Below are 288,358 nucleotides of genomic sequence, written 5' to 3'. Positions count from 1 at the left end.
CACCCTCCACCAGTTCTTTGGCCCTATTTTGATAGTTGCCACATGGTTGATGAAGAAACATGGCATCACAGCAGTCTATGGAGAAGCACCCCAACATTGCCCCAATGAACTCAGTGGGACCTGTTGAAGAAAGAGGCAAAACTTTTTTCAAGAACTTCCCTTGATTGATTACAAATGGAAACAGGGCTTTTCCTGAATATTAGGCTGTGACAGAGACTGGGTAGCCAACATGGTTCCCTCAAGATGTTGTTGGACTACCAATCCCATCAGTTCCTGTCAGCATGGCAGATAGTCAGGGCTTATGGGAGTTGTAGTCCAACAATACCTGGAGGGCCACAAATTGACCACCTGAGATTTAGAGGATACTTACTTAAAAAAAATAAAATCCTTATAATTACTGAACACATATTGAGAAACAAGGGAAAATGACAATTATTTCAAGCTCCCCAATCCTGTCTAATGTCAGTTCTTATCCAGATAGTACAGTCTGGAAGATGTTTACTTGCAGCAACTGAGCACAGCCTGTTTCCAAGCTAATGCTGAAAATAAGAGTACAAAATGTTGACCAGAGCACACGGAAAAATCTAACACCACAAGTCCCTGTTCTGTATTAACCCAGAGTTTAAAGGGGCCACCAGTCCATCAAATCTTCTCCAGCACAAAGCATTTCACAGGCTGCCAGTAGTTTCCTAAGCAATTTCTAAGGGCAGGCCCCCTCCAATAATCATGTGGCACAGGATAAAGGATCAGCAAACATCTAATAAATCCTTGATTCAACAAAAATGGGAATGTATTTGTGTTTGCAAGGGGGATATAACTCACTCTTTTGACAGTACAGATTTGTCTCTACAGCACATTTCATAGGTTTAGCGGGGGTCTTTTAAAAACCTCCAACTTTTCCTCTTCAAAATCTGAATTCTTTAAGAAGAGCAGTTGGCAGTGAAAGACACTTACTAGCCTATAAAAGCAGATGTGGAGAGCCTTGCACTCATAGGCTGCATACCACAATCCCCCCAGGTCACATCCCTCACTGTCCCTCCTGTGATCCCTACCTGAGTGCTTTTGTCCCCTGTTTACATTTGTTTAAATATTACATTTATCCCTTCCTCTCCCCTTCATTTATCCTCACAACAACCCTGTGAGGTAGGTTCAGCTGAGAGATAGTAGACCAAAGTTACCCTCTGAGCTTCAAGGTTGAATGGAGATTTGGATCTGGGTGTCTCCAATTCTAGTTCAACACCCTAACCATTACACCACACTGCCGTCTTGGTTTGCAGAGACCTCTGCCTCTGGAAATGCTGGGCAAAATGCAAAACTCAAGTGCCAGTAGGAGACATATGTTAGAGATTTGCATGTGCAGAATCAGGAGAAATGGTAGAATGGGGAGGTGGCAAGGTGAACTCCTCAGAACTAGAATCTCAGGAGGTCAGGATGAAAGTGAACTGGTGGCTCTGTGTAGAAGTGGCATAGCAGGTGAGCACTTCTGATACCACAGATTTTGACATTTGAGAACACTAGAACAGCAAAGGCATTCATGGCTCTGGAGCTGGAGTTAACAAATGAGCTATTTCAGCAGAGCTGCCTCAGGGAGCTTCAATGCACTGGTATGCTTGTCTAAAGTCAATACCTTCAACTCTGGACTTACATGAATATTGAGCTCTTCTCTCTCTCTCTCTCTCTCTCTCTCTCTCTCTCTCTCTCCATTCCCCCACCACCTTGTTCAAGAAATGGCAGAAAAGGGGTCTGAGGGAGATCCCTTACCACAGGCATGAGGAATCCTTGGCCCTCCAAATATTGCTGAATTACAGTGCCCAGCATAGAACAGCAATGCTGTACACCTGAATTGCCAGCATTGTCACTTCCAGTTACTGGAAGGGCGAAAGGTGAGGCAGCAAGGATGTCAGTGCTGTGCAGGAACCCTTGTGGAGCCAATCTGATACTCCCACCAGTGCACCCACACAACACCAACATCCTCCCTCCCTCCCACCCTTCTGGTAGGAGGTCAAGTTGCAGGAGGTCAAGTTGCAGTGGTGACCCTTCCTGCCAAACATTGTGGGGATTACTACAACTCCCAGAATCCCCAAGCACTGATTGTGCTGGCTGGGGCTGATAGGAGTTGGAGCCAAACAACATCTGTTGGCTACATCTTTGGAATAAGAGTCATGTTCAGTGGGGCAGTTCACTGTTAATAGAGACAGCTCTATATTAAGGAACTGGGGGCAGTATCATGACTTGGGCTTATATAACCTGCCTGTGGTGTAATAAGATATAGTTCAACTCAAACAATCCTACCACACAATTTACCTCAGCCCAGGTTTCAAGACATTTGGTGGCCCAGTTTCTCTGACTCCCACAGCTTATCCAGGCTAGTATAACCCCCTCACATTACCTCATTGCCCTCATACTCTTTCTACCTCAAAGTTTCTCTCACAATGTGTTCAATTAAATTCCAGTTGTACATAAAACTATTTTAAGTTATAGAGCAAGAGTAAGGCACTGAGATTTAAAGATGTAATGAAGGACTGTAGGTTTTTCCTCAAAGTCTAACTAGAACTGAGAGAGAAGTGGTCCCTTGGTACCAATACCTACAATGGAGTAATTTGATTCAAGACTAGCATTTGTACAAAACTAATTGGAATCTGGCTGCGTTAAAAATCAGATCACTAAGTGACTCAGTCAGAAGGGGGCACATCAATATTCTACAACTTACTGAGGCCTCAAGTACGGCAAAAAAAAATTAAAAATCCCACCACAACCATCTCTTTATGCTGTCAAATGGTTCCAGGTCTTTTCCCCAGAGGAGAAATAGAGGCAGGTATGGTCCATCATAGTCTTCAACACAACTTGAATCTTCCTCAATTTTTTTTAAAAGAGAAATCTCCCCTGTGGTAACAACAAGGAGCGCACTCCAGCAAAGTTGCAAAATATTAATGAACAATGTTCCAACCATGGTTGGGTGGACATATTGTCAGCTTGGTTGGTTATGTCCCCAAATTAGAAGATTCTGAACCTGGATACACCAGTTTATTGACTCAGTTATGAGCTACTGCATCCTATTAGACATGTGGGAAGCCCTCCTACGTATCCCACAGTTATCTTTTATTCATTTAGTGGTTACACTGTAGAATCTACAGTGTTGCTAGGATGTTTAGATATAGAAACTGTGTGAACAACAACAACAACAGATGCTGAATTGCGACTAGATGAAAAGACCTTCATTTGCTGCCTTTTACAGGTTGGCATGATAAAATGTGGGAACCTTTAGTAATGGATGAACTTTCAGAAAGAGGCATATGACCTGCTCTTTCTAGAAAAATTGTTTCCATGTATTGTTAGCTCAGCAAAAATAATACATAGAAGACAAGTGCATCTAAATCAATATTTATTGTTTAATGTTAAAGAGAGGGAGAGAAAAAAAACAAAGAAAAATCACTCTTCAACTGTAAACTTTAGTGATCTTTGATTTTTTGATACTGTGGAATGTAGAAGAAATATTGGTTGTTATTATTGCCTGTTTTGTCATTGCTCTCTTTTTTCTTTTTTAATTGTTGTTTAGTCGTTTAGTCGTGTCCGACTCTTCGTGACCCCATGGACCAGAGAACGCCAGGCACTCCTGTCCTCCACTGCCCCCCGCAGCTTGGTCAGACTCATGCTGGTAACCTCGAAAACACTATCCAACCATCTCATCCTCTGTCGCCCCCTTCTCCTTGTGCCCTCCATCTTTCCCAACATCAGGGTCTTCTCCAGGGAGTCTTCTCTTCTCATGAGGTGGCCAAAGTACTGGAGCCTCAGCTTCACAATCTGTCCTTCCAGTGAGCACTCAGGGCTGATTTCCTTCAGAATGGAGAGGTTTGATCTTCTTGCAGTCCATGGGACTCTCAAGAGTCTCCTCCAGCACCAGAATTCAAAAGCATCAATTCTTCGGCGATCAGCCTTCTTTATGGTCCAGCTCTCACTTCCATCCATCACTACTGGGAAAACCATAGCTTTAACTATACGGACCTTTGTTGGCAAGGTGATGTCTCTACTTCTCAAGATGCTGTCTAGGCCTGTCGTTGCCCTTCTCCCAAGAAGCAGGCGTCTTTTAATTTCGTGGCTGCTGTCACCATCTGCAGTGATCATGGAGCCCAAGAAAGTAAAATCTCTCACTGCCTCCATTTCTTCCCCTTCTATTTGCCAGGAGGTGATGGGACCAGTAGCCATGATCTTCGTTTTTTTGATGTTGAGCTTCAGACCATATTTTGCACTCTCCTCTTTCACCCTCAATAAAAGGTTCTTTAATACCTCCTCACTTTCTGCCATCAAGGTTGTGTCATCTGCATATCTGAGGTTGTTGATATTTCTTCCGGCAATCTTAATTCCGGCTAGGGATTCATCCAGCCCAGCCTTTCGCATGATGAATTCTGCATATAAGTTAAATAAGCAGGGAGACAAAATGCAGCCTTGTCGTACTCCTTTCCCAATTTTGAACCAGTCAGTTGTTCCATATCCAGTTCTAACTGTAGCTTCTTGTCCCACATAGAGATTTCTCAGGAGACAGATGAGGTGATCAGGCACTCCCATTTCTTTAAGAACTTGCCATAGTTTGCCATGGTCGACACAGTCAAAGGCTTTTGCATAGTCAATGAAGCAGAAGTAAATGTCTTTCTGGAACTCTCTAGCTTTCTCCATAATCCAGCGCATGTTTGCAATTTGGTCTCTGGTTCCTCTGCCTCTTCTAAATCCAGCTTGCACTTCTGGGAGTTCTCGGTCCACATACTGCTTGAGCCTTCCTTGTAGAATTTTAAGCATAACCTTGCTAGCGTGAGAAATTAGTGCAATTGTGCGATAGTTGGAGCATTCTTTGGCACTGCCCTTCTTTGGGATTGGGATGTAGACTGATCTTCTCCAATCTTCTGGCCACTGCTGAGTTTTCCAAACTTGCTGGCATATTGAGTGTAGCACCTTAACAGCATCATCTTTTAAAATTTTAAATAGTTCAGCTGGAATACCATCACTTCCACTGGCCTTGTTATTTGCAGTGCTTTCTAAGGCCCATTTGACTTCACTCTCCAGGATGTCTGGCTCAAGGTCAGCAACCACACTACCTGGGGTATATGAGACATCCGTTTCTTTCTGGTATAATTCCTCTGTGTATTCTTGCCACCTCTTCTTGATGTCTTCTGCTTCTGTTAGGTCCTTTCCACTTTTGTCCTTTATTATGGAAATCTTTGTACGAAATGTTCCTTTCATATCTCCAATTTTCTTGAACAGATCTCTGGTTCTTCCCATTCTATTGCTTTCCTCTATTTCTTTGCATTGCTTGTTTAAGAAGGTCTTCTTGTCTCTCCTTGCTATTCTTTGGAAATCTGCATTCAATTTCCTGTATGTTTCACGATCTCCCTTGCATTTTGCTTGCCTTCTCTCCCCCGCTATTTGTAAGGCCTCATTGGACAGCCACTTTGCTTTCTTGCATTTCCTTTTCATTGGGATGGTTTTTGTTGCTGCCTCCTGTATAATGTTACGAGCCTCCATCCATAGTTCTTCAGGCACTCTGTCCACCAAATCTAAATCCTTAAACCTGTTCCTCACTTCCACTGTGTATTCATAAGGGATTTGACTTAGATTGTATCTTACCGGCCCAGTGGTTTTTCCTACTTTCTTCAGTTTAAGCTTGAATTTTGCTATAAGAAGCTGATGATCTGAGCCACAGTCAGCTCCAGGTCTTGTTTTTGCTGACTGTATAGAGCTTCTCCATCTTTGGCTGCAGAGAATATAATCAATCTGATTTCGATGCTGCCCATCTGGTGATGTCCATGTGTAGAGTCGTCTCTTGTGTTGTTGGAAAAGCGTGTTTGTGATGACCAGCTTGTTCTCTTGACAGAACTCTATTAGCCTTTGCCCTGCTTCGTTTTGATCTCCAAGGCCAAACTTGCCAGTTGTTCCTTTTATCTCTTGACTCCCTACTTTAGCATTCCAATCCCCTATAATGAGAAGAACATCCTTCTTTGGTGTCACTTCTATAAGGTGTTGTAAGTCTTCATAGAATTGGTCAATTTCAGTTTCTTCAGCACCAGTAGTTGGTGCATAAACTTGGATTACTGTGATGTTAAAAGGTCTGCCTTGGATTCGTATCGAGATCATTCTATCATTTTTGAGATTGCATCCCAGTACAGCTTTTGCCACTCTTTTGTTGACTATGAGGGCCACTCCATTTCTTTTACGGGTTTCTTGCCCACAGTAGTAGATATGATGGTCATCCGAACTGAATTCACCCATTCCCGTCCATTTTAGTTCACTGATGCCCAGGATGTCAATATTTATTCTTGCCATCTCATTTTTGACCACCTCCAACTTACCCAGGTTCATGGTTCTTACATTCCAGGTTCCTATGCAATATTTTTCTTTACAGCATTGGACTTTCCTTTCGCTTCCAGGCATATCCGCAACTGAGCGTCCTTTCGGCTTTGGCCCAGCCGCTTCATCAGCTCTGGATCTACTTGTACTTGCCCTCCACTCTTCCCCAGTAGCATGTTGGACGCCTTCCGACCTGAGGGGCTCATCTTCCAGCGTCATAACTTTTATATGCCTGTTGTCTTTGTCCATGGAGTTTTCTTGGCAGGGATACTGGAGTGGCTTGCCGGTTCCTCCTCCAGGTGGATCACGTTTGGTCAAAACTCTCCACTATGACCTGTTCATCTTGGGTGCCCTGCTCGGCATAGTTCATAGCTTCTCTGAGTTCTTCAAGCCCCTTCGCCACAGCAAGGCAGTGATCCATGAAGGGGTCTTTTTTAATTAAAATCTATTAAAAATACAATTGGTGGTGATTATGGAGTACTGAACAGTTCTGAGAAACAGAACAGTAAAACAGTATTGCTGCACGTTCTGGGACAATGCCTACTTGGAGGGCCCTGGAGAATGAGAACTGTGTGTTTGCACAGCTAGCAGAAAGCCTGCTTTGTTGGTTCCATTATGTTTTCCTTTTAAAAAGTCAACAAGGGCGGGGGGGAGCCCAGGGGCCCAAATCAGGGACTCAACTTGCAAAGCCCACTTTACTTTCTCTTTACCATGGAGTCAGATTTGAGAGACAGAGGAATTAACCAGCCTGAATCTCTGCTATGCTGCAGTGCCACCCCCATGGGGCTGGGGGGCTGGAAATGCAGCTTCCCAGACTGCTCAGGATCATGTGACTTGTGGAACCAATGGGGGCCTGGCTATACAATTCTTGCTCCGAGGTGTGTTCCTCAATCTGAGTAACTTGCTGGGTGGATTAATAACACAGATTGCCACAGTTCTCATCTGCCCAAACTGTTACCCAACTTTCAGCCTGTGATTTTGTGCTCATGTATATGGGGCCACTGGATAAGGGTGGGGCAGAACTTCAGTTAGTGAAACTACCTAGTTCATACTTCGTGTAACAATTTGTGGATCACAAGACAGACATCCTTCAAAAATGGCACTTCATATTTTTCAGTGTAGCTATCTAACCAAGGTTTGAACACAAAACAGTATGTGCATAAAATGCATACATTGGTGGAAACCACATATAAACATGGATTATATTTGCAAAAGGTTAATATCAGGCAAAACTGCATACAAAAACGTGTACAGTGGTACCTCGGGTTAAGTACTTAATTCATTCTGGAGGTCCGTTGTTAACCTGAAACCGTTCTTAACCTAAGGCACCACTTTAGCTAATGGGGCTTGCCGCTGCCGCCCGCCGTGTGATTTCTCTTCTCATCCTAAAGCAAAGTTCTTAACCTAAGGTACTATTTCTGGGTTAGCGGAGTCTGTAACCTGAAGCATCTGTAACCCGAGGTACCACTGTATTAGGTGAAAATCACATTACAGAATGCTGATGAATTTTCAAGAGGACTTTGGGGGTGGTGAGCAAAACTGATGTGGTGAACAAAACGTAAGGCTGGAAAAATGAGAAACTGAAACTCACACTTTCGCCTGTCGCTCTCTCTGGATCTGAGTCTGTTTCACTTCTATAATGCCCAGATATTGGTGGTTGTATAACCCTGCAGGAGTGTGCATTGCAAGAACATGTGCCTGCAATATAGCTGTGATCTGTAATATGGCGGTATGAATGCATGTCTCCAGCTTCAGATCACAGTACAACCATCTGCAAATAAGCCGGCAGACAGAGAATCCACTCCTTGAAGGAGGGAAAGCCATTGCTTTAGCTTCCCCTTAGCTTCCCAGCCTCCTCCTCATCTAATCTAAAATTAACTCCACTGTTCAGCTGCATTTAAGCAAAACCAGTTGCCATGGCCACGCCAGGGGCTCCTGGATGTAGCGAACGAGGCAATCAGTTAAAATGAATAGCCACCGAGCTGATGCTTGCTGTAGGTTACATATGAAGTTCATTCACTTGTTAAACCTAATGGACTGGATTGCCCGTGAATTGGAAATGTAAATTTTGTCTCTTTCAGTGGCTAGAGTTCGAAGCAGGAAAGAAAGCTAGGGGAAAATGTCGTCCGGCAGCTGCTGCTACTGGTGACATGAGCTGACAAACGCCGCAAGGCGCGACAGCTGACGGGTGGCGTCGGAAGGGCTGCGCTTTCGGCAAGTAAGTGGCAGAAATCACAAGGTTGAGCACCCCTAGTAATTCCACAGAAGGTGCCTATAATATTTAGTTAGTGCCTGTCCTGGTGTTTTCTCCATTAATGCTGCTATTCCTTTAATCTTGACCCCTGCTACTTACATAGCCCCTTTATGATTATAGGACCTTTGCATGCAAAACCATTAGAACTGTGAAAAGCAATGTCCCTGTGGCTTCATAGACATGACCATTTTTGACAGTAGTTGTAACACTGAAGTATATCACCACTGTTTCTAATATCCAGCATGAACACACACACACACACACACACACACACACTCCATCCCCTCCCTCTCCAATGTAAGATGTCGTCAAAAGTCACAGATTTTAGGGGTGTGTGCGGTGTGGCAGGGAGTGAACCTCAGCAAATATGAAATACCCAAACAAGATTAAATTGCAAAAGTTAAAAGTATAGTCAGATAACATTTGTTGTGATGAGATGCAGAGCTTCTTCCTCAAAATAATAATAAGTTCAGATGCAATGCTGAAACAGTTTAGCATTGTAAGAATGAATCTAGGCAAAGTGCAGCCATGGGGATTTTTGAACCTTTTCCTTAATTTTTTAAAATTAACTTGCCATGTCATCTGACCCAAGAAACTGTGGCTGATCTTGCCAATTGTTTGCTGAAACAAGCCAACTTCCAACCGTGTTGTAAGAATCTAGATCGGTTGAGCAAATCACAGTTAAGATAAACCACAGTTCAGCTTTGATCACAACACTAAACTGTGGTTATTATAAAACTGAAGCAGAAGCTTCCAATACCTTCTTCACAGCCACCCTGGAGGAGAAGGGTGTTTGAATGGCTGATCCTTATAATGCCAAACCTTGGTTTAGTGTTACATGTGAACCCCACAACCCTTATTTTAAAGCAAAGAAATGCATGCCATGGTAGTCATTTCCATGGTAGTCACATGTTGCCAGTTAGGAGCACTGGGAAGGGTTGGCCCAGGGGACTTCGGGGTGTGTGTGTGTGTGTGTGTGTGTGTGCTGGACCTCTTAAACTTAATTTTTTAAGGCAACAACAACTTTGCTATTAGGGTGGCTGGGCACAGTGCTTGTGAGAACCAGTCATGTTTCATGGACATTTGCCCAGAGGTCCCCAAATGACAGCCACAATTTGCATGTATGTATAGGAACATAAGAAGCTGCCTTGTACCAGATTATTACTGGTCCATCTAGGTCAGTATTGTCCACACTCACTGGCAATGGCTCTCCAGGCCCTACCAGGAGATGCCAGGGATTGAACCTGGAACCTTGTGAATGCAAAGAAGATGCTCTACCACTGAGCTATGACTCTTCCCCTGCTCTGAGTGTCCTTCTCCTCCATTCAAAATAAGAACAAGAAACCAGGTCTTCTCAGGTATCACCTTTGGAATGCCCTTCTCAATGAGGTTTGTCTATTTTTCGGTTGCTGCCAGGTGAAAACCTTTTATTTGGCCAGGTCTTTTAATTTGCTGAGTTTTATATTACCCTGGAAGTTGATTGCTGCTGTGTTCTAATGTGTTTTACTGTTAGTCATTTTATTCTTAATGTTGCTCTGAGAGCTTTGGCTGAAGTGCAAGCAGCTAATAAAAGTTTTAAATGAATAAATAAATTTTACTATATATAATATATGAGGAAGGCAAAGAGCGTAGGTCGTGCTCTGCCGTTGGCCCAGTCAGTGACACATTTCTAGTGCCTGTTGGTTTTGATTTTTACAAAGAATGATGGAGTGAGAGGGTCTTGGCCTCATTCAACTCAGCTGGACCTGGGCACAAGAGCACTCTGCCCTCCTGCAGTTTCCATCAACCAGCACTCAGAAGCACAACTGCATGGAAGCAGAGCACAGCCATAATAGCTAGTAGCCATCAATAGACTTCTCCTTCATTCATTTGTCTAATCCCTTTCTAATGCATCTAAATTGGTTGTGAGTTGTCCAGAGAACCGTGTTTTTGGGCAGCCTATAATCTATGCTGTAAATACACAAATAAAGTTGGCAGAAACAAAATGGCAGCTGGGCCAATGAAAGAAGAACTTTGGTGCTGCCTATAGCTGAAGCCAAAAGACACCTACCATGACTGCAGTGCTAATGGTGAATCACCCCCTGATTCCGATTCTGAATTTTGTAGGGATGTGCACTGGATTCAACCAAAGCCTGAACTGAATTGGTTCAGTTGGGGGCCAAGGATCCAAGTTTGGGCCAAGTCAGGTTGAGACAGCCCTGGATCACCCTGGGTCAGGTTGGACCACCTGGAGCTATCTAGGACTGGCAGGGGTGAGACATCAAGCAGGAAGGCTGCTGGTGAGTAGAGCATTTGGTCCTGTGGGCTGTAGGATGTTCCTTCTCAACGGCCTTCCCCACAGGGATTGATCCTTCCTACTCTGGGTCTGGAGGGTGAGATCAGATGCAGCTTCTCCTTCCACTGTTCCTCTCCTCACCATATGCATTAAACGTTATCCCTGCCAGGCTGGATGTTCCTCAGGTCATGGACAATCCAGGACTCTGAATCAGGGGCAGAGAGGGTGTTGTGCACAGCCCTGGAATTTTGCACCTCCATTGAAAAGACAGAGCAATGCTGTCCCAAACTTTGCTGCCTGCAAATGGGGTGATGAGATTCAAGGTCCATTTGGGTTCAGTCAGTCAGATAAATCCTGGTTAAAACATCATTAAATATATTATACAGTCCATATAAATATATATTGGCTATACATTAATAGGTTTTAATGAGCTGTTGCATATCCTGTGCTATAAACAGTTACCACTGAAACAGGATCCTGGCAGCTTGGGATCAGCTGCAGTTACTGCCCGCCTGCTAGAATGAATAAGATACTTTATACTGTGTATAAATAGTATGCATGATATGTTTGTCATACCTTACTTACTGCTAGGAAATAAACTGCAAAAAGAGGTGTGATGGTCTGCTCTTTCATCTTATATTTTTCTTAAGGATTCTGCTACAACCAAATCATCCCTTTATTGTTCCTAACCCAGCAGCCCAAAAGTGTCAGCAAAAAAGTTAATACCAAATTAACTTACCAATTTTGTGTTCAAATTTCAAAAATAAAATAAAAATTGAACATAAGAGAAAAATTTAGCTCAAAGAAGACTTGAGTTATTTCCAACACTGAAGCAGTCTTAATTTTAATTAGGAGCGAAGAATTGAAACACCGTATTTAAATGATTGATTTTTTTAAATACCCAGAAAAAGAGGAAATCAAAATAACAGCAATACAAGCATCAATACATACGTTTTACAGAAAAGATTCATACTGTGTGATATTTGAACTTCTTTGAAGTGTTCTTTCTCAACAGCAAGGCTTCTTCAATATTCTAGATGTGTTTACTATCACTCGGATGGGATTTCAGCCTCAAATAACCAGCATGTTTAGCTCTAGTTAATGCACAAAGGGGTTAAGACCATAGAGTAAGCTAATTTGCCAAAATCAGCTTGGTCATGCCTTCTCACCTTGGGATGAAGGGTTAAGCAAAGCTCTCTGTTCACTCTCTTCCACCATGTGAATCTGACCAGAAAGGACATTTGGACTGATCACGCCAAGCCTAGACCATGTGTTTAGAAACATTTCACCAAATTTTGAAACTAGGTGTTACTGCCTGTTTGTTTGCTGCTGTATGGAAAAGCACATGAACCTGACCTTTGAAGAAGTTGTAAGTAAACCATTTTTAACTTGCCAAACTCTGTGGTCTTTTCTAAGCTAAAGGGAAAGCATTGGAAGTGACTTAAAATGGGATAGTCTAACAGTCTATACTTTGATGCTTTAATTTGTTGCATGTTTTGTGATTTTAAATCTCTGCTGGGACTCTATTATCAGGGAGTACTTGCCCCAAAACTAGATCTAGGCATTCAAGGAAACCTTTTATTATTACCAAATAATAACCAAAACTAACACGTTCTTTCCATGCCAACTAATGGATCCACAACTTAGTTATTTATCATTTGCTCATTCTGTGCAACAATCACATGTGTAATTAGGATTCTGATCTACCAGGAAATTGCTGCCACTCTGAGAATTGCACGTAGACAATATGTGCCCACTGAAATACAGTAATGTACAGCTGGATAGGGACCCTGTTCAACCAGAAGGCTGCATTCCATTTTGGGCAGCCTCCCAGGGGCCACAGGCCAGAAGCAAATGTAGGCAGAGCAACACATGTTAAATTACCTTTCCAATGACTTGTTTCTACACATACAAGCGGCAACCATTTTTGGCACATCCAACTGACATACAGCTGCTGATGTGTGGGTCCTTTTTGGACCTGGGAGAGGGAGGAATGGGGGCAGAATGGTGGGGTGGAATAGGGCAGGCTGGGCTTAGGCACATTCTGCTGACATTCACTTTGACCCAGAATGCAACCTTCGCAGAACTGGGGAGCTGCCTGTAATCAAACATCCCTCTCTATCTTCCATCCAAGCAAGCAAGAGGATTTTTAAGAGTTCAAGAATAAATTCCAACCAGCAAAAAATACTCAAGGAGGTGTAAGCAAGGCCAGTGAGGGATATGGCCTGGGAAAAGTCCAGAGAGCAAGAAAAAGAGACCTGGAGGGCTGAATTTGCACACACACACGCAGACTTGAGGTTTCCCATCCCTGGTGTAAAGCAACATGCCAGCCAATGTAAGTATAATATTGTTGTCAAACTGTTTATTCAAAGACTTGATTCTGATAAACAATTAGTGCCCTTAATATGTAGTGGGAGATTTTGTACCATATTTTGTAATTTTAATACAGAGACAGCAAGAGAAATCCTTTCAGTTGTTGTATTGTTTCCGGAAGAATGGTTGTGTCTAGGGTGGCTGGCTTTGTGCACTTGGTAACATATAAAACCCTCCAGGAGCAAGACTGATAAGGAAATGGTCTGTCAGATTGCTTTACCCCAATATACATGATGATGGGATTCAGTCTTTAAAATAAATATCAGAACACAGGTTATTATCACTTTAGATACACTAGATCCCTGCTTGTAATAACTTTACATTCAATGGACAACACTGCCTACGAATACAGGATACAGCTGTCTGTGGGCACCTGCTTGACTCCATTTTATGCAAAACTGTTTGTGGGGAAACTTGAACAAGGCATCCTGAAAGAGCCTATTTGTAAACCACTTATATGGCAGTGGTATGTTGCTGATGACTTTGTGATATCACCAACTGTATATATCCCTCTTTCTAGTTTACGTTTGGTAACACCACCGATAAGCCATCCATCCCTTTCCTTGAGCCCTACCACCAGAAACAACAAAAAAGTCACTGATCACAACAAATGCACTGATGCCCACAGCTATCTAGAGTGGAAATACAGGCATTCCAGACATATGAAGAGAAGCATTATCCACAGCTCGAATCAAAGTCATCTGCAACAACAAAGAAAACGATCAAAGAACCAGTTAACCTGAAGAACACCATCTGCACAGAGGATATCCTCTACATGTTAATACAACATCTACCAGGAAAGCATTTTACCTGAAAACATGTTCTCCATGAAAGTGATGTATCAGTCAACAACAACAACCTTATTCTGTGTTTAGTAGATTTCTATCCAACATCTCCTAGGTATCACCTGGCAATCAGAGAAAGCTACCCATTACTAGCAAATTCAGAACATCTTGCTCAAGCAATCAGCAAGCCTCCTGTTATAGCATTCTGCCAGTCTCCAATCTATGGAGACTATTAGTGAAAGTTGTACTGAAGCCACCAATCAGCAATCCTAGATCACATCCTCATGACTCAAAACACTGTATTGCCTGTGTTTATCTCACGCAGACAGTTACCTTCAAAAGCACTATGATTGTCATAATTTATTATATCAAACAAAACATCACTTGTGGGCTGTGCAATGTAGTTTATTTCAATGAGTGCAAATGCCCCAAATGCCAAACTCAGTTCATGGGTAAAACAACAACTGATCAACGCACACTTTTTAGGAACCACAAGTCCACAACCTTGATTGGAAAAATGGAAAAACTAGTTGCAAAGCACTTCAATTTGAATCACAGTGTCTCTGATTTATCAGTTGTTGTAACAGAGATGGCTGTCTGACCCAAGACATTGGAAACATCTGGGTCTATAAACTTGATGCTAACACCACATGAGCTCAGCTCAGACAATACTATTACCTGACATCACTCACCTACAGAAATGCTATACCTCTGACTATTCCATCCTCAGTGTCCTAGAACTGTCAGTCTCTTGGGGTATGGGCGGGGAGTCTCAGGCCCCACTGTGGCCCTCTGGGCCTCTCTGCCTGGCCCTTGGAACTCTTCCCAGGCCACGGTCCCTCTCCACAGGTCACACTTCTCGTTGATCCTGCATTTTTGCACCCCAAGCATTTTTGCCTGGAAAAGAATATGCCCTTGAGCTCTGATAATTCCTCTTTGGTATAACGCTGTGGGTGGTAACTAACCTACTGTACAAAGATAAATTTTAATTCATTGCAACACCCACTTTTGCCCCTAGCCACACCCACCACTGCCACATAACCCTTGGAAACTTGCTCAAAAGAGATCTCAGTCCTTGGGCTGAAAATTGTTCCCTGCTCTATATTTCTGTTTTTCTTTCATCCCTCTGTCTTTCTTCACTTTCCCCCCTCTCTTTCTGTCTCCTCTTCCCCTCCTCCTTGCCACCCACATGAAATTAGACAGAGGGTCACATTAAATTGCATGGAGGGCCATCTCTGGCCCTGAGGCTGCCCACCCCTGTTCTAAACCCTGGAGCTCTGAATAAATTAATCTTTCTGATGAACTAGATATCCAAACACCACAATATTTCAAACCTGCTGCACAAGCACAAATTCAAATATTCTTTCCCAAAAGACCAGCATTTGAATCAATACTTAAAAAAGAAAGAAAAAAGCAGTTTCATAGTACTCCTCCTGGGGTTTACTCTGAACACGATTCCCCAGAGCAGCCTTTATTTGTTCATCGTGCTGTTTCTCATAAAAAAATTTGGAAGAGAAAAACATAATGTGTCATTGCCTTGTCCCTCTCAAGTATGCTACTTTTACTCTTAAAGCAAGACTTCTATCCTACTCCACCTTATATGTGAATGGGACAAACTATGAATACCAGTGACAATTTATGAATGCAAACTGGAAATCCTTTGATTTGCATTTGCATCTTGCCTGTCCCACAAAGAGCTCAGGATGCACCAAGTCCTTAGTATGTCTGTTCCATGATTGATCAGGATTTTGCACCCAGCTCTCCTAAATCAGAGTTTAACATTCTATCTGTTACACCCCTCTGACTCTCACGTATTTAAGGCCACAGTCCAATGGAGCACTCACTCTTATTCAGTTTCCTGTTTGACAACAGGTGGTGACTTATCCTTTATTTTGAACAAAGGTCATCCTCTTAAATGCCTCACTGGATTCATTGCTTTTATGCATGTGACTGACCAGTGCAATTGCTGTGCTGCCTCCTTGACCTCAATGCGTGACCCAATGACACTATTAATTAGTGGCATTTTTCAGAAGGTTCGACTGATTGCATTCATTTACTAATTGGATTCCAGCACAACTATAAACTAAATTGGACGGGTTTGGTTTCTCCCCAACACCCGCATTACCTATAACACTTGCAAAATGGAACTGTTTTACTTGCCTGGCTTTTATGTTGGTTAAATAATTGATTGCTAATTGTTGTTGTCCCTTCATTACCCACCATCATTACTGTAAAGGGCAAGCTAGAGTTTGTTTGCTGGGTCTAGTGACTTGGGCAAAAGTCAAGCCTGCATAGAAATGATCAAAGCTGGATCCTCATTATGTGCTAGCATAAGTACATCTCCATAGATTTCAGCACTGTCACTCTGATTTATATTGGCTAAGGATCTAACCCAGAATAAAACTCATGATCTGTCTTGCTCTTAATGGCTTTATTTACTAATCTGGGGAAAATGAACTTTCCCTCTGACAGACAGCACAGCCATCATCTCTGAATAAAAAGGCTCCTGCTCTTAGCAACCCACAAATTATAGCTATGCTGAGTGTTTTATCAGTAACAGTTCTACCCTGACAATTTATGTGTGGCCAGGCAGAACCCATTTGGAATACTCAAGCACGCCGACTCTTTGATAAGTTGCATTTGGGTCTTCAGATGCTTCACATTATAAACAAAGAGGATGAATTATATATAGTAAATAGGGACCCTGGCAGGGTGGCTGGGTTGGAAACACATTCTCCATTGTGTGTCAATAATTGCAGGAGTCTCTCTTCTCTGTGTTATAACTTTCCTTTTACTATATAACTCTGGTGCCTTTGACTGATCCTCCCCATACATGGCATCAAATAGGTGGAAGCTAGCTATGAAAATATAGGCTCCTGACTGGTCTTTAACTTGGTAGATGTGATGCTGTATCTGTGCCAAACCGCAGGCCAGTGGAGTCTAACATCCAAGGCTGAATGAACCATTATGCTAGGCAAACAGCAAACTAAGGCCAAATGGAAATGCTTTTGTGGTGCAATTAGGATTGCTTTGAGAGCATGATCTTTGTACTAGGGTCTTGCAACATTTAAATTGCTTAATTAATTTAGAACATTATGTCTACTCCTACAGCACAAAACACGAGAACAGTGGGCCAGTTTCCAGTTAGAATACTGGTAGATTTGCCTGTATCAGGAACAGAATGTAGTGTTTACTGCCAAATATATCACCAGCAACATATAATGGGCAATCACAAGGTTCTCAGCATGCGGCTAGGTGTACATTGAGCAAAGGTGTGTTCAAACTGGCAGTGTATTAAGTGATGAGGGGGGAAATTGCAGTCAAACGTAAGTATGCATAAGTGCTAGTTAGCTCATAAAAGGGTTAAGACCAAGGAGGTCTGTTCCTGACTCAGCTAGGTCACAATTGCTCATCTCTGTGAGGGAGGAAGTATAATTCTCATCAGCCTTATCCAGCATGGCCATGGGGCTGATGGGAGTTGTAGTCTAAAACATCTGGAGAACACCAGGTTGTTAATGGCTGGTTTAAGCAATACCAAATAGGTACCACTTGCAGAACCTATTCCACAAGACAATGCCATCACAATCTTGGGGAAGAATTGCATTTTCCAAGACAGTAACTTTGAACAGCCTCAGTGAGAAACATTGGCTTTTTAGTCTGTTTTAGTTGTTTTCCAGAGTGTTGAGCCATTATTTCTCATGATACTTCCCCCCCCCCCATTATATTTTTTGCAAGTATTTGTAGTACTTCAAAAACCTGCTGAATGTGCTGGACCAGAGACAAGGAAAACGAGAATAAGTATGCATATATACCATGGGTAACAATCATGGCTCTGTTGTATTAGCTTCAGTTGGCTTAAGAATGATTGGCCCCACTGTCATAAAATGAGATTTCTTCACAACAGAAGCAATATATTGAGAGAAGACATCTGCACCTCAAACAACAAATAAGCAGAGCATTGTGCAACTATGTATTTACTGGACGGGGGTGGAGGAAGAGAGAGAGAGAGAGAGATAGTTGCATCCAGCCCATTGATATGAACACTGACAGAACAGAGAGCCTGTTTAATGGACAAGAAGGGCAGGTAACCTGGATGTGATTCAACACAGAGCTCACATGCCCTTTGATGTGAACTTGCAAGGATCAGCTCATTCAAGAAAAACCCTTTAACCAAGGCGCCAATGTCATGAGATATTCGGCATCTTCAGAACTGACTGACACCTACTCTGTGGTACATGGGGATTTTCTTTGCTAAGCCACTCACAACCCATTGGTCATAGATAATTGGATAGTCCTTATATAATGTATAATCCAGCATGTGCGCATGAGCACCCAGACACTGAGAAATGAACCGCTTACCAAGGACAGGCATAAGAGACGTGCACTTGGAGAGTGGAACCTTGTTAACTCTTAGACTTATGAAGCTGCCATTTCATAAACCCTCTGAAGAAACAAATTGTCCCTCCCCATTTCTCAGTTTAAAATTAATAGCAGAAACATCCAGTTACGGCCGATAGGTAGCTGGACACCATCTGATTGCCACTGAACATGAGCCGTATCTTATCTTCCTCCTTTGCAACTGCTCAGAGAAAGAATTATAAACTGGTTGCCTGGGAGACGAGAACGGCACTGCTTTGGGTGATGAGGAGTTCTGCTGCACCCAGGACTCACTTAAGGCTGCTTCACACAGCAATAAACCCAAGTTTGTTACCAACATTCAAGAAGGACCTGCCAAATCTCTGGGCTTTCCGTTGAGCTTGTGTGTTCTGTTTTGGTTTTTAAAAAAATGCTATTTGCATTCACACTTTACATTTTTCAGAGTATTCTTAAGGGGTAGATGACACAAAAGCTGATGTCTAAAAAGAGAGATGCCAAGGGATGGACTGCAACCTACCTAGAATCCAGTATCTCTGATCTAGAATTGCCTCGGCTATTTCAGCATTTTGGAAAGTGGACCAGTCAGTGGTTGCTCAAGTGGAGGGAGAAATGCACTCTGCATATGCCCAGATAGACTTTTTCTCTTTGGGTTTCTTTACATGGTCCAGAGATGAGCTCTTGTGAACAGGTTCTGAGCTGAGACCTGAATCAAATTTATTTATTTCATAACATTTATACACTGCTTGATAGTTGTTGTTTTTTAAAAAATTGAAGTTGTTTTTTTACAAAGTTAAACCCAGGTAATGTCTATGGAGATGGCAGAAGAGGGGAGGGGAGGGGAGAGGGGGACTCACAATTTTTATACATGATGGCTGTAACTTGCCTTCCTCTCAACCCCCATTTCCTCTGGAAAAACATTATGTACCTGCATCAATCAGTTCCTATACACATGCCCAATGGAAGAAGAAAAAGACATTATCTCAATGAACCGAGGGTCCTTAGACCTTATCTTTGCCACTCTTGGTAATTTCTCTAGGGAGGATTTCTGCTTGCTGCCTCTACTTTTAGTGCTAATCAGCCATTTCCGGCTGCAAGGATGTATTGATCGGATAACGCGGGATGATAGGCAGAGGTGGGAAACAGAAAACCGAGCAAGTACAGAAGAGCATTACCTCCTTTAGATACTGCAGCTGTCAGCTTGGAGAAGAGGCAGACTGCATCCCATACAGAGAAACTTGCCAGTATACAAACATTAGGATGCTGATATGACCTCCAGTGGGGGTTCAAGAGAACACCTGAAGGGGAAGCAAGCTCTGGGAGAAAAGGCATTATTGTAAGTATATAACAAGAGCCTGCTTGGTTAGGCCAATGGCTCATGCAGTCCAGTGTCCTGTTTTCACAGTGGTCAACTAGATGCCTGTGAGAAACCTACACACAAAACCCAAGCACAAGAGCCTTCTCCCCTCCTGAAGCTTCCAGCAACTAGTATTCAGAAGCATTACTGCAGGCATCCCCAAACTTGACCCTCCAGATGTTTCAGGACTACAACTCCCATCATCCCTAGGTAACAGGACCAGTCATCAGGGATGTTGGGAATTGTAGTCCCAAAACATCTGGAGGGCTGAGTTTGGGGGTGCCTGCATTACTGCTTCCAACTATAGAGCATAGCCATTATGGCTAGTAGCCATCAACAGCCTTATTATTTGTCTAATCCATTTTTGAGGCTGTCTGAGGCCATCATTGCTTCCTGAGGGATTGAGTTCCATAGTTTAACAATGCACCTTCAGGTTTGTCCAAAGGCAAGGTTGCTTTTGGTCACATGGCGAAACAAAGCATAGTTACCTTAGGAAACTGTTTCATACCATATTCATGATGAAACAAATAGTTATCCATAGAAAATTATACCCCTACCTTTTGAGAAAGGTCCTCTATAAAGCTGCTTACAATCTCTGGTAAAAGTCAGCTACACCTGGCAATCAAATACACAAAATACAATACAGCTGAACAATATAAACCATCATAAAAAGTGAAGTACAAGAATGGACTATAAAACATAATGTGGGCCATAAAACAGTATAAAAAACACAAACCAACAGGAGTGAAAAAGGCAGAAATAAAATAGGCTGATTTGGGGAGGCTTGGGAGAAAAGTTTTCAATGCATGTCAAAACATTGCAACATTGCGGTTTGTTTCACTTCTAAGGGAAGAGGGCAGCACCGGTTGAATGGACTGCACTGCTAACCTGGATTCCCAATGCTGAGCGTCGCTGCTGGTTACCAAGAGGGGAGAGGCAAAGAGCAGGAAGGTCTGCAAGATGCCTGTACAGCCAATCTGATGCTCTTGCTGCCATGCCCACCCACACTGAGTTCCCCACACCAGCCTCTCTAACCCTTGGTAACCAGCAGCAAAGTTCAAAGTTGGGAAGACGGGCGAGCAACAGTGCTCTGCCTGCACCCCACTCCTGGAAGTGATTTCCACAGACATAGGCTCCATTGGTGCTAATCTTGTCCCAGTTCAAATACTGAATCCACCATGACAGGGAACTTGTACAATAGCCAGGAGTGTCAACTTGGCCCCACAACCGTGGGACTTCATGGGGAATTGTGTGGGTGCTTGGGCACCCAGGGCGCTGGCACCTGTGGCAATAGCTGTGCCCCTGGGGCAATATGCTAATGCTATTTTCCAATAGTCAAAATGGGGGAAATGATTTTCCTGTTGATCCTATCCCACAAGTTATTTATCAATCAATTAATCCTTTATTATGTGGCCACAGGCCCATTAAAAATATTTATTCTTCCAACCATTTCACCAGTTGTTCTATATGCTGCTTCTCCGCTCTAAAAGGAACTTTCAAAATGTCTCTCATAAAACCACAAAACGCCCACCTAGTTTTATGAGTGGGTATGCTTCTGAATTCCACCCCACATCATTCTAAAATCATCTCTAGAACCTGGTATTAGAGACAAGGAGGCACCAATGCAAGTTTGGAATCCACTGCAAAAATCCAGTAAACCTCTCACAGAAGCATCTGTCTCTTTCTTCCCAGCTGCCCTTCCATTGAGTTCCCATACTCTTTCAATCTTTAGGACCTTCTTCAGTCCAGCTCCCTGCACAGGTCCTCTAAAGCAGTTTCAATGTGAAGTTTTAATCCCAGCCAAATTGAACCCTATCCAGTTTTACTGAATCTGGGCTATTGGCGGACATGTTGTCAAGTCACATTAGTTGAAACAGTGGGTGCCAGTGGTTTTCAATATAAATTCAGTGGCTTCCCCTCACAGAACATGTGCATCTTCCACCTCCTTGCTCCCAAAACACTAGAAGAACGCTGCACCTGCTGGAGGTCTTGCCCACCAGTCTCTGAGCCAGTGGCGCAACAGAGATGGTTGCTGTGGCAAAAGATTGCAGCTATTCTGAGTGTACCGACTCAGAATGCAGCACGATAGGAAAGGATTGAATGCAAGTGTTGTCGCGTTCAGACTCCAGTTCTCAACAGCCCATGTGAAAGAGGACACAGCAGAATCCCATGCAAGATTGCTCAGATTGAAGTCCCACCATGCTCAATGGAGCTTATTCCCTAATGTGTATGTATTTGGGAGAGACATTGCACATTCTTTTGAAATTCAAGAAAATCTTTAATAAAAACTATTTCACAATGTGGTGCCAAGGGACAATAATGACTCTGCTAGCTTTGCACCTGTGCAAGGCTCCAAAACACACAGGGGTTTTGGAGTGGGAGGGAAGCAATAGAAGAGGGGAAGAACTGGACAACAAATGAAAGGAGGTACAAACAAAGCATGACAACTGGGTTCTGTGGACATCCTTTCTTATAACCATCCTCCTAGCTGGTTGCATTACTTGCTGGCAATTCTGGTTTCTCTGTTTCTTATTTTTCAAATGTTCAGTTCTTCACATAAGTTTAATTTTATTTTAAGGAAAAAATTCACCAGCATTTTAGTGTGAATTCCCCCTAATATACACATGTTTGTATGCAAACTTGCCTGATATGCAGATTTCTGCAAAGCAAATTTCCCTAACTTAATGCATTATGTGTGTTATCTTCATTAATGCATGCATTTCAGTGCAAATTTTGTGCTGGTATATACATTTTAAACACATAGGCTAGGGAGCTGCAGTGCAAAATTTGTAGAGGTGTGGGTTTTGAATAATGGCTTTGTTTTGGATCAGAAAGTGTGAATTAGGTGGCTTCACCTTGAAATATGAACTAAATCAAATTTCTCCTCCATCCCAAGCTTTATTCATCAGTGTTCCTAAAATGAAGGCAATATATTGAAAGCCAAACAGTGGCTTCTCTTGTATTTAAATATGAATTCTCTGCTAGGGACACATACACTGTTGAAGTATAAAGCTGTCCTAAACAGCATTTAATTATTATGGTGGTGCTGCAGAGCAGTAAAGCAAGGAACTTTGCAGAGTAGAATTTAATGTGTGCCTACTGTTTAGCAGAAGGCTGGCATGGGGGGTGAAAGGCTGTTTCCTAATTCATGGAGTCATATATAGCAATTATACAAGACAGCAAAGGCTCCTTTAGCAAAATGACTGATTTTGGCCAAAGCCCCAGTCAGTGTCAAGCAATGTCACTCCATCATATGCAATGGAGCCACTTTAGTTACAGAAACAGGAAAACTCAAGCATAAAAAACCCCAGCAGTCAGAGGCACCAGAATTTAAAGAAAGTTTTCTATAGGGTTGAGATCTCAAATAGTGGTCTTCTTTTAGTACATTTTTGAAATGAACCCCTAATGCTCATCAGAGCCCCTCTATATACATCAATTAGAAACAAGACCTATGTTCTCCTGGTGTGCCATAGCTGTTCGACAAAATACAGTCTGCCTTACTTGGCAATTAACTCTCGTCACTTGGCTAGTTATAATGAGTTTGAAAAATATGCTGATGTGCTTTGTGCATTGTAGGAAAATTCACATCAAAATTAATATTGTTGCATCTACTGTTGCTATTGTAACATGCAAATTGGAGAGGCGTCTCTATCTCTAGGTTTCGTTGCAATCTGCAGCAGCTGGATACAATGGCAGCAACTACTGTCTGGTTTGCACGTTACCTTTTCTGCCATAGCTCAGTGGTAGAGCACATGTAGATAGTCCCAGGATCAGTTCCTAGCATCTCAAGGCAGGACTGATACTGAGAGAGATGCCTATGAAAAGCATAATTGCCTACAAACGTGTATATTAGGAGAAAGGGACACTAAAATGCTAGTGTGTGTGTGTGTGGGGGGGGTGTTTTTAGGACTTCATATGAAAAAATCTGGAAACTGATGTAGAAATGTGGCCAACTGAAGTGAAAGTAAGAAAAACAGGAAACCAAGAGAAACTGAACTTGAAATATTTATCTATCCCTAGGTGCAGTGTGTGTGTGTGTGTGTGTGTGTGTGTGTGTGTGTGTTCATTCCCTCTAACATATGCTGGAGGGTGTGGAACATTTTCAGAAGGATGCAGCTGTTTGCATAAATAGGAGTTCAGGTTTCCATCGGCAGCCTAGGGACTCAATACTTGGGTCAACTCCTGATATGTTTTGAGGAAGGGTAAATGGATTTAAAACAAGACAGGACTCCTGCAGCTTTAATGCTTGTGTAGGAAGAGGGAATTTCAATAGGTGAAATTCTTATTCACCACAGATATTAAACCTGCGGCCCCCCTGTTCTCTTTTCCACCTGGCCACCCTATTGTGGCGGTGGGGGGGGGGGAGCGGAGCAGAGCCTTTCATGTGTACAAACTAGCCAACCAGGATGGTGGTGTCTTTAAACTCTGACACTTCCAGTTCTTTGTCTGCAAAAGAGAGATCAAAGTTTTATGCTATTCACTTGCCTTGTAAGTGCTGAGGACTAATCAGCACAATCAGCATGGTAAAGTGCTTTGGAGGCTAATGGAGCCTTGTAAGCATTTTGTATTAATATTTATTACTCTTGATTAAGATGGGAACCAAATTGAGTTTCTCATCAATGACCCTTACAGCATACTCTGGGCAAATATTTTCCCTCCCTCCTCTCTCTGCAGCGGTCCAGGTTTTCGGGACTTGTCAGTGATACCACCTACATGAGAAATTCTCATTCGTAGGGGAACAATCAATTTCCAGGTCAGTAACCATATATGAAATTGGAGCACTTTGTAATTTTCACTGAGTGAACTGTTTGTTCCAGTAGGAGAAAGCTGGGTTAGTCTGCTCCAGTCAGGGCAGGGAGGTCTATGTCTGCAGGGATGCTTTTAAAACGTCCTCTGAAGAGAACAGCCAAAGGATCTTCACCTGGCCTGACATTTCAAGCTGGGCAAAGGGAGACAGTCAAACATGGGACTCGCTTGCTTCAGATAAGAGTCCTCTGCAGAGCTACACACAACTGCTAAGGAAGTGTTTTGATTGTCAGTGGAATGCTGCCTTTAAGAAGATGACTAAAAAAGTAAAAGGATGCATGGTTGCAAAAAGGAAGACAGAATTATTAGCCAAACCGGAAATTATTTGACTCTTCAACTATGGGATGCTAGACTGTCCCATGTAGCTAAATGGGGGTGGGGAACCAGTGGCCCTCCATGTGTTGCAGGAGTAAGGTAAAGGATTCCTGACCATTAGGTCCAGTCATGACCGACTCTGGGGTTGCGCGCTCATCTCGCTTTATTGGCCGAGGGAGCCAGCGTACAGCTTCTGGGTCTTGTGGCCAGCATGACTAAGCTGCTTCTGGTGAACCAAAGCAGCACATGGAAATGCCGTTTACCTTCCCACCGGAGCAGTACCTATTTATCTACTTGCACTTTGATGTGCTTTTGAACTGCTAGGTTGGCAGGAGCAGGGACTGAGCAATGGGAGCTCACCCCATCACGGGGATTCGAACCACCGACCTTCTGATTGGCAAGTCCTAGGCTCTGTGGTTTAACCCACAGTGCCACCCACATCCCTATGGCAGGAGTAGTGAGAAGCAAACAGGGAGAGAACATTTCTCTCCCCCCCCCCCCCACCTACAATGCTGTATTATGACACTAGGTCTGGGATATTGTGGAAGATGCAAAATGGAGGCCAAGCTGCCAAGATAGTTGCTGCTGTTGCCGTTTACAGCAGCAGCAAAACAAAACAAAACCCACAACTGTAGGTAAAAAGAAGAAGCTGAGCTACCGAGCTGCTGGTTCATGGTGAGCTCTGCCCTTGAGAATGTGTTGGAGAACTTCTCCTTCCCCCAGAGAAATTTGGTGAAATGCAGATTCATCCCATTTCTAGATAATGTCAAGAAGCCATTTCACAGCTCCAGACTTCTTCACTCCCCTCTATAGCCATGCCTGGTTACTGGGACGCAAGAGTTTTGGTGGAAGGTGGAAAGAACTGGTTAAAGCTTGCAGTGGTCTGTGCTGGATGGCTGTCCTGGTTGCCCCAGGAGTTAAATTTAGACCAGTTGTACTCCAAATGCTGAGCCTGTGCAGCTTTTTCTAAATCCATATTTACATATACATTTAAATACTTAATCACAAGATATGTATTTAAATATGTATTATATACCCATGTATGCATTTTATCCTAAAATAGAGATCGCTTCTTGAGCCAAGAACTGCACTGTAAAATTCCAAAAAGTGCGAAATCTGGATGGCAATGCCATAATTCAGGAACTAGCCCAGGAGATTTAGTTCACTATAAAATACAGACCAAATGAAATTCTCTTCTATTCCTAGTTTCACCTTCCCCAAAATGCCCCTGAGAAGTTCCCAGGGCCCTGCAATATCGCCAGACACTTCTGAAGGGAGCTGTAGCTTTGTGGGGGGAAACAAATCATTGGCAAACAATAATGAAAAGGCATCAGATGCACGTCTGGCAGAGATCAGCACAGCGGGCAGTAGGATTGCTTCACGCTGGGCTCTTCCACTTCCATCAGAAGCCCTTTGGCTAATCAATAGGGTTTGGTGCTAAGGAGAATTTTAATTATTCTAGGAGTGATGCACGGAAGTCTCCTTGCACTGGGGAACTGTTTTTCTGTAGATAATAGATAACATGCTCCCCTCCCCACCCTGCAAAAAACCGTGAGGATCAGGTCGAGTTGACTGCGACTCACAAAAAGCCTGTATTAAATGGAACAACTGCTTTTGTCCCAGTAACCACTATCCTCTGCACAGCCCAGCTTCTGGATAGAGGTCATGGTACTTAGCCACAGCCTCCACATTTTATGGGAATCTAGTTCAATGCAGTTATGTGCCAAGACTAGTATTTGGTTTGGGGACTTGTTCAAGCATGGGCTTCAGCACCCCACATGTTCTCCAAAAATGGGCTCTCTTGACATTTGTGGGGAAATTGTGTCCTTTCAGATAGGCCATTGCTTTGGCTTTTGACTTGTCTTTCATTTTAGTTTTGATGCTTCCACAGGTATGTAAGCATCAACAATTACTTTGTGGCATTTTAAAATATGTCCTATTGCCCAACTGTGCTGAGCTCCTGATACAGTGGTACCTTGGGTTACATATGCTTCAGGTTATGTACGCTTCAGGTTACAGACTCCACTAACCCAGAAATACTACCTTGGGTTAAGAACTTTGCTTCAGGATGAGAACAGAAATCGTGCTCCAGCGGCACGGCAGCAGCAGGAGGCCCCATTAGGTAAAGTGGTGCTTCAGGTTAAGAACCGTTTCAGGTTAAGAACAGACCTCCGGAACGAATTAAGTACTTAACCCAAGGTACCACTGTACACAAATATTTGGGTGTTTACATGAGATTTGAGGGTCAAATGTGATGAGTGGCTAAGAGATCCATAACTGGATCTCCCATGGGTACTGCTGTTATTTGTTATTGTTTAAAGCAGCTTGGGGGGGGGGTGCGCAAATAAAGTCAGGGAAGAAGGCCACTCTGGTGGTTGGTATTTAAGCTTCTCGCCTGCACTGTTTTTTCCTGATCAAATTCACACATTTTCCAAACCACCTATCTGCACCCTGTGGAAAACTTATTGGTTTTTGTATGATGCCTTTCTATTTTCTCCTGTGGAACACCCATTTTTGGGGAGGGAGGCGATTTAGATTGGTCAAATGGTCTGGTGGAAAGGGTCAAACAAACACCCAGTTTTTCACCATCGCTGCCCTTTTCAACGTACATACTTGTTAATTGATTTGAACTAGAAAGAAAGAAAGAAGGAAAGAAAGAGTGTCTGGAACCCCTAGCCCACCTGGCAGCAAGTCAGTATGTCAAGTCCAAAGTCCAGGGGTCCATCTACACAATCAAAGTCCAAAATCTAAAGTCCAAAGATCAGTCCAGGGCCAGCCAGGGTCAGTCAGGATACAGCCCAAAGCATAGTTCCATAGAGCAGTGTTTCCCAACCTTGGTTCTCTAGCTGTTTTTGAACTACAATTCCCATCATCCCTGGTCACTGGTCTTGCTAGGTAGGGATGATGGGAGTTGTAGTTCAAAAACAGCTGGAGACCCAAGGTTGGGAAACACTGCCATAGAGGTCCAGGAGAAGCCAAGGCCCATCAACATGGGCAGTTGAGCAGCTAAAACACCTCAGCTCTGCTTCCCTTTTGTACTTTTCCTGCATCTGGGCTTGATGAGGCAAGTGACCCTCACCTGCTCCAAGCCTACTCCAGCTGAGGAATCACATCTCTCATCCCAGAGTTAGCAAGCCCCACCTGGCCAACTAGAGAACTGGGGTATGAACCCTTGCCTGCCTCAGACTCCTAGAGCACTTCTCCCACTGCTCCCTATGCCTCAGAGTCTGTTGTGTTGGTGGAGACAGGGGTCCCTATGGCTCTGGTGATGGGTCCTGCTGCTCTGGTTCTTGTGTACTGACCCTCATCCTCACACCATCCTCCATCACCCAGTGAGTACTTACTTCCCTCTTCCCAGATTGCCCCATTGTGTTCCAGTCTCAGCTACACCCCTTGCTGGGATCCTCCTCCTCCTCTCTGTCATCCTGCCAGTTCATGACAGAAAGTGGGGAAACCCTGTCACACATTTTCCAGTGTCTCTACTTTAGACTTGAGGGAGTTAAAAATGTGAGCTTTAATCTGCCTGCACCCAAGTTAAAGTAAAGGTAAAGGTAAAGGTACCCCTGCCCGTACGGGCCAGTCTTGACAGACTCTGGGGTTGTGCACCCATCTCACTTAAGAGGCCAGGGGCCAGCGCTGTCCGGAGACACTTCCGGGTCACGTGGCCAGCATGACAAAGCTGCATCTGGCGAGCCAGAGCTGCACACGGAAACGCTGTTTACCTTCTCGCTGGTAAGCGGTCCCTATTTATCTACTTGCACCCGGAGGTGCTTTCAAACTGCTAGGTTGGCAGGCGCTGGGACCGAGCAGCGGGAGCGCACCCCGCCGCAGGGATTCGAACCGCCGACCTTTCAATCGGCAAGTCCTAGGCGCTGAGGCTTTAACCCACAGCGCCACCTGCGTCCCGCACCCAAGTTACTCATCTCTAAAATGAAGTTGGTTTTCCCTTTCCCATACTCTTTGATTTTTTTATGACTGTAACTTCCATAGTATATATATGACCAATACTCTAGATTGGTCTGCAAAGCAATTCATTCTATATGTGCAAGTAGCTTGTCCAGTGTCTTCCCCAGGCTCAAAGTTCCATAGAATTCCGGCTCTATGTACTCACACTTCTAGGCTAGTATTTGGTTAGGGAGGACTAAGCAAGCAAGGCATGAATTGCACAAACAGTGTAGTCATGAAGGCCAGGAAGCAATTCGTAATACAGCAAGGGCCGAATCTACCCCCAGATCAAATCATCTCCACTGTACTGTATTGACTTGGACTGGGGAGCTATGCCAGTTTACAGCAAAGAAACCACCCTCTCTCCAAAGATGTATTAGTGCTCCTGCTTATCTTTCATTTACAGCCTGAAGCTGCCATGCTTCTTTCCGTTTGCCAAAGGGGTGTTCTTTAAACAACATATAAAGGCTCTAAAAGCAAGAGGAGGAAGCAGACAATTCTCCTGAAATTAAAATGGCCAGAATCTCAGGCTTGGCAGGTTCCCAGCCCAGCTCTGTATTTTCAATGCTTATTTGCAGAAATGCTGCCACAAGAAACTAGCAAAAGCTTCTATTCAGAGGCATCTGCTGATGGAGCTTTTTGGGAGAGCGGCAAGCCAAGGAAAGGGAGCAAGAGATAAACACTGTGTCATTTAAGATCAAAACTCTTCTTTAAAAAACACAAGATGGCCATGCATTGCCTGCCTGAGGGCCCCACTTTGGAGAGAGTCTCAACCCAAAACCAGTGCATTAGCCTTGCTGTTTCCCACCTTAAGAAAACCTGTCAAACTCTGGCTAGAAAACATTGCAGGAATCCTTTAAGTTAGCAATGCCTAGGGAGGGGAATAAGGCAAACTTCCTACAGATGAGGCATAGGCCTGAGGCAAAATATATGTTTGATCTCCTGGAAGGAGGGAGAATTAAAGACCTTCTTAAATAGTGTACTCTGCACCAAGCTAAAGGCAAATGGCTTTTCCCTAGGGGAGGGAAAGTGTGTTTGTGAGCCAGGAACTGCTCTAACTATTGCAGTCTTTATTAGGGAATGGTTTTAAGATCTCTCTCTTTCACACTCTCTCCAGAATTCTCAGTTTGCCTGCTCCGAAATGTTTTAGGCAGGAATGGGGGACCTGTGGCTCTTCATGTGTTGCTGGACTCCAGTTCCCATCAGCCCCAGCCAACTTGGCCCATGCTCAGGAATGATAGATGTTGTAGCCAGACACATCCAGAGGCCCATATCCTTGTTTAGGGGATAACTAGAAAATAACAGACGCAGCAACAATGTAGTGTATTTCTTACATACAGCTTTTGGCAGCTCTAATGAAGTTTAAGGACCCATCACTGTAGCTGATTCTAATCTACTGCTAAGTGTAGTCTAGCTACACTGTATTTATAGCGACTTCAGAAGGTGTGTCTATTTTGGAAAATGTTGCCAAGCTTCATGATTCTTTGGCTTGGAATATGAACCTTGGTAAACTGTAATTAGGAAGAGGTGAGCTGCTGTTTGCTTGGCTAACAAACCATCTCAATCTTTTCTAAGTATTGCTAGTGAGTACAGTATTTAAAATTCAAGTGCTGGGTGGGGGAGTTGCAAGTCCCCACCAGGAAAGCTTGCAAACATTGAGATGCTGTATGTTTAGACGTATCTCCTCCCTTTGCATGCAAAGCTATCCTGTTACATTGTGTTAATGGGAGCGAGACCAGCTCACTGCCTTGCAGGTCTGTTCCATATGCTGAAATGATGGTAGTGTGGTGTAGTGGTTAAGAGCGGTGGACTCGTAATCTGGGGAACCGGGTTCACGTCTCCGCTCCTCCACATGCAGCTGCTGGGTGACCTTGGGCTAGTCACACTTCTCTGAAGTCTCTCTGCCTCAATCACCTCACAGAGTGTTTGTTGTGGGGGAGGAAGGGAAAGGAGATTGTTAGCCGCTTTGAGATTCCTTAAAGGGAGTGAAAGGCGGGATATCAAATCCAAACAACTCCTCCTCCTCCTCTTCTTCTTCTTCTTCTTCTTCTTCTTCTTCACATGCTCAGGACTGCAATTTTCTGTCAGGATCAAGGAGCATGTAATACAAGACCAATGCCACCAAGTAAGATTGTTTGGGGACTCACAAGCCTATTCCCATCCATAGCAACACTGTGAGAGTTAATCCCTTTGTGATCTGTCAAAAAGTATTGTGGATTCATTGATTTTGTGAAGTCAAGCCACTTGCATAGCTGATTCACTACAGGGATGCACTTGAAATCGAAGGCCTGGCCAATAGCCTGTGTGGTAATCCTCCCAAACCCTTGCTTCACATTGCAAAGTGACCTGGCTTACCTCCTGGCAGTGCAGCTTCTCTTACTACTGTACAAATGTAACTAAAGAATATGGGTTTGTCAATACGCACACACACCTGACCATCAAGCATAGGTGCCTTCTTTGAGTTAGGAGCTGTTAAATGGGCTCACCAGCCGCCTACTTCTAGGTACCCTCAACAGCTACCTGACAGGCAGAAATTCAACAGGTGTGGTTTCCCTTCTTCTCTGCACCTTCATGTTGGCAAAATGTTTCCCTGCTCAGTCATACATCTCCTAAAGGCACATGAGCTTTGCTGGGTGGGGCTGATGTAGCAGTCCTGTTGTGGTACAGTTCTTGCTGCTCAACATGATAATATACATTTACCAAAACTGCTCGCAGAGCAACCCTATGAACGTTTACTCAGAAGCAAAACCCGCTGTGTCTAATGGTACTTACCCTCTGGTGAGTGTGCTTAGGATTGCCACCTGTGTCCAGTAACAGCAAATACATATTCTGAAGGTCTCGTGCATCTATCAAAAGCAGTCATCATTAGGTGCTGAGTATATTATTATTTTTTGTTGTTCTTTTGATTAATACCTCCATTCATTTGCAACACCTTTCTCTGCCATGTGAATTTCTCATGATTATATACATAGTATTGGTGGAAAGTGGAAAAGAGAAAAGGGGAGGGTGTTGTTAAGGAAAGAGGATTTGCCAGCGACTTGATCCTTAACTTGGATCAATGCTAGAGCCCACTGGACCAGCAGTATGTGAGATAATAATAAGTAACATCATGCTTCTTCTGAGCAATGCAAAACAACTTTACCTCACTGATGAAATATCATAGTAATTTGCACATGCATGTATGTGAACATTCATGTGTACACACAAAGATACAGATTATGAACAGAAGGCTGGATTCCAAAGGGTATGTCTTCCAGTCTACACACATTTTTAGCAATTAGTCCTGGAAAAGAGCATTCTGTTTGGGTATAGCCTGGTTAATGTGGAGTAGAATGAAGTATTCTTCTGGGCTCCCAGCAGGAATGCTCACTCCTTTGATGGAGAGAGAAGAGAGTGAAAGGATTTGTCTGTGTAATAGATGTTTCCCCTGAAGGTCTGCGTCAGATCCCCAGGTGGGGAGCCTGTCTCTAGCTGCTGATATTCAATTCCATGTCACACATAAATAAGGGAGAACAAGCCAGCTCCTATTTTTATAGGCCTTTTATCTTTCACTCTCCCTGTCTCTTATTCTCTCTCTCAGATACACGTCCTTTCCTGCATATTCTGGGCTTTGCAGTACAGCACTAATTAACTTTGCTAATTAGCTCAAGCTTGCACTCACTGACAATAAATATGCAGTGCACTGTGAGTGCAGAGTATTATTAATGAAATGGACACAGACACCTTCACTGGGGAGAAGAAAGCTTAAGGGCTGTGTGTGCACCAAGCAGCATCGAGAAATATAACGGATGTGGCAATGAATTTATTCTGCGGCTCATAAACCTAGTACATTTCCATCTCCTGAAGTAACAGACACCAGGGAAAGGAGCAAGGTACGATCAGTGTGTATGTCTGAGAGAGCAGATTCAGTAGTGGCCAGGGCTCCTGCAGCTTTAATACTGTAATTGTATAAAAGGTGAATTTTTGACAAGTACATCTTTCCCAACTGCCTATGACCAGAACTGCATCATATATATCAGGGGTAGCCAACTCCCAAGAGACTGTGATCTACTCACAGAGTTAAAAACTGGCAGTGATCTACCCCATTTTGGGGGGTTCAGGTCAAAGTTCTTGAGCTTTTTTTAGGAGGAAAAGCCCTGCTTTTTGGGGTTCAGGTCAAAGTTCTTGAGCTTTTTTAGGAGAGCCCAAGTTGTTGAGCTTCTTTGGGGGGAGCCACTGATCTACTAGTGATCTACAACAAACGTCCACTGATCTACTAGTAGATCACAATCTACCTGTTGGACGTGACTGATCTATATAATGCATTAAAAGTGAAGGAGGTATGTCTTATACAGCACAAACCAAGTCACCCAGCAAACAGGAACAGAAAATAATTTAAAAAAACAAACAAACATTTATATACTGCTTCATCACTTGCATTTCTAAGTATCGTGTGCAAAATAAAAAAAAAAATCTACAGAAAATGAGACAATAAAACAACAAAATTACCATCAATCTGAACACAGCCTTACAATGCCTGCCAGAACGAGAAAGCCTTAGCCATGCACCTGAAGTTCAGCAAGAAGGGTGACTGCCTAATCTCAGTTGGGAGGGTGTTCCACAGGTTTGGAACAAATGCATGGAATGCAGTTAGGAGCCATGTGTCTGAGTCATGGGGAGCCGCCAAGAAAGGCTCCTCCAGATAACTCAGGCTAGGATATAAGGGATCAGGTGATTCTTAAAATTATCTGGACCCATGTTGTTAAGGGCCTCGTAAATTAATGCAAGAACCTTGAACCTGGCACAGTAATGCATGGACAGCTCCCTGGAGGCAACAAATATGATTAGGCTGCAGCTTATCAGTCATGTGGGGAAAAGACCATATTTCAGTAGCAGCAGTGCTTTTCTCCTTTAAAAAAATGTTTAGAGGTACTCTCATTTTCCTACTGATATTGAAATACTGCTCCTCAATGAGGCCAAACTTTGATTCACAAAATGTTTAGGGGTATGTGTACCCCTGTGTACCCCCAGAAAAAGCACTATCAGGGTCCCTGGTTTGCAGGCAAAAGGTCAAAGGTTTTGTTCCTGGCACCTCCTAGGAGTGCTGGGAAAGACTCTGTCCTGAATTCCTGGATAGCTGCTGGACCAACTGGCTGATTTGGTATTAGGCTTTTTCCTACGTACAGAACAAATAATTCAGGTACTTCTAGGGTTGCAGAATGGGACAAGGCTGGACTGCCTTTAATTGTTGTGCAGAGAAGGGTAATTTCAGCAGGGGAACCTCACCTACCCCATTTTTAAACATAAATATTAAAGATATAGGAGCGAGGGAATGCCGTACTCAGTAGCAGGAATCTGCACAGATGCACATCTGGATCTATGCACTGCATGCTCATCTGGGTCTCTCTGAACTGGTTGGATATGTCTTTCGATGTAGATGGGGATGCACATCTCTGTCCAGGACCCGTTGGTTGCTGTGCCTGATTAGTTGCACATTACTAGAGTTTAGTCAGTACCAATTTGTCTACTTTGTTCATACATTAATATATGGAAGTTGTATATGTGTCACCTGCATGTAAGTCCTTCAGTTTCCAAATTACAATATGACGTTGCCAGTGCTTTTTTGTGAATATACTCACTGGTATAGAGTATCAGCACCTTTTTTTCCTGCCCATAGCAGCCATTTTGTGTGGCATTAACACTACTGATATCAAGAATATGGGCACCTCATTTCCACACCCAAAAAATTGGACTGTCTTCACTATGAACCACAAAAGGGTGCAGGACCCCACCTGATAGTTAAGAGTGTAAGTTCCTAGGATGAAAACTAGAATTTAAACTTAGCATTTTTACTCTTGATAAAAGCCTTTCCCCCACCTCCTTTGCTCACTGAAAGACTGCTTCTGAAGTTATTTTACATAACAGATTGAGGGTGGAATAAACTTGGATTGTTAGAAATAATAAGCAGAAGAATACACAGTTGCTATGTACCTGACTCAAATCAGTTTCTCAGCCGTTGACCTGGGAATACAGCAGCCTATCCTTTATGAATACCAATTACTAGTAACTGTGTTATTCCATCAAAGTTCTAAGAAACTCTGTACCTTTCACACATCTCTCAGCGCCTGACTAAGGGAGACATTGGGGCTATCAAGACTATGAAGTCCATTTCTCTGAACTACTCTAGAGGGATTTTGGACCAGATGATTGGCTGGTGTAAAATTACTGGCCTCAAGGAAACAGAATCACTGGTGGCAACAGAAGATATGACCCACTGCTCTCAAAAGCTGAAGCTGTTCTGGCAGTGCGAGGCTGGATTCTGTGGCTTTTCAAAACAACTGAAAACCTATTCAAGACAGTTCCATTAAAAGTAGAGAGGAATGAAATGAAACTTATGGATTATTCAGTGCTTTAACCAACAGAAACGAAAAGGACCAGAGGCATTGCATTTTAAATCTGTCCTGTGGCAGGTTGTTTAGATTATCTAGCTCTAGAACAGGTGTGGGGAATCTTTGGCTGAACTACAACACCCATTATCCCTGGCCATTGGCCATGTTTGCTGGGGCTGATGGGAGTTGTAGTTCAGCAATGTATGGAGGGTCAAAGATTCCTCACACTTGGTATAGAAGAATGAAACATGCTCCTCAGAAAGCTAGAAACATCTGATTTGTTTGGGTCCCTTTGATTTAGAAAGAATTCACTTCTCCATTTGGATTTTGCTAATGCCCTGTGACATAATGAGTGCCATTGGCCCAATTATGTCCAGTGTGAGAGCAGAGTTATATACTGGCTGTGACTCGGGCTGCCTTCAGACATGGGGTTTATTGTGTTTGTTTTACTGCTTATAATGCTAGGACTTCTGTCCTTATTTCTAATATTCCTTTAACACTGAAGTACCTGTTGTCTTATGGAACTGTGATTAATATGCTGCCATGCTGTGCTACATTTTAAATGGTGAGAAAGATGCCAGGATTGTTGTTGTTTTTGTTTAGTCATTTAGTTGTGTCCGACTCTTCGTGACCCCATGGACCAGAGCACGCCAGGCACTCCAATCTTTCACTGCCTCCCGCAGTTTGGTCAAACTCATGCTGGTAGCTTTGAGAACACTATCCAACCATCTCGTCCTCTGTCGTCCCCTTCTCCTTGTGCCCTCCATCTTTCCCAACGTAACGGTATTTTCCGGGGACTCGACTCTTCTCATGAGGTGGCCAAAGTATTGGAACCTCAACTTCAGGATCTGTCCTGCCAGTGAGCACTCAGGGCTGATTTCCTTCAGAATGGGTATGCCAGGATAGTGACCCAAATTTTATGTTGTGAAATTACAATGCAAAAACTCCAATGTTTTTCTGAGTTACAAAGGTTGCAAATTGTTTCTTTTCTGCAAACAATAAACAGGAGAATAGCACGAAACTGCCTCTAGATTCCACTAGATTTCCAGAAGTAGCTTTAAGTAAAAATTATTAGGTAAAGAAAGAGAAGACGGAACAAAGTGCTGCCTGATTGCAGCCTCAGTTATGGGAACTGGGGTCTCAACCAAGCAGCTGCGAAGTAGAAGGGAAAAGGTATACTGTATTTGAAACAGACAGGTGGTGGGTGTGAGGCTTTGCTAAACATTTAATGCCCCCCCCCCCACCCAGCACTTCCCCTCTGCAACCACTTCTTCTCACCCCCCCCAGCTGCATTTTTTTTTCTATTCTTCATGAGGAAAAGCAGCTGGGGAAGGGAACTCCAAGGGAGGGAAGGGTTAAGCACATACCACCATTTTGCAGCTGTTCATCAGATTTCCAGGCATGATATGCAAATCCAGCCTGAGAATGGCTTTCCTTGTACCATTTGCATTATATAGCTTTATCTTCTCCCTTATCTTCCTGCTCCCCCTGTTACAAAGTCAGATGCAACAGATGTGTGCCTTGTCTTATCCATGTCTGAAAAATGCAACAGCAAAGCCTTTTAATTCCTTAATTAACAGTAACTAATCATTCAGCATTCTCCCCTTCTCCCCACACCACCCTTTTTTTTTTTAATGCAAGTGCTTGTTTTTTGTGACAATGCAGAAATAGCCATGTCGCCAGGCAGAAAATGCAGGAACAGCTTTTTTCCTTCAAAGTGTTCCCCCCCCCCCCCCCCCCCGCTTTTAGAGGCTGCTGGGGAAGGGAATAAAAGGACTAGTAATAAAAACAAGCCCATCATGTTAACGCTCCAGGGGAGGCTACTGTTTCATTTGTATTAATCTGAATTGGTTGTATTTATTTGCCCCCAAAGTAATAAATGTTCATCTCCATTCCGAAGGCCTGATATTTAATAAGGCGTCATTCACTTCCATAGAGACAGCCTGTTTCTTTCATTGGAATGCATAGCCTGACCACACTTAATTTCTCCAAATCTGGCTCTTTATAAGTAGGGACAGGAATGGAATTGGAGACAGAAGATCAAAGAGCAAGACCTTTCTGGGGGGTCTGGTTAAGACATGAATATCCAACACTTGATGGCTGGCTGGCTGCTGTATATGTGAACCGACTCCACTGACAAATCATTGCTTTTGAGGTGATGTTATGTAATACAGAAGTTCCTTCTGTGGTGTTTTATCTGTGATGGCCCCATTTGTGCATTGAAAAAAGCAATTCCTTGAAATTGCAGTTAACCACTGATGAATATAGGGACACGGATGGCACTGTGGGTTAAACCACAGAGCCTAGGAATTGCCGATCAGAAGGTCGGCGGTTCGAAACCCCGCAACGGGGTGAGCTCCCGTTGCTTGGTCCCTGCTCCTGCCAACCTAGCAGTTCGAAAGCATGTCAAAGTACAAGTAGATAAATAGGTACTACTCTGGCGGGAAGGTAAACGGTGTTTCCGTGTGCTGCTCTGGTTTGCCAGAAGCGGCTTAGTCATGCTGGCCACATGACCTGGAAGCTGTACGCCGGCTCCCTCGGCCAGTAAAGTGAGATGAGCACCGCAACCCCAGAGTCAGCCACGACTGGACCTAATGGTCAGGGGTCCCCTTACCTTTACCTTACTGATGAATATGCATGCCTAAACTAGTGGTGGCGAGGAATGAACTTTTGGTACCTCCAGTCCTTCCAGTAGACAGGATGCTCCAGCCCAGTCTGACCTGATGGACAACAGGGTGGGGTGACAGCAGATCACATCAACTAGATGGTTGGCCTGCTGCTTTTAGAAGAGGCAGATATATCCCAATGTTATTATTATTTGGTATTCAAGCCAATATTTTCCACAGGATACATACCACATTGCTGGTTGTGTGCTGCGGCATCCAGCTAAGAAGGAAGCTGCCAGAAGGAAGGGCTGTAGGTTAGTGGTAGAGCCCTGCCTTGCATGTAGAAGGCCCCAGTTTTAATCCCTCGCATCTCCACATATGTGTGGAAGATACCCACTGCCTGAGACCCTTGAGAGCCACTGTCAGCCAATATAGATAAAACTGAGCTAGATGGACTAGGAAGGCAGCTTCCTCTGTTTCTATGTCATCTGAATATCCCTTTGGAATATAAGTATACTGACAATCTCTCTCCCCACCCTACCCCCATTTTTAACCATTCTAGCCATCAGAGGTTATTTCTCATAGCCACAACAGTCAAATTGCAAGTGAAGCTAGAAAATGTTGTCTTGCTCTCCAGTTATTGTGCATTACAGGCATTTTACAGCAGCTTTTGCATGCTGCCATTGGTAGAAGAGCTTCTTTGAGCCAGCGTTATCTCTACGCAACGTTGCATTGCCAACCCCCAGGCACACTTCCTGCACCTACTGTTAAAACAGCTGCATTTCCTTCACAATGGTTTTCTTTGCCTGAAAGTTCACAGCAGCTCCAAAAGCAGCGCTGTGAAATAAGCATTCCACTTACTGAACCAGGGGGGGTTGCCTGTCAAGAAGCTTAATTACGTACACTGGCAAGGCAACACTGCATAAAACCAGAGTTGTTCTGTTAATTCTCCAACCATGAGCAGCATCTATAAGGTGTGATGATAGTAGTACACAACATTTATCATATTTGCTGGTTTAGCGTGCTGTTTCTTTCTTTGTGGGTTGGAGCTCAGAAGAGTGGGATTCACATAGCTATCTCACAGCTTTGCAAAACAGAAGGATGTGTCAAATATGCATGCATAATCTCAGAGGCCTTCGCCAGCCACGCACACAAAGCAGCATACAAGGTCTGCTCCACAATACACACATGGACCATATTACTCACATATTTTCGCCGTGATAAATTCAACTCATTCCTAGAAATATCACGTCCTTACACAACTGCAAAAAGAACATTCTAAGAAGGCAGTAGGCTGGGATGTGGAAAGGATTTGTGATAGTCAGATTACTGGTATATTGTTAGACTAGCAGATAAAGAATAGCTAGGGTTGCCATATCCCCAGGAAAACCAGGACATGTCCTCTTTTGGGGAGCCAACATGCCAATCTGGGCAAATTTTTATATTTTAAAAGAAATGTCTGGGTTTTTCGGGTTTGGTCTCAGGCTCAGGCTGCTCTGCACACCACAACTGTTGCCAGCCCAAGCTTGGGCAAGAGGCTCACAACCCTCAATAATAACCCTCAAGCAATAATAAAAACAAGTTGAATGTTTACAACTTAAAACAAAATTAAAATACAACATTAAAATATTGAAACATTAAAATATTAAAATGCCTCATTAAAATGCCTCATCGCAGGAGGAGAATGAAAAGAAAAAAGAAAGAGAGGGAGGGAATCAAATTGGCTCCAAGCCAAAGGCCAGGTGGAACAACTCTGTCTTACAGGCCCTGCGGAAAGAAATCAGATCCTGCAGGGCCCTGGTCTCATGAGGCAGAGCGTTCCACCAAGCCGGAGCCAGAGTTGGAAAGGCCCTGGCTCTGGTTGAAGCCAATCTAACTTCCTTAGGGCCCAGGACCACTAGGGTGTTGCTATTTATGGACCTTGAGGCTCTCCGTGGGGCATACCGGGAGAGGTGGTCCCGTAGGTACGAGGGTCCTAGGCCGTGAAGGGCTTTAAAGGTCATCATCTTCCATGAACTGGTGTAATCCTGTTTTAAAGCCATCCAAGTTGGTGGCCATTGCTACCTCTCATGGGAGTGAATTCCAAGTTTAGTAGGTGCTGTGTGAAGAAGTACTTTCTTTTGTCTGTTCTGAATCTTCCAACATTCAGCTTCACGGAATGCTCTGAAGTTCTAGTATTATGAGAGCGCATGGACTCTCACTATGACATTTCTTGCGCTCCTGGGTGCTTCTAGATTGCACCCAATGTGCAGTGTTCTGTGCTCTCTTGTCTTTGCAGAAGAAGAGCACAGATCAAAGAATAGTTTGCTGTGTTATATTAGTTATGCCCAAGACAAGTACCTGACAGCACAAACAAGTAGGTGCAGAACAGCTTATTGTCAGCCAGACACCTGATTCTGCGAAGGCTGTACTGCAACCAAAGCTGCATCTTCACTTACTGTCAGGGGTTCAGGAGCAGAGACACAGGGGAGAGAGGAAACGGAGAGCGAAGGGGAAGAATCTGAGGGCAGCGTAGGGGGGTATGACAGTGGCCCGAGAGATTCCATGAGCCTCTCCAGCGATTCAGAAGATTCCCAGAGGGGGGCGCCAATGGCCAGGGCAAGGGGGGTCCCAGGGGACACACACCAGAAGCAAGGGGCCAGCGGGGACTCCCAAAGCAGCAGCGGGAGATCAGGACCAGTTCCCCCACCAGAGTGGAGTGGGGGGGGAAGAGTCTCATGAATCAGGGCCAGCGTCTCCTCCAGTAGGGAGAGAAGATGAGTCAGAGCTGGCCACGCCCCCATCGCAGAGTGAGGGAACGGAGGGGAAGTCAGGTCCAGCTAGCCCCCCCGAGGGGGGAAGCAGTGACAGGAGCAGTGTAACGGTCAGGAGAAAGGTTGCTGGCTGGGCGCGCGCGCCAAGTTCAAATGTACAGGCGCGCGGGACAGCAGGAAGCACGGATTGGGAGCCAGGTCCTAAAGCACGCCGGAGGCAGGGGGAAGAATCTGGGGACTCAGCATCAGAAGAGTCCAGAAAGGGCAACACCCCAGCGGACAGGCGGACCCAGAGGAGGAAAGAGCAAAGGAAGAGGTGGAGCAAGGCTAGAGTCTTAAACTGGTGTCTGGGGGGTGGAGATTCAGACGGAGCTTCAGCGGTCTAGGGTTTAAGACGTAGGGCTGCACGCCACGGCTTTGAAATCGAAACTGCGTTTCAATAAAGACTCTTGTATATAACAACGGACTGGCGTTGGTCCTTTGTGAGCTGGGACCTCGGGCAGCCCTGACACTTACTATTAATAAACCTCCAATCTCGCAAAGCGGTTGGGTAGCGTTTGGCATGACGTATCACATGCTCAAGGGTTTAGTTGATAAAACAGTGCTGTATTAATAACAGCTGTTGGGTGTGTGTGACACATTACTTTTGCCAAAGATTCCTTGCACTACCAGTGTCTTTTCTTATTATACCTCTGGGAGGTAGCAGTAGGCTCAGTCCCAGCCCGGCAGGAACAACTTCCACTGGTGATTAAACCCACAGCTACTTGCTCCATCACTCTAGGTTTCTCTGACTAGCACTGACAAGATCTGGCCCCGCTTAGTGTGAGAAATGTGCTGTGTATCAAAGAGGCGTGCAGTAGCCTTAAGCCAATTGCCAGTTTGATCTTGGGACTGAGCTCACTTGCTAACTTTCACTGTAGGTGTTGAGACCATCAGACATTGTCCCTTCAGTTTGCATTTTATCTCTCCCCCTTCTTCGGCAAAGAAGCAAGCCCCAAACTTGGAACAATTGATGGAATAGCTAATATAAAAGCTGCTGGGTTTCTTTGGCTGGTGAGGACCCCATTACATCTTGTACAGTTGATTGCTTTATATCCTGCAACACCACATGACCCACTTGCCAGGGAGAGTATCTGTCAACATCTCTGTATTCCTTTGTATCTAGAGTACATGAAGCTCAAAGCCCCATAGCTCCAATCCCACTTTCATCTCCAGCAGTCAAAGCAAACAAGACAATATGCCTTACTGGGCCAAAATTAACTGCAAGTTTAGAGAGATTGTTTTGATTTAAAAAATAATAATATCAGCAGTGCTTTTTTTCAGCTAGAGTGTGCTGTAGCACAGTTCCAGCACCTCTCAGCTGGGCACCATTATGGGCTGGAACTCCCCCTGTCCACTTCTTGCCTCTATGTACTTCTTAGAATTCAAAAATGAACATTTAAAGTCAAAATGGAAGCGTCTGTGAGTCTACACTTTTTAAAAAAGATCTATGAATCCATCTAGCTCTTAGCCACTCCTAGGTGTGATTAGTCAAACTATGGGGTGGGGCCAATTCATATTTGTTTTCCTTCAAACCCTGCAGGGTTGGCCAGAGCCCTGGACCCTCGGCACTTTGGCGTGCCCTGCTGACAAGGGTCACAGCACTGGAACGGAAGGCGCTCTGCTGCTAATTTAGCAGGGCCGTACCAGAGCACCTTCTGGTCTGGCGCTCTAGTGCTGACTCACACCAGAGTGAGGTTCTTTTGGTCTGGAGCACCAGAGCGCTCCGAAAACTGGGACATTCTAAGATGCAAACCGAAGCTGGGATTGGCTTCTGTGTTTATGGATGTCCCATTTAAAACAGGACAATTGGGAGGCGGGTGCTTTCCTTATTTCTATAATGTGAATGCAGGCAAGCCCTAGATTAGCTAAAATCTAGATCTGATTACAGAATGGTTCACTTCTGCTTTCTGTCCCACATTAGCAACATTCTTCTGTACCCACAAACATCACATGAGACACTCAAAGCAGCTTGAGTTGCTATGCTGCATGTGGAAAGTAAACCACCTAAGGCCTATGTCCAGTATGTCCTGTGAGAATGAAGGAAGAATTGTCTGCCTGTATAGCGAGATGTTCCATGTCAATTTAACCCAATTTCACAACCCAGGCGAAATCTCTCTGGGCTCACACAAGTGAAATCAAGTGTCTCTTTCTGTTGCCTTCTTAACTCTGCTCCCCAGAAGACAAATATTATTATTCAGAGATTAAAGTTTTAACATGCAGGCGTTTACTTAAGTTTTAAATTCACATTTGCACTTCATTTGAATTCATTTTGCTGTATAGATGAGTCCCAGGGCCTCTACCTTCTTTGCTGAGAAATCCTCAGGGCTGCTTGAAATTAGCTATTGCTATTCCCCCTGAAGGCTGACAGGACAAATTGTGGCAAACTGCTCTTTCAGAAAACTTAACCCACCAAATGAGACATGAGAGAGCATGCAACATCAGGTAGCTGGGCTTTTAAAATATATACGGCAGCTTCCACCCCCCACAAAATATGACCAGGGCCAGCCCGGGATATTTTGCTATTTGAGACAAATAATAAGATCCCCCCCACCTCCATTCCACATACTAGACTGGCAGCTGAACACTAGCAATGAGATAATGTCCTGCAGGCACCAGCGGGCAGCAGGCTAGTTTAGTGAGTGCAGGACATGCAAACACATTTCTGTCCTGCAACAGAGTAGAATGCCGCCTGAGGTGCTTGCCACACTCTGCCTGATGGTAGGGACAACCCTCAATATGGCTCATGCATGCAAGCCCCTAAATCACACTCAATTATGGAAAGGTGACAGATATTGAAAATATATGAATAGGCAATAAGATAGTATATATATGAAATAGTGGCCTGTGGGGTGGGGGCCACAGAGCTGCCTTCTCAACATCAGTGTTGCTGCAGCTTACCTGGATGGGCCTGGGATGCCAAAGAGGTTAGAATAGCATGAGTGCACAGGTGGGAGTGTTGGGCTGGCTCTGACCATGCAGCTGCTCAGCCTGACTTCACTGGTACCCTGCCCAGCCGCAGCCTCTTGCTCAGCATGGACACTGAAGAAACATGACAATGGAGCAGCAGTGGGGAACCTTGGAACCAGGGGGGAAAGGCAGCCATCCAAGTCTATTTACCTGTTCCCCTTCCCAGACCACCTGCCATCCTCTCTTCCCAGTCCAGCCCCTTCACCAGCCCTGTTTTGCACCATCCTCGGGTGATTTTGCCTGGCTGGAATGTGTCCTTGAACTCTCCTAGTGCATTTTGCTTACCTGGGTAGAGGATAGAGAGGGTTGTGTGGATGTGTGTAGAAACCAGCCTCCTGTACAAAGTTAAAATTGACCGTAAGCCAGGATTATCTAAAGTGGTGGAGCATCCAGCTGGCACCATGAAAGCAATACAAAGTTATTTGGAGAAGGGAAAGGGCAATGGCAAGTGAGGAAGATGAAGAAGACGAAGGTGACAAAAGGAAGCAAAGGAAACTGACATCAACTCCACTCAGCAAAGGAAGGGAGCTTTGGAGCACAAAGAAGAAAATTGAAAATATCACACTCCTCAAATCACCTTGGATACAGAAGGGAAACCTGAGGCTGGGGCAGGTGATACATTTGCACTTTAGCCCCTATGTGCGAGAAAGAGGTGGAAATGAATGTCAACCTAATGAAGGGAGATGCATCTTACAGACTGTCTCTGCCTACCCTGCACTTACCTGGTGTACCTGCCCTGCATACAACTCTAACAATTCATCCCACCTGTTTCCTTTCAGCAGATTTGTTAGTGTCATTGAATATAGAGTATGGATGGGTCTTTTTTTTTAAAAAAGTGTAGGTGACATTTGACAAGCATAGCAAGCAGTCATGTCATTGCACAGCATGGTTCACATGCACAGATTCGATGCATTTAAAATTGCAAGAGGAGGGAGAAAGAGGGACTGATGCTTAGCTGATTTTTACTGACCTAGATTTGTAAATTTCACTGGGGCTGAGCTGATAGACACCAGCTTTGGCTGTGGAAGCTGGACTTCACCAGAGTGGCCCCATAATGTATACAGATTCAGAATTCAAGCCTGAATCTGGATTCAAAAAGCCACTGTTCAAAATGTGCACGATCAGTTCTTCCAGCAGTTAACCAAGTTTTGGTGCGTAGTTTGAAAAACAATTGGCAGTTCACTACATAATGTAGGCTCAAATTCTTGGAAATAAAATATGTCAATACTTAAAAACAAACAAAAAAAACCAACACATTTGCATTCCACCTTTCTTCCAAGGATAGGCTATCCCCTTAATGCTCATAACAGCCCTGTGATGCAGCTTAGGCTGAAATATAGCACATGTGCAAGGACACTTTCTTAATGTCACGGAGTTGGGAGTTGAACAAGGTCTCTCGAGAAGTCCCCAGTCAATCCAGAAGTCTGTCTGCTACTTCACACTGGAATTATTGCTCTGAACATGCACCATGTTCTCAACACACTAAAAACTTGGATTGCTGCAAAATTCTCACAGATAACAAGGATATGAATGCTCTTGTACATTTCACACATCAGGAAGTGCTGGGCACTTGGCAAAGTGGAAATTCAACTGCAACAAAATCTCCCCAGGTCTGCGTGATAATTATATTCCATAGCATATGAGCAAAGTGAAAGCAGAAAAACCCCACCCTTGTATGTGATACTGACATCTAGTTCCTTATTCAAACTCCAAATCCACATGCCAAAAGAAATAAAATCAAAATCTCGGCTCAGACTCACCACCAAAAAAGAAGGAGTAAACAAATTAGAAATTTGTAGTAAGATACTTTTAGATTGGGGGGGGGGGGACCCAGAATCAAGCAGACAGCAGCAATCCAGCAACATCAACACATCAGCTGGCTCTGACTTTGTTCCTTCAGCTGATGGCATGGGGCTGTCAGGTACTGTCAGAGTAATTATAGAAGATTGCTACAGGATAAACATCAATGTATTTTGAAGAGTAATTGTGCTGCAGCCTCGGGATCCTTTCTGCATGTCAGGCAGCAGGCACCAATTTTAGCTCTTTGCTTTCTGACAAACTCAGGAATTGCAAACCCATTTCATCCATTTTTCTTGCTTCTCCTTCCTCAGGTCATTCTTTCTTTGGGAAATCAGCTCCTAAGCAACATTACCCAAGAAGACATTGGCATTTCCCAGAGTTGGTATTAGAATGAGACTAGAATCGAAGGAAAAGCTCTGCAGGTTGAAGATTTGAAGAATTTAAAAATAGGCTCATTACAATAATATTGTTGTTCCATTTCCCTGCATCACTGCACTTCATGCTGCTATTAAGCATAGGTTTTGTTTATGTACAAGCTTTTCTTTATCTGAAGTGAACAACTTATTGTCATTGTTTGCCTTCATTACAGTAAGTACATCTCTGAAAGTCATAGGGCAAAGTTCTACTCAGTGTCATTGCAAAAGGCCACCTCCATCTAGTTCAATCTGCTAAAAATGGATATCTGAGTCATTTCTCTGTGGAAAGACAATGGTGGCTCAATATGCCATACAGGAAGTAATTAAATATGATATGCCCCATGTACCATATGACTTGGAAGGCAATTCCAATTAGCTGTGTAGCTCATTGGTAGAGCACTTGCTTTTCATTTGCACCCAGGTTCAATCCCTGGCTTCTCCAGTCAAAAGGATGTTGGGTAGCAGAGCTTGAAAGGGACTGCTGCCTAAGACTTTGGAGATCCACAGCCTCTCAGAGTAGAAAATCCTATTCTGGTTATATGGATCAGTGATCTGATTCAGTATAAGCTGTTTATGTTTATATTTGTAAATACTATTCTATGTGTAGGGACACAGGTGGCACTGTGGGTTAAACCACAGAGCCTAGGGCTTGCCGATCGGAAGGTCGGCGGTTCCAATCCCTGCAACGGGGTGAGCTCCCGTTGCTCGGTCCCAGTTCCTGCCAACCTAGCAGTTCGAAAGCACGAAGTGCAAGTAGATAAATAGGTACCACTCCAGTGGGAAGGTAAACAGCATTTCTGTGTGCTGCTCTGGTTCACCAGAAGCGGCTTAGTCATGCTTTGCCACATGACCTGAAGGCTGTACGCTGGCTCCCTTGGCCAATAAAGCGAGATGAGTACCGCAACCCCAGAGTCAGCCACGACTGGACCTAATGGTCAGGGGTCTCTTTACCTTTATACTATGTGTAAGTACATAGCTTAATACCAATTTTATTGGGATCAGCTAACAGTCATAGAATAGTAAGCTGGCCTCATCTTTCCTCTACATTAATATTGTTGCATGCCACTCCAGTCTCCAAGTGGTGTGAGATTCCAGGGGTTCCAGGCACTTACTCCTGAGGAAGCTGACTTGACTTCAACACCTACATTTACTAATTTCAGAAATTATGGGGAGAACCTGGCACCCAGGAATTTTAGGAGATCCTTGCTCCCTGCAAACCCATAACACTACCAATTATTTCACTTGCCATGGGAGTAGGGCCCATCAATTACCCTAGTGCTCTGACAGTTGCCATCACCATTCTGGTTCTTAAAGAGCATTCCCTTTCTGCTCTGCTACTTACTGCTTCCAGTGTACCTAAAGCTTCTGCTACCTGGGGTCAATCGATCAATGGTGGGAGTGAGCCCCTTTGCAGCTGATGGTGTCCTAATGATGTCAGATGATGTCCCCTGTCAAAGTTAGTCCACAAAGTTGGCCCTGTTTGAAGGGAAATTTTGAAGTTCCTTGTATCCCTCTACTCAACTTATCAAATGTGGTATAGGGTGCACTGGGGGATCCCATGATATCCCTGCTCCCTCCTGGAAGTAATGACTAGTTATAAAATGGAGGGAAGGGGTAGCCAGTGATCCACAATGCCTTTCCCTCCAATGGATAGAGGGTGGTAATGTATCCAGCTTCATTTTGAAAGCACAATCTGTCATGATGACACAGTAATGTGTGCTGGCACACAAACTGGAAATACCTGCTCTCTAGTTTCCCACATCTCTGGTCTTTCTGCCTGTTTCTTATGTATACATGAGCTCTCAACATGATTTTTTTTTTTTTTCATTCTTCCTTTCCTTTTGTTCCCAGGATCAATGCCAACTTATTTAACATTGCAAACACCCTACACATAGCAACTAGGATAAACTGTTAACTCATTTCTGCAAATTTGCCTAAATTGTGCAGAATTGGGATTTTTCTCCTTGCAAAAATGGGGGTATATGGTTCGGCTCCACATGTATGCAAACAAATTGACCCACAGTGCCATCCAGCCTGAAAGGGATTCTTTGTTCGGATATTGACAGATCTTAACATTTTGAGAGCTGTATAGCCAGAAAGAACGGCAAAGACTGCCAGAACCCAGCAGCTTCAATGAAGACTCCCTTTTATGTTAATTATAGCCAATGCTTTCAGATTATTAAGCTAAATCAAAACAGGATGTCCTTAATCTGCAATAAGTATGTTCACACACAAACCACCATCAGACAAATTAAAGATATGAATTACAACTAATTTAGTTATTTGCATTTCAGTTTGTATAAAAACAAGCCTGCAGGCATGTGTTATGGGTTGATTTTCATTCTTTAAACCAAAACTTGGACCAGGTAGCCTTTCAGATAGAGGACTCCTTCACATGGAGGATTGTTTTCTGGCAGCACTTCCAAAAGAGAACTTCTTAAAATAGAACACAAACCCACCCTATTAGTGAACTTTAAAGTCCTTTAAATCTGGACATTTTACTTTCTTTTTACTAATAGTACCCAAGGCAGAATGAGTAAAGGGAAATGCTGGCTAGCTCAATCAAATGGCTTCATCAGGCTTATAAACCGGCCTACGCTGACTGACAGAGCAGGGTCGTACTGTCAAGAGTTGCTCTGTGTGAGTCTATCAAGACACTCAGCGAAGTGAAAGACTAATAATCCTAGTTCAAGGCAGTGATTATCATTAGGTCAAGTACTGTAAAAGAACTGCCCATGCCTCCACCTCTCCTGTGCTTCATCACCCATTCCAATAAGCAGCATGCAGAGGCGGACTCAGAGTCTTATGCTAACTCAGGAGTGACTGGATGCAGATTTTTATTGTAAAGGTAAAGGTAAAGGTACCCCTGCCCGTACGGGCCAGTCTTGACAGACTCTGGGGTTGTGCGCCCATCTCACTTAAGAGGCCAGGGGCCAGCGCTGTCCGGAGACACTTCCGGGTCACGTGGCCAGCGTGACATCGCTGCTCTGGCGAGCCAGAGCCGCACACAGAAACGCCGTTTACCTTCCCGCTGGTAAGCGGTCCCTATTTATCTACTTGCACCCGGAGGTGCTTTCGAACTGCTAGGTTGGCAGGCGCTGGGACCGAGCAGCGGGAGCGCACCCCGCCGCAGGGATTCGAACCACCGACCTTTCGATCGGCAAGTCCTAGGCGCTGAGGCTTTAACCCACAGCGCCACCTGCGTCCCGGTAGATTTTTATTGGGGACCACCTAAATGACAACTTGCCACAAAAATCTGGCAGATGTCTCCCTCTGGTTAGCCCTGCGTTGTATATGAGGCCAGTTGCATGGATCGTAATGGCTGATGACCTTAATATCACAGGAGCTATTATCACTAAGTACCTGTTAGTGCATCAGGCTGTCTCATGGTCCACCTGGGACAGATGCTGTATCTGGAAACATATAGACTCATTACAGACAGACTGCAAAGTAAAGCCCCCACCCCTCCTGTATTCTGCATATGGCTTTCAAATCAACATTTCTAGCCTGAACATCAAAATTGGCAAAAAGGTTAGCCAGAGCAGCCTAAGCTCCTAGTTGTGCAGCAATAAAACTACAAGCACATTTGCAAAGCTAAGCAGGTCTGGTATGGTTTTGACAACTTGGTGCCCTGAGATGTTTTGGACTACCATTTCCCATCATCCCTGACCATTGGACATGCTGGGTGGGGCTGATGGAAATTGTAGTAAAAGGAAACAAAAACTGTCAGCACAAAGCTGATGAAGTCTGATATTTATATATGTGATTTCCTGTCATCAACATGTTGGATGTCCATATCCAGTGGGAAAACAATCACAACACATTCCACATTTTCTGTGGAGAAGAGTAGTTTTAAGTGGGCATGTTGTATCAGGAACTATTTTAATTTTATATACCACACACACACCCTTTCAACTTGGGCACACTTGCTGAGTTGACACATTACATCCTGGGAACTGGTTTAGGAGAAGATTTAGGAGAAGGAAACAAAGCTGGAACTACAAGTCCCACAATGCACTGAGATTGGCCTGACTGAAATAATTTTGAAACACATTCCGAGCTGGCGTAATTTCTCCCCTTCTCAACAATGCATATTGAAAAGGGTCGTTAACATATGGGACAGAGATTTTTTGTTTGCTGAGCTGCTGTCCTTTAAACCAAAGTAAAGACAAATATTTCAAAGAGGAAGGATCGGGAATGGGAATGGGAATGGGAATGGAGAATGGTGAAAAATGACTCCCTGAAAGGAGGGAGATGAATGAAGGTTACGCTGGCAAAGATGTAAGGTGGCATTTTAATGATGCTAATTTCCATGCCTGTCCATTTTTCTCTTACCGACTAAGCACCTTGTTTTGGCTGTGCCGCCTGCCCTTTCGCCCCATCCATTACACCCCACAGTGGCACCAGTGAGACACCAGCACCAATTTACTTGATAAATTCTGCTGCTTGTTATTTGAGGGATCGGACAGGCATCGCGCTTTCGGGAGATTAATTTTTGATTTATGGTCGGCAAACATGATTTATTTGGATCCTTCCCCAGGGCAAAGGCAGGGCTGTAAATATTTTAAATGCTGTTAGCTGGTGACAAGAAACATCGCTGGATGGGAAGCAGGGCAGATGGGAATTTGAAATCATAGCAGCCTTTCCACTAAATTACTTAAAGGCAACTCTGAATATTTGGTAGTCTGTTTAAAGTGGGGAGTAAGGAAAAAGCAGGGAGGGAAAGATGTTAAATTGTTATCTTATTAACTGAGACAACATCTCCTGCTTTCTCAACGGAATCCATTTGCTCCCAGTCCTGCCATTGATTGCACAGCATTAAATCTCCAAGCCTGCTATGTGGCACTTCTGAGGGAATAAAATGTCCCCCAGGGAGAGGAGCGAGGTTACTGTAAAAATGCTCACGAGGGTCTACTTAGAACCACACCATTAACATAACTAGCCATAATAACCTGGCACTTTGTGTGGATTCTGGGCCATCTCTCAACTGTGCTTTCTCTTCACAATTGAAAGTTTATTATTGTAAGAGCCAAGGGTAGCCAACCTGTGGCCCACCAAAAGTTGCTGGGCTACAGCTCATATCATCCCTGACAGCTGGCCAAGCTGACTGGAGTTGATGGGAGATGGAGTCCATCATTATGGGACCGCCTCTCCTGGTATGCCTCGCAGAGGACCTTAAGGTCCATGAATAGTTTAGAGGTCCCGGGCCCTAAAGAAGTTAGATTATCCTCCGCCAGGGCCTTCTCAGTGATGGCTCCGACCTTGTGGAATGCTCTATCCCATGAGACCAGGGCCCTGCAGGATTTAACTTCCTTCCGCAGGGCCTGTGAGACAGAACTATTCCACCTGGCTTTCAATTTTAACCTGGCCTGATCTTTTGTCCCCCTTCCTTCCCTCCCCCTCCCCTTTTTGTGAAGATTGCCTGCTCTGGGATCCCACAGCTGGTTCTCCCCTGGTGTCCTTGCTGGCCCAAGTGGGACTAAATTAACCAGCTAGCCCTGGTGATCATTTAATGTTTATTGGATGGATTTTCCCCCTAAATGGATTTTTGATTTTATTGTTATTTACGTTTTATCTCGTGTTTTATGCTGTTTCTTCTCTCTTTTTTTGGTAGCATCAATTAAGTGTTTTAAATTTGTTGTTAGCCGCCCTGAGCCCGGTTTCCTGACCCGGGAAGGGCAAGGTATAAAATTTTTTTTATTATTATATTATTAACATCTGGAATATCGTAAGGTTTAGCCACCTCTGACCTATATTGTCCCATCCTTTCTCCAAAGGGCTCGGGGCAGTGTGCATCCCCCCCACTTTATCCCCACAACAATTCTATGTGAGGTAACTTACTTACCTGCCTCTAGCTCCTCTGATCTTTACTTGCTGCTCCAGATCTTGATTTCTGCCTGACTGGGACTGTGTACTACTTGCCACTGGTCCTTCCCCCTAACAGTTAGGAGGTGCATGGGACCCCAGAAAACCCTGATAACCAGGCAGAAAGACAACTTTTGAGGTAGATGGAGATGTCAGTGGGTGGGTGCCTCATGCAGAGGGACCTTTTCCAGCTGGAACTCACTGGAACTCGGTTTTGGCACATCTCAGGTGGGTGCCATTGCCATTATAAGAGAATAGGTAAAGGTAAAGGTACCCCTGCCCGTACGGGCCAGTCTTGACAGACTCTGGGGTTGTGCGCCCATCTCACTTAAGAGGCCAGGGGCCAGCGCTGTCTGGAGACACTTCAGGGTCACGTGGCCAGCGTGACATCGCTGCTCTGGCGAGCCAGAGCCGCACACGGAAACGCCGTTTACCTTCCCGCTGGTAAGCGGTCCCTATTTATCTACTTGCACCCGGAGGTGCTTTCGAACTGCTAGGTTGGCAGGCGCTGGGACCGAGCAGCGGGAGCGCACCCCGCCGCAGGGATTCGAACCGCCAACCTTTCGATCGGCAAGCCCTTGGCGCTGAGGCTTTAACCCACAGCGCCACCTGCGTCCCTATAAGAGAATAAGGGAGGTGTAAATGGTGAGTTCTGGCACCTCTTTTTTAAGAAAAAAAAGCACTGCTCATGCACCTAAAATAACGTGAGACATGAACCCTCGAATGTGCAGTCACTGAATTGCCCCTGGAATTATAGCTGACAGCTTGTTGTTAAATATGTGCATGTGATTTTATGTGCAAGATATGAAAGACTATATGCATATATGTGTTAAGGGGACTAGGGATTAAAGGATCGTCTTGATGCTGTAGGTTGAAGAAATTTTAATAAAAAATTAAACAGTAAAATCTGAAAACAACAAGCATTGGGGAAATAAGAAGCTGTGTGCAATGGAAATATGCTCATGTATTGCTTATGCTTCTTGGAGGGTAAGGAAACACATTTTGAAGTGCAGCCTGCTGCCAGCTCCTTTAGAAGTTACATTTGGCTTTTTCATTATCACAGTCAAACCCCGCCTCCTTGTTCCCACAGTGTAAGACTAGCTTATTCTCCTCAGTTGAAAGCTGGAGGGGATGTGAGGACTGAATTATTGGGAAGGTCAGAAGCTTACAACCATGGTCTTTAATGTCTGGTGCAATGCATGCTGTTTGTGGCAGGTGCAGGCTATGGAAAAACAGGTGGTGCAACATATTTTTCCACCAAATTGTAGCTGTGAGCTCTTTGCAGGGGATCTGGGAAGCAAGATTTATTCAAGGGCGGGTGTTCCTCTGTGCCACAAGTCCCTCGGCACTTGTGCCTTGATGCTGTGCTTTATTGACAATCTGAAGACTCTGATCAAAGAGAACCTGGATACTGCTCCTACTGTGAGAGGAAAGTGTACTCTGTGAGCAACTCCAGCAAAATTATGCAAAAACATGCAAATAGGGTGGCTTCTTTTCTTTGTATTTGAAGATTTATTTTAGGCCTATCTCACCAGACGTTAGAGACAGAATTTTTTTTCCAGTGGTTGCAAGTTAACTCCTGAATATATGCCACTCATTTATTTCAGTAACATCACTGGGGATGGACATCATCAGCTTTCACCCAAGGCTTTTGCCCACAAAGAGGGCTGGCAGGCAAGACTGATCTGAGCTGTCATTCTCTCCCTCTCCCTGCTCTGAAAAACCATGTGCTAAACTTGGGGTCTGCTAGTTATAGCTGCACAATATTTCATCTTCATTGGAATATCCAGCACTGAGCTTGGAGTTGGAAACATATGCATGCAGTAGAAAGCCCATTAAAATACTCTGAATTGGGCTAAGCTGTTTCTTAATTAGTTTCAGGAGATTGTTACAAGTTTATCCAATTCGGTGAGCAGTGAAAACTGTTAACAAATACACTGATAAGCCAAAAGAGGAAAATGCTAGGATGTCTGATCCCTTTATTGTTTATTATCTATTTGTTCCTAAACAGTGGCCACACATCACTGTGGGATCAGTTGTCTGCTTTGTGCTTTCATGCCTTGAGCACAGACAATGCTGCTGCTGCTGCTGCTGCTGCTGGAAAATGCTAGGTTATTCATTTAAGCATCTCAACTCTTCTCTAACAGCAAACAACACCTGCGATCAGTTAGGTCAGGGATGGGGAACCTGTGGTCCTCCAGATGTTGCTGGCCCACAACTCCCTCCATCCCTGACCATTGGCCATGCTGGCTGGGGCTGGTGGAGTCCAACAACATCTGGAGAGCCCATCCCTGAGTTAGGTATTTACTACTGAGATAAAATACAGGGTCTTGTAAATCATCTGATCCTAAGCATTTTATTCTGCTAAGAACCACTTCATCAGTAATGTTCAAGAACATAGGCATCTATTAGTGTCGCATCATGAAGCCTAAGGCTTCTCCATGTGACCACATTTTCTGCAAAACCTATCCTGAGAATAATAGAATTGTAGAGCTGGAAGGGACCACGAGGATCATTCTAGCCCAACTCCCTGCTATGCAGGAATATTTCAACCACATGGTCTCAAACCCACGACCCTGAGATACATAAGAAGTTCCTGCTGGATCAGATCAATGGCTCATCTAGTCCAGGATCGTGTTCTCACAATTTCTGCCTATGGGAAACCAGCAAGCAGGATTCAAGCACAAGAGCACTCTGCCCTCCTGTGGTTTCCAGCAAGTGGTATTCAATAGCATTGCCATCTCAAACCATAGATGCAGAGTACAGCCATCATGGCTAATAGTAGACAACAGATGCATTCTGCCTACCTGGGTTGATGTGATTCATTATATTCTATGCTGCTTTTCATTCAAATGAATCACAAAGCAGCTTACAAACAATGAATAAGTAGAGCAAAATAGAACATCACAAATACAGCACAAATCATCGGTAAAGCAATGGCAACCCATAAAGCACCCTCACAAAACATATAACAAAATACAGTGGTGCCCCGCAAGACGAACGCCTCGCAAGACGGAAAACCCGCTAGACGAAAGGGTTTTCCGTTTTGGAGGCGCTTCGCAAAACAAATTTCCCTATGGGCTTGCTTCGCAAGACGAAATGTCTTGCGAGTTCCTGCGGGTTTTTTTCCCTCCCCCCCCCCTTTTCCTAAGCCGCTAAGCCGCTTATCAGCTGATCCGCTGATAAGCCGCTTATCAGCTGATCCACTAAAAGCCGCTAAACCGCTAATAGTGCTAATCCGCTAAGCTGTCAATGGGCTTGCTTCGCAAGACGAAAAAACCGCTATACGAAGAGCCTCACGGGATTAATTTCGTCTTGCGAGGCACCACTGTATAGGATTCACAAAGTACTGCAGCATTCATAAACTATAAAGCAACACCAACAACATTAAGAAAATAGCAACCAAAAAATAAATCAAGCACTGCCACATTCATACAACACTCCCCACCCCCATGACTCACAATTTTTCACACTATCCAGTTCATTAAAAGGCACACACACACATAATGTCCATGGCAGCAACTCCTTTCTGAAGGTTCCTTGGGCTGGAGGTGGGGCAGCACAGGTAAAACCAATGACGCCATGATGACAAAGTCTCTCTCCCCTCACAGTTCTTCCTCTGGAAACAGCTCCTTTATGAAGGCTCCTAGGGCTGGAGAGTCGAGCTAGGAAGGTGGAAAAAGCCATTGCATGATGACCAGCACAAAGTCTCTCTTCTCTCACTTCATGTTGGGTTTCTTTTCCATTGACAAGCTGTGTTGTAAATACTGTAGTCCCTCTGGCACTACAGGTTTAGGAGAACCTGAGATGTGGCTTGCCAAGACAGGCTTGGCTTCCTACCCATTTCAAACGTGAATTCTGCAAGACAGCCAAAGACACCACGGCTGTCAAATCTGAGGCATTCTGCACCATCCCCCTAGTCTTAACTGCAGGTTTTTTTAAAAAAAAAAATGTATGCCTCTCATTAGGGAGGTTTTTAATCATGGACAATTACATCCATGACAATTACATCCATCAAGGACCAACTCCAGGCCTCCTGATCCATTACGTTTTGATCTCGCTAATTCATTCTTGTCGTGTGCGCTTACAAGTCCTACACCCCTCATTCTCCTCCACACGTCTCCTTAGTCCCATTCATCTTCACAAAACCAGTGACACACACAACTGTGAGGGAAATGCTATGGCCGCCTCATTTCCAGGGTTCCCTTGCCACTGCAGCAGGCAGGTCTCTTGGATTGGCTCCCAAGCTATAAAGGCCATTGTGCTGTGCTAGGACTTTGGCAGGTTGAAGCATACGCCTGACATTTGCATAGGAAGATTCTTTTCATAAAAGAAAGGCTAATATTGACATTCCCTTCTTCCCTGACCCCCTTCTTTCACGCCAAAGAATAGCTTCCTTTCACTGCAAGATACGAATGGATTTGCAGCCCAGCAACTGTTTGCTGTTCCTGATGGGAGTGAATGCTCAGTTTGAGGATATTCACAAAGCTATTTGCTGTTGATGTTTCATGCAGAGACATCTGTAGTCCAAGGGGCAGCAGTACTCATTCATATATGGTTTTCAATGCCATCCCTAATGGGAAAGCTGAATAGCTTACCCAGATAAACAGTAAGACGTCTTTGTACAGTTCAGCTCCTGCTATTGGAGCTCTGGGTTCTGCCCTTTTGTGAAGGCAGCAGCACACTAACCATAACAGATAGTCTCAAATTTTAAAAAAGCACTTCTAAAAAAATAATTTGTGTTCCCTGTCTTTGTGGCATTGTCCACAAAGGCTGAAAAGAGCCTATAATTCCTCATTAGCATAGCTAGAGGACAGCTACAAGGGTCATTCTCAAACAGATGGGACCAACTATCGTGCTTGGTTTAAATATAACAGAGGGACATGTGAAGCTGCCTTAAAAAGGTAAAGGTAAAGGTACCCCTGCCCGTACGGGCCAGTCTTGACAGACTCTGGGGTTGTGCGCCCATCTCACTCAAGAGGCCAGGGGACAGCGCTGTCCGGAGACACTTCCGGGTCACGTGGCCAGCGTGACATCGCTGCTCTGGCGAGCCAGAGCCGCACACGGAAACGCCGTTTACCTTCCCGCTGGTAAGCGGTCCCTATTTATCTACTTGCACCCGGAGGTGCTTTCGAACTGCTAGGTTGGCAGGCGCTGGGACCGAGCAGCGGGAGCGCACCCCGCCGCAGGGATTCGAACCGCCGACCTTTCGATCGGCAAGCCCTAGGCGCTGAGGCTTTAACCCACAGCGCCACCTGCGTCTGGTCCATCTAGCTCAATACTGTCTACATTAGCTGGCAGCATCTCTCCAGGGTTTCAGGCAGGGATCTCTTCTGGTCCTATTTGAAGATGCCAGGGATTGAACTGGAGACCTCCTGCATGGAAAGCAGATGCTCTGTCACTGAGCTACATCCCTTCGTCTGGGCATGTCAAAAAATGTTTTCAATATGAGGTTAGGTGTGGCTTTTTGCTCACAAGGTGGGTTCCTGGTTCCTGTGTATACCAGGATATCATGGCATAGGTGCATACTGCACCAGCATGCTAATTCTAAAGAAGAAGGAAGTAGGGATCTGTTTTAAACATGATGACAGCCACATATAAGTGTGCATAAAGGGCCCAGGGTTGGGATTCAATTGGGCCTTTATAAAAACTAAATGAGAATGTGGAGGTATTTATTAAGTTAAAATATTCATACCCCACCTTTCTGCTGAGCACAATGCTTAGGAAATTTACAACAGGTAAAATTATAAAATATAAATAAACATTAATATAATATACTGTACACAAACAATTTCCATTCCATACAATAAGTCATGGGCTGTTGCAGGAGATAAAACATGGGTAAAAACCAAGGTTTAACTTTTAGGATGTTCTGAAGAAGTCAGTGTTGTTCCTTCTGTTTATTTAGAGTCAGAACAATTTTGTTCAAGGACTAGTGATCTCACTGAACTTCATAATATATTTTGGCTCTGAATATAAACCTCAGGAAATCCTAATACCTGCCTTTGACCCAAGGTGAGCAGTACAAACCCATACAATTATGGCATAGTTCCCCTCTGGCTCAGTTTGTAATCTTACCCAGAGAAGAACTCTTATCTCTCTCTCCCATGTCCAGTTCAATTACTCACCTACATCCATCTACTTGCTGCCCCCCTTTTCTTTATGGATGCAGCAGATTTAACAATGGCAGGTGTACCCCTCCTCCCTTTCCCTTCCTTCTTACCACATGTTGGCCTTTGCCTGAGCAGACATCAAGCACCCTAAGGAAATTAAATTCCCCACAGTCCCTGTTATGTAAAGCTTCTTCAGGATGCTGAGGATATGGGTGTGGAAGAGAAAGAGGGGATCATTATCCCAACTTTAAGCAGTGACATGACCACTAATTCAGAAGAATAAAAGGTAAAGGTAAAGGTACCCCTGCCCGTACGGGCCAGTCTTGACAGACTCTGGGGTTGTGCGCCCATCTCACTTAAGAGGCCAGGGGCCAGCGCTGTCCGGAGACACTTCCGGGTCACGTGGCCAGCGTGACATCGCTGCTCTGGCGAGCCAGAGCCGCACACGGAAACGCCGTTTACCTTCCCGCTGGTAAGCGGTCCCTATTTATCTACTTGCACCCGGAGGTGCTTTCGAACTGCTAGGTTGGCAGGCGCTGGGACCGAGCAGCGGGAGCGCACCCCGCCGCAGGGATTCGAACCACCGACCTTTCGATCGGCAAGGCCTACGCGCTGAGGCTTTAACCCACAGCGCCACCTGCGTCCCTGTTCAGAAGAATAGGTGCCCAAAATTCAGAAGAATAGGTGCCCAAAATTATCAGAGAGCCATGAGGCCTGATGATGTATACGGCAAAGGCATCAGGTACAAACCTTGACTCCCATTTAGGACCCAGTCACCCACAGGTGATCAAGTGAGAACCCCCTGGGGTAGTACATTTCAAGCAGAAGCCCTATAGGAGCTATTGCCCTCATCCAAAAGACTGCTCAGTCTCCACCAAGCTAGAAGTAACTGAGTAGTGATGGACTGCAAGGCAGCAAGGATGAGAAAGCCTGGCCCATTAAACAGCACATATCCCAGTGGCAACAGCATCTGGAATAGGTAGCCAGGTCAAGGAGGTTCATTTTGGCTCCCAGGTGGCCATAATATGTAAGCAGGTCCCTAGGAAAGTTCATGTAGCAAAGAGGATGCCAAAAAAATCATGTGATATCAGACTTAAATAGTAGATATTATTATCCTGTGCATCTCTGCTCAAGTTTGTGAGATGTATCTTCTTCTCAGCTTTTAAAATGGATAAAAGCCTAACACAGTTTTTGCCAAATTAATTAACTGTTGGTCCAGATGTGCTGCAAAGATCAAGCTTTGTCCCTTAACTCATGTCACCACCTAGTGGCAAAGGGGAGAGGTGCTGAACACAACCTCAAAGTTGAGGCGGCCTAAGGGCCATTAATGCATTGTGTTTATAGCCCTATCATGCTTTCTTTCTGAATCCATTTGGGAATTGTCCAACGCTCAAAGACTCTCAACATTTTCTCTTTGCTGTTTTGCAAATGCATGGCCAGCTTGTCTGTCTTCCAGCTATGATCTGGCTGATTTAGGTCTCTGGTAGACATCTAGAGGAGGAGTCAGTACTTCAGCATACAATTTATACACCCATCACAACCACAGCTCCAGTGTAGTGGCAATGTGTTGTGTAAGCAAGAGAAGCAGCAAGAGGTGAGCATGACAGCAATCCTTGTTGCTCTGATGCCTCCATTTCTTTTATTTTTTTCTGGTCTGCAGCTATTGTACCAACCTTTCATATTAGAGAGGAGAATGGAAATGGAGGAGTCAGAGCAACAGGGGTTCCTCTCATGCTTACTTCCATGTATAGCATCTTCATCCCCAGCTGCCAGAGGCTAAAGGGCTCTGCTGTCTAGCTACCCACTTTCTGGGACCAGAACTGTAGAACTCCAAAGCTAGCAACCTGACTGCTAATTCAGCCAGAGATTGCCCAGTTCTGAAGGGCCACAAAACAGTTCATGGAGCTTAGCTCCAGAACATATTCCTCTTTATAGTTGCAGGGCAATGTAACCTGTACATGAGGATAAAATTGGTTTCTCCTCTCTCCTTCTCTCTCTCCTTCTCTCTCTCCCTCTCTCTCTGCACAACAAACAGGATGAAATCTTTTCCTCCTGCTGCTAAATTGGAAAAAAGGAAAATAAAACAAAACAGCAGCAGCCTAACAATAAATATCTTGGAGGGGGAAAATAACTGGAGCATTGAAGATAAAAGAACGGCTGTTAAATGAAAATGTTCGGGCAGAAAGGCATTAGACAGCACTAGTAATTGTTAATTTGTACTCGGTTGGGGTACGAAAGGGCTTTTATTACTTCAAATATGCATTTATTCTGTTTTTCCATTTGGAGGAAGTAACACACAGATGAAGCTCTAAACCCCCAAGGTATTGGGTGAAATAAAATAAAATAAAATAAAAATCTCCTGTAATGGATTCCATGCTTTTCTGGACCCAGCCACCAAGCCACATTATTTTAAACTGTCTTGTAATGAGTGACACAGAAAATCCAATGGAGCTGGCAGCTTCTGCAGTGTGCGTGCAATTAACTTGCTATCATCAACAGGAAAGCAAATAAGCTGATCTGCCATGCTCATGAATGGCAGGGTCTTGACTATATGGATAGGAGTGTTGTCCAGTGGTTAGTGATTAGGTTCAGATGGTATGTCAGTATATGAATCTGTGACTTAACTGTGTTTGTAGTTTTTTAAAAATAGTTTTTCTTTCTTTCTTATTTATGTATTACATTTATAGACCACCTTATCTCTGAGGAGCTCAGGGTGGCATACATCCATCTCCTCACTTTACTGTCACAACAGCCCTGTGAGGTAGGCTAGGCTGAAAGGCAGTGACTGGCCCCAGGTCACCCACTGAGCCTTCATGGTCAAGTGGGGATTCAAACCCCGGTCACTTAGGTCCCAGCCCAGCACTCTAACCACTACACCACACTGGATCTTGCATTTGTTTTGCGGAACCACTGATAGGGCAGCAATATCGATTCAGATATATTTAGATAGATATTGATGCTTTTACTTAGAAACTGAAAAATTGAGGGGGGGGGGGGACAAAGACAATATCAGGGCCGTCTCCAGTTGGATGGTCCCCTCCTCACCACATAGCCAAGTGACACCATCCGTCCTGTGGAAATGAACACCTGAAGCTGACTGCTGCCTTTGTGGGACTGCTTGTTATGTGAGCTTGTGGTTATTGGTGTATCCCTTTTGATTTTGTAAATCTTTGTTAGCTGCTTTGAAGACTCCTAACTGAAAAGTGGGGTATAAATTTACCAAATAAATGATAAAGAATAATTTGATATGCAGCCAGCAGCAAGGAACTTGCATTCCCTGCTTCTGCCAGGACTGTGTTCTTATTGTCAGTTTGCCTCTGACTGCTGGGGGAAGGGAAAGGGCACTCTGGCTCCTGGCATGAGCCCAAGGTCTAAGGGCCATGAGGGACACACTTCCGTTTGCCCCACTGCTTTCCCCCAAGAAAACCCTCAGTTTAGCACTCAATCGGACGGAACAAATGACAATTGGGTTTTCCACGAGTTGCCATTTGTTCTGATTTAGTTCTGAAGAGTGGGTTTTCTGGGGGAAAGCAGTGGGGCAAAGGCAAAATAGCTCAGACCCATGCCTAGAAAGTGCAAGAGAAGCGGAAAACCACTTGGACCCATGTTTTCTATGCACACGACAAGCCGAAGTGTGGACGAGCCCTAGGTTGTTGTTCCACCTCCATATGTCCATCCCAACAAGATCGCCACCAGCAAGAGACCAGCCTGGCCTCAAACAGATATAAATACCTATAAATAACTCAATCCCTTAAAAAAATAATAATCTGGCACTGTCCAAACCATTTTGCTTCTCTTCCTTTGCCCTCAACTCTCCTTCTTTCAAATGCCTGGTGGCAGGGCTCATGTATCTTATTTTGATTTCTTTATGGTGCTTAGCAAATGCAGGTATAAACAGATAAATAAATAAGACACTGTGCCACGTTGCTTCAATTCCATGGTTACCAGCTGCCTCTAGATTAGCTTTTCCTGTCAGCCTTCCTTATTTTGTCATTTGATAATTGCTTGCCTGGTTATTCTTCACTTCTTTGTGGCTGTTACCCACCCAAACAACAGCTTGTTGTCCACTCACCGGTGTGTGATTTACGGTAATAACAAAAGGTAGCCTTTGCATGATCAAATCTGCCCAGGGACCAGCAGAATCTATCTATCTGGAGTGCAAACTGTGCATTGTGGTTTCAGTTGTCACAAACACCAGTTTTACAATACTGGTACTCACGTGATCAAGTGTTTGCAGTGCTGGTTTAGATAATCTGCTGCCTCGGATGTTCCTGGGGATCCAGGACTGCAAATCTCTGGCTGATGACTTCACAACTGCAAGGGTTGAAAAAAGATGCTCGAATACACACTCTGTGAATTAATTCTTTAGTAGTAACACTTAGCTTCCAGTTATACATGATTGATTACTGTTTTGCAACTGCTATTTCCACTCATAATAATAACGAAGGAGAGAGGGGGGTGGGAGAGAGAGCTGAGGCTTGCCCAAGCAAGTTAGTCCATCCTCAGACTCTGTTTGTTGCTTGTCTCCTTGTGTATGCATCAGCTGCCCTTATGCATTAATGATCTGTGTGCACACCACAGCTTTATGATCTGTTATTCTCTGTAATGTTTCATTAAGAGTTTGTAGCAGAAGTTCCCAGTGGGTGGGTTACGCTGGCTGATTTGTAGTGCTGGGACGGCCATTTTGCCAGCACACAGTCCGATCCATTAAAAGAGCATCACCTCCTTTCCAAACTGGTTTTCCTTTACATTTCTTTCCTCTTCTTATTTTCTCCTGCTCACTGGGTGCTTTGAACTCTCTAGTGGCAAAAGCAGTGACAGGAACCAGGGAGACAAGAGAAAGGTGTCTACAGCTCTTATTTTCCTGCTTAATAAAATATTGACCTTTGTCTAAACCTGTCAGCAGAGGAAGGGCTGCATCATAACCTGAAATGCATTAAGCTTTGCCTTAGCTGCAGTTTTTAGAATGCCTCTGTTTTGCGGGTTGTTGCCATGGAATGCTGCTGATTTTCTAGTGGGCTTGGTGACATTTTTGCTGGTTGTAAAGACAAGACCTTTGAGCATCCAGGTGAAAACTTAGAAGCACTTGTGTCAATCAGAATTGACCATGGACTGGTAAAACTATATCAAAGCCTAGGTCCTTTGGAATATCAATGCATTGACATTTTAGATCTGAGTCACCCTTGTTTCAACTCACCTAATCCTCTCCTACTGTCTGACAACCCAGTACTCTACCCACATACTTTGCTTGGTCATCTATTGTAAGGTGGAGGTCTTCTGAATGGACATGGAGACACTTCTTTTTTTGGTCTGTGTATTGTCTAGCACCCTGATGACCTAGAAATGTGCATAAATTTCTCTCACAGAAAACAGTGGGATAAAAGTGTGCTGGTGGGGTTCTCCCCCGCCCCCAATCTCTCTGACTCTTTGACATGTGTTCAGAAGTTCTTCCATAAATGCCACAAAGCCTTTGGTCATTTGAAAAGGCGCTGCTCCAAAACAGGGGACTGAATTGAAAAGCCACCAGAACTTTAAAAGAAAAGTGTGCACACCAGTATGTCTGCTTAACCATGAACTCTAGGATCCCCAGGAATACAGGTCATCTGAGTATAAAAAGGGTGGTACCAGCTGCCCTGAATTTTTCTCCAGTACACTGTTAACATACTGGGCTTTGTGAGTGTCAACAGTCTTCTCTGTGTAGCAAGAATGCAGGTTAAAAAAACCCTCTCTCTTTCTCTCTCCGGCGCATGACAACATGACAAGATTGTTTCTTGGTGGCCCAATGCTAACTTAACCTAATGGGCGATCCTTCATAAGACAGCTGTTGGCTCTTAGCAATTCACACAAGTATTCATAATCATAAAAGTATTCTGGGGGGGGGGGGGTTTCAAGTGCAAGTTAATCCAAGCAAAGTTTTATTGGGTACTGATGCTCAGCAGGAAAGCGTGTAACATAGAATTATTGTGCTGCAGTTCTTCCATCTTTCCTTGGACAAGATGATTGCCTCTCTTTTGATTATATCTAAACTTGGAAAGATATATTTGGGGAGCCTCTGTGCCAAAAAACAGAAGCCTAAACCCAAGTGGGTTCCCTACACGGGCCAATATTACTAACAGTCCAAGTGTGATGTTCTCCATTACCCCAGTCCAGTGATAAATATGTCAAGTATACTAAGAGTATGAGAATCGATTCTCTTCACAGGATCAACAAAGCAATTTGCTGTCTGGGCCTTGTTCTGCCGTGAATAATAAACAGCAATAATGGAAGCACGGGCAGTTTAACACACCTTGCGCAATCTGGAATTTGGAAAGTGTTAAGGGCCACATTAGTCATTAAAAGTAAGGAATAAAATAAAGAAGAGAGAATATAAGGAATAAAACAAAGCCCGGGACCTGATTGTCAGCATTGTCTCTGGCAGCATCTAATCCATCAAGGCCTCTTCAGGCTCCGGAGCTCTGCCATCAAACAACAGCCACTAATTCAATGAGGTGTGAAAGCGCCTATTTGTGCGAGGAGAAAGGAAATGGTACTCTTTGCCCAGAGACAATCGGCCTGCCACTTTTAATCAGTTCAGAGGCCATGAGTGCCAGGGCTGGGGATGATAAAGGTTGTATCGAGGTATGGTGTGCTGATTCAGTGCAACCATGCGTACCACAGGTCAGTGCCAAAGGGGGGGGGGGGAGGAAGCAGGATGGCTAGGCCAGACTCAGGTTTGTCCACCTGAAAAGAAGTGGAATGGCATCCCCAATGCATCTTACCCCACTTAAAGCTCTGTCCTGTGTAGCCTATGCCAAATTGTCTGAACTGGTGTGGGAAAATTATGTCCAATAAGCTCCACCATATATCAAGGCAAGGACTGCTTCTAACTGTATGTACATAAAAATATTTCATTTGGCACTTCAGATTGTGGGTTGCTTTGTTTCATACAACTCTGGGCAATTCCTGCTTGGCACAAGTTTGAAGTAGATAGTTGCTTTGGAGAACTCAACAGATAGCTATATATCTATATCTTTCTCTGTGTGTATGTGCAGAATTGGGTGAAATTTGCCAGGATAGCAGCCCCTTTTGAGGCAATGAAGACTGCCACATCTGAGACAAAAATGGTGCAGACGAGCCTTCTAAGGGTTGAGGGTTTGATGGTTTTTTAAAACAGAAATTGCTATGTGTGATGGGGGGGGGGGTAGAGTTGGGTGAAATTTGCAGGCATAATACCTTAGGGATGATGTTTGCCAAACTTCAGGCCAGTAAGTTGGGAGAGGGGATTGTGCTAAGTGCCCACAGAGCTACATGAGGCCCAGAATGTGTTTTATACAGCCCTGGGTATCACCTAAAGTTGCTCCTGTTCTTCCATCCCACCAGGGTTCCTTCCTTTGTATTAATTTCCTCCCGATTTTCCCCAGCTTTTAAAAGAGTTCCCCTCTCTGCCTCACTTTCTGTGTAATTTCAGAACAATTGGAAAGGGCAGCATTTTATTTGATAAAATAAATTGGTTTTTTGCTTGCTATTTTTAAAAACTTTTTTCTGGTTTTGTGATTTGGGGAAAATAAGTTACCCTCCCAGCTGTCTGAGAACAAATTGGTAGGCTTCTGCCATGTGTGTATAAAGAGAGAGAGAGAGAGATTACTTTTGCTTGATTTCCAGTTTAGTAACTGTATTGCTCTGCTCTACTTAAAAACAATCATACTGCATACTTATTTACTTCTAATTTATATAAGAATGTATAACTGTTTTGTTCATAAAGAATATTCAAGCAGTGAATAAAATACACACAATACGTAACGAATACATCAAAACAATACTAAAACAGCATCTAAAATGTCTTCATTATATGCGAAGTCAGTTACAGGAAAAATTACTAACAATTCAGCTGACACAAGCCTGAGTAAAAGTATTATGTAAATATCTAAAGCATCAAGTGGAAAACACCTGCCTGGTTATCAGTGAAACAGAGTTCCTCAACCCAGTGCTATCACACTCAAGTGCCTTCAGTCTTCAGTCTAGCATGTGACACTCCTAGTGGGGCTTACTTCTGAGTAAACCTCCATAGGGTTGAGAACTCTAATCTCTATGGGGGAAATTGAAGCAGGGTGGTCTTTATTCTGAATTAGTTCATTTCAAGCACCTTTATATGTGGCTCTGCCTCCACACACCACTGGCACATAACCCATTGGGCCCATGCCTGAATAAAAAGATGCCCTCCAGAGTCACCAATTTTTGTTTTTGGGCTGAGTGCATCTGAGCATAAGCAAAAGCCTTTCTCACCTGACAGGGAAAAGTTCAGAAAGAAAATCGAGTTAAGCACAGTGTGCATTTGAACATCCACAGAGTGACCCTGAATGGGCAAACAGCACAGCCATATTTTTTTAATTCTGGTATTACATCCTTCAGTCCTGGCATGTGGCCATAAGGATTATGTTCTTCTCAACCCTACAATCTCCCCCCATTTCCAATTTGGTATGTTAGTACCAACTCTAACAGTACCCTGAAAATGTTATGAGGAGTTTTGGACATAATCTTCATGTGTGGGCTAATCAACAATTAAACAATTTGGCCTGGATGACACATGGTTGGCTTGTGTTATGGATAGTTGCATGGAGTCAGGTGGGGTTGCCAGTTCTAGAACTAACCCTGTAGCTATCCCTTTTATAGCAGAGAGCAGGTATTAGAAGGATTTACACATTCCTTGGAAACATGAATTACGAGATTGCAGGGTAACATTGGCTAGTCTTGTCCCACCAACAATGCACGCACAGGCCATGTGCATACCAGTGGCATGAAGTAGCCCTATGCTTGCACATACTTATGTGAAATTATGTTCTAGCATTCCCATTCAGAACATAAAGAGGCCTCCTTTGTGTGTGCACTCCGACACACTCATGCACACAGCAAAAACTATTTGATTCTGCAATTTCAATCAGAGATTTTCCAGCCTGCTGCCACTTCTCCTTAAGAACGCAGATTATACAAGATAGAAAAATAAAGTACAGGCTTTGAAACAGCAGCAACATTTTGTTACAAGAAGAGCTTTCTTCAATCCCAACCTCTCCACCTCGTTGCTTTCCGTGTTATCCCCCAGCCAAATCTGCTGCCTTTTCTAGACCTGTTCAATTTGAACATCATGGATTGTTAAAAAGAAACAGAGCCCTGGAACGGGCACCAGCCAGAGAGAGGAGCATTTTGACTACTACTAAGGTTCTGTCCCAGCATTAAGGAAAGAGGCTCCATGGTTGGAAGGGAATGGCCACTTTGAATAAAGGACTGCAAAAGAATAGTTACTTCTTCCTAACTAGGGGTCCTTTGTCTTTCAGCTTGATCACATTCTCTTTGCTACTCAGGACTCAACCACACTTTCACTTGACCCATGTTTTGATCGTAAATGTACCCCTGACTGTTAGGTCCAGCAGCAGATGACTCTGGGGTTGTGCGCTCATCTTGCTCTATAGCCCAAGGGAGCCAGTGTTTGTCTGCAGGCAGCTTCCGGGTCATGTGGCCAGCATGACTAAGCCGCTTCTAGCGAACCAGAGCAGCGCACGGAAATACCATTTACCTTACCCCCAGAGCGGTACCTATTTATCTACTTGCACTTGGATGTGCTTTTGAACTGCTAGGTTGGCAGGAGCTGGGACCAAACAACGGGCGCTCACCCCAATGCGGGGATTAAAACTGCCAACCTTCCAATCAGCAAGCCCTAGGCTCTGTGGTTTAGACCACAGCGCCACCCATAATATGTACCATTTAATTCCCCTGGGTCCAAGATTAATTCCCCGGGGTCTCATTGTGAGAATCCCATTTTACCTGCTGAATTGGATCTTACCAGATGTGCAGAAAATCCAAAGCCAGATGTTGCTTAACCAAGCTTCAATTCAGTGGGAAAGGTCAGATTTTCATAAGGCTTAGCTATGGAAAGGAAAAACTATTGGATTTGGAGGATTTAAACAGTTCATAATATGATCAAAATACAAGGCAGGCAAAAGTGTGGACGAACCCTAATACTTATTTGTTTTCCTTTCCCTTCGAGCCTTCTTGTGAGCTTCCCACACCTCTTCCAAATTCACTGCCTGTGTGCCAGCTTTTTAGGGTGTCACATGGCATTCAGCATAAGAGTGGTTATTATGTCTTATTTTAAAACATGGCCTTGGATTTTAAATGTCCAGCTGCTTCCTCTTTCAATTTCCAGCTCATGAGTTGACAAATTCTCCATTTGAAGGTCAAACCCCAGCTCCTGCACACATGTTTTATGAGCCCAGGAAGAAAAGAGGGGGCATTTCCTTTGAGAACTCAGTGAGGCTTGTTATGTATATTTATGAAAGAATTCTCCCTGGATGCTTGAACACCCGTTTAACCGCTGCACACAGGGATCACAGTGCAGCATTTGCCTCTTGAGGACCAAGATAACAGAATAAACTTTTGGTGTTCAAGTTCAGGGTTAAATGATCCAACTGTAGTTGAAACACCATGCTCATAAAACCTACACATTTTATTTCAAAAGCCTGAGGTCTGATGAAATAACAACTTGTCTGCCATTGCATACCCTCCCAGTAGGCCTTCCTGAAGATGCAAGAGATCAGCATGACCTGACTGGGACCTTGGGACCCATTATCAAGTTGGCTAAGGTGTTGGTTCCCAAACCATGGGTCCTTTGTGCTGAGTCCAAGATCTCCTGCTCCTTTGCCCATTAAAACTATTCAAATTATTCTTTGCTTTGACTAGGTGCACTATAAAATGCAGGGCCAGTGAGAGTCTGCAGACATGCTGCCATCTTAATTTGACCAGAGGCACTTGTTTTAGTTTCAATATATTCACAAGTTCTTGCCAAAAGATTGTGAGATGAAATGGAGAGCCCAGTCCACGTGCAGTGCACATGGCCCACAGCTCAAATTAAGGCCAGACAGGCGGTCTTGATTTTCTGCCCTATGAGATTCATCTAAATTTGCATCTCTACATATTGTAGGGGACATCTGGAACCTAACAAGCCTCCTAAAATTAAATTCCTACATTTAAATGAGTACATGCAAATTTTATGTTAATCTACACCATAGGTCTGTGCACCATGTCTTTTAAGAAACTAGCAAAGCTCCTGGGGTTTGGCTTCTTGCCACCCTCTGTATTTTTACATGTGAGGGTCAAAAGGGTTAAGATCTGGTGAAGTAGCAGCTTGTTTTCATAGCCTCCAAGAAGCCTCTGGTGAAGATGTCAAAAATCATCATGAGCTGACTGAGGCTTGGATTTCTTGCCGCTTTTGATTCCTTGATGCTTTGGGAGTTGTATTGTCAGACAGTCAGGGAGGGGGGGGAGGCAGAATCCTGTTATGTACTCTCCTGCTATTTCCCGGAATATATTTGTGTCAGCTGGCTCCCATGGAAATCTTGGGGTCAGTGTTCCTTTCTATAGAGCTAGTGTTATCAAAATGGTAACCAACAGTGCTTTTCTGTCAAAGAAATCGGAGCACATTTATTGCAGAAAGTTTCTGCCACCTACAGACCACAATCAATAACGTTTCCAGGGAAAAGCAATTGCAGAAGCCTGACTTTTCAAAATATGTATGTGGTAGCAACTTAGTTTCTAGATATAGCAAGATGTGATTTTTATTTGTTTTCTTTGAAATCTGCTTCTTCCACAAACTTGGATTTGTGGCCTTCTAGAAGGCATAACTGACCACTTTGCCACCTGGACTTTAACACCAAGAGCATTCTATGTCACAAAATCATTAACAGAAGTGGCTTGCAACCTGCTTCCAACTATCTTATTGTGGATTTTTTTTTGGGGTGGGGAGGAAAAACCTATGTCTGTAAGTGATTAATTAATTGATGAAATCAATTGAAAGCCAGACAGTTAATCTGTTCAGGACATGATCTGAAGGCACATGAGGCAGCAACCTTGCTGCAGTTAATAAGGTTTGGATCTGATCAATGCCTAGATAGAAGACTCACCTGGAAACTCTATGTGCACACCTGGAGTTCTATGAAGCAAAAAATGTTGTGAGCAGTAGCAGATGAGATTTTGCACAGTGCCAGCCTTCCTTTCCTTGGCCCTTCTACTCTCCCATTCAGTAAACAGCAGTGCCCCCACTGCTAAGAGGTCAGGTAAGCACCACTGCCTTACCTCATAGCGCACTATGGGGAGTGGGGTATACCTGTAATTACTAAAACCAATTTCTTCTGGTTAACAGAGTCAAGAAGAAATTAATTCAGAAGCAGTGGTGTAGCTAGGGCTGGACTTCAGGGTCAAAGTTGAGAACCCTGCAAATCAGCCCCCACCCCAAATAAATGCCCATCTAGAGTGTGACAGACGCCATAGACCTGTTGTGAGCACCTTGGCCTACGTGGGTATGCTTCTGCCTACCCGAGCTGATGCAATATCATTTATTATTATTAAAAAAACATTTTATAGTAAGAGCATAAAAAGAGTCCTGCTGGATCAGGCTAAAGGGCCATCTAGTCCAACATTCTGTTCTCACAGTGACCAACCAGGTGCACATGGGTAGCCTGCAAGCAGGATCTGGGTGCAACCGTGTTCTGCCCTGCAGTTCCTAGGAACCTACAGTTCCTAGCCGCTGGCATTCGGATCCTGAAAGTGAAGGCTAGTTGCCATTGGCTAGTTGCCATTGATAGCTTTATCCTTTTTTAAAACTATCCAGATTGGTGACCCTCACTCCATCTTGTGGGAGCAAATTCTATATTTAAACTATGCACTGTGTGAAGAAGTATTTTCTTTTGTCTGTCTTGAAATTTCCAACACTTTATTAGCTGTCCCCTACTATTAGTACCGAGAGGGAGAATTTTTTTCCCTGTTTTACAATTTCGAATATTCATTTAAACAACCTTAAAATATCAATGACTTCCCTTCTTCTCTTTCCATGGTTCATTTTGCATAACATAAATCCCTGCATATTTTACATAAACTAAAGCACACAGTATTCCATTATTACATCCATCAAAACTTATAAACACTGTTGAATTTACCTTAATGCTGCGAACGTTTTCAGCAGTGGTTTTCAACCAGTGTACCGTGGCACCCTGGGGTGCCTTGAATGATGGTCAGGGGTGCCGCAGGCAACACTGGCCTCTGTCCCCCTTCCCTTCCCTTCCTCCTCTGATGCCCTCTTGTGTCTCTGCCTCCCAAAGGCTTGCACAGCTGTTGGTTGCAGGAGCCCTGGCTACAAGCGCCCCAGGCAAATGGTGCCTCTGGGGCTGGCCAGGGGGTGCTGGTTGCCAGTAGCTAAGGAAGCCTTGGAGTAAGCAAGTAAGCAAGCAAGCAAGCAGGTGAGAGAGCCTGGCCAGCCAGTCCACCAGACCAGGTCCCTGTGGGGCAGTGTGAGGAGGCAACTCTCTTTGGGGCAGGGGCGGGGCAGCTCAGAGACCACGGGTGGCAGCAACAGCTGCTTGGAGGACTCCCAAGGAGAGAGAAGAGGAGAGGAGGCTGAGGGAACACTCCACAAGGGAGCATGTTCAAAAAAGGGTGAGAGGCTGCCTGCTCTGCAGGCAAGGGGTGACATAACTGGTGCTCCTGAGCTCCACAGGGGTGCCACATAAAGAATGTATTTGGTCAAGGGACCCATGGACTCCAAAAGGCTGAAAACCACGACTATAGATAGAAATAATAAAAATATCCATCAGTACAAGAATATACAATGAGAGAAGGTAAACGCATAACTTGTGAAAACTACAGAAACCTTACTTCCTACTATCTAATGTAGACAGTAATTATACATATATTAGAGGAATAAAAATCTTTCTTTGGTGAAGATATTTTGACAGCAGGCACACAGAATCATGCTCATTTCCCATAATTTGCGAGTTTCATTTGGCTCGAGCAAATTCCTTTTAAATGTCAATGAGTCAATGCATGATTAAAGTATTCAATAGCAATACAGTTGAACCAAGAATGTAATTTGACAAAAATATTACACAACTGTAGTGATTTTGGAAGCATCAGTAGAATGGATGTTTAGAGGGGAACACTCATTTCAGAACAGGACCACAATGCTGAGGGAATAAGATGTCTGCAGACATAGCATGAATAATGTCATAATAAACTTTTATCTCCAATGTTGGTGTGGTCTATGATTAAGCCATTAATTTTTATTTATTTATTTCTTGACATGGTGGCCAAACTTGTCAATGCTCCACTATTTGTCAAGACCACAGCCTTCCACATCCTGGCACAAGCATAGGAAACCATGGCAGAGTGTGCACAAAATATGACAACTAATATTGGCTTCACCACATCACTACCAAGTCTAGATTGCCGACCTGGCCTTGAATATGAAACTTCGATTTTAAAATACCTTGTTCCACACCTAGAAATATGCCCAGTACAATGACACCCAAACAAGATCAAAGATGCCTGTGGTAACCATGGAGTAGGCATCTAGAAAGGAATAATTCTATTGATTCTTGCATCTAACACATTTCGCATTCCCCCTTTTCCACCACTTTCCTCCATATTTCAGAGTAAATTAAAGTTGCATTATATTCAACATTGATGTTCTACTGCTACCTAGTGGCTACAACCTATCACATCATCCAATAACATCAACTACAAAATAGAAAGTAGGTGCTTCAGCTGTTGTACGTGGGAGACGAGTCAGTGTACTATGGATGGTGGTGGTGATGTATATCAAGGGTTAGGAACCTGTGGCCCTCCAGATGTTGCTATGCTAGCTGGGGCTGATGGGAGTTGGAGTCTAACATCTGGAGGGCGACAAGTTGCTCTTCCCTGATTTACGTGTATCCTTTAGGAAGCCCAGAATGGTTTATGTGGGCTCCTAGCAGCTTCCCATCCAGGCACTGATCACATCCACACACCAGAAGCCTCATAACTCTTACAGGATTTGTGCTCCCAGACCAATCACTGCATCCCATTGAATTTGTAGTAGTTGAAATAAATAGAGGTGTACAAATGACTCCCAATAACTTTTAATGTCTCTAAATAAGCAGGTATTACAGAGGTTCCATTAGTGCTTTATATAAGGCAGAAACAACAACAACAACACACCCACAGAAGAGAGGGGGCCATTTGAGAATTTAGTGGTTGTATCCCTGCCAGAGAATGAGAATGAGAAGGTGGATCTGGCAATGTCTCCCAGGGAGAGGCAGACTTTCCCTGGGCAGAGTGCCTGCCTTCAGGCCATGAATTCCTGCAGTGATGAGTAGCTGGGCATTCTCCACTTCTGCTTCAAAGCTTAGCAGGGAGGTAGGGAAATTCATTTGAGCAACTTCACAGCTCACATGTAGTCTTGAAACCTGTTTACTGAACTTGGGCATCTGAAACTTGACCTTGATTCTGAATTGGTCTTTTTATGACTTCCCCTTTACCTTGTAAAAACATCTGGACTATATGCTTCTCTTCCCACAATGCTGAGTCTGCGATAATAAATAATCACTTCTTTACTTACAAGAAAGTGCACTTGTCTTTGGGGGCAGAAAACAGTACAGTCAAGTGTTGATTACTTTTTCTTCTTGGTAACCTGCAGAATTTCTCATTCTCAGATTGGGTTGGGGGTATGGTTTGATTCTTTGGGATCCCTAACATTATCCAGGAGTCTAGGATACACAGATTCCCTCTGCCACAAAGGAAACACAGATAAAAGTGCAAATATAATGGGTCTTTTAAATTCTCTTCTTTACGAGCTTCAAACTTTCCCCCTGTTGAATTTGCACCGGTATCCTTTACATTGTCTTAACTTGATAAGAAGGAACATGTCTTAATTGCTGCCATCAAGCTATACTTAATTATATCAGGGAAATAGACAACCCGCAATAGAGAGCCTATATCAAGAGAGCATTTAACAATGGATGCAATGCCTGGCATATAATGTGGATATATTAAATAAAAGTACCAATTTATTTTAAAGAAGCAGAATGATGAAACAAAATATAGTAAGGCAAAGGATGACTTAAGGAAGGGATGAGGGACTTGTGGTCCTGCAGATGTTGTTGGGCTATAACTTCCATCGTCCCTGACTTTTGGCTGGGGATGATAAAGAGTTCAGCAACATCTAGAGAACTACAGATTTCCCATTCCTGATATAGACAGATGCCTTTCTTCACCATTTTTTGTTAACATGCAGTGTACATAAATAGCAATATGACTAAATTTGTGGAGGTTTTTTGGCTTTCCAAATGTAGTTCAAGCAGTAAAATGGAAGTAGCCATAGCAAGCAAGCCAGATTCATTGTACTAGGTTTGCTAGTACTGTACAATGTACTAGATTTGAAGCACATTCATGCTTCCTCTAACCTCTGAACTGCTCCCTCCCTGAGAGGGCTGAATAGATGTGGGATGTTTTAAGTGAAACATCATCATTTTCCATAAAGGTATCAAGACACTGGCAAAGTATTCTCCTATGATGTAGCAGAGAACTAATGAAGCTTTTTCCAAGGTACTAGCATTCACACACACTGTAACACTGATCTTCGAGTTGAACTTGCAAGCAGCCCCACTCACCTCACAGAGTGGGGGAGGAAGGGAAAGGAGAATGTCAGCCGCTTTGAGACTCCTGAAGGGGAGTGAAAGGTGGGATATCAAATCCAAACTCTTCTTCTTATTATTATTATTTTAAAAAGTTTTCCACTTTTGTTGTTGTTTTTTAAATAATATTTATTAAAGTTTCAAAAAAGTTACAAGAATAAAAGAAGAGAAAAAAAGAAGCAAAAAAATACAAAATACAAAAAAGTAAAAACAATTAAAAACAAATCAACCTTTCCATGTCTTGACTTTCATTTACTTGTTTCCCTGACCTCCTCGCACCTCCCTTTTTTGTATTCTAGTTCAATTAGTTGTTTCAGCAAATCCTTTCCATTTTTGCTTTTATCTTAATAATTTATCTTAATATATTATAACTTTACATTCTCACCTGTTAACAATCCATCTTTAAATACTCCTTTATAACATTACTGCTAAAACCACATAACTTCATTCCAACATCCTTCTAACATTCCTTAATTTTACAATATTTTTGTAAATAGTCTTTAAATTTCTTCCAATCTTCTTCTACCGACTCTTCTCCCAGGTCTCGGATTCTGCCATTCATTTCCGCCAGCTCCATGTACTCCATCACCTTCATCTGCCATTCTTCCCAGGTGGGTAGATCTTGTGTCTTCCAATACTTTGCGATGAGTATTCTTGCTGCTGTTGTGGCATACATAAAAAAAGTTCTACTTTTGATCTTTTAGACTGCCATTAAATTTTTAGATAACATGTCCAGTGAAAAATGAGTCACAGGAGAAGCTTTGGGCTGTGCAGCAGTATTTTATAAAATAACAAAATATTATTGGAAGGTTTCAGCACATGCTAGATAAAAATAATAGAAAGTTAATAGAATCATTGAGTTGGAAGAGGAAGCATTGCAGGATAGGCCATATAGTTCAATCTTTTGTTTGGTGCAAAGAATTCAGACAAATAGCATCCCTAATTGATGGTTATCCAACTTTTGCTTGAAGACGTCCCATGAGGGCATGCTCATTGCCCTTCTCAATCAGAAGATGGAATTTTTGTTTTAAAAAATCACCTGAAGGGTTGTAGCTCAGTGGCAGAGCAGCTGTCTTGCAAGCAGAAAGTTCCTGGTGCAATCCCCATTGGCATCTCCACGCAGGGTTTGGAGACACTCCTTCCTGAAATCTTAGAGGTCTGCTGCCAGTCAGAGTAGACAATATTGAGCAAGATGGACCAGTGGTCTGACTCAGTATAACACAGCTTCCTGTGCTCATTTATATAGCAATTTATTGCAGGAGGGGACCATTTATTTAAAAGTGTGTCTTGGAGGTTGGTGGAACAGTAAAACAGCCCAGTTTATTTACTTTAGTGCCCTTCTCCAGGGAGGAAGCAGTTTTATGAACTTCACTGCAGTGAGCGCTTATTTTGGCACTCCAGTGAAACAGGGTGGAGGTAAAAAAGTAAAGGGGGAAATATACACACAGAAGGAAAATATACTATATCAAGAGTCTGACAACAGATGGCAACAGAGTACAACAAATGGAATAAACAATACGAGCGTATTTGCAGCTGCCCTCTCTCTCCATACTCTTTATAACTTTATAAATATCTATAATATCTCTCCTTTATTTGCATTTTTCTGCCCTTAGCAAACATTTTAGATGTTCCTTCACTGGGAAAGAGCTGCTACCCTTGACCAGCCCTTTTCTGCACCTTTTCCAACAACTAGAACATTATAAATGTGACCAAAGCACAGATCTGTATAATCTGTATAATCTGATTTTCCACTTAAATCCCAACATCAATTTCCTGCAGAGTCATAGACAATTTAGATTCCAGCACTGTATATCTGAAGTTAGAGGTTTTGTCCTAAAATGTCCCACTTTGTGTTAAACTGCATTATTGGCCTTTCCTCATTTTGAGAAATCCTTTTGGGGGATATCAAACATGGTGTAGGTGTGGGGATTTGCAGTTTTAACCATTATCCAAGCCTTGTTTTTGGCACAGCAACACTGATACTGCCTCTGCAACATCAGGTGGGGCTGTAGTTCAGTGGGAGGACACAGGTTTTGCATGCAGAGGCCTCTGGCACTTCCAGGTAGGGCTCAGAAAAACTCCTCCTTTGAAACCCTAGAGTTTCTGCCTGTGAGACTAGTCTAGACTGAGCAAGACAGCATCCTACATTTCCAAACATTGATGCAGGACATAATATATGGATGGTCCCTAGCTGATTGAAGGAAACTGTTGCTCCATTGGGGCACACAGCAATGCTGATCAATGACATTACTGTATTTATATGTACTTAATTGATCTCTCAGAGAAGCTCCATCTTCCCCATGAAATGTTTTCCTTGCCTATCCCTACTTCCAGTAAAGGAGGGATTGTCTCATCCTCCTATCCTCCAGGGCCCGCCTGCCTGGCTAATGAAGCTGATTAAAGTCCACTAATTCCTATGGGGAATTTTCTTCCTTCTTTTGAAAAACAACAAAAAATGGGCAAGACGGGAGGTGATGTCATGGTACAGGAGACAGGAATGATCTAGCTGGCCACTGTGAGAACCAGATGCTAAGCTAGGCATGCCTTTCTTATGAGAAAAACCCCTGAGGTTTCTAGATTTCTGGTTCACTTGGGTGTGGAGAGGAAGCCATTGGGGTATAGGGAGACAGATCTTAATGAAAGCCTCTGGTTCTGTTCACTATATTTAGTCAGTTAGTTGATGGATTGTATTTATAGCCCCCCCTTTTATAGCCCCCCTTTTCTCCAAGGAGCTCAATATATCTTACATGGTTCTCTCCCTCCTCATTTATTCCTCACAACAGCCCTGTGAAGTAGGTTAGGCTGAGAGGCAGTGACTGGTCCAAGGTCCCCCAGTGCACTTCATGGTTGAGTGGAGATTTGAACCCTGGTTCCCCAGGTCCTGGTCTGACACTCTGACCACTATACCACACTAGCTCATATATATCATGCCATGCTCCTGCCATGCATTCATTGCATCCTATGGCCTTCTATATTAAGGAATTCAGCAAAAGCACCACATTTCAGTCTCACAAATGATAGATGCACAGTTGAATGAGGTCTTGCAATGCAACAGGAAATAAACCAGCGAGGAAGGGGTATCCACTGAATCAAATTAGTTAGATCCCACTATGAGCCTTATAGTATAGCCTCTCCTCTTCCCCGAGGGGAGGGGTTGTGAGCAGGAATCGCTTCCCGTGCTCGCAGCGGTGTGTGGCCAGGCCCCCTGCATCACTGGAGTCCTGGGCCCACCTCATGCCCCCCCCCCCAGCCAGCCAATCTCCGGGTGTAGTTTAGCCGCATTTAAACAGCTGCAGGCCCACAAGCTCTTGCTTGTTTTGTTCCTGCTTCCTTGGATCACCTGCCTTCCCTCCCTCTAGATTTTGCTTCAGCACCTGACCTTGCTATGGACCTCAGTTGGTTGCCTGTTCAAGGGGCCTGGTAGGAATTTTTTCCACTTGGCAGATTGGCACCAGCCAGTTGGTTTTTCACCTAAGGTAAATGTAAAGGTACCCCTGACCATTAGGTCCAGTCGTGGCCGACTCTGGGGTTGCGGCGCTCATCTCGCTGTATTGGCCAAGGGAGCCGGCATACAGTTTCCAGGTCACGGAAACGCCATTTACCTTCCTGCCGGAGCCGTACCTATTTATCTACTTGCACTTTGATGTGCTTTCGAACTGCTAGGTTGGCAGGAGCAGGGACCGAGCAACGACAGCTCACCCCGTCGTGAGGATTCAAACCACCAACCTTCTGATCGGCAAGTCCTAGGCTCTGTGGTTTAACCCACAGCGCCACCCGCATCCCTAGTTTTTCACCTACCTTGTAGCAAATCGTCACAACTTTGTAAGGTTTGGCAGTTAGGAATTGGAAAATGTGTTGCATGTTGGAGGGGAGGTTGTGGCCATCACCTACCCCTCCCTTTGTAGGTTATTCTGTTAAAGGGATCTGGCGGTTGTGGTGCCTGCCAAGGTGGTGGCTAGGGCCATGGCACAAGACCCTCGGTGACTCTAGGGGAAAGCTTCCAGTTGATTTGCATCAACAAGCTCCCCCTACAGGTTGTTAACCCTTTAGAGCGGCCAGGAGTCAAGTATAGTCTGTTCAGATCCAATGCCTAAGCCAATACCACTCACATTCTGTAACCAATAAAGTTGTGGCCTTTTTTAGCCCATTAACCTAAAATACTTGTATCCTTGTGTCTTATTTCATCACAAAGCGGGGAGCGGGGCCTCGACTCACAAACAGCATTTTCTGAGATAAACATTAGGCTCTGTATCCATCTGGCTTGTAGCAATGGGCAAAGAAATTAATTAGTGAGAGTGCTTCTGTCCTCCCACTATGGATCCCAAGGGACTTCAGAGCCTCAGGGGTTCTGCTTTCAGAAAAATCCTGGCAAGCTTAAATTGTATGTCATATACCTGATATCTGTATATTAATGTGAACATTACACTAGTACCTCGGGTTTCATATGCTTCAGGTTATATACGCTTAAGGTTACAGACTCCGCTAACCCATAAATATTACCTGGGGTTAAGAACTTTGCTTCAGGATGAGAACAGAAATCGTGCTTCAGTGGCACGGCGGCAGCGGGAGGCCCCATTAGCTAACATGGTGCTTCAGGTTAAGAACAGCTTCAGGTTAAGAATGGACCTCCAGAACGAATTAAGTTCTTAACCCGAGGTACCGCTGTATATAGATAAAGAAGGGACAGTAAAAAATGAATGCCTAGAGGAATATTTAATACTGAGTCATGAGATTGCAGGATGCACTAACTTTGTCCTCTGAACCACTGACATTTTGCAAACACGTTCCAGACACATATATCTAAGAAAATAAGCACATAATAAGAACCCTGCTGGATCAGGCCAAAAGTCCATTTAACCTGGCACTGTGTTCTCACAGGGGCCAACCAGATGCCTATGGGAGGTCAATAATAGTCTTGCTCTACCTTCACAATCATATACCAGTTGCTGGGAATCACAAATGCTTGCTGGATTCCCCCATGCAGCTGGTTGGCCAGTGTAAGAAGAGGATATTGGATGGTCCTTTGGATTGACCCATGTCTAGCTCAGTATGGTACTGATAATGCCAAAGCTGCAGGTTCGATCCTTGTATGGGATGGCTGCATATTCCTGCACTGCAGGGGGTTGGACCTGATCAGCCTTTCTCAACCTGTGGATCCCCAGATGTTGTTGAACTACAACTCCCATCACCCCTAGCTAGCAAGGCCAGAGCTCAGGGATGATGGGAGTTGTAGTCCAACAACATCTGGGGACCCACAAATTGAGAACCGCTGGACTAGATGATCCTCAGGGTCACTTCCAATTCTGTGATTCCATGTCTGGAATGTGTTTGCAAAAGGTCAAAGGTTCAGGGTTCAGGCTTGTATATCTAGCACTCTCCTGGCCCAATATTTCAAATATATGCCATCTTGAGGACCAGAATCCTGTTTTCTTTCTTAAAATAAATTAGAGATTCTTGGAGTTTGCATGAGCTGAGGAAGGAGTTTTTTGCCAGAAAATCTGGAATGGGATTTGGGGCTGGGTTGATTTAGCAGGGGCTGTTTGTTCTATCAGTGCCTTTCTGTAGAGCTCGTGTTCTCTTCTTTGTTAGGCTTGATCTCCTGGATAATGGGTAGCGGATCCTGCCTTGCAGCAGGTGGCTGTGCTTTGGGGTCTTTGGGTTAATTAGGCTCCCATAGTGGAAATAAAAACTCCCACCTTACTCAGTACAGATCTGAACCATATTCATAGCTGAGGCTCTAGACACAGTTCTTGCATTGCTGCCGAGGCTTCAGCACCTTGTCTTGGAAACCATTTGTGAGAGATTCTTAATTTTTACATCTGCAGCACTGTCTGCGGTTCATTAGGCATAAGCATGCTGTTGACCTATTGGTACTCTGTGCTTCTTGGATTTTATTTCCTAAAATGACATTCTCTCCTCTAAGATAACAAGTGAATGCATGAATATTGATGAAGCAAAAGGTCACATGGACGGAAAAAATAATTCAAAGGCTGTGCCATGAGAATGAACTCTTCAAAGCCATAAGCTTGGTTCAGTCAACTACGCCTTTGTCAGTAATTCAGCAAATAACGTGAACACCTGATTAAATTGCAACTGCTTTGGCTAACTGTACCCTTGCTCTGCTAGTCACATGTTTGAAATGCTACTGAATTTTCCTTAAAATACAGGGGCTTTACTTAAAAATGCAGGGGCTTGTATCTGATGGGCTCTATTTTTAATAGAAAAAGTAAGTGCAGAACCTGCGTCCTGTCAAAGAAAAATTGCATATTTTACTCCTAATTTGCAAGGTTGCGTTTGTTTTTTTAATGCATTAAATAGAACATGTTCCTCTGGATTTAAAATATTGAGGGTGCAACTTCAAGTGACACATACTTCTGTGACTTATCCATGGGTGTTGTTCAAACTGAGGCTTCAGTATGAAGTAGACGGCTGGTGCGGCGAGTAGAAGCAATTCTTAATCTTCTCCCCTCATGCCATTTTTAAAAGGAGCCTCCCTCCCCATGCCAATCTTCCCCTTAAGCTTGCAGCACTGCAAGCTGCATTTTTTAAAAAAAGTTTTTGAAAATATACATACATACATACATACATACATACATACATACATACCCACAGAATTGGATAAGACTTGTAGATTGGCCCCCTTATTTGGAAACTCATGGGCGGGGGGGGGGGGGGAATATCTTGGAGCGGGAAAAATAAATGAGCAGATGAAATCTGTTTTCCTTCTTCCCCTCCCTCCCCGACTTTCTTACACTGAATGTTGGTGCTTTGCAGAGCAAAGGTCTTGGGTTTAATTCCTGGTGTCTGCAGTTAGGGCTGGGAAAGCTTCCCTGTCTGGAACTCTGGAGAACTGCTGACTGTGTTCAGTCAGTACTGAGCTAGGTGGGCCACTGGTCTGACTCGGTGTGAGGAAGTTTCTTACAAGACACCCATTGTTGATCTCGTCAGTCATTTTATCCACTGCCTGCTAAGTTTTGATCACACTCCCAGACACAAGCATTATGTAGCTTTGTGGCCTACTCCAGCAGCTCAGTCCGGAATAGGAGACAACAGTGATCCAATTGGAGAACAACATGTTTTATTTATCAACCACTGATCTTAAGATATTGGCTCTTTCTTCCTATTACTCTTGTCATAGGTCTTGTCTCCAAAATAATTACTTACTTCCTCTCTCTCTCTCTTTCTGGCTTTCAGAACTCTCTTGGGCTGAAATCCTTCTGACTAGGAGCTGCCCCAAGAGAAGTGTGAGGCATAAACTTCAACTTTTTGTTATTCAACTAAGGAAATCTGTGAGAGAAACCAGACATCTACATGTGTATCATTCCTTCTTTGAAGAGTGTAATTCATTTTTTTTAAAAAAATAATATTTATTAAATTTTGTATAACCAATAAAAAACATACATAATAACATAATATTTTCCATTATCCACATTTCATTCTCAACTTTGGACTTCCTCGCATCTCTTGTTCCTGCTTTCTAAACATAAATTTTACCAGCAAATTATTAACTTGATTTAATTCATATAATATAATTTTCCAATATTTAATGTCTCAAATTTTGGGGTTTAACATACTCTTATTGAAGCTTAATCATAAAATATTACTTATCCCAAATTTATCTTTTCATCTTCCAATTGAATTTAAATTTATATTCTTTATAACTAGTTTGTTGAAGCCATGTTTTTGCTAATCTTACATCTTTCTTAACAATCATACAATTTACAATATTTTTGTAGATAGTCCTTGAATTTCTTCCAGTCTTCCTCCACCAGTTCTTCTCCCAGGTCTCGGATTCTGCCCGTCATCTCCGCCAGTTCCATATAGTCTATCAGTTGCATCTGCCATTCTTCCAGTGTGGGTAGTTCTTGAGTTTTCCAGCTTTTAGCAATGAGTATCCTTGCTGCTGTTGTAGCGTACATAAAAAAGGTTCGATCCTTCTTTTGCACACTCTGACCAACAATGCCCAAGAGAAAGGCCTCTGGTTTCTTAAGGAAGGTATACTTAAATACCTTTTTCAGTTCATTATAAATCATTTCCCAGAAAACCTTCACTCTAGGGCAAGTCCACCAGAGGTGAAAGAATGTTCCTTCAGCTTCTTTACACTTCCAACATTTATTATCAGACACATGGTATATCTTTGCAAGCTTGACTGGGGTCATGTACCACCTGTAAATCATTTTCATAATATTTTCTTTCAAGGCATTACATGCCGTAAATCTCAAACCTGTGGTCCATAACTTTTCCCAGTCAGCAAACATGATGTTGTACCCTATGTCCTGTGCCCATTTTATCATGGCTGATTTGACCGTTTCATCCTGTGTATTCCATTTTAACAGCAAGTTATTCAACTAAGGAAATCTGTGAGAGAAACCAGACATCTACATGTGTATCATTCCTTCTTTGAAGAGTGTAATTCAAATGCACCTTGAAGTATGGGTGCTGTACATCTCAATCCAATAAATGTTCATTTTCTTAACCAACTAATTTTACAGATCTGCTTTTAATGTTTGTACTGATGTTTTTATTGTAGCATTATATTCTCATGCTGTACACCACCTTCTTATTTTTCCACGAAAGTGCAGTTTATATGTTTTTAATTTAAATAAACAAAACTCTCTGTGCATTTTTTCTTCTTTTTGCAGGGGAGGAGATGCCACTCTGGAATGATGGTGGAACAATATGGTGAGGTATAGACTGTAACCACACTTGGAAGTGAATGTGGATCCAATTTCACCCCCATTATTGACCCTGCAAGTGACACAGTCACACACAATGGATTCTGTCAGTTGGATCGGGGTCCCTGGCTCCATGAAGCCCACATCAAAACCTACCTTTTCAGATTTTCCTTCCTATAGGTTTTTATGATGACCATGCTATTCCAAATATTAAGGTAACTTAAAAAAACCAAAAAACAACAACCCATCATTTTAAAATCAAGTCCATCAGATCTCTTGGCTGAAGACACAGGTGTCCAAATAATAATAAATAAAATAATAATAATAATAATAATAATAATAATGTTATTTATGCCCCACCCATCTGGCTGGGTTTCCCCAGCCACTCTGGGTGACTCCCAACAGAATAATAATAATAATAATAATAATAATAATAAATCCATAAAACAGCAAACATTAAAAACTTCCCTAAACAGGGCTGCCTTCAGATGTCTTCTAAAAGTCAGATAGTTGTTTATTTCCTTGACATCTGATGGGAGGGCATTCCACAGGGCGGGCGCCACTACCAAGAAGGCTCTGGCTAGTTCCCTGTAGCTTCACTTCTCGCAGGGAGGGAACCGCCAGAAGGCCCTCGGAGCTGGACCTCAGTGTCCTGGCTGAATGATGGGGGTGGAGACGCTCCTTCAGGGATACTGGGCCGAGGCTGTTTAGGGCTTTAAAGGTCAGCACCAACACTTTGAATTGTGCTTGGCAACATACTGGGAGATGCAATCGGGTGCTGTTTTCAGTAACTAAGCTATCAAATTCTCACACCTGTCAAACTCTTCTGCTAACAATACTACACCCACACATTTTAATGCCACCTGGGTGTAAAATAATGAATTGCCCAGTCTCTGATCCTCTTACCCCTAATTTGGACTTTTCCACAGGGATTTGAAACCTGAATCCAAGTGGGGACATCTGCTTCTGAACATAATCAGGAGCACTGGGGAAATTGACAGGGTGGGTTTTTAGTCGCTACACTGGCTGGTTCTGTCAGCTGCTGTAGCACCTCTGCTCCAGCAGGCAGTGCCCTTCTCAGGGGGAACTGCAGTAGGGAAAGTTTTTTGTTTTAAATTGGATTATGTTCAATGAGGAATGCAATGTAATAATTTTCATTTAGGTGGTGTAACATAAGAATTGTAGTTTAATGGCTTAATTTAATTAAACAGTAATGATTGTGTTATTTTGGTGAAAGATAACTAGAAAAAATGTAGTTTACCAGCACTGTTATTATACTTAATCATTAAATGACTGTGAACTATGGTGATGTACATGTAGTTACATATGTGTGTTCTAGTCGAGCTGCAGTCACCATAGTCCAGTTTTTAGATGCCTGGTGGGAACGTGGCTGAAAGCTGAAGAACAGCAACCCCTTGTGCACATGAAGTTTAATTTTCAAGAGGCATATATCAAAATAGTAACAATCAGGATGGCTTTAAAAATTGTAATTTCGTTTTGTTTTTGAACATAGTATTGGGAACACAATCTAAATGGAATATAAACAGAACATGCTAATAATCTTTAAAAATGGAGCAATGATCATTTAACAGATGCATGGCCCTGTATCAAGCACATTGTGAAAGATGGCTTCTTGTACAGTATATAAAACACCCTGGGGAGTTCTTTGGGGAGGGACATTTAATTTTTCCAAGTCTTTTGGTGATGTAATATTTTAACAGCTGTTAAAACATATCTACTTATTCATCAGCTGCTTTTTAAAAAGCAACATTTATAGCATATCCCAGAATCACTTTCACTTTTCTATTGATCCAATAGACTAGAACTGAAATATATTTGCTCCTTGACATTCTTCTCAAAATTATCCTTTGTGAAGTTAAATATTCTTCAGGTAATATCTGGGTAGTTAAATATTAACCAAACTTTCAAGGAGTCTATTTTATATCTCTGTTATACACCCAATCATATTTGTTTTCAATATTTTATACCTGAAAAAATATTTGATATTTTGCAGTATATGACAATGGGCTCCTACAGAAGAAGAGCAGGATATGAACACCATAAATAATAATACATAATAAGAGTACACAATGGTATTAAGCATTTGACAGGTAACATGCAACAATAGTCATATTTGACAGTGAAGAGCTTATGGAGAAATGGTGTCCTCACCCACTTTTGGACACACCAACTGCTGGCATGTGGTCATTGGAGGGTTGGCCAAGGGTCAAAGAAAGTCAGCCTGATATAGATGGTTAACATCACAAAAGGCGAAAACCAATTAGCCTTTCCCCCTCCTCATTTTCTTTGAAAATATTAATACTTTGGTATCATAAAAACCCTCATAAAAAGACATATTTTTATCGGATTATTATTTGTAGAGTGTTCTAATCCAATGATGGGGGATTAAATGGGTAAGACTCACATACTTAAGATACTGCTCCTTCTGCTCTTTATTTAACTTAATGCATCATGACAGTAAATCCAATTCCATGTTTGGCTTTCCCCCTTTATTTCCAGTTTAGACTTAAAATTCATCAGTTTGAGTCAGGTATTGGAAATATTCTTTTTTAAAAATGTGGTTATTACATGCAATAGGTTTCTATAGCAGTTACTGTATTTAGTGTTGACCCTATTATCTCTTGCTTGTGTTTCAGTATCACTAGGCCATGCCCAATTAAAAACGTTTCCTTTGAACAAACAGTCTTACTGAATGCGTCTAAGCAGACTGCAATTTTAAAATCTCTTATTCCAGTGTAGTATGTTCGGTAGGACTGCCCCGGTCCCTGGAATATATGATTAAAACTACGTATGTGAGACAGGGTTGTTTTCAACATCCTGGGAAATCTAGGGTGCTTTTAGTTAGAAGCAGCACTGTCAGCTCCTTGTTTGTTGTTTTTTTGTTTATATAGGAAACTGGTACCTGTCTGAGGCCTGGGCCTTGGGTTGGTGTCCTTTTCAGTGCAGGGGTTGATTCAGTCTAGATCGCAGCAGTTTGGGGTGTGTCTAAACCTGGAGAATCAAGCACAAATGTTGATCAACTAAGGCGTCTTGTTTCAAAATAAAAACAAAACGGGGAGAGGGGTAAGCAGTATTGTTCTTTTTCTGGCAACTGGACAAAAGCAAAGAATAATACAGATATATCATTCCTCCCCCCCCCCCCCGTCAGCTGACATTCATATTTAAGCTTGCATTTGGGTGGTGGTCTGCTGGCTTTACCGGCCTGGTTTTTCTTTCTTTGCTATTGTATTTCTTGGGACTCTTTCTTGCCTGTTTTAATCCTGAGTCTTGAATGCCTACCCATCTGAACTCCAGAATTATTTCTGCTTCAACTGCCTCAAGTTTTGTTGTTGCTTTTGAGGCTGGTGTTTTTGTAACCCTTCAAGAAATGACAGGCCCAAGGAGGCTAGCATCTACAAGGAGAAGAGAGAGATAATATATTAGTCCCAGTTTAGGCTAGGAAAAGTGGGCCTGGATGACTCCAGGGAAAACTCTGAAGGGTAGCAAAAAGCAGTAGGATAATGTTCCCAAATACTTGTGCTACCACTTTACACTGCCCCACATTTTTCACTCACAGTCCATTGAGACGCATCACTTACTTTGTACTCGATCATGTCCTCCAACCCAGCAAAAAACAGAAGCCACCATTGCAGACCTGGCCACCACAATGGTAAGAAGGTGCAGCAGCCCGCCCCCCACCTTCTCTTTGACAGGAAGAAAAAACTAGTTTAGTAGGCCCAGGTTGGAACATTATGCCTAATCAAGTGAAGTCCAGCTCTGTGTCTGCCAATAACATTTTAGGGACACAAAATACCTCAAATAAAAGCTCATTCTCTAAAAATCAAAGAAGCATTGCCCCCGGGTTCACCAGAAATGGCTGGCCCTGCAGGGACAACACTTTCTAGAGGAGGTTCCAGAAAAAGGGCATTTTGAAGGCCGGATTCCTAATGCAACTGTGGAGAATTTGGGAGAGATTTTGGATTACAGGGCTGTCATTTAGCCCTGTGCATCATTGTTTTGTTTCCCCTCCAATACAAATGCCCACATTTAAACCAAAACATTATTTTGAAACAGCCAGCCAGGCTTGTGATTGATTCTTCTGTGAGAACAGCTAGACAGCAAAACCTGGCTCTCCTTGTCAAATAGCAGCTAACATGACAGAACTTGTGTTGGGCTCCGTTCCTGGAAATCTTCAACTAGTTTATGGTCATAGTGCCATGACCACATCCTTGGCATGGATTTAGACTCTCTACCCGTGACTGCCTACTACATCAGATTATGATCTCCAAATATATTGTATGTAACAAATCACTTTTATTACTGTGAAGAGAATAGTGTGATAACATGACAGCTTGTTTACTGTGACTCCTAAGGAGTAGAAGCCAGCATGATTCGTAGGTCAGAGAGTATCACTCTTTATGTTAGTATAGAACTGTGAATGATTTGCTTTGATATTTTATTTATTACGTTTATCCTGCCTTTCTTCCAATAAGCACAGGGGTACTGGGTTCTCCCTGCCTCGTGGCCATTTTATCCTCACTACAAAGTGAGGTAGATGAGGCTGAAAGAGAGCGATCGGTCTAAGGTGACCTGGTGAGTTTCATGGCCAAGTGGGGATTTGAATTTGGCTCTCCCCAACATTAGGGCAATGTTTTCCCAAACTTGAGGAGAAAATATAATCCTCAGTATTTTGCTGTTTATATGGTTTTGAAAATTATGTATACTGTATATTTTTAAACTCTTTGAAATTGTCTTTTATAAAGAGCTAATTAGTGTATTTATAATATTTTGTTTGCGACTTTTGTCTATGTTTGTTGTGAACTGTTTTGAATATACTGTATACAAAAGCAGTGTACAAATAATGTGCCTGTGACTGACAAGAGTGATTCTTATGGGATATGGACAGCATTTTCTTCATCAAACAAGTGAAGCCAGGTGAGCAAATTCCACCAAAAGAAGACTAATTTGTTCCCCACAAGAGAATTATAAAAACCTTATCTGGTGAAAGAGTCCTCTTCTGTGCCTAATATACATCTAGTTGTAACATTTTAATTCGTGGGATTCATTATCGTATATTTGTTAGAGTACAAGTTCTAACATTTTTGTCAAAATAGTTCAAAATATCCCTGGGGATGTTCATTTGAACATCATCTTTTGCTGTTGCTCTCATGTCCAGTTTACAGGCTTCCCATAGGCATCTGCTTGGCTGCTGTAAAAACAGGATGCTGGACTAGATGATCCAGTGGGCTTGTCGTATGTTTTAGAAGTGGATCTTTGGCTTGTCAAGAGTCAGTCTTTTGACTGTTACATTGAAGATCTGTATTGACAAAAACTTTTCTATGGATTTAACCAGATGAAACTACGCGAATAACCCCAGAAGCCATTCTCATTGGATACAAAATGTTATTAGCACTGGTCCAAAGTGATCAATTATATCAGGGTAAGCCAGATGGTTGGACCACAGTTCCCATCGTCCCTGGCCTTTGGCCATGATGGTTGGGGCTGATTGGACTTGTGGTTGGACAACATCTAGAGAATATCATGTTGATGGCCCTTTATTGTTTTTGCAGCACTCACCAGTCAAGTATCCGGGGGGGGGAGGGGTAGTTATTTGTATCTCTGTGAAGTTGATAAGATATTTGAAGATATAAGATATATGGAATGGAATGATTATTTAATAATTCAGTTGATTTCTTTGCTTCTTATTTCCCAGCAATCACTACAGCTGCAGAATTCATTTGACGGTTGTTGAATTTCTGCTGTAACAAAAATCTTGGCCCAAGCACCTTGGCCACAATCCAGTGATGGACTTAAGACCAATGAAATTAGAAAGCTTAAGTGTGCTTTTCTTTCAGTTGAGTTTTGGCTTTCGTTGTAAATGAAAGGTCACAGATGGGACATAGTTGAAAGGGACACAAAAAAAATCACACTGTACTTGCCTTGTCAAATATAGTACAAGCAGTTGCAGTCTTCAAATAATTTGGTTCTCTACTAAAATCTGCTCACTAACAGGATTTATGAAGTCCAATACACTTGGGCAGTCATGAAGAAAACCATGTAAATTATTATGTTAGTTGACTCAAACTTTCCAAGCCAACCTTAGAATCATATCCCATATTTATAAACATTATTTGATATATAGCAAGCAACAACAATGGGTTGTAGGCTTGTTGATATGTTGTGAGGGTTTGATAAAACCAATCCCTTAGTCTGCTTTGCAGACTGGTGCTGTGTAGCTTTAAACAATAAATATTTGGGAAGGTAACTAAACACATCCTTAGCTTGAATGAATCCAAAACATTAGACTACTGAGACTACAGTCCTTAATGCTTTACTAGAAAGTAAAGTCCATTGAACACAGTGGAACTTGCTTACAAATAAATTTATCTGAGACAAAGCAGCTGATGATTGACAAAAATCCTAAGCACAAGAAGTTGCTACACACTCAGCATGTGTGTATCCCAGCTGAGCTGGGATGGGGTAGTTATGGTGGTGTAGCTCAGCTGAGCTGATAACCAGCCAGCTGAGCCAGAGATTCACTGAATCCAAAATTGCTCAGAATTACTCCCTGAGGCTCCTATATGTAATTTTCAAAATATTTTCTGGCAAACTATGCAAACTTCATCTAAGATACGGTGAAATACTTGAATTTAAGATGATTTAGTCCCACTGAGATCAATGGAACTAAATCCATCTTCTTTTACCTGATTAGATTATAGCCTGATCTGTAATTCTGAATCGTAAGTATGTATGCTGTTTTATGTAGGAGGATAGGAGCTATTGGAATACAAATGGGTTTATTAACCACCATTTCCATCTCTGACTCCTTTTTGAATTTTCTTTTAAAAGTCAACTTTTCCTTTCATTAATTGATTAATTTCCTTAACTGAATCTCACTCAATTTGGTACTTAATTTGATGTGACAAATTCATTGTTTTTCCTAAAATTTCTGCATGGTGAATATTCTGTTGAATATATTCCCATATAACAGGAGCTGTGTTTGAATGCCTTTTGGATAATAATTGAGGACATGCGGAGTCTCAGATTTCACCATACGAGAGCACGTTTTGTGCATAGAAAAAGTACCTTTGCTGATAGTTCTAGACCAGATCATCCTAAGAACTGGTTTCAAACATTCTGGAATACTGAACTCCTACAGAGCCTTCTATAGATGTCTATTTATAACTTTCATTTATTTATTTAGAACTACTGTGATCAACATTACACTGGAAGGTCCCAGGGCAGTGATGCGTTCATATTAAAATGAAATAATGGTACATTAAAAAGAACATTACATTGTCAAAATAATTAATCATAAACATCACAAAGCAGGAAAACCATCAAGCAGTAGCAAGGTTTATCCTCCTTTTCCTGGTACCTTAGTTGGGATTTGCCCCACCTACTCATATTCTTTAAATAATACACCATCACACTCAGAATAGTGGAAGTGTTTAAAAAATAGCTTACATCGAAGAGCATTTCTATTAATTAGTATCCACAATGCTCAGTCCGAAAGCTTTCTTAAATTTGGTTTTACATTCTTCCACATTTCAAAAATCTGCATTTTATTCTGCCATTTTTCTCATTTGATTACAGTAACACGCTAGCAACATAGCCAAATCATGACCAGCATGTTCCATAAGTTATTCAGATGTCACAGCTACAGATGGACTACTGTTTGTGGCACCTACCGACCTTCTCCTTTTGTGTTCCTGAAAGAGGGTGTTAGCATCACATATAACGTGAGTACTACTTTAAAAAATACTTTTGCCTCACAACTTCTTGGACACTTAACGGATGGTCCGCAGGTCATTCTTTATCACCACGAGACCTAATTCCCCACATGGTAGCCTTTTGATGTCTCTCCAGTGGCATTTCTGGGCAAGTTTGACTCATCTCTATTTAAACTACTATAATTCCAGGGACAGCCTGTTTCCAGGAGTGATTAGTGTGGCAGTATTTCGGGCCACAGACTGCACATTATTTTCCAGGCAGATTACTGTACCAGCCTAGAGACTTTCTGCTGGCTATTGCCAGCAGGGGACTAACCACCACCATTTCCACCAATCTGCTTGGCAGGTAGAAGTGGGAGGTCTATGCCAGCAGTGGTGCTGGTGTTACTCTGCAGGGGGAGGGTGGTAGAGACCCATAAAACTGGGCAGAGGAACACCTCAGCTCAATCCATACCCACTCAACCCAACACAATGGAGGGTTTGGATTGCTCTCCCAATTTGGATTGCAAGTCAAAATGATCAATGAAATGTACCAATTCGATACAAACACATGGAGGAAAAGTGGGAAGAGCCCATTTTGTGGAGCTGCAGCTTGAAATATGGAGCAGTAAGCAACCCCAATTTATTCGTAAGTGACGTTAACATTGTTTTACATGTATAACTTTTAAATTATTTTTAAATTATTTTTCAATTAAACATTTTACAAACTTACTGATATCCAAGGACTTCCCTTCTCTTTCCGTGGTTCATTTTATATATCTTCCATTCCTGCATATTTTACTATAACCATTCAAGTCAGTTTTCCATTTTTACACCATTCAAACATTAATTACACTGTTAAATTTATCTTAATGCTGCCAGCGTTTTCATTTGTGTCCAATTATTTTCCATATATTCAATAAATGTTTCCACTCTTCTTTAAATGTATGTCCTTCTGGCTCTCTTATTCTATGTGTTAAACCTGCAAGTTCTGCATATTCTAACATCTTAAGTTGCCAATCCTCTTTGTCTCTCACTCATTTTCCATTTTTGGGCTAACGAAACACAGTTTATATATGTTGTTGCATATATAAACAAGCTTTTCTGACCCCTAGGAATTTCTGTCTGGTTTATTCCCAATAAAAAGGACTCTGGTCATTTGGGGAAGGTAATGTTAAACATTTTTTTTCAACTCATTATAAATAATTTCCCAATATTCTTTTACCTTTTTACATGTCCATCACATATTGAAAAGATCCCCCACCCTTTCTATACAATAAATGATGTTCACATTGTTGGTTCCTCCTGCCCCTTCCCACCACTTTCCACATCTGTTATTCGATGGTAAAGCTTCTATGAGCTGGAGTGTCCATTCTCTTAAAAGCAGCTATTAATGTCCACTTTCTATCCTGCATCAACAACCCTTCGAATAGTGCAAAAGAGGCTTAGAGGTTCTTGTAATGTCACGGGTGTATGTGCATTATCAGACAATGATGGTGGAAAGTGAATTCGACCATTGTCCCACCCATTCAACACGCTACCCGACAAGCTCTCTTTCCGTCCATGAAAAATTACGCTATAATAAATTTAAGCTGCCACAAAACTCTTCGTTGCCTTTGTGGCATCCAAGTAACATAACCCCACATTTGGAAAATGCTTTTTGTGCCAGTCCCACGTGTAATTTCCCCCTGCTTTACATTAGTTACTCCTTCTTTATTACAACATAGAATCTGGGGTACCTCAAGGACTAATGCATCTCATTATGGCATCAGCTTTTGTGGACTTGAGTGGCTCAGTCCAGAAAAGCATATGCTAGGATAAAAATGTCTTTCAGGTGTCCCAAGGCTATTGGTTGGCTTCCCCTGCTGCAACTAAGAGGCGACATTATTTAGTATTAGAGGCTTTACCTGGTGCCATTTGCTTTTGATCATTCCTCCTTCCCTATTCCTCTATTAACCCATCGTCCCCACTCAAGACCCCTGGCTAATGACTTCTCTCACTTTCTCCCCTTGCCTCCTCTGTCGGGTAATCCATCACGTCCTCCCTCTTAATTAGCACCCGCCTCCTCCCTGCCTCGCGCCTGTTCTCGACCCACACGCCACTCCTTTAATTGCTGGAGGAGGAAGAAAGAAAGAGAGAGAGAGAGAGAGAGAGAGAAGGACCAGTAAGGGGAATCTCCGCGTGGCGCGTCGACTGCCTGCTTTGACTGTTTGCAGGAGGTGGAAGCAGCGGCGGCGGCGGCAGCGGCAGACAACGAGGAGGAGGCGCGCTCCTGGGTCCTGGCGCGCACTCCCGCCACCGCTCCTCCCGGGGGCGCGCACGTGGTCCCCCGGCCGCGCGCCCGATGGTCTCTGCCCTAATGCGGGAGTCTGAGCGAGAAGGCGCTGCAGAAGGATGGGAGCTGTGCGGGGAGGAGGCGGCGGCGGCGGGGGCACCGGCGGAGAGGTCTTGTAGCCCGGCGGCGGGTGCGGAGCAGCAGCGAAGAGTATCTGGGCGGCGATGAGGCAGCTGTGAGCCTGGCCTTGCCGGCAGGGAAACAGGCAGGGGACTCAGCCCGGGCGGCGGCGGCGGCTGGCCAGGTAAGGCGGCCGCGCTTTCTCCACGGAGGTGGCTGCATCGGGCAGCTGCGGCCCCAGGCGGGGAGATCGATGGAGGCATCTTTCGCATCCCCGGCTTAGGGCATCAGGAGGTGGCGGCTTCGGTCATGCAGCAGCTAAACAAGCAGGGAGAGAGCCAGGAAAGGGATGCAGCTTCCACCTTTGCCCTACCAAACGTCCTGATATCATGTCCTGGCTCCACCAGCTCATCCCCCCCCCCCAACACACACCTCGCCCCACTGCAGACCCCAAAGGCTCTTCTTGGCCTCCGCTGCTGGTCTTACTGCAGACCCGTGTCTTGCCTGTCATGCATTGGCTGTGCACTTTGCCAAGCAGTTTCTGCTCCTCATGAGCCCCCTTGCCCCTCAGCAGGGCATCTGGAGTTGCTTTGGAGGGGGGGGGTAATACTCTTGAGGCGGCTACAAGCTCCAGTATCCTGCTACTGCGGGTAAAGGAGAGAATGATGTGACCCAGCCTCTTGAAATTTGGCCTGCTTTCTATTGGGTGGGGGAGATGTTTGACATTTCTGGCTGATTTGTTTATTTTTTGCTGGCAAGGAGGCTGGGGAGAGACATCCCCAAACCCTCAGACATGAGGAAGCTCTGTGTAATTCAGCTTCCTGCCATATATGAAGAATTGTTGTCTGATGCTCAGTAGGCCTTGATGCTGTGACTTTTCCAGGTAGGAAGACCATTGGAATACAGATGCAGATGTCTCCCTTTCAGGACATTGAATGGCCATTCTTCCTTTTTTTGTTCTGTCTCAGGTCTTTCGGTTCACTTTGATTTAAAACAACAAAAAAGGAGAACTGACTAAAATGTGTTGGATACATGACAGCTTATAGATGCTCAGTCTAGAACTCTGAACTAGCACCCCCCCCCTTTCCTACCTACTCAGAAGCATCAAGGCAAGTGTTTGATGCAATTTCTTTCTTTTCAATTTTGCCTATGTATCTACAGGCTCAGGTGTGGTACAGATAGCAGTGACGTGTTTATGTGTTGGTTGCTTGAGAGATCTTGCATGTACAGTTGGAAAACAAGCAAGAACCTCAAGCCCCATAATTCTGGACCTAAAGGGGCTGCTGGGAATTTATGGAAACCTATCCCTTTGCCTGTCAGTTGGCTTTAAAAATGGGAGGGCAGAACATCTTTCTGGAGCATCTGGTACTCATTTCTGATAGGAATAGGATGCTAGAATACAGGGATTTGCTCTGGTGTGGCAGCTACAACAATATTTTCTGGGGTGGGGTGAGGCAAATATATGCTGTATATTAAAAGCCATGTTCATCATGAGCTGTTAGGATCAGAGTTGTGGACATATTTTAAAAGAAGTAAGCTTTGCATAGGCAATTTGAGTCAGCCTAGTTGGTATTGATCAAGGAGGTGAAAGTGCTGAATCATTTGTACTTTTTCTTCTCCCAGCATGTTAGGCTCTTCAGTCCCATTATTGTCTTCAGGAAGTGCAAGATCTAGTTGCTGAGTTATCAGCCTTCAGCATCTTCTTTCACTTTAACCAGTACTGGCATGGTGTGGGAATCCTTTGGACCCCAATAGGCAGCTCTTAACTTCATCTAAGTGTGACTTTAGATTATTCTTCTTTTGATTTAGCTGCTCTTCTCAATGTCTTAATAACGTTTATGACACAGGAAGTGTGCTTACAATATTAGCTGAAACGTATGCTTGGAAAATACTGCCAGTACTTGAGAGAGGATTATTTTGATATTTATGTATTTTTTACTTTTCAAAATGAAAGGGTCTTCCCCACTGATTCAGTCACATTTGAGGTTTAGGGATAGGTGCTTCTTGTGCCTTATTGAACACTGATCAATACCCAGTGCTGCTATTCATTACAGCTATGTGTTAACATCGAACATTTTAAAGTCCCCATTGATTTTTTATTGGAGACAGTTAAACACATGTTTAACTCTCCCACTGAAATGCATTTATTTCAGTGTTTATAGCCCCAAGTATGAAATGGCACGTTCAATTAAAATATTTGTTACCTAGAAACTACCCTTTTTAGGGTGCGACTCTGAAAATAGTACATCAATAACTCCCCAACCTTTTGGCCAACTTTATGCATATGAAGATCCAGTATGCTTAGACCAACACACTGACTATTTTTTTCCTGGGTCTCTACCTCCTTACAGAAATTGGATTTGGGGACCTAGACAGAACCCATATGAAAGAACAATATCTCACAATCATCCTAAGTCTTCATGTGGATAGAATTAGCTAAGACGTTGTGCTCGCATTTTAAAAGGATGTTTGCGATGGCAAACATGATGTCTGTGAAAATAAGGCCATTGGTGATGAAACCTGTCCAGCCTGTGTAGCAGATTTTTTTTTCCTTTTGGAATGTTTTTTATTCCTATAAATATATACTGTCTCTCTCTGTGTGTGATTCAACTGTGTGAATTTACTCACGAGTAGTCTCATGGACTTCGGGAGATCTGCCTGCTCCATTTTGGCTGTATGAGAGTGCAACTTCCAGATGTTTTGCAGACTTGCCTATGCCTACAACTTACACCTGCAATATGCTGCTAGCAGCCAGTGATCCATTATTCTTGCAGTAAATGCACCACACTAAAAGACTTATTCATCTTGGAGGTAATCCTTCCAGCTCAGACTTGGACCTTTATGTGACTATTGCAGTTATTCAGCAGTCTCCAAGAATCTTTTTCAAACACCTTGTTATTTGAACTTGAAACGCGGGTAATAGTAAAAAAAGGCCTTGACAGTTGATCTTAAAGGTTGTGATGAGGACAAGCCTGTAACTGAAGTATGCAAGGGCTAACTTTCTGCTTAACTTTTGATAGACTGTGCCTTTTGCTTTGGGCTGACATGTTTTTTTTCTCTCTCTCTTGGGAGAAGAGCTATATCAAGCTGATGCATAAGAGGAATAGAAGCTTGCTCTCTTCTTTGGGTACCTTTTGGCTTTTTTAGGGCAAAACCAGCAAGGATTCTGTTTCCTATGTGCTCCTGGCAAGAAGACATAATAAAAATCTCTTGATTGAGAAGCCGGCACTTCTCTTTATTTTTTTCTTAACCATGTTACCCTAAAATACCTATCCATTAAGCAGACAGCTAAATTGATTGCCAGCATGATTGCTCTGTTTCCTCAGAATGTTTTGGTGCTAATCAAACTTACCGTAGCTAATCCTTTCTAAATAAATAAATACCAACTGCCGTCTCTTCATGTTCCCATGAAAATGAAGTGCACTAAAGAAAGCATGTACTGGCAATAGAAAGAAATGGCTTCTGACTCTAATAATCAACAGAGGCAGAGCACCTCCTAAAGTTTAAGAAGCCTGATTTGCCTGTTGTGCTTGGTGTTCCCTGGGACTGATAGAATGTGATAGCAGGGGCACTATGGCAGGAAATCCATTTTATTTATCTTAAGGCTTTTTCATGCTCTAGATTCTAGAATGTGGGACTCTGTCGTCCTATATTTATCTAAAGTAATTGCAGTATATAGTGCTCCATTATAGAACAGTACAGGACAGCCTCTTTTTCTTTCTTTTTAAAATGCACATGGCCTGGGGAACAAGAACATTTGGCTAAGCAGAAATTCAGGTTGTTGAGCGTGCCTGAAAATTATATAGGGTGACTTTAGGGAGAAAACACAGTGCATTTTGGTAGCTGCTTCAGATTGCATATTCTGTTGTTTCAGAATGTCTCACAGCCTTTAAATATAAAGTAAGGATATATTATTCTTGCATTTTGAGCATGGCCGGGGATCCCACTTGGAGCTGCTTGACTCCAAGATAGCCTCCCCATGGACACTTTCTTCTGCATGTTTGTGTTTGTGCTGAACAGAAAGACCCATTCTCTTTGAAAGCATCTTCAAACTCTACAGGACAATATGAAGAAAGAAGCCACAGCTCAATGGTAGAGAACATGCTTTGTGTGCAGAAGGTCCTAGGTCATAATTCTTGGCATCTCAAGTTAGAAAGGATCAGAAAGCAAGAGATAGGACATCAGAAACCCTGGAGAGCTGATGCTGGTCAGAGGAGACAGTGTTAGGTCAGCAGGATCACCCTATGTTCTTATGAAGCAAGTTGCTCCACACATAAACAGAGGTGTCCCTACAGTCCTCAAATGTATACCACCTCATTGTTCTCACTCTACTTCCATTTAGGTAAACTATTTAATTGGTATTAATGTAAGAGGATTTGCTACAGGGACTGCCTGAGAGAGGGGTTGCTTGGATGTCTGAACTTTTGCCCTTCTCTTTTCCCTTTTAACAATACAGGAGATCAGTTCTGATCACAATAATTATTATAATCTGAACCTAAACGACCACTGTATTTGTAGAGCAGTGTGCATGTGAATTATATCCTCCCCTGCATCAACTCAGATGGACTAGTAGACATGTGTAGTAAGAGCTTCAGCTTACCGGCTTGAGGCCTGTTATGGATGTAACGGCATACTGTTCATTGTGATCTCCATGAGCTTTGGGTCCGTGTGGCTACTCACCCTCCCATCCCATCCTCCAACATGGGCATGAGAAAGAGTTCGAAAACTTTGGTTTCCATTTTCAGTCAATCACAGTTTTAGTGTTGCATCCAAATTCTAAACTGTGGTTAATCTTAACAGCAATTTATTGAAATAAGCAGTTTATTGAAACAAGCCAGGGTTTATTATCCGGAAGAATCATTATGAGATTCTGCTTTCTTCAATCTGTGTATGGAAAACTTGTCTATAATGTATGAGTTAAATGTGTAAGTTCCTCTATAGCAGGGATGTCCAACAGGTCAATTGGGATCGACTGGTTGATCCCCAGGAGGTTATGGTTGATCACGGTCAATCGCGGTCTCCTTTTCCTTTGTGGTGGCATAAGAGCACCTGGCCCCGCCCCTCGCCCCGCCCTTCTTTTTCGCATAAAAGTTGGAACGGAAGATGGAGATTTTGCTGTCAGGTAGATTGTTTCATTAGCAATCTTTTGGTGAGCGACTTTTCCCCTTTTTCCTTTACTCAGTTTTGACATTTTCGTCTCAAAAATGGTACTTTCCTACCTAAAAAAGCTCAACAACTTTGATCTGAACCCCCCAAAAGGGGTAGATCACTGCCAGTTTTTTATTTGGTGAGTAGATTGCAGTCTTTTAGGAGTTGGACGTCCCTGCTCTATAGGAAGCAAGTGTGTGGAGTGTGAGGAAGCAACTTTATGACACCCCCCAGCTGAATGGTGTTATAAGAATTTTAAGATCTTAGATGTATAATAAATGTTCATGGATGTACCAAGCAAACACGTACATAGATATATGGACCAGATGTCTGAGGCAGCACAGGAGGGCAGTCCTGAAACTATTTTAACTCCCAAACTGACCAAATGTTTCTCTGCAAAGAGGGAAGAAATGGAAAAAAATCTTCCCATTGTCTCAGGAATTAAGTAATTACCATCTCAAAGGAATGGCCAGACTACCAGAAAAGGCAATCAGATAAGGCAGTATCAGATAATCTGGCAGACAAGAAAAACAACATTCAAATTTCTGTTGTAGACTGCCTTTTCTGTGATGTAGGTATGATGTTTTGTGGGTGGGGGTGGTGGTCTTGGGCTACACCCCTGATGTGATGTGATGTATGTATGGAGGGGTGGTCTGGAGCTCCAGGGCAGGGAATTACAAAATGAATATATAAGGCCTTGCGCGCCATTGTTCTCCTCCTCTCTCCTGTGTGTGAGGGAGCACCCTGTTGCAACAGTCAATAAAGATCAGGCTTACTAGCTGCTTTGCTTCTCAATATTCTCTGGTTGGTCTCTGTTATTTTCTCCTACTGATAGGGAACCTACAAAAGGACTCTATATGGGCTCTTGGGTAGCAGTTTTTTTTACTTATATCAATGGTTACACTGACTGTATAATCGCCAACATTTCCCCGATTAAAAATTCCATAATGATTATTTTACCATTTATACCCCACACATCTTACTGGGTTGCATCAGCCACTCTGGGCAGCTTCCAACATATAAAAAAACATAATAAATCATTAAACATTTTTTTTAAAAAAGCTTCCCTATACAGGATTGCCTTCAGATGGCTTGGGAATCGGATAACTCCATACCGCACAACATTTCTCCAATGAAAATAGGGACATCCTAACGAAAAGCGGGACATTTCAGGATCAAATCAGGAACCAGGAAGGCTTCGCTAAATCAGGGACATTCCTGGAAAATAGGGACACTTGGAGGGTCTGTGACTGTGTGTGTTACATCGCTTTTACACTTATCTCTACAGAAGAAACTTGGGGTAGGTCTAGAAAAGTTCCAGATGCCACCATTCCTACCAGGAAGGCCACCTCTTTTGTAGTAATGCTCTTCTGCTGTTAAATATGGTACTCAGAAATTTAGAGTGTGTAGACTTTCCTAAGATTGAGATGTAGGAAAGCTGCATCTTTTAGTATTTTTATCTGCCATGCAATAATTAAAGCCCTGCTAAAAGGTGTAGAAGAAGACTAAAAGCCCCATTGCCCTGTCAGGCAGCTATCTCTAAACTAATATTCAACGTTTGCCCCTTCATGGATCTTTAAAAACATGATAGCAGCAATTTGATATATTCACAGAGGTGCTGCCTGGTTATTCTGTGCTATATTTCATCGCTGCAGGCTGGCATCATGCAACTGACTTGATGAACTGGCTCATTCTCTGTGCCACACATTCTCATTTTCACTGACTCAGCTGTGTCCTTTGCCTGGTGAGCAGCTCATGCTCTCTCTGCAGAAGCTAATGCGTGTTTTAATATCTGTTCACCAAGGCGCACATCTAATTTGTTTCACTGAACTCTGTGGTTTTTAGACCTTGGCTCCTTAAGACTTCTTTTAAAGAGTCAGAACTGATTATATTTTAATTTTTTTTAATTTAGTCGCAGGGGGGCTCCTACCATTCTGTGATTTTAACGACTAATCCATTCTCTTCTTCACAATACCTGCTGCAACCACTGTGGTTTGTATGTGGAGTGTGTGTATCTCTGTGTTTGCATATTCACAAACAGGATAACTGGGCAGCTCAAATTGCATGGTCTGGGCTTTAATTAGAGAGTTTCACATCCATCCTTGCTTAACAGGTCCCCTACAGCGGATCTGTTCACTTGACAGCAGTTAGGCAGCTGCAGTGCTGAGATCATTGCCTAGTGTTCTGATGGGCATTGTCTCCTGCTCCGCCTGTCTGTCTGTCATATCCACCTGTTATCTTTTGTTTTGCACTTAGTTGGGGGTTTCTTTTAAGCTGGGCTAATCTTGATTTGTTCTGCTTCTGTGCAAAGGGGAGGCCCCCTAATACATAAACAAAGTTCTACAGTGCCAGTACCATACCAGAAAAGCACCTAGTTGGCTGTTCTTGCTGCCAGAATTACAGGGCAAGCCTGTGTGTGTCTGCTTGGAAGCAAGCCCCACAAAGGGATGTACTCTCAGGTATGTGTTTTTAGGATTACAGGCTTCATCAAAACAATCTGTTTATCAGAATGAAAACAAAAAACTAGCAGGTCTTATCTTCGTCTTGTCCTTTGGGCATGGATGCTTAGGCCGTTTGCACACTGTTTAAAGCACATTCAAAGCACATTTTGCTTGAAGAATTCTGGGCACTGTAAGGGTTGCTGGGAATTGTAACCCTGTGAGGGGTAAACTACAGTTCCCAGAATTCTTTGAGCAACAGAATGTGTTTTAAAGGTATAGTGTGTACACAGCCTTTCCTGCTCTCTAAATTTCCTTGGGTATTGTATTTTATTAAGATCTGCCACCCCCCATGTTAATTCCCACTAAAACAGCCTGTCAGAACCCACAGGTAGACTATTCCTTCCCCACCCCCAACCTTTCAACACGTCTCCAGAGCAGCTTCCAAAAAGTTTAAATTGCAGTAAAATAAATTAAAACAAGAACATAAAAGCACTGCAATATGAAAGCAGTCAGTGAGACAGTATCTTATCAAAGCTCATTAGTTCCTTTATTTATAATGTTGGAAATAGTGTGATTAGTAATAGTATTTAAAGCGAACCATCAAGGGCTATAGGTTTGCTCATTTCCCTAGTAACTCATGTGTAACTGTCAATTAATTTTTTTATTTAACAAGAATCACATAGAACTTAACTGTAAAACTATAAATATTTAATTGCATCCTTTTACCTGTTTCCAGTTCTTTCAATCATTTGGGATGGTTGCATGAGCCCTCCTGGAAACACTTTCAGAGTGGGCTTATTTGCTGTCATTGCTATTCTAATAGAATACTTTTATTGAGATTGAAGGAATCAAATGTTATGAAGAAATGGGTTGAATAAAAATGAGGCTTTTACAGTATCAGGCCTCTTATAGGGATTACTGTGCATAGTTAAGAAGATAATAAGCAGGAGATTAAAAGCCTTATGAATAGGAATACCATGGGATGAATGATTCAAGGAATATTTTTAAAGGTGATTCATGAGAAGCAGCTTTGGTCCTGGAATTCACAACTGAATCGTGGGACTATAGTCTTGGGTGTATGATTTCAGTCTCAAAAACTGAATCCCAGAGATGTGGAGTAATCAGAAGCTCACGAGGTTCTGTGTAGTTCCCCATATTTATTAAAAGGCTCTCTCCCAAGTACGTGAAGGAACATTTCTGTCTAAATGAAATATTTAAACTTTAAGAAATGTGTGTGATGGAAGCATATACATCAAGCAGTGTTTATAATGCAAAATAGTTTGACTTTAATATTGGCATCGATTTTACAAGAAAGCATAACTAGACTATCATGTTTTGAGTTCTCTGCCTCCTCTTGTTTAGGCTAAAGGCTGAAATGAAAAGGCTAAAAGCACAGAAGCCTCAGAAATCAACCTCTTCCTGAACCACAGTGGCCTCACTATTCAGTGGCTGCATGTATACTAACCCAATTGCTTCCTGAAATCCTGTAAATGGTAATGTTGGAAAGTGACTAACTCAAGCAAAAGGTTTTCTTGTTGCTTGCAGGTGTGGAATGAGTGAGGTTGGAGAACAGATGTAGGGATTGCAACAAGCTACTAGGATAGCACACTGCGGGGCAGTTATTCCTTTATTACCTTTTAATATGAGCTTATTAAGCACATTGAATTGTATTAAGTGCTGTACAAGATGTTGTGTTTTTTAATTCCCTTCTGAAACAGCTTATTGAAAGATCTCAGGAGGCAAAGGAGGAACAGGAAGCAGGAAAATGCACAGTAATTCTGGTATGCTTACTCTTTGAGTAAGCTTTGTATATGAGATTTGAGAGGGGTGTATGTAATTAAACAGCAAGTGGAATGGGGAGGTAGGGGAGTGAACATGGGTGATGGCAGGGGACTGTACATCTTTTGCCATCAGCTCTACATGTGTGCATACCTGTCAAAATAGATACCAGGGTTTTTGCTTCCTCTCCCCACGTTCATTTTCACATGTGTAGTAAGAAATGGCCCATGTGAAGCAGCTACCAACTATATATTCAAGATTGAAGGGTTGATACTTCTCTATCCTCCTTCTCCCTTATCTCAACTTCTGCAGGCATTTTCTCTGACTAACTGTCAATCTGCATCTGCTGTGCTTTGAATGCCCTGTACCGGCATTTAAGGTAAGGGCGTCAGTTGGCTTGTATGTTTTAAAGCTATTTCAGTGCCTTCCTGAACTGCAAGCATATCCCATGCTAATTCAACGAAAGATTTCCACCCCCCAATCTATCCCATGTATCATTCATTTTAACATTCAGTAAACTATACTATAAACATGCTTGGTGTACCTAGGGTGTGACTGCCATGTACAGTTGTAATAGCGCCCCCAACCTACTCTTGAAATCTAGGAGGACTCTCCAACAGAATTATCAGTGCCCCTATAAAACTACAGTTCCCATTGTTGCTTAAGGAAACACAATTATACATTATATGAAGTTAAAGCCAGCTGAAGTGTGCACTAATGCATTCAGAAGCATGTGCTGCTTGTTAAATGCTTTAATCTAGGTAACAGATGCAAACAACATGCCAGAAGTCTCCAAAACACCATTTACAAACACGATACATTATAAAGTACCAGTCTGCAGCTCTCCTATACATACAGATCTGTGTTACACCTTTTTGCCCTGACTTTTGATACTTAAGTTCTATATTTTAGGACCCACATCTTATTTCTATAATTGTAACAGAGGGAATTCAGGGAAGTCCATTGGGTATATCAAAATGCATCTGTTGTTGGCATCTGTCTCGAGAGACAGTGGAGTGCACCTCTGGAGGTGAAGTCAAAACACTGCATTAGCGGCACTGAAGTGACCTCCCCTGGGGCACAAGCCCAGGCCTGTGTGTATGGAGATTCTGGGGTGCCCAGACGATAAGACCCTGCCTTCTCAGCCTCACTGATGTGGTCCAAAGGAAAGCAGAGCAATACGATTAGCGCCAGCTTGGCTGCAGGAGTTGCCAGAAGGAGGCATACAAGGCACCATCCAACTGTCTTAGGGACTCAACTCTCGATTTGTGTAGAGTTTACTCCTTGGCCTTTTCTTCTCCCAAATATATTCTGCAAGGCAGTGGAGATTTAGGGTCAGTGTTTTCCTTCTTATGGATGGGATACCTTCCCAGGTTGACAAGCCCTATCTGTCCTCTCTATTGAACATGCAGAAACTGCCTTCTTGACTGTTGTTCTCATCTGTTGCTCAGTCTGCCAGAGCCTGTCTTCATATGCAGGGGAGTTCCTTAACTCATGGATGATTTGAGACCTACCCTCACCTGGTTTAGCCAACCAGTTGAAGTTGGTTCTGTGGTGTGGCTGCTGTCGCAATCACTTCTAGGTGATTGCTGAATGCAGGGTGGGGACCAAAGGTGAGCAAACTACCCCAGAAGGAGCACTACATGTCCCCCACCAGAGGTACTACCCCTCTCCTAACACCCCATATATCCCAATTAATTTAATTCAGAATTATTAATGTGTCACTTTTCTCTGTTAAAAATATTCAGAGCTGCCTACAATAGAAGCTACCCAAATAATAAAACAAATGAAATCAACAGAGCCAAAGCAGCAGCAGGTATCGGAGTCAACAGAGCAGTTTAAAAACCTCCTATGCGATCAACAAGATAAAAGCAACAAAACCACACATCACCCTTTAAAATCTTAGGAAATGTTTTGAAAGATGAAAACTGTCTTCCTTTAAGAATGTTGGTGCTTTATTGATTTGCCTGCGAAGGTGCTCCATACAATTCCAGTCACATGTCCAGTCACTACCCATGTAATCTTCTGCAAGCCTCAAAGCAGATCTTAAACTAGGAGGTTCATATGTGGGGAGAGGGTCCTATGAATATAGACAAATGCAGACATTTGCTTGCTTGGTGTTGCATCCTTGGTGTTGCCTCAAATAAAAGAAAAATGCAAAGGTACCAAATAATGGAGAAGTGGATGAAATAAATGTGTTGAGCTCAATTATGTTCCAATCATTTGCAATAGAGTTGGGGACCACAGACTCAAGTTGGTTTTGCTTAAGAGTGCCCTTGAAGAATGTACTGTAATCAGAATACATTGGACTCAATAAACACAGCTTTTTGCACCTGGAGGATTCTTCCCTATCCCCCCCACCCCAATACTACATTAGTCAAATACTACCATCTTGATTATATTTATGCAGACAGCTAGTCTGAGTTGTAGAATCATACCACTTAATATTCATTGTATCGCTTCTCTCTAATCAAGTGTTGGTTCAACTAGGCCAATTCCTGTGTCTGTGACACCTTCAGTATCATGTTGCGATTTGAATAGAGCTCAAATATAGCCTGCAGGCAATCTTATGTATTTCATCATTTTATATCCCACCCATCTTTCAGAACACTCTGGGCAGCAATGTATGCATAGAGAATTGATACATAGCCAAGTGCTACCAAAGGCAATGTAGTTGCTGCATATTCAGCAACACAAATATGCTGGTTTTGGTTTTAGAGAAAGCTGATCCTCTGCTTGCTGTTCTGAATGAAAAGACCCCATGACTTGACACAGAAAGGATGCTTTGGATTTCATTTGGACAAGAGCCATAATGAAGAGAAGATAAGCTCTGGATGTTAAGGGATTTAACATGATTCTCAACGTATATAGTGAATTGATGTTTCAAAGCTTTCCAGGGGAAAACATCTTTCCTGAGCTTTCTCCAAAGGGAAATGTCTTTTGAAAACATAACAGTAACTTTCAGATGGTACTGCTTTCAAGAATCTTGCAGTTATACCCTTAAATCCTCCTAGATTTTTATGAAGAGGGTTAAGACAATTTTGCAGTGCAAGCAATAAACATTCCCCCTCTGACTGGCATTGTTGTACAGAAGTATGACGACGCAGATGTGTGACCCTTTCTGCATTTGAGTGGAATGGGAGATCCCTATGCTGATGTGGAAAATAGCCTTGCCATGTGAGAAATGCATATTATCTAAAGCCACCTATTTACCTTGAAATATTAGGGCTCTTGGGAAAGGGCAACACTAGTCTTATTAACTGTCCAGGGTGCTGAATCCTTTGAGAGTGCTTCTTTCTAGTTTCGTTTCCAAGAGCCTGTGTCATTCAAGTGTAATTAAAATATTCTAAGTAACCTGTCCTTCGGAGCACAGGCAGCAGCATATTAGGCACATCTTCTACCTTTCACATATTTGCATAGCTAGAACATAGGCCCACTTTTGAATAAACATCAGTGTTGATGCTAGCTTAGCTTTAAAAAAATCTGTAGGTACAACCTGCATAAGCTGGCAATGTGCTCTACTAGGTTTTATTGTGTAGCAGACATTAATGTAGTGCGTTAATAGTGTTGACTTCATTCTACTGATAGTAACAGAGATGACTGGCGCTTAGTCAGGCTGTACCTCTCTGTTATATATGGTACCACCAGCACCTAATGTTGTAATTACACTACTCTCTTTGTGAAAAGTCATGAGAGCTGCTAATGTTCTCAGTGGTGCAGCATGGCTCTGCTATGATAAAGATCAGTCTGTATGCTGAACTGTACTCTCATGCCATTGCTTAAATTGTCTTGCTTTCAGATTTGCAACAGGCCCAGTAACAAGTGTGCTTGTTGTGAGCTCATTGGCTTTTGTACTCAAGTTCTTGTGACATACACGCAGATGTCTATAGCAGGCAGAGAAATGGGCCTTTGTAATAGGCACCCATGGGGGAAGGGTCAAAACTCAGTGGTAGAGCACATACTTTCTGGGCAGGAGGTCTTGGGTTCAAACCTCAGAAACTCTTAGGTAGCTGGTATTGGCAAAGACCGCTGGACCTAAGACCTTAGATAACTGCTGCCAGTGATAGCAATACTGGGCTAGCCGAGCAAATAATCTGATCTGGTATAAGGCAGCTTCCTGTCTACCTATGATTGTGCCTGTGAAGTCCCTGAAGTTCTCTCATTTAAATGGCTCTGGTTAAGTACATAGCAGGAGCATGCCCCACAGTTGTTCTGCTACTACGGTCCTTTATGAAGTGCTGTTACAAAGATTTCAGCACTGTAGTCCTGGATGGCGCTTTAACTTTTCTCCTGGAATTGTCAAGCAGGGCCATTCATTCACTTTTCACAAAGGTATGAATCACCCTTCTGCTTTGAGAACAACCTTGTTTCTTATCTCCTTATGTTTGCTCTAAAAAAAACCCAAACACCAGAGGCAATATTTCAGGAGGCCTATTAAAGAACAAAACATGTATTGTGTATTATAGATGTTATGGGGGGGGGGGGAAATGTTCCAGGACGTATTGTAATTTATGTGCATGGCACTACATAAATAGTACAATACCTGACTCTGAATGTTTTGGGCTCTCTTAACTTGTTTATAGGAAGGCAGTTTGGCTAATTTCTCTCTCCTCCTTCTAGCAGACTTCTAGACTTGAAGCAAAGATGTCTGGTGATTCCCCACCCCCCACCCCCAAGAGGGTAGAAATGATACATTGACTAGTCTGTTCTGGTCTCTTAAAATCCTTGATTCAGGTAGGTAGCTGTGTTGGCCTGACGCAGTCGAAATAAAAATAAAATTAAAAATTGTCCAGTAGCACCTTATAGACCAACTAAGTTTGTTCTGGTATAAGCTTTCGTCTGCATGCACACTTATACCAGAACAAATTTAGTTGTGCTACTAGACAATTTATTATTATTATTATTATTATTATTATTATTATTATTAAAATTCTTGTTATCTTTGCCCAGTTGGATTACATATATTATAGAAGTAAAATGTTGTTGTTACTGTAAAGCCGTGAAGCATATAGTGAATTTCTTCTGAATTTCAAAGCTATTGTGATGAGCGGTGATGCTCAGAACAGCGACTTGCTGAAGGAACCAGCCAACAAAGCCAAAGTGAAAGATAGTCTTTAAGTAAGACTGTAGTATTTCACAAACATATAATTAACAAAAAGGTGCATGGTATTCTTGAAGGCAGTTAATTGCATTGCAAATATCACCCTGTCAGATCGCATTTGGTAGCTGAGCCTTAATGTAGCTAGCTGCATGGACTTAAATAGCAATTGTGTTTTTCTTGAGGATGTTGAAGCATTGTGTAATCGTTTTGGTAGTTTGAAAGGATGTTTGCCATTTGATTTCACCTCAAATGTAAAGAATTCAGTGTTCTTAGAGGAAGTACAGAGGGTTACATAATAGAGCAAATTGCAAACTCTTTCTTTGACAGACCAAATGCTTATTGTGCTCCACATCTGAAAATCTTTTGCATCACCCCACTTAGAGCATGGTCACAAATAACTTAGCATTGTTGTGCCCTATGAGAATGTAACTTTCTTGAGTGTTGCTTTAAATTTAGGTTGCCCTCAGAGGTCTAGGATGGGGGAGTGAAGGAAAGTAATAATAATCCATTCCACTTTCTTTGTTAAATCTAGGAGTATGCCATGGAAGATAATGTTTACTACTTAATAAGTGGTGACTAGTCTTGAGTTTCTATAATGCTTTGTCTTTCAGACAAACTATCTTTTTCCTGATCCCTTTCATTTTTCACCCCATTGGGGATGTTTGAAAATTAGCATAAGTATCCTGTCTCACTGCAGTGGAACAATCCAGTCCATCTTGTTCATTGAGAAAGGTGAGTCAGACATTTTAAGGCCTAGGGCTTTGCTGGCTCAGCTAAATACCCTACTTGATAAATTCCCACAGCAAATTACACAGTCTTTCTGTGCCTCAGTTGAGGAAAGACATACCAAGCTCCTCAGGTACTGTGGTTAATATGGGTTGGATAAATTATTATATTTTATATTTATATTATACCCTGCCTTTTTCCCAGACAAGACTCAATAAATAGCATGGATAGGCTAACATATCTTGAAATTAAGGTCATAATAATAATAATTTATATGCCACCCATCTGACTGGGTTGCTCCAGCCACTCTGGGCGGGTTCCAGTGAATTAAAACATCAAACACAGTAAAACATCAAACATTTAAAACTTCTCTATACTATGTAAGAACAGAAGAATAGTCCTTTTGGATCAGAACAGAAGTTTATCTAGCCCAGAACTCTGTTCTTACAGTTGCCAGCCAGATGTACATGAAAAGTCCATAAGCATGACATGAGCACAAAGGCCCACTCATATTCTCAAGTAACTGGTATTCAGAGGCATTGCACCTCCAATCCTTGAGTCTTTTATCTCTCTCCTGCCTTCTTTGGCAATTAACCCTCAGCAATTACAGCAATTAACCTTCAGCAAAAGTCTGTTTGGTCTTTCTTCATATATTCTCACATATATGACTAAACACACACACAATGGTAATAGCATGTGATAAAAAGGTTAGATAGTTCAATGTATGTACATTATCCGTGTATGAATGCGAGTGGCGTTGTGGTCTAAACCACTGAGTCTCTTGGGCTTGCCGATTAGAAGGTTGGCAGTTCGAATCCGCGCAATGGAGTGAGGTCCCATTGCTCTGTCCCAGCTTCTGCCAACCTAGCAGTTGGAAAGCATGCCAGTACAAGTAGATAAATAGGTACCGCGGCGGTAGGAAAGTAAACACTGTTTCCGTGTGCTCTGGCTTCCATCACGGTGTCCCATTGCACCAGAAGTGGTTTAGTCATGCTAGCCACATGACCCAGAAAGCTGTCTGTGCACAAATGCCAGCTCCCTCAGCCTGAAGCGAGATGAGCTCTGCACCCCATAGTTGCCTTTGACTGGACTTAACCATCCAGGAATCCTTTACCTTTACCTTACATTATTCATAACAACAATCCTGTAAGGTAGATTAGTACTGCAGAGAGGAGAAGAATGTAGTAGACTTAAGCAAGCCACTGTTCTATCAAATGAGTGCACAGCTTAGATGAGATTTAAACCACCTTGCCTTCTTCGCAATGACCCCACCCCACCTCCACCAGCTCTATTAAGTAAACATGACATGGGAAGCCTGGGCTATTTCCATAACTAAAGGTGACTTTTCCCCTTTGTGTAAATGATAGTTTAGCTGGAATCTCTCTGAATTCTGAGCCTCTGAGAGCACTAACCACAGCATCAATTGTGACAACACATTTTATGATGTAGTGATGTTGACCATCACTAGGCTGAGCTCACCAAGTTATTGGCCACAAACTATCAAACAGTAACATTCCCCAAGTGCCTTCTGAGCTCTGCTGACTGGAATTGGGTCAGAAGCCATGGAAGATGGGCTCTGTGGCTTCCTGCCAGTTCTTCTGGTCACCCAACACGTGAGCAACCCGTTTTGATAAGGTAAGAGGCACATTATGGCTCTGTCTTCTCTAACTCCACCATCCTCAAGTTTGAAAAATCCTTGGTTTGGCATTAGAGCTGTGAAACTACCTATAGACAAGCAACTTATTGTCCTAAGACCTTTGGACTGTTCAGATGTTCTGCCTGCATACATCTACTGACTACATGGGGAAGTGGGGCCACATCCTCAGATGCTGGATATGTCTCAGTGGTCATATATTTACTGAGGAGCCCCTCTGTGTATACAGTGCAGATGTGGGGCCCTCATTAACATAGAGAAGAGTGGTTAGTATATATGGACAGGAGATGAACGAAATGTAAGCAGTTCTGATCCTCCCCATACCTTTGGTGAATTATGAGGAGTCCTCCGCCCTGAACCACCATTTTGAGTGTTAGTATTACCAAAACAAAACAGAAGTTCTTATATCTGATTTAGTAGATCAAGGATTGGTCTGCACATAGAAAGCTGCTTACATGTGCTGCTTCCCTTTGCCCCGTCATAGTGCAGCTCACCATATGGATTCTGTTGGTCAGAGAGAGAGCTAATTTATCACCGGCAAAATCTTCTGTCGTTGATATGGAACCTCTCCACACGAGGCAGAGGATCTTCATAGCAAATTATGACAGCAGAGTAAGGAGAGTCACCATGTGTGTGGGGAAAACCTTGCCACATGGAGCAGTTAAGAATGTAAGAACAGCCTGTTGGATCAGGCCAATGGCTCATCCAGCATTCTGTTCTCACAGTGGCCAACCAGATGCCTGTGGGAAACTAGGGAGCAGAACACGGGCACAGGAGCACTCTCCCTTCCTGTGGTTTCCAGCAAGTTAACATGCCCTTGCCAGCAAGCCCTCCCATCTATATTCCTCAGGTCAGGAAGGCTGACACTTTAGCAATGAATCTGCTCAGCTTGGAAGCTTACAGAAGAGCTGGAGGATCTGCCCATTCCTGGCCCTAATCCAGGCAAATGCTTCCAAGCACTCCCCTCTTGTCCTGAGAAGCCTCACATGCAGCAAGCCAGCGGTGTATCTGAAGCTTCTGCCTGGCTCACCATCTCCTTTGCTTCTGTGAGTCTGGGGTAGATGGAAGAGGGTTTGGGAGCCAGTCAGAATCCCAGGGGCCTGAGGCAGGGACCTCCAGCCCTTAGGCAGGGATATGCAGATCCAACAGATCTTCAGGGTTATTGGCAGTAGAGATCTGCTGAGGGAGTGGGGTCCTCTTGCCTTGGTCTGGGGAGGGCTGAACCTTGACAATACCATGTCAAATCACCATCTTCCCTTGCCCTTGTTTGGTCCTTTTGCTTTGCTTTGTATTTTAGAATCTGATGGTCCAGCAAAGGAGCACAGAAAGTGATTCTTAAGGTTCACCTTCCTTCTACACCTGCAGTGAAAGATTATCATCTTTGGGGTTGCTAGGTAGAGGTGTTCTGAAAGGGAGGCTGACTGAACTAAGTGGCATGTTGGCTGGCTGCTGATTGGACAGTGGCTATTCTACTGAAGTTTCACGCTTCGCTTGCTATCAGATCCTATGCCTTTCAGATGGGCAACTGAGATCAGACTATTGTTGCATGTGGTTGGGTTGCACTGAAGGAGAGCTCTAGCTACTCATGAATGAGATGAGGGAAAACTGGGAAGGCAGAGGGGAAAGGAATATTTTGTGGAAATTAAAGAGGAATTGATTTAGAGGGGATTATTAATATTATTAATTAATTAATTAATTAATTAATTAAATTGTATACAATCCTTCATCCAGGAACCACAGACCAGCTTACAATATATATAAAAAATTCAGAATATAGTAACAAACAAAGACAATAACCCCACAGTTCAAAAGGCTGTTTAATGAGCCAAAGGCCAAAGAGGAATGTTTTTGCCTGGCGCCTAAAGATATATAGATGGAGAGCCTCCCTGCAGAGGGCATTCCACAAGTCGGGAGCCTTTGCAGAAAAGGTCCATTTTTATGTTGCTACCTTCCAGACCTCGTGGAGGAGGCACATGAAGAAGGACCTCAGATGGTGATCTCAGGGTGCAGATCAGTTCATATGGGGAAAGGCGATCCTTGAGGTATTGCAGCCCTGAGTCATTTAATGCTTTATAGGTCAAAACCAGCACTTTGAATTAGGCCCAGAAACTAATTGGCAGCCAGTGCAGTCAGGCCAGGATTGGTATTATATGCTCAAACCATCTTGTCCCAGTGAGCAACCTGGCCACTGAATTCTACACCAGCTGACGTTTCTGAACCATCTTCAGAGGCAGCCCACATATAACATGTTGCAGAAATTTAACTTAGAGGAATCTGATGGCCAATGAATTTTTGAGGAGAGAAGAATTTTGGGTAGAGGGGATTATTTGTGGGCTTTATTGAGCATCAGGTTCCACCTCTGCCTTGTACTCAGCTCGTGGTCTTCGACAAGTCACTTGTCCCAGTCTAGAGCAGCTTCCTGTTTCATGGTCATGCCCATTGAGGTGCCTCTGAGAAGCTTACAAGGGCAACTGCATTCTCTGCTGTTTGTCCCCAGCACCTGGTATTTAGAGTCATACTGCTTCTGAAGAGGGAAGTTCCTGTTGCTTATCCTGTAAGAGATGGTTGATTTCCTTGAGTGGAGGCTAGGATGGCTTTAGGCAGATGCAGCCAGTGGCAGACTTTGGTAATCTTTCATATTATGGCATCCTGTGTGAGGCCAAAATTTAGCATCCCGAAATGGATCTTCTTAATGATGGATCTTCTCAATTTTACACTCCCTCAGCTCAGCACTCTGTGTAACAGAACTACTTGCATCTGTTACAGCCAAGGGACACCGTGGGTGGGAGGGACTTGCAATGTGGGTGGAGGATGTGGGCCTTGGTTTGGGGAGATACTCTTGCTAACATATAGAATGGTATTAAGATCTATAAATTGCAGAGGGTCAGTTTAGTTTCTCCCCGTACTAATTGTGAAATGAAGGGTGCACCATTTCTCCCTAAGGCCACCTGCAAATGTATCATGTCAGTGCCAGAAGTGCTGTGTCATGGATGGCAATGCTCAGACTGGCTGAGGCAGACAGTGCCATTCTTTTACTTTGCACTAAAGGAAGGAAGGGATGGCAGTACCATTTAGAATGTCTTTCTTAACTGGTAATGGAAAGACTTGGACGTTTTGTTCAGTAAACAAGAAAATGTACTTTCTCTGCCAAATACCTGGATTTCCGCCCATAGTTCAACAAAGGCTCTCCTGTTTGGATACAATGTCTCTTTTCTATGTCACTTTGGGTGTAAAAGATGCTCTGAGAGAGGTGTGCAAGATCTGCAAAACATTATTTTGAAAATAACAAGATGAACGCCTTAAAGATGAACCCTATTTTTGTGGCCCAAGCATTCATGGTCTGCAGTCTAGGTGTTTGAAGTGTGAATCTGAGCTACAGGTGTATAGTATATATGTGTGATGCATGCACTTGTGTGCGTTTGTGTGTGGTTTGGAAGGGGGAAATTACATGCAGAAAAGGACAGATATAGATAATTAACGTTATTAACAGTGGCCATTCACACATATAAAGACGGTTGGTGATAGCACAGACTTCCCTGCAGTGATAAGCCAATTGACTCATGTAGCACGATAAAAATCCTTTGTCTCCATTCAGTCCACAGGTGATAGCTTTGAACCTCTTGAAGAACTGTAATTCAGTGGTTTCACTTGCAAGTCTCTATTCATACTTTTTCTAATCATGAGGATTAAGGCTAGGTGAACACTCTTCTGCAGGCTAAATGAGCCTTCCTGCTTGTGATCATTCTGCCTGTGTTTTGACCTTAGCTGAAATCATTTTTGTGATGTCACAATATTTTAGATTGCTTTGTCATTGTGTCGACATATGCTAAGAAGCTGAATGGATGAGGCAGAAAACCTCTGTACATTCTAGTGTATCAAGGTCAACCAATAGGAATGCAAAAGAAAGGTGGAATTAGAAGTGATTCAGTAAGCTATAAAACAAGAATGGAGAAAAATCGGTGGCCACACTCACCTTTTAATTACTTCATAGACGAAAGCCATGGTGATGGTGACCTTTGAGGTCTCTTAGATGGTCATCCTGTGATGCTTTGTAAGACCTGACTTTATGCGCTAATGAATGTCTGGATAAAGGTCAACATTTAAATGTTACTGGAATCCACTTCACTTGTGTTTTTAATACAGTATTTCCTTTGCAATACCTCTATGAAGTGTTGAAGACCTATGGGACCCATTCTTCAGACTGGAAGTCATCAAAGAGCAGAAAGTCATTCCCTTCTACAGTAAGCAGAGGGTAGCCAATTATAATCTAACATCCTTTGGAGACTTGCTAAAACCTGGGCATTTTGGAGGGGCTCTTTGGCTGGCTTTTGAGAATCATTAGAATCTCTGCAGATCAGCTGAGGAGGGAGCTTATTCCCCATCTCCACCCATCAAATGACTGATATCCCAGGAAGTGCCTCTATCCATCCCAGCACTGTGTCTATTGCTAAAAAATAAAAGAAAAAGAATTGTTGCTACTGCCAAAACCAGTGATGTCTTGGAGGGGTGAAAGAACAAGTTTCTGGAGGAGCAGATTAAGCTCTCAAACTTCAATATCACACTAGTTTAACCACTGGCTTCTATAAAATGGAGCATCTACTGTTGCTTTGAAAGAACCTTTTCCACTGATCCCACCCTGATGGAACTGGAAACCTTAGCTACAGGGTCAGGATGCTGTACTAAGCCGTACATTGGGCTAGTAAGAAACCATAGGACTTAATTGATGCATTCAGCATACTAACAATGAAAGAGATTACACACTATCAAAGCCAACAAGCAGATGTCTTGAAAGTAAAAGATTCCAGTAATTACTTTTAAGTCCAGAGAATTGGTCTTTATCTCCCTTCATTCTGTTGGATGCTACATCCTAATCCATATGAGTGATACTTTGGGACTTGATCTTTCAGGATTTGGAATAAGTACATCTCAAGTGGGTGTTAATTGGAAAGTCAAGTGCAGCCCTGTGGATCCTTACCTGGAAGTAGGCCCCATTGAACACAATGGCACTTACTTCTGAATAAACATTCATAGGCTTGTGCTCTTTGACTCTTCTGCAGAGCACTGCTTGTTCCCCTGCCTGAAAACAGCCACCAAACATTTGTCCTCAGCCTCATGCTTATGATATTGTAAAGAAACCTAAGCATGAATTTGAGACTTTCAATGATACAGCCAGCAACAATTTCCATGGTTGTAGCAGCACATTTTCCATCCACCACACCTATGGCTTTATCACAGTCTTGCTACCTCTGAGTCTTTCTCTATTATGTAATACATTCTGAAAGAATGACTTTGATCACTCTGCATTCCATGGGAAATTGCTGTGTCCAGAGGTCTGCAGAAGAGCTGGCTATTGATGCCAGTATTGATGCTATTTGTTGTTCAGGCAGAAAAAAGCATAGCATAATAGAACCAGATTTCCAAAACTGTTGACCTTCTTTTCTAGTTCTGCTGAAATTCTGGCCTTCAAAAGTAACAATGGGTACAGTTGCATACCTGGCACCTCTGGCACTCTATTCCTAATCCTGGAATAGGAACTAATTGCCCCTATTCATCTGGAGAAACCCTGGTTGGGACAAGTATGAAGGAGCATGCTAAAAATTCTTTCTATTCCTGTGATCCATCTTGGAGGAGATGCTTGGAAAAAGAAGATATGTGCTTCTTCCTCCATTTAAAAAAAATGAACATGGATATCATTGTACTTTGCCATTGGTTCTTTCTTTTGATGCCTTATAAATGTGAATATCTACCTTGGAGAACTTTTTAAAATTAAAATTAATCCCCTGCCTTTCTACAAGGCAGCTTAGAGCACCTAAGCACACAGAGAATTAGACAAATCATAAATTCTTATGTCTCATTTAAGGTGGTATATTGGTTTCCTGTTAATTGTGTGCTAGTTTCTTGAATAACCTGGGTGCTCTTTACCTTCTGAGATTAGGGTGGTGTGTTTGACTTTCACCTTGGTTTCTGCTGCTTTCCAAATTGGTTCTGCCATGCCTGAACTTGGGACAATTCTGTAGCCTAAATGAGAGTCCTTTCTAAGCGTTGTACAATGTTGAGGTTTTCTGCCTCATAACTTTAGCCCACTTTTTTTTGGCAACATTTTATAGGTTGCTAGGGAGGTAACTTTGCACCTGTGGGAACCGTCTACTGAACTGATGGGTCTGATTTGGTGTAAGCTGGTATGTGCATGAGGCATGTGCTTCCTACTGATTCTGAACAGATGCTTCAAAATGTCAGGCAAATGTGTTGCCTTGCACAACACTTCATTCTTCCAGTCCCCCCACCACATCCCAGTACATAAAGGGAAGTACTATTCTCTCCCCCCCCCCCCCCAGTCTGAGAAAGTTCCAGGACATCGAGTAATCCTGACTTTAAATAATTAAGACTATAATAAACTTGCAGACTTGTGCAGCGTGGGTTCAGCAAAGATGAGAAGCTAATGCAAACCTGAAAATCTCTTTATTTTCACTCTTCACAAGAGATTTGAAGATGATCTAGTCCATTTGGATACATTAACAAAGCAGTTGAGACTGAACCGTATATTTATATTTAAATTTATACCCCCTTTTTATTTCTTTTTTTTCTCTCTTATTTTCGCTCTTCTTTATCCTTTTCCTTTTTTTAGGTTAGATTGGTTTTTATTGTTTCTTATGTTGAAAACTTTCAATGAAAATATTTTGAACACACACACATAGACATTCTCTTCTTTCTAACCTCCTTTGTATTTTGTATTCCTTAAAACCTACCTTTATATTTCAGCCTACCCTTTTCTTCTTTCCATGTTATATTAGTTATTCTAGTTTAACCTTTTTTGTTTGTGTTGGGCTGTTAAATCTATTTTGTAAGTGCATTTTGTATCTACAGTATATTATAAGCAGTAAATCTATTCTGTAAGTGCTAACAGTTCAAAACTATGCAAGTCTACTAGGTCAGAATGACTTTTTTGAAGTATTGAAACCTTCATCCATTAAAATCAGGCACAGCTGCAGGACTTGGCATATTTGGACAACAGTCATACCCCAGACACGCTGGCAGGGCCTACTGAGTTTGACATTACTTCCTTCTGCCATGGGGCCCCTACCTGACACTGCTGCTCACCTGACACTGCTGCTAACACTCACCATTGCATTGGGGCACAATGCTGCACTTGCTCCCCTGAAGGGTGGCACTTCTGGACCAGTCTAAAATTTCTCAAAATGCAGTGTTTAACATTGATGTCAAGCATTTTATTTGGGGTAATTTCAAATTGTGGCTAGCTGCAATGGATCAGAGCTAAGCCAGTGCTTGGTTTCCAGAAGTGCTGCCAACATCACCCTCCAGGGTTAGGATATTTGAGGTGTGGGGCTGGGTGAAGCAGTGCTAGGCAGGGGTCCAGACAACTTCACAGTGGCAATTCTGCATGCGGCCCAGGTTGGCACCCGCAGGCCCATTACTACTACCAAATTGAGGGCCCACTCAGGCCCTGTCAGCTGTCTTAATTAAATTTCAGGAGCCTCTAAAATGTCACAGTCATTGCAATCAGCCCAGGCTGTACTTTTGAAATAGCCTTCTCTGCAGTGATGAGCAGCACAGGGATGTTAGAAGTCTGCCCCTTAACTTTGAAATTTGTATCCTGAAGAGGTCCATTACCATGTCTGTGTGAATTGCTCAGTTGAGATCAAAGCCATCTGCACATATAAATGTGATGCTGGTGCTTCTGAAAACTGTTTAGCCCTATGCATCTGATGCTGATTACCAACATGTTTAAGGTGACACTTGGGAGTTCAACACATTTTTCCACCCCCACAGCTTTGATTGACACTGAATTCTTTATTGCTTACTTGCTTTGCTTTTGCTTTTGTCCCTCTCACATAATTGTTACTTACAGTACAGAGGAACCGTGGTAACTGCATTCCGGTTGAAATACGCATATTTTCCTTTTGACAATATTCAAGGCAGGCAAGATTACATGTGTGCTCCCTTCCTCCCCAGAACTTTGCCTGATCTTAAAAATATCCCTTCAATAAGTACGTGCTAACCATTGACTGCCTATATATAAATACAGACTGGAAGCATTTAAAAGAGGCTTTCTTACTTTGCTTGTATTGGGCACCTAAGCACCAAGGTTTAAATGTCACATGTGGCTGAATGTAATTTTGCACAATCAATAATTTTGTCAGCTCTGTTTCTAGCCTCTTGCTGGTTTCCATAGATACAGATGGGAAGTGACAGGTTCTCATTGTCTGTGTTGACCCCATTGTAACCTTTTGCTCCTGGACTTCCTTATTAGGGAATATGCTTACTTTGCTGTCTGAGTTCCCTCCACCACCGCCACCCCCCATCTGTATCATGCTTATTTTGATTTTCCTTCAGATTCATCCAGGACAAAAGCACTAGCTAAATCTGCCCTTTCTTGCTTGCTACAAAAACTTTTGGACTGACATCTGGTGCCACTATGTGGTTTGGATACAGTGGTAGGACACAGTTGTAACTCCTATAGTGCTGTCACCTTGATAATGACTCCTGTTACAAAATTGTGTTGAAATTGTAATGGCACAGTTGGTTACCTCTGTTACATTCCAGCTATACCATTAATGTATGGAACCCACAATTCTGTTGCCATGCTCACCATGACGAGTGTTCTATCAACCTCTAATAAGCCTATGGAGAAGAACCCCAGACTATCTCTCTAGTTCCAAGCTTTAATCTTTGCATGCAATTAATATCTATTGATTTGTTGAAGAATATAGAGCATACCCCAATGGCTGCTGCACACAAGTCTATTTTTTCATTCTTTGTTGGGAAAAACTTTACCCAAGCTATGTGGCAAATTCAGCCCTGTGTTGTCTACTACATGTGCATGCAGAAGGTACACTTGTTGGGACATGGTTTCCTGCCCATGTAAGCACAGCTCTTTTGCTTGATGCGTGGTGTGTTGTGGTATGTACACAAAAACCATGCAGCATGCTTACACCAAATGGATTCCAGTGTAAAAAAAGGAGGGAGGAGACTTTTGGTGTGTAATTTTCAGTGTAAGCTGTAGAACTAACGAGATGAAGTTTCAAGAAGGAAGGAGGGATGGAGAAGTCCAGTCCTCTCCTTATCCTGCTCACAACTATCCCTCTCATCCATTCCCCAAACAGACAAGCTGCGCTCTCTGCATAGAAGTGATGGTGAGAAGGAGTGGGTTTATCATTCTTCCACTCATCCTCAACTCTCTCATCCATCACTGAGACCATTGCCTCAGGTATATAAAGAGTAGTGGCAAAGTCTGTTATTCCAAACCATGCCCTTCACCCTGTTATCCCAAACTGAAAAAGACAGAGACCTCTTGATCCTGAGAAGGAGGTAAATAATGTTCCCACACATACATTACCAAGACAACTTTTGTTATTAGGCAGGATATAAATACATATACATATCAGCTATATTTTGAAATGGCTAAGGAGAAATAGCCTCCCCTCCTGCCAAACCTGGGGTTTGAAAGTGAAGGAAAAGATGCCCCATGTTTTATATATGAAGTGGTTTCCTTTGGGACATCACTGAAGTGTGTGTGGAGGTGTTTAAACCCGTTTCCTACTCATGATAGCACCAGTTAATAATCCAGTTCCTTGTTTGGGGATGTGTTTCAGTTTTGTGATAGTACAAAAGTGTTATGTGATCTTAGCAACTGGCTTACATGCAGACACAGACACACATGCAGCCCATCAAGTTTGGTGGGTGTGGTAGAGTGAAGTGCCTGCAGAGTTCTGGTCCTTTCCCCAACCCCACTTCAAAATGATTTTAATTCTATGGATGGTCATCTCTGATGGGTTCTATAGTTGCATCCTGCACTGCAGATTCTGCATTGGAGTCTGTGTGGGGTGGTGGGAGGGGGGTCAAAGATCCTTTCAACTTTGTGATGCTCATTGCATCTTCTTGTCCCTCACATGCACCTGTTTCCACTCCCCCCCCCCAACTTATTTCTGGAATTTGTCTCTATACATAAGCAGCATACCATTTTTTTAAGGGGGTGAGAATCTTCTTGACATACTGACCAGAATGATGTTGTTGTTGTTTATCGTGTCCGACTCTTCGTGACCCCATGGACCAGAGCAGCCAGGCACTCCTGTTTTCCACTGCCTCCCGCAGTTTGGTCAAACTCATCCTGGTAGCCTTGAGAACACTATCCAACCATCTCGTCCTCTGTCGTCCCCTTCTCCTTGTGCCCTCCATCTTTCCCAACATCAGGGTCTTTTCCAGGGAGTCTTCTCTTCTCATGAGGTGGCCAGAGTATTGGAGCCTCAGTTTCAGGATCTGTCCTTCCAGTGAGCACTCAGGGCTGACTGGAATAGGTAATGGTAATTTAAAATTAACTCTCAGAGATCATGTTCACAATAGAGGAACATGCATAGAAGCCTTTATTGCAGCACTGGATACTTAAAGAGTACCCTTTGCTTGTAAAAACCCTCTTAGCTGCCAGTTCCTGTCCCCCCCACCCCACCCCTGGTCCACCACATTATTGTAGAAAAGGTAGCAGAGGAGGGAAACTGATGAACAAGATGGGTGGCAATTTTGGATGAAGTGTGCCAGGCTGGGTTTTCCTGAGTTTGGGGAAATCCTTGGGGAAAGCCTGTGCTTTCCCCAAGAATTCTAAAAGAGAGACTTGGAGAGACCTAACCCATTCCAAATCGAGGTGAGTGGCTATTGCTATTACTGCACTTGCTCAGTATGCTGACCTCAGTGCCAGGGGAAAGGTTTCCTTTTTGGGGGGGGGGCAGTTGGTCCTGGGTCAGTGCACAAACATTTAAGTGTTTGAAAAGCTGCCAACTATAACTGAGGGGCAGTCCTGTTTGGGCTATATTTGCTCCTGCTGTGAAGCAATTATCCTTTCATTGTCTCTTAAAGCCTCCACTGTTTTGCAATGCTGTATGACTTAAAACACTTAGCCAGCTTGGCTGTGCAGAGTGTCCTAGGGCTGGAGCACTGCAATGCTCTCAGAATATTCCCCTATTAGCTTTGCCAGCAATGCAGTAAGTGATTCAGCAGAACAGCTCCAGTGCAGAGAAGTACTGCAAGGAATTGGATGAGTCTTTTCCTATGTGTCCATGCCCAGGATCTCTTGGACCCCAGCTTGTTTTCATTTGCTTGCAGTTTTAGTCAGCAGCCTTTCACGTTTTAATTGTGCCTAAGCCCTATTGAACTCAGTGGGCTGACTTTGAAATAAGCATGCATAGCATCAGGCGGTTAGTGCTTACATTTACACTTTTTTTGTTTTAAACCCTATTGGGAAAATTAGGCACAGGCCTTTCCCCAATCAACTGTGTGAGCAAGACAGTGGACTCTTTAAAGGAGTTAAAGGGCCACTATAATGTTGCAGTCAATGCTATATCAGTAACTCTTTAAGAGTTCTAATTGAGAGTCAGTGGTAAGTAGTGATGCATGTTGTGCTGGGAAGCTGTACACGTTTGTCTGGAATATGAGTCACACCTACCTGCATGGGTTGGGAGCTAGAAAATCCATCAGCTGGGTGCAAGCAGCTTAGATTTTGGTTGCCAAAAGCTGCATTAAGGTTTTAGGGAGCTCATTATACTTTAGAACCAACATTTGCTGCTTTTATAGCCTCTGTACCCCAGACAACCTGCGCAAGCTACCGTATTTTTCACCCCATAGGACGCACCGGCCCATAGGATGCACCAAGTTTTTTGGGGGGGAAATAAAGAAAAAAAATTTATTTCCCCCCCAGGCGCTTGTGGGGCCGGCAGCGGGGAGAAGCGCTCTTCTCCCCGCTGCCCACCTGCAGACCAGGTCCGGGGACAGCGGGAAGACGCGCTGCGCCTCCCAGCTGTCCCCGGAGCTTGCGGGGCTGGCGGCGGGGAGAAGCACGTGTCTCCCCGCCGTCAGCCTCCAAACCACATCGGGAGACAGCGGGATGGCGGCGTTCCGCCTCCCCGCTGTCCCCCGACCTTGTGGAGCTGGCGCTGCAGCTCTCCTGAAGCCTGGAGAGCCAGAGGGGTCGGTGCGCACCGACCCCTCTCGCTCTCCAGGCTTCAGTGAAAGCCTGCATTCGCCCCATAGGACGCACACACATTTCCTCTTCATTTTTGGAGGGGAAAAAGTGCGTCCTATAGGACGAAAAATACGATATATCATAGAATCATAGAATTGAGGAGTTGGAAGGGAACATGAGGATCACCTAGTCCCATGCCCTGCAATGCAAGAATATACAGCTGTCCCATAGTTGCAACCTTGATCAAACCTGCAACCTTGCAACCATGGCGTTATCAGCACCACACTCTAACCAACTGAGCTATAATTGTGAATATATTATCGCAAAAGCAGTGTGTGTTCTCTGCCAGTGTAAACTAATCCTGTAAAGGCTCTCCAGAACAGCTTTCTGAAAGGAAGAGCATGAAACAATCTGTATGTAGATTTTGATTTGCATGTCCATAGATGATGTACTTAGTACTGTAGCTTGCCAGCATTTGGTAGTGGAGACTAGGAGAAAACTCAGCCTCCTCTGTTGCCTGCTGCTACAAAAATTGCAGTGGTTCCATAACAGAAACACAGCAGCAACAAAATGGTGGCCAGTTTGGCATTTGTGTGTGGCTGCCTCTCCATGGTAAAAAACTTCCAGTGTGGTCACAGGTTCAAATCACTGAGAGAAGAACCACTCAAGATGAGCATCTCTGGATGAATAAAGACCAATAAAAGAGTTTATGGCCAGTCCAGTAATTTATTTTCTTGAAACGGGGACAGCAGTACAGCTCCCTCTTCTGGAAGAGCAGAGAAGACAGAAATGTCTCAAGAGAACTAGTCTAGTGAACCTCTAATATATTCTCCTGGGTGGGGGCTCAGAGCCCTCATCACAGTATTATCCAGTGATGATCAAAGGGCCTTGTTTTATGGCACAGCTCTGCATACTTTTGAGAGGCCTTCCCGAGGTCTATGAAAATGAGACCTGCCGCCCTCTCCTCATAGTTTAACTTCTGCATCATGTTTTCTGTCCTCTATGATTCCTTAGCTTCATAAACAGAGCTGGTACAAAAAGGAGACGGCATCTTTTGGAACAAGAGAAAATAGGCTGCCGTACAAGGATCTCTGGCTTGCACTGTGCAGAACATGGGGACTGGCCCTAGCTGGCACTTGAGCCTGTTTTCAGCTGACTCTGAGAGAAGCATAGAGTGGGCAGTGTCTTGGACTACAACTCCTGCATTATTCACGAGGGAAATCCACAGAGAGGGAGGGGAGGAGTAAACAAGGAGAGTGTGCAATAGCTGTTAATACGTGGCCTGGTGTGCTCTCTCATTTGCTGTGGCACTTGAAGGTTTGGTGGGCTTGAGATAATGAGCCTCTATGTAAGCCACAGAGGAGGAGGGATGGTGAGCACAGAGTGATTTTTTTCCTTCCCAGCAGCAGTTGCATTACATCTATATTTGACCCTGGAAAAAGTCTGCTCGGTTTTCACATCATCTGAAGGCCAGAGGTCTGCTTCCTTGGAAACAGTACGGAGCAGCATTTTTCACCCACCTGAGCAGCTTAGAGGTTTCCTTGGTCGTCTTAGCAATCATGACTGAATCATTCCTTGCCTCACCTGGAGGACCATCACTTTTGGGATAAAGGTGACTGAAAGACAATTGAATAGCCCTGGCAGGGGAGAGAGAAAGAGGAGGAGAAATGGCTTAATTGTGAAAGGTGATAAAGGTAGGCTGGTCTGCTGATTTGGTACCAAATTCTTGGAGATGTAGATTAGATTTGAACAGGTGCTATAAGATGAAATGGTGTAGAAGAGTAAGTGAGCAGTTGGTTGGTCCAGTACCTCTCTGCCAGCATCCTCTAGAAGGGAGCACTGAAATATTTTGTTGTGGCCTCTCATCCAGTCTAAACAAAAGATTAGAGCTGGAGTTTTCTAATGCAGCTGTGTCTTTAGCATTGCTTGAGGAAACCCAATGACAACATGATTTCTGATTTTGTTTTGTGGCAATAGTTTCATTTTAGCGCCTTTGCTTTTTCTGTGGTTGCTAGCATTGCACTGTGCTCTAGCACTGTCAATAAAATTAATCCATATGTGTCCCTCCCCCTCCCTTGTGTTCTTGCCCTTGAATCTCTTGTTGATTTATTGCGTGTCTTCACATGCACCTATTTGAATTCAAAGTTCTGCTGGCAGATAGGGGAGAAATGCATTGGGCCTTTGTTATCTGATGGGGAAAGCAGAAATAATTTGATTGTTGTGTGACTTTGATTTTCCAGCCATGGTAGAAATGCCAATATATCTTTAGAGGTACAGTGGTTAAAATACTGATTTAAGGGAACACAGATGCAAACCTCAGAGCTAGAACACTTATAGATCCCCCCCAGCTACATTTTTAGAATACAATGCAAGATGAGGTATGGTGGCAGGGGAATGTCCACTTTCCTCCTCTATGCCTGAATATTTTGCTTTAAAAAGGAAGATTTTACTGAACTCTGAATATGTTACCCTTCCTATAAAAAAGATATGCAGCCTGGGCTCTCCCCCTCCCCCCATAATTAAAAAACACTCAGAGCGGATGAGAGTCCCTAGAATCTTGTAGTCTGCTTGCCTTTTTGTATTCTGCTGCACTTCCATTCTTGTAACTTTGGCCTTTTTTACTGTATTATAAGCTTCCCTGAGCTTTTAAAAGGAAAGGCAGGCTATAAATGTTTTGAGTGGATAAATATTCCTTAATGATGGCAGGTTTCTTCAAAGAATCGAACATGTTGGCATCCTTCTGCTTTGTAACAACAATAGAGGTGATCAGTAATGAGAGGCAGGAAATTTCCCATTTCAAAAAATGTGTGGTTTCATAAAATGAATAAGTAATGTAATGAATGGGTACAACAGCAGTCAAAGTAGGCAGCTTCAAAGTTGTAATTAACTTCTTCAGGTGACTGTTCTTAGGAGAGCATGCTTGCCTGTGTAAATAAAGGTACCGTATTTTTCGCACCATAGGACGCACCGGACAATAGGACGCACCTTGTTTTAGAGGGGGGAGAACAAGGGGAAAAAATTCTTCTGCTCTCTGCCCAGCGCCCCTTCAGCGAAGCGGCAGGAAGCGCTGCGCAGAGAGTGGGAGAATTTTCCCCCTTTTGTTTTCCCGCTCTAAAACAAGGTGCCGTTTAGAAGCCTACCTTGGAAGCCTGGAGAGCGAGAGGGGTCGGTGCGCAGGCTTCAGGTTCCTTTCGACCTGCTCTTTGGGGCTGGCGGGGGAAGCCCACCACCAGCCCCAAAGAGCAGGTCAGGGAGCAGCGGCCATAGGCGCGCGTCACCTCTCCAGCCGGGAGAGGGTCGCGGGGGGGCTGCTTTAGCCCCGTGCATGCTCTCCCGGCTGGAGAGGTGACGCGCGCCTATGGAGGCTCCTGCCATAAGCGCGCGTCACCTCTCCAGCTGGGAGAGGGTCGCGGGGGGCTGCTTTAGCCCCGCGCGTGCTCTCCCGGCTGGAGAGGTGACGCGCGCCTATGGAGGCTCCTGCCATATGCGCGCGTCACCTCTCCAGCCGGGAGAGGGTCGCGGGGGGCTGCTTTAGCCCCGTGCATGCTCTCCCGGCTGGAGAGGTCTCCCGCTGTCTCCCGAGTTTGCGGGGCTGGCGATGGGGAGGAGCAGGCTTCTCCCCCCCCCCCGCCAGCCTTCTAGCCAAGTCGGGGGGCAGCGGGAAGGGCGCGCTGCGCCTCTCCCGCTGTCCCCCAAGTTTGCGGGGCTGGCGACGGGGAGGAGCAGGCTTCTCCCCCCGCCAGCCTTCTAACCAAGTCGGGGGACAGCGGGATGGCGGCGTTCCGCCTCCCCGCTGTCCCCCGAGCTTGTGGGGCTGGCGGTGGGGCTCTCCTGAAGCCTGGAGAGCGAGAGGGGTCGGTGCACACCGACCCCTCTCGCTGTCCAGCTTAAGCGAAAGCCTGCATTCGCACCATAGGACGCACACACATTTCCCCTTCATTTTTGGAGGGAAAAAAGTGCGTCCTATGGTGCGAAAAATACGGTAGTTCTTTGGGTGGCTCAAATAAGTGCCTTAACATTTTCGTTGCCCTCATATTTTAAAAAAAATGTAAAGAAATCTAAGCTTGTCATATCATATTTCAGTATTCTAATAAAATACTTTCTAAGAGTAGTTATGCACTTATTGACTATATTTAAACCACACAAGTAAGTGCATTTTATGGATTCCCCCATGCAATACTTCAATTATGTTATTGCCAAAACATAAAATAAAACTTGAGACATATACATCATACTTTCCCCCCTTTTTTCTTTTTAAGGTAAGCACGTTAAAGCAGACCCCAATCAATTTTAGTTCAGCAGAAGCCCAATAAATTTAGGGCAGCAGAAACATCTTCAGAATTTTCTCGGATTCAAAACTTCTCAGAAAACCCACATCACTGGATAGGATCAAAGCAGTTTTGAGGCAAGGGGTCATGGAAATGAGTAGGAAGCTTTGTGCCAAGTCTTTCTTCCAAACTATATGGATCAGATTCTGTGTGATTGAAAACTATACAGGAAGTCTAACTTGGGTTCACCTCAGACCGCTGTCTGTTGGTTACTTGATATGATGATCCATATGTAAGAAAACAGGAGTATAATGGAAGGTACGCTGGTTAGCACATGCGGGGTTTTTTACTCTTCCTAGGGCAGGTGTATTATTAACTTCTCCCTACTCAATAAATAAATGCTACTGATGAACATACAGTTGTGCAGTACATCTTAAAATAGTTGTATCTATCCCAGCAGGTAGAATCTAGCTACTATCTTTTATTCTACCTTAAGAAGTACCTTTCCCATGCCCTTAGGTCATTTGCTGAAGTCTTTCCCAATGTCATCCTTACCAGAGGAGAAGTAAGTAGCAACAAGAGAAAGGGCCTTTCTGTGATTTCGTTTGACACTCTTGGAGCCCATCCTTCTTTCTTTTAGACCCCAGGCAAAAACATTTTTGTTTACCTATTGTCCGCCTGTTGGTTCGATATAAATGGAGGGGGGGGGATGAAAAAAAGGCAGCTCTGTATATGGAAGTTTTTAGTTTTGATGTCTTACTGTGTTTTAATTTGTTGGAAGCCACCCAGAGTGGCTGGGGCAACCCAGTCACATGGGTGGCAAAGAAAGAGAGAAAGAAGGAAACAAAGAAAGAAAGAAAGGTGATGATGATGCATCACAATAAAACATATACACACGAGAAACATGGGACTTTTCTCTTTGGGGAGCGAGTGACTGAGAGGCATAACAAATCTATCTTGAAAACACATAGGGAATAGGGCAATTCATTTCGCGCTAGATAGAGATCAGCCAAAGGGGGGACATGAAATCTCTTAATCAGCAATTGCCTCTGGGTTTTGCCATCTGTTCTGACAGGTGCCACCCCTTAGCTCCTAGGCTTTGCTCCCTGTGTCTCAGGATCTGAGCCCCAGGACATCTGGCAAGCCTAGCTAGAACTGTTCTAGCAACAGCTGTGCATTGAATACAACGGGTCCCATTTCCTCCAGAAAAACTAGTCAAATGTTGAATATCTTAATTTGATGCCTCCTGAAAATGGGTTCTTGCATGCTGTTCTTTCTTTCATAATGTATGTCATGACTGTGCCAAGCAAGAGCTACTAGTGCCAGTGCATTGTAATGGGTGATTACTGCTCCTACAGCTAGGAGAAAGAATTCTTAGAGTTACCAATTCTTAGGGTTGGTAAAGGTTAGTTCAGAAACTCAGTATACCCAGCCCTCCTAGGTTTGTTACCACTTCAGCAGAGCCGGCCCTCCCATGACACAGGGTGAAGTGCCTGCCCACCCCACTTGCTTCTGCCACCAAGAGGGAGGCATTCTGTTGTGTGACATTGCTGCTCATCTCCCCCCCCCCACCCGCTCCCCAGGCAGAGAAGCCAAGTGAGTGCCAACACCTGGGGGAGTGCTCCAGCTTCTGCCAAGTTGGGCGAGTCCTGAGCTCAGCAGTGGAAGTGGGTGGTGGTGGGTGGAGCCAGGAAGTGGCAATTTCCATTTTGCCTCAGATGGTGAAATGGGATGGGCTACCCCAACACTTCAGAATACATCTCACTTTAATATTTATTCTTTTTTGTAAGCACAGCCTGGGCTATGACTTTCCACCAGCTGCCACTCCCTTCCTGTTTGAATCTTCCCTTTTTCTCTGTTCCATGTCCTTCCAGCCATCTTTTTTGATTCTTCCTCTTGCAGGTTACTTTTTTCTACCTGCTATCTCTATTCTCTATTTTAATAATATTTTATTGTTTTATATTTTGTGTTTGATGCAGGCTGTAAGTCTCTTGACTGTCTCTCTACACCAATAAACCAACAAGTAAAAGCAGTTCACAGAACTGAGTTGCTCAGTGTATAGAAAGTTTTAGAAATAAATCTTAAATCTTCCTAAAAGGATTGAGGCATGCTGCCCCAAACTGAGACACTAACTGGGCAAAGCAATTTGAAAGTTGCTGCGTTTTGGTCTGATTTTTTTTTTTAACCTGTGCAAGTGACAAACTTTACTTTTCATTGAGATTCACTGCCATCCAACGCATTCCCCAAATAATAATTGCATGTCACAATGCCATTGTTTTGAAAGCGGTCTCCAATTATACTTTAGTTTCATGTCTCCGATTGGAGCAAAGGCAATATGAACTATTAATCATACCTTAAGCGAAAGGAGTTAGATATGGTGTGGGGGAGTAGGTGAAGTACATGGCAGTTTTCCTTGCCCATTTCATTAATGAACCATTCATGTGTAACTTCTGCAAGTGCAGAAGGAAAGGAAATGGGATTTTCAGAAGGTGTTAATAAGAAGTGCTGATTGGACCACTGGGATCAGAGGTGCTGTGAGCACATTTTATAAAATAGTACAAAAGAGCTTGGGTGGTAATTATTCTTCAAACCATTCAGTGCTTGTGTCTTACTGCCTGACCCTGTTAGCTATAGCTCCAAGCACAGCAACTCAAGGATTGTGTTCTAGGTCCTAGTGCCAGGACATAACTGAAGCTTCTAAGCTAAGGCTTGGATCCACCCAGCAATGCTACATTAGAGCACTTGTATCTTTTGACATTGGGAGGAAGGTTTCTTTCAGTGCCTTTTCTTGGCCTCTTTGCATGGTCTGCATGAGCCTTTCTGGTATTCAAGAGCCAAGGAGCCAGGTGTGAAAACGTGGGCCCAGTCATAGGGGTAATGAAACACATGGAGGTTTCCTGGCAGGCATGTTACTTAACCACGGAAAAAAGACTGGGCACTCTGGCTATCAGGGCTTACTCTGAGCTATGGGGTGCCAACAGGATATTCTGGGCTCTGTACACTGTATGTGGATTTGGCCCTCCAGCTCACCTGCAGTCTGTTGGCAAGAACTGCTTCTTGTGTATATATTAGCACAGGTGCCTCTGGGCACATTGTGACTGGGATCTCAACGGCACTTTGTTTTGTAATGTTCTCAGTCATCCTGTAAACAAAGTGTGGGATTCAATGTCACACTGTTCCCATCACTCCATCTGCACAAACATTCCAGATTGCCAGATGAAAGGATATTCCTTTCCTCCCCTGCACACTGTTCTAGGGGATTCTCCCAATGCCCCTATAGCTAATTTCAAGGGACACGCTGGGTGAAGAGAGAGGGGAAAGCCCCATTGCATATGTGGAATTCCTTGCACAGGGCTTCTTCTGACTTGGCTGGTTAGGTGAATCCCACCCAAAGTTTTTAAAAATGATCTATTTTTTAATCAGGAGAAGGGACTGGAGATTGAGAGTCCAGAACAAAGGACTCAGGACTCAGTTCCCCTCACTGCTCCCCCAACAATGGACCTGTTTCCTAGGATTGAAGAGCAGTGAATGTTAGTACAATAAAAGTAGTACACTACTTTGCCTTCAGGCTTAGAAGATAGAAGATAATTAGGTATGGCCTAGCATGCTTTACATGTCTTGCTATACATTGGACATGTCTTACGTCTGATCTTTGTAAGTTGTTCTGGGAACCCTTCTGGCTAAAGAGCAGGGTACACATGGATTTAAAGAATGAGACCAAGATCCATCTAGTCCAGCTGCCAACTTTCAGTTTCTGATGTTGGACAGCCAGGTACCTTTTAATACTCAAGAGTGAGACATAGTGTTGATGTCCGTTCTTTGTTGTACTTTTCAGTCTGAGCAAGAATCTCTCATTCCTAATTGTTTTGGCTAAATATCATTGTTAGACATAATCCATGATGGAGTTTAGTAGCAATGGTGCACAGTTTGCACCAAGATAAATGAAGCTTATCAAGGCACCTGGCATGGAATCATGTTTATTCTGTTTTTTTCAAGCCATGTGAACCTGAAGGACCCCCCCCCCGTAAGGAACTGTGTTTGTTAATTGGAGCAGGGGTAGAAAGGCCTTCAGTCTTTTGAACTTTGTGTGGTAAACCCTCATTCATTCTCTAATGGCTATTATCTATGCATTACCACAGCGGTTACCTAACCGAACATTCCTGCATATGGAAAACTAGTATTTCTGGGAGAAAGTGCAGCTAGAGCCTTCCTGACAGCTCAGTCTTCTACATGCAGGAAATTTTTGTGCATGGAGAGAAGTATTAAGTCACACATGCCTCATCTAATTAAGGTTCAGTTACAAATTAGGCAGCATTGCCTGATTCTTTCCTCTGCATGTTTTCTTTCCCACCCAAACCAGTGTGGGCAAGTTGCAGACAGAAGGCAGAACACTTGGAAATATTGTTGCCTTAATTCTTTCCCCTCCAGTCTTTTCTCAGCATCACAGACCTGTTTATTGAGACAGTGTCATCATAAATCTGTGTTTAGAAAAGGAAGTTATTGGCTGTGTACACATTACTGTTTACTCTGGCTACAGTGCATTTCCACTGCTTGTTTTTGAATTCTTGTACACATATTACCTAAGATCCAGAGTTATACTGTAGTTTCTTGTACAATACTGTGTTTTTATGTGGTTTCCTTCAATCCAACATGAGCATGGTTTCCTTATTCAAGTTGCATGGAATCCCAGCTGTGTCCATTTGTGAAGACTTCCTTTCCATCTGGATTTCTGGGGGCAGAGGCAGGGCAGGGAAACCAACCAGGCAGTACCATCAGGTGAAGACACCATCACCCAGTCTCTACCCATTGGTATGGGTGACTTCAGTGCACATGAACCCATGCTGATATGTACAGCAGCAAGCAAATTTGACTTGAAATGCAGTGAGAAAAAACAACCTTGCTTCATTTAAAGCCGGTAAAATATACACAGCCATTGTCTGTCTGAATTTATATCTTCAGTGAATTTTTTTTTTGCCTGAATAGCAGAGTTGTCCAAAATTCAAAGTAACTGTAGAGCAAGCAAAATAAGGATAAAAGTGTATTCAAGAATTTGGAAAGAATATAGTGTGTTAAACGTGTTACCATTTGAAGAGAGAGGATATTGTGCTTATTTAATACAGATCTGTCCTCCTAAAGAGCAGCTGTTCTTTCATATGTTGTGCATATTCTGATTAATTAGAACTAGATTTTGACCTTTACAAGCTTTAGATATCACTTGTAGTTGTGAGCGTGGAATATTTATTTGAAACATTTATAACCCACTCTTCAGTCAAACATGCTTCCAGGATGGCATATGAAAAACAGTAGTAAGACTGTCCCTGTTCTCAGGCTTAGAATTCAAAAAGACATGACACAAAATGAAAAGGGGATAGGTGGGGAGGAGAGGGGGAAAAACACAAGCCATCTGTCATGGATGCTTTAGCTGAAATTCTTGCATCGCAGTGGGTTGGACTCGATGGCCCTCGGGTCCCTTCCAACTCTTAAGATTCTATAAGCTTGGGCACTAGTTCTTCTAGTTATAGCTGTTATAACACAGGCATGTAGTCCTACAGTTATATAGCTCTGCCTGTGTGGGAGTGTAACTGCTCTCAATCAGATCTGGGAGCAGAACTGGTGACAATGTCTGGGGCATGCCAGATAGCAATGTCAGGACCATGAGGTTAGAGTTGCTTCTGTGATGCAGTTCTTTCCTCAGACAGGTCACCTGATGGAAGGTGGGCTCTTCACAGGAGAGGTACTTGATGGAGTCACCAAAGTCAGTGGCAATTAGTTTAGTTAATGCTCTTTATTAAAACTGCATATTGCTTCCCAATATAAAAAGTCCTATAGCAATTAACATCCATTTAAAAAAACAAAAAAAACAAAGACATATTAAAAACAAATGTAACAATATAGTACAATATATCATCACTGTTTCCCAAATGGCCAGGAAAACAAATAGGTCTTTACCTGGCACTGAAACATTGGTGCTTCCCTGGGACTTCCCTGGGAAGAGCATTCTGGTTTGGGTTGCTTTGGCAACCCCTTCCTGGAAACACTTGACCCACCCCCAGATCCAAGTAAGAAGCAAGTAATATTGACCAGGTCAGGAGGACAGGATAGTTAAATGCCCAGTCCACCAAGCACTGCTGCCATGTACTTTGGCTACCTTTTTGTGAGCCTCCTATTGAAATTGGTTAACAAGCTTCATAATAGCAGAGTTTACTGTTTAGCTCCCCATAGCAAGGTAAGTTTGACTAGTTGCTGTTTGAAAACTCCGTCAGAACCTGAATTTTTGCTCAGCTTCAGGTCTCCTTGAGAAAAGAGTAATTCTATTCTTGCTGATGAAAAGAGTTTATTCCCACTATATTAAGTACTGCAAGATGTCTATTTTTATGTTATAGATTTATAGATTATAACCTTACAAATTCTTCATTGTAAATACTAAGCAGTTTGTATGGTGACAAAGACCAAGAACAATCATTTTGAAGGCATGGGTTTAATTGTAGGTAAAATCATTGTGTATGGTCTTGTTAATTTGATCTCTGAAAAGAGGACGCCTGTGCAAAGAGAATGCCACATTCATGTTGCATTTCTTTCAAATGTTTGTCTATGCAGTGCTTTCTACTAAAAGTAGAACTGGAAGGTCAACTTTGATTTACCATGCAGATTCCACATAATTTAATTTTAAGAATACAAAACACTAGCTTGGCTGGCATAAGTAACAATTCCTGACCTAGAAAAGATTAAATTAAGTTTTAAACAATTGCACTATCTCTGCTAGAGATGAGAAATAGCTGGTTACACCCAGGGCATCTGGGGACTTAAAATGTGAATTTAAATATGAACTTTTAGCAAGGACACCTGTCAGTCTTCTATTCTTGAACTGAGCTGAATATCTCATGTAAAATGTATCAAGCAGCTAGTAGTTATATGGCTGACATTGATTTGAAGGAAACTTGGCCGTATGCCTGGGAAAGGATCCCCATATTGAGGTCTGCTTAATTGTATGCTCAGTTGTGTTCAGTGCACAGTGCATCACAGTTCATATCCTTACTTAGACCAAGAGCAACACTTAGGGCAGTGATTTGCCAAAGACCCCACAGAGAGCATCACGTATTTATTCATCATGTGCCACCCTCTTCCTGCTTTCATGGTATTTCTAATGTCCTAAAACATTGGCTATGAGAACCTTAACATTGGTGGACATGAAAGTCATGAAAAGTATCCTAATGCTGAAGGGTCTGAAGTGATGAGTTGGGTCCTCTCTTTTTTCTGCCAGTCTGTGCTTCTATACCTCAGGGAGTCTATTGTTTACTTTATCTTAGTAAATGAAACTCCATAGCCCTAATCTCCATGAAAATGAAAGCATTAAGCTTGATTAAAGCTTGCGAAAGAGCATAATGAGATCTACTTGAAAATGTGCACGGAACTCAGAGTCCCTATTAATATCTCAGTCATAGTAGCCCAGTTATACTATTTGGTTTCCTGAAATGTCTCTCCATACCTGAGGCTGAGTCTCTAAAGATAATATATTTCTGTGCTCAGTAGAGCAAGGAGCAAGCTAGTAGTTCAGAGTGTTTTAAGATCAGCAGTCCAATCTGAACCAGGAAGATAAAGTGTGACCTCTGGTAAGCAGTGATTGCAGTAGTTATTAAGTGAGGTTAAGCTGGTTATTACTCCCTAGGATTGCATTTTGGCTTGTTGCTCTCTTCCAAGTGAGAGGCTGGATTTTGAAGCAGTGGCTGTCAAATAACGCAAGACATGAGCCATGCCTACAGTTTCAGCTCTGACTTTCCTGTTACTTGAATGCAAGAAATAAATATCTCTATTTAGCTAGGAGGAGGGGGCTGCTACGATTGAAGAAGGCAACACTCTGTGTGATGTGGGTGGAAGAGGGGGAGATGGAAGCCCTGCTTGGCAATTTCTATGCATTACCGGAGGCAAAAATCACACATACGTTTCATGAATAATTTTTGATCATTCAATTCACTAGGGAATCCCTGTGCATAAATGCAGGTTGTTATGGATACAAGAAACTGCCTTGCTCCCCATGGATTGTAACAAATGGATTGCGTTGCTATTATGGAGGACTGTAATTTATTTTATTTTATTTTTGCAAAGCATGATCTGATTCATTGGCGATGGGAGTCTTTTGCCAATCCCAAAAGAATAAAAATCACAGTAGCCTCATAAAAGGTTCATTAAAAAAACTATTTAAATATTCAAAGTCATGGGTTTTCAGGGGTTTTAGGGCATTCTTTAGTTACAATAAAAAGTATCTCTACTGAAATGTTGATCATGTAATAAGTTCTCTGATCTAGCAGTTTGCCTTGTAACTATGACTGTAGCAGTGCTGCTTTAAAATACTATTCCCTAACTAATATCTTCAGTTAGCAGCTTCTGGTTTATCTGTCAGAAGTTCAGACTGTGATTTGGCACTTGGGATAATATTTGCCTCCATCATGGGCTGAGCAAGATCTAGCTGCTTTGCCCCACTTCCTTGCCTCAGAAGAGCTCAGTGGGTTTGCCTGGTGGGTAGTGGGCAGGATGAGGGCAGGATCCTGGCACCATATGGACACCAACAATATTTCTGTTTCTGATACTACATTGATTTTATTATATTGCGGAGATCTTTTGTAAGTCACTTTGAGAGCCTCTAGGGCAGGCATGGCCAAACTTCTCCAGATGTTTAGGGACTACAGTTCCTATCATCCCTGACCACTGGTCCTTTTAGCTAGGGATGATGGGAGTTGTAGTCCGAAAACATCTGGAGGGCCAAGGTTGGTCATGGCTGCTCTAGGGACTATAAAGTGGAGCACAGGTATTTTGAATGAATGAATGAAAGCTTTCCAAAGCAGGGATGGATCATATACAATTGTAGGGGGTGCGTTTGATTAGTATTTTGGATTTCCATTTGACTTTTGAGTATTGACTTAAAACAAAACTATGTCCAAGAAGCCACATTGCTGACTCAAACACATGAATTGTCCCTTCATCTGGTGCACTCAATGTTTTGCTATAGGTGATTTCTTGGGATTACTATCTAGCCGACTGAACTAAAACTGAAATGTCCAAGTTTAACAATAATATAGCATACTGAAGGTTTTGTTCCGTCATTTGCATTGCTATCTGACCAGATATGAGGATTGATTTCTCAGAATAACTTTGAAGCTCAGTATGCAAAAAGATGCACTTTTAGATAGCCTAACATTTCCCCATTTGGAACAAGAATATAGGAAGTGCCTTGTCAAATTATTGGTTCACCTGGCTCATTATTGTCTACACAGTGAATGGCAGTAGCTATCCAGTGTCTCAGACATGTGTCTTTCTCAGCTCAACTTGGAAAAGCCAGGAATTGAACCTGGGACATTAAGCATCATCATGTTTGATAGCCAGCATATGACTGTAATTGGTAGTGTAAGTAAGGAGGACTCCTCCATTGGGAGAAGGCGCTGTACCAGTGTGCGCAACTACAAACAAGATTAGCATCAGCCCTTTCTTTGTCACCCCCCATATGCCCAGAAGGAGCATTTATTTGCTGGCCTTGAAAGACGAGCTGAACTCACTGTTTTTTCTGTGGCAGGCTCTGCTTCAGTACATTTATTAGGTCTTTAGGCCATCCCCTCAAGGGATGCAAATGGTTTTAAATAGGCATGATGACCTATATCACAATTCAAGGTGAAAGCAGGTCAAGAGGAATATGCCAGTGGATTTAACCGCACTAATCTGGTAAACTGAAATTAACTCCCAGCCTTTCCCTTTCTTGGCCACGGTCCCTTGTTTCCTCGTAGGTTACCCAGACAAGGATTCAGAGTATGTGCCAGCCACATTTTTGTCTTTATTGAAAGGACAGACAAGTCTATATTAAAAGAAATTTGGGTGATATTTAGTCCAAATGTAATGATTGGTTAATAGTAGGCCAGCGGTGGGGCAGAAATTTGCCTGTAAGGCAATAGTCATAGTGAGCAAGTATGGTCTTCTCTAATGTGTTGTACTTAGACCCAGAAGATCTAAGTTCAGAGCCTTGCTGAACCATGATGCTCACCCAGACATTACGCAATATGCACACACACTTTCAGCATAATTTACAGGTTTGTCATGAGAATAAAATGGAGAAAATCCATGTGTACTGAGCATCTTGGGGGATGGGTAGGATAAAAATAAAATGAATACTAACAAATACTTCTTTTTGCTTCTTTAAAACAAAAAATTGGGAGTTGACGTGCACTCCAGTATTAGAGGAAGGATGCTTTAAAAAGTACCACATAATGGTGGCTCACTGAGAGCTGACCAATGACCCATATAGTTCATCATGCTGTTCTCCAATTAGCTAGTTAGGGGAAGTCTGCAAGCGTGACATGAGTACAGTAATGTTCTTCCTACTTAGAACTCTTTTTCCTGGAGACGTCCATGGCAAATCGTTCAAATCAGCCGTATTTCCCTTTCTAAGGGAAAGTCTGTTTCATCTTATCAGGACAGGTAACTTTCAAAGGACTTGAACTCTTAAGGTTCATCCTTATTTTACACTGTAGATAGTGATCTCTTTAAAAATTATATATTTCTATCAGGTTCCTGTACTAAAGCTCTGCTGTGATGAAAGAAATGATTTGTAAGCTGCAGCGTCTAAGATTGCATTTGGCTTTGAAAATATACAGTGGATCGGCAGAGAGCCACTTGAGCAGTGTTGGACACACATTTGACTTCTGGAACCTTAAGGGTGTGGGGTTATATCATCATTTGTGATACACTGACTAACTTTGCAGTTCTTTGTATATATGTTAGAAAATAAATTATTCAATTGATTTCAGTGGGGCTCCTTTCCCATCAAACACTGAGACAATAAGGCAGCAAGAGATTTGAGAACCATGTTTCTAAGGAATATAACACATTTCTCCCAGCAGAAAAAGATTAAAGCAACAAAGAGCTGGGGTATGAATACATGAATTGTTCTTTGACTTTTCATTCTGCCTAGCTCTTGTCTGCAGATATTATTAGAATTTTATGCATGTTTGAGAATGAGGGAGTCTGTGCAACTGTTTGGCATCCAGCTGTCACGTGACACCCCACTTAAAAGGCTCAATAGAAAATTCTTGAGTTCCCACCCACCTGCCCTCCAATAATTGGTTTTAGCCAAACGGAAACTTTATATATCTTCTGCAAAGTATGGAAATGTTTATGTAGATAAGAAAAAAAAATGTTGGCCTCCAGTAACAAACATATAATTTATTTATATTCCACTAAATAATGCCACACAATAATGCCAGACACATTTTCTAAAGCAGAATGATATAGTATTCTATAGTAACAACTGAATTTCATCACTATTTCCATAATTAGCAATGCTTGTTAAGGGCCAGATTGCAGGGTGTGATAAATATGCCTTTTAAAAAGCAGACAAACTCACCATTTTTGTTTTACATAAAAAACAGCCAGGGCTGCCCAGTCCAGAGTGTGCTGTTGATCTGGATTGGAGCTTTATGCTGTTTTCCTGACAAAAATACTCCCCACCAGCTGCTAATGGTCCCTGAAAAATCAATTTGCATTGAAAAGCACATCTGGAGGCAAATAACAGCCAAGGAACTTTTCAGCAAGAAACTGGCACCAAGTCTGGAGCTCAGTGAAACGAGAAGTTCTTATATTGATTTCAACTCCCCTCAGTTTCAGCCAGCATGGTCAATGGTCAAAGACATGGGTAGGCAAACTAAGGCCTGGGGGCCGGATCCAGCCCAATCACCTTCTCAGTCCAGCCCGTGGATGGTCCAGGATTCAGCATGTTTTTACATGAGTAGAATGTCTCCTTTTATTTAAAATGTATCTCTGGGTTATTTGTGGGGCCTGCCTGGTGTTTTTACATGTGTAGAATGTGTGCTTTTATTTAAAATGCATCTCTGGGATATTTGTGGGGCATAGGAATCAGTTCATTTTTCCCTCAGAATATAGTCCGGCCCCCTACAAGGTCTGAGGGACAGGAGACCAGCCCCCTGCTGAAAAGGTTTGCTGACCCCTGGTCAAGGATGATGGGAGTTCTAGTCCAAGAAAGCTGGAGGCTACAGGCTCTCCACATCTGCTTTAAGTTTTTGTAGAAGCTGTTGATGATTACAATTTTTAAAATTCCCCATATTTTGTATAATTTCAAAATATTAATTTATAATTTATAATTACTTTATAATTTTATTTATTTACTTTATAATTAATTTATATTTTTTATAGTTATAATTTTAAATAACTGATGTGCATCTCATTCTACTCTAAGTAGCTTGGTTTGGGCCCAGGCGTGGTTAAAAGTAATTAAGCAGTAACTAGTCTGTGTGAAGTGCTCCTAGGAAAAAAGCCCATATTGTTTGAACATCATTTGCATTGATCCATCTATTGGTTAAAGAGCCCTTGATACATTAGCTAAAAGAATTGGTGGTTTTATGGCACACCGTATTACCTTGTATAAAATGAGCAGAATGGCCATTAAAAATCCTGACATTAGGTAGTTGGTACCAGGGTACATGTTTGACTTGCAGCATATATGGAAGAACATGTATTAAATGAGGAGTCACAGCCAGTAGCAATTCAACCCTAGCTCTTACGCAATCTGTCATTTATTTGCTAATAAAAAAGCTTTGTTAGTAGGACTGATGCAAAAATTCAGTCTCTTTTTGGTTATGAAACTGTAACAAATTAAATGGGAATCCGTCGGTGACTGGTCTGAGGATTACTAAACATACCATAAACAGGAGATGGCAACAAGGTATAACTTTGCATGCTTGGAAAAAATGGTTTCTCATATTTAAGAAATGTGGTGCTTACAATGACTTTTAAAGTTTAATGCTTAAGAAAGTTTTTCATTCGAAAGAACTCCGTTTCCATGTTGGCACTAACATAAAGGTCAGGTTTCTCGTTCTCCTTTCCCCAAGTGTGTCACTTGGAAGCTCCAATTTCTGGGCAGATTAACAGGAAAAACTTGGCATGCATGAGAACATGCTGTTAGTAAAGGGCAGGGCAAACCTATTCTCTAATTATGCTGGGGAGGGAAGCGATAACGCTGGCACTGTGCTGGTGGAAAGTCCACCTTGTCCTGTGCATGTTGCCAGAACAGGAGCGGAAGGGGAAAACACACAATCAGAAAATAAATAATCATAAGATTGTAGAGTTGCTCACTGAATCCATGGAAACAAAGCTTGCTAGTGGCAACCAATCTGGGACAGTGCTGGCGATGTTGACTAGCCACAGTGATGGGGACACACCCACCCAGTAATACTTCTGCATAAAACCATGCTAGAGAGCTGCTACTCAATCAGACCCAGGTGGCCCAGCCGATAGGAACACTGTTCAGCCAGGCCCTGGTATTCTTGTTGACAGGGGTTCAAATCTCCTTAAGGGGGATGAAGAAAGAAAAGCAGGAGTGTGGAGAGCCTATGCAACTCACGTAGCTTCCATGGCAAGATGTCTACAGAAAATACAGTTGTCCCTCTTGGGATAAGTGTTTGTGACCCACCTGAGGAGTTGATAGGAAGGCCACCAGAATAATAGAGACAAATGCTCCTGCTCATCTTTTGCATACCTTACAAACCCCAACCCCCCAATCCACATATTATGCTGCGGACAGCAGACACAGCTTCCAGAACTCAAACCCACGCTGTAAGTGTCACAGAACAGTTCCTAACCTCTTAACTGCAGCAACAGATAGGCTTCAGACACATCATGGGGTATAATGTCTCCACACCTTCAGTTTTGGGATCCAGTAAAAGATGCCAGAAGTACTGGGGCTGCAGGAGGGTCTGGTCTCGTGGAACAGTGTTTTATGTGCTGGAAGTCCCTGGGTGAACTCTATTAGCAAAAAGAGGGAGGGCCCCCACAACCAGGACACCTAAGCCATTCAGGTGGAATGCTGCCTGAGTCAGTAGTCCGGCTTCTGCAAGGGCCAACCCGCCAGCCCTTATGGTTTATGTAAGTGATCCTGCCCCACCCCATGTTTTTGTTTGATAAGCCAGCCTTGTCAGGTAGCACCCCACCAGGGCATCAGCATCCTTTCCCTGGCAGCAGCAAACTCATCCCACAGTGCAACCTGAGATGCCTTTTTAGGCCAGAGGACACATTTAGAATTTTGAGAAAGTGCTGTAGAAGCCAGTCACAAAAATGGTTGCTGTTGGGAGCTGGGTGGCAAGTCATAAAAAGGCTGCCATACCTGAAAGCGCAAGGAAAGAGTCAGGGTCTCACAATGGCATGGGCATCTCATCACCCACCACCATCAGTGGGGGGAAACACAGCTACATCAGCCATCATCGTGCTCCCTCACAAATAGAAGCTCTTTGCATCTCTTCAGAATGGATGGGAGGGTGGATGTCTAATCCTGGTATCCAATTACATGTGGGCATGTTTAAGGAAGTGTTTTTGATTAATACAGGAGAGGCTGAGCCAGTGCAAACTGGAACTGAACAGGAAGAGCAAACAGTCACTCATGTGTTAGATTCTTAAGGAGATATGTACTGAGACATTTTGTGAGTGACATAGGAGGAACCATGTTGGTGAGACTTGATGATTGTTTCCAGCCAGCACCCCCGCTGTCTCCCCTTTTGCTGCACAAGCCAGTTGTTTTTGCTACCATTTTCACACTTATACGTGCTACAGAATTTCTCTGAAGCATTTGTCATACTTGATGATAATGATGGCAGATGTGCTGAGTGGACCCGGGAGCTGCCTTGCCACCAAATGTTCTCTTTAGATTGCAAGGCAACATTTAAATGAGAGAATCTATGCATAGCAATGAATTATTTTTTTTACTCTTTTGTATGTTGAAATACTTGGCTCTTCCAAGAAAACCATTTCAGTTTTTGGCCTCTCCCTTTCTTCAGGTACCTTGAAAAGCATATTAAACCACTCATGGTAGCTGGGCAAAACATGAGAGTGCCATCTTTGGTTGATCTGCTGGGCCTTCTCTGAAGCATTTTCCACCATCAGAGAGGAGATACAGAGATCAATGGGCCTGAAATCCATCCAGTAAACTTATCCCTGTATTTATATGTTGTGGCAAGATATATTAGTTCAACACTACAGTCGTTTGATCCCACAGGAGAGAAAAGCCACTTGTGCCTACTTAGTTAAGCTAATGCCAATCGCTTGAGCCAATTAACAGTAATTAAACTGGTTGGATGGGATTCAAAAACCAGATGGGGTGGGATGGGATGTGTTGGAAACCCTTTCTGTGTTACCAGGATGCAAATAAATAGTGAGAAAATATTCAGTTCCCAAAAGTCAGAGACTTTGAAGAAAACAACCTGCTATTTGGCAGTGAGGAAGATTAACTGTTTTATGATGCTAAGTAAGGAATGATATTAGGAGAAAGTGGAATAGATAAGGGATGCTGGTATGCATTTCTCTTCCCAGAAATCTGTGTATGGTGTAAATAACGTTGAAATTGAGCCTTGGTAAAGGAAACTCTGGGAGACGAGTGGTATGCATAAACAAAGACCAGAGTTTATTCTCTACTTAGTGTTCAGAAGCATCTGAGTATCTCTTTCTTACCATAACTTTGGATCAAGAGTCCACCTTTAAATCACAAAAGTTAACACACACACACATGATTATGAGAGAGATCTGCTAAGTCACCAACCTGAATCTTTGCAAAACTGTTTCACGATTTTTAAAGAATGACGCAACACAAACATCCATGAATTAAACATTCAAGTAAACAAACAGTCCAGTGTGTGTATGTCTCCGCCCCGTGAGCTCAATGATTCATTCTGTTCAAGCTACTATTTAAATATATTTGAGGAGGGAGTGTAAACAGTGGCACTCTCAAGCAAGATGGGAGGGATGGAGATTGTGGAACAGCACATGTCTATATCAAAAGACAATTGTTTTAATGTCCCAAACAGTATATGCTTGAAGTTGGTTTCACCATCAGATGAGCATACTAGGGATGGAAGAGAAATTGGTTTGGGCTGTATTTCAAACTGAAGCAACCCAATTCACCAGTCCTGGACGCAGATCAGAATGCAGATAGATCACATATCTTTTCAAATTTTGCAAAGCAGCTTTGGTTCAAGAAATGCCCACAAGAATGTGCATTTTATTTGTGTGTGTGTTGGGGGGGGGGACATATATTTTAGGGAAGCAAGTCTTAATGAAAAAGTGTTGTATATCCAATCCCGAAGTAACTATTTGATGATACAGTGGTACCTCGGGTTAAGAACTTACCGGAAATTCTTTCCAGAGGTCTGTTCTTAACCTGAAACTGTTCTTAACCTGAGGTACCACTTTAGCTCAGGGGCCTCCTGATGCCACCGCGTGATTTCTGTTCTCATCCTGAAGCAAAGTTCTTAACCCGATGTACTATTTTTGGGTTAGCAGAGTCTGTAACCTGAAGTGTCTGTAATCCGAGATACTACTGTATACTGAAGCTGGTGAGCCTGATTATATGAGATTTCAAAACATAGCAGTTAAAAGTGAAAAAGTGTTAACAGAAAATACTGTTTTTTAATTTTCTCATTTTTAGGATTTATAAACCACTCAGCATTCAGAGAATCCCCAAGTGGTTTACAGAGATAGATGTTAAACACAATAGGGAACATAACATTGTATTAAATCATAAAAAACCAAGAATTTAAAATTAGAGAAATAAAATAGACTACCTTGGCTGGAAAGAAAAGTTTTCAACAAATGTTGGAACATAACAATGTTAGGACTTTCTACACTTCTAAGGGAAGAGGATTCCAGAGAACTGGTTTGTTCGAATCACAGCATCCTTTACCACAGGGACATGTGGTACCATCAACAGATTTTCATTCACAGATCTAAGAGTCCAGGGTGGGATGCAGGGGCACATGTGACTTTTAAGATACCCTAGCCCAGAATCATATAGAGTTTTCTGTACACTAGTAGTAAGTTTATTAGAAGACTGAAGCTAATCAGAAGAAGTGGCATTTACAGAAACAAAGGTCCAAACAGTGATGCCACTGAGTCTATGTTGGTTTTTGAATACTGAAGGAAGGGGAAAGTATGGTTGGCTATGGGTTAAACCAAAGTGGCCTTCACAATATGCTGAATCATGAAGGGACTAGGCAGCATATATCTTAGCACAGGTTGCTTCTCCATTTTCTTGTTTTGATGTACAGTGGTACCTCTAGTTACAAACTTAATTCATTCTGGAGGTCCGTTCTTAACCCAAAACTGTTCTTAACTAGAGGCATGCTTTCACTAATGGGGCCTCTTGTTGCCACTGCGCCACTGGCACATGATTTATGTTCTCATCCTGGATCAGAGTTCTCAGCTCGAGGTAACTCTTCCAGGTTAGCGGAGTTTGTAACCTGAAGCGTTTGTAACCTGAGGTGTTTGTAACTCAAGGTACCACTGTATTAGCTTATTGCCTCTGGGAGTGAGGGTGCATGCAATCACAGTAGTACCTCACAGTTTAGAAGGTGTTTGAACCAATAGGATGGAACCAATAGGATGGACAAATGGACCTGCTTACTAGAAGATCAGAGATTATTTTAGTGTTTCTCCCCCATGTGACATCTGAAGGCATTCCTGAGAGGAAAAGCAGAGGGAATTGGAATGGGCATTAGGCTGCTAGGCAGTCTTGTGCTCTTAAAATAACCAGGTAGATGATCCAGTTCTTGTAGCTTTCTCACCACTTCTGCCTGTCTCCCTGAGTTTTCGCTTAATTGTTTCATTTCCCCCACACCCACGTTTGCGCTTTGCAATGTTATCTAAAGGTTGCACGTCAGATAGCTGAAGGATAGAATGTCAGATTCAGTGCTCCTTTAGTCTGTCACAGCTGTTTGAAGGGCCTGGGGTTTTTAAAGAAATGTCAAAGGCATTTTTGCAGCACATGGAAACCAGATGTGCTTTGGGAAAATGGACATTGGGAAGAGGAGGGCAACTTAAATGTGTATTTAATCTTCCTGTTCAAAAGGGTGCACAGTGCTGGGTGGCACTGAGACATGTCTAGAGAACTTTAATAACCATATTGAACTTGGCTAGGATTCTATAGTACCTCTGGACTAGACTCAAATACTTAGCTTTTTCCTGAAATAAGTACAGCTTCCTGGAGTGAATGACCAGACATTTGTAACCATACTGCCATGTAATCATTGCAGTGACTTTACTCTTCTGTGAAAAGACTTCCTTGTTTTTAAGTATAGATTATTATTCACACAAACTGTTTTGCATTTCTGAAAAATTGGTGGAAGAGCAGTATTGCTTGAGGTATGACAACTGTATTTTTACACTGTTAATGCTGTAAATTTACTAGATCTGCTGCTTGGGAAACTTCTGACACTGAAATCTGAGGAGAGACAGATTTCACAGAATATAGTTATACCTAGGGGGTCTTCACAAAGCTGGTCATTCAAGGGCTGTTTTTCTCTTTCCCAGAATTTGTTTATTTTCTTGGATAGGACATCATTTCTGACTCAGAATAATTTAGGCATGTTTAGGACAACCCACTATCTACATAGTAAAACTTGCTTCCAGTGCAATCTGTGGGACTTGCATCCTGAAAACATATTGAGATTAGAGTTGTTGACCTTGTATTTTCTCACTTCCATCTTTAGCTGAGGGGTGTAAACATATTCTACCCTAGCTTGAGATTATGGCGCATCCTTGGATGCCCAGACCCTTCTCTCGACCTCACTAATGTGGTCCAAAGGAAAGCAGAGCAATATATTTGGCACCAGCTTGACTCCAGGAGTTACCAGGAGCTGTAAAAAATGCCATCCAACTGTCTTAGAAACTCCAGTCTGGGTTTTTGTAGGGTTTACTCATTAGCCTTTTCTTCTCATGAAGATGTGCAGCAAAGCAGTGGGTACATGCTTTTCCTTGGGATTTACTCCTGAAGCCTTTCTCATGAATGAGGATAGCTGCAAGGCAGTGGAGGTTTAGGATCAAAGTTTTCCTACTAGATGGGCTACCTTTCCACGCTGATGAGCCCCATTTGCCCCTCACTTCCCTCTACAGCAGTGGTTCTCAACCTGTGGGTCCCCCGATGTTGTTGGACTACAACTCCCATCATCCCTGAGCTCTGGCCTTGCTAGCTCGGGGTGATGGGAGTTGTAGTTCAACAACATCTGGGGACTCACAAGTTGAGAAAGGCTGCTATACAGCATGTGCAGTCACCACGTTCTTGACCATTGGACCAACTATTGGTCTCATCTGCTCAATCTGTCAGAGCCTACCTTCACATGGAGGGACACCCCTAACTCACTGAGGATCTGAGACCCATCAGCTACCTTTACCTGGTTTAGCCGGCCAGTTGAACCCGTTTCTAGGATGTGGCTGCTGTTGCCTGCTGGCAGCTTCTAGGAGCTACAGGTGAAAGCTGAGTGCAGGGTGGGGACCAAAGGAGCACAGTATATCCCACACCAGAGGTACTACCCTTCCCCTAACACTCCACATTGGTAGAACATGGAAATCAGTTTTGTAAAGAATGGCTTAAGTGTTTAACAATGTTTAACCGTATGTGTCTAGACCGTTACTTCTTCCATTGTTTTTTATGTTATTTTAATAAAACTGTGCTGATATACTGAGCTAAAATATGTGAATTTAGTCAGCTTTTAGGTAAAGGTACCCCTATGGGACGCAGGTGGCGCTGTGGGTTAAAGCCTCAGCGCCTAGGGCTTGCCGATCGAAAGGTCGGCGGTTCGAATCCCTGCGGCGGGGTGCGCTCCCGCTGCTCGGTCCCAGCGCCTGCCAACCTAGCAGTTCGAAAGCACCTCCGGGTGCAAGTAGATAAATAGGGACCGCTTACCAGCGGGAAGGTAAACGGCGTTTCCGTGTGCGACTCTGGCTCTGGCTCTGGCCAGAGCAGCGATGTCACGCTGGCCACGTGACCCGGAAGTGTCTCTGGACAGCGCTGGCCCCTGGCCTCTTAAGTGAGATGGGCGCACAACCCCAGAGTCTGTCAAGACTGGCCCGTACGGGCAGGGGTACCTTTAAAGGTAAAGGTAAAAGTACAGGTAAAGGTAAAGGTAAAGGTACCCCTGCCCGTACGGGCCAGTCTTGACAGACTCTGGGGTTGTGCACCCATCTCACTTAAGAGGCCAGGGGCCAGCGCTGTCCGGAGACACTTCCGGGTCACGTGGCCAGCGTGGCATCGCTGCTCTGGCCAGAGCCAGAGCCAGAGCCAGAGCCGCACACGGAAACGCCGTTTACCTTCCCGCTGGTAAGCGGTCCCTATTTATCTACTTGCACCCGGAGGTGCTTTCGAACTGCTAGGTTGGCAGGCGCTGGGACCGAGCAGCGGGAGCGCACCCCGCCGCAGGGATTCGAACCGCCGACCTTTCGATCGGCAAGCCCTAGGCGCTGAGGCTTTAACCCACAGCGCCACCTGCGTCCCTAGTCAGCTTTTACTGGATAGCAAAAAAAAAAAAAAATGTTATATGAGATCCTGCCTGTAGTTAATTATTCAGACACAAAATGAGGAAATTATGAGGACTCCAAAGAATTCAATCCTTTAACGATTTTAGAAACAAAATGTTGCTGTGTATATATGTGAAACCAAATCTGCCTAAAGGAGACATTTGCATTGTGTAGTCACAGGTTAAAGGCTTTGCTGTTGTATGGAATTGCTTCCCTCACAGATGTCAAATGAAGTGGCTAGCATGTATAAATTAATAATTATTAAAGTTGACAGCTAATAGTTCACACAGGCAGTGACAATGAATGCCCTCATAGAAGTGGAAATGATACTTGGGGCTATTTATTATTATTATTATTATTATTATTATTATTATTATTATTATTATTAATCTCCCTAGAGCTGCTGAGTGAAGAAAAAGTTCACACTCAGACCGGAAGGGTCTTAGACAGGAGGCTTCTTGTATTGTAGATACAAGGTGGCCCCATAAGTTGCTTTCTTCTTACCTTTGTTTTATTAAATAGCCATATAACTGATCCTCACAAGAAAGCTATGCGGGTTCATTAGTACTGGGCATTTTGCATGATTTAGATAACAGGTTGCCAACACATTTAGGCCCTTAGGCACATCTGCATTTTTGAGTGAGTGCTGTCGTTGCTACTCCTTTCATCACTTATTTCTCCCTGCACCTCAACCCTGATCAGCTCTTCCTCCTTAGAGACAGACAGACAGAAAGAAAGAAAGCACATGCATGCACACTTCCCTTTTCTAAGGGATCTGTGTAAAAGTCAAATCTAGTAGAATTAATTTGACTATTGAAGCACATAGAGCTGAAAGACAAAGTAGGGAAGGGTGTCATTCTTCCAACTTCCTCTTTCTGCTCTCTTTTAAAGGAGAACAAAGTAACCATCCTCACCACCTCATGACCAAAAGGGAAGTGAGAAGTGAGGGAGAGGTCAGAGGTTTTGTGACCACCAAGAAAAGACCTTAAGGGCCAATCAACTCTTCTTGGGCAAGGTTCTTGAGCAGGTGGTTGAATACCAGATCCAGGTGCTCTTGGAGGAAACTGGTTTTCTGGATGCATTTCAATTTGGGTTTAGGCCTAGTTTTTGCAGAGAAACTGCTTTGGTTGCCCTGTATTCTGTCAGGAGAGAGACAGGAGAAATATGTCTTTATAATTCTTCTTGACTTCTCAATGGCTTTCGATACCATTGAACATGGTATCATTCTGGAGTGGTTGTCCGAGTCAGGTGGCACTGCTTTGCGGTGGTTCCAGTCCTACTTGGAAGGTCATTTCTAGTGAGTGATGCTTGAAGACTGCTCTTCGGCACTTTGGAGCCTTCAATGTGGGGTTCCTCAGAGTTTGATTTTATCCTGCATGCTGTTTAACATATACATGAAATCACTGAGTGGGATTAGCCAGAGGTTTGGAATACATTGTCAGCAATACTTTACATCTTTACATCTGCAGGTATGGCAGTGGATGTGGTGGATCGTTGTCTTATTTCATTAATGGACAGAATGAGAGTTTGTTTGTTATCAGTTTACAAGCTGGGTATTCAGTTTTGTTATTTCTTTCTTGTTCTATAGACTGTTCAGTATTAACCCGGGACTAAGACAAGAGTATTTAAACAAACACCCGGAACCACAGTATTAAGGTAAGACATTCTACTTTATCAAAATAATTATGAGAATTCCCCCTCCCTACAAGGCCTGTGGTGTGTTAGAACCATTAGATAAGCCATCTCCAGAGGCATAGCCAATAGTACGGGATGATGGGAATTGTAATCCAACAATATCTAAAAACCACCAGGTTGGAGAAGGTGGCATTGGACCTAGAGGAGACCTCCTGCTTATTTAAGTTGAACCTCTGCATCATAACTTTTGTTTGTTCATCCCTGATGCCAGCTTATGTTAGCTCATATGTTTGGAAGAGCCAGAGCTGTCTGTGTAACATTTTAAGGTGTCAAATTAATCTAATGCCTGTTTCACAGGTCATAACTTTGATGAATTTATTCTCAGAACACTGCTATAAGCCAGTGAAGTGCAAACAGCTTTATTTCTTTGTGAGGGGAATGGATCAGAGCAGAAAATTAAACCTTGATCTCTCTAATTTGACTAGCTTTGTATTTTTTTATATAAATTTTTATTAAGGGTTTTTTCTTTAAAATACAAAAAAAAGAAACAACATATGCAAATAACAAGAACAAACATAATAATTAGCATCATGTAATAACCAACTTTTCTTCATCTTTGGACTTCCTCACATCTCCCGCTCCTGCATTCCATATTTAATAAAACTTTAATCAGCAATTTGTCACCTTATTTCCATTCTTATTATACACATTTTCAATAGTTTGTCCCTAACTTTGAATATAATCTAAGTCTTAAATACCTAATTTTAACATATTATTTGTTCAAAATTTATTATTCTCATAGAATCCACTCATTCTCATACTCTTTTCGACTAACTTTATGGTGCCCTGTTGTTTTCAAATCGCTCATCCTTCTTAACATTCATATAGTTTACAGTGTCTTTGTAAATAGTCCTTAAATTTCTTCCAATCCTCCTCCACTGCTTCTTTTCCCAGGTCTCGGATTCTGCCAGTCATTTCTGCCAGCTCCATGTAGTCCATCAGTTGCATCTGCCATTCTTCCAGCGTGGGCAAATCTTGAGTTTTCCAATATTTCGCTACTAGTATCCTTGCTGCTGTTGTTGCATACATAAAAAATGTTCGATCATTCTTTAGCACCCTCTGGCCGAAAATGCCCAAAAGGAAGGCCTCTGGTTTCTTGGGGAAGGTATACTTAAATACCTTTTTCAGCTCATTATATATCATTTCCCAGAAGGCCTTAACCTTAGGGCAAGTCCACCAGAGGTGAAAGAACGTTCATTTTCCTTACATTTCCAACACTTATTATCTGACAGGTGGTATATTTTTGCTAGCTTGACTGGGGTCATGTACCCCCTATATATCATTTTCATAATATTTTCTTTCAAGGCATTACATGCCGTAAACTTCATACCGGTGGTCCATAACTTTTCCCAGTCAGCAAACATGATATTATACCCAATGTCCTGTGCCCACTTTATCATAGCTGATTTAACCGTTTCATCCTGTGTATTCCACCTCAGCAGCAAGTTATACATTCTTGAAAGTAATTTAGTCTTAGGTTCTAACAGTTCTGTTTCCAATTTCGATTTTTCCACCTGGAATCCTAACTTTTTATCCAGTTTAAAAGCCTCTTTAATCTGAGCATAATGTAGCCAATCTCGCACTTTATCTTTTAGTTTCTCCATACTCTGCAATCTCCAGTTGTCTCCATCTCTTTCTAATATTTCCCAGTACTTCGGCCATTTGACCTCCATATTGGGTCTTTTCACTGCTTTAGCTTCCATAGGTGATAACCACCTCGGGGTCTTATTTTCTAATAAGTCTTTATATTTTGTCCAGACATTAAACACTGCTTTCCTTACAATATGGTTCTTGAAATTCTTGTGAATCTTAACCTTGTCATACCACAAATATGCATGCCATCCAAAAGCATTGTTAAATCCTTCCAAATCTAAAACATCTGTGTTTTCAAGAAGCAGCCAATCTTTCAGCCAGCAAAAAGCTGCTGATTCATAGTACAACCTTAAGTCTGGCAGGGCAAACCCCCCTCTTTCTTTAGCATCAGTTAGTATTTTAAACTTAATTCTGGGCTTTTTGCCCTGCCAGACAAATTTAGAGAGATCTCTTTGCCACTTCCGGAAACACTCCATTTTGTCCACAATCTGTAAAGTCTGAAAAAGAAACAGCATCCTTGGCAATACATTCATTTTTATAGCAGCAATTCGGCCCAACAAGGAGTTTCAGTCTTGACCAACTTTCTAAGTCCCTTTTGATTTCTGACCAGCACTTTTCATAATTGTCTTTAAATAAACTCAGATTCTTTGCTGTTATGTTGACCCCTAGGTATTTTACTTTTTTAACCACATTTAACTCTGTCTCTTTCTGAAACCTCTCTGACTCTGAAGTCGTCAAATTTTTTTCCAGTACCTTAGTTTTTTGTTTATTTAGTTTAAATCCCGCTACCCGGCCAAAGTCTTGAATCAATTGTAATACCCTTTTTGTACTAGATTCTGGCTCCTGTAAAGTCAAAACTAGGTCATCTGCAAATGCTTTAAGTTTGTACTGTTTCGCTCCGACCTGGATTCCTTCCACCAACCGGTCCCCTCTGATCATATTAAGGAGCACCTCCAGGACCAAGATAAATAACAGAGGGGAAATAGGGCAACCTTGTCGTGTTCCTTTTTCAATTTTAAACTCTTCTGTCACCACATTGTTAACTATCAATTTGGCCCTTTGTTCTGAATAGATTGCATCTATCCCATTTTCAAATCCCCGTCCCACTCCCATCCCTTCCAAATTTTTCTTCATAAACTTACAAGAAATGTTATCAAAGGCCTTCTCCGCATCTATAAATATTAACACTGCTCTTGTGTTAATATTTGTTTGCAGAAGTTCCAAAATGTCAATAATATTCCTTGTGTTGGCAAACAAATGTCTTCCTGGGAGAAAGCCTGCCTGATCTTTATGGATCACCTCACTTAAAACCTTTTTAAATCTATTTGCTAAAATGTCTGCAAAAATTTTGCAATCCACATTGAGAAGGGAAATCGGGCGGTAATTCTTAAGTTGTGTCTTTTCCAATTCTGATTTGGGTATCAATGTGATGAAAGCTTCTTTCCACATTTCCGGTGCTTTCTTCCCCTCCATAATCTCATTGCAAACCTCCATTAGTGGGTGTATCAAGTGATCTTTCAATGTCTTATAATATTTGGAGGTAAGCCCATCAGGCCCTGGGGATTTGCCCAGTTGCATGTTCTGAATAGCAACTTCAATCTCTTGTGGTGTTATTTTACTATTCAGGATTGATCTGTTTTCTTGAGACAACCTTGGTAATCCGTTCTTTGTCAAAAATTGTTTTATCTCCGCCTCATTTTGCGGCCCTTGGGTATATAATTGTTTAAAATATCTCTGGAAAGACTTCCTAATATCCACGGGGTTCTGAATATTTCTTCCTTCAATCTCTAGATTAGTGATTGTATTTAATTTTTGTCTCTTTTTCAACTGCCATGCATGCAGTTTCCCACATTTATTTGCCGAGTCAAATGATCTTTGTTTCATCAACTTAACTTTCCACTCCACTTCCTGATTTATCAATTTGGAGTATTGTGCTTGGTGAAATTTAATTTCTTTCAAAATCTCCTTTGACTTCGGTTTCACTCTTAACTTCTTCTCACAATCTTTGATTTTCTCCAAGATCTTATCTTTTTTCTCATTTTGAGCTCTTTTCTTTGCAGCATTCTGTTGTATCAGAAACCCCCTCATGACCGCCTTACTTGCATCCCAGATGATTCTTTTTTCCACCGTAGTGTTCAAGTTTATCTCAAAATAGTCCTTCAAAGCTTTTTGGGCCTTTTTGGTAATCTCCTGATCTCTAAACAGGTTGTCATTCATCTTCCATCTGAAGGATCCGGTTGGGATTAGTCTCATGTCCATCTTTACAGCGTTATGGTCGGAGCAGGTCTTTGGGCAGATTTCCACCTTTCTCGTCTTGGGTGCCAGACCTCTAGTTATCCATATTTGGTCAATTCTTGTCCATGTCAGTTGGGCTTCAGAGAAGAATGTTCCCTCTCTTCCCAGGGGGTTCTTTGTCCTCCAGATGTCAATCAAGTCCATATTGTCAGTCAGTTCAAAAAAAGTTTTAGGTAGTCTGCCGTCTTTTGTCACATTTTGACTTTGAGACTTGTCCATGTTGGTTGATGCCACCCCATTCATATCTCCCATCATGATGATGTTGTCATAGTCCATTTGACTAGCTTTGTAAATCATATATGCATCCTTACATCAGAAGACTTGGAAAATAGTGGATACTATCCTCATGATGATTGCATGATAATCAGCAATGAGAAAAGTTCAGAATATTCAATAACTGAATGGGAATATGTGGGACATGACAGAGGTATATAAAATTGTGGGTGATGTGGAGCAGGTGGGCAAAGAAAAGCCCCCCCCCCCCACCGTCAGAATATTAGAAGCATCAGTGATGCTGAATGGTGGGAGATTCAAGAGCAGCCAAATGGACGTACTTCTTCACACAGTGCATGAACTATGAAATTTGATACTGTAAGATGCAGTGATGGCTGCCAACTTAACAGCTATAATGGATACTAGTCACGATAACTATGCACTACCTGCAGTGTCAAATGCACCATGCCACTGACTGCCAGTTGCTGGAAATACATCCTAGTAGGAGAGAAGGTGTTGTACTAATGTCCTACTAGTGGTCATCTGTTTGGACACTATAAGAACAGAATACTGGACTAGATCAGCCTTTGGACTGATGAAGCATGGCTTTTCTTGTGTTCTTATTCAATACTGTTCCCAATTCTGAAAGTTCCTTCCAACACTGGAGTAGACTTGGCAGAAGGAGATGTTTCATGCTTTGAATTTTAAGGGCAGTAAGCATGAGGTGGCTCAGCAGAATATTTTCCCCTCCCTCTCCCACATTGATTACAAATTGTGGGTTTTGCTTCTGGGTTTAATAAATGAGGACAGTTCATGTCCTTAAATATCCTTATCCTTCATCAGTCTCTTCTTGACATGCTGCACGATCCGTGCAGCCAGCTTTCTAATCTTTCTGATTTCTAATTGGATGCAGAGAAAGGTTAGGGGGCTTTGTGCGATTCTGTCCTCTGCCGCCTCTGAGCATCTTTGGCTGTAGGGATTTGTTGCAGACAGCCACATGAGCCACAGCCTCTGAGAGGCTGAATTAGTTCACAGCTATTCAACCTTGGTTTTGCTCTTCCCCTCCTCCTCCTCCTGCTGCTGCTGCCACCACCACCGAGACACAAATTGAAATGTAACCCATGCTCTGGTCACCATTATTTAGCATCACAAACAATGAGCAGAAAGGAGACTAGCCCAGTTACTTTGGTGGATTCAGCCAAATGGATACTTCAGTGCGTTCCATCTGCATCCTTTCAGGACAGTGCTTTGTTTGCATATGTTAACCTTAGCCACGGTTCCATGTGCTCAGCATCTTTAAGCAGATGAGCCAGGAAGGATAGCCAAGCAGTACAGAAAGCAGGATTCGAGAGGAAGCACTATATTAGCAATTCGGAAATCATTATTCAAGCTGTTTGTGAGTTAGAATTTAAAGAGAAGATGGTCGTGTCAGATTGCTTACAGCACAAGGCTCTGGTTTAATGGGGGTGGGAGTGCCAAAGGGAGAATTTCTGCACTTCTTCCAGCACTGGGTGCCCTATGATGTGAGAAGCTACATCTGCAGAAACTTTCATTTCTAAAGAACTGTAAAAGGCATAGAAATTGTCCCATATGCAATGTGTCAGACATGTGCAGACCCTTGGGTGAAATCCCTTAGGATACCATATCCTTTACACCACACATTTCCTCATATGTTCATTGCCTCATGAGTGAAAGAGAGCAGCTTAATAATTTTGGTTGTAATGCTTGGGAACTTAAATGGGTTCTTTAAGGTGACACAGTCTATTCACAGACCAAGCAGCAGAGCAAGTGAGCAAGACTCTGAAAGTTGGCCCATCTTTCTCCTTGGACATGCAATGGTTGCTTGAGCTCTTTGACTCATAGTCCTGAATTCAACCTAAGACTGGAGAAAACATTCGCAAGCAGTGATAATCAGGTTTGCCAGGAGCAGTACTTTGGTCCCAGGCCATTTAGGCCTTTATATGCTAGTATCAACACCTTGAATTTGGCTCAGTATCTCACTGGCAGCCAGTGCAGTACTTTCAGAAACAGTGACACCATTAGACTTCCCCATTAGCAGGTTAGCCGCTTCACTCTACACTAGCTTCAGTTTCTGGACTGTCTCCAAGGACAACCCCACATACAGTGCATTACAGTAGCCCAGACAGGCCACCAAAGTATGGACAACATTTGCTACCTTTTTGTAGTATTTGAGAAAGTCTTCTGAGATACTGTTGGGAAACTTGCAGGCAAAACTTGTGGCTGTTTTGCATGTGCAGGTGTCACAAAATGTGTTTCTGTGTGTGCAAGTACCATGCCCTGGTTCCTTGGACACTGGTTTGTAAATTGCATGGTGGAGAGGTGAAAAATCAGCAACCAAAATCCCAGTGCCCCCTATGTGCCTTCCTTGAGAGAGAAAAACAGTAGAACAGATGGAAGCCAAATACGGTAGCATGTGATTGGGAGAGAGAAACCCAGACCTTGCTGCAGCGATTCCGAATGTGAATTTATAGATTAGTAATCGGCTAATTTTAAAATGACAGATGCTGCTGCCTTTAGGGAGAGGTGATAAAAGGTGTTTCCACACATGTTAGCAACCTCATATGTATAGTCTATCTTCCTGTGCACTTCACTTCCTTGATTTGCATTGACTATTTGCAGGGCTAAGGGGTGCTTGGGCAGCACAGTTGAGATTTCCTTTTCATGCTGTGAGGAGAATCTCTTTAGTCTACAGAATGGCACCATTTGAAAGCACTGTTGGAGAAGCCCATGGGATAGGAGAGAGAGATGAATGTTGCAGTTAATAAATAAATAAATATTTTCCAAGGACCAAAATGTGAAATCCCTTCCCATAGCCCAATCTGCTTTTTACCTGACTGCTGACCATGCTGGGTGGACTGATGGAAGTTGAAGTTCAACAACATGTGGAAGGTCACAGGTTATCTGATTTTGCTTTAGAACCACTACCAGTTGCTGCACGTACACAATCTAGTCCAGAGGACAAAAGGACTTGCTGCACAGATGTCTTACATCACATTGCAAATCTCCTTGTCGCCTCCAGTAGCTGCCAAGAACATAATTTGTTTGGTTGGAGGCTCTCATTATAATTGTGAAGCTTCATAGCACACTACAATAGCCTTCATCAACCTGTTGCCCTCCAGGCGTTGTGGACTACAACTCCCATCAGCCCCAGCCATTGTGGCCATGCTAACTATTACAACATTAAATGTGTGCTAGGCATGAGAGATAATGACCCAGGGGCTTAGTGGAGACTGAGTCTTCCCGGTCTTAGTCCAAAACTCTAACCACTGCATCACACTGGCTCTTTCTGTACATACCATCTCTATAGTGTTTATTACAAGCATAGGCAAACTTGGCCCTCCAGATGTTTTGGGACTACAATTCCCATCATCCCTGACCACTCGTCCTGTTAGCTAGGGATGGTGGGAGTTGTAGTCCCAAAACATCTGGAGGGCTGAGTTTGCCTATGCCTGGTTTATTAGCACTGTTGGATTCAAGAACGATGAGCTCCAACGCCAGCTGTTGCTCTTCTGGCCTTTTGCTATAGCAACACAAAGTGGTTTATATTTTATATGCTGTGGCATGTGCTTATTCTGAAAAGGTGGAGTGAAATGGCTTGGGAAGAATCATTTTGTCCACACAGTCTCTGGGTGGTATTTTTTTTTTAAAAAAACACAACAATAACCCACACAATAATTTTGTCAATTTGCAATGCTCAATGGTGATGTTTGGGAACTGGCCAGCTCATGCCACCTTTCCAAATTTCCTAATATATACCGGTAGCTTGTTCCTTTTACATCTCATTGTTTGGTCTGTGTGCAGTTTTAGAACCAGCCATCTAATAATAATGCTTTTTTGTAACATCCATTTTAGTACCAGCATTTTATTCATACAGCCTGAGGGCTGTGAACTACTCAAAAGATCCTCCCAGTGGATATTCATCCGTGACATATCAGGCAAGATGGAGAGAAAGAGTAGGAGGGATGGGTGCAGTGTAGTGTGAAAATTGCTATGGTGATTGGAATCAATGACTGTGAGAAATATATGTTTCCCCCTTGAAAATGGTCCTTAATGGGTGTTGAGTAGTTAAAAGAAAAGGTCTGACAAAAACAAAAAAAGACCCCAACTTTTAGTTATGCATTTAAATAAAAGTCTTATTGTCTTCCTTTCTGGCTCTTGAACTCTTCTGGAATGTGCAATTAACTTTTGATGAAGTGTGTTTGAGTTGTACCAGAGAAGCTGTCATGATATGTTGCAACTAATGGTTTATATAATAAACAGAACAGAGTTTATTTCAGTGTTTCACAATCAGTGTTTCACAATCACACAATGGCAAATGCAGGAGGTCCATATATCGTTGTACAGTCTGTCCATAAACATCTGGGTATCTCAGCATATAATATATACATATAGTACCGCTCAAACAGTAGCTCAGATTTTATGTGTAGCTTTTTAGCTCTCCAGCGTTGATACCTACGCACACTATGCCCGTCCCAAATAAATTCCTTCTCTTCCATAATTTTATTTTCAAATTCTATAATATGAGTGTTTTCATCCATCTGCTTCTTCTTTTTCTAGTGTTGATTTAGATTGTTGATTGAATTAATAGTGACCTTAGGGCTCTGATGCTTTTCATCTTTGTTTCGACAAACCTACCCAGATATGAAAAATATTGATATATGTTTTAATCTGCTTCTAGTGTATTGCTGATTTTTAAAATATTTTAAATAATTGTTTTTTATGGTTTTTATTGATAATTTTATTGTTTTATTCTCTTTGAAAACTGCTTGGAGTAGGGGTTTTGTTGTTGTTTGTTTAGCAAACAAGTGGTGCATAAATTTTATAAAATAAATATAATCTAGGCCCTAACAGAAAACCATTAGCTGTTTTTACTAAGGATAAGGATCTTGGTAAACAGAAGAGCTTTCAAACTGTAGGCATTTTGTTCATGGCTCTCATCTTGTTTGCAAGTAACAAAAGAGGGATATTATATCCTGAAGCTAAACAAATAAATAATCAAATAAATTTCAGATTTCAGCTATCAGTCATTTATTCTGCAACTATGGCAAACAACAACAACAACAGCAACAACAACAACCTGATATAAAATGTCTTTTATGTTCAATATTGTCCATTTATGACAAAGATATCATACCTACCATGAAGCATTCTTGTTAATATAAAAGAGAGATCCAAAGAAGGTAGGTTATACTCAAGATACCACATTATGGCTGGGATGCAGAACCTGTGGCCTTCCTGATGTTTCTGGTCTTCAACTCTCGTCATCTCTGACCATTGGCCATGCAGGTTTAGGGCTGTTGACAGTTGAGTTCAACAGCATTTGAGGGCCACAGGCTCTCCATCCCTGATTTATTCTTTCCTTTGAGTGATCCCAGTAAGGTAAAAAAGTTAAAGGACCCCTGGACGGCTAAGTCCAGTCAAAGACGACTGGGGGGTGTGGCACTCATCTTGTTTTTCAGGCCGAGGTAGCTAGCATTTGTCCACAGACAGCTCTCTGGGTCATGTGGCCAGTATGACTAAACTGCTTCTGGCACAGTGAGACACCGTGATGAGTGCCAGAGTGCACGGAAACGCTGTTTGTCTTCCTGCCGCAGCCGTACTTATCTACTTGCACTGGTGTACTTTCGAATTGCTAGGTTGGCAGAAGCTGGGACAGAACAACAGGAGCTTACCACCATCAGGCAGATTTGAACCGCTGACCTTCCGATCAGCAAGCCCAAGAGGCTCAGTGGTTTAGACCACAGTGCCACCAGCATTCTCATGTGTTTCCATGTGCTCTTGTTTCTGTCACGGTGTTCCATTGCGCCAGAAGCGTTTTAGTCATGCTGGCCACATGACCTGGAAAGCTGTCTGTGGACAAACGCCAGCTCCCTCATCCTGAAAAGCAAGATGAGAGCAGAACTCCATATTCACCTTTGACTGGACTTAACCGTCCATAGGTCCTTTACCTTTTTGCCGTGATCCCAGTAGGAATCTAAACAGAAGCAGCATCTCTCTGTTATCCAAGTCAATCCCAGTAATAGACAAACTTGCAGAGATTGTCTCATATTCTCCGCTTTCAAAAAGCAAGTGAATGGAAATGAGACTTCCTTTGTTTGTTTGACCTGTGACTTCCTGAACTGGGTTTTCCTCTGACCTCTTCATTTGGTCAGGTTCTTTGATGGACAGCTACAACATATGGATTACTGTAGGAGGCACTTCCACAAAGAGGCAGATGGAGAGCCTTGCAGGAGGGGAAACAAAAGCTGTCAGTGGGAGATGCAGGGGCCGTGCATGCAAAGGTTCTGTGAAATGGTCATTGATTGGGAATCTTTCTATTTTGCAGATGGGCCTTGAGATGGGCTTTAGATCCTTTAGCTTGGTCAGTGTGTTGGTAGAAGGGAAATAGTGAGGGGGGAGGAGGAGAGGGTTGAGGCATGAAATTTTAATGAGCAGTTAATTGATAATGTATCCCAAGAGACTGGTGTGCTAGAAGGACATCTGATGGAAAGGAATAAATTGTGTTAGGCTCCCTGTGGCGCAGAACTTCCTTCATTTGGAGCCAAAGGGTTGGAGAGGATACTGTAAATTACTTTTGGAATAAAGGTTGTTTTGCTGGCATTTATGTTCAAGAATGGTGTAGGGCATAAAGAGGTAAGAGAGTAAAACCAGCTTTTGTGTTTCATACATACTTAAAAATAAAGGAAAAGAAACCACCCTGGTTATCCTGCTTGTTCCAGTCAGTCATAAATCTGAGGTGATTCAGGACAGATTTAGGAGAACTGTCAGAACAGGATGTAGAATCAGAGCCACTACAGTTGTCTTCTGGATTTGTGATAGTTTTTATAATGTATGACAACAGCCGAAAGTGAAAAACAGATTCCTTATAAAGATGGAAACCAGGAAATCCAGTCCATGTATTATGGGAAAATGTATGAGGCAAGGAAGCTGTATGACAAGTAATCCTTAGTAGGTCCTAAAATGTTCTTCCTACAAATGACATTTTTAACATCCTTTTAAATTGATCCCTCACCTTGTATAAACCAGTAACAAGTTGCTGTATTCTTTGAAATGTGATGCAGAAACCTCTACAGGAACAGTTTACTACTGAATCACTTGTAATTATGTGATTAAAAGCTATAAAGCAGGAATCACAAAGTGTCTTCCTGGGGATATTAGCAACTGGCATTTTAATGTTCATTCTGTAAATTGTAAATACAGTTTAAATGCTTAATTGCTACCAAAAGTACTCTGATACTCCTGAAAGGCTGATTAAAAACAGTTCTCTATTTTGAAATATTTCATCTCTTTAATTTTGCCAAGGAAATATTATTTTCTCTCTCACTTCTTATCTTCACCTCTGTGCTTTTCATTGGTGCTTTTTTTCACTTTTATAAATGTTCTCTAGACTTCTTAGCTACTCCTTTTCTATAATTTTCAAGGTTGAACTTGAGCCACTATTTACCATGTCTGCCCCACTGTGGTGATAATAAAGAACAGTAATGCTCTCCCACAACTTTGGTAATTAAAAATCCCAATGACCATGTTCCCAATAACCATAGATAGAGGAATCAGCCTATGTGTGAGCAATCCCTTCCCTCCTTCCAGAGCAGAGACAAAAACCACAAGGCAAAGAATTGTAGCACCCTGCTTGTGGTTAACGCTTAGCTGGAATGAAATATTCAACGCAGCAATAGAGAAATTAAAATAATAATTTATTTGTCAGACAAATAAATATGAGGCACAGTGGTATATGGTTACCAAGCTCTGGCCTGGCCTCCTGCCATTCTGGCCAGCACTTATATTTCCTTAATCCAGCCCCCTTGCTACTCCTGTGGCTGCCTCTGTCCAATCAGCCTGGTTGAAATTCCTATTGGCTGTTTGCTAGAACCAATCACAAAAGATACACCCATTTCCTTCTGTCCTTTTATGGGAAACAAAAAGCTATATATTCTTCTATCTATAAATGACAAATAAGTAGTAATATATCTTACATGTGTCTTAACAAGGAACCTTAATTACCAGCTCACCTCTTGCCCTCCTTGCCCTATTGCCCTCCAAAACAAATGGTTTAATCTCAAATTTTTATCTTAAACAGATGTCAGGGATCATCATTGAAAGATCTCCTTCTCTTGAAGGTCTTTTAAACAAAGGCCTGACAACCAGTGCTCTAATGATGTTTCCCCGCCCGGCAGGGGGGGCTGGGCTGGTGGCTGATGGCCCCTGTGATCTCTTCCAACTATATGAAATAAGAATCTAGCATAAGGATTTAACATTTCTTAGCTTCTAATTCCTTTGCATAATTACATTTAAGCCAATATATTTTTAATACATAACATAGATAGCTTTTTAGAAGAATAAACCTTTTCAAAGTAAGGAACAGTTTCCAGCCTCAAAAATAGAAAGAAAACCTCTTCTCCAGCCAAGCCAGTTGCCTTTTTCACTGCTCTTGACCTTTCAACCTTAGGAAAATATGGCTCAAGTTTAATGGGAGGCACATGGTTTTATTTTACTATTTACCCACTCTTAATTATGTTTATCTCTTCTTTTTTTATCTTCTGTAATATGTAGGGTCAGTGTAACCTTGGCTGTCAGCCTGTAATTCCCTTTTTACGACTTTGAGAATTGTTTTCTGCTATAAATCAGGGGGCCCCCTTGTCTAGGAGAAAAACATTTTGCCAAGGTTCTTAGGCAGCTGCTCTTCTGCCTGGCATGAACATTTGAAAATCTTTAAGCTCATTTTAAAATACAGGCCCTGATCAAAATATAAGCTTGATAAAAATGCAGGCTTATGATTAGATGCCTCAGAATTACAGGCAAAACAGCACTTATGGTTTGTTTCTCTCCAAACAAACCACAAGAGGGAAGCCAAGAACAGCCCTTGGTTTCTGGTCATGATTTGTTTGGAAAGAAACAAACCATGTGCTGGTTTGCATATAATGCTTAGTCAGCTGCTCTGTAGTTTCTTTCTCCCATCTAGGAAGGAAGTACATATAGAGTGATTGAGCTGCATAAACCAGCATGCAGCTCTAATTTTCCTAACCATAGTTTATGGCCTATTAATGGTGATCAAAATCACGCCTTTATTAGTTGGCTACTATGTGACAAGCGAAAGCTCTGCATAAAGAGATAATAAGGAAATCAACTGGGCTTCCCAATTTTACCATCTGCATTTTAAAAGCCACATATTCTTCCTGTTTGTTAAATGCATGATAATTGTGGCTATTTTTGTACATTGGTGCAGTTTAGTACTGTGTGATTTTTCATTGTGACTATAATTAGTACTTGGATGAAGTTTACTTTTAGATTCTCATTTACATAGCAGAGTAGTTATTCGCACAGATACCGGATATGAATTAATTTAAAACTAAATATAAACTGTGTGCCTTAAAGTGTGTGGAGATGCAAAATATTACATTATATACACAAAAGGAAAAAGGATGGAGTACTCAGACTGGGGATGTCTGGACTCTCTAAGCAGAAAATATTGGTGATAAACAACACATTCCAATTTTGAGCTATTCTTTGGTAACTTAGTGCCTCAGGGCATACAGATAGTGGAAAGGTTATTAAATTGTAATACAAAGAATATCTAAGTCTTAAAATCAAAGTCAAGCAATAGTAATAGTGTTTGATCCCTTTGGGAAGAGACCTGGAGCACTGCTGCTAGCCAGCATGGACAAATGCTGAACTGAATGGGCCAATAGTGTGATCTGAGAACAGATTTAGGGGGTGCATGAGGAGACGAGAGTGAGGGAAAGTTCCTTCTCACAGCCAAAAGTCCTTCTGCTAGTGGTTCTATGTAGCTGGATACCACTCTTTCATTTGTTCTTATGTCCCTTCTTGTTCTTATGTTCTTATGTCAACCCTCTGTTGACATGAATCATTTTTGTCTACAGCAAACCTCACCCACAAAATGTGACATAACAAGGATGCCTCATGATGTATATATGACTAGGAACTACAGCTGGCATGGCATTGCTCTTTTGGGCTTCTTCCCACAAAACATTTGAATAGACAGCTTAAAAGTTAGTTGCCCTGGGCATTTAGAGCAGGTTCAAACACTGGCAACCATAGCTAATTAATCACTGTTAGCGAAGATGAGAAAGGCCTTTGCCTGAGATCAGGGAGATTTTCTGCCGGTAAATCTGATGGTATTGCAATATAGATCAGTGGTTGCGCTTTATAACATTGGCACCGCCAAACATATCTTTGGGTTTCTTATTTGCCTTTTCGTTTAGTATTTATAACTTTCACTGTACAAAACAAGTGATTCCAGAAGAAAAAATTAAAATGTGTACTTTGAGATATGTTAATGAAGACTACCCCCTTCCTCCCACCCTAGTGCACACACATGGTAAGTGTGTGTGTAAATAGCCCTGTCTAGATAAAGATATTTTTACCGCTCAGTCTTGATTCTAGAGATTTTTATTTTGGCAATGCTTTTGACTGGCAATACTTAATCCTTCTTTATCTGCCCTTTTCAATCAGACATAGATGTAAGATTGAATTCTCATCCTGGAGCATTACATACTATTAAGCACTGCAATATGCAATCTAAATGCAAAGAAGCATGTAATATGCATCATCACAAGGCATAAAACAACACAGTGAAATTTCTGTTCAGGGTTTCTTTGATTCTGCATCTGGCCTGTACCCATCATGCTTGCTTTTAGCAGCTTGCTGGCCTGCTGTGTGAAATCGCCCTGTCTTTCTTTCTCCCTGACACTCTCTTGGGGTAGCCTGAAGGCAGCCACTTAACACAGTGATAATAAAAGGGGTCAATGTACCTTGAGTCTGAAAAAACTTGACTAAAATGGCATATATTAACATGAATAATTAGAGTATTTTTTAAAAAATTGACATTTTGAAAAGACAAAAGGGCAGTGTCAGGGCTTGAGACATTCAAGAGAACCTGAGAAAATAGTACACTCACTACATAATATTGTAGACTCAAAATAAGGAGGCAGAGCTATACTAGAGATAGGGAAAGCTGGATCTGAAGCATATTAACAGACCTCCTTTGACCTCCCCAGTTGTCCCATCGGCACAGACTATCCATTTTGGCATTACTCTTATTTTTTGTGTGAATTTCTTTTTGTATTTTTTGACCTGTACTGAATCACGAGATGTGGAATTTTTGAAAGAGATACCATATCCAGGTAGCCTTTAAATTGTGGCTTGTTAAACAAACCATGAGTGCAAACAAGCAAGCAAAACACGGCTTGATTCTCCACACTTGATTTTTATTCCACTTGCTCTTGCCTCACGCACCTGTAACTTGACAAACGTCGGAGGTAGGGTGGGCAAACAAACCATGCTTTGTAAGTAAGACTTACGCGGTTTGGATGTAAAACTACACCATAGTTAAGACCAGCCATGGTTTATTAGCCAGCAGCAGCTCATGGCTTCACACTGGTGGTTTGCTGCCAGAAAACAGACTATGGCTAGTCTCCTGGATTGATTGTGGATGTTTAAACATAGTGTTATGTGTGCAAAATGCCATTATGTTTATGCACTTCTTAAAACAGCTATATATTTTCACCCTCATTTGAAGCCAGCATCTAGTGGAACTCCACTATAACACCTGTTACCTGGAACCCACATGCAATTCTTTTTATCTACAAAGCTAGCTTGGTGACAACAAATAAAGTTCTTGTTACAGATAAACCTGGGGGGGGGATTAGTCATGCATTTAAGAAATCACAGTTATATCACTGTCAGCATCTCTGTGCGTTTCTCTGTTAAACCCTTTGGTTTTTGCATTAGTAAGAGTGTGGGTGGAATCTCAGTCTCAGGGACAGAAAAGGTCGGGACAGCGTGGGCTGTGTTCTGATCTGATGTACAGCTGTGGGCAAACAGCACTGTGTGTGTCTCCTGACTGCAAACCACCCACTCGCACAAGTATGGCAGCAAATTGCTTCTAGGAAAACGGTGAGTTGCCTGCTCATAAAAAGATGTCAGTGGAGCTGTCAGGCACTGAGATTTCTTACATTTGGAGAGATTGCATTTGGATCTTGTTTACTCTGTTAACATGTCTGCAAAAATATGAATGGCATTGCCTGTAGGTTGACAGCTTCTGTCTTTCATTTTTATCATACAGTGAATACCATTCATTTTGAAACAGACTTGCCTTCTTAATGTAGTTCCTAATTCCCATGCAGTATATCAATTACCATCTCCTTTGTTACTTAGCTTTTCGCAAAACACCATCAAGTTGACTCTTGGGAACTGTTTGAGGCTGCAATCCACACACATCTTTACACTCTCTCTCTCTCTCTCTCTCTCTCTCTCTCTCTCTGTGTGTGTGTGTGTGTGTGTTCTGCCAGCCAGCATCATCAGAGTGATACAAGTGTCACTCCATTGGTGCAGATTTCTCCCTTCTGCCCACTGAACATGAGTGCAGGTAGACGATCTGCCAGCACTATCCCTTTCAGCAGAGCCCAGCAGGAAGCCCTGAAACATGGTGTTCCAAAAGTGGGGCAGGGTTGAGCTGGCTTGAGAACCACTGCGTCCTAAGCCACTGTCACACCCTACCAGCATTGAACCCCATCTGGGCCTAGTTGCAGTGCAAGCCTGGAGCCTGTGCAGCGATCAGGCCTAATCTATCTATCTGCCCTGCACCTTCCACTCCTGCCACCATGAATGGCCTAGCTGCAGGTGCAGCGGTGGCTTTACCTCTCCTCAGAACTGTGGCAATGGGGACTTAGGATGGTTCTTTGAGTGTATTACTAGCACCTGGCACCATTTTTAAAGTAGCTTTGGAAATTGAGAAAGTCATTTAGAGTGGAAGACCAGGAGGAGGGCCATGTAACCTTTCACTACCAGCTGTGTTTTTACTCCAAATTGAAAAAGCCATGTGGGGTTTTTCTTTGGGAAAACAGCTGGTGGGGATAGGTTATGATTCCCTTTTTGCCACTTCTCTGCTCTAATTTTCTCCCTCCGAAAGCTGATTTGCTGGTCCCCATTGAATGCATTAGCGTTAATGTGCAATTAGTCCTTTGGTCCTATGTTGCGCCGTCAGTGAGCGCCAAACTTTATATTATGCCAGGAATTTATCTCCCAACTTTTATTTTTTTTAATGCAGTCAGAGCTAGGATTGTGGAGGGGTCACAAGGGGATCTAGTGCAGGCAAGCAACTTTCCAAATTGCTGATTAGTTCAGAAAATTTACTGTTCTCCCAAATTTGTTTTGCAAATAATGACTCATTTCATACCTGTCCAACAGAATGAAATACTGGATAACATGTATATCAGGTGTTAGAAGCTGAGAGTAATGGTCATGAAGTTTTTATTTTTGTTATATTTATATTTGGCGACAGCTGGGAAAACATCTTTAGAACATCCGTTGGGGAATCACAAGCTAAAAAAAAATCACACCCCTCTTAATCTCTAATCTGACTGGTGAAATTGGGACAAACAGAGAGGATTTGCTGGTGTGTGTGTGTGTGCGCGCGAGCGCAGTGTTGGATTCCCAGAATAAGATGCTGAATTTAGCATATCACTGATTGAAGGAACAGAGTGAGAGAGAGATGCCGACTTCCATATGTAAATTACCAGTGCATTTTAATGATAGGCATTATATGCAGGACATTGCTTAATCCGTAACAGATCCTAACAGTACATTTTGCAAACGGAACCAAGAGTAGATCATGGCTGAAAAAAAGCTGCATGGAAATATATTCATAAGCCACATACCATAGATAAGTGCTGTGAGCCTTTGTCTTGCCATGTCTTCCTTGTATGAGTTCTGTGAGTCTGAAAACTAGTAAGCTTGGCCAGTTTTGAGTAGTGCTGTGCCAAATTTTCATGAATTTTGATTTTGGATTAGAAGTGTTGGAATTCATTTCATGCCCTGTCCCAACCACTTATCTGTACCCAGCTGGATTGGGGGACAGAGCATTAGCTCAGTTGCCTCTGTGCATTTAGCCTTCTCCCCGATCCATAACTTTTGAAATAGGTTTTTAAACATACTTTCTGCAAAGAGCTGTGAAAAATTGTTTAAAAGCAGAACACTCTTTGTAAGGGGGGAAAAGAATGCACCCCCTTTTGTGGTGGTGGAGGTATTCTGTGCTAGTTTGGCATCAAATGAGACTTGCACTCATACACACAAAGTTTTGCTGGATTGTGGTCAAAAAGTATATTATTAAAAGAAAAGATGCAGTTGTTGGTTGTGATCTGCCGTCCTGCTTATATAGAGTACTGCCTCGGATTACCTAGCTCAGAAACCTAAGCTGTAATGGATGAGCTTGCTATAGGAGCTCATTGGCTTCCTTGAGCCTCTGGGTTCAGTTGTACAAATCCCCTGACACATGACAAGTTTTGTGGCAGATAAGGCCATCAGTGACTACAAGTCATGATGCTTATATAGTACCTCCAACTGTCTTGAAAATGCTGGGACTGTCATGAAAAGCCATCATGGCTTCTCACTATGTCATGCGGAGCCCTGAATTCTGCAATTGGGAAAGGGAGTGGGGAGGGGCTGGAGCAGGGGCAGGAGGAGGAGGAGGCGGCAGCCTGGCCACTCACAGGGGTGCAGCAGGACCTGAAGGGAGGGGGAGGGGTGCTGCTGTGCTCCTCAGCTCTGCCAGCCTGTACCACTCAACACATCTGACTATGGCACTGGTGGCGGTAGGAGCACACAGGGACCCTTCGGTGGTCACAGCTGCTGACCATAGAGACTACATTACTGGCATGGAAGTGCTGCCTTGTAAACATCTGGTGTGGTTGCCTCCTCTGATGCCCAAGGCAGGCTGATGGAAGCCTCCCATTTTTACCATATATCACCTGCATATAACAAAGACATTTGCTGGTACAGTATTATTACATATCCCTCTTGGTAACAGCCATTGGGGCAGTTCAACCAGCCCCACCCTGTTCCCGTATTCCTTCGGCAATGTGTGTTTTCATGCAGAAAAGTGGTGGGAGGCACTAGCTGAGGAATCCCTCAAGGGGAAAAGGCTCAGAGCCAGGGAATTGGTGGTGGGGAGGCAATGCCTGGTCAGAGGGAGCAGACTGAGAGGAGGAGGAGTTAGACACCGAAGAGGCAACAGTGTTTAGTGAGCAGGAAGAGACTGGGGCAGAGAGCAGTCCAGACCCAGAGGCAGGAGAGGAGCAGGGCCAGGAGACAGGGTGAGGCAGGCTGCTGGAGAATCCAGGGAGTCTCCCCCTCCTGCTGCAACCAGCTCCGCTCCCCCCTCCCGTCTCCCAGAATACACAGAGAAATGAAGAGAGACAATACAACAGAGCCTTAGGCTGCTAAGGAAGGAACTGGGGGAGGGCCTAAAATCTGTCACTAATGTGTTATGGGAGTGGATTCTTCCAGTTGTGAGATGGTCTTTAAACCAGGTCAGGGGTCTGCAACCTTTAAGACAAAAAGAGCCACTTGGACCCGTTTCAGAAGAAAAAAAATCTGGGACCCGCAAAACTCGTCACTATAAAAATAACTTTTTTGTCACTTTTTATTATTATTTCTTTGTTTGACCCCTCAGAATTACTCCTAATCATAGAAATAAACGTTAAATTAACAAGTTACCTTTTTTTGTGTGTGTGTTCTTCACTCCCCTTCAAAACAGTGACCAGCGTACATGCCCCCTTTCAATGCAGTGACCAGCGTACATGCCCCTTACAATGTAGCGGGCGGGCGGGAAGGTGACGTCGGGATGGTGCGTGACTAACGCACGCCCCCATGCGATGTCACAGCCAGTACAGTGCCCGCCACAGTGGGGAGTGTCGGGGCACACAATGCGCCTCCTCCCCTCGCTAGTATCCGCCCCGGAGCCGCAGCAAAGGTGTAAAAGAGCCACATGCCGCTCCGGAGCCGCGGGTTGCTGACCCCTAAACCAGGTGATCTAATGAGGCCTTAGAAACGTTATGAATTGTTTCCATAATGAACTTGCAGGCTTTAGTGGTTTACAAGCAGAATAAGAGGCATGCTTGGGAATGATTTAATGTGCTTATATATTTGGCTATATTTTATTGCTTGTTGATGTTGAAGTCCATATTCTTCTCTGATTATGTTTGTAAGCCATAGCTGTCAACGTTTCCCTTTTTTTAAGGGAAATTCCCTTATTCCGGATAGGAATCCTCACAAGAAAAGGGAAAAGTTGATAGCTATGTTGTAAGCAGCAAACAGTTGCTCATTTATTCTCCAGGAACCTAGGCTTTTTCTTCACCTAGTCTAGCTATAGTCTTCAATTAAAACACAACAGGGCCATGAATCAGCAATCATGGCTATCATCCTGCTTGTAAACTGCTGGTGGTACTTTTACTACCCCAAAAAAACTGTGTTACTCTCTTGCTAAATTCCTCTTCTTTTGTACATGGGAAGGACTGAGAATGTAGACATCATTACCCAAATTCAACAAGGGCATTTCTTGGTCCCTTCCCTGCATATTGTGGAGAGGTGGTGGGGAATAATTGTGAATTAACCAATGGGTCATATTGCAGAAGCAAAGAGAAGGTCATCTGCCATTCTCTGCAGCTGTAGAATATATTTTTCCCTGTTGTACAAGATAAGCTCTGATATATACAAAAGAGCATATCAAGTGGCAGTCTGTTAATTACTCATCACCATCTCCTTGGGCCAGTATGTATACGTCGTCATCAAGGGTTTCCTCCAATTTAGTCCAAACTACTCAATATGTTCTTAAAACATCCTTGACAAAATTGCTGTTTAAATGAACTATTACCGGTGCAATACTGCCTTCATGTTCTTATATCCATTCAGGTTGCTATTTGCATTGATGAGCTGCAGCCAAAACCACTGCTACTTATTTATTTTTCATGAATCTGGGGTTTCCTTGCCTTACCAATAGTTTCCTCTTGCACCATTGTCCATGTGCAACATCTGTAAATTCTGACAAGGACACAAGTCTGGGGATGCTTTCTCACACAGCTTTGTTTTTATTTTAGATATGAGCAAATGTGAATGCATGTCTAAATGGAAGCCAGATATTTATAGCTCTGTTCATGATAAACTGTAAATCAGGGATGAGGCAAGCTCTGATGAGTTATTGTAGTAGTTTTGTGAAGCAGGTTTTTGGTGTTTTGAAACTGAGTGATTTATCCCCATTTGTATTGCCTTTAAATTCACATTACCAGAGCGACGGGTGTGCGTGTTAAGTCAAGACTTGTCAGAATGTTTCTCAGCCTGAAATTGTCATGGGATGTCTGTTTTGTAACCATCTTGGTTATTTCACTCAGTCATTGTGCTAGAGATTAGCAATCTTGCACTGGAAGGTAAGTTTAAAGCATATGAAGGCTAGAATCCCCCGCATGTAAGCACTTGATGCTTAATTTGATAACAACACAATGAATTATATTAGCTGGTGAAATTATTTATAATTTCTAATATTCAGTAAGTATGATTGTATTTACTTCAAAGGTAGATCCATGATTGTGTATATGTTACCTTGAATTTCCGAAATTGGATGAATGTGTGAATGTTGGCAATGCCCAATAGAAAACAGGACTGGTTGGCTAGACTCCTGAACAGGACCACTGCACACTGAAATAGATTGTTGCATGTCCCTCTTGTGACTTCCTAACAATCAACATTCCAATGATACTGATGAGATAGTAGGTAGTAAGGTAAAGGGACCCCTGACCATTAGGTCCAGTAGCAGACGACTCTGGGGTTGCAGCACTCATCTCGCTTTATTGACTGAGGGAGCCGGCGTACAGCTTCTGGGTCATGTGGCCATCAAGACTAAGCCACTTCTGGCGAACCAGAGTAGCGCACAGAAACGCCGTTTACCTTCCTGCCAGAGAGGTACCTCTTTATCTACTTGCACTTTGACGTGCTTTTGAACTGCTAGGTTGGCAGGAGCAGGGACTGAGCAATGGGAGCTCACCCCGTCGCGGGGATTTGAACCACCGACCTTCTGATTGGTAATCCCTAGGCTCTGTGGTTTAACCCACAGCACCACCTGCACTCATTTCCTTCCTTTGCTGCCTGCCACTGAACCCACCAATTTGCTATTGTTGCATCAGAGAGCCATTGTCAGTCAGTGAACAATGATGAGCTAAATACACCAAAGCTCTGACTCAGTATAAGGCAGCTTCCTATATTCCTCATTTAGGGGATTAGATGAATGTGGTGTTCCAGAATATCTAATTGGTGCAGTGCACACACGTAGTGGTCTTCGGCTCGTTTTTTCTAGTTCTGTGATCATGCTTTGCAGGAGACCAGCAAACAGCTTTTCTCCTTTGAGTATAGGGGTATAAATAATACTTGAGTATAGGATAAAGGATGCCTGAGATTTCCCAGGACACCTACTCAATTCCTGAGCAGATCTTATAGCAATAAGGAAGAACATGGCAAACTGTCAAGCAGACATATCTTTAATGACCAAGGGAATATATTCCAGTTCTTTATTATTGTTTTTTTCTTCAGTCTCTTAAAGCACTATTGTTTGAGCAGAAGATATTGCATGCATGAACCATGTGTTGGATCCTTGTTGAAATTTGGCTCTCAGGAGACAAGAAGAAAGCAGGTTTTAACATTTTTAAAAACCACCACCTGCAGCATTCTGAATCATGTAACAGTTGCACCCATGCAAGAATTTATAAGCTATTATTTAATATCACTAGTTTCTTGCACATTTTTCATGATTATGGTAATAGCATTCCTCTCTTTTCTCAGAGGTACTGGGAAGTTCAATATAACACCAGAGTGATGGTGGCTGGGCATCTCAGTCTTTCAGAATAAGACTTCAGTAGAACAGATGCAGTCTGTGTCTTACAAACTGGTCTGTGCTGTTCTCCCTTAGTCTCTTTCCCATTGACAAAAGCGGTGTTATTTTCATGAATTTAAAAAAGCACTAAGTTCTGTATCATTGTGTGTGCACAAAAGTCACTTCCAAGATCTAAGTGGACAATGGCTGACTTCCGCCAGTCAGAGGTGTAGGAAGGTCAGGTGGTACCCAGTGCAGAAAATTTCTTGTCACCCCCCCATTGATTCCCCCCCCCCGCCGCCGCAATAATAAATAAATTAAAAAAAACATTGATTTTTTAATTTATTTATTTTTGCCTGCAAAAATGGTTTTACGTTATTTCATATTTTCATACAAAGGAATGTGGATTCTGGGCCTCTGATAATAAGTAGGCGACTATGGAGAGATACTTAAATCTACAGGATGGATTGTGTTTTGACTTATGTTATTTTATTTATATTTATTGTTTATTTATTTAATAAATTTTATTTTTAAAAACCTGCAAAGTGGTTTACCAAAACAAAAACAAAAAACAAAAACCCACAGCAGTAAAATCAAGAAAAATCGGCTGTGTGCAGCGGGCAGGTCGAAGGCAAGGCAAGACCTAATCTACTCAGCCTAGTCTCATTTTCTTCACATAGGCCGACTTTTCAGGACCCAGAAAGCCCAGTGGAGGATAGGGCAGTAGGGTGGTTCATAAAAAACTTTTTTAAAAAAATACCTGCTCCAAAGGTCTTACTAAACTAGCTATATTTGACATTTCATGCATATCATTTAATATCTTGACCCTGCTCCACTGAATTGAAATTTCAGCCTTCACAACATAGGAAAACGGCCAAGTAAACAGCTATTTTCGTGGAGGAGGGTAAATATATTAACTGATATGCATGAAATTTCATATATAGCCATATAATCCATAATGTAGTAAGATAAGACCTTCAGAGCAGGCATTTTTTTAAAAAAAGCTTTTTTATGAACCACCGTAATAGGGCAGTAATTGTTCCTTGATAATTTGTCACCCCCCTCCATGATGGCACCTGGGGCGGACCGCCCCTCTGCCACCCCTTTCCTATGCCCCTGCCACCAGTGAGATAAGACAGAACATACGAACAAAACTGCTACACAAGTTGAAGGTTAAGCAGAAGAAAGGTGATGCTGTGTCTCTTTCTGAACACTCCCTATTCCCTCCCCTACTCTAGGCAATCCTTTTCACCTTTCCTATCTCAGGCCATCTGGAAAGTTGAGTTAAAAAGTGGAAAGCTTCCTCACCAAGAGAAGTTGCATCTGAGCATCATATTCTCAGTAAATACAAAAGTGACAATTGACCTGGTAGCATATGCTGTTGCAGCATAATGAAGTCAGTGCTATTGTTAATAATTACAGTATACTGTCAACCAGCTCAAGGGTACAGGACACAATTGGTAGGAGGTGCATGCTTTTAACTGTGTGTGTAAGACTGTGGGGTGGGGGTGGGTGTATGTGTGGTTGTGTATATGTGGGGGTGGGTGTCAGCCCTCTTTATCACTCCCTCTAATAGCAATGCAATCACCACTGGGCTTTGTTGACAGGACTAGAACTGAAACAGGAACAAAAGGAAGATATCAGCATATTTGAGGGGAAAGATTTGTAGAAGTACAAAAAGTATATTTATGTTGGTTTTTTAAAGGGCTGAGCATTCTCAGAAGCCACAGAATGTTGAGTGTTAGTTGCAAAGAGGAAAGAGAAAAATATTTGTGCCTGAACGCAAGTCAACAAACCTCACTAGGGCTATTCTTGAGTAACAAATCTTAAGAATCTGGAGCATAAACTACATTTACAATTCTGAATTTTAACATTTTATGTATTTATTTTTTCCTCTAAATAAGGTGTCATGTAGAGCTAGTAGAGTAATATGAAGAGTCTCATACTGAAATTTAGCCAGTCTATTAGAAATGAATAGACTTTCTGTGAAAAAATCAGGGGGAAAGTGGCTTAATCCTTTGTGTGACCCTCTTCTTAGTTACCAGGGTACAAAAGGCTAAATGAAATGTGGAATTTGCTTGCCTTTTGCAGTCTTCCTCCAAATTTTTTTTAAAAGAAAGATGAATACAGTATGTATGAATTTTAGTTGCATGTCATTAAATCATTTTCTTTTCTTTTTACAGTAAATCATATTATCCTGCTGCCCTACGGTAGTAAGACACCACTTTGCCTTGTTGGAGGAAACTGGGGACGTAGGATCTTAGCCAAATATTCAAAATGGTAATGCAAAGATATCTCCTAACCTATACGGGAGTGGTGCTCGCTTTATACTTTCATCACCTCATCAGAGCCATTGAAGTCCCTCGGGATCGTAAGTCCACTGATTGTTTATTCATTTATTTATTTACTTTCTCAGTTCCATCTCTGGGACAGCTGTCCCCAACCTGAGGTCTTCAAATGTTGCTGGACTACAAGTCCCATCATCCCTGACTATTGGGCACACAATAATGTAGTCCCAATAATAGGTTGAGGAAAGCTGCCCTGGGGAGTTATTCACTTCATTGGTTAGAGGAAAGACTGTATGTTTGCCCTGACTTTTTTTGTTCTATCTTCGAAGATAGTCAAGCTTTCATGACACATGTCCTTGGAAGCACATAATTGGGTAAAAAAACAGAATCTGTAACTTGGAACTAGACTATATATCCAGCTGCTTGGGGGTAAGGAGGTAACACAAAAGATATAAAGGCAAATTCACAGTATGTAAAATGGACCTTGAACACATGACATATTCAAATAACATTTTAGATGTTCATATTGCCTGATGGTTTCATTCCATGGCCCAATCTGTTTTCTGTGTGTTGGGAGGAATGTCCAGCCAGAAAGGCAACTAATAGCTGGGTGCCTGGCCATAATGTTCAGTTGTAGTCTTCTTGGTCATGCAAATAGATCATCTCTCTTTTTGTACTAGCAGGTGTAACATGGCTGTTAAAAGGTAAAGGTAAAGGGACCCCTGACCATTGGGTCCAGTCATGACCAACTCTGGGGTTACTGCTGGTTTAAATGGTTATTAGTGGAACGGCTACCAAACTATTCCAGTAAAGAGAAAAAAAAACCAAGCTCCTTTCAATATGAATGGAAAAGCCATTTTCAGACCAATATACTGCAGCCTCTATTTCTTTTTATTATTTGACCCAGAAAAGTAGATCTCAGGAGCTTTGAAGCTCTTTTCTGGGATTGCTTTATGTTCTAATCTTGACTCCTACTAGGAACATAGACAGCTGCCTTATATGGAATCAAATCATTGGTCCATCTATCCCAGTATTGGGTGCAGTAACTCACAGCGGTTTATCTAAGGTTTCAGCCCTCCCTGGAGATGTCTAGGGCTCAACCTGGGACTATCTGCATGTTTTACTACTGACCTATGGTTCAAGGGGATGATTTAAAAAGAACACCTGGCCCTTACCATGTGATAACTAGCATCCTGTTGTAGCTGAAGCTGGTAACTGTGGTTTACTTTCTGAGTTCAAATCACACTGAATTAATCCTACTGTCATATGGTGGTTTGTAGAGACTCATGAATTCTTGGCATACAAATAGGCTCCTAACTCACCTTCATCTCATCTCAGAAACAGGAAAGCTGGTGTGGCCAATACCCTTTACCTGAGATTTGGACTAAGGGATCTGAATTTCCCCTAATTTATATACAGTATATGCTTGCTTGCCTATATGTACTGTATGCTTTACCAGTTTACCTGATGCTTTAAGGACCTCTTACATATGACCTTGTATACATTTCCTGTATACAGACATTTACACCTGCCCAGCATCCTTATTGTGAAATTTCAACAATCATGAAAACTCTGGTGATTCATATCTCCTCAAATCTTTTATTATTATTATTTGTACCTGAAACATTGAAATGTTTAAGTTTTTTAACTGAAACATTTTTAATGTTTAAAGTACAAATAAAAAGAAAAAAGATTTGAAGAGGTATGAATCACCAGAGTTTTTGTAAATATTGAGTGGAAATGTATAGTTTAAACATTTTGAAAGAACACATATTTGCCTTTTGGTTTCTGAGTCTAAGCAATACTGAGACTCAGCAATACTGAGTCTAAGCAATATTGCATTCATGAGGATTGGGTGCATTTAATGATTGTTCATTTCAGTATCTTCTTTCTTCTGTTTACTATGCATGAATAACACAAAGCTCAGCAAAATTTCAACAAGTCTGCTGCATCATGTGACTTTAGGCCACGCCCCTAGCAGCCTGATAGAAGTTTTGTTTAATGTTGTTTTAAACTGGTTGGAAGCATCTGTTGTACATCCCTATTCTTCACAGGAAATGTAAAAGAAGAGTTCTAAGCATGGTCACCCACCCTGGCATTAGTTAGCAGTGGGTGTCATGGCTACGCTTAAGATAGCTGAATTAGCAAAAACTGCTTTAACAGGAAGCTGGTTTAAAGAAACGGAGTTCTCTCCATGTGTCTCTTCTCCCCAACCTTATACTGTATACAACTTTCAAGTCTCACATCAGATGTGTCTGATCTATAGAAAGGACTTTATGAAAATTGAGACAACGTATGTATTTTGGTAACCAAAGAAAATATTTAATTAAATTTTAATGATGATGATAATAATAATAATAATAATAATAATAATAATAATAATAATAGGCAAAGCTCTGTTGCATTAGCAGAGAAAGTATCTCAGCTCAAACAGAGCTAAGCAAACACCCCAAAGGAGAATTTTATTGTTTCAGAGTCAATCACACAATTGTAGTCACTGGGACCTGGTACTGAATGAAGACACTTAGGCTACAATCTTAGCTATGATCACCTCCCTATGAGAGAACACAGTGGAACTTTCTTCTCAGCAAACTTGCATCAGATTGCACTGCTAGTCCCTTGTTGGTTTAATATAATGCAGATTTTGTTGAAAGGTCTCTTTGGCATTGTCTAACTCAGGGGTGGGGAACCCATGACCCTCCAAATCTAATTGAACTCTAACTCCCATTAGCCTCTGACAGCATGGCTTATTGTCAGGGATGGTGGGCATTGTAGTCCAACAACATAGGGAAGGGCAAAGGTTAAGGCTCCCCAGGCCTAACTGACACTGAGTTTCATGATGAGGGCGCTAATAATTTTATTTGGGGCACAAGCTTTGATTGCTTCTGGTTACACTTAATCAAAAAGCTCACTACTTGTTCTGATAGGCGAGTCTCGGAAAAGGAACACAGGGGCAGTCGAATCAAATACAAGTACTTTCTAAAGAGAGAGGGATTGAAAACTTCTTACTGGTAACAGGTTCCCCCCTCCCTTTGAATGGAAGAATGAGTGTAATAGGACCTTAGAAAAAAAAAGGCACACTCAGTACTTGTTCTAAAGCTTGCTTGCTTTTAAACAAACTTTTGCATTTCTAAAGCACCTTCCGTCTATTATCACTTAATTCCAATAATAGTCCGCTTGGGGCAGGAGATGTATAAGATTAGCTCTTTCTTGGAGGTTATGTAACTGCAGTACAGTTTTATGTGCCGTTTCTGTCAGTTTTACGGCTTTCCATTTGCTGTGTTGGGGCTGTTGCATGATAAATATGTGTCACACATACAATGATCAGATGCCATCCTCCTGTGCCTCTTATGTAACATGCACATGCCGTCGCTTGGCCTGTGCTGAAAATGTATATGAAGTGGTGTCCCTAGTCTACCCGTTTCCCTAAAGAAAGCTAAGTGATCAACTGGAACATTTTCAGTTCAAAGGCTGCAGTCTTAAGTATGTTTACTAGAGAGCTCATTGGGACATCATTGGGACATCCTAATTATGCTTAGACTTTCATTTCATTTCAACTTGTGCTTTTTGGACAGCTGAGCAATCCTACTAGGCAGCAGATATTGGGGTGGATGCAGTTCATATCCTTTTGGTGAGATGGTTTGACAAATGTTTTGAAGTATTGCCTACTTCAAAGCAGTGTTGCTCAACACAGGACCTTGTAATAGGATGATACAGAAAAGTGGGGAGCCCCAAATCAAAGGAAAACATTAAGAGATCTGCAATACATCTGCCTCACCCAGCTGGGCCCATTTCAAAGGTTTTCTTTCCCTTTTGCATGCATCAGGCTCTAGAGTCCCTTTTTCCTTCTCTAAGCTGCTGGGGAATTGGATTTTTAATCTTCCTTTTATTGAACACAGCAAAGTGCTCTGTCTCCTTTAGCCCTCTGGTGCCTGCCCATTGTTTGTGGCAGAGGCTCAGCTAATTAATTCATCACTCCTATTTGTGAACTTGAAAGGTTTCAGGTTTTACTAAATCGAGCAGGTGGTGCATAAATAGCTACAGCTGCTCTGGGTTTATGATAAGTTTGCAAATTGATGACTCTCCACACAAATGAGCTCTCTTTTCCCTTTGAACCCAGACCCTCAAGCCCTCCCTCTTTCATAGAGATTAGTGGTTTCTACAGGTGCAGGGGTGAGTTAGAGCAAATGTCCACCAGTGAAGCCAGGGTATCAGATTTGAATTCTGAGTTGTTTAGCCAGCAAACTTCCCCTTGATGATGTTGGAGAGGCAGCTGAAAATATATTGAATCAAACTTGAGCGGCATCTGCATTCAGACAAAGGGATTCTTAAGAGGAGGTTGATGATAAATATAGATTTCTGCCCGAGAAAGCCTTGCTTCACCATCTTTAGAATTTTGGAGCTGTTGGCAAATATGTATGGAGGGAGAACCCAACAGATATACTTACAGAAACTGGAGACTCCTAGGGAAACTTAGTAGCCATAGAATTAGATAATTACCAATCTCATGGATGGGTACCGTAATTGATTTTAAAAAGAAGAGGATAAGAATAGGAATAACTAATAAATTTCAGCTAATGTTCGGACATCTTAGGGTGGGGCCAGTATCATCATTGTAGGGACAGTAGGCACGATACACTTCACATCTTTACCATACTCATGTAGGTAAGAAGTAGAAACCATTCAAAAGATAAACCAAGGGGTTCTTTGGCCATTGGTTTCAGTGGGAGAGAGGGAGCAGACACTCTTTATTTTTAGTGGGACTATAGCAGGGAAACAATGGGTTGGTTCCATGCTCCCAATCCTGATCCTCCCCCCCCCCCACTTCATGGTTGCTGTTTAGAGTTTTTAAATGATTTGTGGAAGTCTAAATGGCATGGTTAACCTCACAAGTAGGCTAGCTCCAAATATCTAATGCTGTCTGGTCTGGTTCGCATGGACCAAAGTGATTCCTCATGAAGTCTCCCTATCTGTATGGAATATGTGTCATTAAAGGTAAAGGTAAAGGTACCCCTGCCCATACGGGCCAGTCTTGACAGACTCTGGGGTTGTGCGCCCATCTCACTTAAGAGGCCAGGGGCCAGCGCTGTCCGGAGACACTTCCGGGTCACGTGGCCAGCATGACATCGCTGCTCTGGCGAGCCAGAGTCGCACACGGAAACGCCGTTTACCTTCCCGCTGGTAAGCGGTCCCTTTCGAACTGCTAGGTTGGCAGGCGCTGGGACCGAGCAGCGGGAGCACACCCCGCCGCAGGGATTCGAACCGCCGACCTTTCGATCGGCAAGTCCTAGGCGCTGAGGCTTTAACCCACAGCGCCACCTGCGTCCTTAGTCTCTCCATATACAACTTCCCACTTTAATTGTTGTGTCAAAAAAAAAATGTTACAGTGATTGTAGAAATAGCTACTGACAAGCAGGCCATACTTTAAATTCTCCAAGGGACCAGAGGCATACATGTAACTGAGGATGGTGTTGGCCACATCGTATGGAAAGAATTTTTGAACCTGTGGGCTAACCCTCAGCCTGGTCTTTCACATGCTTAAGCCACTCTCAATAAACTGGAAGTAGATCTTGTTTGAGGCTTTTGTCCGTCCTTTAAAACAAGAAGAGAAACCTGTGGCCCTCTAGCTCATCTCCCATCAGCCACAGGTGGTACAATGAATGGTCTGAGATGATGAGACTAGTGGTCCAAAACCATCTGGAGTGGCCCAGAACTACCTCTTAAAAGTCTTGAATTGCCTTTGTGGTCTTGAGGCATTAACTGTAACCTATGAATTTCTCTTTACACTTTTGTTGATGTTTTATGTAACTTTTTACAGAAGCTTGGAGTACTAGACATAAGCTAATCATTGCCATCCTTAAAACGCTAAGTTTTCAATTTAACTTTTTTAGATAGCTATATATACGTACTAGATCTAAAATGTGTTAGACTAACCCTTCCTCTCTCTTTCTTTTCTAAAAATACGCTTACACCTCGGAACTAACAGCAAGTATTCAAGATACATGTAAGTCTTACTTACTGACTTGTTTTTTCTCCAAAGCAGCTGTCTCCAGTTCTTGGGGGCGGGGGGCAGGGAGAGAGAACACAGGACCACTGTGCATAGTAACCATGTACATAGCAGACAGCCAAGAAGCCCAAAGTGAAATGGGGCCATAGGAGGGGCATTGCTTGCATGGTTAATAGCACTAAACACTGGAGTCTGACTTTTTGAAGCTTGAAATTCAGCACTTGGATGGTAACATAGAAAAGCTGTATCATATTCTAACCCAGGCTTCCTCAAACTCGGCCCTTCAAATGTTTTGAGACTACAATTTCCATCATCCCTGACCACTGGTCCTGCTAGCTAGGGATCATGGGAGTTGTAGGCCAAAAAACATCTGGAGGGCTGAGTTTGAGGAAGCCTGTTCTAACCAAACTAAGGAAACTTTGTTATTTTAGTATATGGTACTTGCTACGTTAACATCAAATACAGGTAAGATATAAAACCGTTTGAATGAAGCTTTTATATTGACTTAACTATAGAGACAGTCCTCTTCCCCAACACCCCCAATTCTTATGAGTGGTTTGGGTTTCCTTTTGAACTTAGTGTGAGGTAGAGGAGTGTGTGTGAGGGAGGAAAGCTTATTAAAGCCATTGGCAGTCTGAAAATATATTATATAATGGTCACTGGAGAGAGAAAACCTCAGGAGAAATGGAATACTGTGGCTTGTTCCAAGGCAGCAGGCTAGACTTAACACCAAGCCAAGCCAATAACATAATTACTCTTACTTGTGTGTGTGTGGGGGGGGGGGAATCACTGAGCTGCATTCCCATGTTCCCCCTCCAATACACCACAACTGGTAAGAGCAGCTGTGCTCCATTGCAGCTTACCTATCTCAGTTCTCTTCTGTCATATGCATACATATAGAGATGGTGCATCATAGTAGCTTTGGTGACAGCTTTTCCAGGAGCCAAACCTTCTTATTGAGCTCTACTCTACTAAGTGGATGAACTTACTTTGTGGCATCTTACATATATTTGCAGATGACATGTGGATTCAGATGTGGGTGTATGGTACTCTTGGGATGACCTCCTTGACTCCATCTTCATGTTCTTGTTTTTCTGTTTTCTGTGGTTGTTTCTTTCCTGTCCTGATTCTTCTCTTCCCAAACTTGAATTATCAGATGATAATTATGTGAAGATCAAGCAATTTGGGAGCACCACATTGTGGGGCATTGGCATATAGAGTTTGTAGGCCCAGGTATGGCTTTGCCTGGTAACATAACCTAGTCATAATGGCAAGACTGTAATGCAGTACTTTGCTATCAGTGTGCCTGTTTACTGATATTAGATACTGAAAAATTTCTTTGCTGATTTCTGCAGCCTCTGTTGTTGCACTTGATCTTGCAAAGATTTGTCTGCGTGCAGAAAGGAAATTGTTGCTGCGACTCAGCAGGTTGCAGGAGAAGGGGCAGATCAACAGTAAATGCAGACCAACATCTGACTGTAACCACTAGTCATCTCATGCTTTTCTAGAACTCATTTTCTGCAACTGATTGCTAGTCTTCTGTCCCAGTTTACACCTGAAAGTTATCCAGCCAAGTAGCCTTGGATGGATTTTGCAGGAAGAAGTGCGCGCCTTTAAATGTGGGCAGAGAAGAGGAATAGTCTCTTTAAGTTGCTTGCCAGAAATGGCACTCATTGGCCTAGTTCATATGTCTCATTAAACTATGGTTTAAATTGGAGTTACACATCTGTCAAAAGTGCAAGGGGACTCGCTGTCAGTACTGATCAGCTGATTGGTGGTAACAGCAAACCCTTTGGAAGTCTGTTGGATGTCTGAATTCAGTGATGTCAGCCATCACTAAGGATGGGGAGAATTGAGTTCAGTTCGCATATAAAGCCAAATCTATCAAATTCACACTTTCAAAACAATATGCAAACTGAAACACAGCTATCCCTCAAAATCCATGTTTTTCTGAATTTTGCAATGTAGTTGTCCAACCAAACAATGTTTTTTAAAAAATGCATATACTGGGGAAAAGAGTAAAATGTCCATGCTGTTAGTCCATGCTTTCAGGCTGCCAGACTCTGGGCTATATCCAACTAATGTGTCCCACCAGTGGGAGGATTTATGCTTGCACAATTGAACATTTCCTCCTCCCACTGTGCGCAGCTCATGGCCTCCCCAAAACAGCTCCAAAGGGTTAGGAGAACCCCTAGAACCTCTAGCTCCATTCAGTCAGGCAGGGGAAATGGTGTTCCAGTTTAAACTGTGAGGAGTTTGAATGTGTGGCTTTGCATCAGGAAAAATACTTTCACCTACAAAGGAAGGTAGAGGCTCGAAAATATAGTCTGTACAAGCCACTGTCTTAGGGAAGTATTTGAGTCGAGGAAGGAGATTCTTGATTGTTCCATGCCACAAGAGACCCAAATAGTCTCATTGGCATGGAGTGCCTTTATCCAACTGTGGCCAGTTCACCTACTATAGCTGTTTCTGATGTGTCCTATGTAGGGATGCCCTTGGAGACTGGTCAGAGATTGCTGCTGATGGAAATCACAGCCACTCATGGGTTTTGACTGCTCAAGACTATATTGCATCGGATCACAATGATCTGTACCAGCTGTCTATTTACTACCAAGCCCAATTTGAGGTTATGGTGTTGACATAAAAAGTTCTGAATGCCTTAGGACCTGGTTTCCTGCAGGACCATCTCTCCCTCTATGACCTGCCCACACTCTGAGATTTTCTGGGGCCTCTCTTGTAATACCATCATCTACTGAAATTCATGGGTCTATGTCTTATCCGACCGCTAATTTTGGCAATGACACCATGGCTATAGAACATCCTCCACGTGAGATGTGGCCAGCACCACCATTGTGCATCTTCTGTGCCTGTTGGAAATATTTCTTTCTCTTTCTCTGGGCTTTCTGAATATTTAAAGCATCTTCTCTGTATTGTAGTGTGAAAAGATGGAATGTGCTTTTTATTGAATTGTGATTTCTGCTTTTAATGTGCTTTGTCTGTTTTTGTAGTTCAGTTGATCAGTACCTGCCCATGGATCTTGTGATGAATGGTGTGATAGGAATAATTATAATAACAATAGCAGCTTCCATTTTAATCTGACCTTGGGTGCAAGCCACTGAGAAGATCGCCTTTGCTCAGCTCATATTCATTTTGATAGGGCTTGCAGGCTAGAAACATCGGTGGATTGTGCTCCTTGCCTTTCACAAGCAGGAAGGCAAAAACAGTGCATAGAGAACTGATGGTGTGCTGCAAATACGACAACCTTGCATTTCTTTAGAATAAATGGACTGTGGAGTTCATACTTCAATTTGTAAAGGGTCTTTGTTTGTAAAACAAAACAAAAAAAACAAGAGGCATGGATAATGTTGGAAAGAGCACTTGCTCTTATTAATTTGCTGTTTCAAATGGCAATAATTGAGAATGTCTTCCTTTGTCCCCTATTTATTCTCTCTTTCTCTGTCCCTCTTGCGTATACTTTACAGTGCCTCAACCTCCTACTATTACAAAGCAGTCTGTGAAGGATTATATTGTAGATCCGAGGGACAACATCTTCATTGAGTGCGAAGCAAAAGGGAACCCCACTCCCACGTGAGTGCAGTTCTAATTTATTTGTTAGGTTTGAATTCCACCCATTCATTGTGGAGCTCAGAGTGGTATAACAAAACAGGTGCTTATAATCAAAGCAGTGGCTAAGCCCACACCTGACTGTGGGTCAGAATTGCACTGCTATTCTGGCAGCCTTTCATGGTGAGTGTAAGCATGCACCGTCTCTTGAATGCAAGGGTTTTTTGTTGAATGGCTCAGATGTCATTCATTAAATTGCATGTATTGTACCACTGTAGGAATACCTATAGCAAATTATCTCTGGAGTAGTTTAGAGGAGTTTGTATCACAAAAGTTCTGTTATAGCCCTGTTAACTGGATGCCTTGCAAAAAATGACTTGCAAATGCCACCTGATGGCTACTTTATTTCCTCTCCCATACTGATGACAACAAGGAAAATATGCTAATATATTTGCATTAGGCTTCTCCTAGAAAGTAGAATAGAGAAATACAACTCATGAATGCATTAAGGGTTAATGGATCCAAAATAACATGTAAACCATGCAGTATTGGATAGAGCTCTTCCTGGGCAAAGAAGGTAATTGTCTCTTTGATGTAACTATTTTTATAGATTTTTATGGACGCGAAATGGAAAGTTCTTCAATGTTGCAAAGGACCCAAGAGTAAGCATGAGACATTGGTCATCAGGTACACTGGATGTTGACTTCCGTAGTGGTGGCAGGCCAGAAGATTATGAAGGGGAATTTCAGTGTTTTGCTCGGAATGACTTGGGGACAGCCATCTCCAACAAAATCTTTCTGCAGGTTTCAAGTGAGTATAATTATGACACTATTAGAAACCTTATTATTTTAGAACCTTATACACTGTGTCATTTGTGTTTGCAAGGGCTTTTTGTATTTGAGAATTGTTAATGTGCAGTCTGTTAGAGTCCAGTTCCAGTGTCGAGCTAAAAAGCGTTCAAAATTAATACAGTGGAACCTAGGAACTCGAACAACTCTGTTCTTGAATGTTTCAGCTCTCGAATGCCGAAAACCCGGAGGTAAGTTCTCCGGTTTTCAAACATTCCTCAGAACACGAATGTCTGACGTGGCTTCTGCTGTGCAAAAACCAGCTGTCAGCCAATAGGAAGCCACACCTCAGAACTCAGATCGTTTCAGAAGTCAAACGGTCTTCCGGAATGGATTATGTTCACGGTCCAAGGTTCCACTTTACAAAATTGCAGAAGTCACCTTCCATCACAGCAACTCAGAGAATCAGTCGTTTATCTTTGTTGCCGTTCTGTAATTTGTTATTTATAACACCTAAGTCACTACCTCCCTGCTTCTTCCCAAGTTACTCACAAATTGCCTTATCGGTCAAGAGTAATGTTTCTGCTCTCTTTCTTCAAAGGTTGACTTTTTAAAAAAAACAACAACACATCCTTTATACTAGGATTTTTCAGGGGTGATCCATGGGTGAGATTCTGAAGGAGACTCTCTGCTAGGTACCAAGGAAGTATATATCTTATTCTTGACAATCATAATTTTTCTGGACACCAAAAGTGGTTTGATAGTTCAAAACTTGAATTATTCCAAAGTTGTTTCTCTGAGAAAGCCAAAATCTGCATTTAAGTGATATCTTAGTAGAAAATTAATATTGCATAAGCCAGAGCAGTGTAAAGTATAGGCTAGTATAAAGTTGGAATAAATTTTGATATTGACAAAAGGGGAAGAGGATTAAATAATGTGGATGGATCTTGTGTTGGAAAGAAGATATGTATCCCTGTGTCACTATGGGGTGTGACTATGGTTTTAGTCCCACCCACCATTGACATGCTCCTGCCAACCTAGCAGTTCAAAAGCCCCTCAAAGTGCAAGTAGATAAATAGCGGGAAGGTAAACGGTGTTTCAGTGCACTGCTCTGGTTCGCCAGAAGCGGCTTAGTCGTGCTGGCCACATGACCCGGAAGCTGTACGCCAGCTCCCTTGGCCAATAAAGCGAGATGAGTGCCGCAACCCCAGAGTCATCCACGACTGGACCTAATGCTCAGGGGTCCCTTTACCTTTACTTTACCATTGACATGCAGCTCCCAGAAGGTTATGCAGCACTTGGAATGGAAAAGGTTCCCCACCTCTGCTTTAGACGGCAGAGCCAGATAAAATGTGGAAAACACGAGGGGATGGTGACTGCTCTATGGAGCAGTTTCAAAAATTAGCACCTTGTACCTTTATGTATGCATGTAATTTCTTTTGTGACATTTTTATTTGCAGAGTCTCCCTTGTGGCCAAAGGAAAACTTAGACATTCAAGAGGTTCATGAAGGTGCTCATCTTATCTTGGCATGCAATCCCCCTCCTGGACTGCCGCCTCCGGCTATCTTCTGGATGAGCAGCTGTAAGTCTTCACACTGGCTAGCAGGCTAGAACTGTACTTGGAAATGAACAGGGTTCCCTAACAGGACATGAGTGTAATGGTTTAGGCTGATCTCGGTGATGCTACTGTTTCCCTTGTCTATACTGATCATTCATGGGGCTTGGTGGTAGTATGGCACAACTGCAAAGGAGTGACCTTTTCCGCCTTTCCACACCCTCATGTTGTCAACACTGAAATGAAAATAATCTGGTTGTGGTACATTCAATATCTGCTGCTTGTTAATATGCAAAAGAAGATGGAGCTTCAGCCAGAGATAGCCCACGACCTCAGCTGGGTTATACTCCTCCAGAGCTCACCCCAGGATCTCATTAAGTATCGAAGACGATTCTGAGATGCACTTCTCATATTGCACACTGCTTCCTTAATGCCCTTAAAAAATGCTGTTCTAAGCTATCACTCTCATTGTTCTGCTGTTGGGATGTCCCTGGCTGCAGCTCCTGGAAAGAGCTGGTTTGCATAATAAATTTGAGACCTACCTTCTCAGTCTAAATATTTCCTTTTCCATGTGGACTGCATGTGCATGGGGTAAACTGACTGTGTCGGCTGGTCATATTTACAAAGTAACTAGTCTTTATAGCAGCGAGCTATGTGGATTTTCTCACGTGTGTCGCTGAACACTCATATTGTGATACGATTTTATTGTTTTTATTATCCTTTGGGGAACTGTGTGGAAAACTGTCCTATTGGCAGGTGGCATAATAGATCTGTTAACTAAGCAAGTAAGCAAAATTGGTTCTTTGTGTTGCTTTTCACCCATAGTAAGAATTTGAAGTACCTAGCTTGGACTATCGGAAATGTCTTGAATTGAGTTCTGCTGTCCAATGCTAGCTGGAAGTAATCGATTTATGTATTTTCCAGGTTGCTGGGGCTAGCAGATAATTGCCGCTAGTTCTATCCATTACAAAGGTACAGAGCAGTGAGTTCCAATAAGATTTATTGTTCTTTCTTACAGCCATGGAGTCAATCCACCAAGACAAGCGTGTCTCCCAAGGACAGAATGGTGACTTGTATTTCTCCAATGTCATGCAGGAGGATGCCCTGACTGACTACAGCTGTAATGCTCGCTTTGCCTTCACCCACACCATCCAGCAGAAAAATCCTTATACCCTCAAAGTCATGACCAGTAAGTATTTACTATGATCAGCTTGGCTGGAACTTCATGAGCACAATCCCTGCTGTGTTGGCGACGGTCAGAGAAACCATCTCCTTACAAACATGGCAGTTTTTGTAACATTCTCTGAGTTATGAGAGGGGCTTTTACTACATGTTCTTAGAGGTGTGAAAATGCTTTATTTAGCACATTGGTGCTCTGTCCTTCCTCCAAGAAGATCAAGACAGCTTACATGAATTTTGGAGGTTCAAAATGCATTTTGAAGACAGCTCTACTTATTGGGCATATGGTGTCTTAATTATCTGTGAGGAATGTAAACATCAGAGACATCAGCTGACATATCAACATAACAAGTTCTAGCATGTGTCCACATATTTTTCACATACACGCAGGTCCTGCTTTCTGAATACAATGTGTTCCCAAGAAATCGTTTGTTGGGTGCGTGTTCGCATAACAAGCTGATGATTTCCATTTTTTTCCTATGGGAGCATTTATATTCCATGCTTTCTCCCTCCATGCCTCCTGCCTAAAACTACTGCAGCCAATCAGCAAAAGCCAAACAAGGGGAAAACTCTCTCCTGCCCAAAATAGTTGCTGCCAAACAGCAAAACACAAACAAGGAAGGAAGTGGGCAAACTCCACCTGTTTGGATATCTGAATCAGCCATTTTGTAACATGGTTTGGATATAATTCTTTGTGTTTGAATATCTAAGATTTTAGATAGCAAGCATTCTGGCAGCAGGACTTGTTTGTATGTGCTTTTTTAAATGATATACTGCTGTTTTCTCTGGTTTGGTTACTGGGTTGGATTCAACTGAAGAGCACATCTATTGCAATTAATAGATCTAATTTAGTCATGAAGATTAATTTCAATGGGTCTACTGTGAGTAAAACATAGTTGAATGTCACCCAGTATTTTAAAGGGGTCATTGACTAAATGCTTGGATATCTATGATCAAACAGCAAGTAAATTCAAGAGATCATTTTTTAAAAGACCTATCAGGTTGCTCATATGACTTGTTTTATTTTTTTAGTTCATCCTTCCCTGTTTGCATGAACAGTGTTCCACAATGCTCACAAAAGGATGTGTAGGCCAGTTGTGCTAATGGAGTGTTCTATGGCATGTTGGATCATTTTAGATATCCTACTGTGGCCTCTTATTGGAGTTTGTGTGGTGGTGGTGATGTATTTTTTAAAAAAACTCTCTTGTTTTAAAAGATCTGTGTACATACCCCCTCCTTAATGAGCCAATATAACCTTGTCCAGTATTTCCAAAGTTTTAACCATCTCAGAATGTTTAGTAATTTATAAAGGAAATGTGCATTAGCAGTGTGCATTGTATTTAGTTTCAGCCAAGCCATGTTGTCAATCACTCCTCCTATTGCTTCTAGTGCAATGAGTGGCACTCAGGGCATTTCTGGTCCACCCAGGATGTCACTGATGCATGCTTTGAGGTAAGCGGCGCTGGGCACACCAGCAAACATCACTGCCAGCCTACTTTGCATGGCATCAACTATGGATCTATTCCCCATAGAAGTCAACAGGTCGCACTTGGAACTGTGTAAGGAGAGAGTGAAGTGAACTTGCTGCTTACTTTCTCATTTATTATATTTGAATCCTCACTGATTTGAATGTTCTTCTATTCCAGTGACAGGTGTGTCCCCCAGCTTAAAATCGAAATCATTCCTTGCTTCTTCTTTTCTTCTTCTTGCCCAGCTTCTTATTACTGCTTGCTTAGGTCTGGGGATGTCTTTTGAGGGCATGCTTCACTCTGATTGCAATGACATCTGAATTATTTAGACCATTGTATGCCAAATGGGGTGGGGAGAACATGAAAACATGGAGGCCAGAAGCATGCGCCATACCCACAGTCAACCCAAAAGACACACAGAAGAGGGCTGAATTATTGATAATAATAAGCATTCTCTAACAGTCTCCATGGGTAGAATGTCCTGCAGAGCGGAAGCAACTGCATTGGCATCTTCTGCCTACTTTCAGGATGACCTCAGTTTCAACCCATCAAAGAGCATCTTCTCTAAGGATGGAGGGAAGAGCATGATTAGATTTCATTCTTGCTACTTTAATAAGCGAGGGGGAAATAGAGATCAGCAGGCTACAAACTAACATTCTTCTTAACCCTCTACTGACTGCTACATCGTTTTGCTGCCACAGCAACACTTGCAAGTTGAGCAGACCATATCAAACTTGGAACATTTGAATTGCCTCTCATGAAATTGATATATATTAAAGGAGCAAGGAGGAGAGATGGCAGAATACTAATTCTAGGACAGGGAATATCTTAAATGATTGAAAGACACTGGCTTGCTGGTGGGGTACATCTCACTTCTCATTCATTTTATTTAGAGTATATTTACTTACTTACTTACTTACTTACTCACTATTTTAGTGAAGGAAAGTTTGGAGCCATTCCTGACCCTATTAAGTGTTACAGTCTTGAGAGCGTAGAGGAGAAGATTACTATAAACTCCAGCCTACAAAAGTAGCCTCTCAATGTGGCTACACAGCTAGATGCCAAATAACATAGAATAATAATAAAGGACTAAATCTATTCATCTGTAAGAAAGAAGAGGTGTGTGCTTCTTTGAAGAATGTTTTCTTTGTTTCTAAGAAAAGGAAACCAAGGATTAATGGACTTGGGAAACACACAAATATAACAAGAGAAATATATAATTGAACTGAAATATTCATTGGGATGTTTGAATTCAGTGAATCAGCTATCACTAGGAATGGTGTGGAATTCAATTCAGTTAGCATTTAAAGCTGAATCTCTCTAATTTGCACTTTCTGAAACAATATGAGGACTGAAACACAACCATCCCTCAAAATTTGCACTTATCTGAATTTAGTTCACCAACAGTGTTTACAAAAATGTATATATTAAGGGGAAGTGTGCATAAAAATCAATATATTCATCAAAATAATATAGAGAAATGCATTATATTAGGAAAATTGCTTGCAAAAATGTGTTAGGATGCGGGGGAATTTTTGTGAAGATTTCGTCTAGAAATCTGTCAATAGGTGCAAAAAATTGGAGAACTGAATTTAGGAATAGGAAAATGAGAAAACCAAAGTTTGCAGATCCTTCTGTCATTAGTCATCACTACAGCCAATTGGTACTAATCAGCCAAGTTTTTAAGTGGCATTTAGGAAGGCATGCATACTCCTTAGTCTGTCGTATCAGCGCTGTATGAGGCTATGGCCTTTTGTACTTAATTCCTAGAGACATGTCAGTTGAAGTTAAGAACCACATTGCTCTTTTGGCCAGCAGATGATTCTTCATTGCCTAGGCCTCTCTTCCTCTCTCTCAGGGCATTAAGTCTTAACCTCTGTTACTTTCAAAACTGCTGCCATGAAACCCCAGCAGAAGAGATGTGTTTTTGCGCTAGCAGTTGATTGTGAGGTTGCAAACACTTGGAACTTTCCGGATCTCTCCCTTCAGGGCTGGATAGACTATGAGGCAATTGATGCATTTGTCTTGGATTCCGTCCTTGCAAGGGTTGTCAAGCAGCAGCTGGATATCTCCAGTGCTGGGCACTCTAGTCATGGAGGGAAATGAGTACAGAACCTGCTAAGCTGGGAGGTGTCACTGAAGTAGATTCCTCTGCAGGCAGAAAGATAACAGGAACCTACTTTATATCCAGTGTATTTGTCCATCTAGATCAGTATTGTTTACTAACTGCCAGCAGCTCTTCAAGGTCTCAGGGAGAAGGAGGTTTTTCTGTCATCTGCTAAATGGAGCTGCCAGGGTTTGAACGTAGGCCGTCTGCATGCAAAGCAGATGCTCTACACTGAGATACAGTCATTCCCCTTTTCCTTCCCTAGCATGAATGGAAACAATAAACTATATGAGCCATGGCTTAGCATTATGTCCAGACCAGGGATCATGGTTCGTTTTGCCCCAAACATACCACAATCTGAAGTCAAGGTTTGTTCTTAGCTTCCAGATTTGTTTGAGCAAAACAAAGTGCAATGTCAGTTTCAGCTATAACATTAAAATGAGGATTTTAACTTGTTGCGTCCACTCACACTAGGGGAGAAAAGCTCATGGCATGCCCTTACTTAGGGCTTTCCATGACTGGCAAACAAGACCTTGGTGTTAATGCTATATAGCAGGCATGGGGAATATTCAGCCTGCAAGCCTATTTAGGCCCAGCATGGGTCCCAATTTGGCCATTTCCCAAGACTGGCTGTACTACAAATGAAAAATGGGTCACTTCATCGTAGTGATGTCAAGTGACTGAAAAGTGGCATGGACCCCACCTACCCAGAAGTGACCCATGCAGCAGTGTAGATGGAGCCCTGCTGCTCTTCCAGCTTCTGAACACAGCTCACCGCCTTCTGTGTTAGAAGCCATGCTTAACTGATGGCCCTGCAGGCAGGTTTTCTCCTGTCTAACGGAAGAATGTTGAAACAAAGGAACTAGAGGAATGTCAAGATCTTGTTACTAACACATAAAAACTTGAACAACTTGGAACTAGGTTATCTGAAGGACTGCCTGTCCCTAAAAAGACCAGTACGATCATGTAGATCATCTGGTAAAAATTTACTTGTAACACCACACCGTACAGAATTATCACTTGGATATTTTCTGCCCTCCGGCATATCTTTCCTTTTGCCCAACAGTTGCTTCAGATGTCTTGTACAATGCATCTTCCACCCTTGCTTTCCCTGATCCCTGAGACTGGACTTTGTTGTTGCTAAGTTTCTGTTTTTATGATACCACTTAAGAAATGTAAATAGTAAACAATTTAGACAAATAGAGTTTGCATTAAGTTGTATGTAATGGGTAACCCTTAATTTGTATGCTATGGTTGTCTTTGCCCTTTGCCTAGTGACCCCTAGGTTACAAGTGGCTCTTTGGAAGGCTCATTAAGAGTACTGTATGTCTCCAGCCATCTTGTTCTTACATATTCACTTGGAAACTGTGTGCACATTTCGTTCCTAGAGACCTTTTCAATAGAGGACCACTTTCTTCCTGTATGTAAAATAGATTTCATCTTATGTTCAAAGGAACTGAACTGCCTTTCTGTTTGGCACGTTGTTCGGTGATCTGTTTTTGTTTCAAATCTGGATACTTGTTCAGTATTTTGTTTTGTGTAAGTGCTCAATCCACAAAAGTTATTGCTTTGTATGATGATTGATTTTCTCATCTGAAAGGGAAGCAAAGAGGCTGTAATGCTAGACACACTAACTTGAAATCAGTAGTATTTACTTCCAAATGTGTTGAGGATCAGAACATTGATCTTCTTTTGGAAATAAAGAATAGTAGTCATTCCACTTCTTACCAAGCCTGGTTTAGACAAAATAGACTTGGGTTGTCCTAATCCTTAAAAAGCTAGTGGCCTTTTTCACACATCACAGTGAGCCATAAACTATGGCTTACTGTGAACAGACAGTGTCCTCGTGGACACTGCCAGATCATTTTTGTTTTGCACCACCACCTAGCAGGAGCAGGAACAACCACAGTCCTTGGTTTACCATGTTGCCCAAATCAGGTTTGTAGCTTGTTCCTCTCTGAATGCACAATGCTCAGCAAGCCAAGAATAAACCTTGGTTTCTAGATGTGGTTTGCTTATGGGGAAATAAGCCACAATTATAGGTTTTGGCAGCACACTAACTCCAAGGAGACATGTTTGTTGCTCCTGACAGAGGTGGAACGAAGTGGGAAGGATCTGGCAGAGTGTGTTATTGTGTTGTTTGTCCATGATAAGACATGGTTTATGGAAGGGGTTGCTAATCTGTGGCTCTCCAGATGTTGTAGACTCCAACTCTCATCCCCAGCCAGCTTGTTGAGACATCAGGGATGATGAACGTTGTAGTCTAACAATATCTAGAGGATAACAATTTAGCCACCCCTAGTTTAAGGGTTAGCATGATGAGCAAACAAAGCCCATGAGTTTAGCCTTAATGTTTAAGATTAAAGCAGATTACCCCTTTTAAAAAACCTCATTTTTTCCTAATGTAAGTGGTCGCTTTTGTGTTCAAACGTACTTTGCTTTTCAAAGTGCCCTAGTTCCTTATTTACCTACATGGCTTTTAGTATGATGTGGTATGCTGTCAGACTTAAACCTGACAATTTTAGCAAATCTTAGACTAATAAAGGTGGTTTAAAATATATGGCCATTTTTTTCTTATGTAAATCCTAAATGGAGTCATGGGATTTCATGAAATGGGTGGTATTGGGTTTGGAGAGTGACATTGGTGAAGTACATTAAAGTTTCTCTGCATTTATGCCATTTTCAGTGTTATAGTAATGAAGACTTACAAGTAGTCTCCCCCACACACACCTTGTAAGAGGTGAATGAGGACACAATCGTTGGGGTGCTTCAGCAGGTCTAAGTGTCCATTTTGAGGATAATATATACCAAGCCATGCTTGGCGGGATGCTGGTGCTCAGCAGCATCTTCGTAATCCAGTTTTTAAAAAATAAAATAAAAATGCTGTCACATAACTTTTGTGGGTTTATCTGCAAGCCTACTGTTGCCATTGGATTATTTCTAATGTGCTTATCGCTTTGCATTTTTAAAAGATGAAAGGCAGTTCATTCTAATAATGCTTCCATGATCTTCTAAAACCCCAGTTGTTTTTCTTATACTTTTATAACTTGTTTTTTCATTGTTAAAGCTGAAAGTAATCCATCTTGTACCCTTGGAACAAATATCAGGAATGCATTCTTTATCTTTTTCCTTTTTACAAATCTGATGACAAACTAATTGTTCTTCCCAAAAGTAGAGCTGGATGTTAACAACGTTATTGATAATAATAATTAAAATGCTTTGATTATTTCCTGGCATTTTAAAAGTCAAACTTAAAAATCCATGTTTTTGGAACGCATCTGAACATATTTGATTTTGTGTTAATGCGAGTTGGGGTTTTTTAGTTCATAATTTTGCATTTCCTAGAAAAAAGCAGTCTTCTTCAATTGCTGACTTCCGTTGCTGTGTTCTTTGTTTCTTTCCAAATTGTGTTGAAGTTTTTTTTGGATGTTATGTGTATGTCATTGCCTCTTTTTTATTTTGCTTTTTGCTTTTTTATAATTTCTGTTATGTGTGTGTGTTCTTTTCCTTTTGTACACCTCCTCTCCATTTCGTCTTTTGTTACTCAGTGCATGCTTTGTTGCCTTTGGTACGCTCACGTTCTTTTGTTTATTACAGAGCATCCCCATAATGAAACGTCCTTTCGAAATCACACTGACATATACAGTGGTGAGTCAATACTGACTTCTGGAGAACTTCACGTTCTAACTCCTCTGTACCTAACCTGACTTACTATTGTGTTAATAACACTTTTTGGTTGGTCAGTGAAAACAAGGCATTTTCATGGACATATTAAATTTTTCCTATATATTTTACATGTCTCCCATCTTGAGTACTCGGACTCCACAAATTGCACTTGTTTAGTCTGTAGCACCTGAAATGTGTCTCCATTTAATGGTAGCTGTTGGCAATGATGCTGGTAATGTCTTCAAATCAGTTCATACATGTGATGTTGCACTTTATTCATGTGGTGTTAAATGGATTACTTTTGTACTGTATATATGTTTTTAAAAATTACCCTGTCCAGTCTGAGCTTTTAAAAATCACATGTGGTAGTCAAATTCTGTTAATCTAAACCTCGTTGTTTAGGTAGCATGGATCAATACTTAGCTGCAAAGACAACAGCTCTCCAACAAAGTTTTACTGAATACACACAGACGATGAGATTTACACATAAAAAATAATGTACCTTTTTCCTCAGTCCATTTAAAAGAAATGTCTATAATAGGTATGATTGTCAGTAGTCGATGATAAAAAAACCATTTGATTTTTCCTTCATGATTGATAATCTATGTAATTTTGTATGTAACGTTGCATTTTTTTAATGCTTCCAAAGATTATTTGTTCTTTCTTCTTTGTCTAAGTGAAGAATACTTCCTCAGGAGAATGTAACACTAGGAGAAGCCTGAATTATAAATTGTGCTTTAGATATACAATCACTTGGCTCCCAGGGGGCCCTGAATCATTCTTCTGCTGTATATTGAAAGTTGTGTGCAAATGGTGTGATAATGTAAACAATTGCAGGGGGATTAACTTCAGTGGAAGGGGAAGAGAATTTGCAGAAAATAGAAACAAAGTACTTTTTGTTTGCAATAGATTAGAAATGGATGTGTATTAGTTTATAGTGAAATAAATTGCGCACACAGGCATAATCTCAGTTACAAATAACAGTTTGTGAACTTACTTTTGTTTTAAAGAAAAACATTTGAGAGTTGTGCATCTCTCTGGTTTGGAAGTGCCTATCTAGCTACCTTTCTTAAAGTAAGAGATTCCAATAAGCCAATCTAAGACCATAAGAACCTTCGGGATCAGGCCAAGGGCCCATGTAGTCCAACATCCTGTTCTCACAGCTTCCCATAGCAGAACTTGAGCACATTTCTGTCAGGAGCTCGGCCTACACTCGAGTAGGACCCTGGCAGAGACACATGTCCAACTGGCATGTTCTCTCCCTCCTGGTCGTTCGTTCGGGAGCTTCAAAAGCTTTCTTCTGCCCAAACATCAAAGTGACCAATGCCAACCGACGCCGGCACACTTAGGGTTCCGCAGAGTTTGCGCATCATGCATAACAGACCTCAGCAACTCAGCATTTTGTCCAATCTACTTTATTTACATATAAGCACACACGGAGCACTGCAACATGGCTCCCTCTCTCTGTAGCATCAGACAGCAAAGAGAAAAAGAACAAAGGACAATAGTCCCACTTCACAGAACACAGTAACACAAACATCCTGTCTCCGTCACTTCCCACTTTGTGGAGTTAAAACATATGCCACCATGTGATAGACAAAAATCCAATGACTGCAATCATGGAGCAGGAATTCTAACATTTCTGCCCCATCCAACTTGTGTTTTCTGTACATTTCATTTGATTTCTTTTCTCATTGTTTGGAGACTGTGTGCTCCGCAGTTGCCACATGTGTGCCCTCAGAGGCTTACCCTGTTATCTATTGGGTATCCTACCATCATCTCTCCCCTCTCTGAAAGGCTTGTTCTGTTGTAGGCAGTGAGACAGATTGCCTCTCTGATCAAGCAATCTGAGTTGCAAAACATGGATCTTCCTGTCCCCATCCTCCTACTAAACTTGGCTTTAGCAGCCGCTTGCTTTTGTGTGGAACAGGTTTTCCACTCCAAGTCAAGCCTACCTTTTTAATTCTCTTGAGATTAATCCATTTCTGTAGGTTGCTAGAACCACCAACCATCTCTTGGGGACATGGGTGTATACTTCTTTCTTAGTACTCTAAAATGGAGCAGCATGCATTTTCCTACTTCCTGGTTGGTTGGTTGGTTGGTTGGTTGGTTGGTTGTTTGGTTTGTATTACATTTATATCCCACCTTTCTTTCTTCTTCTTCCTTTGGATTTTGGTGTTGCATTTTTACATTGACAGGCCAATTTGGGTGTACAGGCCCCCTAACATGGAGGCTGTCAATTCCTCAGGGGACTGAAAACTCCAGATATCCTGATTGATTGAAGGGCCCCTGATCCAAGAGTTTCTGGCTTGGGCTTGGTCATGATGCTGATCAGTTTAAAGCATCTCTACCTCCAGTGCCACTGGTCCAAGTTGAGAGTCAGAGCCCATACTTATGCTTAGGGTAGAGATCCTGCTACATTTGCTAGGTGTCTGCTATAGTCTTCTTCTTTGTTATTTTGTTAAGTGTAGCTTTCTCAACAGGGTTTTTCCTGTTTCCTTAATCCACCTCACCTGTCTGAATTAAAGTTTAATCTAATAATAAATAGTTCAGATTGGTTTTTAATAGTCCTCTAAATTATATTTTGAGAATAGTATCTGCCTGTAGATCAACTATTGTTTTGGACTGCTTTGAGAGCCATTTTTGTTGAAAATCAGTATACAAATATAGTAGATAAATAGTGAAGAACAGCCCAAACTTGAACACTGTTTCCATTAAGGTTGTTAGCACTCCTTCATTAGCTTCTAATTGGGCTGTCTGGATGTAGACTGGCCAGAGCAAGATCTAAAAGATCAAACAGTGTAATGCTATGGTGTCTGAATAAAGGATGTAAATTTTGTATCGTAAAACATGGCTGATGATTTGAAGTGAAGAATATGCTACAATGTGAAAAGTCTTAAGAACATAGCTACCATATAAAGTATGGATAGGCTGGTTTTGTAATAGCAAAAACTGCCGTGGGAATACTCTAGCAAGCTTGCTTCTCATGTTTGGAAGCAAGTTTAACTGAAATCAATCATTTGTGTTTAGAACTTCTTCTTTTAACCCTCGCCCCTCCCTGCAAAGAGCCTGCAGCACAGTATGTTCTAAGTAAATGGAAGAGTCACAAGAAATGTTCCTTTAATTAGAATCAGGGGTGCCCTTGAGATGCCCATAGAGGACAGCTGTTGAAAAGGAAGCCACAATTTACTGAAGAATAGTCATGGTTACATGACGCAGACTCGAGCTTTCCCATAGCAAAACTAAAAGAAGGTAGTTGTTGTGCACCTAGCATAGAAAATCTTTATTATGCCAGACCTACTTTAATCTCTCTGGCTGAAAAATTGACAAAGCATGCTTAATTTCCAAGAACATTTTTGATGTGAACATAAGATCTGTGCTAGATCAGACCAAAGTCCAGCACCCAGTTTCCTAAGCGGCCAAGCAAATGCCGCCAGAAAACCTATAACTAGGGCATTAAGGCTATAGCTCCCTCCTAATGTTCCACCTCCACTGTCAGAGGCAGTATGCCTCTGATTACCAGTTGCTGGGAATCACAGGTGAACCGAGGGCTGTTGCATACAGGTCCTGCTTGTGTGCTTTCCACAGGCATTTGGTTGGCCACTTTGAGAACAGGATGCTTCCCTCTGGCCTGATCCTTTAAGGTTCATGTTTGTATGTTCTTAGTCCCCAACAACTGGTATTCAGTTACATGATGCCTCTGAATCTGGAGATTGCATTTGAGCACCATGACCGGTAGGCAGAACTTCAATGAATTTTTCGAGATCACCTTCCAAAGCTATCAAAGCTGGTGACCATTGCTTCATCTTGCAGCATGGATTCCATAAAGGGCCAGATTTTTTGCATGGATGTTGGAGAAAGTCAAACCAGCACCAGTCTGGCAAATAGATCAGGATGTAGCGCTAGAAAATGGACTGGTACTTATCAGGCTCTGTGACACCCTGAAAGCTCATCTATAGCATCTGAACATTGTTCATGGCTGTGTCAGCATTCTTTTTCATATTAAATAAGGCTCACCTAAGCTCATAAGTGTGTGCATTTTTTGAGCTCTACTGTGGGGCACTGATAATGTCCAGGTCAAGCTTCAAGTTTGAAAATTAGGCATGAGATGCTTTTTCCTACAGAGAGAATTTTACACCCAACTGCATCAGTGATTCACTGAACTCCTCAAGGCCTGGTTCATATGAGGAAAAGAAATTCACATTAGCTCAGTGTGTATGAATCAAACTGTAGTCTAAGTGGGTGAGAGACACGATAGAGGATGTTTTTGCAGACACCTAAATGTCTGGAACAGTGATTCCCAGAGGAGGTAGCATAACATGCTAGTGAGAGAGACCAAAGCTATAGTGGGGCAGTGTGAGTGGGGCTGCATTACTGGCCTGGCTTCCCAATGCCATGTGTTTCTGTCAATTGAGAGGGGAGATTGGCTCTGATGTTGGGATTGCACCGCACCAATCTGACATTCCTGCGCCAAGCTCCCCACTGCCTTGTCTCCTCCCTCTCTGTAACCAGCAGTGACAGGCAGCATTGGGATGCCAGGTCATGCAGCCATGCTCACACCACACCACCAGCCGCTACTGAACCAAGGTGCAGCTTGAAGTTAGGACACTTGGTTCGATGCTTCTATTGTTCAGTGCTCATTGGAATGTACCGGCCCAATGCAGTAGTACTGGTTTTCCCTTCCCCGTGCCAGTATTTAGACAGTACCATCATTTGAAGGGGGACCAAGGATGCACCAGGATTCCCTCATGTACCCTTATGAAGTGGCACACAGGAGATCTTAATGACTGCTGTTTCCCAGAAAGTATGGTTCCATACCTGAGCTCTGAGTGACTGGACTTAGGGAAGGGTGAGACCATTGGGAATGATAATAACTGTGCTATCCTACAGTTCCAAGAAGGATGCATGCTGACTGACCTGGGGACTAATTGAGAAATGTGCTCTCTCTCTCTCTCACGGCCTCTGTGTGTGTGTGTGTGTGTGTGTGTGTGTGTGTGTGTGTGTCTTTGGGTGTAAGAGTGAAGTGTTTCCATTTTAATCCAGAAAAACGCTGACCCAGTATCAAATGTTTGAGCTACACTTCATCAAAAGTATTTTTTTAATTAAAATAAATTGTAATATATAAAATTAAATTAGGAGCTCTGTTCTTTGATATTGTTCATACTCTATTCCTTACTTTTCTAGCTTTCTTAGAATAATTTTACTCCTAGGAGCATATTAAGAATACGGAAGCTTGAAATTTAGTAATGTATAATCTTTTCCCATTACACATTTGTAAATCTGATTAAGGGGATTATGCACAACTCTGCGCCTCCTGCATGGTGTGATAGATGCAAAGCTAGTGCCCAGCTGAACTCCATTATTTCAGTGTTGCAGGGTCTGTTTCAGCAACCAGGACAGATTAACAGGGAGCTCACAGAAACAAAAGTGCTGTGTGCACAGGGCAGAAGAGATTGGAGCAGAGATATTATGATTATGTGGCAGTATGAGTACCCTACAGTAAACTTGGTGTTGTATCATTATGGTAACCACTGGTCATAAACAAGCCAGAGGCAGGATTTTCTAGCAGAGCAGTTCTTCCTAGAGCCAGATAGACTATTTTACTTTGTGCCTTGGTCTTAAGATGGCCATGGAGCTGCGTTGACCTGTAATTTGTTGACCACCACTGTGATTTGATGTTGCTCAACTGCACTGGGATAAAAAAATAAGAGGTGGGGGACACAGTTGGTAAACAGGACTAGCTTCAGTTGTGCAGTGGTTCAGCAGCCTCAGTGGTGCAGTTTTATTCTTTGAATTAAATCTGGAAGAAAGTGTTAGCTCCAATGGTGCCCTTCCTCATGGGGAAGGTGTATGCTGCTCATAGAAGGACAGTCTTATTCTAGTGCTGCCCAAGAAAAGTGAAATACTGTTCCACTTGTGCATCCTCTAGCAAAAGGAGAAAAGCATGTGGACTGCTCTAGAACCTACCTCCCTATTATACCACAGGTGCAAGCTCTTCCACAAGCATTTGAGGAAAAGCACTTCAACCTGGTGGTGGTGGTGTTTTAATGGTGTGTTAATATTCAAAGGATTAAAAGAGTAAATTATCCCAGTTGTCCAAGACACATCCTGCATGTACATGACAATTATATTCTATGTGTTTGCGTCAATGATCACACTACAGCTGTTCTATCTGAAGATGGTCAGCATAATGAACTGTTAGCATCTCTTCCACAGGCTCCTTGGAAATAAGTAAGGGTTGCACAACAGCAACATTCATTCTTGGTGAAATTCCCATTTGTTTCAAAGAAGCTTATGTCAGAGATGTTCCTGGTGAACTGTGCCTCTTTTTTTTTGTAAGCTTTGGTTTGTGAGAGGACATTTTGTTACTGGAGATTTACATTAATGATTCCAAGCATAGCAACCATTGCATAGGAATCTAGGAAACTCCCTTATACTAAGTTGGACCATTGGTCCATCCAGTTTAGAACTCCCTGGGTTGACCCTGTGCTCTCCAGGGCTTTAGAGAGGGGTCTTTCCCAGAGATCCCTGGAAATGCTAGGGATTGAACCAAGTCTCGTCTCTATGCAAAGTAAGTGTTCAGTGAAGCAATCTGAAATATGTCTTGTAAATGCTATCAGTTATTTATTTTGTAGTGATATGCTACTAACCAAATAATTAATTAACTACATGCTTGCATATATATATATATATATATATATATATATATATATATATATAGTCATCTCATATGTTGCTGCTGCGGCTTGTGAACAAGCCTGGAAGTTTGAATTGCGGGTTTTCCTAATGAAGTCCTTAGGCTCAGCCTGCAGGTGAACTTAATTTTGTGGACGTTTATCCTTGACCCTACATTCCTTTCCTGCCTATACATATGAGAGATCTTCAGCACCCATGCCCATAAACAGACCATAGCCTCTTGCTGAACTGCTGGTTCAGGATGGAGTTTTCATCAGTGTAGTAGAAATATTTGTCTAAACCAATTCATTCAGTACATGTCTTACATTGCAGCATCCATTTATCTTAGTCTAGTAGCTCCAGTCCATAATTTGCTTCCTCTTTTAGCCTTGAATATCTCTTGGCTAATGCCAGACATTTACCTCATTTAACACCACTGTTAACGTGGCTTCGTCAAGCTGGAAAATAACCTGCTTTTTTGTTGTTGTTGCCTCTGTTGCTTTCAGCCTATCATGTCTCCTTTGCCCACTTCTATGTTTTATTCATGTGGTTAGTCTGTTTCCTTTGCAGACTTCTTTCATGTATTTATGGAAAACTGTTGTGGTGGGTTTTTTTCAGTCTTCCATGTACTTTTTTGGTTTATGTGTTTTAACACTTCCATGGTTCTTATACTTGTCTTGTCAGTCATCTTGCCTTAAATGTTTGCTCCCCTCCTTTGCAGGCTGTGTGTGTCATCTTCTATGGAAATCTCCAGTTCCTGAAAGTGATGCCCCCACACTGAGTAGCACAGAATAACTATGTTGTTATTATTATTATTGTGATAATGTCTTGTGACACCATTCATTAACACAGATTGTAATGTCATCATGCTACTGGGTTAATTTTCATTTAAATGCGCAAATGTTGCACTATTGTTTGCCTAGTGCAGAAAAGAGCTCTGTCTATGTACTGTGTTTTTACATCCTATGTGAGCAGCCTTCTTGTATTTATATCTATTTTAGGGAGGGTGCTGGTTTGTTCTTTTCTTGTTTTTATTATGTATTTGTTGTTTTTATCTTGTATTTTTATGCTGCAAACTGCCATGAAATCTACAGATGAAGGGTAGTATAAAAAACAATTAATAATTTTAAATTTAATATTATATCTCATATTGCCACCCTCCAGACCTCTCATGGAGGAGGCACACGAAGAAGGGTCTTGGATTATGAGGCCCTGTAGATATTGAAATATTTCACTACTATGTTATTTTCATTCCTATCCAACTGAAATTTATGTGCTCTTTCTTAGTAGGCAACGCTATTATGTTCAGAAGAGAAAATTTGTGTATTTTGTACGGGAGTCATTTGTAACCCAAACTAGTCCATTACAAAATAAATCTATTTTTGAGAGATACAGGAGTGGTAAATCACAGAAAGTAATTATAGAGGATAGAAGTAATTTAGTGCATAAGATCTAAACTCTGTGTTTGTCACATTTATTTTTTCTTCCCCCAGAACATCCCTAATTAGTACTAGCAAATTCACCAAGCTGAAATTGATAATGTAGAAATGACAATCATTCTGTATTCACTCTCAAGTAGAAACAACAGTCCAGCTACATTTGTCCTTGTCAAGGCCCATTGACTGCAGTGAAATAATTTATTTTGAAGAAAAATGGAAATCTATAATTTTACTAGAGCTGCTTTTCAGAGTCAAAGCGTGTACATTGTTAAATGCAAAATCTTACTTAAATTGACGTGTTCTTGCTATGAATAAAGTGATCCGTCTGGAACATCACCATTCCTTCTTGCCATTCCCTGCTCCTTCCTGCCCTTGTCTGTTATTTCCATTTCAATTTATCATTTCAGCATCTGCCTCAACCTCTACAAAGACTTCCCCATCAAGTCTGTGGGGTTGGAAAGACACTGGTTTTCTGTGCCTCTTGATATATTTACATCCTGTCTCCTGCTGTTGGTTGTCTTTCATTTCCAGTAGCTTTGTAGAGAAGAAGGATTTACAAGTGTGTATTTCCCCCCCTTATGTCCTGATTTCAGCCCGAGGTATCACAGAAAGGCACCCCAGCTTCATGTACCCCATTGGGACTTCAAGCAATCAGATGGTGCTGAGAGGGGAGGACCTCTTGCTGGAATGCATTGCCTCGGGAGTGTACGTACCACTTGGGATCAGGGGAACCATGGTGTGTCACATACGTCTCTATCCTCCTGGTCTAGATCTTATTTTTCCTGCAGATTTTCATGGGGGTAAAATCACAGCTGGCTGTTGATTCCTCCTTATTGGAGTATTAGCAAATAGAAAGCGTCTCCATTAAGGATGTGAAATAACGTGGCTCCAATGGGAAACTAAAATCCATTCATTTTAATGGGATGTGGCTTGACTGTTGTTAACATCAACAGTAATATCTATGGTTATGAGAGCTTTTCAAGAGCAGTACAGGGATAATATATGGCAGGGGTGGCCAATTCCCAAGAGACTGTGATAAACAGTTATAAACTGGCAGGAAGGAAAGCCCTGTTTTGGGGGGTTCAGGTCAATGTTGTTGAGCTTTTTTTTGGGGGGGGGAGCCAGTGATCTACCACAGACATCCAGTGATCTACCGGTAGAGATCAGTTATCACAGTTTATACTGCCAACATTAACTCCTGTACGTACAAAATAGTGTTTATCAGTAGGAAGCTTCATTCAAGCAATTTATATGACCCATAAGCCAGATTAAATAGTTATTATACAACTAACAGGTGCCATCAATGCAAGGATGGGCAATGGCACTTCTCCTACCCCATGCCACCCCACATCTGTCCCAGGGATTCCCCCTCCAGAACAGAGTGGGGGGAGTATGCAGTGGGGAAGGAGAGAAGGGGAAAGTTTTGTTGTACAAACATAAATCCTTGCACTGACACCACACATTAGTTGGATACCACCCATAATTGCCTATTCTCAAGTGTCAATGGCTTACAAGGCTCTCTCAGACCAAAGTCTTTTCCCTGAACTGCTCCCTGAAATATTATTACCACAGAAACCAGGGGTTTAACACAGAATCTTGTACGTGCATGTACTTAAGCATTAAATCATTGTTTTAAGAAGCTGGGCTGCAGGGAATTCCTTTATAGTGTACATTTCATGTTGGGAGAGGCTTCATGTCAAATCCTATTCTCCTCTTTCCTGTAGCCCAACACCAGACATCGTATGGCACAAGAAAGGAGGTGATCTCCCAGCAGGCAGGACCAAGCTGGAGAACTTCAACAAGGCTCTTCATATTGCCAATGTTTCTGAGGAAGATTCTGGGGAATACTTCTGCTTAGCTTCCAACAAAGTGGGAACTAGCCGCCACACAATCTCGGTGAGAGTGAAGGGTACGTCATATTTACTATACCATTCTTATTCCTTTGTCAATTAGCAAATCAAAAGGCACCTGGGAGGGATTTGTGGAGAACAGAGTGTTCTGCCCTAGAAGGATGGGATCAGGCTAACCTGGAAAATCTTCCTCTGTAGCAACCAAAGATAAGAAATATTTTGTTCATACACACCCTTCTAGCTAAACTATTGAAATCTTCTGCCATCTAAGCATGTGGCTCATATATCTTCCTTGTACTTTGCAAAAGAGAACATAAGCCTGTCATTGCTGGTTTGGTTTTATGGGAAATGTTCAGGAAGTATTTTTCTTAAACTGCATGAAGCCTGTTGCTGAAATAAGAGCTATTTATATATCTGCCACATTTATATGCCACCCAATAACAGCATTCTCTGATTAACATGAGCGACAGGTTATAGGTTGAAACTGTAGTACTTTGGACTGCAGGTGGGAGATTTCAGGATGGAATGTTCTTGCATTTAAAAAAAAAAAAACACCTGCATGCTGAAAACTAGATGTCAAGGAAAAGGATTCAAGATAACTCTTATTTCTCACATGCTTGATATATGTACCTAGGAATTTTTATTCCATAGATGAACATTCAGACTTAATACACTTAGTCATTAATATCATTAGGGAGAGAATACATCCCCTATGCAACATTCTGTCATTATGAGAGATGCATGTTTCCTCAACCCAGGTTGATCTAATTTGTGCCTCCAAAACATTACTGTTCCTGTCAAAACGAAAAAAGACTGTCTTCAGCAAAGAGACAATAGAATTTTTATTTACATGAATGAGAACAGTACAGTGGTACCTCTGGTTACAAACTTAATTTGTTCCAGAGGTCCGTTCTTAATCTGAAACCGTTCTTAACCTGTGGTACCACTTTAGCTAATGGGGCTTCCCGCCACTGCCACACCACTGCCGTGCGATTTCTGTTCTCATCCTGGGGCAAAGTTCTTAACCTGCGGTACTACTTCCAGGTTAGTGGAGTCTGTAACCTGAAATGTTTGTAACCTGAGGTACCACTGTACGCTTTTGCTACCAGTAATGTGAATCCTCCCTGTGTTATATAAGAAGAATTCTAGCTGTATCTTATACTGGAGGTGTAATATCAACAAAAAACACTTAATAATAATAAATAATAAACATTTCCAGCAGTGACATCAATTTTGACCTTAATTGTTTTATAACCTATACCAAAATGCTGGTTTCCTCCCATAAAGCTACAAACTACCCAGGCAAGCTCCAAGTTTGAGGGGATCATGGGCAAAGTGCCCTTTAGTCAGCCCCTCCTAGGATAGAGTCCCCCAGCCGTGCCTGGTGGTGGCAGTGCTTTGTGGCCACTGAAGTTTTCCACAATGCCTGAAAACATTGCTTTGATACTTTGTGGGAAATTAAAATGGCTGCTTACTGCTGCTGGTTTTTATTAAGTGTTATCGACACAGGCTTATTGTGTCTGCTGTATATGTCTATGCTGCTCATGTTAAGCTGTTCTTGAGATGGTGCGTTTTAAAAAAAAATGGTACAGAAGGATGATTATCAGTCACTTTTATATACTAATCAGTATAGTCTATGCTGAAAGAACACAGAAGGAGCTTTGCTGAGATAGCTATAATACACTTTGGTGTGTGTCTCTCACTCTCTTGTTCTAAAGCTGCTCCTTACTGGTTGGATGAACCAGAGAATCTTATTTTGGCTCCTGGTGAGGATGGGAGACTCGTTTGCCGAGCCAATGGTAACCCCAAGCCTTCCATCCAGTGGCTGGTGAATGGAGAACCTATAGAAAGTAAGCAAACCTGTTACGAACAGGAGATAATGGCTTATAGTGTATCTTGATTTCATGGGTGTGGAGAAGGAAATGCTGTAATTTCAAGTAACTGTGATCTTAACTGATGACCATACATAGCATCAGTGGCGGAGCTTCATGCTCCGGCACCGGGGGGTGGAGAGCAGACGGGACGGGGCTGGCGTGCATCCCAGGGGCATGGCACACCGCTTGCGGGGCGTGGCGCCCAGCGCGGGCTGGGGGGCAGCCGCGTTGGCACCCCACCGGGATCATGCTGCCGGGGGCAGTGCATTCCCCCCACACTCCTCTTCCTCCGCCAGTGCATAGCATCAGTCATGATAATCTTTTAAAGGGAAGACAGAATTCTGAACAAATTCATTTATTCCCATAGTGAACTATATTATGATATTGGGGATCTGCCTTTAAGCACCACAAAAAAAGGAAATCATTTCCACGTCAAGATGTTCGGCTTTGCAAAAATGTGTATATTGGGGCAAAATTGCATACAAACATGCAGTACTGTATATTAAAATAAATTCACACTTAAATTCTGATGAATTTTCACGAGGACTTTAAAAAAGACACAAACTGATGTGGAAAATGGAAGACTTGGAAAAACAAGAAAACGAGAGAAACCAAAATTGGCAGATTAGCCGAGCCCTATTAATGGCAAGGCTAAAAACTGTGTATCACTTATGTTTATGTCTTTCTCAAAGGTTCCACTCCCAACCCAAGCCGTGAAGTAACGGGAGACACTGTTATGTTTCGGGACATCCAAAGTGGCAGCAGTGCTGTTTACCAATGCAATGCTTCTAACGAACATGGGTACCTGCTGGCTAATGCCTTTGTCAGTGTGCTGGGTAAGTATTGAATGGACAAATGGGCTCTTGACATCTTTAGATTATAGAGGGTCACCGAAGGCACTATTTTGAAGTGAACAAGAAATCATTATTTCTCTTTCCCTAGCAAACCATAACATCCTTGAACGTCAGCTGATCTAACTCATGAAAGGCAAAGGAGTTTAGTTATATGTGTAGGCAGTTACTGATAGGCAAAAGGAATATATTTATTCCCTTCCAAAGCTGATTGTGTCACACATCCCATCTAGAATGGATTGAAGACAAAAACCCATCAATGAGAACAATAAGCAAAAGCCAAAAAAAAACAAAAATGTAAAGCTAGACATAATATATATTCTGTAAAACAAATGAAAATTTCTGACTACCTTTATAGGCTATCTGTTTATCTATCTATCTATCTTTCTATCTATCTACATATCTCTTTTAAAGATGTTATTCCTCGGATCCTTGCCCCTCGTAATCAGCTGATCAAAGTAATTCTAAACAACCGGACTCGTCTTGACTGTCCATTCTTTGGATCCCCAATCCCCACATTACGATGGTAAGGATTTTTATTATTAAGCCATACCATCTGTTTGGGACAGATAATCTTTTTTGAAATCAATTGAATTTCTATTAGAATCAAATGTGTTTCAATTCATTGATAAATGGCCATAAAGGAATGTATCTTGGATGTATCTCAACCGCCTGCCTACTGAGCAGAGGATTGCTCCCTTTCTCTGCAATCCTGTACCCACACTTGGAAGTCAATCTGCACCTTTATTCTGCTTCCCTCTCTTACAAGCATTATCTTGTGTTGTTGTGAGGTTTAAGAATGGCCAGGGAAGCACGCTGCATGGTGGCAACTATATAGTTCACGAGAATGGGACTTTGGAAATAATCAGGGCTCGGAAAGAAGACCAAGGAACTTACACCTGTGTGGCCACCAATCTCCTGGGCAAAGCACAGAACCAGGTTCGTTTGGAAATAAAAGGTAAGATGGCTTCTGTTTAAGCAGAGAGCAAGTATTCTCCAGAAAATGTAGATCTTGGGTACCCTCTGATGACAAGAATGCTATATTTGGTTCATGCTCATAAGGTTAAATAGCTGTGCTCTTCAGTGGGTCTTAAGATAGCTTCAAGTATAACCAGGAGGGAAAGCAGCAATACATGCTATGATGTGACTGATCGAGTGTTCCTGAAATAAATGGACTGTGGGCCTCTGTCACTTGTTGAGTTGTAGCTGATAGACTCCTCCGAACTAACGCTAAGCAACAATTTCCAAAAGTCCTGTGAGTTGGTTCATTTCCCATCCTGCTTACCTGTTCCATTATGAGAAGATACAGAGGCTATCTAGCTTTGCCCACAGAGATGGGAATGCTATGGACTCCCAACACCATGCACCACACTCCAGTGACAGGAGGGATCTGTCATCTGACCCTGTTTCACCACCTAATCAGTAGATCCTTGCAACATATGTTAAGTGGAGGGGGGTAGGGTAAAGGAAAGATAGAAATGAAGGAGAAGGAGGTTGAAATATAAAGATTATAGAGAGTAAGGAGACAGGGTGGGATAAAAGAAGAGCTTTGAATGGAGACGGCCAGCTGAAAGGGGACACACTCTGTCACACAATCTTGTCTTTGGGGGCTCCCTAAGCAGATGCTGAGAACTCTGAAGAGACCTCAGAGTGGGAGTAAGTGAATATATTGGAGAAGTACATATCTGTAACCTGAAATATTTAAAATATTCCTGCCACTGGAATTTGTGATATACTGTAATTTTCCGTCTATTAGATGCCCCCATATATAAGACTCCCCCCTATTTGGGGGGACTCAGTTTTAAGAAAATGAGGGGAGATGGCCCAAAGTTGTTGAGCCTCTCTGCCCATGCAGCTGCGGGCAGGAAACACTCCCTGTGTGCAACAGCATCAAGGGAAGTTGTGCTCCAGCCAGCCAGCCAGTTGGCTAGAGGGCACCTTCCCCCATGCCACTGTGCGTGGGAAACGATCCAGGGAGTGCTTCCCATGCACAGCGGCATCAGGGGAAGCTGCGCGCCACCAGCCAGTGCCCCCAGATAGCTCCCTGCATGCAACATCTCCCCCCCCCCCATGCCACTATCTGTGTATTGGACAACCCCAGTTTTTTGACATGATTTTTCCGTGTATTTTTCCAATACACGGAAAAATACAGTAACTTGCTTCTCTAAAACAGCCATTTATCAAATCGTTCCATAGCACAAAAGTACATGTCTCAGATACCACCACCATGTGTATTCAAAGTTGGCATTGCTATGGAATAAAAGAATATTTATAGGATTTATCACTCTATAACGTGTAGTTATGGGTATGGAAAAGAATTGCAGCTAGAAATCTGTAGGAACTCTTCAATCTGACTAAATTATTTCTCATTGCCCAAAGTGTCTGTGGTTTCTTTCCACTAAACTTCAACTGACTACTCGCACAGTCCCCAAAATTACATTCTTACGATTTATAACTGTATAACTCTTCACAGATCTAACGAGGATCATAGATGGGCCAAAGGATGCTGTGCCAAAGAAGGGTTCCACAGTTCATCTAATGTGTCGGGTTAGGCATGACCCCACGCTGAGACTTACGGTCACCTGGCTCAAGGATGATTCCCCTCTGTACTTTGGAAGCAGGTCTGTGCTGTCTTCGTTTTCATAGGCTGTATGTTTCTCAAGATGTTAACATTTTATGTATCCAGAGGACACAAAGAAGGAATAAATCCTTTTGCTATGTTGGTAAGCTGTACTGCTGTCTTTTCTCCAGGGAGGGGAACTGTAGTTTTAAGGTCCCAGGTTCTGCCCCTGGCATCTCCAGGTAAAATTATCAAGTGATAAGTGATAGGACCCTGGAGAGCTGTTGCCAACCAGAGTAGACAATATTGACCTAGATCAGGGATGAGGAAGCTGTGGGCTTCTGGATGTTGTTGGACTATAACTCCCATCGTCCCTGATCATTGGCCAAGCTGCTTAGGGCTGATGGGAGTTGGAATCCAACAACATCCGCAGGGCCAAAGGTTCCCCCATCCGTAGATGCACAAATAGTCTGACTTTATATAAGGTAACTGTGTTGCCAAAGCCAGCCAGAATCACTCTCTTCTACCATAATGAATAATATTATTTCCGTGTAATTTGTTAATTAGTGTCATACAGTATAAATAAACTTGGAATGGCCAATTGTTGCCATATTGTTCCTGGGGGTGGTGTCTCTATGCAGCAGTTAATATTGCTTACTCTGACATACAACAGAAGTAGCAGACTGTGTGAAAATAACAGTGGGTGTGTTTCTTACCTCTTACTGGAAATTAAAAGCTTGGCAGGAGAATCTAAAGTCTAGACGACAGCAGCAGGGTGTGATAGAGAGGTGGAGCTGCTGCCGTATCTCTAGCCTGGTTACTCATACTGGCCAGGTTGGAAGGTAGAGGTGCATGGAAATTGTTGTGTCAGCCTGGAACTGGCCTGGATATGGCCCAGTGCTGGTAAATTATAGCAGGAGGGCCAGCTTGAGATCTAGAAGATCCAGGGCTAGCTCAGCCTACCCCCAAAACACCATATTTTGGAGCTTTCTGAAGGCTACCACTGTTGAGGATCCCACTGCCTGTACATCTCCTGCATGTTCAGTGGGTGCATTGAGAGTTCTGCGCCAGTGGATGGACACCTTTACCCAGTTACATGGAGGGGCATTGCAAAGGGGGTTTCAATTGCAGCCAAAGATTTTGTCACCAGAGGTCAGAGACTGTTTTCTTACACTGCGTTGTAACAGAACATAAAATTGTTGTACTAGATCATTTTATATTTTATCTCTTATGTTTACATTTTGTTTGTAACCTGCCCTTAGATTATAAGATGCAGGGCAGCATAAAAGCATACTAAATAAAATAAAAATGAATAAACATACACAAGATAGCTGTTACAGCTGGTCCTGCCATTGCTTGAAGCAAGCTGCAGGGTCAGATTATTCTTACTGTGTGTAGGTTTATTTCTGATGTTTTCCTTTTGTGAAAGGATGAAGAAAGAAGAAGATGGCCTGACGATATATGGAGTGGCTGAAAAAGATCAAGGATATTACACCTGTGTTGCCAGCACTGAATTAGATCGAGACACTGCCAGAGCCCATCTCACTGTTCTGGGTAACTTGATATTCCTTTTAAGTTTACAGAGCTTGAGACGAGGTCCATGGGGGGACTGACAGCTTATTTTGACAGATTTTAATACCTGTTCTCCTGTGTTGTAGAGTAACACATACAGGGTACCATGTGCAATGGTCATGAAACATATAACAAATTCCTTTGAATTTGGAATGTTATTCTTAACAACTTCTAACACCCTGTATTGTCTTTAAAGTAAAAGCTTAGCCAAAAAGGTTTCAGTGGTCTTTCTGAGCAGATATCTGAAGATTAACCAGGGCACCTTGCTAACTGTAGCTAATTTTCATAAGGATTTTTTAAAAAAAAAGTCACAAAATGCTGCAGAAATGTGGGAAACTGAATTTAAAATTGGAAAGATGAGAAATTGAGAGAAATGAAATGGACAGATCCTTCCATTCCTTGTTGCAAGTGACCAGGCAGGGCCCACAGGACTTTGGTTAATCTGAAGTCAATGAAGTACACTTGAGTTTTGTCCAGATGTTGAAGTCCCTGACACCTAAGCAAACATTTTGAACAACTCTGCATCTTTTGTGTTTCGGTCTTGTCTGTGAGCTAGTTAGTTATGATGATAACTGGAATACATTTAGGTGCATAGCAGGGCCTGTTTTCCAAGAAAATTCAGTGAAGACTGGTACTCTGGTCCTTGTGGTGAGTGGTGCTGATAGGGCTGGACCATGGGACACAACTGCAAGAGGAGGGACTGTAGCTCAATGGTAGAGCATCTGCTTTGCATGCAGAAGCTTCCAGGTTCAGTCCCTGTCATCTCCAGGGAATGACTCTTGCCAGAAACCCTGGAGAGCCACTGCGAGTCAGTGCAGACATAACTGAGCAATGGCCTGATTTAGGGTAAGGTAAGTGCCGTGTGCTCCCAAAGGGCACCACCATGGTAGTCCCTGACTCTTCTTTTTTGAAACCCTTACAGCAGGGTTTGGTGCACAGTTGCCTTTGGAGCAATGCTCTAGACAGTTGAACCCACCCAGGTGCCTCTGGTTTCCATGTGGGCTCCATAAACACTCTGAGAAATTAAAAAGAAAGATAAAACTATCCAGAGCTTTGCTCTGAATGCAGCAGCTTGTTTGCTCTGTTGTTTTTTTTTTTTTTGTTTTTTTAAGTGTTGACTGCTTCCACCACCAAGAGGGAGGAAGTGCCACCACTAAGCAAACTTTTTTCCAAAATGTTATTTTAGAGATTGTCAGGTATGTTGGAGCCAAAGCGTCCATCAGCCTCTATAAAAAGGTTTTGAAAAAGGACTAGGAAAAGGAACTTAATTTGCTTTCCTGCTGCTTGTTAAAGGATGGGGAGGATGAGTCCTTTTTACTTTTTATTTTTGTATTTGTGGGAGGATATTCATTCTTTCACCCCCTTTTAAACTTTCCTGGTTGTAGGTTCCTTTCTTTCCCCTCCTCCAAGCAAAAGAGATAACTAGGGTTCTGTCTATTCCCTTCTCACCATTTAGAAGATGGGAAGCAACTAGAGCAACTAGAGCCACCTGGTAGAGGAAGACAAAGTGTTTCAGTGGTGGAGGAGGGTCTGGAAGTCATCTTGCCCAGGGCTTCTTGAAACCTGGCACAGCCACTGCACATTGTATCCCTGCAACAAGTTGTGCTTAAGAATTGAACTAACTATCTAAATAGCTAATATCTATTTTTGCAGCTCCTTCTTCTGTTAACCGTATGACCCTACCCAAAGGTAATCACTACTGATCCATTTACCACTTTGATTATTATTAATTTTTACATTCTCTTACACTGTTGCTTGACCATTGCAATGACTTTGGTATGAAATTTAAGTGCCTCTGAAAGTGGCACTTTGGATAACTTTGGCTGGCCCAAACCTCATGATAAATATCCCTGATAATTGGACCTCATTGGGGTAGGGGGTCTTGATTTCTATTGCACAAATTATTGTTGATGTTGTCCCCTACCGCAAAGGAAGAATATTTTAATTAGTCTGCATGGATGAATTTTGGGGGCTGATGCTAAAAGTGATGGGAGGTGTTTCTTACCCTCCTTTTTATTTTTGCAAGGTGACCTTTGCCCTTCATTGTATTTATGTTCCTTCTTTGTAAAGCTCTGTCTTTGCAAAGAATGTGGATTAACTGTTAGGGCCCTCTTACGAAGAGGGCAGAGAACAACAGAACCTTGGATAGTTCTAAGTGAGCCCTGTTGTCTGAAGTGCTCTCCTACCAAGGTAGCTTTATGAAGATGTCCCAGCAGAGGCCAGAAGCCAACTGAAGGCTGTTAAGACCTGTTGCATGGTTGGTTCCACCTGTGTAGAGGAGCTGGCTGAGTTGTTAAAGGGCCTTCACTGATCTTGTAGCCTTCTGCAAGGGCTGTGTTTTGTGTCCAAGAGGTCCCCAAATGCAATACTGGCTATTCTTCCTCTGAGGAAATGACCTTAGTGGAGTTCTCTCTGCTTCGTGCTGCAAGGTCCCAGAGTCAGTGGTCATGATACCCAAAGATATTTTGAGTGGACTAGCCCATGAGGGACACCTGCACCTTACATGCATTCTTTTGCCTGTAGCACGTCCTGAACGTCCTCGTGATCTTGAACTAACTGACCTCGCTGAAAGGAGTGTGCGGTTGACATGGATTCCTGGCGACGACAACAACAGCCCTATCACAGGTCAGCACTTGTTCCTCTACTTTGAAACCCTACAGGTGAACAGTGTTGATGCTTTGCTTTGGTTTGGTTTCCTTTCTAAAAGTCAGCTGGCTGATAATTATGTTGCAACTTTAGCAAGCCTTCACACTCTGCTCTTCTAGATTACATTGTGGAATTTGAAGAGGATAGATTCCAACCTGGAAGTTGGCACAACCATTCCCGTTACCCAGGAAGCGTGAACTCTGCCATCCTGCGCCTTGCACCCTATGTCAACTATCAGTTCCGAGTAATAGCTGTGAACGAAGTAGGAAGCAGTTACCCCAGCTTGCCTTCTGAGCGATACCATACGAATGGGGCACGTAAGTGCTATTTGACTTGAGTGGGTGGGTATATTTGAAAGGAAAAGAACACTTACATAAAATTATGCAATTGTAATGTACGCAAGAACAAGGACAGATAAAAGAGAGAGACACTAAGAATGTGGATTGTGTCACGCGTTATCTTTTTAGCTAGCCCATATTTGTCACCATGTGTGCTCTTGAAGCAGTAGTGGCCAGTCTCAGTTCCCTGGAAAGTGTACCTGTGGAAATATATGCATGCACCTGTTTGTCATGTTGTCCCATTACATTACATTTAATGTGTGCGCATAAAAACATTTTTGGTGCATCTTATCCATGTCATGCAGAGATAGGGAATCCGCAGCCATTCAGATGCTGCTAAGCTGCAACCTCCATCAGCCCTAGCCAGCATCACCAATAGTTAGGGAGGATGTGAGTCAAGTCCAACAATATCTGGAGGGCCACAGAATTCCCATCCCTGGTGTAATGTACAAAGCAGCCCTGAGCTTTTTCTGAGTCGACCAAGTATCTTTAGGCTAATGGGCTTTTGTCAGAGATCCTAACAGATATGTACTGGCTTGGAATTTTAAGTTTAAGATTTTGGACTGTAGATGGGCATGGAATGCAAGGGGAACCTCACAAATAAATACTTTTCTCAAATTAGGGAAGTGATGGGCTGGATTTTTTTTGTACAAAACATCAAAGAAGGCATGTTTCTGTTGTAAGGACAAGGCTCTTGTGCATCTTAATTTACTCATAACCCTTTGTTTAAATATGTGGTGGGAAACATGACCTCATGGGCCATAAGCAGCCCTTGACCAAATTCCAGGCAGCCTCTGCAGCTGATTAGTTCAGGCCAGTGTTAATAGGAACACAGAAGGAGAGAGAGAGAAAGGGTAGCACACAGAGAGGGAATTCTCTGTAGTGCTGTACACCATAACCACTTTCTCTCTAGCCTTACCAGCATCAGCCGCTGCTCCAGATTGACTTTTTTGAGGGGGTTAATGTCCCTTCATAGTTTCCCCATCTTTGTTTCAAGTGCTTTTTAAACAACTGACATCACCAGTGTCATAGTAACTTTAAAAGTTTGCTTTGCAAATAGCTTTTGTGGTACCATAGCAATTGCATAGGTCTTTCCTTTTGGCAGAGGCTTTATGTGGGTCTCCCCTTTGTGTTCTAGCCTTCCTATGTGGGGAAAAAAAAGAGATTATTCCTTTAGCAATATTGCATGGTATAGAAAAGCTTGCGGTAGCTGTGTTGTAGCCAGTGTGGTGTAGTGTAGTGGTTAAGAGCGGTAGTCGCATAATCTGGGGAACCGGGTTCGTGTCTCCGCTCCTCCACATGCAGCTGCTGGGTGACCTTGGGCCAGTCACACTTCTCTGAGGTCTCTCAGCCCCACTCACATCACAGAGTGTTTGTTGTGGGGGAGGAAGGGAAAGGAGAATGTTAGCCACTTTGAGACTCCTGAAGGGGAGTGAAAGGCGGGATATCAAATCCAAACTCTTCTTCTTCTTCTTCTTCTTCTTCTTCTTCTTCTTCTTCTTCTTCTTCTTCAATGCTTTAAAACAAATTTCATGTTTTAATTTATTTCAGGTCCAGAAATTAACCCCACAGGAGTTAAAGGAGCAGGAACAGCCAAAAATAACATGGTGATATCCTGGACGGTGAGTTAACATGGGAGCTGTTGTTTATAGCACATTCTTTTCTTGCATACAAGGTTTGCATTCCATGGCCTTTGCTGCAATAAATTTTATCACAAGCTAAATAACTCTGCATGTGGTTTACAAAAATTCATTGACAGTAATGTACAAAAAAAATTCAACACCTTCTAATACTTAAATGATATTTACAATGCCAAAATAATAATGGCATGCACAATCCAATATCTCAAAGCCAAACAGTCCAAATATTCCTACAGCAAGTCCAAGAGAGTAACTCTCCAATGTGTATACTTGTTGCTGGTGCAATTCATGTAATTGGAAACTATGCAGTTACCTGGATGCCTTTTGCATTTGTTATCTCTAAAGTGATATTATTATTATTATTATTATTATTATTATTATTATTATTAGAATTAGAATTAGAATTAGAATTAGAATTAGAATTAGAATTTATATACCGCCCTATACCCAGGGGTCTCAGGGCAATTCACAGAATAGTCTGCTGCAGTGAAAACAGAGTGTCCTGTGACACAGTAAATACTCAAGCTGCATATTTGGGTATAAGCTTTTGTGGGCTAGAGTCCATAAAGGCTAAGAGGAAAGCCCGAAAACACACATACAGAGGGAGGGGGGGAGAAACTGCCAACGGAGGGCAACATTTCATGCATCTGATAAAGTAGATTCTAGCATATGAAAGCTTATGACACCATGGGCTTGTTAGTCCTGTTTGTTTTTAGATCCATCTATGATTCTGTATCCTCTGGAGTCACAGAAACACTGTTCAGGTGGCAGGGATAGCAGCTGGTGTTCAAAATTAACAAAAGTAATAATGGATTTCTTAATTTTTGTGTATCCTTTAAGCCGCTAAATGCAACCCAAGTTTACGGCCCCAACCTCAAGTACATTGTGAAATGGAGAAGAAGAGACACCCGGGAGAGTTGGAACAACAGGACGGTAAAGGGTGACACCAACCAGTTCACTGTCACACAGACGCCCATCTATACACCCTACGAGATCAAAGTGCAGGCCAAAAATGACTATGGGGTTGCTATGGAACCTGAGACCGTCATTGGCTACTCGGGGGAAGATTGTGAGTATTCTCATAGATGTAAAGAGTTTGGGGTACCAAAAAAGACTCCACCACTGGCGGTCTTGCAATCCAAGATCTTAAATGTGATTGGCTCTGTTAACAGGAGGCATTGAATTCCAGTGCCAGGCACTCTGGAGAATGAAACACTCATGTAGAAACTTCAGAGGTATCTGGAGTGCCCCAACAGACCATTTAGCTTGCATGCCCATGAACTTCAAATTAACTCATTTTTCTTGAAGATTTATATTTCCACCTCTTATTTATTTAAAACACACATATCTTCTTTATTTAAAGCATTCATAGAATATTCAAGGCAAGCTAACAGCACACATGAAAATGAACAAAACATGCCAACCATGAATAACACACTATATCAGAGGCAGAGCAGCAGCAGACAATATAGTTACTAGGCTGTCTCAGCATTTTGAGCTTAGAAAAAGATATTATTCCATCTTACGGGTCTAGAACAGACTCGGAGAGGTTATATGAACCAGCTGTAGTCACCAGCTTCATTGTCTGTCTAACAAAGGTAAGTAAGTAGATAAATAACATTCATATGAATGGGGGTATAAATAAAAAGTTACATGGATAAATACAAGAGAGTGTTGGATGTAAATTGTGGGTACTTGGGCTCAAATCCGTATTCACCTTTACACTGATTTCATCAGGAGAGTTAAGCATAGGCTTAAACCTTTTCCATTACAATCACTGGAATGTAGAAGTGCTTCATTCCACCTTTAAAAGGCATCCATCTTCCATAACTTTTACTCCTATTCACTTCATATTTTTATTGCTTCACAGGAGGTTCATTCTTTTGCTGTGTTTTAAAAGGGAGGAGGAAGCATCGATCATGTAGACTTAAATGATTCTGAGACTTCTGAACATTCGTACCTTGCAGTCATGCTGTTGGTGGAGGGAATAGGGACTGTTAACACACCATATGGTAGCGGTTTTATTCACAAACAAACCTACACGGGAGTCTTGGTCAATGGCCAGCATCATTTCTAAAGTCAGCTTGGAAACAGGTGTCTGTTTATCTGTACCACAGTCCCAGACATGCTGAGACTCTAGGATACAACTATGCAGTGAGCTCAGTGTTCCAGTGCTTGGATCATCAGCCTGGTACTCTCTGCCTGATTTTAGCTCCCACAGTTTATGATTCTTAAAGAAAGTTTCATGCTGGAATTATTCCCAATGTTCTCAGGAACATAAGAAATTCACCTGAGTCCTCAAAACTATAATCCCCTTTTATTATTCCATAACAAAATTCAGAAGTGACACATGAATCATATCCTCTGCTGCTATGTTCTGTGACAGAGGTGGAGAACATATGGTCTTCAGAATGTTGCTGGACTACAACTTGAATCCTTCAACATTGGTCATACGCTGGCTGGCTGGGGCTGATGGGAATTGGAGTCCAACAACATCTGGAGGGCCATAGATCCTCTCCCCCTGTTCTGAAATCATATCCCGAAACAAAATCAATAGTCACCAAGTGAATTATGCCCTTCAGCAGCTGCCAGATAGGTCTACAAAGCACAAAAATGATTGCCAGGCATTGAAGTTAAATCTATATGTGATGTTTGTTTTGGTCATTGTGGTTCTCCAGCAATCATCTTCAAGAATTGCTGAATAAGCCAACTCTAAAAAATATATTGTTCAATTTGAATTAGAAGTGTAACACATGCCAAGAGCTCTGTCAGGTTACAAGGTTTAGAAGTAGATATCTAGTGATCAAAATCAGAAGGAAGTGGTTGTTTTTTAAATGGCAACACAAGTTAAAGGGTGTTCAAATGCCTCCTGAAAATTGGGTGAGTATCTAGGGAGGTCAGGTATATTCTACTATGTTCTACCAGGGTGTAAAGAGAGAGGGATCAATCTAGAATACCCTGCTTGTCAAGTCAATATGTACAAACCTGGTTTATGAAGAAATCTCAGTTGATTTTAGGGATTGCCTCTTTACTGTGTCATGCCACAATCTTGTTAACATCTTTACTCTAGGTCAGGCATCCTCAGCCTTGGCCCTCCAGATGTTTTTGGCCTACAATTCCCATGATCCCTAGCTAGCAGGACCAGTGGTCAGGGATTATGGGAATTGTAGTCTCAAAACATCTGGAGGGCCGAGGTTGAGGAAGCCTGCTCTAGGTTCTTACAAGCCTTCTTGGTCAAAATCACCTCGTGGATTGTGTTCAGAAGGCTCTAGCAAAGCAAGGCAAATACTGGTGTCATACACTTCCACGTGCTCTTCTTAAAATGAATTTTTTCTTTGTAATTTTGTATAGATACAGATTAACAACGTAAAAAATAACTTACAACAACAAAGAAATAGAAAGGCGAAGTAAGTGGGGGAGGGGAGAAGATGAGGTAGGAAAGGAGGGATGTAAGAAAGAAAAAGTGCTGCAATACAATGGGGAGAAAGGGACTGTGGCAGAAAAGAACTGTGGTCGCTCCTTTCTTGCTTTGCAAAATAAAGCTAAGTAACAGTTGCATGCAACTATGAATGACTTCAGGACCAAGGACAGCGTAACCATCCTCTCAAAAAGTGCTTGCTTATCAAAGCTTTATCAGCTTGAAAGATCACAGAATTCACTTCTATTCCTATTAATAAGTAGAGCAACCCTTCCTTCCAGGTTGTATGTAAGGTCACAGTGTGTAAATGGGAGTGGGGAATCCATTCTATAGTAAAATTTTGCTGCACCAGAAATCACAACTAGTTCACACATCAATGCTGTGTTAATTAATTAACCATTTGCAGTGGGGAAGGTGAGAAAATGGGTAAACTGGTGCTGTTGATGATGTTTTCAGTTGTGCATATCCTTCATGGCTGCAGTTCACAAGGGGGCAGGGAGGGGGGAAGATGAAGAAATGCCATCATCCTCAACTTAGTAGTCTGCAGAAAGAAATACAGCATGGTGTCTGGGTTTTCTTCCAATTAAAATGTAACTGATCACTTAGGGTTGTCACATTTCAAAAAGTGAAAATCCGGACACAAAAGTTGTTGAGCTTGGGGGGGGGGGCAAAATTGTTGAGTTTTTGTTGTTTTTCAAAATCTCCCCCAAAAAGTTGACGTTTTGGGACTATTTTTAATATTTTTAAATTCACCACCAAAAAGAATGGGTTGCCATATACCTGGCTTTCCGATTTTTGTAAATTCTGCCTGGACGCTATTTCCCGGATATGGCAGCCTTATGTTCACTGCAAACTGAAGTACTGTTCTCAAAGTACCCAGATACATTGTATGTAAACTTGCTTCCAGTCAGTTGCCTGGTAGACTTTTTTCATTTTGTTTTGTCTTTTGTTATCTACGCTTTTTGCTATTATCTGTGCTCTACCCAGCCCTGGAGGAAGAGGCAGTAAGAGCAAATCAGCTGTCCCCCGCCACACGGTGTTCAGCCACAGGAAACACTTTCCAGCAACAGCTGTTTCCCTCCTCATTGGCCTGAGCATCATATCCTGTCCCCAGGGAATAGGAAAATACATAAGCAGGTTTTTCCTCCCATCTGCTCTGTAGCCCAGCCAGCCTGCTTACCAGGAAGCCTCTCATCCTGCTGGGGTAGCTTCCTTGCTGTTTAAAGAGGAAAGCACTTTTTTTAAAAAAGGAAATGAATAACAAGCAAGGCAATAAACTGCATTGGTATTTTGAACAATAAGAAGCTACAGTGGTTGCAGAAACTGAACAAGTAGAATCTATTTTACCAATGAGATAAAGTAAAGAACTTTATAACTCCTGTGAGTAGTACAATGCAGGCATTTTCAAATTCTAATTGTAGATGACTAAGCAGTCAATAGGCTAAATGCTTTCCTGGAAACCTCTTTAATCACATACCGCCTTTTACTTAGGGCAGAGTGGTTGTGTGGGGTTTGTTTGTTTTTATGGCGCTAAGTGATATGAAACAAGCTTGGTTGTTCGTGGCATGTATACTTTCTCACTGTTCTATCTTATAAACAGGTTTTGCCGGGGGGTGGGCAGGTTTGGGATTGTTTCAAAAATCAGTAAAATCTGTTTGAACAGAAGTGCCGAGAGAAGCAGCAAGTGTCTAAACCACATGGTACCTTTCAGGTGTGTTATTGAAGTGCATCGGCCCATCTCAGTGCTTTTAATGGTCAAGGGTAAAGGGAGTTGCAGCTCAACAACACCTGGAGTCAAATATGTCTCTGTCAGGCCACCAACTCTCCTTAAAGCTATGGACAAAATGTTTTTGCACTTATTCCCTGCAACAGGAGTAACTTTTCTCTGGGTTAACAACTGCTGGATAAAGAAATTTACCTCAGCGGTTCCTATGGAAATATTTCCCATATCAATATTCTGCAAATATCTCTCAAAGGGACAGTTCTGAAGCTGAAATTTAAGACCTGCTGCTCGCCTGTGCTGTGAGGTGTTCTCCTCTTAAATGGGCATTTCTCCATCTGAAATTGCTTACTACTGCTTGTGAGGACTTTCAGTTGTAAATGATTTTATGGGTACAGCATGAACTTGATTTGTTGTGAATCGAACACCTCTGAATTTAAAAGGCATTTGTATAAATCTCTAGAGTTGCCAGTTTTCTGTTTGTCAGGTGAACTGTGAAAACCTATGAGGGCACTGTAACATTGTGAGTGCGCTGGTGAGGTAGGCAGAAAAGAGAAATGTGAGAAATACAGGAAACTGGCACCAGAGTAGAATGGATCCCACCATCATGCAAACGCTTGTCAAAAATGTGCACTTGAAATTGCTTTATATCTCCACATGATGGCAGCAATGTTTAAGAGCAGCCTCCTGTTTACATGATTTTCTTTGGGTAAACCACTGCAGCATCTAGGGAGGGAAATGGGGATTTTCTTCAAATTTCTGTGTATGCTTAATATCTGCTTTGCTTTATTCTTGGCAACTTAGATCCTAAGGCCGCTCCCACTGATATTAGACTCAAAGTTGTAAACAGCACAGCAATCAGCCTGCAATGGAGTAGAGTGTACCCGGAAACCGTCCAGGGACAACTTAAGGAATACAGAGTGAGCAAAACCCAAACCCAATCACATTAATGTGGCTAACACCCAACACTAATGATGACTGATGGTTACATTGTCTTTTACACAATGGAGATGACATGAAACACCCAGAAATTGCTAAAATGGCATTGAAGACTATTATTATGTAGACAATAAGTATTTGCAATTGTGTTGGTGGGCGGGTGATAAAGTACAGATGTAAGGGCATTGTTGAGATACAGAAACCAAAATATTATTACCAGTTGTATATATCCTCTCCACCCACTTCAAAGAGTTTAGACAAGGAGACTAGCCTTTTCCTTGAAATTTAAGCAGTTTTAAATTAGTGTGCCAATTGTGGTTTCCTCCAAGAATCCACCCAAAAAATAATTCTGTTATTTGTTTTGAAGGGTTGCTTGGGAGGGGGGGTAGGGCTGGGGGAATGAGGAAGGGAGACCAGAGAGACAAAGCATTTTTTTAATTGCTCTTTTTCAATAGGGAATCCAATCCAAGTTCAATTTTAGCAATTCTTCATCCCCTATTTTGAAGAAAGCCTGTTTTGATCTTTTGAATGTTAATTGGCTTCTTCCTGATTCAAAATCATGAGTTTGTACTTAGCCTTGAATTGAAAGCCAAAAAAGTCTTCATTTCAAAGACTTTACATTATGTGCAAAAATAAATTTGATCTTTGCGTTTATTACAATTTAGATTCTCCGTTCTTATGGACTGGCACATTTTTTTAACCTGTTCTATTTCATGTTCTAAAGTTGAGCTATTGAGAGATATTTTTCTACCATTTGGAAGTGAAAAATGTGCTTCCCATAAGCATTAGAAGCCATGTAACATTCTGATCATGCATAGGGCAACACATCAGGTACCTTCCTAGCCAATCATATCCAAAGTACACACTATACATTCTAGACATCTCTAGGGAACTTCTAGACCAGGTGTTCATTGAGCATTCATGCTTATATGTTTGTATGGAGGTTCTACAAGGCTGCCAGATAGTGGCTGTTACTCCATACTTTCTAGAACACTTGTCAATTACTTTTCTTTTTCAGTGAGTAAAGTAACAGAGTAATTGTACTAGAAAGTGTGAGATAACATATATATTTTTCTGAATGAGCAGCCTGTCTGGAAGCACCCCTAGTTGTGAACTTCCAGTTATTGCTCAGTCAGTTAGAAACAGAGAGTTCCAAGTAGCTGCTATCTTATGAGGTCTTTCTGCTTACAAAACAAAACCAACAAACTGTTTTTAATGTGGTTAAGAAAATCAGCTCCTAGAGCAGTTTCCCCTGACTTCTGTGTCATCCCCAGTGTGTATTTAGCATGTCATTAATCAATACACTAAAGTTCTGTTTCGGCCTAGTCAGAATTCAAGGATTGTGCTCAGGGATAATAAAAAATGTCTCCAGAAAGCCAAACATGTTCTGTCCTCAAGTTCATGTTTTTTTCTCTCTCTGTTTTCTGTCTTACCAAACAGAAAGCATACAAAAATTCACACAAATCAGCAGCGAAATACTTGCTTTCAAAATTGATTTATATCACTGCCCTGGGATCTTTGGATAAGTGGTGGGATATAAATCTAATAAATAAAATAAATAATAAAATATATTTGAAGCATTTGCACATTTCTCAGCTCTGAGAATTTTCATTCATAGGGTATATTTTGTTTTGTTTCTGCCTCTGTACTGGAGTCTGGTTATATATATATATATATATATATATATATATGGCCATGAGTGATTCTTGACAAATTAAAATTTCATCCTACTACTACTACTACTGCTAATAATAATAATAATAATCAGTGAGAGATGAGGGAAGACTGCAGTTTGAAGCCTAGAAGCCTGGTCTTTGCTGAGGGGGCAGTTCTTTGATAGCCACTGCATAATCTGCCTAAATGGTCTTGACCAAGAGTCAGCTTCCATATGTCTCAGTCTCCCCATCTGTAAAATGAGCAATAAACAGTATTGACTTCCTCCTCTCCTGTGGAATGGTTGGTGAGATCGAACTAATCCTTGTGTGGAAGAAGATCCATAGTGACTTTGTCCTTGAAATCCAGTTAACACTCAAATGGGGAAAACATCACTCACCTTGCATGTTTCTTGAAGGCCTACTTCTGGAGAGAAAGTAGTTTGCTGAAGAATCTATGGGTCTCTAAGAAAAAGCAGTCTATGGGTTTTACTGGAGACCGGACACGGGGCATAGTGTCCCGACTGTTTCCTTACAGCAACTACAAACTGGAGATGGTTGTAGTCAACGGGAGAGGAGATGGGCCTCGAAGTGAAACTCTGGAGTTCACAATGCCTGAAGGAGGTAGGTCTCTGCATAATATTGGCCCAGCTTGGCAGAATCCCATCCTTTTATGTGTGAAATAAGAAAGTAGAACAGAACACGGTCTTATTGAGAGCCTTAGATTCTATGTCATCAGTCCTGATAAAGACTTCAAAAAGGATTTTCCACTTGAAATGAATAGTTAGGCTGGCTTCAGCTGCCAGATTACTGTGTGCTCCTGCAGTGTGGAGCAAGGCAAAAGTCAACACAGTGAAGCCCTAAGGACTGAGACTGTTCTGATTCATGGGATTGTTTTTCACCAGCTTCAGACTCATAATAGATTATGATAGACAAATGAATGCACAAGGAAACTAACTGAAAATGGGTGAGTTAGGCAGAGCACGATGCACTGACTTTTGGCACCAGGTTTTATTTCTAGTTCTCCTGTTTGTCCTCTTAAGTATTCTCAGACAAGTCTCTCTTAGCTTTATTCTGTAAAATTGGAACAGTCATGAGATCCATTGCCGCACGTGGCAGTATGATCTATGGAAGGGTTTTATGTTGCAATTACTACCTAACTCTACAAATTCCATCTGATTCTTAACATACTCAAGGATAGATTTTATGGTAGAATTGAGAGTACTGCCTGTATTTGCTTTCACAGCTAGATCAATAGCTTTTCATCAGTTCTCATAACTAGCAGTGAAAGCTTCTTTAATGTTTACAGTTGCCATCTCATATCACTCTAATGGACCATGCTTTGACTGATAAGCACCAGCGCCTTTATGATTCTAGAGATACTTAAAACCACAGAATTGCACACCAGACAGATATCTTTGTTCTTGAAGATTCTTCCAAGAATTCATTCCAGTTGTAATTTTTAGAAAGTGAAATCCTGGGGTTCCCCCCCCCAGCTGTTGCTGGTTTTGGTAACTGGATTGAATGAAATCTGATTTCTGCCTTGCTAGTGAGCCAAATTGTGCATTTATATGTATCACACAGAAGCTTGAACTGGGTCCACTGCTTGAGTGCACTTAAAAGGTAAAGGCACCCCTGACCATTGGTCCAGTCGTGACTGACTCTGGGGTTGCAGTGCTCATCTCGCTTTATTGGCTGAGGGAGCCGGCATACAGCTTCCGGGTCATGTGGCCAGCATGACTAAGCTGCTTCTGGTGAACCAGAGCTGTGCACGGAAATGCCGTTTACCTTGCCGCCGGAGCAGTACCTATTTATCTACTTGCACTCTGACGTGCTTTCAAACTGCTAGATTGGCAGGACCAGGGACCGAGCAACGGGAGCTCACCCCATCACAGGGATTCGAACCGCCGACCTTTCGATTGGCAAGTCCTAGGCTCTGTGGTTTAACCCACAGCACCACCCGTGTCCCATACTTACCTACTTGCTAAATGCTCTTTTGCTATGCATAGAATTATACTGGTAAGCCCTGGAAGTTTCAGCATAAAACTCTAACCAGCTGCATATTGGAAAGGCATTTAAAAAATCCATTCCATTTCATTGTGATGCAGGGAGGTGAGAGCCCTTGGGGTCAGTCAGCAGTTCCACACATATGTGGATCTCATTCAGGCAGCAGGCAAAGGAGGGTTAAAAATATCTGTAGGAAAAGACCAAACACCCACACAAAGAAACAGCTTCACAAATGATTGAGTTCCTAATGCATTTTGAGCAAATCTCCTTTATCAAGGAAATTTCCTTCCAAACAGTCTTTTTAAGAAGCATGGGCGGAAACTACCTTTATAAAAGCAATTTTCTTGACATCATTTGTGAAGCTGTCTTTTTTTACTCTCTGACCCATATACCTGCCCATAAAGGGCATGGCAGGAGAGGGTCTTTCCCCAGCAGCCTCTTCCTACATACTGCAGTACCCTGCTTGCGAGCCCCCACTGCTCGACTCTCACATCAACATCAATAGGACTTAGATGGCCTTGGCTTTGGTTGCATGAAGCATCATGGATAAAATGTGGCTCATGTTGCTCAAAGTTGAGTGTTGTGATTTGTGCTCAGATAAGCTTTGTGTGCTTTGAGCATAGGAAACAGAGCTGGTTATGGTGACTTTAGCTGTGATGAAAGCAAATGGGCCAAGAAGGCACCATCCCAAAGAGATAGAATGATGAAATCCACTTACATACAGTGGTGCCTCGCAAGACGAAAATAATCCGTTCCGCGAGTCTCTTCGTCTAGCGGTTTTTTCGTCTTGCGAAGCATCCCTATTAGCGGCTTAGCGGATTAGCGCTCTTAGCGGCTTTGCGGCTATTAGCAGCTAAGCGGCTATTAGTGGCTTAGCGGCTTAGAAAGGGGGGGGGAAAGACTCGCAAGACGTTTTCGTCTTGCGAAGCAAGCCCATAGGGAAATTTGTCTTGCGAAGCGCCTCGAAAAACGGAAAACCCTTTCGTCTAGTGGGTTTTTCGTCTTGCGAGGTATTCATCTTGCGGGGAACCACTGTATTCGGTTATCTGTACAGTTCCAGGCAAGGGTAAGGACTGTAGGTTTTTAATTATATGAAAACTGCATCTGGCAATAGACAAGCTCATAGGAGTGGCTTAGCCCACAGAAGGAAGCACAACACGTGCACCAAGGACTAAATGTTTACAACTGTGAAACAGTAGGATAGGTTCCTGTTAATGGATATCCAAGCATGATTGTGTTGCACTGAAACTGCATCTTATACAGCTCCTACCAAGTTCTCCATGCCACCAGACTCAAACTTTTCTATATGCATACTCTTGACCAGTCTGCCTTCTAAGTTACCTTACCTTGTACGTCTTTTTCCTCTTCCCTTTTCTCTCTTGGACCCATCTTTCCCTGAAGCACCCAGTCCCCCAAGGTATTTCCGAATCCGCCAACCAAACCTGGAAACCATCACTATGGAATGGGAACACCCTGAACACCCCAATGGCATTCTTATTGGATACACCCTTAGATACCAAGCCTGTATGTCCTGTGCTTGTTTTTGTTTGTTGTCTCTTTATTAACCAGGATTTAGAATCTTGATTTATTTGGAATTAGAAAAAAACAATACTAATAAATCAGTGGAGGGGAAATTCAGGAATTCAGGATTTAGAATTTCTTTGGGAGTTGAATTGCATATCTTAGTGCAGGAGGATTTCATAGGAATCACTAACAGGCTAATTTCCAGATACGTGTGACAAATTTTCTTACTGATCATTTTGATTCTATAGTTAAATGTTATTTACATAAGAAGATATTTCCAAGAATATGGCCAGTGGCACCTGAAAATGTACCTCCTCCCCACCCCTTGATAGAATTTGAACAAGCATGCATCTAACTTCCTAAAATCTCCTGCCCCTAACTGTTGGAAAATGCATGAACAATGTAATTTTTGCTCAAATAATTAGTGCAAAAGCTCCCCACCATAACATCCCTGACTTGAAAGCCCCTGCAAAACTAACATGGTGCATTATCTTTGGCCTACATGGGAGCTAAAAGTTTAATTAGCTTAATTAAAATTCTTCCTTCTTGAATGCATAACATTCCCCAGCCGTTTTTGCTTAAAAGTCCTCTAAAATGAACATGCCCCATTTTAAACAAAGCCAGTGCTCTTGTTAGGTGTAATCCTAGACTGAGAAGTGGTGAGATGCATAGCATAGCATGTTTCTCAAAACAAGACTGAAGCCTACACAGCCTGCCTCTCTCTCCAGTTAATGGATCCAAAAGTGGCAGAACAATGGTGGAAAACTTCTCTCCTAATCAGACAAAGTTTATACTCCAGAGGACGGACCCCATATCACGCTATAGATTCAACCTGCGTGGCAGGACACAGATTGGGGAAGGTGAGCCTGCCACGGGGGAGTCACCACTTCCGCTGAATGAAGGTAAGTGAGAACATGATGCCAGTGTAACTGGGGTGAGAGAGGTGTGCCCTGCCAAGCTGGACATAAATTTCGTTGTCCCTGAGAGGGGGCAATGACAATAAAGATATTATTATTATTATTATTATTATTATTATTATTATTATACAAGCTTCATCCAAGAGTATTTCAAAATCCACACACGCCTCTATAAAAACCAGCCTTTGATGTGTGAGGTCTTGGCCTGCTGTAAATTGAGCAAGAATCATTTGCAGCCTCTTAAATATGCCCCCTCCCCGTCCCACAAAAGTAGCTCTCTTAATCATTGCCATATAAAATCCTTATCAAAACTACTTGTGAAGTTCCATGTAGCTCTATGTGGGAGTTCTAAATTGTGCGATTAACATTGTGTGGAGTAGGAGAGCACCCACTGGCTCCACTCCAGCTGTTGCTTCCCCTGCCAGTCCTGACCACACATCAGGGGAAGATCTGAGAAATGTTGGCTTTCCACTGGTTTCAGAAGACATCTCCACATGACGTTAGTCACATGATTTAGAATGTCCACACGACAGCTTTTGGAGTGACATTGATGCTGGGGGTGACAGGAAATACAACCACCTGGAGTTTTTAACAATCAAGTCGAGTATAAATTTTATGAAATAAATAAGTACAAGTGCCTCATGCTGCCTGTCCTTTGCATCTCTGCCTCATGTGAAACATTTCAAGTCTTCATTTCTTTCCCCAGACCCTAGCCTGTCCCTGTACTGTAGGCATACTCTCTTTTTTCAAAAGGGGCAAGATAACATTGATAAAAGATTCCACGTCATTTCCCGCTGCTTCTCCTTTGTGAAATGATTTACCGTAAATTATTTCTCCTGCTATGTGAGAATACAGATTTCCCTACTATAAAAGACATTGTGTGTTTCAAAGGAACAGCTGATAACAAAAATTGCAAAGCAGCTTTTATGCAAAACCTCTCAATTTTATCCTATAGTCAGCTTTCCTTTAAGCTTCTATTAAGTACTTTTTTCAGTGCAAATACTGGAAGAATGAGCTTTTAATAACCTTTGTTGTTCATCAAATGTATTCAAATGATTTGAATGTGTTTCCTTTTTACCCCAGCCACATTTTTAAATAGCAATGCTGTCCTATGTATTAACGTTTCCATTGTGTTTTATTGGTGTTAAATTCAGTATTTATATTCAAGAATGATGGATTTAGCTGTATTATTTTTAAATAATGAGTTCATTGCAGAAAAGCAGTTCAGGGGTATCATATATATCCTGCATTGTTTTTCAAAATAGTTAGTTGCATCATTTGGGTCTAAAATATATTTTTATCCAGCAGGTTGTTTGAAGGTACCAATGGCTAAGCATCATTCTTGGCATACAGTTGCTAATTTTAGACAGGGTGGACTGATTTAAACCAAGGTGATTCAAATTATTTAAATAAGCAAGGAAAAGGCGGTCATTGAATCAAGTTTCCCATTTATATTTCATCTCATATTTCCTAAAGTGTGATGCAGATCTGACCAGTAGACCATGTTCATTTACAACTAGTTAAAGCAGGAATAGGGGAAATGTAGCCCTCTGGATGTTAGACTCCAGCTCCCATCATCCCTGACCATTGGCCATACCAGCTGGGGCTGATGGGAGCAACAATGTTTGGAGAACAACAACTTCCCTATGTCTGAAACAGAGCATTAATTATACTATTGTTTCAGTTTTGCAACCAGGCCTTGCCTCCCATAGTCAAACAATATGCATTTTGCATGTTTTTCTTTTCTTTTACCAATAGAAAGAATATCTTTAAAATATTTCCGTATAGATTCTTTCTGAATCTATGCAGATGACAGTTTGCAAGGTTAACAGCACAACCCTACATGTTTACTTAGAAGCAAGTAGCCTTGACTTCAAAGGGGCTTTCTCCAAGTAAATGTGTTTATGGCTGTATCCTAAGGATAGAAATGTAGGAACCTTCACACCCATACAATGTGGACTTTGGTTCTTCTTTCCAGTATTGCTCCTTTCTGCTTCACTTGGCCCAGCCGCACCCTCGCAGGGTGGGGGGTAGGGGAGTAGCAAACGAAAATGAAGTGCTTGTGGCTTATAGATCAAAGCAGGACTCATTGTTACTGGGCAGACTAAAGCAGTTTATTTTCATCTGGCAAAGATAAAATGCCTATGTTTGGTAGGTGGAGTGTAAATCTTCATTAGTGAGAAACGATCAGCTTGGTTTTTTATTTACATATAAAAGCCATCTTTATTGGGTAGAAGACATGCGGTTAGAGAGTGACTGTAGAGTTAACACACCACTGTAACTAAACCATCACAAATTATGAGTTTGCAAAAAAAAGAGAGAGAGAGAACCTCAATAGGCTCCTTGGGTTTGGCAAAGGAGATGTACAGTAGTTCTTCCACCATTGGCCATCCCACTCCCTTGCCTGCATGGAATTCCTTGTTGCCTAGAGCAAGCAGTTGATAAATTCAAGGGTGGACGAGCATGCCTGTAGCCTCATTACTTAATGTCAAACTAGATGATTATGAGAAACTTAGTATTTATAATTTAGTTATTTTTCAACTAAATACCTGTGTGTATGGGGTGGTATACCAATTTAATAAATAATAATTTAAGTTTTTTTTATTTTAAAATGAATCATCATTTTTTTAACCCATTCAAGTTTTTAGGCAATAATAGTAATTCATTCTCTCTGTCTACATCTCTCTCTCTCACTTTCTGATTCTCAAATATATGTTTGTGACATGATTTTATCCAATATTAACAGGTTTCAAAGTTGACTAACATGCCAGTAACTGTTTGTGTTTGGCACTGCTGGGTCTTTTGCAAAGTAGATTGCTTTACTTGAGGTTTATTTTTACCTTTAAATGTGCTTATTTGTAATAGATAGCCATTATTTCAATGCAATAAGAGCTAGACTGTAAATCAGGAAAACAATTGCTTGATAGGCAATCATTTTCACCATCACCACCTTGCTTGCCATAATAATTTCAGATTTTAAGCAGCTCTCAAGTTTTTATTTTACTGACATTAGCATCCAGCTTCTTGTATATTGTGTTGATTGGCTCACTATGTATCTGCCCACTCACAGGTCCAATAAGTATAATTTTCTCCCTTTTTTGAAACTTGACATGTTTTTTCAGGTTAGGGTATACCAGATTTGCACTAAACAAGTAGAGAAGAACTGGCTTTTGGGCAAGCAGGCTGGACTGATGAATGCTTAAAACAACAGCTCAAGAGGGGGAAAGGGTTTGAACAGAACCCCATGACTCCACCACCACCAGCACCCCACATTATCTCTCCTAGCTTCCAGCCAGGTTCCAGACTAATCCCACTCCCAAACTAGGTTCCTTGCTCCTAAAAGAAGCATTGCAGGTTTTATGTCCTTCCTGGCCTTTTCTAGCCTTTTAGGAAACACCCAGGCCACTTGGGGTCGGTAGGCACACCCCTGGCGCCATGGCATCTCCCTTTGCTTTACTCCCTTTTCCTTGGCAGTTTCACAGCAGTAGAATAGAATTATTTCCAGTGGTCTCTGGTTGGAAGATCACCTTTTCTTTTACTAGAACCCATATGAAAACAACCTTACATGATAATGCAGTACTTTGGTATAGCAGTCGCCATTTTCATCCCAGAAGTCTCGTGGGAATGACACTTTGTCATCACCTACTGTCGTTCCCAGATAGATTCTGGCAGAAGAAAATGGCTGCCAGCAGCCTGCTGGGAAGAGCTTTGTTTGCTACCTCGGGTAAGTCCCTTATTTTTCTGCCCTTCATGACCCTCTGTCCAGAAGACACCACCTCTCCTGTTGCACTGCTTACAAAATAAATGCAGTGAGGGGGCCATTTTGTTCAACCAATGATGCTGCTTGATCAAAATACCCATCCATTCTGAGGGAAGCGAAAAAAGAGAGAGACTTTTTTTAAGACTAGCAAAAGTTCTTAGGGGTATTGGACAAGGCTGCCAGTTGGCAATAAAACTCACTGGGTGACTTTTTGAGAGCCAGTGTGGTGTAGTGGTTAAGAGCGGTAGATTCGTAATCTAGGGAACCGGGTTCGAGTCTCCGCTCCTCCACATGCAGCTGCTGGGTGACCTTGGGCCAGTCACACTTCTTTGAAGTCTCTCAGCCCCACTCACCTCACAGAGTGTTTGTTGTGGGGGAGGAAGGGAAAGGAGAATGTTAGCCGCTTTGAGACTCCTTCGGGTAGTGATAAAACGGGATATCAAATCCAAACTCTTCAGATGCTGCCAGGGCTGTGGATACAACAGTTGCTCTGCCATGCAATCTCTTCCCCGCCTCCCCAGGACAGAACTGCGCTGCCCAGAAGACAAGTATTTTTGCAATGCGATATTAATGTACAATTAAGACTATAATGTAGAAGTTTTTAGAGGATAATCTACAATATGTTCTACATTTCATTTATGCTAAGGAAATAGTGCTTTCTAGAGAAAGGGTTTCCTACATGGTATCAGTCTTTACGATTGTATATACCAGGGAATGAAGACTAACAAAATCTCCCAATTGTTGGAGAGTTATGGGAATGAGTCATGGGAATGTGCTTTGTTACAACATTAAGCAGTTACATGCATTTGAAAGAAAGAAGACAGAATGTGAATACTTTTAATTGAAATTGTATATCCTTTGTTAGCTTTCGTAATAATAATACATTCTTCTGTAAGGCGATCAGCTTGCACAACGTAAGAACATCTCTGCAACTTGATATACTATTAATCAGGCTTAAATACTTCTTATTGATAGGGAAACCTATAAAACAGAGGCATCCAATAGCCTCCTGAAAACTGCAAGAAATGAGCTAGAGATGCACAGCCTTTCCCATCACTGCTGTAATCAACAAACGACCCTCCGTAGGAAAATGCCACAACTTGCAGACTTGTAATAGGATAAAATACTCTTTGTGAAATATCCGTCAAGCTAAGTGAAAGTTCAGTAGCCCTCTGGGAAGTGAGTGCAAAACAAAGCTGACTCTTAATATTCTGTAACGTTTCCAGAAAGACCCCCAAATTCAGCTCAGTCTCTCACATTATTTAATGAGCTGCTGCTTTTTATCTCCTGAATGGCAATATGTGGGAAAAGTATTTCCCTGAATACACATTTTAAAAATGAATCGCTTCCCATATTTCTATAAGTGGGCAGGTTCCGGGTATGTTATATATAGCACTTGCTGATAATGTTATCAGATATTTCTTCCCATACTGTATTAAGGGGGGGAGGGGATAATGTTCTGGTTGACAATAGCTAGTGAATGCAGTGCACCTTTTGAACTCTGAAGGTGCTTCCCACACTAAATTTGGATTTTTCTTAGAATTTGCAAAACTGCTTTGAGGAAGAGTGGAGAATTTAAATAATGGTTCAGAATCTTATTTCTAGACACATTTTTCCTGGATTTGTTGTATAGCATCTATGCATTTGTTATGTTGCTGGTAATTTGAATTAGCCCAAGAGCAATCATAGCAGTCTAAAAAGGCTTTCTTGTAACAATTTCTGTAGAAGAAATCTGGGGAGTGGTGAATTGGAAATTTTTCCTTCTGATTTGCAGCAAACCATGGTTTGTCATTTCAACAGAATGTGGCAAACTGTTGCATGCAAACCGTTGTTTACAATCAAATTGGGATGCCAAACCACAGCTAGATTCTCATTTGAGATCCTAGTTTTATTGTAAATTATGGGTTCCATAAACCATAGTTTGCCACATTTAGATGAAATGAAAACGTATGGTTTAGCACAAATTTGAAGTAAAAGCTTCAAATCTGCACCCCTTGTGTTCAGTGGAGAAAGGAAGGGGAAGGAGGAACAAGCAAGCCCTGACACTTGGCTAATTCTCATAGTGACAAACCATGAATTGCTGTTATGTCTGAATTGAGGCGATTACTCTATTGCTGATGCTGTTTGCATCACAGTAATCGAGTCCAGTGTCTCCCAGCCTTTTGCATTAAAACAACAACTATACACACACACACACACACACACATTCATATAAAATAAAGATATTCTGAAAAGGTCTGATATACTCAAAACTACTCTTTCTTTCTCCCAAACCTTTGCTTATCTTTCCAAGATATCCAAGTATAGTTGCTTTGCCACAGAGAGCTACAGCTCTGTAGGCCCTGCAACATTTAATGGAAATTACTGAACAGTTTGAACAACAAAGGTGGTGAACTGTGGCCTTATGCTGAAAAAAGAAAAAGAAAAACACCCTCCTGGTAGCATTCTAGTAGCCAAGGTCCTCTTTCATTTTCATGCTGAATTCTACCCATAGCTGTCATGTGTTAAAGTGACAGTGTGCAGACTGCCACCAGATGCAGAAGATTCTTCATACTGTGATTATTGTTGCTTTGTGAGTGTTCAAAGCAGTGTGCGAAACTCCAAACTACATTGACTTCTGCATGTGGTGTCGGTAATGCAAGACTGCCTCAGTGTATGTGGCAACACAACTGGAATTCAGCAAAGTTTTCATAAATACTGTAGTGATCTTGTGGGTCAAGGGAATTGTCCCTCAGTGGAATCTCATGAGTGAGGTTTTGCAGGATCTTCAAATAAAAGCGGAGATGTGTACCACTCAGATTATTAATGAATGTTGAGCAGTCTCCGTAGGCAGAACGTTTAGGCCCATCAGACACTCCGCAATACGCAGCTAAGCATTTGGAATTGCACAAAAGCATGTTGCCTAGAGGGAGCCTTGCCAATTTTCTTTTCTCCTACCGATGCAGGGGAGGCATTTATAAATGGAAATAAAGATCCAAGCCACAGCTTCCATTTCTCGCAGACGTTATTTGAGCCAGGGGATGCAAATGAAATACAGTATTCCTGTGGTTATTTGCATTGCCTATTGTCTCATCCATCATAAGTGTCTAAGAATCGATAATGAGCTTGCAGCCAAGTTGCAGTAGAATAGAATTTGTCCTGACATTTAGGGGACTCAAATGGAAGCCGACAGGATGCGAAAGACCCATTTTGTTGAATTTAAAACCACAAACTGTGGAACTTTTGCCCCAAGAAATAAAAATAAGGTGAAGGAAACCAAATCAGCTGTGTCTCCCTGCGTTGGTTTGGGTGGTCATTTATGGTAAAGATTGGCTGAGGGTAGCCGTGGAATATGGAGGACTAACACACCTTCTCTTTATTACAGCCTCAGCCTGCCATGTTTATGCTGTGGTTTTATATATTCCTGTGTTCTCTCTTTCCCTTCTTTCCTCATGTTCCCCTTCCCTGTGTTTGGCGCTGCACACTCTGAAGTTCTTCCAACCTCAGGTACTGTACCAAGCTGGCAGACTACACAGGCATGATGGGGGAGTGTGAGCTGAAGGCTTGTCTCTTGGGAGCGCTGGCATTATATAAGCATGCACCAAGTTAACCCTTTCAATGGGGGAGAGAATGTATAGACAGATGCATTGGCAGATAGCCTCCTCTTTCTGATGTAGGGAATGTGTCCATTGAAAGGGTTGACCATAATGTTTGAGTTGCTATTGCTGCTGCTGCGCATGTATGCATGATAGGCTTCTGCATTTATTTATTTTTTGCTGTTGCTACCACTTAACAACACTGAGATACAGAGAAGTTGCATGTGTTTATGCACAAAGGGGAGAACCGAAGGCTGTCTGGTGAATGAAAGGCTCAATCTTCTGCAAACGTGCAGGCCAGAGGCCCCATCCTCTGCTTGCCCCATTCCCTCAAGCTACATGTGTTAAGAGCATAAGAAAAGCTTGCTGGATCAGGCCAAGGACCCATCTAGTCCAGCATCCTGTTCTTACAGTGACCAACCAGAAGGTGAACCATCCGTAGGAGAGTTGCTCCATGAGTGGACCAGGGTGCTTTTCCAGGGAAAAAAGACATCAGGTTGCCTCTCCCTACTCTAGATCCTAGTGTTAACAACAGTCTATAATGGGGAAGAGGCATTTTTTAAAAGAAGAAAACATCCTCCCCAGGTTGCATTTCAAAGTTGTGTTCATTATAGCACCCTAACCTATAACCTGAGAGCAGCTATTGTTTTCCACTATAAAACTGTGTCTAAAAGTGCCCTAGTTTTGGAAATGTGTCTCTCTGGAACAGCATCCATTTTTCAGTTGCATCATAGAAAGGTCCACATTTGCCTTTGGTCACAACTGGAGGTGGGAGTTGGTTTGTTCTCCTGAGACTGTTAGTCAGACACAAAGCAATACCTCCCATTTCTTTTCCAGGGGTTGTCTGGCTGACAGGCAAAAGGGTAGCACCAAATTTCTTTTGACAGCAGATGCCAGAGACTGTCTGCTGATCAGATTGCAGGTGCCAGGAGCTTTCTGTAGCCCAGCTTGTGGAGAACCAAAAAGTGTCCCTGAACCCTTGTGTCCCCAGCACTCAAAGTTTGTTCACCGCAATAATAAAAACAGTTCCCTTTTGGCTTGGGAAAGCTCAGTTGGCAGGAGTCACAAATACAGAACTCTGGGAAATGAGAATGCATTTTGGTGCCCTTGGTATTCTGGGGTTAGTTGAATCCTGGACAAGAAAAGGCTTCACCCTCTCATTGAGCTTACAGAAGCTGCTACATTCACATGATGAGAGAGAAATAATTCACTCTCTAGCCTTCTTGCCCCATCTAAAGTCTTTGTTTGCATTGGATTTGAACATTTTAGTAGGGTTTGGGCTGTATTTCCTGCTGATGCTTTCCCCTGCCATATTTTGTTGTAACTATTTAATTGATATTACTTTGCAAACTTACTTTCCTTACGTATAGATCTTCCCTCCTACCTTTTTAACTGTATTTTTATTCCCAGCAATACAAAGGGTAGCAGATTGATCTACTCTTGATAATTAAAGAACCAAAATTATATTTCTGCTCTAGGTTAACCAAGTGCCCACACATTTTGGGTTGGGCTTGGCAGGGCTTCCTTGTGAGTAATTGTGCATCAGCTCATGCTTTTAAATTGGATCAATATACATTTTTTGGATCAGAATACATTTTTTGCATTCATTACTCCTCCCTATTATAATTATAATCAAGCCCTGTAAAGTTGGTAGAGCTCAGAAGAACATTGAAATACAGGGTATGTAATCCAGCTGCAAACTGCAACTTGGAACCTCATTTTAAAACATGGGCAGCACCTCCCTCTCTCTCTCTCTCTCTCTCTCTCTCTCTCTCTCTCTCTCTCTCTCTCTTTCTCTCTTGTCTCTCTCTCAGACATGGCTGAGGCTGGCACTCTTGAGATCTTGAAACTCCGTGGAGTTGACTCATTTGCCTCTATTGCTGAGTTGGTCCTGGAGCTTGGCAACCAATGATAACATAGGAAGTTGCCTTATACTGAGTCAGACCATTGGTCCATCTAGCTCAGTACTGCTTGCACTGATTGGCAATGGCTCTCCAGGGTTTGAGGCAAGGATTTTCCAAAGCCCTACCTGGAAAGATCTTGTATTGAACCAGGGAACTTCTGAATGCAAGGTAGATATTCAATGATTGAGCTACAACCCTCCTCAAATTTGCCGCTAGTGAACTATGATTACTGTATTTGTGGACCTCTGATGTTAACCAAACTCATTACTGAACAGCACCAATAATACCTGAATCTAATCTAGGCTCTATTTGAGCATGTATGAATGTAGCATTATATAAGCCAGATTTGGCTTCACCCTGACCCATGTTTTGTTTGTGCAAATAGCAGACAGATTTTTACTGCTTGAAGTCAGACACATCCCACCTTGGAAAGGGAATCGTAAGGTTTTTGTTATGCTTTCCAGAAGAACTACTGTGTAGCAGAATTCAGACTAGAATTATGAGATCTAATAATATTAACAATCAAACCTGGAAAGTGTCAAGAAACCCAAGTCTGACAATTTTGGAGACATAAAATTGATAGAACCAGAGCAATATTCTGTGCAATGTCAAAACAAAAAAGCCTTTTACTCAGACTCTAAAGCTGACAGTTGCCCTTTAGTCTAGCATATTTTGTACTGATGTACAAACTGAATAGAACAAAGCTGTACATTTAGATGGACCGAAACTTCAGGGGTTGCTGGACCACAGTGTGAAAACAGTTGCATGGCCTACATAAAAAGGGCCTGTCCAATTTGGTTTAAAAGGATGCCAGTCTAGCACGGCATACATTAAAATTATTAGCTCTTATGAGTGGTGTTTTGCAATTCCTACAGAGTAAATGCATGTGTGGTTGCCAAGATCCTATGAATGTTGACATGTGCACTATGAGCAAAAGGCTCTTAGTTCCATGTTTTCTTTATGATGTGATATTAGCCTCTGTATGAGCTAGAACTAAGGTTTACATTAGGGACAGGGAAGGATTTGACATTCCTCACGCACACTTAGGAATCCAGCAGTGTGTTCTGATGAAAGAAAGTGGCTTATTAGAGTTGTCTGCCTTGCTCTCCTGCAACCCTGATTTAAAGGATTGTAGTTTCATTTGCTAAGGATAAATCTGGATCAATTTGTTTTTTGTTATGCAGTACAACTAGTCCATAAGTGATTGATTCTGGCTCTTCTGCTAGAGAGAAGCAGTTTTGCTAATGTGTAAGAAGTTACAACTAAAATCCCAGGAAGATCTGACTCTTGAAAGAATAAGTTTTAGAATTTTTGGTTCTGTGCCTAAGAAGCAGCAGCCACTGGTTTCTGTGGAATAGGACTGGGTAGCACATTATTTGGGTTGTTGCTTTATAAACTCCACCAAGTTTATAAAGCAAGCTCTTGACAAATTTCTTTGTCAAGAAGAAAAAGACTGGATGTCAACTGGTAGAAAATAAAGAATTTGCTAGTCTTTCCCCATATGCAGAAATGGGAGATAAATGCTTCAAAATCAAGGGTAGAGATTGACATGAGGATAATGGCTTGTATTCAATGTCACGCTAAGTAACCATCCAGCCAGCACAAGGATTTACACACAACAGGACTTTCTCTCCTCTCTCCATGCAAGGCCCCTAAATTTTTCCTGCAGGTTCCCTCACTCTCTGGAGCATATTTGGAGAGGGTGCAGAGGGGCAGAAAGTCCTGTTGCGCAAGCATAAATCCTTACGCCAGAGGGATGATTACTTAGTGCTATATTGATACAAGCCTAAAATGATTAGCGTTTCAGCAGAACCATATTTCAGTCCTCACATTTGTGGTTCATTCAATTTGGCACTTATATCACTTACTGAATGACTACATGTCTGCATATTTATTTATTTATTTGTTTGTTTGTTTTGCAGTCGTTAGACTTGGAGCAAATTAATGGGTTATTTCTCTTTCAATTTCCTCACATTGCCAAAGCAAGGGAAAACTCTCCTGGAAATAGGTTTGGCTCCCCATCAGTGTTTATAAAATATTCATCCAGCCTTCCCAAGCCTACAAGTGCTGTACACACACTCTGGGAAGGCAGTTCTTGTTAACAGCCCATTAGAATCTTCTTTGAATAATTAAATAATTGTACGTGTGTGTCTAGTTGTTTCCTTTGTGCATGGCAGTACTAGGGCTCTAGAAGTGTACTTTTAAAGATGCAGCACTATATACACATTTTCCAGGGAGCATGTGTCATTGAACTCCCTTCTGAGTAGACGTACATAGATATTACACTATTAGTGATGGAGAAATTTCAGCTGAGTTCCATGCCTTTCTAGCAGTTATTTCAGTTTAGTAGGATAAAAGTAAATGAATGGATGCCTGTTCAACATTGAAAACTGGAAATGTTCAGCAGCTAGTAGGGAAAGATTTCTACCTTGAGCCTTTAAGGTGCTACATTTAATTTTAGAAAAAACGTTAAGGGGACTGGACAAACAAAACAAAACAAAACCTGCTGAATTAGAAGTTATTAACACATTGAGTACCATGTGTATTGGTTTAAATAAGGAATATATGTGGTTATCTCACTACCAAAGGAAATTGTGCTCTGTCTACCTATTGCTTGCTGTTCTGGCAAATAGAGGTCATCCTCCAATTATCTAGAACAACCTTGCTCTCAGACTTTGCTCCTTGCATTTCTGCAGCTTTTAAGCCTCAGCGTGTTGTCTTGATTTTCCCTTCCTCTTATCCATCACAGATAGAATGACTATATATAATAGGTCAGGACTCCTGTATTAAATAACTTGTATTGAAGAGGCTCATCAGGCACAGCTTTTCTTACCCCTCCCTAACGACCTGTACCTGTTAAAATTCATTCTTCAGTCCAGCTATTCTAGGTACATGAGCATTGTCCTCCTTTGTATCTAATTGAAGTTTGGGTAATCAGTATGAATGCAATATATCTCTGTGAAATATAGATATGTATCTCTTTCTGCATACAGATTCCCCACCTTCCCCATTCAGCCTGTATATTTGTCGGAGCAGGCTCAGTAATAATACGCTGAATTTAATTAGGCAGAGCCTCAAATTCTGTGTTCTCGTCTCTGCTAATGAAAGCAGGCAGCATTTGTATCTGGGTATAGAGGTTGAGACTATGAGCATAAGTGGAGCCCTTTACTCTGGGGAAAATCATTACTTAGTGAGGGTCTCTTGGTTTCATTTACTTTTAGCTAATCAGTTAGAAAGCTGCACATCTGTGTGTTTCAGCCTGCTTTCACTGACTCTTACAACATAGCAATTAAACACAGTCTCACAGAACATACCAAGGCAATAAACCCAGACATGCTGTTCTATAAATTGTGTAAGAAAAGCCTGCCTCTAGTGCACTTTGTTTATCTGCATCACTGGCATCAAGGGAAGTGCACGGTTCCAGCAAATGATTGTCACTCCTTGCCAAAGTTAATCCTTGCTGAAGGGTAAATTGTGCCCAATAGTGGTTAGAGCACTGGATAGCAAACTTGCTCCATGACACCCTTCCTAAACCTGATGCTGTACTGACAGGACCTGATGGGAATTGTAGTAAACATATATATAAATCTGATGGCCAGCAGGTTCAGCAAGGCTAATTTATGGACCCTTAATAGGATAGATGGACAGAAATTCAATGTTATTCCAGCATTCCAGGGACACAATTTTATCATACAGCTACAAATGCAGGTTTAAGCAAATGACAGGTGGATGTATTAAACATCAGGTTTTGATAGTCAAAGGCAAGCAAGCCAGAGGTTTCAGCTGACAGGACCTTCAAAACCAAACCCACATTTGATGTCCTTAAAAAACAGCTGAAATACCTGGCCATGACTATCTGTTGGGACCTTAACGTGGCTGCATGGCCATTGCCTTTTATGCAGCGTTCTGCTGCCAAAATAGTAACCTTAGTGGGACCTATCTTAAAATCAGATTTTTCCTTTTAGTACGTTTTCAAAGTTCCCATCTCCCCTGTGGGTTGATAACGGTTACGTTACCCAAGTGCGTTAGAAGGGGGACAGGGCTTCAAAGTCCTGAAGTCCTCATTGTGACACAAGGAGGGTTATGGCTCAGATGCTGCTTCCAGTACCACACACTGTGTGCTTGCACAGCTCCCTTAGATGGCTGCCCAAGTGTCCATTGCCCTTCACAGTATGTCTTTGTCACTCCTCATATGCAGCAAGGCTCTGCTTCTGATCAAAGGCTCCCTTTATCTTTAAGCCCGCAGTGCACTCTCATTAAAGGGTTGGATTTCAAATGAGAAGCCAGTCCCCTCCTTCGCCCTTCAGTACCCAGCAGCTGAGCTTCTTTCTGTCATGTGTTTAATATTCAGAAGCAAATGAAGGAATACCTTTATTAGGATTAGGACCAAACTCACACAACCACTCTCCAGTGCTACCCTTTGCTTCCATCTTCCTCCATCTGGCCAGTTTAGCTCTTTCTCTTCCTATTGCCACAGCAGGGAACCTGCCAGCATCTGTTAATCTAACTTCATATCCATCCAAACATGAAGCCCAAAGATTGGACATTTTTTTGCAGCTTTATCCTTATGACAGCAGGGCTTGATTCCCCACCCTCTTTTAAAGTAAACATTCAGCAATGGTTGCTGTAGTTGTGCTATACAATGCAGTTGTGCTGCCCCAAGATAATCATTTTGGTGGACCTGCTTTTTGTACTAAGTACTTTGTGTGACTGCTGTTGGACCCAGTTAAAGAAGACTAGCTCCGGTGAACACTAGCTACATAATGGCACCTTAGGCCACAGAAAGTTCTAGGAATTGCAGGAAATAACTTTTTTGCATCTGAGGAAACATGCCAGGTGAAAAGCGGAGTACAGTTTTAAATGGTGAGTGAAATCAGAAGCTTCAGGAGGAGAGCTCGGTAACAAATCAGATTCCTAATAAAGATTATTTAGTACATTATTCCAGAATACTAGCTGAATAATGTGAATGTTGTGTAGCCAAAAAGTGCCCCAAACCTAACAACTCTTATCACTATAATGGTAAGTGCAGAAAGGCCCTAAGAGAACTCAGACTCTTCCACTTTCCCTCTGTCATATTCTATAAAGTATACATGCTAGTTTTCCTAAGCTTGAGTTCCTTGGTTATATAATGCACTTTCTCTGGGTTTTTCTTCAGTGTTGTTTGACAAATCTTACACACTTTAAAGTGACTTTATTTCATTTGCTGTGCTTTTGCATGAAGGTATGAAATGCTATCGCTGTGGCATCTGCTGTGATGTTGAATTGAACACTTAGTTTATCATGAAGATCCTGCAATATAGATAGTATTGTTGGCTGCTTGGTGTCTTCATTTCTTTTACACCTATTATGTTGTTGGACAAAAGCAGCAGGAAGATTACCTGTATAGTGTGATGATTTTCATTGGTCTCTGATTTTATGTACTGGTTCTCTTTTGGTGTCATGCATCTTTTGTTCAAGCTCCTTCAAAGACAAAAAACCATATGTGTGTCCACCTCAGTGAACCTGCAAGTGCTGGGGGGGGGGGGCATATCTTGGTTCTTCTGCAGCAGGGGAGCCATTTGTAGTCCAGACAGCTTTTGTGATTATCTCAAGTGTATTTAATTAATCTTTCACTCCAAACCTCATTTGTTATAGAAATTCATGAGAACGTGTGTTTTCGTTTTAACGCTGGAGTAATTCTCCAACCCTCGCTCTGTTGGAGAATATCAAGCGTCTGACCCTCATGGACCCAGAGGAGGTCGAAAGCTAGATGATAAAAGGGGCACTTAAGCCAACTCATTATATATAGTGAACTTTGAGAGATGGCAAGACTGTTAACAACAATGAAATCGTCAAGATTTAAAGCCTTGCTTGGCTTCTTGTGACTGGGAAGTCAGATGGGGTGAAGGAAAAGGACACTTTCAGTCATGTGTTGAGAGTTTGGAAGTGTAACAAATGAAAGCTACGTTACATCATTTAGAATTAAAAGCCCACCAATTTGGCATTCATTTTTTAAAAAAAGGAAATTGAGAATATGGAATTTTCCCGATTGCAGCAAATCATCAGAAACAAAATGGCTTAGGGGAAAACCTTAAGTTCACAGCCTATCACTTTTATGCAAGATCTAGGTTTAAAAGACGTACTGAGTGGAATTCAATGTGCAGTCGGGCTCCCTCTTCCCCCTGCCTGGTCTTCTCCCCCGAGGCACTATTCTGGGGCTTATTCTGAGGTAAAAACCCCAACCAATTTTTTTTTATTTTTTTTGGGGGGGGAAACCTTGGAAGTGGGGAGGAAGCCCCATTGTGCAAGTGGAAGTCCTTACACAGGGCTTCTGCTCTTGGGGTTGGTTAGGTGAATCCTGCCCACTTATTTCAATTGAGCACTGTTATCGGTTTGTTCCTTGGAAGCTATAGTTTGCCTCCCAGATACAAACTGGAATGAGGATGGGGGGGGGACAAATTCTGTTTAGTCCAAATTAGTGAAGGGAGGAGAGAACTGGTATGTTGCACATTATTGAAGCATTCACGACTTCCCATGTGAGATGTCTGTTTCTTGTTGGCCCAGCTGATTAATTGTGCAGATTTTTAGTTTGTTATTAAAGCTTTAGCTGATTTCACATCCCTGGGTTAGTTGATTGAAGCTTGCAGCTGTGATCTTTCCACATTATGAGAGTGACAAAACCTAGTATTCTGTAGGATTAGATCACTAAGTGGGCTATATTTAAAGTTCCAGCATTAAATATTCTGATATTAATTTTTATAAAGTCAGACAAACAAAAGCCATCAAAGTGTGCAGCAGGTTTTATAGGTAGAGCTGAGCTTCTTTCTACCATGTGTTTAAATTTCAGAAGCACTCTGTATTACAACAAACCAGCCAAGGGTTTTCAGAGACATTTTGCAGAGAGAGCAATATAACAAAGCCAAAATGGCTAGTAAGACTTTCTGTAGTTAGGAAGGTCCATTTTCATAATGTAGCCTGACCTCTGGTCTTAACCCAGACCATCTTATTTCATCTAGAATTCACTAACAAAGAGTCCATTTACAATGTTATTAACCAAAAGCACTATTTCTCTTCCCATTCATACCCTTTTTAGGATTCAGGTCCTGACCCCCCGGGAGAATTCAGGGAAGACAAAAAATGCCTTAAATTCCATTTTCAGCTTGCTCTGCCAAAAATCTTAAACAGATAGAGCAAGTATACAGCACTGATGCTGTAGTAAGCAGATCAGCTTAAAACTGTTCCTTATCTACAGACTAACATTACAATTATGGTATATATATTTTACAGCATGTGTGTGTGATTCTACAAAAACTAGGGTTGTTGGGTTTTTTAACTAACACAATGTGGGGATTGGAGTGTGGGAATGGGCTTCAATTTGAAGTCCAACCTCATCTAAAATAAATAATTTGAAATTTGCAAGGTGTGAGAATCTGTGATGAGTATTTCATGTTGCTTCAGAGCTTAAAAGTAGGGGAAATGTATGATCTGCACAAAATTCTATTGTCGGAAAGCTGTCAACTGAGAAATGCCTTCGCTACAGTTCAGGGTGTGCAGTGTTAATTTAATTTTTGCTCTGCCTGGTCCACAACAAATTGGATCATTCTAGTTTGCTAAGAGTTTTAAAATCTAATTGTCTGTTTAAAGGTGACTTGCCTGCTTAAGGCCAAATTCTGTCATTTTTAAGAGAATAGGATTTACCTTGCCGATGCCCCATTTAGCACAATATGCTTCCTGCCAAAAAATTATCAAAACCTAGTGCTTTTGAAGAATATGGAAAACCTTTTGATTTGGCAGAAATGGGACAATCTTCTTCCCTTCCCTACTTTAGTATTTTAGGTAAAGGTAAAGGGACCCCTGACCATTAAGTCCAGTCGTGGACGACTCTGGGGTTGCGGCGCTCAGCTCGCTTTATTGCCCGAGGGAGCCGGTGTACAGCTTCTGGGTCATGTGACCAGCATGACTAACCCGCTTCTGGCGAACCAGAGCAGTGCACGGAAATGCTGTCATACCGGAGCGGTACCTATTTATCTACTTGCACTTCGTGCTTTCAAACTGCTAGGTTGGCAGGAACAGGGACTGAGCAACGGGAGTTCACCCCGTCACGGAGATTCAAACTGCCCACCTTCTGATCGGCAAGCCCTAGGCTCTGTGGTTTAACCCACAGTGCCACCCGCGTCTCTTTAGTATTTTAACCCTGAGCTAAGTCCCATGTGTATAAGAGTTCTTACTCTTATTACTATTATTTATAAAATTTCTATACCGCCTTTCATCCAAAGATCACAGGGTGGTTCACAATATAAAAACACAAAAATACATACAAAAATAATAACTACCCCATACACACTTTAAAAGGCCATAGATTGTTTAATTAGCCAAAGACGTTTTTGCCTGGCCACTAAAGATAGGTAACGAAGGTTACAGGTGAACTCCCTGGGGAGAGTATTCCAGAAGCAGGAAGCCACCATAGGAAATATCAGAAATATTCAGGGGGATACATAAAGGCTATTTGTATTTATTTCTTATATATGTTTGAAAAGCAAACACATGTTCATGAGCTAAAGCTGTGATCAGTTTACCTGGGAGTAAGGCCCAGATATATACAGGATCACATTATAAGTGCATTCACAGGGGAAACTGTATTATGTATTTTCTTTAGATGTATTATTTGGCAACCTACTGAGTCTTAAAATAGCTATGTTTTAAACATAGTAGCTTTAGAATGGTGAAAACCACTTAGAAGTTAAGTTCATTGTTTGTGGTTTCCACATGTCTTAACGTTAAAAGGCTGAATTACAGTTTCTTGTTCTGCATTGTTTCTTGAAGTTTCCTATTTCAGTGTCTAGGGAGGAAAACTTTACTTGCTGTATCATACAAGTTGCTTCATTTTGAGGAGTCAGGCCCATTCTCATGTTCTCTCATGGAGATATGTATGCATTTTCTTGCTTTTCAATCCAGTTAAGCCTATATTTGCTGTCCACAGGGGCTGGAGTGCCCTAATGCTCTCACGACCAAGAGAAGCATTCTGTTCAGTCAGTGAATGGAACCCAAAAACAAATAGCATGTTTGTGGGCAAGTATTTGTTTTAAGCCAATGCCTCCCACTTTCTGCTGCTTTGCCCATATGTTTACAGTGCACTTGCCTACAGAAGGTTTTGCATGCGCCTTTATTTGATGGATTCCAGGACTCTCCCACACCTGCCCACTCTGCAGCTGAATTGCATTAACTGTTGTTAGTCAAAAGTGTGCCAAGGAAAGAAAGTGAAACTCAGGCTTTGTTGTCCTCATTGCAGATGGCTTCGTTCTTTTTGCCCCTCAATTGTATGTTTTGTGTTTGTTTGTTTGTTTGTGTGTGTGTGTGACTTGATCCACTTTGCCATATCTTGCATGCGCGCCTAGCTTCAGGGAATGACAAAGCCAAAGAACTGGAAAATCTAAATACTTTTCAAAATGTAGTTTTTACACTTCCTTCTCCCAGTTGTAATCTCTCCAACAACCATCAGCCCTACTACCATTGTGGCCACCACCACCACCACGGAAGCTACTACTATCACAACCACCACAGAAGCTACCACCACAACCACGACCACAGAAGCTCCAACCACTACTGAAGCTCCAACCACCACAGAAGCTCCAACCACCACAGAAGCAGCCATCACCACAATTATTGCTAGCACAATAGGTATCCCAGTAGAGGATTCTGGTACTGTGTTTTCATCTTTCCTTTTCTATTAGTCGTCCAATCCATACTTGGATCTTGTCAGGTTTTTTTAAGCCTGTAATTCAGGCTTAACATCAAGGTATGGTTGCTTTGAAAACCATCCAACACGTAGAGTTTCTCAGTGCTGTGATAAAAGATTAGCAGCAAATGAAAAGTAATCCTTAGGTTGTGCATTCAAGGTCTCAGTATGTTGCCGTAATAAAGTTACTTTAGATGAATTTGCTCTTCAGAGAGAGAGGTCAGCTTTGTTTATGCACATGTATAACACAAGAGCTTTCCTTGCTTTCTGTAGGCTAGGATAGGCAGGTACAGCAAATACACTATAACAAAATTTAGTGGGCTAAATTGGCTGTCATCCCTACAATGTTGTAAAAGCAGTGGTTGCATTAATTAATGCATCTGTTTCATTATGGGACTTGGCAAATACCATATGATGCTTTTCAGTGTTAAAAAAAAAATCTTTACATAAGAGAACTGCTTCTTAGGACTTCTGCAGAGAGATCTTGCTAGGTCCCTACCAACAAATGATGTGCACATCCAAACGTTCACTATGCAAATATTTGGTTGCCCTGTATGAAAAATGCAACGTGTCAAACTTACTGGCACAGTTATTTAACCAAGTCCACATCTACTGCATATAAATACCTCAATCTGAAATAGGAACACATCCAGAAAAAGGTCTTTGACTGACCACTGGGGCACAATGCCTCATTTTGCTTAGCCACTTTAAAAACAAACAAACATGTAGTATCTGATGGTTTGCAGTAAATTTATACTCCTGAAGAGAAGTTAAAGCAAACTCAAGTAGTTCTGATTAAGCCCAGCTTCAAATTTCTTGCATGCATGGAGTCTCATTGGAGTCAATGGGAATGCTCATGTATATTCTAAGCATAGGCATATGAACTTGGTGCCTGGCTTGCAATTTATTGATGCAAGGATTTCTCAGCTGTGGCTCAAAACTAAATATGGCATGAATGAGCATGCAGTGGTAATTGATGGATCAAGATATGAAATTATAGACATTTTTAAAACTGAACTGTTGTTGTTAGAAATAGCTTTTTGTAAAGACATAAAAGTATAACTGAGGAGGAAACTGTCATTTTCTAAGTCATAAAGTGGCTGTATTTATTGCTGAAGAATGTGTTCTCATGTCAAAGATATGTTGAATTGTACCAATAGAACAATTCTCTGCGTGTCTATTCAGAAGTAAGTCCCATTGAGTTCAATGGGACTTACTCCAACTGAATTCAGTGGGACTTACTCCCAGGTAAGTATGTATAGACTTGAAGCCTAATGCAATAGTCAGAGTTTCTAAACTAATGGATTGAAGCCAGTTAAACTGATGTTGTCACAAACTAGCTTGACCTAAAACCAGCTAATTCTGTTACCCACTATCCAGAATAGTGACAAGAACATTTTGCTTTCCAGTATTTCCTCAATTTTAAAACAGTGAGAATTGGCAATGAATTTAACCTTGGTTTGGTGCAATGTTGAAATAGATCATCATTAACAAATCTCTGCCTGTCTAGTTACGTAGACCATCAGGAGCTGCTATGTGGGATTTCTATAATCCTGCAATGTAGGAATTGGCATAAGGGCTGGGAACGTAACCTTCTGCACTGCCCTGTAAGAATTAGGCATCTGAGTTGACCCTGCCCTGTAGAGTGTTGCTTTTGACAGGCAAGTGGCTCATAAATTTGTGGCACTAAAATTCCTAAGGTGATTTGTTCTCTTATAGATGTATGGACACATGACGTCCATCTAGGGCCATTATCCTTCTTCCAAGATAATTTGGCAGAAAGATTGATGTCTGTATCCTTGGCCATTTTGAAAATGTTGTACCTCTCAATTTGCTGATGCAATGACAACCTTCACCAACTTGGTGCCCTCCAGATGTTTTGGACGACAACTCCCATCACCTTTGGTAATATTTCAAAACATCTAGGGGGCACCAGGTTGTTTAAGGCTGCACGAGAAAATGGCTATGGCTGAAGAGAGTATTAGCATGGGCATATATCCAGGTGTACATTTTTATATGTAATTTATATGCAAACCTTGCTGTTTCAAAGGATATATTTAGATATACCCCCAAAAAAGTTCTTCTCATTACTAAAGTGACGTATGAATTGAAATGGCTTTGCAATGTTTTTTTGTTTGTGTTATGTGAGGTAATGTTGAAGCATCCACAGTCTGTTGTGTGTTATACCTGGTAGGGGTGGGGAGAAGGAGGATGCTCTGAATTTCCTTCTAAGGAAAACAATTCATTTAAATTTGGGCATGCAGTTAGAATGCATCTCTCTGTTCATAATCCAGTTTACTAACCTCTGTTCTAACCTGTTCGCCAGCTGGTGGTGCAAAGCAGCCTATCTGGGATGTAAAAGCTTCACCTAACAGTAACTGGGCAAACATCACCTGGAACCACACATTTGATCCTGAAACTGAGTTTGTGGTTGAGTATATCAACAGTAAGCATTGGGAGCTCGAGAATTCTGCAGGGTCCTTAATGTCACCAGAGATTCTGTCATCTCTCAGAGGTTTAATGGACCTTTCATGCAATGTTCATTATAGTGTAACTAATTGTACTGCTAAATTTGTGCATGGAGGATTTTTTTTGGGGGGGAGGGGGAGACCAAAGGCATGGCATTTAACTTGTCCTTCAGATTATATTGGCACTGTGTTTTATGTTGCTGTTCTCTTAAACACAATAACTGCCGACTCCTTTCAGTGGAGGATTCAGAATAACACATCCTAAAAAGGACCTGCTTTTTAAAAAACACTACCCTAAGTGAATCTGTGATGGCTGTAAGTGCCGTAGAAAGAAGCAGAAATAGATACAAAAATCTATAGATCCCCTCTATAGCAAATAATTTGGGGGTTAATAGTAATGATCACATTTCGTTTTAGTTGGAGATTTATAATTAGTTATCTACATAAATTTTGTTTTCAAGCCATTCATACCTCACTGTACTTCCTGCTGGCATGCTACCTGCAGTTTTTAAGTAGTTATGTACTGGTCAAAGAATTAAACATTGACTGTCAACCTTATAGCTTTGGGGGCAAGTTATATGTGCCCTAGACATGCTTTCCTTGGTTTTAGTTTGCTGGGCCAAGTCCTGTTCTAGGATTTGGTTCCATAAAATTATCAATACAGTATTGTGTTTAGATTTTTAAATTAAGTAATCAAGAACTGACCCTTTAGGAATTTGCATCTAGCATGATTAAATAGTAAGCAGTCAATGTAACACCCATTGTGTGGATATGATTTGGAGGATTCCTCTGTATTCCACTCAGCTGGCTGCTGCATTGTCACAGAGTGGGAAAGGGAATCTTCTTTTCTTTGGGAAGCTTCTCATGCTTCCACTTTTGTAGTACTTTGATAAATTAGGTTTGTCAAAGCCAGCTGCTTGGATTTTCTTTAAAGGACTCCCGTGATTTCAATTCTCAGGCCTGGTGCTCTCATTAACCTAGCCATTGCTGGCAAAAGTATGTTTGTAGATTCATACACGTCTGTAACACTGCTGATTAGGGACTTCCATGCCTAATGATTTGCTAAGGTTAAGTTAACACAGCATCCAAGCACTTCCAAAACTCCTGAAGTATTGGAATACTTGCAATTTCATAAGGGTACCTACACTGGAGTTTGCAAACAGGGTTCTTTTTATTCACTTTATGTTTGAATGCTTTTAGCAGTGTACCTTTAATATAATTTGACTTTGTGATCTGTGTGCATGCTCTTAATAAGAGTTTAGAAGTGACTTTTTCTACATCTTTTGCAAAATGTGTTGAGGTCAATTCAGAATAGGCAGTTCGAATGCATCAGAAGCATGCTGCCAGAGAAAGAGTTGCTGTTGTTACTGATTCGGCACATCTGGCACTTGCGAGTTGCAAAAAGCCTATGCCAGTCGCTTTCTGTTCCAAGTAAGAATTTCCCAGAGATGGCTGTACAAAATCTTCCTTCTTTTTCTGTTGTTGTTTTTCCCCCGACGTCTAGTTTTATGCAAAATCGCTGAACCAGTAATGTGATAAGCTTCCATCTGGTTGCTGGCTGCCTTACGATGCCAAAGCAGGTGCTCCGTTAGATTAAATGGTGTCTGGAAAATATAATTCTCCTATATACAAGTGGAGTGAACTTCTGTAAACGAGCCCTTCAACTTTGAACTGATGGTGCCAGAAACTCTGGGTGTTCACTCTGTGTTAGTCAGTGGTGTCATCGGCAGGGACATGTGTCGAGTCAGTAGCTGGAGCTGGCATTAGGGATGTTTGCCTATAGAGTAATCTGCATTTCCTGCTAGCTGCCTTTGATATGAAGTTTCTGTTTCTCAGGTAACAAAACAGTGAAATCTTCCCCTGCTAAAGGCTTTCTGGAGCTGGTTGACCTGACTCCTGGGGAGAAGTACATAGTGCGGGTTTTTCTCAAAGGGAATGATACTATCAGCTCGAACGTAACCTTTCAGACAAGTCCAGGTGAGATGGGGTTCAGCCCCACAATGTGCTGCATTTTGGAGGCACATTCCATTCCAAGCCTTACTGCCTTTGCGTGCTGCTGCTTCAGATGGAGGAATTATGCCATGCATGGAGAAAATGTCATCCATCTCTTCACTGACGATGTGCACTCTGCCCTTATTATACACGTACCAAAGTGAAATGTATCCTCTCTTAATGAGGTTCTTTAGACTGTGTTCTGCTAAAACAAACAAAGAAAAAAAATATTGGCATAACTTTTCTTTTAATGAAACAAGCTTGGTTTTGGAAGATATCTATAAAAAGGGCAGAGACCCATGGTTTTCCATCTAGACTTAATAATAAACACTATTGTTAAGGAATATGCTATAGGCTACGTGTTGCTATCTGCGCATTCATGTTTCCCTTTGCGTGCGTGTGCACTGCTCATTATCATGCTGCCAGCTGTTGCATGAGCACATGTGAATTTCTGATTGGCTTTATGTCTGGGTATTCATGAAAAAGATTTTAGATATTATAATGTGGTGAATTTGTCTGCAAGACATCCACAGAGCTATGTGGTATACTCATAATTTCAAATGAAGTCACAATCTGAGAATTGTAGCAATTTACCTTTACAGAATATTGCCTTACATCCTATTTGTGTGTCTCAAAAAGTGCCTTGTATAGGTTGCTTCTATGTTGCCCCTCAGTTTTATGAAGAATTCAAATGAACATCATTAGATCAATGTATTCCAGTAATTTTTTTTCTGTTTCCCAAGGGTTTTTTCAGTTGGGGGAGTGGCAATAAAAACACAATTGCATTGCCAGCCTGTCTAATGTAGACAATTGCTATTGACATCTTTCAGGCTACTTCATCTTTACCCAAAGCTTCCTGTTTTCTATTTTGCTATTTTTAAAAATGAAAGGAAGCTTACAGATGAGGAAATTAAGGGGCAATTCACTAATCCTTCAGCACCACTGAATATGAAGCAATAAAATGGCTACAACCCCAAGCAGGAAGCTTTTAATTATCATTGAAAAGAGCCTTTGCTGAACAGGACTTGCCTGTGAATAAACATAATGGATACTCACCATGGTAAAAGACATTCCTGGATGGTATAACACAATTTTAAATACTGTGTGGAACCTCCTTTTAGATCTATTTCCAGTACTGCCTGGTAGTGCTATAGGGCTGCAGCATGGGACCAGTCAGACTTTAGTAGATATTAGTTTATGCATTCACATTTCTGACCTCTGCTTTCAGAATTTTAGGTAGCTGTCAAACAATCAGCTTCAGTCATAGTGAAGCTTAATCAAACATAATCATATCCCAGGTTTCCTCCTGTGTCCATAATAAAAGCTCCTTTTGTCAATGCAGGTAATTAGAAAAGTAGTTTCCATGTGAGAAATAGCTGAAATGTATGCTGAGTGGAAAGAATCAGAAGGTCATTCTGTAGAAAGCTTTAAGCAATGTGTCAAAAGCTGTAAGCAAAATGTCCACACAATTTAAGCAAGGTTTCTCTTTTAACTCTAAAATAATAAAGTTTATGGTGGCATATAGACAAATGGTGGAAAGAAATTGCTAACCTAGTCTGAACATGTGTGAAAACAAATGAAAAATGCCATATTTTTAAAACTACCACGGGTAACTAACCAGTGGCCCACAGTTCCTATACATCCCCCAAGCAATTTCTGCCTGCCCGCCCCAGCCCCTCAACAACTTGGTTGTTCTGTCAGAAACAATTAACTTTTGTAACACTGCTGACCTTCACAGTTGCCCTGGTGTGAGTGTGGAGGTTCTCATCCTGCTTCCCAGGTGTTCAGCCAGATGCTACTGGAAAGCTCACAAGCAGGACATGAAGGCAATAGCCTTCTCCAACTGTTGATCTCCAGAAACTGGTACACTGAGGCATGGTGCCCCTGGATATGCAGATTCTGTATAGCCATCGTGACGACTAGTAGCTTTTACATAAATGCTTGAGCAACAGTTCCTTTGCTTCATTTGTAAATATTTGCTCAGATGGCATACAGTTTTAGCAGTCCAGCAACTGGAGGAGCACATCCTTCCTGCTAATGGACTGAACCAGAGAGAACCATCTGTTTGATCTTGGGGAACTTTATTTTTTCTGCAATCCAGTATCAGTTTGTACATAGTTACGTATGTGTGTAGAGAGTGAGATCATCTTCTGTGTTGCAGATGAAATGCCTCCCAGCTGAGGATGGATATGTTGAAAATGTAACCGTAACATAGATCATTAGTGGTGCTATCTCACTGAAATTTGGTGGTGTTTTCCCCAGGAAACTGGATATTGAGAGCGGTGCTTCAGATGAACCTTGATTTACACAGAATGTGTTGTGGTTTACAAATAAGAATCCAAAATGCAACATATATTAGGCTAAATAATTTAGTTTATTTTGGCTTGGCAAACCTCCTAGCTACATCAACCAAAAAAATTACAAGGGAATAACACAGTTCTTGCTCCTTGCCGTAATTGGGTAAATTGGATCAGTGCTGATAGATTTGCTTTTTGTTGTATGTTTATGTGTGTTCCATATGCATTTTGTGCATTAAAAGAGTACTTTTTCTGTATCTCAAGATACAGTAATGGAAGATTTCCAAGATCTATGCTTTTTTCCTCTGATGCATCCCAGGTGACTGCGAAAGCTACACTATTTTAGTGACCTCCCTTGCTTTCTTTTAGTGCCTCTTGTATTTTCATTCCTTTTCTCTTCCAGGCTGGCTGCTTCTGATATGATAGATCAGAGCTTACTATCATGTTCCATCATTAATACCTGTGAGACGAAAGCGCTGTCCTTTTTCTTTAGGTTATTTTGAAAGTCACTCTTCAGGAGACAGCAGCTTATTTTTCTAAGTAGAAATTGAACTAGCCAAGTAGCCCCACAGCTGCAGTTTTACTACATTATTTCTTTTGCTCAGTTTTGGTTAATTAGAACAATACTTTGCCGTGCAGTGAGTGATATTTAATGTTACACAAATATACCTGGATGGAAAAATAATATTAACCTCCACTGCCCTGTTAAAAATACAGTAAGTATGCATGTAAAATGTCCTAAGGGTGTGGCGCTGTCTTGACAACCTATTATATGCAAAATGCAATTCATCACTAATGTCGCTCTACAGGTGGGGCCCAGAAGGAGGCCAGCAAGGCCAATCCATAAAAATCGCAGCCAACTGCAAAGTAGGTGTGGATTCCTGTTATCTCCCAAGGACTTTGGGGCCTAAGCCACATTTACCTGGCACCACCTTGAGTACAATGAAGTTACATTCAATATTGGGAATGTACATTTAGGCCTGTCTTCTATTTTTTTGACACTCAAGGAGGAACACAGGGGTTGCTTTAAAGCCTTTGCAAAGCTCCCCATGTTCACCCTAACATCCGGAATTAGGGGTTTAAATGGGGAGTAGAAGGAGAGTTGCAAAGCTGCCTAAGGGATTTTTAAAGGTGCATGGCCGCGCCCACCTGTCGATCATGTGACATCATATTTATGTCATTTAATTGGCAGATGGTGTCACCCACCTGTCAAATTTGGCCCGTGAGACCGGTCCTGATAAGGATCTGGCCCACTGAGCTAAAGAAAGGTTCCCTGCTCTGTCCTATGGCATCCTCATTTGGTCTCTGTCACACTTCCCCCTAAAAGCCAAAGCAAGGCTGCATCAAGTTTAGAAACTGTTGCCTCATGCCAATGGCTATAAGAGATCATGTGAAAGCGTTTTGGCTTTGCAAAACGGGATCAGGCTGTTTGCAAATGAAATGTATGCTTAAGAAGGACAGAACAACTACATTTGATGTGTGCCGTTGTATCATTTTGACATTGCCTATTTGATTTGGACAGGGTTCTGTGAATATGTTGGAGGATTTTTTTATCATTATTGTATCAAAAGTATACTTGTATATTATACTTTCCCCCCTTTCATTCTGTATATTGTGCGATCTGATAGTTGCCTTTCCTATCTTCCTTCTATTCTATTGAAAGCTTTTCTATGTTAGCATCATTAATTGAATCACCATTTGTTCCAAAAGCCTCTATTCGCTCTTTGTCAACCCTGTAGTTTCATTTAGCCTAATGCAATTCTGAAGTCCATGCAATTAGTGTCTTGCTCCTTCTATTAGAATAGCTTCAAAGTGGACTTTTTCCCCACAGTAGTGCTTTTAACAGGAAAAGGGAATGCATGGTAAATCAGCTGCCAGTAGTGAACAGGGAGAATGTCAAAGCACAAAGGCCAATGGGGCACCTGGCACTTTTGAGTCAATTAAAATTGCTCATACCTTTTGAAAAAACATCATAATGATGTAGTGGTAGATTCCTCAAATGATATGAACGTAACAGGAAATCACTATTTGTCCCTGAGAATAGGCCTTTCAAACATTTTGAGTTTGGGTTTCCTGTTAAAACTTGTCCAACAATAGCTTTTGCTTTAAAAGCTCAAAAACTCACATGAAGGTTAAAAGTACTAGGGAATGTTCTGGAAGTTTTGCACAGGACGGTCAAAGGTTCAGCCTTGGAACATGACAGTTAAGGAAAAAAACCAGAAACTTTAAGCAGGAGTCTACAGTGCACTTCTAATGATGGGCTAAGAGGTTGGGAGGGAAGTAAAAACATTGTGTGTAAGTCAAGCTGGAAAGTAATGTAATTAAAAAGCTGTGGTGAGAGACACTTGAAGAAATCGAGGTAAAAAGCAAAAAAGGCATTAAGGTTTTCTAAGGGAGCTGGAACACTGGCGATTGTTAAGATAGCACATCATGACAGACGAAAGATGCTGGAAGATGACTACAAAGAACCTAGAGGCTGCACTGAGGGAGGCAAATTGAGGAGTACTGACATTGTTAGGGAGAGTAGTTGGACGTGTTTGTTTTTCTTTCAGAGGATGAAAGGGCCAAGGTGGGGCAGTTTAGACCTTCCATTTTCCATGGATTCCAAGGACAGCCAGCTACCACTTCCGGGCGTCTTCCTTGTTCCTTTTTACTTCATGCCACTGCTCTGGATCTCAAGGCCAGCTGGCACTTCTGGGCGCCTTCCTCACCCCTGCGTTGCTCTTGATGCTAAACGGTGGTGGAAACAGCAGTGGGTTTTGAGGCTGGCCAGGGAGGAGGAAGGCAGCTAGCACAGGGCTAGCTGGCTTGGGGATCTGGATCCTAGGGGCAAAGTCCCTGAGGCTGGCAAGTAAAGGAGTCAGTGGAGGGGGGCGGTGCAAGGCTGCAGCCTGTTCTGCCTGCCCTTCTATGGCTTGCCTGGACTTCCCATCCACTGCCTCTCATCATAATTTTTTTTGCAGTGCTCCCTATCTGTGGCCAAGCAAACTACAGCACAACAACACTTTTACCTTATTATATGTAAGAAAGATGGCTCCGGGGCCTAAATGTTCATGGGCCATGGTATTGTGTGAGTTTGGGACTCTGACTCAGAACCCCCAAAGATCCTGACACCAAATGCACATTTTTTATAATTCATTCCCATCTTTGAACACAACCTGATTCTGATTTTAGGGGGGCTAGGGAACCAAAATAACTTATATTCACCTATTTAGGTGGAATTAAAAGAGAGGGTGTCCTCGAATACATTTGCATGTTTTCCTGTGATCAAACTTTTGTTGTAAGTAAGTACTGCGGAATTGAGCGCTTAATGTGAGAAGACCCAGAGAGAGTCTGAGAAAGGTCTGTTGGCTACGAATATAGAGTGTATCTTCATTATACTGTTGGCAGAACTTCAACTCTGCGTGGCTGTGATAATCTTCCATTAGTGCTATTCAGGATATTTTTAATTTATTGTCAATAACTTGAAAGCTGCTTATACATGTTACTTCCTACTGGTGTTCTGATAAAGCCATTAGGTTATGGTTTAATAGCGCAATTCCAGTTTGATTCACAAGGAGGAAAAATTACCATTGATTTTAAAGTCATGAAGCCAGCCATTAAACCCTTTCACAGTTTCTCTGAGTGAATCATTCCTATAATGAAGTGTGCATACAGTCTTGATGAGCTCTGCTTTTTTGCGGAGTTTGAAATGCACAAGTTTTTACATTAGGTACTCTCAAATGTCTATGTTTTAGTGATCCAGGGTGAACTTGGCCCAAGAAAAGAAAGTGCTATATAAGCTAGGAATTGACTTCAATTGCTGCTCATTTAAGACTTGACTCTGTTTCACTTGTCATATGTCACTAATAACACTTACTTAAAATCCAACAGAGTATTGGGTTGTGTGCAATATTATAATGATTGGGTCAGTTAGATGTGTATGTTTTCCTTTTTCGCAAAATAATTTACCAGTAGAAGAAATATACTACCATCATAGTTGGTAAGTCACATAAGCTTCAAGCTTTGGGTGGTATTTAACTAAGTCTTACTCAGAGTAAACTCATTTAAATTAATGAGCATGACTTAGGGCTCATCCCATGATTTCTTCCATTTGTCCCATGCTTTCTAATCAGGGCTCTGAGAGGGGGTTTTTGTTTTTGTTTTTTTAGTCCTGCCACTTTCCCTGGGAAAACTTTGTGATGTTTTGCAAAAACACATCATGCTATAAACCATTACTTAATGCATTGTACACAAGCTGGGACAAGCCTGGGCAAGCCTCAGTCTCTCATGTTCTCTGTGGTTTTCAGGACATTGAATAATGTGTTAGGAAGCCTTTTGTACTTGTTTGTTCTAGCTATGTACCAGATAAATATGAATCCTTGGTTGTTCCTTGGAGAACTTTGCATCCTCTTTTGAGGTACCGGTACCACCTACAATATTTCCCATTACCATGAATCAAATCTGTTACCCAGCTTCTTCTGCTCCCCCCACCCATTTTATATAACCCTCCTTTGTTAGGCAATACCATATATTTATTTCTCTGCCCAGGTCTGCTGTACCCACCTGTGTTATCCTTTGCCTTCACTGCTACCCTTGGATCTGAATTGTCACTGTTAGAACTTGGGCTGTGATGTGTTTGGAAAAATAGAAAGGCCCAATATGATGTCTCAAATCTGAAAAATCCCCACACACAGAGAAAGATAATGACCTGGTTTGTACATGTTAAACCATAGTTAAAATTAAGTGCTTTATGTGAATGAGCAGTGTGCTGGAGCATACTGCTCAAAAGTCCCTATTGCACTCTTCCTTTGGTGTGTCAAGGAGGAAACATACCAGAGGCTGCCTTTGTCTTCTATGTGAACCAGTGCTTATGGTTTGTTTCCCCCAAAGAAACCATGGCTGCAGTCACATGACAGTTTATTCCATTTTCTCAGTATCTCCCTAACTGATCATTTCCACATTATATTTGAGCTTTCATGTTACATAAAAGCCACTTCCACAAATATATCAGAATATAGCACAACTTTAGCACTCATTTCTATGTTGTTTGTTTACAAAAAAAAAATCATTTGCAAATAACATGAAAATAAGCACGAAACTTGCACTATATTCTAGTGTATTTCTGGAAGTAGCTTTTATGTGGTGTAAAAGCTCAAATGTGATGTGGAAATAAACAGTTAGGAAAACAGAGGAACAGAATAAACTGCAATGTGAATGCAGCCCATGAGCAGAACCAGGCAGGAGGCCTTCTTGGTAGTAGCGCCCGCCCTGTGGAACGCCCTCCCATCAGAGGTCAAGGAAATAAACAACTACCTGACTTTTAGAAAACATCTGAAGGCAGCCCTGTTTAGGGAAGTTTTTAGTTTTATTCTGTTTTTAGTCCTCTGTTGGGAGCCACCCAGAGTGGCTGGGGAAACCCAACCAGATGGGTGGGGTATTATTATTATTATTATTAAGCAAAGAACAAACCTTAGCTTCCATGCTTGGTTTGGAGAGAAACAAATCACAACTGCTGGTTCGCATATAATATACAAAACCACCCTTTGATTTGCTTCCTCCCCAGTCACAACAGGCACTTTAGAGCAGCATGTACTAGCATACTGCTCTTTTACATTAACCATAATTCTATTTTAACTGTGGTTTCATGTGGCAACCAAACCAGGCCAATTTGGGAAGACCGGCATTGAGAGACACCAGTCCACAAATGTGAAGCTTGGGAATGGGTGGGACAGGAAGCATCTAATAGCTTTTGCTTGCTATTTTCGTTTTTCAGCACTATGTGGGTCAATTGTATTTCTTCTTAACGTTTTTTCTTTCAACTTCTCCTACTAGCCTATAACAAGAACCAAGGGGACATTGCAACTCAGGGCTGGTTTATTGGACTGATGTGTGCCATCGCTCTCCTGGTCCTGATTTTGCTGATAGTTTGCTTCATTAAGAGAAGCAGAGGAGGGAAATATCCAGGTAAGAGAAATAGCTATCAACTAGCATTGTTGTTGGGTTTGAAATATTCATTCCCAAATCTAGATGGATGGTCTGATCCTAATCATCCAGTGCTTTTTTTCTGCCGGAACTCATTGGAACTCAGTTCTGGCATCTCTCACGTAGGTGCCATTGCCATTATAAGAGAACAAAGGAGATGTTCATGGTAAGTTCCAGCACCTCTTTTTCTAGAAAAACAGCACTGATCATAGGCTTCCCACTCGAAGGATTTCATCCTACCACTTTTTAGCAGCTGTGGCACTGAAAAGAATTAATCTCATTAAAGGCAATGCAAGAGGACTTCCAGCTAGGTAGGAGGTGAAGCCTCATCCCATGACTTTTGTTAGGATTTGACCTCACTACAATAAGTGTCTTCTGTATTTGCAAAAGGACTTTCTCCGGGGGGGGGGGGGGTTGCATTGATACTTTTCTTTTTCAAAGGGCTTAGGGGTAAAACACCTCTCTCAGAACCTGCTTGGACTGTATACTATGGTTGTGCAATGACCACTGTGTTCTCTCCCAAGATCTGATAAGGTCTTGTGTGCAAAAAGGTTTTGTGCTAGACCCTTAAGTACACATAAGGATTGTGGCAGGCAGCTTCCTACATCAAGCTGCAGTGTGTGACAAGAATGACAAGCCAGTTATACAGAAACAATTATCTGTTTCCTTAGTCCAAAAGGAAATAATGCCCTACCTAAAATACATGGCATGGTGTTTGTTTATTATGCCAAGGTCCAAAAGAGACATAACATGGGGCATCCGTGACCAGTTTCCTTAAAAGAAAGAGAAAAACCATATTATTTATGGGCAGATATGCAAGAGGGTTTTTTATTGGGGAGCTGCATTAGGACAGGGAGTTCTTAATCTTTTCTTCCTGCACGGTTTTCTATATCACAATTACACTGACCCCTGACCCCCATCCCACCTGAACTATTAACCATAGTGGGGGGGGAGAGAAGTACCATACAGATTTTGACTATGCTGCATCTGGAGGTGAGAGGCAATCACATAATAGGATATAAGTCCCTTCCCCCCTTTTTTTATTTGCTGGAAGAGGTATTTGAAATGTACTCACATTTTTCAGCTGATAGATGTACTTGTGTTTCTTTCACTTGTCCCACTGTCCCTTGCAAAAATTACTTACTTTTTCATGGGTCTCTTCAAGCATAAAGGAAGTGTGGTAATTTAAGAATACATTCACCAGTAGAAAGGGTCTATGTGATATTGGGATGAAGTAAACTGGTTGCTTTTAATTTATTCCAAAGATGTCTTAACCACTGTTCCTCAAAAAGATTCCAAGGTGCTGTACGAAAGTGTGAATAGAATTCATTCACACAATGTATAAATACAATTTAAAAACAACAAATAAGTTTGATAAGACGCAAGAGGAGAGAACAAAAACTCAAGAAGCTAAAAGCAAGAATAGAATACAATTCCAAAAGCCATCCACACAATCCAAAATGCCTTGGCATAAATAGGAAGGTTCTCATATGGCACTGAAAAGCTTGCCATGTTGGCTTGTAATCCAAGTTGTCTGGTGTATCTGGCCATTGTATTTAGGGAGCAATCCCACATACTAGTCAATTAAGGGCAAACCAGTGTGTGTGTGTGTGTGTGTGTGTGTGTGTGTTGCAAAATAGTATACCTGGCTTGGTCTGTCTAGAGCAGTGTTTCCCAACCTTGGGCCTCCAGCTGTTTTTGAACTACAATTCTCATCATCCCTGACCACTGGTCTTGCTAGCTAGGGATGATGGGAGTTGTAGTCCAAAAACAGCTGGAGGCCCAAGGTTGGGAAACACTGGTCTAGACTAGAGATCCTTGTTTCAAAGTAAGATAGCAGAGTGCTAAATATCTCTATAAAACACAGTTAAGAGTATTCAGTTAGCCCCAAGGGTATGCAGTTAAGATGAGTATGGTCATATTAAGAGTCCAAGAAATATTCTTTGTACGTTACAATAGCTGTGGTTTAGGAAACACTTCCAAGCCATAATCTTTTACTACTATTTTCTTCTGTTTTATTATTTACCGGATATCACACTGCATGATAGTAGTCGGCAAATGTCGGCTTTTTCAGGACTGCATCCAAATAATACTAGAGCAGCAGTTCTAAAAATAAGGCACATCAGCTTGTATTTTGTCTTGCTTTAAGCTCATGGGACAATTTCCCAACAATTCTAAACGCCATATGCACAGGAAATGCTACCCTTACTATTCACAATATAGTAACATCAATTTATTTGTTGCGCTCTGTTCAGCATGCAACTAGCGTGACAGTTTTGAGCCAGGCATTTGTGATGCAGGAAATAATAATGATTACTTCAATGGCAGGAGACAAGATTTGAAAGAGAACTTGAATCAGAATCTTGCTCAGCCTGGGATTTATGTGTATTATATTTTGGAGATTAAAAGCATGGAAGTGATCAAAAATGACTTTGCACATACATTTGCCAACAGCAAAACCACCTCAATGTCAGTTATTTCTTCAGATGCTTCTCATCCATTTTCAGTCTAAATTCCTGACCACCTACAAGACGGCAGAGGCTGGGAGGCTAGCAGCACAATCCTAAACAGGTTTTCTCAGACCTAGGAATGGATGGACACATAAACATCTGAACCAATTCTACATGGGGATGAGACTTAAGTCCCCCCATCCCATTTCAATGTATATTTTTTAAAAGAAAAACATGAAATATCCATGCACAAACAGCAAGGTATTAAAAAAAATGTTTGAGAGAGGTGAAGGGTCCATGTGAATTCTGGGGGCAGCAGTGTTTTTTCCCATACATTTCTTCATGAGAATGATGGAGCTTCATCAAATCCCATCGCTCCCGGAGGGACTTGCATTTTATTGCATTCAAAGCACTAGCTGCTCGGGCCAAAGGTGGCTGGATTAACCATTTTTACAAGTTTAAAGATCAGGAAACACTTTCAAAATAGCAGAAGCAGGCCCACAGCCCTCATTCTGAAATCATGATTTGCCCAGATCAAAATGTGAGAGTCTGCTTTGGAATCGGAGTTTGGTGGATTGCTCACCCATCCCCACTCAAGTCAGAAGCAAGTCCCGTAAGTGTGTTTAGGACCACAGCCTTGAATACATGAAAGTAAAATGTGTGCTTATTTGAATATTTATTCACAGTGCGAGAAAATAAAGATGTACCCCTGGACCCTGATGACCAGAAGGTAGATAATGGGTCGTTTGATTACAGGTATGTTTCCTGCTTGGCATGCGTGACAGGCATTTGTTTTCTGCCCTCTACCCCACCTATTACAAAGAGCAACTTTGTCAGTTCAATAGTCATCAAGATATCACATTCCCATAAATGTGCATTTTCTACCACCCTTTGTTCTCCCATTATGTCTCAAAGATCTCTGCAAAAGAAAAAGGTGTTGATCTCCACATGCAGATAACTTGCATGGTATACTATTCCTATATCTGTACCATTTCAGGCTGCAGATAAGAGATGGTTTTTTACTCACATCAAAAATTTCTCTGGAAACTTAGCACATGAGGAACAGAGGTCCTAGCTTATGTTTGTGCTAGTATTGTATGTGCAGATAGCGGGGACATGGGCATTCAGATGTGCAGTGCTTCGTGTGTAGTCTGAAATGGTACAGTCCCAGGAAATTTGCACTACATGATGGATCAAAAAGAAAATAGAATGCTCATTAGCATCACCACAGCAGATAGAAAGCTAGATGCTATGGGAGAGATGGAAGCAATTTGTTTGGTCTCTCACACACACCAGATTATTCAGAGAAGCATCTTCAGGGTTTTTCAGCAACTTACCCTCCTCACTCTCAGTGCATTCACTGCCCAGAAACAGGTTAACCCAACCTTGCTCAGATTGTATCTAGAGAAAAATAAACACATTTTATCCAAAAGCCTGTGATGGGCTCCATATTCCATCCTTTTCTATAGGATCTCAGACAATCTCATTTTGTTGATCGTCTCTGTATAACCTATCAAACCCACCTCTCTTGACTGTTGTAGTGGGGGCCATGTGCCACTACAGTCACCCCTCTATGAAACTCAAAGGCAACCTTTTAAGGACATCAGCCACTTTTTATCTCAGCTTCCCAAAGCAAGGTGTTTTCTTTGGCTGTTCACAGATGGGTCCTGCGTTCAAGTTTTACATTTGTTTCCCCCTTGCTTCCAAGGCACTGAAACAGGTAACACTGCTAGAATTTTGTTAATCTATGTGACTTAGAGCAAACGTGCTCTTTGTACATCTCTGCTTGCTTAGTGCTTTTAAGCAAACAGGATGATTTACTCAGATTCAGCCAGCCCAACACCTTTTGCTGCCTGAGGCAGAACAGCAAATGGTGTACCACCATCAAGTCAAGGTGTATAGTTCGTGAGGCCAGCCAAGTTATTTTGGCACCTGAAAACCCCACAAGCAATTCTCCCTGCTTCCTGGCAGTAAAGATACAATAATAACAAACTAAATAATGAACACTTTGTTGCCCTTTCATGACACCCCAAATTTACTGCCTGAGGTGGCTGGTTCACCCTCCCTAATGGTAAGACCCTCTGCTCAGATATAGTTAATTTTGAACTGAGCTCCCACGAAATCCTCCAGAGTTTCCAGAATTATTTGAAAGAAATACAAAAGGGCTTGATTTGAAATGATGAAGAGCAAGAACTGGTGTCATGAATAACAAGCTGCTTGAATGGTTCCCTGCAGAACTTTGAAAGAAGTACCATGCATACATCTTGCAGAATAAAACCATATAAGCAAATCTAAAATGGAGGGATTATTTGAAGGCTGATCATTTGCAAACATAACTAGACATTTAGAGGATACACTCCAATTTGTCACCCCATGAAACTTTAAGCACTGTCTTGTTCATGTAAGTAGTGGGTTGGTTTCCAACCCATGCCCTCTATTCTAAAGTTCTCTTAGTGAGTTTATTATTCCAAACCATATTGATGATTATGAACTCTCCAAGCTAATGAACCTAGAAGAAAAACTATGATTAACACTAGTTAATTGACTATCCTATCAGGCATTACTTACTTTATTGAATAAATGAAAGTGTGTTGATGAAGCATATCAGGAGAATTTGAGAATCACCAATTCTTGTCCAAGAAAACCATTGTGAGAATAAAAGTTTAGTCTAGAATTCTGCATAAATCTGAAAGAAAATTTCTTAACGCACAAATTGAAAATAAAGAGACAAATACTATAATAATATGGCGACAGGAGAAAACAGCACAGTATGAATGAATGAAGTAACCCATCAAAAACTTAGATTTTATAACTGAATGCTCATTTTGCAGAAGCAGTCACTGTGTTACATGCCATAGCTTTGATATTAAGCTCCTCATGCACACACATTGGCAGAATTTGCACATCACAGTAATCCATTAAACCATCAAATGCACAGAAGGCTTCCGTTTCACTCGTCCCTTGTAGCCAGCAGGCGTAACAAACCTTAATACCCAGGTATTAAGGTTATGTCTGAAGTAGGGATTGTGGTTTGTTTCCAAACAAACCAGGGTGTTGAGCCAAGATTTGTCTTACCAACCATGTTTTGTTTCAGCATAGCAAACTACAGTTCCCAGTCAGGCATAATGCTGAGACAGAGATCGTCGCTTGTTGCTCCCACTGTCAAGAGCAGCAGTGGGAAACCTCATTTTACCTGCAAGGTTGTTTTGACCAAGCCATACCTCGCTGCCCTTCACCAGAAGTCATAAATGGCACCAGGTGTGGAGCAGGTAAAGACATTGCTGGGCCAAAAACAGCTTTGTCGACACTCCTAGTCAGCAGGACCTGAAAAACCCTGTACATAGTGCCTAGTGAGGCTCATAATAAGCCCCAACATTTGTGACGCTGTGTGTGACACTTTGAAGCCCTTACAATCAGCTGGTCGTTAGTGCTTACAGAGAGTCATGCATGGTACTTTGAAGTTCCATCAGCTGACGGTAGAGGCTTCTATGCAGCACGCACTGCATGACCTCATCTACCTGTTAAACCTTGCCCATGGAGAGTGGGGAAGATAAAGAGCCGGCCTGCAGTCTGGATCCAATTCCCCATCCCTCGTCTAGAGGAGAGGAGTGATATTTGCATTCACAGTAAGCCATTAACTGTGATTACTCATGATGTGCAAGCTGGACACTTTGAAGGCACAATGCTTTAACAACTGTCGTCCCCTTCCCCCCTAGATAAAAATCATAGATTTTTCTTCTTCTTCTTCTTACAATTAACCAGAGTGTTAATGCAGTGTATTAGAAAAGTGACACATCCCATAAGGAGTCAGAAGCAAAGTGGTTAGCTGCTTAAAATTCACAAGGAATCGAGCAGTCCGGGGGAAAAGTTACTATTAGTGCTTGAAAGGTGGACAGGATATGTGCTGACATGCTTTCTTTATTGGTTCTCTTCCTACCTTCATAGAAGCATGTCTAATATGCTTTCATCATGCCCTTCACATCCTTAGTGCCCGTGCACACTGCATTCCAATCACTGCAGCCTGTAATTAAAGAGATACTGTCACTTCTTTCTACTTTGCTGCCAGAATAATGGTCTCCTTGTAAGCTAAGATGTTTGGAAGCCCATGTCCTTAAATAGCATTCTGTTCCAGTAACCATGCCTTACTAAGCCAATTGATTTGGTTGAGAGAGAGAGAGAAGCAAATCAGAACTAGAATTTTAAAACTTCAGACCTGCTGGTCCCATCCAAGCTGCTCCTTCCTGCTCCCCATATATTTTCAGGTAATGTTACTGGGCTTTCTACTCAGTCAAGCATTTGCAGTTGCAGTGGTGATTTCAACGCACCCCCAACTAAAGGTCCCTGTGTAAAATATAGCAATAGCGAGTACAAGGAATTGGCAAATGCCTGTTAAAAACTAGGAGCACTTGCATACAGCCCAGACTGCTGGCAAGTGGGTTCATGTGAACCCAGATAGCAATTTCATGATACTTGGAAGTGGGTCTATATTAGGCCAGTTTTCTGACATCGGCAGTGTCTACTACATGACAGTCAGAATTCCTATCTTGATAGAGCCTTAATCAATTCCGTATTCTTCCAGGGCCCCAGAGGTCATTGAACACAGCCACCAAGAAAGGAGCAGATGCATTTCATAATGCGTTTCTTTCCTGTTTCACTCATTCCCCACCCCCACCTCTACGCATAAGCAAATCTCTTGTGTGTCCTTTGTAATATATGGAATAAGAGTGCCTTCCCCTCCAGTCCACTCATTTTGAAACCACAATATATACCTGCCTCCCAAAAGACACTTGCCATCTGCTCATCCGGTACAATCTCCGCACAGTGGAAATGTAACTTAGAAGCACCCCCTCCCTTCATATGCAGAACTGCCTGATTTCCACCAAGGTCAAGCGAATACCATGTTCCTTTCTTTCCTGAAGGCAGCCTTTTCTGAGAGGGGCTTGTAGCACATTACGTCATTGGAACAGCATGACAGACCACAGGCTAGTGGCTGCTCAGCTGCCTTTCAGGACGACATTTAATGAAGCCATGTGGGGTTGTATCTTCTGCCCTACTAGTGCTCCCTCCCTCCCTGCCTCAGATTTGAGGGCACATCTCATTTATTTGCAAATTACTTGCTTTTGGAATCCATTAGATACATATTTTGCTGTGGATACACAACAGGTTTATTTATTTATTTTTAATTTATTTTGTATGCACAACAATAAAGTTACTAGCTCCTTTGGGGGGTGGGGGGATAGGTGGATTTTTCTCCCCAGCACTTCCCCCTGAAATGCATACTTCATCATTTTGCTCTCTGATCAGGCTCTTTCTGCTTCTCTCTCTGTTTTATTCCCATTCTTTCTTCTCCTTTTCACCTTGTCTTTCTACATGGACCATGAAGGTCTCTTGAAAGGTAGGACTGTGGACTGCCCCAAAGTCTGGCACACAGCTTTTTCTTTCAGCAGTTCCATCACTGAAACACACCTTATTCTCTACCACCTTTCCCTGCCTCTCCACCACCAACCTTCATCTAACACCATTAAAGATTCACTTACTATTCCTTCCCTTGAAATTTCGGGCACCGTGTGTCCAATGAGTTGCATTCTGCCTGCGTATTTGGAGCCGACACACAACCAATTGAATTAGCGTGACCTCAGCTTCATTCCTTTTTCTGTGACTAATTCAGCTGTGGCAATGACAGCCATTGGTTAGTTCAGCACTCAAAGGGAGATTAGTCACAAGAAAAGGGGCCTTCTGGGCTGCAGATTTGAGTAGCCCCCATATGCTCAGGTAAGCTACTTGTATTATGTGCCTCTGAGGTTTGAAAAGCAAGATAATGCCTGATTTCACATGCTGGGCAGTAAAACAATGGAAACATGGTGAAGAAAAAGTCAGCAGCTACCAGAGGCCTTGCATCAGTTCAGAGTGAAGATTCCCTAGAAATCTTGTACACAGAAAATATTCATTCTGACATATGCAACTCTTGACCATGATGCTCCTGAACCAGCCTGAGTCAGGCTTCCCTTAATACTTTAAATAAGCTGCAATATTTCCATTTAACCAAATAAGTAAACTGTTGTTTGTGTGTTAAAAGTTGTATATACCTAACGCACTAACAAGGCAACCAAGTTAACAGTCTTCTTTGGCCTACAATCCAGAGAGCTAGGTTAAATAAGGCGCAAGAGAATTTTTTGACATTTTGCCTTTCAGCAGCAGCCCTCTGCGAAGCCACTTGGCTTGTTGTGTGAGGGAGTGCTCTTTAAAGAGAGGGGAGAGAGGAAGGAACTCAAAAGCCCCACTGGGTCCACAGAATTAGCTGTATATTTCTCTGGACTGTAGCCTTTAGAAGGTCAAAACCAGCCGGGAATATCTTAGAAACTTCATTGGCCTGGTATATTGGGAAGGGGGTGGGGGTGGGGGAGGACAACTCAAAGGGGACATTATGATGCAGGATATATTTTATCTGCATACTCTTTTGGTTTGAAAAATGAAGATTTTAGATGAAAAGCCCTGGGTCTCTCATTCTTGTTTTTTGCCTCCTTATATTGCCTTATATTGATGGGAGTTGTAGTCCCAAAACATCTGGAGGGCCGAGTTTGCCTATGCCTGCCCTAGAGAGCTATCACAGGCTACCTTCTGTTAGACAGTTTTGCAAGATCAGGAGGAATGATGACACCACTTGTTCTGTTATTTATGCTTGTAGTGGCCACTGTCTGGCAGAATGGTGGGCTACATGTTTTATCTAACCAGATAATTCTTATGGCAAAACCAGATGATTCTTATGGCAAAACAAAACTGCAACACAAAACCTTAAATGATCTGTGTTAGGATAAAAAGTTGAGCCTCATAGATATGACAATGAATTGGGTATTTATTTATTTATTATACGCCCTTCTTTTAAGTCAGGATTGGCTCCCAAAACAATTTACAGTTGAAATGCACATGATGGTACAGTTACAATAGGTATATATGGGGATATACATAGTTGTCTCTTCTATGGCACTTGATGACATGATCCAGAGTCCAGACTCTTCCCTTCAAGGGGAAGGGGCAGAGGGAGGTACAGATGGACTCAGGTTGGCAGAAGATGAAGATGTCAGATCCCTAAAACAGTCCCCCATTGATCTGCAGAGTCTCCTGTTCCTGGCAGTTAAATCTTTTGTTCTTGGCAGAGCCCAATACATGAATTCCTGCACATGTGGGCATACAAACATCCCTTTTAGAATGTCCCAACGACTCCAGCACAATATTTTGTTTAACACTGACTAGCCACACACCTCCTTGGCAAGCATGCAAGTAGGCCATAATGGAGATAAATGTCCCCTGATTCTTTTTCTGCATCGGGTAGAGAGGTTCTGCCTCTAAACATAGAAGGTTCATTATGGCTAGCAACCAATGATAGGACCGTTTTCTCTATGATGTTACCTGAGCCTTTTTTTTTTAAAGCTCCAGTATTGTTAAGCCAGCCTCATGAATTCTGCAGAAGGTTGTTCTTGAGTCCCCAACATCTTGGGGCTGACAACAAGACTGCAAAAGCAGAAACTAGTACTATTTGTGGGGCTTTCTGTAACGTAATAAAATATGCATATTTGCAGGTCAGAAATTCCCCTTACGAAAAGAGCATGGAACTCCCCCGCTAAGTGTAGAAGTGCCATTTTTAAAAGTGTCTCTGCATCATTTTCAAAAGCTGCATAGTTAAGAGTAAATTAAAAATAGCCAAAATGGCACTTAAATATATTACATCCAATTTGGATTGAATTAGAGCCACTCAGCTGCCTTCTAAATGGCTGGTCCTCAACACAACTCTTGCCAACCTAGAGTCTCTTTGAAGAGATTTGTGATACCTTAAACATTAACATATTTATTACAGCGTAAGTTTCATGGAATACAGCCCACTTCATCAGATGCACAAAGTCTTAATCTAAGATACACATGGAGTGGGGTGGGGATATAAACAGTGAGATCAGAAGAAATGAAATGCAGAAAAAACCCAGACGTAAATATTATTTACTTAACAGCAGCCTCACAAAAACCAGTTGAGTTGATATCCTGCCATGCTGTCATTGGTAAGCCAATTAATATGTAGTGTAATTCTTAAAAGTCCATTGTGATTGGGACCCTAGAGCATTCTATAACTAACCATAAAAACCACTGAATCACAATAAATCAGGAGTTCAGTGCTATAATTTGTGGATTAAATGGGTACAATGGATTTTTCATCACACATGTGTTATTTAGCTTATCGGTGACAGGATGGGTGTGTTACCAACTCAATCCTATTTTGTGATAATTACTGTTAAATACATAATTATCACCACCTGTACTTTTCTGCATTTTGTTTCCTTCTCTTACTGTTCACAGTCCCCCTCCCCCCACCACGTGTGTGTTATATACAGCGCATGCCTGCAGCTCAGGATAACACTTCATGCAACTGATTTAAGTGGACTACTGTCCTTGAAAGCTTATGCCATAACAAATTTGTTAACCTTTTAGTGTACCAGAAAACTTTATTTTTTAATACAAGAAACTAGAATTTGATGGGACTGTGGCTTAATACAACTGGAAAGCTCAGAGTTCCTACATGGTTTATTCACTTTGTAGTTGTGGTCAGGCTTCCACCATCACAGTCCTTTGAAGAAGAGACTCCCTCCTGATTTATTTAGGTTATTGGGAAAATACTATTCTTTGCACCTGAACAGCTTTGCACTGGGAAAGATTTCATTGGTAATTTGCCAAAAGCTGCTTGGAGCCGTGTTTCCCAGATCCTCCTGCACTGTGCTTGCCTTCTGAAGTACAACCGCCTGGACGAAACCAGTTTCATATGTTTACAGTGATCCTGTCCCTTTAAAGCCATTCCTTCCCACTACTGATGGCGCTTCTTTTCCTTTTGATGCTAGTGATGAAGACAACAAGCCGCTGCAGGGCAGTCAGACCTCTTTAGATGGCACGATAAAGCAACAAGAAAGTGATGACAGCTTGGTGGACTATGGCGAAGGAGGCGAAGGGCAGTTCAATGAGGACGGCTCCTTTATTGGCCAGTACACAGTCAAGAAGGACAAAGAGGAGACAGAAGGCAATGAGAGTTCAGAAGCCACATCACCAGTTAATGCTATCTATTCCTTGGCATAACGCAATACACTGAAACAACAGCAGCAGCAGCAGCAAGAAGACTTATAGCCCGTGTGGGTCGGCAAAGTCACCATCAACAGAAAGCAACTAGGGTAGGACCACAGAGAGCAAACAAAAACCCGACCAGGTGGTCACCAGGGCCATCATCTCTTTCGCAAACAAAGCAAATGGCATAGATGCACCGGCTGCCGAAGCAATCTTACTGCAGCTGAAATCTGAGCTGACCCACAAGAGACCAGTAGAAGAGCAGGATGCACAGATTCTACACCCCAGGCTTCAGAACTCGAACTGAAATAAACACCCCTCTATACCCCCTATGTCTAATTTGTGAGATAATGCAACTCCTTTCATTAATAATGTACACAGCTGATTATTATTTTATTTTTCTTTGGGTTGTTGTGTTTTTTAAAAGGCTTCAAAGTTATTCTCAGAAAAAGAAATGCCCAAACATGGGGGAAATCTGGAGTGAGAGGGGTGGAGATGAGAGTATAATCCCCCGGTAAAAGCAGCATGAAACCACATTGCGGAATCGGCTACTGGTTAAAAACGAGGCTGTTTTATAAACAGGAACCTTGGTGGCAATTTATTTCTGTCAGAGATCATTGCAGCCAGGCTCTGGCTTAATAATCCTCACTGAGCAAGGTGTAGGATATTCCTTCCTATAAGAAGAAACGGTACTATATAGGGCTTCAGTGTGGAAGCTATACGCATGGGGGGGGGGTACTTGTTGCATTGACCCAAACTGTCTGTGATCTCAGTTAGTGCTATACAAGTATTGGTTCTGATGCAGGTACCGCCGAGGCAAGGTTTTCATCCCTCTGCCCATGCTATTTAGCATCTTTCTCCAAAGAAAGAGTTTAATGGAAACAGTTGCATCTTTCTGCTAATCCAGGGTAGGAAACATAATTGGGTTATTGTTTTCCTGGATAGATTATTGGGGTGGGGGTTGTTGTCCATTCCTGCTGAAAGTAGTCATTCCTCCCTATGCTCACACGTGGTGTTAATAGCCACTCCGTGAATCTGCATGTAGCAGGAAAGGGAGGAAGGGTGACCAGGGAAGAGCAACCAGTCTATGCTTTCCTACCGCTAACCAAAAAAGAATGGTACCTACTAAGAATAAACTAGCCTGGCATTAAACCCGCCAGTCTCTTCTGTGAAAAGTTCAGGGATTTCCATTCCCTATATGTTTGATGCAAAAGTACAAAGGCACTCAGAATCCACCCTGATTCATCTTTCCATTGTTCCTATCATTTGCATATCAGTCAGGGTTACATTTTTTTTGGCTTTCAAGGTAAAAGCCACTCTGACACATGCAGGGGCCTCAATTAGCCTAAAAGAGGCTTTTTCCAGTACTTAAATAAGCAGCAGCATGGAGCTCACCCTATCTTGTTAGTTACACATCAAAGGCACTCAAGCTAACTTGCTAACACGCAGCAAACCTGTTTTCCTCAGATACAGATTCTGTTGTGACACTGTTCTTCCATATATGCCTTAAACAGCTTCATGCTTTCCCTGAAGCTTAATAAACTATGAATATTTACCCGTAGATTAAGCCCCTGGTGTGATGGTCTGTAATCTGTCGATGCAGTACAAATAAGGAAGCTTCAGCTTGGTCAGTTGAGAAGGCATGGGTCATCGTAGAAGGTAGAGCCCCCCCGTAATATACAGTATTTATGGAATGCAGTATGTATTCTCTTCACTCCCTGCACTTTCAAAGTCAAAAGTATTTAAAGAGAGAGATCTGTCTCCAACAGTTTCGCAGCTGTAAAATAACATTTAGGGAAAACTTCAATAGATGTTTCAGCATCGTTCTGAAATTGAAATAGTTGTGACATGGCTGAACTTTCAAACTGGCTTGCCTGAAAGGTAGCTTTGCTAACAAGGGTGTTTCTAATGAATGGGCATAGACATGGTCATAGCTGCAGAGGGGCAGCTAGCCGCCCCCTCTCCAAAAAGTAAATAAATAAAAATACTTAACTGACCAATTGTGCCACAGGTAACTCGGTTCTTCCCCCCACCAAACAAAAATCATGGCTACGCCTATGGGCATAAAATGCAGAAATGGGGTTTAATGTATTCAGTAAGAGGCTGGGAGATGTCGAGACTTAAGAAGAAATCAGCTAAATGAAATCTCAAATGCAAGAAAACTGTCACCAACCCAGGGAAGCTTGTGCTGTGAGTCAAGCCAGGCAACGAAAGCTTGTGGCTTGGGGTTACTGTTCCAAACCACTCCTTAAACAGGCTACAATCTGTTAATGGTACAGTAAATGTATCTCCTGGCCCTATAGTTTTGCATGCTTAATTACTCCCCTGGCGGATTTGTCAATTTTTCTTCTTCAATTTGATCAAATTAAAAGGATCCCCTAATTCTAACATTGAGATAGGGAGCCTGTGGTCTCTAGATGTTGCCGGACTGCAACTCCTGTCACCCCTGACCATTGGCCATGCTAGCTGGAGTGGATGGGAGATGGCACCAAATGGATGGGTGACCACAGGTTCACCCTCTCTGGTGGTGCCAGGGACGCAACTTGGGATCTTTCGCAAGAAAACACGCACTACCACTGAGAACATACTGCAACACAACTAAATGCACTTTGCATGCATTTGAACTGTTTGCACAGTGGCACCACTAAAAGTGGCACCTCCCAAAATGCTACACATATGTTTTCCAATCCAGCCCACAAACTACAAATTTCTAGCATTATGTATACTGTCCCTAAACTTAAGGCAGCATTCCTATATAGATGGACCTGGCTAACTTTGGCCTATCTACAAGTCACAAGATAAAACCAGGCATATGTAGCCAGCTTTATATGAGACCTTTTAAAAACAACCAAATTTAGTCTATCGTGCCTGCAATCCTATTCTGTGCACATGTGTTTTTTTCCTCCCAAGCCTCCCTCATACCATCTGTTTGAAAAATATTGTGGCTAAGCGGGTGGGCTAACTTTTAGTGGATGTAGAGATGCCTTGCAGGAGTTTGATGAAAGCTGAGGAAAGATTGAATTTTAACAAAAACATTAAATGGCTCTGTGTTCTTTTAGAAGGCAGTTCTGAAACCAGATCTGACAGGGTTCTGCATGCAATGCTATTTGCAAAACCTGCTCCAGTACCAGGCCATTTGCTTTCCTTTAACTGCAGCAGGAAGAATAAGTCTAACTTACAGTTGACAAAATATTGTTAGCATTTGCCATTATAGTCAGTATACTTACCTCAGGAATGGATTTGTGCTTAAGAGATGAGAGATGAGTTCGGAAGCTACATATCTTATTATTAAAGCCCTATATAAACGCAACAGAAATAAAAGCCAAGAACACTTGGTGAGATGTTTCTTTATCAGGCTTGAATTCTCTCATAAGGAATAAATCAACTAAATAGGTTCCTTCCCTGAAAAGTCATTGAACTGCCAGTAACTCATTCCTTGTTGTATTCTCTGTGGGCGCCCTTGTATAAATGTGGGTATGGTTTTCCCAGTAGAGAGCAAATTGCTCACCCCTGCCCTGGAGCCATTTAAGGATGTGTATTGAGATGGGTTTAGACAAGCTAAGGAAGCCTTTCCGAATTATTAGAAGCCTGGACTTTTCCTGCAGCAACCTATCCCCAGTCCAGTATGAGTAGTATGCTACCCCATCCTCTAGTAATGGATGGGGAAGGGGACCTCAGCTGCAAGGGAGAGGTATGTGTGTGCTCACTGCTTTTTCTTAACTTTGGAATCCATGGGCTCTAATGCAAGAGCACACTGCATTCAAAGAAGAAAACAGCACAAACTGCTGGGGCATTACTACAGAGGGGGACATCTGCTGCTGTATGCCCTTCTTTAAGGGGCTACTGCAGATGTAGAGAACCTTGGGCCTATCAGATGCTGCTGAACTACAACTCCCATAACCCCTGGCAATGAGCCATGCTTGTTAGGGTTGATGGGAGTTGTAGTTAGGCAGCATCTGGAGGCCCAAAGTTTCCCCACTCCTTGGACTATGGGGACATTCCTGTGCTTCCAAAGGACTCCTGAGCATTGGAAGAATGGCATAATTTGAAAATATCACAAATTGGTGAGTGTGAGGAGATGGCTGTCCCCACTTATGTCTCCCTCTACCCAGTAGATGCTTCCACTATCCACATAGGTGCCAACTCCCTGGGGTCCTGGGTGCTTGGACACCCACAAAATTCCCCATGAAGGGACTGAACACCCGCAAATTTAGGTGCCAGGGCCATGCACACTGCATGGCACTCATGGTACCAGGCTCCCATGCTTGTGGGGCCAAGCTGCCACTCCTGGCTAGCCACATTCCACACAACACTAAGAATTACACATTGCATGCTACCCAGGAGAAAGATTGCATTTCCCAGTTTTAAAATACAGTTTTGAGTGCTGAGAATATGCAACATTCCTATACAGAGTTCTACCTTGAAAACAACAACATCTGGGAGCCTGAACAAATGAGCAGCAAATGCTTTTATGCAAAATGAAAAGAGATCAGCTGGAAAGGCTCTTACCGTTGCTGAGTATTGAGGGAAACCAAACAATGGACAAAATGTGGCATGCATTGACGGCTTCTTTAACCACTGCTATAGAACAGACAGCCATAAGTAGACTTTATTGTATTTTATTGAAAAGGTTTATATCTCTGTCTCATGCACAGTATTTGAGGTCGCTTCCATCAGCAGCAATGTGTTTACAATAAAATAACATCTAAGACTATTGTTAAATGCAACTATGAAACCAGGCACAATGCATATTGTGTTGTAGATACTACTTTTAGTTAAGTTTTCAGAGGCATACTGCCATGCCACTGTGAACACACCTGATGCCATTTGATCTTGGAAGCTAATGGGTGTTGAACCTACTAAAATATTTGAGAGGGATGTAGCAGGCTTTGTTAAGTTAGGGGCAAGACACAAGGTTTCAAATACCACTGGGTGCTCACTGACTTTGGGGCCAGTTTGATAGTTGACTGCAGCAGAAGACCTGATTGCATAGGCTAAAGAGAGAGTGAACTACAGTAAAGAGAGAGAGAGATCCATCTATCTAATTTGAATTCTGCTCTTCCTCCTGTCTTACACCTGATAGCAGGTCCAATTCTGCAACATAATATTCATGATGCTAGGAGACAAGCATTTTCCTGTGGAATTGCCTTTAGCAGTCCCTTTAGTCCCATCCAAGAGACTAACAAATCTTCACTGACGTGTTCCACTTTAAGAATTGAGTGTGGTGCAAGCAACACAGTCAGAGAAGTAGGCAGCCATTGTTGAAACATCATCTATAGTCTTCTCAACTACAAAGGCTGCTGAGATACAGGAATAGGGAACCTGTGGCCCTTCAGATAATGGACCACAGCAACTTCCATCATCCCTGACCATTGGGCACACTGCTTGGGGCCGATAGGAGTTGGAGCCCAACATCTGGATGATCACAGATTCCCCATCCTTATTCTAATCATAAGGATTAGTGAAAGAGCACACTGCCAACTTATCACAGCAGATATGGAACCTGTTCCCCTATGCTCATCCTGCATACCAGGCAGGTGTAGTAACATCTGACATTTTGAACAGTTTCCTGTTCCTGACTCCGGAGGTTATTGAGATGTTGGCTCATGTAACCACATCAGCTATGCCACTCAGTCACCCATTATACCATTCATGGCTTGTGTTGAAAACTATAATAGGTTTATTTCCATTTTTAACTTTACAAATAAAGATCTGACCCATGTGTCTGTTATGCAGATCCTTCATGTTTTGGGGAAATTGCAGGCAGTTCCAGATGTTGTTGCCTGCCTTCACTGTTGCTAAGTTGAGCCAGCAAGTTCAAAGAGGAGGCAATCTCCATAGCTTATTTTGTGTTTGGCAGTTAAATGAACACCTTCACCTTCTGTGGAACATTAGGGTAGGGGAGACACATATTCTGCCTTGTGTGCTGGTGATGCTACAATTACAGCAAAGGAAACATGATCTTGGACAATCCTGACATTGTCTTTCCACTCAATTACCACCCTGTAGAAGTGACCCACAGGTCAACTAGCATAACAGAGTCCTGACCCCTGCCATCGATCAGCCTATAATGACCTGGATTCATGTGTCTAAACAAGATACAACCCTGCTACCTGTCAGGAATATCCGAGGAGAGTGCCAGTCATTGATTTCCATTAGGGCTCAGCTTCTTGTTTACGTGTTTCACCTGACTCATAATGACCTATTGCGGCCTTTCCCCTCATCTCAGCTATAGCAGCTGCAGGAAAGAAAACAAACCTTACTTTCACTTCCCGGAATGTAGAGAATGTGAAATGTGGAATATTGACTTTGACCTATAAAGGAAGCATGCCTTGCACCAGGCTTAATTCTATGCTAGTGTCAAAAGTCTTCAGCTAAGCAATAATAATAATAATGATAGTAATAAAATGTGAAATCCATTTTCTTTTACGCATTGCAGCTCATCTTAAATAAGAAGAGCTAGCAAGACTTTTCTGATAGTAAGAAATCCAGAATGTCATGTGGCTCTCCATGTAACCCAGGAGTGCCTCTCTCTTGATCTGTCCCTTTCAAGCAAATTTCATGGTACGATCGTGATGTCAGAAGGCAGTCTTGGGCCCCCACCCCCTCGTGTTGAACCGATGAAAGCGGAGAGACCACCCTTTGCGCTATGGAGGTTTCAAACACCACCAACAAATTATTGTACTGCTTTCTGTTTGTTTGTTTGTTTGTTTTGTTTGTTTTTAATTTGTAAATATCCACACTCTCACACACACCCTGTTCCTTAAAGTCCTCCCCATTGCTCCAATACATTCTATGTAATTATTTGCCTTCTTTTTAAACAAATAAAAAAAGGACATTCTGTGTTAATCTGCTTTCCAATAGATGAATGCATATCTGAGACTGTAAAGAATGACTTACAGTGAGTAGCTTTACAGACTACGGAGACATGTTTAATATATGGACTGCATGAGCGATTTGAAAAAGGCCAAAATATTCAGAAATGTTTTTGAATCACTGTAAAGAAAAGTGATTTTTCTTTTTGTATAGAGAACACTAAACATAATAAAAATATTGTTCAGAAGAGATGCCAAGTACGACATTCATTTGTCTCCTACGCAAGAGAGGAAGAATGGCCCCGCAGCTAGGTTGGTAGCTGGAACCTGAAATGGTTAGATAGATCAGTTCCTTGCTCATATCACTGAACACAGGGCTCTTGAGGATCAGGCTGTATCTATCATTGCTGAAAATAGCCAAAGACGTTTCTTTTTGAAAAGGAGCAGCAAAGACTAAATAAATAGCTGGCAGAGATGGTTTCACGGGCAAATGCTTTCTTAGCAAATTTCACATGCAAAATGGCTGACTTTCACATGCAAAAAAAAAAAGCAGTGCTGGCATAAATGTTGGTATGTTTTGCTCACTATTTTTTCTTCTGTTTTCTGCAGTGCTCGAAGCCAAAAAGTTATTAAATCAAATGTGAGTGATAAAACAGAACACTTTCAATATTAGCTTTCTTGTAACTATGTATGCATCTGCATCAAACAGTTCGGCCATATGTAGTGTTTTGTGGCTTCTAATGGAAATGCTCTGAAAAGTTATACATCATTTATTTTTAGCATCTGGTTTACTAAGCCCAGTTGGCAAAATCAACACCAGGTTGGAAGAAATTAAAGTTAACTGTATATTTGCTGTCAGTTGGCTAGTAATATTAATGGTGATGATATATATACTTATATAATTCATGGAATGTTCAAGGTACTTCATCCCCATTATCGCAGAACATCCCTACAAAAACCCTTCAAGGTAAGTTGGCATATCAGAAATTGCCCAATATTGTGCACGCTAAAATGTAAGATCCATCACTTACAAACAAGCAATTATTATGGGTGAATGCTAAAAGGAGGTCCTGATTGGCTACAGTTTCCTGTGGCAAGTGGAACGCCCTGTGGAACGCCCTCCCACCAGATGTCAAAGAGAACAACAACTATCAGACTTTTAGAAGACATCTGAAGACAGCCCTATTTAGGGAAGCTTTTAATGTTTGATGTATTAGAGGATTTTAATATTTTTTGGAAGCTGCCCAGAGTGGCTGGGGAAGCCCAGCCAGATGGGCGGGTACAAATAATAAATTATTATTAATTATTATTATTATTATTATTATTATTACACAAACCAGGAAACTCACATCATAGTTGGGTGGTATAGTGTGGCCACTTACACAAAGTCAAAAGGGAAAAGGAAAAAAGAGGACATAGTTGCATAAAAATTGTATACATTAATTTTTATGCTTAGGCACAAATTTAAAAAATGATAACTCTAACTTAAATAGAAATACAGTACAGCTCACCATTGTTGGGAAGGCTGTGCTCAGGTGATCTTTGTGCCTGCTCAGTTTGTTTTCCAGATGTTAAGTGTCAATGGGCAACTTCAAGGCTGCTTCTTATGCTTCTTTCACTTTAAACAGGACTTGGACTGGATAGTCCTTCAAATAGAGCACTGCCTTTAAATGCCTTGTAAAGTAGGACACTTGGCCACCCTGGGGTAGTATGGAGTGAAACCACCTTTTGATACAAGGGAGATAAACAAAAAGTCAAAAGCTACCCTGATGCTTGAAAACATTGCAAGAGTGGTTTTCAAAGGCTGTCTTCCCGAGGTGCAGCTAACGATCTGTACTGCTTCGGTCATCTCTCTGCCCTTCTGCCATTTCGAAATGGCATATGCTACCTGACAAACGACTGCAAGGGGAAATCATATAGGTGATGCATAAGCAAGCGTCCATTTAGGAAGGAGCAAAGCCAGCTGCCAATAAATGTACAGGAACCGGAGAAGGTCTGAGTGAAATCTTGCCTTATGGAAAATTATATTAACAGATGGAGCAGCCCAGAGATTGGAAGACCCTGGTGCTCTGTTAAATGGTTATGGGTGTTTCTTCCTACACACACACACACACACACACACACACACACCCAAGTGCTGCTCTCTGTTTAGTAGCTGCACAGCTTCCTTTTCATTTGAAGAACTGCTCAGTGATGTGAAAAAGATCGCTTGCAATGGATGATTAGAAGATGGGGAGAATGGAGGGCCTTTTCTGTCAAGAACTCAGAATGCAAAATGCTCTCAAAAAGGCAGGAGTTCTCATCTGCACTCCGAAGGCACAGTCTCCCTCCCCACTCCCCATTCAATCCATGCTGATGACAACCCACTCAAGGGGTGTCGCATTACCATAATAGTTAAATATCATTTCACTCCCCAAGGCAATCCAGTTAGATCCCAGCTGCTCTCTATTTCAGGAATAGCACAATCTAAGTAAAAGCCTACGAAATAGACCTTATATTGATTGCTCCTGTGAGCTTCTGCCTGCTCCTTGGTTTCTCATCCCATGGATCCACTTAGATAACAGCCCCATTGTACCTAAGAGCTGAGCTCTGCTTGGCAAATGAACACTGGGTCATGACTCCAGACAAAGAAGGACTTTGTCCATCCCAGAATTCTCATTCCAAAATATTACACTGCTCAGTGTCCATCACACCAAGGAATACAGATTCATTTTCTACTATTTTATATCTCTGACTATGAATATAGTGAGGGTCTAACAAGTACATACAAAGATCCCCACTAAATTAAGCCAGTGGCCCATCTAGTCCAGAATCTTGTTCTAACTGACCAACTAGATACCCCTGGAGAGGTCTCAAATTGATATGCTCCTGGATAATGGAGATTCCCAATGTGTGGGCAGAATTCAGCTAAGTAGTTGGCATTCATGGAATGAGGTCTGTTCATGCAACAGGACTTTTATCCCGTCTCCATTGCTCAAGCCCCCTAAATCTACTCGGGGGGGTTGGGGGAAACCCAGAACAGGTTTGGGGGACGTCTGTGGGATGAAAGTCCTACTGCATTTCTCACACACATACCCCACTGAATTCCACCCTTAGTTTTCTCTGATGATTTGTGGGTGACTTATACTAATTGACTACCTGGGGCTCCCCACCTATGTCCATTCCTAATTATATAGAAAGAATATTATTGATGTGAATGCTTATGAGAGCTGGTGTAGTGGCTAAGAGAATAAACAATGAACCTGGAGGTCCCTAGCTCAAATCTCACCTCTGCTGTGAACTAACTGTATGGCCTTAAGAAAGCCGCCACCACTGCCCCTGCCCCTGCACCTGCCCCTGCAAAATGAAGCATAGGAAATCTGACTTACCTTCCAGGGTTGCTTGTAAAGATTACAAATAGATAATGCATCTGATGCACTTTGAAAACTTGAAAGCTCTATACAGGTACAATGTAAAAATTGTAGGTGACCTTTTAAAAGAAGCATCTTGCCTTCCCTCACACATGTAGAATGATCTTCTAGAATGATTTTTGCTATGAAACTTTTGTGTCATATAAAAACAAAGAGTACGCTCCTTGCTTCAGAAATATTGTTTTTACCCTTATGCAAATGTGTGCAAATCTAAATCATTACATGGAAGAAGGAACTCTCAACTTGCATGATGAATCCTGAAGATGTATCTCTTTGCTCTGCCCTTTGACACGTCAGACAGATAGATGGACCCATCCTATTCTTATGACTGTAGTTTGTTTTAAACTGTTTATAATATTGTCCTTTTTCATTGCTTAAACTCTTCACTTCATGGCCTGCCACCTGTGCCTCCCACCCTCTGTCCCCTGAGTTTGTCCCCTCATTTTTTACCTAAGGCTGGCCCCTGGAGTGTTTTATGATCTTGAAGGTCCCTCCATATACTATGAGTCTCTGAAAGCAAGAGAAATATGAAAGCATGTTAAATTGATGTCTCTTATAGCTCCTTTTCAACCCAGATCTCCCTTCTCCATTTCAGGCCTGACAAATGAGCTGTATGCAATGCTTCTTCTCCCCTTATATTGGCTAGCACCATGCAGCTCTCCTCCTACTACTATTCTAGCCTTCCTCTGTGCAGCTCTTAACAGCAGGATCCCAAGGGCAAAGCCTTGAAGTGGTGAGGGTGGGAAACAGAAGAGCCTATTTAGCTAATGAAGTTGTAATTGCTTCAGATCTGACTAATCGGATGAAGATATCAGAGTCTCCCACACCCCGTTCAGCTCCAGCGATGCCCAGGCAAAACAAGGCTCTGGGAAGGATTTGGTTTCTTTTACAAATCCCAGCAGCCTAGGAGTCTTTCAACAAGCTTGTCAGGTCTCAGGGCTTGATATGGCGTTTTAGCTGCCTCCTCAGGCTCTCCAGGGAGGAGTAAAATATCAGATTGAAGTGCTAGCATAAGCAGACAAGTTCCTTTCTACTTGGCTCAAAAGGTTCCTTTGTTCACTCTATCTGCCCATCAAACTCCACCCTGAACCACCAAGCACATTCAGCCTCCTTTAGTCTCCATCCTACTGGTCTTCTAGGCACCATCTCTTTACACCAAGATGCTGCCCTGCGGAAATGCACAGGAAGTGCCAGGTAGCAGTTTGGCTATGGATTAGAATGGGATGGGATGGGATGGGAACCTGTGGTGCTCCATTGAATGCCACCCAAAGACCCATATGAAGGAAGAACAGGAGTCATGATGTTGCCCATCAACTGCTAGAACCTGGACAGTAGACTGAGAAAATGCACATCACCTGGTCACACAGTTTCCCCCACTAATTACATATTTCAGATGATATAGATAGATAGATAGATGAGAGAGAGAGAGAGAGAGAGATGATACATACATACATACATACATACCTGGCATCTGTCTGTCTCAAGATACACTGGAGTGCACCTCCAAGGGGGAAATCAAACCACTGGAGAATCACAGTACCTGCCATGGCTGCAGAGGCTGGCAACTCATAACTGCTGCCTCCCACATTGTTTTCGCTATGTTAGCAGCACCGAAGTGACCTCTCTAGGGCACAAGCCTGGGCAGTGTGTATGGAGGTCCTCAGCTGCCCAGACAACAAGACAATGGGCTTCGTTGATGTGGTCCAAAGGAAAGCAGAGCAATACGTTTGGCAGCAGCTTGGCTCCAGGAGTTGTCAGAAGGAAGTGTACAAGGCGCCATTCAACCGTTTAAAGGCTCCACTCTGGATTTGTGAAGGGTTTACTCCTTAGACCGTTCTTCTCTCAAAGGCATCGGGTATGGACTTTAACTCAGGGTTTACTCCTGAAGCCTTTTTGACAAATAACTGCAAGGCATCAGAGATCTGGGATCAGAGTATTTCTTCTCTTACATGGCTCCCTTCCCAGGTTGATGAGCCCCATCTGCCCCTCACTTCCCTCTACAACACATGCAGAAACCACCTTCTTGACCATTGGACCCACTGTTGGCCTCATCTTTTGGTCTCATCTACCAGAGCCTGACTTCACAGGCAAGGGGAAGTCCTTAATGCACAGAGGGTTTGAGACACATCGACTACTCTCGCCTGGTTTAGCTGACCAGTTAAAGCTGTTTCCCAGGGTGTGGCTATGGTCACATGCTGACAGCTTCTAGGAGCCGCAGGTGAGAGCTGAGTGCAGGGTGGGGACCAAAGGTGGACAGATTACCCCAGAAGAAGCCTGGCAGGTACTACCCCTCCCCTAACACCCCATACACATCAATATATGTACATCAGTCTATGCCAATCTGTCTCCTCTTTCGTCACCTTTCATCCTCTTTTTTGTGATGCATGGGAAGCCACCTTACTATAAACACAAATCAGCCAGACAGAAACATAAGGAGCTGCAATGAAGGGAATTAAAAGATACCAATAAAACAGACAAGGTTTTTCTTGTACACAGACAAGCCATTATGAGGGGGAGGGGGAAGGATGGAGTCTGTTCTGGTTCTAGAGAAATTACTTCTGGGCATTTGCTCTGCTGGGTCTCTAATCTTTCTCTCACACAAACACTGTGTGAAACTTTTATGGAGGAAGCAGAAGACATTTATTAGTAGAGGCAACTGAACAGGGAATGGAACTGGCCTCGTCTTCATGATCAATGCCGGCAGAGATGTTCGCGGGCATTAGCTTGAGCCACTCTTTAAGGCAAAATAACCTTCCACGTTCTCCTCTGACCTCAGCCTACTCCGGTGGGAGTTTGGATTGATTCCAATTCTCCTTCAGATTGCTCTTTCTGGCACAAAAGAAGTAAGCAGGCAATTTACCACCATCCTTCGTTCACCAGTCAGATTCTCAAGAGATATTCAGCTGAATGTCCATCCATCCCCTGCTTGCTCCCTTTGTGTCTCACACAATACACTAAAACGAAACCTGCAATTGTCTGCATGCTTACTGGGGAACTCAGCAGGATTTGTTTCTGAGTAAACATGTATAAGATTGGGCTATATGTGTTGTTCTTAAATTTAAAGCAGCAGTATACTTTAGTCAGAACACCTTTCATATTTGATGGGGGCATATCCAATTCTTGCACACAAGGAAGGGGGATGTTTTGCAGGTAAAGGACCCCTGGACGGTTAAGACCAGTCAAAGGTGACTATGGGGTGTGGCGCTCATCTCACTACAGGCTGAGGGAGCCGGCGTTTGTCCGTAGACAGCTTTCCGAGTCATGTGGCCAGAATGACTAAACCACTTCTGGCACAACGGGACACCGTGATGGAAACCAAAGTGCACAGAAATGCCATTTACCTTCCCACCACAGCAGTACCTATTTATCTACTTGCACTGGCATGCTTTCGAATTTCTAGGTTGGCAGAAGCTGGGATAGAGCAACAGGAGCTCACCACTGTTGCGCAGATTCGAACCGTCAACCTTCTGATCAGCAAGCCCAAGAGGCTCAGCGGTTTAGACCACAGCACCACCCGCTTCCAGATTAATTCTGTCCAGGATAATTCTAAGCTGTGTGACCACATAATGTAAACAAGAGTTATACATGGACAGACTGAATTGAAATATGTTTGTTTGTTTTTTAAAGGGAATGGACAAAAATCGGGGGGGGGGGGGAGAGAAAGCCACTTAAGAGAAGAGACAGGTACTTGAGAAAAGAGGCAGCTTTGTGTTTAAATGAATGTAGTGTGTGTGTTTATATAGGAGTCAGTAGATAACACAGTCAGTGGTGCTGTCAAAGCCAGACTTCAGGGCAGATTTCCAGGGCACACAATGAGTGGGAGAGTCCCTAAACAGGGATAACTTAGGTCTTACAGCTTCTTGAAGGAAGTAATAACCTTTACTGATGAAACAGGAAATGGGTCTCCATAAGATCATTGACTCTGTGCTGTTAGTGCAGTCTAACATTACCTAACTGTACCACTGATCTCAGTGACTAGTCGATAAAGAAACAGGTGGATAGGAAATGAGCTATGGAAGAAACTTCTCTATTTATCATTGCCTTCCTACATAGGAGGTGAACCCTGACGTCACAGGGGCATTCTCATGTAATACAATCTCTCAAAGCAAAAGGATTGTGTACTTTTGAAGTGTCTGCCATTGATACAGGGTCATGCAAGTGCATTAATTACTCCTCTGAAATGGCCAGCCATTACAAAGCCGACAGTCCCATGCCCATTGATCAATTACGTTATTAAGAAACTGATAATGGTGAAAGGGTGGGGTCTGCCAGATGGAATGGAAGGTGAGAGGTCTCTTCTCAAGCCGCCTTCTTCCCACTCTGTGCTGCAGGTCAGTCCTCACAGGTCAGAGAAAGCTACCTGAAGTTTCCATCTGTGTGATTAGCTGTCTGGCAGGAGGCACCTGACAGAAACACATGGGTCTATCCATCTTCTCCTAGATCATCCTGAGAGCAGCATTCCAAGAGATGGTGTGAGGAGAGGGAGAGAGAGAGGGAGGGTGAATCCTTCTGGGAGGGTGAATCCTTCTGGGAGCAGCATGAGATTTCACTGCTTTCTTTTTATAATGTTTTTATAATGTTGCACTGTTTTAGTGTTGTTAGCCACACTGAGCCCGGCTTCGGCTGGGGAGGGCGGGATATAAATTAAATTCATTATTATTATTATTATTATTATTATTATTATTATTATTATTATTATTATTATACCATTTGCTGCAACAGAATTATTAGCACAGGAGAGTGAATGGAGAAGTTGCCAGAGCAAGGTTATATGACAACTCAGGACAGAAGGCACCTGCAGCTGTCCCTAGCTAAAGGATCCTTCAGGAAGAGGAGCCACACAAATTGCATGTGCTGATTTACTATGTCCAGATGTCCCAGATGTAAAGGAAACCAACAGCACGTTCCTTGGAGAACCCCTATAGTAACTGTTCACAATGAAAACAGCAGAGAAGGAAGTTTTCCAATAATACACTTTTTGTGATCCAAGGCATGCCAAGTCACTTTCCATGCATTTATCTATTTATTTATTTACATCCATATCCTTGCATTCCACCACAGAACTCTTAGTTTTTCACCACCACTTTTACCCTTTCAACAACCTTGCAAAATGGGTTGTGCTTTGAGGGACAACAATAGGCAGAAGACGAGATTCATGCTGGCTTGAACCAGGGTCTCCCCAGATCTAGTCCAGCCCTTTAACCACTACATCACACTGTCCGTCTGCAGCACCTGTATCCTTCCTATAGTGTCTGGAGCGCTTTGATAACATGTAAAAGCAGAGCACAGGCACGTTATTAATGCACTGGAAACTGAATACAGAAAACTTTTCTCTTTCCCATCTTGCAATGTCACGAAAATGTACATGGGCAGAACTCCTGCCAATCCAACATTTGAGAATTTTGGGCTCCTCCCATTTCGAGAAAGTTTGCTGATTTCCCCACTATTGCCGCCACCCCTAAATAACTCCACAGATTTGGCCCAGTCAACAAGATGGCAGCTACTTAATTTTCTGTTGTGATCTAGAAAACCAATGGGTGAGCTGAAGATCTGGAAAGATTGCAATAAAGGAAGTGAAACATAGAATAATAGAAGTTGAAAGAGACCCAAGGGTCTGATCCCCTGCAATGCATCCTGACGGAAGACTCAATGTGATCGGACAATGATCCCATTAACTGAAGACCCAACACAAAGACCAAATACAATAGCACTAGAAGGAGCAGGCAAAACAGACATTTGTAAAACAGACAAGAGTAAACCTGAACTGTAGCTGTGGCCTGAAAAAAGGCTTGTTGAAGCCAAACTTAGCTGGCTACATCTGGCCCACCCATGAGACAAGCTGAAGCAGCTGCCTCAGGCAGCAGAACCCAAAGAAGCAGCATCTTCAGGGGTGCTGCCACACAATCTAGGTAAGGGAGCTTTCAGGCTTTGGGGACAGGGGTGTAATACCTTCCCAGTTCTCCTCAGGCAGTGAAATGGGATGCACTGCCCCTGACCCAGCCCTGCTAGGCTTCAACATCACTCACCTGTGCAGAGCTCCCCATTCCACATGCCAAGAATTCTGGGGCAGGGAGAGGCTTAGTCAATCTGGGATCTACTAAGTTTGGACTGCAATGTAAGGCTGCAAATATATATACCCACTTACCTGGGAGTAAGCCCTAAGGAATTCAGTGGGACATCTTTCTGATTAAATAATCATAGAATTATACTGGAAGACTGCTATTCTATACATAATTTCCTGGAAGTAAACACCACTGAAAACAATGAGACTTGCTTCTGTGTAGACATGTATCTGTCCATGTATAGCTAAATAGATAGATAGATAGATAGATAGATAGATAGATAGATAGACAGACAGACAGACAGACAGACAGACATGTACATACATGCACACCATAATACATACATGCACTTTTTCCTATAGACAGAAAAATGTAAGGCTGTAGTCATGTTGTAGTTCAGGTGGTCACCAGCAGGTGGCCACACCAACTCCAGTGTGACAACAAAATGACATGTGGGCAGAAAAGCCAGCAAGCAGTGCAGATGACAGGCAGCCCAGGTAAGCTGTTTAACAGGGGGTGGAAAGGGAAGCACTTTGCCAAGTCACTCTGAAACGGCAGCCCCTCACTATTAGATGCTGCTGGAGTGCATTTTCTCAGAAGGGGAGAGGTGCTTCAGAGAGCAGTTTGCCAGCCCACTTTCTGACGTGCCTCCCACCCTCCTTTAAAAGGGGTTGGGACAAGCTGTGAGGGAATAGGCAAGGAAATGGGTGTGGTGTAAAGGCAGGGGATTTGGTCAGGTGTAAAGGGATGAGGGATTAGGCAGGTGTGGTTGGCAGGGGATTGGCGGGTAAGCATGGTTCACAAGCAGAGCAAGCAGGGGCAGCAGCCCCTACTCACTCTCTCTCTCTCTCTCTCTCTCTCTCTCTCTCTCTCTCTCTCTCTGTGTGTGTGTGTGTGTGTATCTATATAGTTATTTCTTACTTTTCCTTCCAGCAGGACAATACAGCATCTCCCTCTGCAGAATGATAGGAAGTAAACCCATTAATACTTGAGATATTATTACAGCAATATGAATCACTCGAAAGCTGGCCATAAAAAACACTTGCAGTTCATCTGTCTACTGGGAGTTGACAAGTATTCTCTAAAGACCAGATCTCTAGGGCAACGAGAAACACATTTCCTTGCTACCATGTGTACTACTAGCGGCACCGGCCTCACGCAATCCTCACTTGATCACATTTCAGAAAAAGTCTACATGACTGCCCCCACTTTTTCAGGAGCTCATTTGTAAGATTTAATATCTCTCTCTCTCTCTCCCTCTCTCTCTCTCTCTCTCTCTCCTCTGCCGCACTCCTCTTGATTCTACAGCCCCAAGCAACTGCTTGCTTATTGCTGCTTCACGGAAAGGTCTTCTGTCCTGCACAAAATGTTTATGGGATGAGAAATCTCTTTAACAAACACTTATGCATTTTAATGCAAGTTGAAATAAGTGTAACATTTAACATGCTTAAGTAGCTTTCAACACGCTGATGAAGATTTTATGATGTTTTTAACATGCTTACACATTTTTTTTAATGATTGCATTTTTACTCTGCTTGTAAATTGCTTTGGGATTTTTTGTAGTGGGAAGTAATATATAAATTTGTCGGCCCTGTCCAAAAGTCAGGACTGGTCCCAGCACAACACATACAGCAGAGCAAAAAGAAACCAAGAAAAGAACAAAGAGGGAAGAAGATCTGTGTGGCAATTTCCTCCATCACAGTAAACACAGA

At 42.2% G+C, this 288,358-nt stretch overlaps 1 protein-coding gene and 3 long non-coding RNA genes across 23 annotated transcripts; 1 reads left to right on the top strand and 3 right to left on the bottom strand.

The window, feature by feature from the left end:
* Nucleotides 1-35,954: 35,954 nt before the first annotated feature.
* LOC307219292 lies at nt 35,955-39,275 on the bottom strand. Its single transcript, XR_013840352.1, has 3 exons — nt 37,866-39,275; nt 36,556-36,724; nt 35,955-36,177 (listed from the first exon to the last, which is right to left on the bottom strand). It is a non-coding gene; the product is annotated as an uncharacterized lncRNA (long non-coding RNA).
* A 45,840-nt stretch (nt 39,276-85,115) lies between these two features.
* On the bottom strand, nt 85,116-86,567 carry LOC307219288. The gene is made up of 3 exons (XR_013840349.1): nt 86,497-86,567; nt 86,168-86,310; nt 85,116-85,909 (listed from the first exon to the last, which is right to left on the bottom strand). It is a non-coding gene; the product is annotated as an uncharacterized lncRNA (long non-coding RNA).
* Nucleotides 86,568-92,991: 6,424 nt separating this feature from the next.
* Nucleotides 92,992-270,691, top strand: NFASC (neurofascin). 20 transcript variants are annotated; one of them, XM_079981924.1, is made up of 33 exons: nt 92,992-93,188; nt 102,685-102,751; nt 148,009-148,076; nt 173,076-173,263; nt 179,167-179,184; nt 182,670-182,775; nt 183,362-183,561; nt 185,000-185,122; nt 186,114-186,284; nt 202,224-202,335; nt 203,355-203,539; nt 205,199-205,330; nt 206,047-206,190; nt 206,620-206,731; nt 206,997-207,163; nt 208,679-208,826; nt 210,195-210,319; nt 211,991-212,026; nt 212,861-212,962; nt 213,103-213,300; nt 214,873-214,943; nt 215,802-216,030; nt 220,904-221,019; nt 223,110-223,314; nt 226,099-226,221; nt 226,950-227,123; nt 234,370-234,384; nt 245,831-246,055; nt 248,419-248,607; nt 250,397-250,537; nt 258,664-258,795; nt 261,950-262,019; nt 270,143-270,691. In XM_079981924.1, exons 4-33 carry the CDS (start codon nt 173,170-173,172, stop codon nt 270,372-270,374), a joined length of 4,095 nt encoding a protein of 1,364 aa, XP_079838050.1. In that variant the 5' UTR covers nt 92,992-93,188; nt 102,685-102,751; nt 148,009-148,076; nt 173,076-173,169; the 3' UTR covers nt 270,375-270,691. The 20 variants fall into 20 exon arrangements, 19 of the variants coding, with proteins under 19 accessions (XP_079838050.1, XP_079838047.1, XP_079838038.1 ...); XM_079981912.1 differs by lacking the exons at nt 92,992-93,188; nt 102,685-102,751 and adding exons at nt 109,675-109,834; nt 262,924-262,983 and having other exon boundaries at nt 270,143-270,210; XM_079981921.1 differs by lacking the exon at nt 102,685-102,751.
* On the bottom strand, nt 112,161-115,857 carry LOC307219341. Its single transcript, XR_013840376.1, has 3 exons — nt 113,827-115,857; nt 113,009-113,114; nt 112,161-112,405 (listed from the first exon to the last, which is right to left on the bottom strand). It is a non-coding gene; the product is annotated as an uncharacterized lncRNA (long non-coding RNA).
* Nucleotides 270,692-288,358: the final 17,667 nt, after the last annotated feature.

The sequence above is a fragment of the Podarcis cretensis genome (genome assembly GCF_951804945.1).
Source record: "Podarcis cretensis genome assembly, chromosome: 6".
NCBI classification, from domain to species: domain Eukaryota; kingdom Metazoa; phylum Chordata; class Lepidosauria; order Squamata; family Lacertidae; genus Podarcis; species Podarcis cretensis.
This window is presented reverse-complemented; position numbering and strand designations above follow the sequence as displayed.

Excerpts from the sequence above, each read along its gene's own strand:
- NFASC (XM_079981921.1), top strand. The coding sequence starts at position 173,170 with ATGGTAATGCAAAGATATCTCCTAACCTATACGGGAGTGGTGCTCGCT. Across the intron at positions 182,776-183,361 it reads AAAGGGAACCCCACTCCCAC|ATTTTTATGGACGCGAAATG; the intron begins GTGAGTGCAGTT and ends CTATTTTTATAG. Across the intron at positions 246,056-248,418 it reads TATCCCAGTAGAGGATTCTG|CTGGTGGTGCAAAGCAGCCT; the intron begins GTACTGTGTTTT and ends CCTGTTCGCCAG.